We start from the raw sequence: 288,358 nt of genomic DNA on the forward strand, positions 1-288,358 counted from the left end.
GCGCTGCTCATTAAGCCGTCGTAATTAGTGCAGAACGGAGCGACTGGATAGCCTCCCTCCCTCCCTCACGACTCGACTGGAGACCGCCCGCTCAGTGGCAGACTCACTCGCTCCCTCCATCCCTCCTCCAGTTACAGAATTAATTAGGCGGCTGTCAGAGCTGCGGCATCATCCAGCACGGGGCGGAAATTCGGTCGCGCTGCGCTATCCACTCTGTGGCTGCAGCTCGCCCGCCCTTACGGCACCACTGCGGGTAGATTTACCATATCGTGGCGGGAAACACTGCAACACAGTGGGCCCGAATCCTGCCTATCAACTACCGTCGTCGCCTGCAGGAGATGTTAGTTTCTGTTGTAAAGTACACTCCTGGAAATGGAAAAAAGAACACATTGACACCGGTGTGTCAGACCCACCACACTTGCTGTGGACACTGCGAGAGGGCTGTACAAGCAATGATCACACGCACGGCACAGCGGACACACCAGGAACCGCGGTGTTGGCCGTCGAATGGCGCTAGCTGCGCAGCATTTGTGCACCGCCGCCGTCAGTGTCAGCCAGTTTGCCGCGGCATACTGAGCTCCATCGCAGTCTTTAACACTGGTAGCATGCAGCGACAGCGTGGACGTGAACCGTATGTGCAGTTGACGGACTTTGAGCGAGGGCATATAGTGGGCATGCGGGAGGCCGGGTGGACGTACCGCCGAATTGCTCAACACGTGGGGCGTGAGGTCTCCACAGTACATCGATGTTGTCGCCAGTGGTCGGCGGAAGGTGCACGTGCCCGTCGACCTGGGACCGGACCGCAGCGACGCACGGATGCACGCCAAGACCGTAGGATCCTACGCAGTGCCGTAGGGGACCGCACCGCCACTTCCCAGCAAATTAGGGACACTGTTGCTCCTGGGGTATCGGCGAGGACCATTCGCAACCGTCTCCATGAAGCTGGGCTACGGTCCCGCACACCGTTAGGCCGTCTTCCGCTCACGCCCCAACATCGTGCAGCCCGCCTCCAGTGGTGTCGCGACAGGCGTGAATGGAGGGACGAATGGAGACGTGTCGTCTTCAGCGATGAGAGTCGCTTCTGCCTTGGTGCCAATGATGGTCGTATGCGTGTTTGGCGCCGTGCAGGTGAGCGCCACAATCAGGACTGCATACGACTGAGGCACACAGGGCCAACACCCGGCATCATGGTGTGGGGAGCGATCTCCTACACTGGCCGTACACCACTGGTGATCGTCGAGGGGACACTGAATAGTGCACGGTACACCCAAACCGTCATCGAACCCATCGTTCTACCATTCCTAGACCGGCAAGGGAACTTGCTGTTCCAACAGGACAATGCACGTCCGCATGTATCCCGTGCCACCCAACGTGCTCTAGAAGGTGTAAGTCAACTACCCTGGCCAGCAAGATCTCCGGATCTGTCCCCGATTGAGCATGTTTGGGACTGGATGAAGCGTCGTCTCACGCGGTCTGCACGTCCAGCACGAACGCTGGTCCAACTGAGGCGCCAGGTGGAAATGGCATGGCAAGCCGTTCCACAGGACTACATCCAGCATCTCTACGATCGTCTCCATGGGAGAATAGCAGCCTGCATTGCTGCGAAAGGTGGATATACACTGTACTAGTGCCGACATTGTGCATGCTCTGTTGCCTGTGTCTATGTGCCTGTGGTTCTGTCAGTGTGATCATGTGATGTATCTGACCCCAGGAATGTGTCAATAAAGTTTCCCCTTCCTGGGACAATGAATTCACGGTGTTCTTATTTCAATTTCCAGGAGTGTAATTTGTGTTAGCAGAAGAGCCAACACCGTGTTACGAGTGGAGGCCGAAATGCACTCGTTTTAGCTCACGCATGCTGGCGTGGGGAGGGATGAACTATACTGACGTGAGGTCTGAAACATGACAAGGAATGAGAATTCAGAAATCGGACGTAGTTAGTTTGATACTTAACTTTAATCCATTAATAATGAACGCCGCTCTTGACGGTACATGATTCACAATATTATCTGTTCAGAATACATTCTTGAAGATAGTAATTATAGTAACTTAGTATGGCGCCTTGCTATGTCGTAGCAAATGACGTAGCTGAAGGCTATGCTAAACTGTCGTCTCTGCAAATGAGAGCGTATGTAGACAGTGAACCATCGCTAGCAAAGTCGGCTGTACAACTGGGGCGAGTGCTAGGGAGTCTCTCTAGACTAGACCTGCCGTGTGGCGGCGCTCGGTCTGCAATCACTGATAGTGGCGACAAGCGGGTCCGACGTATACTAGCGGACCGCTGCCGATTTAAAGGCTACCACCTAGCAAGTGTGGTGTCTGGCAGTGACACCACTAAGTACATCTGAATTTGATCAGATCGAGCAGAAAATATAAATTAAACAATGGCGTACCACAGGGTTCGGTTTTGGCTCCTGTTCTGTTTCATTAGAACGCATTACATCTCTCTCCCATAACTGGCAGTCTATTCACTGCAATAGCGACGGCATCTTCACATCTCGCTAAACTGACTTTCACACAGCCGACGTAATTCTTCAGCCAAAACAGGGACAGGGTATAGCAATGAACGTTATGTCAAATTATCCAGAGGTTTTGATGGCAGAACGAAGCTATTGCTCCCATTTCGTTTTATTCTTCCAGAACCTCCAAATAACAATAAAAGATGTCAAACTTCTGTCTTTTACAACACTGACACCCACTCAGATGTGGAAGGAGAATAACAAAAAGTATAGAAAATTGTTAATTCGTGCAATTTTAAAAGCGTGAACGGGAACTGCTAAACCCGAGTGTCTCCCAGCTTAGGTTAAAATAATTTAAGGTGAAATCATCGACGACAGTTGGTATTTTGATAATTAAAAATCGTGTCATTTTCAGGGCTCAAATTCAGCAAGGAAGCGCCCTGCAAGTGAATTCAAAACCTCGGCTTGCAGAGCACATCCAGAAAGATAACACACACACACACACACACACACACACACACACTGTATGCACTAGCACCGCCATACAACCATAGGTGGCTGACGTCAGAATATTAATAACCAATGGGTGAAGTAGCAATAACTCCGTTCCTCTCCTTTTTGACCAGCAAGATAGCCGGATTCCATGTAGACTTTTTTATGTGAAAACCTACATCTCTATTTACTAGGTTACATCCTAATTTAATTTCAAGTGCTTCCTTCGTAACACTATCCCAATACCTGGAAATACATGCCAGACTCTCACTGTTGCTATATTCCATATCATGACCCGTACCAAGGCAATCTTCTGCAGTTACTGTGGTATCACACATCAGTACCACCCCAAGGATGTCAAACTTGACAACGGACTTGCAAGTTTCAGTCAAGCACCGATAGTGGTCGAGCGGGATCTGGTGGACCCAATGGAACACACCCAGTGAGCCATGCCTTCACCAGCTCTGTACGACGAGTGCCCTCTGCCACCATGATATAGGATGGTCGTCGGCAGCCACATGACCCTCTCGCACTTGGAGTCTCTTCGCTACGTGACACTACACAGACGCTGCCTACTCGCGTCTTTGACACCCTCATTCGTGCTTTAGTACAGAGATCCTCATTCTTGCTGGAACTGAGAGCTGGACCCTACTACTTGCTGCATAACTTGTAATGAGTCTTTGCAGGCTTGGAGAAATACAAGTAAACCTTCTTTTTACTGTGTTAATTTGTTCGCTAATCATATCTGCTCCCGTTCAGCTTTCCTACAGCAACGCAACCTTCCAGTACTGTTGGTGACAGAACTCTACCTAAGTACACTACTGGCCATTACAATTGCTATACCACGAAGATGACGTGCTACAGAAGCGAAATTTAACCGACAGGAAGAAGTTGCTGTGATATGCAAATGATTAGCTTTTCAGAGCATTCACACAAGGTTGGCGCCGGTGGCGACATCTACAACGTGCTGTCACGAGGAAAGTTTCCAACCGATTTCTCATACACAAACAGCACTTGACCGGCGTTGGCTGGTGAAACGTTGTTGTGATGCCTCGTGTAAGGAGGAGAAATGCGTACCATCACGTTTCCGACTTTAATAAAGGTGGGATTGTAGCCTATCGCGATTGCGATTTATCGTATCGCGACATTGCTGCTCGCTTTGGTCGAGATCCAACGACTGTTAGCAGAATATGGAATCGGGGGGTTCAGGAGGGTAATACGGAACGCCATGCTCGATCCCAACGGCCTCGTATCACTAGCAGTCGAGATGACAGGCATCTTATCCGCATGGCTGTAACGGATTGTGCAGCCACGTCTCGATCCCTGGGTCAACAGATGGGGACGTTTGCAAGTCAACAACCATCTGCACGAATAGTTCGACGACATCTGCAGCAATGGGCTATCAGCTCCGAGACCATGGCTGCGGTTACCCTTGACGCTGCATCACAGACAGGAGCGCCTACGATGGTGTACTGAACGACGAACCTGGGTGCACGAATGGCGAAACGTAATTTTTTCGGATGAATCCAGGTTCTCTTTACAGCATCATGATGCTCACATCCGTGCTTGGTGACATTGCGATGAAAGCACATTAGATACTGGCGTATCACCCGGCGTGATGGTATGGGGTGCCATTGGTTACACGTCTCGGTGACCTCTTGTTCACATTGACGGCACTTTGAACAGTGGTCTTACATTTCAAATGTGTTACGTGGCTCTTATCCTTCATTCGATCCCTGCGAAACCCTACATTTCAGCAGGATAATGCACGACCGCATGTTGCAGGTCCTGTACGGGCCTTTCTGGATACAGAAAATGTTCGACTTCTGCCCTGGCCAGCACATTCTCCAGATCTCTCATCAATTGAAAACGTCTGGTCAATGGTGGCCGAGCAACTGGCTTGTCACAATACGCCAGTCACTACTCTTGATGAACTGTGGTATCGTGTTGAAGCTGCATGGCCAGTTGTACCTGTACATGCCATCCAAGCTCTGTTTGATTCAATGCCCAGGCGCATCAAGACCGTTATTACGGCCAGAGGTGGTTGTTCTGGTTACTGATTTCTCAGGATCTATGCACCCAAATTGCGTGAAAATGTCAGTTCTAGTATAATATACTTGTCCAATGAATACCTGTTTATCATCTGCATTTCTTCTTGGTGTAGCAATTTTAATGGCCAGTAGTGCACTTTTAGAAAAGATTTTCTAACACTTAAATGTATATTCGATGTTAATAAATTTCTCGTCTTCAGAAATGCTATTCTTGCCATTTTCAGTCTACATTTCAAACTCTCTCTAGCTCGGCCATCATTTTTTACGAGCATTTTGTTGCCCAAATAGCAAAACTCACCTACTACTTTAAGGGGCTCGTTTCCTAATCATACTCCCTCACTATCACCTGATTTAATTCGACTACATTCCATTATTCTTGTTTTGTTTTTGTTAATGTTCATATTATATCCTCCTTTCAAGTTAATGTCCATTCCGTTCAGCTCCTTTTGCTAGTCCTTTGATGTCTCTGACAGAATTACAATTTCACTGCCAAACCTCAAAGTTTTGATTTCTTCTCCCTGGCCTTTACTTCCTACTCCAGATTCTTCTTCGATTTCATTTAATGCTTGCTCAATGTACAGACTGCATAACATTGGGGATAGGCTACAACCCTGTCTCACTCTTTTCTCATCCACTTTTATGCCCCTCTACTCTTGTAACTGGTGTCAGGTTTGTGTACAAATAGTAAATACCCTTCCACTTCGTCTATTTTACCCGTGGTATCTTCAGAATGTCAAAGAGTGGATTCCAGTATACACTGTCAAAAGCTTTGTCTAAGTCTACACTAAGATAAGTGTTAGAGTCAGTGTGGCCTCGCATGTTCCTGCATTTCTTCGGAATTCAAACTGATCTTCCCCGGTGTCTGTTTCCAGCAGTTTTACCATTCTTACTACAGTCTTTTTGATGTCTGAAGGAATTTCGCCCGTCTCATACATCTTGGAGACAAGACGAAAGAGTCATGCCTAGCTCTCCCAAGGCTATAAATAGTTCTGACGGAATGTCGTCTACTCCCAGATCTTGTTTCGACTGAGATCTTTCAGAGGTCCGTCAGATTCTTATCGGATTATCATATCTCCCTACTTATCTTCATCTACGTCATCTTCCCTGTCTATAATATTGCCTTCAAGTTTGCCTCCCTTGTGTAGACCTTCTGTAGAATATACTCCTTCCATATTCCAGCTTCCCCTTCTTTGCTTAGGACTGGTTTTCGACCGGATGTCTTGACATTCATACAGCTGCTTCTCTTTTCCCATAGACCTCTTTAATTTTCCTGTACGCGGTATCCATCTTCTCCATAGTGAAATATGCAGTGCAACAAGAAGAGACGGTTTTTATTTACAAAACAAATATTTCTGTGCTTGCTGCGGAGGATGGCCACGCAAACAAAACTTGTTATGCTTTTAAATCGTTACATTGTCATCTAGCCTTTCCTGCTGATCCATTTTGCACTTCCTGTCAATCTGATTTTCTAAACGTTTGTATTCTCTTTCGCTTGCTTCATTTACTACATTTTTATATTTTCTACTTTCATCTATTAAATTCAATATCTATCGTATTAACGAAGGATTTTCACTAGGCCTTGTCGTTTTACTTATTTGATCCTCTGCTGCCTTCACTATTTCTTATCTTAAAGCTACCCATTCGTCTTCTACTTTACTCCTTTCTCCAATTCTAGTCAACGGTTGCATAATGCTCCCTCTGAAACTCTCAGCAACCTCTGGTTCTTTGAACTTATCCAAGTTCCTTTTCCCTCATTTCTTACCTTTTTCCAATTTCTTCAATTTTAATCTACAGCTTATAAGCAATAAATAACGGTCGCAGCCCACATCTGCCTCTGGAAATGTCTTACAAGTTAAAATCTGGTTCCCAAATCTCTGTCGTAGCGTCATATAATCGATCTGAAACTTTCCGGTGTCTCCAGGTCGCATGTGTGTACACAGACTTTTTTTATGATTCTTAAATAAAGTGTTAGCGATGATTGAAATATGATTCGTGCAAAATTCTACCAGGCGGCCTCCTCTTCCATTTCTTTTCCCCAGTCTATATTCACCTACTATTTTTCCTTCTCTATCTTTTCCTACTATCGAGTATCATTCCCCATCACAAATACATTTTCGTCTCCCTTAACTATCTGAATACCTTTACCTCGTCATATATTTCAACCTCTTCATTATATGTGGAGCTAGTTGGTATGTAAACTTGTACTATTGTGGTGTGTGTGAGCTTCGTGTCTATCTTGGCTACAGTAATGCGTTCACTGTGCTGCTCGTAGTAGCTTACCCGCATTTCAGTTGTTTTATTTGTTATTAAACCTACTTCTGAATTAACCTTGTTTGATTTCGTGTCGGCCGCGGTGGCCGAGCGGTTCTAAGTGCTTCAGTCCGGAACCGCGCGACTGCCACGGTCGCAGGTTCGAATCCTGCCTCGGGCATGGATGTGTGTGCTGTCCTTAGGTTACTTAGGTTTAAGTAGTTCTAAGTTCTAGGGGACTGATGACCTCAGATGTTAAGTCTCATAGTGCTCAGAGCCATTTGAACCATTCGATTTCGTATTTATAACCCTGTATTCACCCGACCAGAAGTCCAGTTCCTCCTGCCACTGAACTCCACTAATTCCTACTCTATCTAACTTCAACCAAAGTGTGACTCTTTTTAAATTTTTTAACCTACCTGCCGAATTTAGGGGTCTAACATTTCACGCCCCGATCCGCAGAATGCCGTTTTTGTTTCTCCTGGTGGTGACTTCCTCCTGAGATCTGATTGGGGGAATATTTTGTTTGCGAATATTTTACTGAAGAGAACGCCATCATCATTTAACCATAAAGTAGCTCGTTAGATCGCCAAAATGCCGAGCTTATTGTAGGACTCTACCCACAACGCTCCAAATGGTCTCATTTGGTGAGAGATCCGACGACCTTTCTGGCCAAGATGGGGTTCGGCAAGCAGTAAAAACTCGCCGCGTGCAGCCGGTCATGATTTTGCTGGAATGTAGCCCGGGATGGCTTGCCATCAAGTGTAGTAAAACGGGGCGTAGAATACCATCGACGTACCGCTGTGTTATAAGGGTGGCGCGGTTGACAACCAAGTGGGTCCTCCTATTAGAAAAAATGGTATCCCGTATCATCACTCTTGGTTGCAGGAGCGTATGGCGGGAAACAGTCGGCTTGATATCCCACAGCTGTCTTGTGCGCCTCCGGACAGTTCTTCGCCGTGGAATATCATTGACTAGAGTAGAATTGTCTTCAGTGACGAGTCTTGTTTCGAACTGAGCCGCTATGACCAGCAAAGACGTGTCTGGAGACGTCCCAGAGAATGGTGGGATACCAAACTGACTGCCGGCCACCATACAGCCGAGAACCAGGAGTGACGGTGTGGGGTGACGTTTCTCTTCAGGGAACGTTCTCTTTAGTTGTCATCCTTGTTTCCCTTACAGTACAGTGGTACGTCGTCGATACTCCACATCCCGTTTTGTTGCCCTTTGTGGCAACCCACAGTGGGCAGCAAGACAGCGCCCGCCCGCGCAAGACGAGAGTTCCTACTGCTTGTCTTCGTGTTTGCCAAACCCTACCTTTGCCAGCAATGTCGTCGTGCCTCTCGCCAATTGAGAACGTCTGAAGTATTACGGGCAGAGTCCTCCCACCAAATCGGGATTCTGACGACCTAACGCTCCGTTGTTGAATTGCTCAACTTGTGAAACTCCTTCTCTGGAAATAATCATCCAATTTCTCTGAATCTGTAATCATTTGTTTGTCTGTACATGCGCATCACATCTACCGACTTCTGTCCCATTCAAATAATTCCTCTGTGAGGCTCCGTTGTTTTTATTTTAATTTTAAGTGCATTTTCCGACATTACTGCTGTTGGACGACTCATATGTAGTTCTGGAAAGTAATATGTCTTTTGCAAGTCATTATTAATGTAAAAACGCTTCACTCCATTATGCTATTCGTGCATAATGGCAGTGCACACGCATTGATAATAAGATCAGGGAAGTTATAGTCCAGAAGACGTGACACACCGTCTCTCGTCAGTGTCATATATTCTGGACAGGACGTCCCGGCCTGCTTGTAAACACGTCGCCCGTCAACATCATGGTTGGCTGGGGCGCCATAAATTCAGTGGCAAGGGGAGCAGCGGGGGTGATTGGGGCCGTGTTCCCATACTACTACTTTCCAGCTTCCGGTGTTGCCCGTGTGTGCTAGCCAGCATCATTCTGCAACGTGTCGCTATATCTGCAGATCTGTGTACTAGTTCCCATTCTGATTTATCTTCATTACTTATATGAATCTATAAACCTCATTGGTGGAGACTGTCTTAGAGCGCGATATGTGTTTAAGTTGAGAGGCACCCACATGCCTTGCTCATACTGTGGCATCAAGCAGTCAGGACTGCAAGATGAGTGGTCTGCCAAGCGAGTGGATTTATTGTTATTTATCGAGTAACATGAACTCTCGTACTCACAATTAAGTTACAAATTATCCTCCTGTATGAATAATACGCAACGGAAACGCACATCTGACTATCAGTAATTTACAGTACTCTGACTGTTCACTACGCACTGGCAATACCACATTTTCTTTCTATTTTCTTTTTTTTATTTAACAGCTTTTATCAACACGTGGCCATCGCACTGAATATGAGTGGCGCACACATTATAAACTGTGGATATCATGACAACATACAATTCGAAGGAAAAGGCCACCAATCTTTTTCTTTTCACTATCTTATTTATTCCGATAAATTCTATAACCTAAACACACAAATTCTATAGCCTACAACAATAACACATGAGAAATTCCGCCCAGTGGGCATGGCTTTATATTGGTGAATCTCTATCTTATGGTCTCGTAATTATTTAACGCTACAGTGCACTTTCTGGATAGGATGGTGGATCTTTTATTATACCTCACGCTTCGACTCTCACAATCATCATCACGAAACTTTCCTCCAGACCGAGCGGTACCCAAGGAACAAGCATAGCCCACTAATCTTTTGAAACTACCTCGCTACTCCCCCATGCAAACCACACATACCCAAATTACATGACATACACCACACTACAACATCAAATACTACACAGGGAATATTCACAACACTATCACCTTCAGCTTTCCCACTTCAATTAGTATTTATCCCAGTTTCACACGACACTGCCCCACTTTGTAATTCTACTTTCCTACTATGAACTCTGGAGATATATGCACGTGTTCCTGTGCAATGCAAGCCAAGTGGCGTTGCTGGATAGACGGCCGACTCACCTTGCTTCTCTCTCAGAGTTTGAATCTAGCGTCACACGGAATCATATCACGCAAAGTAATATTAAGAACATATTCATCACACACGCGAGTCCTCAACTGATACCATGGACGAGTACTTCTCTTCATCCTTTGTCTCATACACAGATTGAGATTCACACTGTACTCACAACGTGGAAGTACTCGCCTCTAATTTCAAGTCCTACACACGCTATTTCTTAAGTATTTCAACTTATAGTACACACGCTAGTAATTCAGCTTAACTTAAGCACACGGAAGTATTTCAACTTATTGCTACTCGTGGTTTCATTGTGACCGTTGGTCACTTCCAAAGATTACTACGATCCCATTAATATTACCTGCCTGACATTTAATTCTCCCCACAAAAGTTCCTGAAATAGAGAAATTATTATTTCAAACTACTCTTAAATATTCCACATGCATACCATGTCTCCACTCTTTTGTCTTTACGGAGCACACCCAAGACAGGTCTTAACAGCACAAGATCCAGCGGCAGAGTGCTGAAACATGGCCGTTCTTCAGGTCCTCTCGCACCTCTGCTGAAGTGGGGGAGCACCTTGCTACGTATTGGTCAGCCACATTTCAGGCGCTCAAAGCTCAGGTAAATTTCATCCCTTTGGTCCCACCAAAGGTGGCCAAAGGATCGTCTCAAAGATGATCATATATTCACATTCACTATCTGCGGTTAGCAGACGACCATACATTCATTCATTTCACAGATCTCACCAAACTGGATGTAGGGATTTATTTTGAGGGAGTGCACATGTGATCAATTAAATAAATAAATTGTCATTCTTTCCCACACTGGTATCTGGCTTCGCTTTATTAATTGAAATTGAGTTATTTTACAAAAAAATGTGTTGTTCTGACAAAAGTAATGAAGTATGTAGTACCTATTTTCAATGTCGGGCGGTACTGTACCCTTTCAAAGTAGCATTTCTCCCCGTCTTACTGTTACTCGCTCCTGTGAACGGGAATGCGTTATGCAGATCTTGGTGCCCCTCGCGTCCGTCTAGAAAAGATAACCTGAAGATGTGTAAATAAGATGTAACGCGTCGTTGAAAAATAAAAAAATAAAATTCCAACCAAGACTGTTTTTAACCAATACTTTATGTAGTATTTATGGTATTCCTTCTTCTTTGCACTTTCTTCCTCTTTAGATTCCTTTCCTTCCTGCAGTCAATAACAGATTTATATTTCGTCTTTATTTATGTTCCGTGCCTCAATAGGTAAAAACGGAGCCCTTGTAGGATAGCTCTGTTATCGTCTCTCCGCCTGTCCGTCCAACTGCTAAAACCTCTTTTTCTAAGCAATGGGTAGACGCATCAAGTTGAAATTTATGCCACACACTGAGGTCTATGGTCCCTTGGCGGTGTAAAATATCGAAGCTTCTAAGTCAATGCAGTCAGAGATACGGTCATTTATGTCACATATTTTAATATTCGCTACCTCACACGACAAAACTTCTAGGGTACTTCCCGTTGGCCTCAATCATGAAATTTGGCAAAAAGGATGCTTTCAGCCAAAGGAGAAAATCCGAAAACTGTAAATTTTTAAGAAATAAAAGTAATATGTAATCAGGTTTTCCGTTTGTTCGCCCGTCTCCAACGACCTCTTTATCTCAGAAACGGGTGGACACATTAAGTTGAAATTCATGTCACATGTCTACGGTGCCAAGGCTGTAAGATAAACGTTAGCTTCTAGCTCAGTGCAATCGAAAGGTACGGCAATTTATGTCAGATACTTTTATACTCGCAAACTCATTAGTCTGATAGTGTTTGTTTCACTCACAACTTGAAACGCCATCTCTATGTGCAATAATCGTTCCTGGATACCTGATGATGCATACATTCTACACGCATCATATGTGTAATAAACCCATTCATTGACTAATGACGCGCGGGATTAGCCGCCGGCCGCGGTGGTCTAGCGGTTCTAGGCGATCAGTCCGGAACCGAGCGACTGCTACGGTCGCAGGTTCGAATCCTGCCTCGGGCACGGATGTGTGTGATGTCCTAAGGCTAGTTAGGTTTAAGTAGTTCTAAGTTCTAGGGGACTGATGACCTCAGATGTTAAGTCCCGTAATGCTCAGAGCCATTTGAACCATTTTGATTAGCCGAGCGACCTAAGGCGCTGCAGTCATGGACTGTGCGGCTGGTCCCGGCGGAGGTTCGAGTCCTCCCTCGGGCATGGGTGTGTGTGTTTGTGCTTAGGATAATTTAGGTTAAGTAGTGTGTAAGCTTAGGGACTGATGACCTTAGCAGTTAAGTCCCATAAGATTTCACACACATTTGTATATTTTGAACATTGACTAATGTTTGACTTACCATTACGACCCAGTGAGCCTGAATGGATACCTATTGTTATAATAATGATAGAATGCTTCCTGCATAATATTATGTCAAATTTATGTTATTGAAATTAAAACATTCTCGAAAACGTCGATAACAGGGAAAAACGGTCAGACCCTTGATTCCCGAAATGGATCTATAGCCTACGCATAATTAAGTTTATAAGGATCCATCAGTGCGTGAATCCTACACCCACCTGGCCAATTTTTTGTTATAATTTTTCAGGTTTTCAACGTTTTAGTTTTTTCCGTCGGTTTCCTTTTAATGTTCCTCCAGTCTATTTTAGTTCGGTATTTTTTAACAATAATTTCTCTTCATTCACACCCTCTTCATTTTCCTTAGCGGACACTTTCACTACCCATTTAGTTTTGCAAATGGGTGATATTGTTTTAACACTGCTCCTACCATCATAGTACTATCCCAGCCTTCCCCGTCTCGACAGCCGAACATAGCTGGTATCTACTCTCGTTCCATCCATTGCGCCAATGATACATCCTGCTGGAAACTGTTGTCTTAGTATATTATACAGAGGTGACAAAACTCATGGGAAGCGATACGCACATATACAGATGGTGGTAGTATCGCGTAGACATGGTTAAAAAGGCAGTGCATTGGCGGAGCTTGGCATTTGTATTCACGTGATTCGTGTGGGACAGTTATGGACATCAAATGGCCGCACGACGTGAATTAACAGACTTCGGACGTGGAATGGTACTAGCGTTGCCCAGAAAGTAATGCAACGCATGTTTTTTCTTCATCAATTCTTTACTGAACATACTGAGAATTACACACACTCAAGAATTATGTTTTATCCACACACCCTATTTGTCGATGTAATCTCCATCCCGTTCTGTGGCGTTCCTCCAGCGCGAAACAAGGGCGTGTATGCCTGTCGGTACCAATCCTTGTCCTGGTGGCGGAGCCAGTGCTTCACTGTCTGAATCACCTCCTCATCGCCCTCAAAATGTCTTCCACGAACGGCATCCTTTAATAGCCCAAACAAGTGGATGCTCGCTGCAAAATTTCGGGTGTGGCAGCCGTGGATGGGCTCCCCGACCGCTACAAATGGTGTAGGCCCGCAGAACCGCGTTCTGATGACCTCAGCCTCCGTGCCCAGTGACTAACTGTACTTCGGTCGACAGCAGATGCTCCATAGACTTCGCACATGCGTTTGTGAATATTCCCCATAGTTTCTTTCTCTGCAGAGAGAAATTCAATGGCAGCACGTCATTTGAACGTACATCACCCACAGACGCCATTTTGAAACTGTTCTGCAGCTACGTTATGTGTCGGAAGTGACGGAAACTCACTGTTCTCACTCAGGAGACTTCAAATAATACATAAGTAACGTTTCGCATCCGTAGCATTGTTTTCGGCTGAGAGAAAAAAAATGGTGATTTACTTTCTGGGCAACCCTCGTAGATGAGCTACACGCATGAGACATTCCATTTCGGAAATCGTTGGGGAATTTAGTATTCAGAGATCCACAGTGTGAAGAGTGTCCCGGAAAAATCAAAGTTCAGGTATTACCTCTCACCACGGTAAACGCAGTGGCAGACAGCTTTCTCTTAACGACCGTGAGCAGCGGCGTTTGCGTAGATTTGTTAGTGCTAACAGACACAACGCTCGGAATAATCGCAGAAATAAATGTGGGATATACGACGAACTTATTTTTTAGGACAGTGCGGCAAAATATGACTTTACTGGTAGCTGATGACCGATGCGAGTGCCTTTGCTAACAGCACGACGTCGCTGCAGCACCTCCTCTTGGCTAGTGACCATATCGTTGGACGTTAGACCCCAGAGGACTGGAAAACCGTCGCCTAGTCAGATGAGTCCCGATTTCAGCTGGTGAGACCTGATGGTAGGGTTCGAGAGTGGCACGGACCCTACGAAGCCATGGACCCAAGTTGCCATCAAGGCACTGTACAAGCTGGTGGTGGCTTTGAAATGGTGTGTTTACATGAAATTGACAGATCCTCTGCTACTTTTTCGACCTATCCATCTAATTTTTAGCATTCTTCTGTACTACCACACTTCAAAAGTTTCTATTCCTTTTCTGTCTATTTTGTTTGTCATTCACGTTTCACTACCATGTAAGACCATACTTCCGACAAATACTTCTACAAAAGACGCACTAATACTGAAATTTAATTTACACAAAAAATTTCTCTTTTTCAGAAACGCATTTAATCGGGAGTCTGCTCTCTACTTTGGTCATCATTACTTTTCCTGCTGATCTAATAGAAACAGTCTTCTGAAACAGTCTTCTATAGTTTTTAGTGTCTCATTTCCTAATCTAAATCCGTCAGGATCACCTTACTTAGTTTTACTACACTCCCATACGCATTTTTAAATTTGTTGATGTTCATCTTATAACTTCTTTTCAAGCTAGACCCTATTATCTATTCTGTCCACTCAGTTTCTAAAACTTTTGCCGTCAGTGATGGAACTATCATGTCTACGACAGGTCTCAAACTTTTCATTTTTTTCCCTTTCTCAAATTCTCTTTGGTTTCCGTTACTCTTTTCTTAATGTACAGTTTGAATAGTTTGGGGGGAGAGCCTATGACTATCTCATTACCTTCTCAACTCCCGCCTCCCATTCATCTTATTGGAAACTTATAACAACAGTGCGGTTTTTGCAAAAACTGTCAATATCCTTTCGTTCCCTGTGCTTTATCCCTGCTGCCTTTAGTACTTCAAAGCGTACAATGCAGTCAATATTTTTCTGAATGTACAGCTACAAGAAATGTAGATTTCCCTCTCTTCAGTCTATATTCTAAGATAAGTCGTAGTACCAGTATTTATATGAGTGTTTCTCCAAACTAATTATGCTTGTGGCCCACTCCTAGCATTTGTTTCCATTCTCCTACAAAGAGTTCGCGTCTGTAATTTATAACCGTGACTTATTAAACAGATGGTTCGATAGCATTCAAACCTGTCAACACCTACCTTACTTGGAACTGGAGTTGTTACATTCTTCCTGGACATTTTCGCTGTCTGATATTCTGATATGAGCCAAACCATGATGATATCCCGCTTAATAGCATGTTGCTCCACCTTACCAACGCGATACAGCAACTGTTCTGTACTGCACTGATTCGACAAGTCGTAAGTATTCTTCAGCAAGTATGTGGCAGCAGATATTTCTGTACATGTCAAGTATTTCCCACAAATTTTGGGACTGCAGTTTGTGGGTGCAAAAGCTGATGTCCGATAACATGCCAGATGTGTTCCACCGGGTACAGAGCAGTCGAAGTGGTGGGCTAAGACATCAGCGTGAATTCAGTATCTTGAACTAATTTAACACAATTATGGCCTTATGACACAAACAATTATACTGATGGAAGATGCCATCGCCACTCAGAAAATTTCATCCGGACAGGCGACACATTTACATCAATTCACAATTTAATCACGATGATATTGCGAAGACAGCAATCGTAACATTGACGGTGTAGTTGGGTCAACAAGGGAAAGCCTTAGGGTCATCTCCTTTGGAGAAAGGTGTGATGCGAAGCACTTCTTCCGTCACCAGCATCGCAGTCTGTCGTTGTACACGTTAAGAGCGACACACCACGAAATAATTATACGAATGCGACGGAAATCTGTAGATGTGATGTACATGTACAGACAAATAAATGATTACCTATTTAAAAATGGATGATTCATTCAAGACAAGGAACTTCGCAAATTGAGCAAGCCAGTGACGCGTTGGTCCACCTCTGGCCCCTATGCAAGCAGTTATTCGGTTTCACATTGATCTATAGAGTTGTTGGGTATTCTTCAGAGGGGTATCGTACCAAATTAAGTCCAACTGATGCCTTAGATCGTCAAAACCCCGAGCTTGTTCGAGTCCCGAGCCCATAATGCTCCAAAGTTTCTCAATTGGGGGGAGATCCAGAGACCCTCTGACCAAGGTAGGATTTGACAAGCATGAAGACAAGCAGCAGAAACTCTCGCTGTATGCAGGAGGGCATTATCTTGCTCAAATATAAGCCCAGGCTGGCTTGCCATGGAGAGCAACAAAACACAGCTTAGAATGTCGTCGACGTACCATTGTGCTGTAAGGGTGTCGGTGACGCCAGTCAAAGAGATCCTGCCCCAGACCATCATCCCTGGTTTTCGGGCATAGTGGCGAGCGAGAGTAAGGTTGTAAGTAGGCTGTTTATGTTTTCTTATTGGCAGCGTTACATAGCGCTTTGTATGAAAATCACTGGGTGTGCTGTGTGCAGTCTGTGGCTAGTTTGCATTGTTGTCTGCCATTGTAGTGTTAGGCAGCGACAGCTGGATGTGAACAGCGCGTAGCGTTGCGCAGTTGGAGGTGAGCCGCCAGCAGTGGTGGATGTGGAGAGAGAAATGGCGGAGTTTTGATATTTGTAAAAATGGATGTTATGAACTCCTATATATATTATGACTTTTGATGATATTAAGGTAAATAAATTGTTGGTTCTCTGTTAATATCTTTCATTTGCTAACTATCCCTATCAGTAGTTAGTGCCTTCCATAGTTTGAATCTTTTATTTAGCTGGCAGTAGTGGCGCCTGCTGTATTGCAGTAGTTCGAGTAACCAAGATTTTTGTGAGGTAAGCGATTTGTGAAACGCATAGGTTAATGTTAGTCAGGGCCATTTTTTGGTAGGGATTTTTGAAAGTCAGATTGTGTTGCACTAAAAATATTGTGTCTGTTTAAGCATAGTCATATATAAATTTTTAAAAAGGGGACGTTTCATATGGCGACCCTGCCAGGATACCTCACTGGAATCTTCTGATTTTTTTCTTGTAGTTTGTGTAATTAGTGTAGCTATTGTTTATTGTTATCGCATAATTATAGAGAGAATTTCCTTTGTAGTTGCAGTCTTTCATTGTTGTACAGTAAAACAGGTGTGGCACGCATGTAGATTTGCACCAAGTATTTCGCAGCTGCAATTAACTAGATATTATTTTCAGTACTATGTTAATGTGTTCTCTTATTTTTGCTCTTCAAATTGTGCTTTTCTGTGTTGTCGTGTGAAATATTGTGACAATAATGGCGTGTGAAAAACGTAATACTAGGCTCCAAAGTAAACTGAGAAATGACAGTGAAGACGAAAGTAGTGTGTTAGCGCCACCGTGTAATGAATTAACTAATGTTCAAAGTAGTAATTTGGTAATTGTGCATAGGGAAATAGAGCGGGCGGCAAATAATGGCGTAGACAGTGAAACAATTAGTGAACAGGGAAGCATTATCGATCGACCAGTCGGCAACAGCTCGCCTCAGGAATCCGAAATGACAGGACACAATCTCGCAAATACTGTAGATTCAGGTTTTGGGTCCCTCACTGTTTTCTCAAATGAGTCAAGACACATTTTCTGCTTGTCAAAATGTGAATGTTGCCAGTGAAAATGCACTGCCAAAAAGCATAGAGAAACAGATTCCAGACACTAATACATTATTATTGCAATTAATGCAACAAATGGAACAAAATCAGAGACAAATGGGACAAAGGCTTCAAAAGTTAGACACAATGGAACAAAATCTTCAAAAGTTACACACAATGGAACAACACCAGAGACAAACACAGCAACAGTTAGACACAGTGGAACAAAATCTTAAAAAGTTAGGCACAATGGAACAAAATCTTGAAAAGTTAGACACCACGCTTGAACAAACACGTGAAGATTTAACTACTGAACTACATAACATTGAATCGAAATGTCAAAAAGTCTGTAATGACGTAAAAACACAAATTTGTGAGCATTTTCAACCTATTTTTTCGCGGCATGAAAATGCATTACAGAATCGCGAAGCAGCCATAAAAGAACTGCAAACTATTGTTCATGAAAATCATGAGACCTTGCAAGGTAAAATTGACTCAGTTGCATCTACCGATTTGGTTACGCAACTTGCAAAAACTCAGGAAAACTTAAAGGACGCAGTAGATACTCTGAAAATTGGTTCAGAAAGACACATGGAGGAAATTAGTTTATTATCAGAGAAAGTAGTTGAACTTTCGGATCAGCTAAATAATTTATCTACGAAGGTAGATGATAATCTGAATGACACAAAACCGATAGTCTTTAATGACACAGAGGAGTGTGAACAAATTAGAAAATTCAAACAAAATCAAAATCAAATCAATACACAGTACAAAAGGCAAATCCGGGAAGTACAAGATCAGCTGACACAGGTAATACAGGAATTACGTATTTCAGAGGACTCTCGCGCCCCAATACGGGAAGAGGGACATAGAAATACGGAACAGCCACAAAATAATAACACAGGGCATTTCGGAAGTTATGAAAGAAATTGGCAATGTGCACCGAATTTTGAGATTGAACGGCCGACACGACGTAACAATGACCGACATGCGACTCGCCGACATGATGATTTTGACTATAAGCTGTTCATTACTACACATAAATTCAAAACGTTTAAGAATTCTGGCAACGACATTCATCCACAAGCGTGGCTCCATCAATTCTCTCATTGTTTCCCTCCCAACTGGTCATTGGAGCACAGGTTAGAATTTATGTGTGGCTACTTAGAGAATGAACCAGGTGTAAGAATGCGATCGGTCATTCATGATTGTCACAGTGAAGGAGAATTTTATCATGCCTTCCTCTCAGCATATTGGTCTCAAGCTGCACAAGACCGAGTAAAACATAGCATCATAATGATGAAACATTTCGGACAATCTGAATTTTCCAGTCTTGTGAAATATTTTGAAGACATGTTGCACAAGAATCAGTACCTGTCAAACCCATACAGCCCCTCAGAACTCATCCGCATTTGCTTAATCAAATTGCCTGAACATTTATGACATATTATTTTGGCAGGACGTTGCAAAGACGACATTGAAGCTTTTCAGGGACTCTTACAAGAATTAGAAATTGACACTGACAATCGCGGAAAGTGGAAACAGGAACACAACAATTACAGGTCATATCCGTCGCAATTCCACGATGAAAGAAATAATAACTGGACGTGACAAGGCTATTCTCACAACACAAATCGTGACCAAAACAGACACCACCCGTATGACAACCGTTGGCAGAGTAATAATAATTACAGGGAAAGATCACCTCTCCACGGTAATGACTATCACAGAGACAATCAGAGAAACAGACAATATAGGAACCAAAATAAATATTATCAGGGGAGACAGAATAACTTTAGATGCAACGGTCCAGCGCGCAGTTACGATTCAGGGAGAAGTTCTCCACCACGTGATCGACAAGAAAGAAACTATGGAATCTACCGACATGAAGACACACGATATGATCGTAATGACAGACCTGAATTGCATCAGAACTGGCGGGATTCAAACAGAGCAGGGCCCTCTCGACAAGGCGAATTTGTAGACGTTAGGTCTCCAAATCCCAATAACGACGCGCGCCAACAAAGAGACAATAGGCAATGACTCATACCGCTGGCAGCCACAAGACGTATGTATAAAACTGACGACGCAGCTGCCGTAGCTAGTAATTACGTAAAAGTGGAAGACATTAGGGACATCTTACTCCAGGAACACGACGTAAAACATAACAACATTGCATATCCTGTGATTCACATTACAGTAAATGACGTAAAATTTACGGCAGTACTTGACTCTGGCAGTCCCATCTCAGTAATTAGTGAAACAGCCTTTAGCAAATGTAACAAATCGAACGACTGCCCCACACTTCCGTTACGTAATATTAAATTACAAGGTGCAATCTTTGGAAAAAGTGTAGATGTACGCCAACAAACCAACTTAGAATTCTTTTGTCGAAGCCACAGCTTCTCTATGAACTTTCTCATTGTTCCATTATTGTCGACGGAAATTATATTGGGAGTAGACTTTTTGAATGAATACAAAGCAATCTTAAACTTTCACGATGCTGAAATAAATTTGGAGAAAGAAGGTAAGTCAATAGCTTTGAAATTTGAAGATTGGCTCTCAAACCATGACGAGGAAATTAATCGGCTTTACCTTCTGTTAGACAACAGTTCGGAATTTTCTACGGAACTAGACACTAACAATCACTCAGCAAGTACTGACAGGGATGATATCGACGACATATTTGATACTAGTGAGTTAATTCAGAATAAAATTCTAGCAATTGAGAATTGTAATGACACTGATAGGCAAGACCTTTTTGAGATTTTACAAGCACATTCCACAGTTTTTACTCACAAAACAGGAACAATCAGGGGATTTCAATATCAATTTCGTGTTCTTGAGCATACTAAATTTTGTGTTAGACCATACGTAATTCCAGCACATTATAGGGACCGTGTTAGAACAGAAATACAATCTATGCTTAATGAGGGCATTATTGAGCCTGCAGTAAGCTCATACAACAGTCCATTACATGTTGTTGAGAAGAAAAACGGATCGATCAGACTTGTCTTAGATTCGAGACAAATCAATACTATCATCAGGCCGGAAACGATGGAAGAACTTCTTCAAAATTTTAATGGCGTAAAAGTGTTGTCTTCTATTGATCTCAGATCCAGCTTTTATCAGATCGAACTTCATCCAGAATGTAGAAAATACACAGCTTTTCTTTGTATCGGCGTTTGTTATCAGTTTCGGAAACTTCCTTTTGGTTTGAACATTTCTTCGGCAGCATTCATTCGCGGGCTAAATTCCATATTACCTGAGTTCTTAAAACGTCACATCACCTTATATGTGGACGATATTCTGATAGCAGAAGCCTCATGGGAACAACACAATCGCATTCTCAACAGCGTGTTACATATTTTTGCAGAATCTGGAATTACAGTTAACTTGGAAAAGTGTGAATTTGGTAGGACAAAGGTGATGTTTTTGGGACATATTATTTCTTCTGAAGGTATTCAGCCAGATCCTGAAAAGTTAGAAGCAGTAAGAGCCATTCCAGTTCCATCCACAAAAAAACAAGTCTGCAGTTTTCTAGGTCTTGTAAATTTTTACCGTCGTTTTCTGAATATGCAAATTCTAGTTACACCAAAACTTTGTTCTCTCACTGGAAAAAATACTATTTGGAACTGGGACGAACAAGCACAGTTGGAATTAAATTCTTTGAAAGAATCGCTACTTAAGGCGCCAATACTAGCTCATCCAGATCTGTCACAAGATTTCTGCCTTAGCACGGATTCTTCTAAAGTCGGTCTTGGTGCCCATTTATTTCAAGAAGCCATAGAAAATGACACTACTGTTCAGAAAACCATTGCTTTTGCTAGCCGAGTGCTAACAAAATCTGAAAAAAATTATTCCGTTACTGAATTAGAAGCTTTAGCTAACTTTTGGGGATTTAACAAATTCCGTTTCTTTCTTTCTGGTAAGCACGTAAAAGTATACAGTGATCATCGTGCATTGCAATTTCTTATGTCTTCAGAATTAAATCATGACAGGTTAAAACGTTGGGCATTGTTTCTGCAAGAATTCCGCTTCACAATAGTCTACATTCCCGGCAAGGAGAACATTGTTGCGGACCCACTGTCACGTGCAACGGCTGGGCTTGGGAAAAGTAACACAGAAGGCAACCTCGAGAAAAATTTCAGTATTCTTTACATTCAGAAAGTCGCCTTTGAAAACTTCATCACCACATCTTTAAACGACATTGCTCATGAACAAGATAAAGATCCGATTTGGAAAGACATAAAGAGCAAATGGCATGAAAAGACACACACACAGATTCGGCATTATTACCTGGTTGAAACAACATACTCTTCAAACGCTGCACTGTTGATGACAAGCTATGGGTACTTTGCATTCCAGACGATTTTGTTAATAAGCTCATTTGGTACATTCATTTCAGCTACGCACATTTTGGTCCACGAAAATGTTATCATATTCTTTGCACGACTTCTTATTTTAACAATATGGAAAAGAGAATTCGAAGAGTCTTGTCTATTTGTAAACTTTGTCAAAAGGCGAAACCATCTACTGTCTCACATCGTGCTCCATTGTTTCCTATTATTCCTTCTAAATTAAAAGAATTTCAGGGGGGTACACGCCTACTTTGTGTACCATGTGTTTGGCAAGCACAAGGATCCCTAGCTAATATGGTATTTACTTATACAACTTTACACATCGGTACCATATTTCTCCAACACAGAATTACACAGCTACCTGATTATTTAACAGAGAAACAAACATTATTTTACTACATCAGTGGCACATGTTTACGCAATTACACAGTTGGGTAACTTCACACTTACGAAATTGTATTTTGTCTGTACTTTGTGAACTGTTCATATTTTTTCAGACCCATTGTGATATTATGAGAGCATTGAATGATATATTTGGTATGGGATCACGATTTTTAAAGTACGTTTGAGGCAGATGACACTTTTGACATGAGCAGAGAATTTTTTTTAGGTTTTGAAACTATTGGAGGAAACTACGACGATTTTGAGATTTGGCTGAGGTTTTATGATGTTATTATTACGATGATGATGTGTATTATGCTGTTGCGGTATGTTTATGATCAATAAGCTGATGCTATATGAGTTATTTGATTATGCTACGTATCTGTTATGATGAAATATTGAAGAAGTGTCGACGAATATTTATATGTGTAATAAGGTAAGGAGTGATTAATAGTGGTTAGGGACTCTGACTTGTGAAAAAGGATGTTGGAAACCAAGAATCGTACTTTAAAGAGTTATGAAATGTGTGTAAATGCGTGAATGTATCACAATGCCGGCGAAAATTTTTTGGACACTGTTATATTCATAAGATTTTGTATCTATACATTTGCAACGCAAATTCTCGACCTCTGAAATTTTTTATATGAGACTGCCACTGTAGCGGAAACTGCTGTCGTAAATATTTCCATAAGAAAGTTAAGTGACCACCTGCACGTAATGTGTCGTGGGCACCCAGCTGTGTCAGACGCCTGGAGAAAAAGCCATTAGTGCGTGCCTTTTCAGAGGCACAGGTAGAAAAGAAAAAAAAGGGAGGCCATTATCCTCGCTATTGACATTCCTTGTAGAAAGCACCACAAATACGACACGCTCATTACTTGGAAAGATACTTACATCTGCACACCTGATTATGACAAGCGTCTTTCTCGAGTATTGAGAGTATTTTTACCGCCTTATGAAATGCCATATGGCTAATGAATGATGTTTCATGCCGTCCTTTGTACATATTTGCTCATTTTCTTTAATATCTAGTTTCTAGCTGCACTGCAGCATTGGTTAAAACAAAATTTAATATATGTACTAATATAGTTATTTTATGCCTACAGATCCAGTGAATAAGAAATTTATGATCTACTTCCAAGAAAACGAGGGCACATATATAGACATTTCCCTTCACAGGAATTGCATAAATAATTTCTTTACGATTTGGTAACTTATCTGCTAGTGTAAGTTCTCGTGATGCATCACTCTAGTGTTAAGATGTGACATAGGTATTAGACATGGCCATTTTTAGTGTAATATTTTTTCTGCTTGAGCTATGTCATGTTTAGATATAAGTCTTTGCATTTGCTGCTGCTGTTTGCCAGGCATAGTGCTACTAAATTTCCCTTTGTATTATTCTTTTAAGCCAGTTTTACTACTGATTTATTTTTCTTGTTTGCTGCTCATTGCCTTATATTAGTTGTAATTTATGCTGCTTGCTTTGCCTTTTGTATTTTTTTGTCATTGCTGTTTGTGTTAATTGTTCTGTGCTGCTGCATTGCCTCGTCCCTTAGTTTAGCATCTGAGCTCAGTAGATTTAAGTTAGCTTAAGAGGGGGTAGACTATATAAGAGAATGAGTTGCGATGAATTGGAAGAATTGCATTGAGAAGTCATACAAAAAAAGTACAGAAAGCAGGTATAGATGGGACTTTTTGAAAATAATGAGGAACGAAGGGAGATCTCCGAGAAGTAAAGAAAGTTTTGTTTGCAAAATACTGCAGTAAAAGAAACCCTGTCCTTTCCTTGTGTTATCCCACTATGTGTTTGTGTTCCCTTGTGTATTTGTGTTTTTCCTGTCTTTGTGTGTTTAGCTGATGTTGTCATGTTGTAGAATTTTTCTAATACCATGTTATTTACTTTGTAAAGATGTTTAAACATTATTTGTTCTATTTTGTTTTAATGCTAATGTGTGAAGTTGATATTCTGATCTTTTATCTATGTACTCATGTCATAATTCCTGTAACACTGGTGTATATGTTTATATCTATTCTTTTGTAAAGCCCCGATTACTACAAATGTTATCTGTATTGTTATGTTCTTTAATGATGTATTCTGTATCTTTGTAATTGTAATCTTATGTTATAAAATTGTAATGGATACCAGTTCATCAGATTAAGTAACTTGTAAGTTACATTTCACTGCACACGTTTCTGTTGGTCATAGTATATGGACAATATGTGAGAAGTAGGGACTGTTAGTGTTTGCACGTGTGTTAATAATTCAGCAAGGGACTGGATAACAGCATTGCTGGTTCTGAGGACAATTCCAAAGTCTTTGTGAGTGCACAAGTGGTGGTTATGGACTTGCTACATTATCCGCAAGACTCTTCAATGGTGATTGTGCACCTGCACAGTCACAACAGATGGCTGCTGGCCATCTCTAGAAGGACTACAGTGGGTCTGCATCTTTGATGACCCACCAATACTATTATTTCCACAAGGACTACAGTGGGTCTACACCTCTGGTGGCCCACCAGTACCATAATCTCTACCAGCACTACTGTGGGTCTGCTCTGTGATGACCTACCTACCAATATTCTTCAAAACTTCGACTGACTCTGCTGTGGGTTTGCTCTGTTGTGGCCCATTACCTGTCTGCATGTCAAGAGTCAGCACTGTCTTTCCGTTGGAAGGACAACACTACTTCTTCAAGACAGCATGGAAATCCACTACTTCTGTGTGCATTTTCTTTTACTGCTCAGACTTTGAGAAAAACACTGCTATTTTATTGTAATGAACGATCAGGACTGTCTTTATGGACTGTGAGAAAATTTTAGCTTTTGACCAACATTGTATCAATAAGTGTGTGCATTTGATTTCTTTGTTATTGTAATTATGGAAAATTTTATCAAATCATTATTGGCCACTGCCCAAAACAATTTGTAAAATTTTTTGTGGGGAGCATGGGGGCTATGTAAGTAGGCTGTTTATGTTTTCTTATTGGCAACGTTACATAGCGCTCTGTATGAAAATCACTGGGTGTGCTGTGTGCAGTCTGTGGCTAGTTTGCATTGTTGTCTGTCATTGTAGTGTTGGGCAGCGGCAGCTGGATGTGAACAGCGCGTAGCGTTGCGCAGTTGGAGGTGAGCCGCCAGCAGTGGTGGATGTGGAGAGAGAAATGGCGGAGTTTTGATATTTGTAAAAATGGATGTTATGAACTCCTATATATATTATGACTTTTGATGATATTAAGGTAAATAAATTGTTGGTTCTCTATTAATATCTTTCATTTGCTAACTATCCCTATCAGTAGTTAGTGCCTTCCATAGTTTGAATCTTTTATTTAGCTGGCAGTAGTGGCGCCTGCTGTATTGCAGTAGTTCGAGGAACCAAGATTTTTGTGAGGTAAGCGATTTGTGAAACGCATAGGTTAATGTTAGTCAGGGCCATTTTTTGGTAGGGATTTTTGAAAGTCAGATTGCGTTGCGCTAAAAATATTGTGTCTGTTTAAGCATAGTCGTATATAAATTTTTAAAAAGGAGACGTTTCAAGGTTGCTATCCCATTTCTTTTCGTAGCAGGATCACTTTGGTTATCATCCGCAGCACCCTCACAGCTCAACGGTACGTCGACGAAATTCTAAAAAAAAAATGGTTCAAATCGCTCTGAGCACTATGGGACTTAACAGCTATGGTCATCAGTCCCCTAGAACTTAGAACTACTTAAATCTAACTAACCTAAGGACATCACACAACACCCAGTCATCACGAGGCAGAGAAAATCCCTGACCCCGCCGGGAATCGAACCCGGGAACCCGGGCGCGACGAAATTCTACGCCCCGTTGAGTTTTGCTTTATGGAAAGCCATCCTGGTCTTACATTTCAGCAAGGTAACGCCCACCTGCACACGGCGAGAGTTTCTACCGCTTGTCTTCGTGCTGGCCAAACCCAGTCTTGGCCACCAAGGTCGCTGTATTGCTCCCCAATTAAGAACGTTTGGAGCATTATGAGCAGAGCCCTCAAACCAGCTCGGTATTTTGACGATGTAAGCACTAATTTTCCTTTCCTGTGCTAAGGAGTTCGTGGCGGGCCGCATCAAACCAGTCAGTAGACTGTTGACCAAAAAAAAAAAGCACTAATTGGAGTCAATGTGGCACAATATGCTTCAGGAGGACATCCAACAACACTACCAATCAATGCCGAGCCGATTAACTGCTTGCGTAAGGCCCAGAGATGGACCAGTGCAATATTTGTTTCTTAACTTGTGCAGCTCTTCCTCTTGAATAAATCATCCAATTTTTCTGAAATTATATTCATTCGTTTTTCTGTGCATGTACATAATATCTACAGATTTCCGTCTCACTCAGACAATTTCTTGATGATTCGTGTGTTATGTCTTAGAGTGTACATGCCACACATCACTGCCTACTTTCTTTTAGAGCGGATGAGCCCCCAAAATCCATGTTCTGTGATGAGACGTGTATCTCCAGTACCTTGTCGCCTACTTATTGTTTCCACACACTTCATTTACTTTCCACTGTGCCCGTCACCAGGCACTTAATTTTTATTTTGTAGAAAAATATAGTACGGCATGCTCTTTTTGTAAGTTTGCTCTCTCGTTCTCACATAATGACTCATCTATACAGGCGCCTTTTAAAATAAAATCCTACATTTAGAATAGTTTCGTTCTTTGCTAACCTGGAAGTCCATTTCGCTGCTCCAAGATCTGTGAAGCTTCTGCGGAGGTGGCATTTTATATTATTGCTCTTATAGTTCAATTCTTTTATCTTGGCGGCTCGCGCATGCCCGCCCAGACGCGGGAGATTGCTGCGTTGCCAGTTGCACACGACGCACGCGCCAATAGAAGCAGCGCCATAGTATAGCATAGTTCGCAAGCTTACGTTCAGGGGGGAGCGCGCAGTTCATGAAGTAAAGCCACCACGGCCGCATTAACCCTTTCGCTGCTGCAAAGACGTGCTCCCTGCATTCCGCGCTGTGCGCGGTTTTGTCTCTGCACTGCTCTCCTGTGCAGACACATCGTGTTCCGACTGCTTTGACACTCTTTATCATTCGATTCCACAAAAATTATTTGGCCCAAAACTTAGATTTTTACACATCTTCTTGACTGATACCTTCCCCCCATAAATAACAGTTTTGTTTCGATGTTCAACGCAGTTATTGTGCAGCATTAAATGTAGTAAACCATTGCACGAACTTTTGAAGAGTTTGCAGAGGCTAAAGTCCATAGAGTATACTTTCCGTATGGTCGATTTTAGTTGCCACAATGTTGAGAATGAAATGTGGACAAGATACCTAAATTTCATATAAAATTTACTGTATAACAATATCTCATTTAAGTACCACATAGGTGTCGTATGTAATATTGAGAAATATTGCATCTTTCGCGACTGTAACAAAAGTTTTATTTACACTGAGCACGTTTGGCTTTATTTTAAAGCACTTCAATCAATCAAAAGGAAGTAGACAAAATACATTAAACAAAACTGTGGACTTACAAAAACATTAGGACTTGAATATACCGTCTATCAGTGAAGTGCTCTGAGCTATGTCAAATATAATTTTTGTGTGTGGCACGCACAAACATCATTTACTTGCTAAAACACTGATCAGCCAATACAAACGTTGAATATTGTGTTACCGCAGCACAAAACTACGAAAGGTGACTTGGAAATGGAGGAGACAAAATACTGTCCACTGAAGATGCTTCAAAAGAGAAAAACGCGTCTGGTCTAAATAAGTCGCTTATTACAGTTGCAGAAGAGGAATATATTTCAGTACCATTGGTAAAACTGCGACTGTGGAACAAAAACAAGAAAGAGAACATGAGTACCATTGTGAATGTGCCATACCTTTCATTGATTGAAGTGCTTTAAAATAAAGCCAAACGCATCCGGTGTAAATAAAACTTTTATTACAGTCGCGAAAGACGGAATATTTCTCAATATTACATACGACACCTATGTGGTACTTAAACTAAATGAGATATCGTTATACAGTAAATTTTATATGAAATTTAGGTATCTTGTCTACATTTCATTCTCAACATTGTGGCTACTAAAATCGACCATACGGAAAGTATACGCTATGGACTTCTACCTCTGCAAACTCTTCAAAATTTCGTGCAATGGTTTACTACATTTAATGCTGCATAATAACTGCGTTGAACATAGAAACAAAATTAAGTCATTTATGGGGGGAAGGTATTAGTCAAGAAGACGTGTAAAAATCAAATTTTTGGGCCAAATAGTTTTTGTGAAATCGAATGATAAGCGTGTCAAAGCAGTGGGAACACCATGTGTCTGCACAGGCGAGCAGTGCAGTGATGACAAAATCGCCCACAGTGCAGAATGCGGGGAGCACGTGTCAATAGCAGCGAAAGGGTTAATGAAGAGACAAAGCACTAGAAATTTCAAAAAATTGCATTCAAACGAATATAATTCGTGAAGTAAGTCACTTCGATATTGTTTTTAAATAAATATTGAGCACCACACAAGGCTTGAACTCATAACCTTTCACATAGAAACCAAACACTTCAACCGTTACGCTATCGCGGCTCGTCTGCCTGTAGGATGCCATGAGGACTGTAATACGTCACGCAAAATACTGACAAACACTGTTGGTATAACTATGAATTACTCACGCTTCGTCGAAGTGCAATAGGAAATAAACAATTACCGCTGTTCTTTATTGCGAAAAAGCAGTATAAAAGGAAGTCTGCTATCAAGACATTGCCTTTGTTCTATTACTTTATTTATGACTGAACGTTTCTAAAACTGAAGACACACGTCCATGCTCTGCACTGCAGTCGAGATCTGGCAACGTCGTTCTCTGTTCATTGGCTGACTGTGTTTTGTGACGTCAGATGCGCAGAACGAACCTAAACTCGGCCGCCAACATAAATGACGCGCACTTCAGTATCGCAAAAATTGCTGTTAATTAACACAAATTGTCTACGTTACCAATGAAGTATTTATAATGTACATTTTGTTTCTTCTGCTTTGGGGCAGATAACTGGTTCATGGTCCACATTAAACCGTGCCATTTATTATATAATTTGCACACCACTGATTTACTTAACCTTTGTCTATCAACATTTGCTTGGATCTTCCGTTATCTTCTCTTTGGATGCTATCGCATCTTTCTTCATATCACTGTAAGTAAAATTAACGACGGTAAGAAGAAGTTGTCACTGCTTCTCACGAAGATATTTTCTGTGATACCTTCCCGTGCTTCCACTGCGAGTTGAAAAAGCTCACTGCTTTGAACTGGGACTTGGTTGTACCTACTGATGCCGCCAAATTAGTTCCCGCTTCGGCTGCATCTATGGATCGCATTGGGCCGGGTACTATGTCGTCATCATTATCACCATCGGACCATCAGAGGCATAAACGCTGACAAGTATCTTTTGCTTTCCCGAGAATCATTGTCTTTTATGAGTTAGTGAGCGTCGGAGGAGACTGGTTCTGGGACCACGTTTCCTGCTCTAGTGGATGCGCGTCCTGTCGATGCCAGTCTTCCATGCTCTTTCCGACATTTCCTCTTGCTTGTTCTCAGTTGTTGGAGTTACTGTGTGGCATTATAAACATTCCGTCACACAGTGAGCCAGCTCGCTTCAAATCTTGGACATTATAAGAGAGATAAAATCCGGCAAAACTGTTTTCTTTTTGGATTTTAGGGGTCGCTAATTACAAATCCAATGCCGGAATCAAAAAAATTCAAAATGTCGGATGCAATAAGGCGGATCAAAATTCACAAATTTCGGGGATTAGAGTAAAACGTGCAGTAGAAAGTATTTTGAGGACGGCGATAACGAGTTTGAAGTCGGAAATGCCGAAATGAGATCTTTATTAGATATTTTAGCAGTAGTATGGCTCTGAGCACTATGGGACTTAACATCTTAGGTCATCAGTCCCCTAGAACGTAGAACTACTTAAACCTAACTAACCTAAGGACATCACACACATCCATGCCTGAGGCAGGATTCGAACCTGCGACCGTAGCAGTCCCGCGGTTCCGGACTGCAGCGCCAAGAACCGCAAGACCACCGCGGCCGGCATTAGATATTCTACATAACACGTTTGTTTGCGTGGCCACCTTCCAAAGCAGCTGTTATAATCTGCTAATATTTGTTATCTGTCTTGAGATTATTGCAAATTGGTTAATAAGAATTACATCAGACCCGTTTAGCTTTTATTTATAAAGCATCTTCTGTGGTTATTCTGCAAATTGAATACATGCGTTTGTACATTTTTTGGTTGTTTCCACCTAAGACAACCAAGAAATGTACGGACGTATATATCCAGTATGCAGAATAAGCACGGAAGATGCTTTATAAATAAAAGCGAAATGCGTCTGGTGTAATTCTTTTTAAGACAGCTCAAGACGAAAAACCAATAGTAACAGACATTTTACATTTTTAAATCGAAATCATACTCACATTCGTATCCTGCGTCATTACCGGTACCAGATGGGTCGCTGTCAGGTTTCCCACTGGAATATGTTTACTTTATTCAATTGTCATTTTTTAGAAGCTCGAGATGAATAGATCTGAAGATGCAGGAGACCGATGGAATACCTCATATATTGTTTTCTCACGGGAATATTTGTGTGTAAAATTTTCTGCTTAACGCCCGATATCCTTACTCTGCGCCATTGTATAAAGGAAAATAATTATTAATATTAGCATACTAATACCAGGCACAAAGTGTTGATATGAACGATAACACGAACGCGGAAGGTACTCACCACAAATATAATACTGATCCGTCCACGCACTGTTTATTGGCAACGTCAAATAGGTCACGTTTCCGTTGGGCCTGGCTCACCTCATCCACAATTTCTGCAAATTAATCGCAATTGCTTTTCGTTACCAGCAATCAGCTGAAAAGATCTGCCTTCGTCCTGAGACAGTTTTGACGGTGCAGCCGCGACTTGACTGTCAGTCCCTGTTGCCCATACATCTTTCACAATGTCGAATATTTGCGTTAGTTAATTTACTGGTTATTGTGGATTATTCCACAATAATTTCCACAATATTGTGCATTATTGGAGAATACGGTGAATTACTGCAAATTAACCGTCTAACGCCTGGCACTGCCGCACGGTAGAGAAAATACCGCCCACTAAGAATGCGCAGATAAACATAGATACGTTTGAAATTGTCAACTATACTATCAAGATAATAGGAGAGGCATATAAAAATGTGGAATGACACAGGGGAAAGTTTATAGTCAACAATTTCGGTTAATATCGGCAGTAGTTTTGTTTTAAGTCGATATACGCCATTACATGAGTTAAAATGTCAACCATACCTTCTAGAGTGCTACTAATCGTATTTTATCCTGACAATTGGGCAGGACGGCCGTCATATAGTAAACAGGCCACACAAACAATATCTGAAAATGTGTCGTTCTTCGATTCACTATTTACTGGCAGCTTTCACGGCACGTATCATGTGACATGAGACAGGAATGGCGCTGCAGCATTGGGCGAGTGCGCAGCAGTGCAGTCTACACAAGATTTCATGGGGGCAGTCGGATAATTTGATCAGCCCATCGAAGTGGGTGTATGATGACGATGGCCTTCATGCTGATAGTGTTTGTTTCCTCCAAAATACTGATATTGGTACTCTGATTCTGGAATTTCATTGTCAGCGCTGATGAAATTTCACGGTGGCTTTCATGCTGATAGTGTTTGTTCCCTCCATAATACTGATGTTGGTACGCCGGTTCTGGAATTTCATTGTCATGTTTGTACTGGGGCAACGCTGATGATATTTCACTAGGACTTTCACACGTCTGCTACACGCGATCCAGTGCTTTCATACATATCCAGTGCTTGATCGACAATTCTTCTAAGCTTTAGTATGTATTTGCATCAATTACTATTGTTTCTGGTATTCTCAATGTGCATGATGCATCAGCTGTTTAGCTTTTGGGTTTCTCCCTGCATATGCCGAAGTACCACACGATTGTGTTCATTTATGTTTATCAGATTCATGTTGTTTTATCGGTTTTTGCTAATTTCTATCACTTTGTAATATATTTTTTAATAAACACTTTTACATTGTTCACTTGGTTTCAAAGCCATCTGGTGATGGCTTGTGTAACAGCGTTTCTTTTATAGTTTTAGTTACTCTTCTCGTCTACTTGTTGTTTCCACTCAAACTTGTGTGGTTGTTTCCTTGTTATCTTTGCAATTAATCATGCAATTCTGCAGCCAAATGTACGGAATAAATCTAAATAAAAATAAAATATTCCTTCCATGGGCTTAGCAGCATCACTGCTCAGCAGGCCATCTCGTGTGTGAAGTTGTTAATTTTTGGAGGCAGGATTTCCTTAAAATGTTATCGATGTTGTTCGTGTTCAGATGCCGCTAGCAACCTGAAATTGTCGTTTTGTACGTGCCACAATGACTGTGTTTAAAACTGGTCCATCGATTTCGTTACTTGGTAGGTATCGTTTGTAGTACCTACATTGTAATGAGTGACATATATTTCTGTTTCACGTCTTGAAGTGGATTACCATGTGCGTATGACAGTTTTATAAGATATTTTTTGAGAGACCATATGATGAGATGGATGGGAAAAACTTGCCGGTTAAAATCGATACTGGTATTTTAGTTCTGAAGAACCAATATTTTTCGGTGTTTGTTTGGTCTCGCTTATAACAGGTGTTTTTTTACTTATTACTAAAAACCGAGTGAAAAAGCGAAATATCGGATAGTCATAGCAGCAGTTCTAAAATTATTCGGTTTTAAATGACTCTTTTTTAAAAAGGAAGTAGTTTGAAATACTGCTTTGTTATAGCAAATGCAAAAGTGATCAGCTGTTTCAATAACAATATCGACAACAACAAGCAACCTTCTCATTGCCTTGCCACGTGTGGTGCCTTAAGGCATGCGTGTGTGTGCAGCGTGCCAGACTTGTCCCCACTGGGTTTATGGTGTAACTTCTCGCTGTCACCACTGGAGTTCCGTTATAATGCAAAATAGCACCATTCCTAGTCTGGAAATATTTTTATGAAGTACCAATGAAGCACAATGCTACATTTGCTTTAAAAGATTAAAAATTTACGCCATTTCTGAGAAATAATAAAACAGAAAGGAAATTATAGTAACAGTAATAAACTGAACACTAATACATTAAAAATTTAACGAGAGTTCATATTATATAACAAAAACAGACGCTAGCTGATCTGCGACCACTGTATACATAGTATTCCTTTATCTGGTCAAAGCCCTTCAAAACGGATAAATTAACGTAAAAAATAGAATTCTTCAGTCTCAGTTCTTATTCTTAAGCACTGACTGACCCATTCATAAAGGCCAAACGGTGGTATGACCCCTATTACAACAGGATGTTTGAACAGAGTTTCAAAAAAATAGAATCAGTAGGAGAATACTGGTGATTTTTATAGTACTGAACCAGTAAACACTTTCCCAGAAAAAGCCGAAAATCGATCAGTTCAGAAACTGGTTATTTTGAGAGGTTTTAACAGGCAGGTTAAACTGTCGAGGAGAAAAACCGATATAACCGAAAACCGGATGCTTCACTCTAATGACTGCCTACGCCGGAAACACGTAATGTAATAAATAAAGTTCAACTTATCCTCTGTTTACTGTTACTAGCGACCTACCAGCATTGGTTATAATTTTAATTCTTTTAAGTGTTTCAGTTTCTTCGTTTCAGTGCGCTACTACTCTCTCTTTATCTAGTTCACTGAACATGTACATCTTTCTATTCTGTTTACTTGGGTAGCCTAAAAGAGCACGGGTCTACATGTAGCCATTTTTAGGAAGCATACAAGACTCTACAATAAATAATTGTATGACATAATGGGGTACTGCTGAAACAACAATTTTCAGTTTATACAGTTTATGTAATTGAACAAAAGAGGATAGAAGGAAATGATCTTTGCTCCGAATTAAGTAATAGCAACTGAAGTGCCTTCAACCCTCATCATCTCTTCTTCACTACATGTCTCAGCCCTCATCATCTCTTCTTCACTACATGTCTCAGGGCAGTATGACAAGTGGCAATGTTATACTCAGAACGCTGTGTCCGTCCTTTGCAATACACTCGTTTGACAAAGTTGTCTCTGGCTATACCAGTACCTGTTCTCCACCTGTTCAACAATCTCTTATTGAACCAACCTTAAGTACCTCCCATGCGGTAAGTTTCATTCATGTTTGCAGTTGGTCACATCTAGCTGCCCAAGGTCATTCTCTGGTAGCGCGCGGAGACATGGCAAGTGTTGACACTGAATGTGGGTTATGGTGGGTCATGGCCGTTAAATCTGTAATGCAGACTGTGGGTGGAGAGGGTCTGAGAATAGGGGTTATGCAAACGTGAGCGTACTTTGGCAAACAATTTTAATTAAGGAAAATAGTAACGATCAAAATAACAAAATTTGGATTTTTCCGTTTATATATACACTCCTGGAAATGGAAAAAAGAACACATTGACACCGGTGTGTCAGACCCACCATACTTGCTCCGGACACTGCGAGAGGGCTGTACAAGCAATGATCACACGCACGGCACAGCGGACACACCAGGAACCGCGGTGTTGGCCGTCGAATGGCGCTAGCTGCGCAGCATTTGTGCACCGCCGCCGTCAGTGTCAGCCAGTTTGCCGTGGCATACGGAGCTCCATCGCAGTCTTTAACACTGGTAGCATGCCGCGACAGCGTGGACGTGAACCGTATGTGCAGTTGACGGACTTTGAGCGAGGGCGTATAGTGGGCATGCGGGAGGCCGGGTGGACGTACCGCCGAATTGCTCAACACGTGGGGCGTGAGGTCTCCACAGTACATCGATGTTGTCGTCAGTGGTCGGCGGAAGGTGCACGCGCCCGTCGACCTGGGACCGGACCGCAGCTACGCACGGATGCACGCCAAGACCGTAGGATCCTACGCAGTGCCGTAGGGGACCGCACCGCCACTTCCCAGCAAATTAGGGACACTGTTGCTCCTGGGGTATCGGCGAGGACCATTCGCAACCGTCTCCATGAAGCTGGGCTACGGTCCCGCGCACCGTTAGGCCGTCTTCCGCTCACGCCCCAACATCGTGCAGCCCGCCTCCAGTGGTGTCGCGACAGGCGTGAATGGAGGGACGAATGGAGACGTGTCGTCTTCAGCGATGAGAGTCGCTTCTGCCTTGGTGCCAATGATGGTCGTATGCGTGTTTGGCGCCGTGCAGGTGAGCGCCACAATCAGGACTGCATACGACCGAGGCACACAGGGCCAACACCCGGCATCATGGTGTGGGGAGCGATCTCCTACACTGGCCGTACACCACTGGTGATCGTCGAGGGGACACTGAATAGTGCACGGTACATCCAAACCGTCATCGAACCCATCGTTCTACCATTCCTAGACCGGCAAGGGAACTTGCTGTTCCAACAGGACAATGCACGTCCGCATGTATCCCGTGCCACCCAACGTGCTCTAGAAGGTGTAAGTCAACTACCCTGGCCAGCAAGATCTCCGGATCTGTCCCCCATTGAGCATGTTTGGGACTGGATGAAGCGTCGTCTCACGCGGTCTGCACGTCCAGCACGAACGCTGGTCCAACTGAGGCGCCAGGTGGAAATGGCATGGCAAGCCGTTCCACAGAACTACATCCAGAATCTCTACGATCGTCTCCATGGGAGAATAGCAGCCTGCATTGGTGCGAAAGGTGGATATACACTGTACTAGTGCCGACATTGTGCATGCTCTGTTGCCTGTGTCTATGTGCCTGTGGTTCTGTCAGTGTGATCATGTGATGTATCTGACCCCAGGAATGTGTCAATAAAGTTTCCCCTTCCTGGGACAATGAATTCACGGTGTTCTTATTTCAATTTCCAGGAGTGTATATATATATATATATACATATATATATATATATATATATATATATGCTTAATTTGGTGTTTGTTTTATTGAAATGTTCGAATATTTACTATTTTAAACAAATATTTGAAAACAGTCATGCATCGAAGTTTATGAGAATAATTTTATTTTGCATTATTTGTGGAGAGTAGACCTTGTGGTGACTTATCAATTACAAAAGTAGAGTGTATTAATCATGTGCAGAAGAGGATGTGCACGAGACAGAATAGACTAAGACAGCAGCTGGGTTGTACTAAGTTATCAGATGGTCTGGGTATAAGATGTCGACTGACCGACAAACTGATCAGATTACACAATATTGTGGTATGGCTATTAGAAGTAACAGAGATAATTTAGATGGTATGAAGAGAGCTGTTTGGGGCAATTTCCACAAGCTGTCTGCAGAAGCTCAATTAGTCCACAACGTGTGTTCCATTGAGTGTTATAAATAAGACACTTTCTCACACAAAATTACTCTACCAAATGCTTTTGTGCCTGCCGTGAGACCTATGTTGCAGAATCTTGCCGATACAAAGGTATTGAAGAAGTTTCTGAAAGGCAAAACACAAAACTCAACGAATCTTTTAACAATGTTGTACGGTCAATGAGACCAAGGTCAGTCTTCGAACTTGGTGTTTTTGATGCGGCTCTTACTTTCAGTGCTGTATATTACGGTAGACTACAGGTTTTGGAGCCTCTTGGAATTCATAAAAGGTTAAAACATCACTAAAAGTTTGATAGACTTGGACCAAATGCGAATCCTTAAGGTTGAGATTGCAGCAAATAGTACGCCAAAAGAAGTCAGATCTAAATGAAGGAAGACAGCAATGGGTGAGGGAGATGAAGAAGGAGATGACTATCAGCCTACCAGCCTATATGTATGAGTTGGTTGTGTTCTAAATTTTTTTCTTTAAAACGCAATTTTCTCCAAATGTCATTTTTCAGTATAACTGCCCCTTTTTCTCAGAAACTTCTAAATCTGCACCCGTGAGTGATTTACAGTATAATATATGTAGCAACGTGATGTTGTAGGTCTACTTTTGTAGCATTCACGCTAAAAGTCAAAAGTCAAGAAATTCAAATTGTGAAAATTTACATTAAAATTAAATTTTTAGGAAAAAATCGTATCTTCTTTCCTGTCATTTCAAAATGATTACAGAGCAATACCTTCACAAAACATGAGATACAACGTGACAAAAATATCATATTTATACACTTAAGAGTTCCGGAGGAAACTAGGCATTTATATAGGCAACTTAACATTGTCAAGGTAGGATGGTACGATTCTTAAAAAGAAATAACATCCTCTATCATCAACAAAATAGCAGTTTAACAAACTGAATCCACCTAAACGGCTGGACATCAGAACAGCAGAATAGATATGCTAAAATATCTTCAGCACCATGGTAAAACACTTCAAAATCAACACCGCCATAGGAAGAACGAAATTGGGGGTAATAACAAGGACACAAATTTCACAATATTCGGCCTCTTGGCCCAAAAGTAAAATAACAGCAAAATGAAAAATAGCTTTCAATTATAAGCATCTTAATAGAAACTATAAAATGAGAATACCGCCCTTTACACTTCGTAGCTGCGCACTCATATGTTAACAATACAACTAAATACTAGATCTGCTAACCACTAGTCCATGAGGTACTCACTACCGGAAATGATACCGCCAAACAAGGAGATTACTACCTATGCAAAATTAGGAACGACACTATCTTTGCCACGCTCACAGTGCAATGATCACAAATGAGACTTACAGAGCTCTCGTTTCGAGACAGCAAATGGTTGCCCAGTGCGCATGCAACCACGTTAAACCACAACCACCAACACTGTGTTCATTTTCCTTCCACGTGGAAAATCACTGACAAAATAGTTATACTCAGTGCCCACTGCCTGCATTCATTACTGTACACTGTATACAGCTCTGCATCAAATCTACTGACCAAAAGGTCCAGTGTCCGTCACCAAGGCACAGTGATTGGGATCCTCTTGTAATACGAAAGCCCCTGACTGCTCATCTTCTGGAGCCACAGATCTTTCGTCCAGGGAAGAAATTATTCACACTGCTGTCCAGGCATGTCCATACTCTGCGGCAGCGCCCTGCGTCGACCCTTAGTGGACTCAAAGTCCGGACTCGTCGGTACGTCAGCTGTGCAGTAAACTGCGTACTTGTCGATGGCCTACCGACCGGGTGCCCCTTCACTCTCGCAGCTTCAACTGCAGCCATAATCAGGCCTTCTGACTCCTATACCAATTCAGAAGAGTGGGGCCAATGGTCAAATTCAGGCACGGCGACACACCTCGACTCATCAGCCGTTTGCACGACAACTATCAGCAGAAGATTTCCTTCACATCACAGCATCTTCCACTCCGCTGTACCCAACTCGAAGTGCTGCCGCCCCAGCTCGGTCGCACACCGTGCTGATCTTCGGTGACACTGTGGACTGCCTGACCGCTCAACCACAGTCATGGCGCTGACTTTCAGAAGATGTTTCCGTTACCAAGTCTGACCTCTGGCCAAAGACAAGCACTGGAGCAGCACCATCACAGCCTCCTGGATCGTCAGGAAGTATGACATGTGGCGAAATTAATTCCTGGCAGCTACTTCCCCTTGCAAAACTCAGTGCCACCCCAACCCCTCCATAAGAAGACGACGGCACAAACTGCAAATACCACAACAGTATTAATACCAGACACAACAAACAAGACAGAGACAGACGATACCAACATGCATTCAAAACGCACAAATAAACAAACAATTTAATAACGATGAAGAGTAGACTGAAGCTTAAGAGAATCGCCCAGAAGAATCGCTGTACACGTAAGTGAGATACCAAAGCACAGAGTAAAATAAGATGAGGTTAAAGTTCTTTAAGGCTGTAGACCCTGCGGTAATGAACCACAGTAGACAGTTGAGTTGAAGAGGGGTGGACATATCTAAAAAGGGAAATTACAGAAGCTGGACAGAAAAATTTAAGTATAAGCAATCTAAAGGCGAAGAAACTTTCGGCGATAGAAGAAATACTTCAATTTATCGACAAAAGAAGTAGAAAAAATTTTCAACAAAAGGCAGCAACATAGCAATGTAAGTCATTTATGAATTATATCAGTAGGAAGTGTAGGGAGGCCAAGGCGAAATGGCTGCAGGAAAAATGTAAAGAAAACAAAAAAGAAATGAGCATCGGAAAGAAAGATTCAGCATACAGAGAAGTCAAAACAACCCTCGGTGAAGTCAAAAGCAAAAGCGACAATGTTAAGCGTGCAATGGGAATTACAAAGTTAAGCGAGAGTGTGAGAGCGGGTAGGTGGACGGAATACACTGAAAGCCTCTACGATGAACTTGAGTGATAACGCGATAGAAGAGGAAATGGGAGTTGGTATGGATGATGTAGGGGATTCAATATAAAAGTCATAGTTTAGCAGAGGTTTCGAAGACTAGCGAACATATAAGGCAGAAGCCATAGCTAATATTTCTTCGAGCCAGTGGAATCTATGAGACGAGAAATACCACCAGACTTTCGAAAAAATGTGATCTACACAACGCCGGAGCTAGCAAGAACAGCTGACTACGAGAATTGTCGCACAACCAGCTTAAGATCATGCATTCAAGTCGCTGATTAGGATAATATACAGGAGAATGGGAAAGGTGATTGAAAGTCAGTTAGATTGCGATCATTTTCGCTTTCGGAAAGGTAAAGGCGCCTGAGAGATGGTTGTGCTCAGTGCTGGATCTCGGATCTAAGTAAAATCAAGCCACATTCACGTGACATTGTCACCCTAGCTAAAGCGTTCGACAATAGAAATGGAGCAAGATGTCCGAAATTTTCAGATCAATGGGAGTACGCTACACGGACAGACAGTAAATATATGGTATGCACGAGAACCATGACCCAAGCTATAAGACAGGGATGTAGTCTTTGCCCCTACTGTTCAATCTATGTATCAAAGAAGCAATGAAGGAAATAAAAGTTCAAGACTGAGATGAAAAGATATCAGTGACAATATTCGTTGGAGATGTTGTAATCGCCTGTCGGGGTGGCCGAGCGGTTCTAGGCGCTACAGTCTGGAACCGCGTGACCGCTACGGTCGCAGGTTCGAATCCTGCCTCGGGCATGGATGTGTGTGATGTCCTTAGGTTTAAGTAGTTCTAAGTTCTAGGGGACTGATGACCTCAGAAGTTAAGTCCCTTAGTGCTCAGAGCCATTTGAACCGTTTTGAACATTGTAATCATCAATGAATGTGAAGAATTACCGAACCTTTTGAAAAGAAATGGACACTCCAATGGGAACAGAATATTGGTTGAGATTAAACCGAATGAATGCAATGAGGAGTAGGAGAAATGAGATTAGTGATAAACTGAGAACAGCTAAGCAGACGGAGTTACGGAATTCTGCTACTTTGGAAGCAAAAAAAAAAAAAAAAAAAAAAAAAAAAAAAAAAACCCATGACGGACGAAACAAAGAGTACATAAAACGTAGGCTAGCAAAACCAAAGGGGGCATTCCTAGCCAAGAGAAGTCTTCCGGTGTCAAATGTAGGCCTCAATTTTAGGAAGAAATTTCTCAGAATGTGTGTTAGGAGGACAGCCTTATATGGTAGAGAAACATGGGCCGTTGGAAAACCAGAAAGGAAGAGACTCGAAGTGTTTGAGACATGGCTTTATTGAAGTGTGTTGAAAATTAGGTGGACTGATAGCATAATACATGATAGTGGTCTCCGCAGAATCGTCGAACAGCGAAAATTTGGAAAACACTGACAAGCAACATTGACAGGATTATAGGACACATGTTAAGGCATCAGCGAGTATCTTACATGGCATTATTGAAGCTGTAGACTACAGTGGTTCCCAACCTGTAGGTAGTTACTATTTAGGGTTAAAAAGAAATTTTCTTAGGGGTAAAAACTAAACGATTTGATTCCGTTTCAGTCACGAAACAATTATTTTCAGAAGATCATTATTCTTATCACAATTTTGTAAGGCTGTAATAGTGATTATATAAGTTATCGATAACTAATTTTTTCAAGTAGTAGCATTAATGCGGTGGAGACTAGAGGTTCCTCACATAGTCCACACACATCTTGTGCTTTCTCCCGTACATCGCAGAAGATAAAAGTGAGACACATACATAACAAAGTAACAAATGCTAAATATCTTAAGAAATGTCTCTCCCAATTGCATATAGTCCAGAAATTGCTTTATTACTCGCTTCGAGACAGATAAATGAAGTAATTGACGACAAGACACAACAGTAACTACATAAGGGCTACCATAGTGCTATACACAGTGTTATTATTAGCATTGTTAGACAAAGCATTAACAGCCTGAGGTCATCCAATTTCCGCCAGGTCAGAAGAAGTGAATGCAGCACTCAAGTGATTTACAAACAGTAAGTACAGTGCAGTGTGCAAGTCAAGAAGCTACCACAATGGAGAGGAATAATGCATGGGAACACAAACACACCCCCCCCCACCCCCCCCCCCCACCCACCCACCCACCCACACACAGTCACACAGACACACACACACACACACACACACACACACACTTACGTACTTACTGAGTTGGCCACACAAATCGCAGTCGGTATTTGGCCTCACCAATCAGCCTCCTCCAGCGTCCTCGGTCTATGTACTCTTCTTCAGACAGCCCCAGCGTACTCATATCCTCTCTGACCTGATCAGTCAATCGGAGTCGTGGTCTTCCCTGTGGCCTTTCGTCTCTAATACCTTCCTCCACTACTTACCTGATGATCTGGCCTTCTCGACGCATTACGTGTCCATACCACTTTAGTCCTCTTTCTTTGATCATTGCCACGATGTCCATCGACTTGTATAGCTCCTGCAATTCACAGTTCTTTCTTTTCCTCCTTTCATCTCCATCCTTCACTGGCCAAAAAATCTGTCTGAGGACGGCATTCTCAAATGTCAGGAGTTTTCTTTCCATCTTTTGGGCGATGGTCCAGGTCTCTGTTCCATATAAGACTACACGTTGTGTTATTGTCTTGTAGATCTTGGCATTTGTGGATTTCGATAGAAGCTGGGACTTCAACTGCTTTCCCAGACCAAACCGTGACCTGTTTCCTGCTTGTACTCGTGCGGTAATTTCCTGGTCTATCTCATTCCTTTCAGTGAGTGTAGCCCCTAGATATTTAAAATCTTTTACCCTTTCAAAGACTTTGTCCTCGTCCTTCAGGGTTCTGTCATCATTTTATATGCTAACTACGTGGTATTTTGGCTCATCCATATTCAACTTCAGGCCTGCTCTCATTGCATTTTCCATTAATGTTCTTGTCATCTGAACCAGGTCTTGCTCTTTCTCTGCTATTAAAACTACATCATCCGCATAGGCCAGGGTGTTGATCCTTCTTCCCAGCTGTATTCCTGTCTGTAGGCCTGCTACCTTTCTCAGGGCTCTCTCCAGTACCAGGTTTAACAGGAGAGGGTAGAGGCAGTCTCCTTGTCGCACTCCAGTCCTCAACTTGAACTTCATTGATATGTTTCCATTTATTTTCACCGTGAAAATAGGCGCATATCTGTGTCAGTTTTATGAGTTTTCTGGGAACCGGGGGCCATTCGAGTTCTTGCCATATTGCTTTTCTATTCACACTATCATATAATTTTTTGGAAGTCCGCAAAAAGGCAGTGAACATTTTTGCGGAATTCCCAGCTCTTTGCTAGCATTTGCCGTATTATATGTAAATTGTCTACAGTTGACTTTCCCTTTTTGAAACCTGCTTGTTGGAATCCCAGTACTTTCTCGACATGTGGTGTTACTCGCTTCAGTAACAACATGCTCAACATCTCATAAGCTGTGCATTGTAGTGTGATTCCTCTATAGTTGTTACATCATTTGGGTCTCCTTTCTTTAGTATAGGGCAGATTGCAGACTCCTTTCATTCTTCTGGGATCCTTTCCTTCTTACAAATTAAGCATATTAAGTGGTATAGTCTCGCTTGTAGAGTTTCTCTTCTGTTCTTCACATCTCTGCAGGTATGGCATCTGTTCCTGATGCCTTCCCCGTCTTCAGCAGTTTTATGGTCGCTCTTACCTCTTCCATGCTTCGTAGTTCACACTCCACCAGTGGTGCAGTAACTCTGTTTTCTCTATATGATTCTTCTTCTTCATTTTCTGTTGTATCACTCATGGTGTTTACATCCACATTCAGGAAGTTTTCGAAGTAGTTTTTCCGTTCCTCCATAGCTTTCATTTCATCTGTGAGTATCTGTCCTTCTTGACTTCTGATCACCCACACAAACACACTAAATACTATTAATCTTTCACATCTTTCATGATTTTAAAAATAACTGTGATCTAAGAAAAGTCTTTCGTTATACAGTTTAGTGAGGTACTAAAGTTGGTGATATATGGAGGAGGGAGGGGGGGGGGGTGGAGGCAACGGACGGTAGCGGTGGGCAGCAACGGGTGGCAAGGGAGAGGAGAAGGCAGGGGAACTAGCTGATGTCTGATTGCACTTAGGGGTAATGGTCTAAGAAAGGTTGGGAACCACGAAGGAGGAAAGACCCTAGTTCATTACAACTGAAACCGCTTCTGTAGCGAGATCGCTAACGCACACATGTTCTGTGGCACTCGCTTCGGAGTTGAGGCTGTTCGAATCCTGGTGGTGGATAACTTTTCACTGCCAGCATCTGGCTGGCACGGGGAGAAGATTTGGTGGCCTAAACTTCATGATTGCCTGTCTTTGCACCAGTGATCTGGACCAAATAATAAACCTGTTTGCAGTGTGTCATGACTGAGAACATGTTCCAGTGCTGATCGTGACTCGTCTGTGCATTGGGAACATTAAAAGCGGCGGCTCTCTTGCTGCTGTTCGAGAGGAGTAGGCTACATTCCGGTACCCTTCTCCTGAAAGTATTATGTAGAGAAACGTATCACTACACCATACACGCATCCGTTATACTCTTCTCCACTCTACAAATGCACATAAGGCACAACTCTCAAATATCCGGAAGGAGAGAGGCCACTACTGTGCGAATAGACGGAATAAAATCTGTGTAGACTAGGGAGATAAAGCTACCCTTTACAGACTCCCCGCCAGCAATATCGTTGAGTGTCGCTTTACTCAAACAGAATTATCTACCTCTAAAAAAAATACATATCGACAGAACGTTGAACGCTAATCCACGTTCGTTGCTGTCACTGTTCGAGGTCGGGGGACAACTTCCACCTGCCACGCGCCTTCCGCTGCCCCGCCAGCCTCCGCAGCCTCCAATCGCTCCGGCCACGATCGATATTCACCGACTTCCACGAGGGGCTCTCGGTAGCTTTCCGCAAGCCAGCCTTCCTGCAGTTTCCCGTGACGCAGTGTGCCCAATCACTTCCGTTCTTAGAACGAGTATTGTCGTTCTCTTCTTTCGAAAAAAAAAAAAAATGGCTCTGAGCACTATGGGACTCAACTGCTGAGGTCATAAGTCCCCTAGAACTTAGAACTACTTAAACCTAACTAACCTAAGGACAACACACACATCCACGTCCGAGGCAGGATTCGAACCTGCGACCGTAGCGGATGCGCGGTTCCAGACTGTAGCGCCAGAACCGCTCGGCCACCAGCGGCCGGCTCTTCTTTCGTATCACAGCTTTAAAAAGATGTGAATATACCCTACGGAATTAAATATCTCACCGAGCGTGTTGGCGCAATGGTTAGCACACTGGACACGCATTCGGGAGGATGGCTGTTCAAAACCCGCGTTCAGCAATCTTGATTTAGGTTTTCTTTGATTTCCGTAAATCAGTTCAGGCAAATGCCGGGATGGTTCTTTGAAAGTGCACTGTCGACTTCCATCCCCATCCTTCCCTAATCCGATGGGACTGATGACCTCGCTGTTTGGTCCCCACCCTAAAATCAACCAACCAACCAAATTGATCTTATGTGTATCTTGAATATCCATCGTATTCGACTGGTGGGAACGCAGCCGTGTATGTATTCCTTGACAAGTTGTGGCGTTTATGCCAAATTTCTCCCTACATGTTATTATACAGGGTGAAAAGTATTTAAACTGACAAACTGTGGGAGGTTTTAGGGGACATCAAAACAAATATTTTTCCCTAATGTAATTTTTTCCTATGGGGATTATTTAAACCGGTGGAGCCCGTATTACGCTCTTCAGTTGTTAGAGGCCGTATTACGAATTTCAATTGTTAGAGGGCGTATTACGCTCTTCAGTTGTAGGCAACTGCTGTCCACCAGTGTAATAGTGCATTGTCTCTGTTTACTAATGGAGCGATACACGTGGAGTGAGTACACTGATACAACATGTGGACGAATCAGACGAATGTAACAACAGTTCTTCGAGAGCAATTGTTACGTCCATTTCACTTACAGCGTGTCCACAACCTGGAACCAGTTGATTTTCCACCCAGAGCACAGTTTTCGCAGTCGTACCTGGAGCAATGTGAAATGCGTCCTACATTTCCATCCTCTGTGTTTTTTACCGATGGAGCAACGTTCGGGCGTGATGGAGTCTTCAACATGCACAATTCGCATGTTTGGAGTGAGGATAAGCCACATGTCACAGATACTAGCGCTCATCATGTGGGGTTCTTCGTTAATGTGTGGGTCGGTGTTGTTGGGCCGTATCTGCTACCTAGACCATTAAATGGCAGGCACTATTACAATTTCCTCGCCAGAGCATTGCCAGAATTGCTGGAAGACGTCTCGCTCCCTACAAGACCACGCATGTGGTTCCAACATGACGGGGCGCCGGAACATTTCAGTCGTCGTGTGCGTCGATTCCTGTACCGATGGTTCCCAGAAACGTGGATTGGCAGAGGTGGTCCTGTACCATGGTCTGCTCGATCCCCAGATATGGCCCCTCTGGACTTTTTTGTGTGGGGAGAGATGCGCAACTTTGTTTACGTAACTCCTGTTGCATGAGAAGAGGATCTGGTTGCCCGGACAGTAGCAGCAACAGTAACAATTCGGGATACTCCTGGGGTTTTTGCCCATGCCAGCCAGAACATGATCCGACGGTGTAACCTTTGTTTACGTGCCAATGGAGGCATTTTTGAAAATCTGCTGTAATTGAAATTGGGTTGTGTTAATGTGTTGTCTCTTGGTCATAAAAAATCGAAGAGTGTTTGTTGGTTTAATTAATTTGCCGCCAGAGAAATCTTCCTCTACTGGTTTAAATACTCCTCATAGGAAAAAATGACATTAAGGAAAAATATTTGTTTTGATGTCCCCTACAACGTCCCAAAGTTTGTCGCTTTAAATACTTTTCACCCTGTATTTTGTTGTTGTCCTTTAAGGTAAAGTACAGAAACATCATGACGCTATAAGCTAGCAAGATGTGTACACGTATCGCAAAATCTATCTATTTAAGAAAAGTAGACAAAAATTCGCTTGACACCTTGCTAAGCCACTGTCTCCACTCCTTCCAAACTATGTAAGCGTAGACCAGATGTGGCTTAAATTCAAAGAAGTAGTATCGACGGCATTTGAGATATATACAGTGTATCAGATAAATTGGTAAGAGAGAGTTCTGATCCCAAACGGTACACAGAACGGGTGATAAAACTGTTTAGGAAACAACGGAAAAAGCGTGCAAAATTTAAGTTTGGCGATGTTTTACTGAAGATCGAAATTTATCGCGAACTTCGACGCAGATCTTTTAATAGTTTCCACAACGAAACTCTGTCTCGAAATCTGGCAGATAATCCGAAGTGATTCTGGTCGTACGTAAAGTATGCAAGCGGCAGGACACAATTCATGCCTTCTCTGAGCTATAGCAATGGAAATACTATCGACGACAGAACTTTCAAGAAGAGTTACAAAAAGCAATTTTACAGAAATTCATTCACCAAAGAAGACGCAGTAAATGTTCAGAATTAGAATCAAGAACAGCTGCCAACATGATTAAGTCAAAATTAGATATCCTCATTGTAGCGCGGCAGTTTAAATCACGCCATGAAGGCAAATCCCATGGTACAGGCTGTATAACAATTAGTTTCCTTTGAGAGTATGCTGATACAACAGCTCTGTATATCTTATACAACCGCTCGCTCAACGGTGCGTAGCTAATGGCTGGACAGTTGCACGGGTTACACCAATAGTCACGAGACGAAACAGGAGTAATCGGTTGAATTACAGACCCCAGTCGACAACGTCGATTTGCAGTAGGATTCTGGAACGTGTAGTGTGTTCGAATATTACGAATTGCGACTGATGAAACAATTTATTTTCAAACAGCCAGCAAGGATTCGGATAATATCGTTGTTTGGAAGCATCACTAGAGGGCTTTTGACGCCGTTCCTCACAAGCGACTTCTAATCAAACTGCGTACCTGCAGAGTATTGTCTCAGTTGTGCGACTGGATTCGTGATTTCCTGTCTGAAAGGTCACAGTTCGTATTAAGTGACGGAAAGGCATAGAATCAATCGCTAGTAATATCTGGCGTTTCCCAAGGAAGTGCTGTAGGCCGTCTGCTGCTCCTAATTTACATAATTAATATAGGACACAATCACATCAACCTTCTTAGATTGTTTTCAGATGATTTACCGTCTCGTAAAGTCGTCAGACGTCCAAAACCAATTGGAAACCGACTTACACTAGATATGTGTGTGATGCGAAAAATGACAGTTGAACCTATATAATGAAAAGTGTGAAGTCATTCATAAGAGTACTAAAAGGAATCCGCTAAATTTCAGTTACACGACATATCGCACAAATATAAGGCCTGCAAACTCAACTAAATCTTAGGGATTACAATTACGAATTATTTAACCTGGAACCAAATGATGACTAACTGAAACCCTCAGCTGCCGACAGGTGTTGTTGATATACCTCGATGTGGATAGCTGAAAATGTGTGCCCCGACCGGGACTCGAACCCGTCCAGCTGTCCACATCGAGGTATATCAACAACACCTGTCGGCAGCTGAGGGTTTCAGTTAGTCATCATTTATTCCAGGGCAAAGCTGCACGGTCAACAACAGTAATCTGTTCTTTCGATAACAGTTACTGTCTTCATATATAAACTGGAACTATCGCATAGTTAATGTTAAGGGGGAAGCTAACCAAACACTGTGAATTATTGGTGGAACACTTTCAAGATGCAGCAGGTCTGCTAAAGAGAGTGCCTATACTACGCTTGTCCATCCTCTTCTGGATTACTGCTGTGAGGTGTCGGATCCGCGTTAGGTAGTATTGACTGAGAACATCTAAAGAGTTCAAAGAAGGGCAAGTGGTTTTGTGTTATCGCGAAATAGTGGAGAGTGTGTCTCTGATATGATACGTGGGTTAGGGTGGCAGTCATTAAAACAAAGGCGTTTCTCGTTGCGGCAGACTCTTTTCACGAAATTTCAGTCACGCACTTTCTCCGCTGAATGTGAAAATATTTTACTGTCGCCAGTGTACAAAGGGAGGGATGGATACGGTAATAAAATCTGAGAAATCAGAGCCTGAACGGAAAGGGTTAATTGTTTGTTTCTTCCTCGTGCCATTCTAAAGTGGACTGGTAGAGAAGTAGCTTGGAGATGGTACTTCATTGTGAATTGTGGAAGAGTCATGAAGATAAATGTTATAATGTAGATGGTCTCAGAGTGTGAGAAAGCCGGGGTGAGTAGAATCCGTATCGTGCTGGAAGCGACAGAGCCAGCGGGGATTTACTTTCGAGGCTTGGCGCCAACAGTCGTATGTTTCATTATTTAGATCTACAGTCTCTGAATCCTGACATACAACCGTCACGCTGATGTTACGCGCACTGATACGAGGATGAATTAAATGGAAACCTTAAATTTGTAATAACAAATCGAAATTTCGCGCCGTTATCCTGTAAGTTGGTAAGCGTGCTACAAACAGCGTGCAGAACGGCCTGTAGGTGGCAGCATAGTGCAGGTGCACGCCTACCGTCGCAGTTTCAGTATAAGGATGGCCGCCCCACTTGTGACCTGCATCACAGAAGTACAGCGTTCTGTTATTCGGTTTTTGCGTAGTGAAGGTGTGAAACCTATTGAAATTCATCGACGAATATAGGTTCAGTACGGTGATGCATGTTTGTCACAGCAGCGAGTCTAAGAATGGAGTAGGAAGTTCGCAAATGGTGTCACTTCAGTGGAAGATACTCCTCGTCTAGGTCAGGCACAACGAGTTGTGACTCCACAGAACACGATAGCCGTTGAAGCCATAGTGAAGGAAAACCGCCGAGTGACACTGAATGACATTGCAGAATGTTTACAGATTAGTCATCGGTCAGCACACTAAATTGTGTGCTCCACCAATAATTCACAGTGTTTGGTTAGCTTCCCCCTTAACATTAACTATGTGATAGTTCCAGTTTAAATTATTCGTAATTGTAATCCATAAGATTTAGTTGAGTTTGCTCCGGTTTCACAAAGTGTCTGCAAGATGGGTGCCACGGCAGCTGACTCCTGAAATGAGAGAACGACGTGTTGATGCTTGTGAAGAACTTCTTCAGCGCTTTGAAGAATGGTTCAAATGATTCTGAGCACTATGGGACTTAACAGTGGAGGTCTTCAGTCCCCTGAAACTTAGAACTATTTAAAACTAACTAACCTAAGGACATCACACACATATCCATGCCCGAGGCAGGATTCGAACCTGCGACCGTAGTGGTCGCGCGGTTCCAGACTGAAGCGCCTAGAACCGCTCGGCCACTCTGGCCGGCCAGCGCTTTGAACGAGAAGGTGATGGCTTCCTTGCAAGAATCGTTACTGGGGACGAATCCTTGGTTCACTTCCACCAACCGGAAACGAAGAGAGCGAGCAAAACCAAAGAAGTTTCGAACAGAACCATCAGCAGGGAAGGTTATCTGACTCTATTTTGGGACAAAAAAGGCGTTATTTTGGAGCATTACACGCCTAGAGGGACCACTGTCACCAGTGCATCATACACAGATCTCCTAAAAAATCATCTGCGGCCTGCAATCAAATCAGAGCGACTTGGATTGCTGTCAGCAGGTGTCCTTTTGCAACATGACAATGCAAGAGCCCACACTGCCCGTACAACAGTTGCAACAATCACAGACCTGCATTTTGAGTGTCTTCCTCATCTACCATACTCACCAGACCTTGCCCCAAGTAATTTCCACATGTTTGGAGCACTCAAAGACGCAGTGGGAGGAAATAATTTCCGTTCTGATGAAGAGGTACGGCATGCGGTGCATGAGTGGTTGTGAGGACTACCAAAAGAATTATTTTCTAAAGGAATTTATCCATTTTGTAAGCGCTGGAGGACTTTCATTGAGCGTAGGGCAGATTATGTTGAAAAGTGATACAGCTTTGTACCACTTCTGCACAATAAATAATATTTAAAAAAATATTTAAGGTTTTCATTTGACTCACCCTCGTATCCTGCCAACAACAGCTTCAGTAACTCTCGATTCATACTCAAAGACTAACTGCAAATTTCAATTATTGTTGATAATCATTTGTAGACAAGATAAACCAATAACAAGGGTATGCTAAAAGGGTAGGCAACAAGCCGTGAAGATAGCTCAGTAACAGTCTCTTATCCGTTTCCGCGGGGACAGCACGTATAAAAGGGAACAAGTTGTTGGAAATTGCCTCGGACGACGTACATGTGCAATATCATGTTAATCTTACTATCTTGTCGGTGAGTCTGCGATCGGTTTCCGCTGAGGCAACATGTGTGTCATTGTGTGAAGTGCGATTTCGCGTAAAGAGAGAACATTTTGTTAACAGGGTGTCTCAGCAAACGTACAAATGTGTTATCACGATCATGTGAAGAAGCATCTACAACTTTCTGCAATGCTCGGGAAGTAAAGATTAACGTCCAGAAACTTTGCTGTGAACATTAATAGTAAACTGGCTCTTGGAACCGTTTTCTGTTTAGTAGCGTTGAGATTTTTCCATTTTGCTACTCTGTTATGCACTGTCTATTGGATGCATATAACAGTCTGCGGCCGGTGGGGAAGAAACCAATCGGGACGAGGACGACAAATATGCATCACCTATGCAATACAGGAGCTGAGGAAGTTGTCTCCAGTTGAGTTAGCGGAAGTTGGGGCGGATATTTCACGTATCAAAAAAAGTTTTGCATCACCTCGGTTCCGAGAGTTCCGGAGCCTGTACAGAAAATTGCAACAGAGATCAATATAAACACCATTTCCACCCTTTTTATTGCTCATGAAAACCACTCATTGCATGTTCCACCACCACACAGCGAAACCTTCAGAGGAGGTGGTCAAGATTGCTGCACACACCGGTAACTCTAATACCCAGTAGCACGTCCTCTTGCGTTGATGCATGCCTGTATTCGTCGTGACATACTATCCACAAATTCATCAGGGCACTGTTGGTCCAGATTGTCCCACTCCTCAACGGCGATTCAGCGTCGATCCCTCAGAGTGGTCGGTGGGTCACGTCGTCCATAAACAGCCCTTTTCAGTCTATCCCAGGCATGATCCATTGGGTTCATGTCTGGAGAACATGCTGGCCACTCTAGTCCAGCGATGTCGTTATCCTGGAGGACGTTATTCATAAGATGTGGACGATGGGGGCGCGAATTGTCGTCCATAAAGATGAATGCCCGCCAATATGCTGCCGATATGGTTGCAGTATCGGTCGGAGGATGGCACTCACGTATAGTTCAGCCGTCACGGCGCCTTGCATGACCACCAGCGGCGTACGTTGTCCCCACATAACGCCACCCCAAAACAGCAGGGAGCCTGCACCTTGCTGCACTCGCTGGACTGTGTGTCTAAGGCGTTCATCCTTACCGGGTTGCCTCCAAACACGTCTCCGACGATTGTCTGGTTGAAGGCATATGCGACACTCATCGGTGAAGAGAACGTGATGCCAATCCTGAGCGTTCCATTCGGCATGTTGCTGGGCCCATCTGTACCGCGCTGTATGGTATCGTGGTTGCAAAAATGGACCTCGCCATGGACGTCGGGAGTGAAGTTGCGCATTATGCAGCCTATTGCGCACAGTTTGAGTCGTGACACAACGTCCTGTGGCTGCACGAGAAGCATTATTCAACATGGTGGCGTTGCTGTCACGGTTCCTCCGAGCCATAATCCGGTCATCTACTGCAGTAGTAGCTCTTGGGCGGCCTGAGCGAGGCATATCATCGACAGTTCCTGTCTCTCTGTATAGGCATGGTTGAACTACAGACAACACGAGCCATGTACCTTCTTCCTGGTGGAATGACTGGAACCGATCGACTGTCGGAACCCCTCCGTCTATAAGCGCTGCTCATGCATGTTTATTTACATCTTTGGACGGATTTAGTGACACCTCTGAATAGTCAAAGGGACTGTGTCTGTGATACAATATCCACAGTCAACGTCTATCTTCAGGAGTTCTGGGAACCGAGGTGATGCAAAACGTTTTATGATGTGTGTACATTCATAAATCCGCCATGTGTGATTCACGTAGCATAACTTTTTTCTGGAAAGTGTTATGTTCAGGAACTTACCGCGTGGTATAATTTTGTTACGGTTTTGATCTTTTGGGGAAGTAGCAAACAGACACTTGGCATCCCTTGCGTGAGGAAATAGTTTGAGCAGCTGCAGCCCCCATCGGTACTACAGAGTGTCTGTTACAAAAGAACCATTCCTTAGTAAAGAAGAAAGCACTTGGCTTGACTTCTCTGTCTACCAGTGTATGACAAAGGTTAGTATTGTGTATTTCATTTAGCTTCTGCCCTACACTCCAGTTTACTATATTTTCCGTTCAATTTTCACGTCTGAAAACAAAAAATAATTCTTGCTTTCTCTTCGACTATGTCGGTCTTCGTCATCAATGATGTTAAGATTCATTACGCACTCACAGAATGCCGAGAAAGGAATGACAAGAAATTAAAAAACAGACAGAAAGTTATGAACACATTACGACAACCACGAAAATATGATTTTTTCTATCTTTCATTCCACGTCAGGAGAAGATGGTGGGCAGTACGAGAGCATAGCCCGTTTCAGCCAGTAGCTGTAGTTGGTGTTGTTGCGACGCCCTTCACTTAGGACAGTTGAGTGCTTATTTAATTTTGTAGGATTTTTAATTGCATATAGACGGACGGTTGAGAGGAAGATGTTGTTGATTAAGTTTTCTTCATTCCAAATTGCGGTATTCGCCTTATGGCTGAGAGAAAAACCTATCGTTCGAAAAGAATGCCAGCTGGAATTTGTTGCATGTTGTTCGGGTTATCTATCTTCATATTATTTCAGTGGTATTGATAATGTTATATTGTGACCATGGAATTTTGTTGATGTAAACAATTTCCGTCTAATTTTGTAGAAGATGAAAAACTTAAGAATGTAGTCGATGTAGAGAATGTTTTCTTTCATAGGAATTGATTGAAGTACTTTGCTCAATAATTTTCATTCCGTATCGACCTGCTACATCATCCCAAGTCCTCGTAGGTGTTCTTTATCTGTTGATAGTTTCTTTGTTTTCTTCGTTTTCCAGAGGCTTCTGTTAGTGTGAATTCGATGCTGCTTCACGAATAATGGAAGGAGAAAATGCATATTTGAATTTCGGAGTGCTGAACGTTCTAGTATCGTGCTACAAGAGTGATTCTGTGAGTCCATTGTTATGTAGTCTGTTGAGCTCGAATCTGGTATTTGTTCTTTTACTTTGAATATCATGTTCCTGAGTTAAGTGTTACGTAAAGGGAATTTGTTTCGCCATAGTACCCACAAATAAGTATAATGTTACAGAGGAAAACTCTAAACTTCGGCTTGAAACCCTGTCCCATAACGAACCTTTCTAGCTTATTTCTGTAAATGAGCGACATATTCATTCAACGGAAATCTATTGAAAATAGATCCCGCGGCATGGTAAACCTGGAACGACTCCTATACAACAATTAAGAGTCTTATCCTACTACAAACAATATTACTTAGTGCTCTCAGGGTGAATGGTGCAGAGGCTTTTTAATGTATCCTTCTCATTAACCGCAAATCTCTAGGGAAGTCCAGTACAGGGATGGCAGAGTTACTGCACATGTGCAGGAAGATGGAATAAGGTCGTTGGGTTCTACTTGTGACGATAATGTACAGGAGGTGGAGCGGTCAGACTTGTGAGTGGGCATCCAGGGATGCCGTTAAATGACAGAACAGGAAGTTAGGTAAAATAAAGAGAATGTATTCCAATGTACGTTATACAAGGGTCGGGCCTAGGGAGGAAGTTACCAGGTTTAGTCCAGACTAGGAGGACGAACTACTACGTACACTACTGGCCATTAAAATTCCTACACCAAGAGGAATTGCAGATGATAAACGGGTATTCATTGGACAAATATATTATATTAGAACTGACATGTGATTACATTTTCACGTAATTTGGGTGCATAGATCCTGAGAAATCAGTACCCAGAACAACCACATCTGGTCGTAATAACGGCCTTAATACGCCTGGGCATTGAGTCAAACAGAGTTTGGATGGCGTGTACAGGTACAGCTGCCCATGCAGCTTCAACGCGATACTACAGTTCATGAAGTGTAGTGACTAGCGTATTGTGACGAGCCAGTTGCTCGGCCACCGTTGACCAGACGTTTTCAATTGGTGAGAGATCTGGAGAATGTGCTGGTCAGGGCAGCAGTCGAACATTTTCTGTATCCAGAAAGACCCGTACAGGACCTGCAACATGCGGTCGTGCATTATCCCGCTGAAATGTAGGGTTTCGCAGGGATCCAATGAAGGGCAGTTCCACGGGTCGTAACACATCTGAAATATAACGTCCACTTTTCAAAGTGCCGTCAATCCGAACAAGAGGTGACCGAGACGTGTAACCAATGGCACCCCATACCGTCACGCCGGATGATACGCCAGTATGGCAATGACGAATACACGCTTCTAATGTGCGTTCACCACTATGTCGCAAAACACGAATGCGACCATCATGATGCTGTAAACAGAACCTGGATTCATCCGAAAAAATGTCGTTTTGCCATTCGTGCACCCAGGTTCGTCGTTGAGTACAACATCGCAGGCGCTCCTCTCTGTGATGCAGCTTCAAGGGTAACCGCAGCCATGGTCTCCGAGCTGATAGTCCATGCTGATGCAAACGTCGTAGAACTGTTCGTGCAGATGGTTGTTGTCTTGCAGACATCCCCATCTGTTGACTCAGGGATAGAGAGTTGGTTGCACGATCCGAAGAGCCATGCGGATGAGATGCCTGTCATCTCGACTGCTAGTGATACGACGCCGTTGGGATACAGCACGGCGTTCCGTATTAGCCTCCTGAACTCACTGATTCATATTCTGCTAACAGTCATTGGATCTAGACCAACGCGAGCAGAAATGTCGCGATACGATAAACCACAATTGCGATAGGCTACAATCCGACCTTTGTCAAAGTCGGAAACGTGATGGTACGGATTTCTTCTCCTTACACGAGGCATCACAACAACGTTTCACCAGGCAACGCCGGTCAACTGCTGTTTGTGTATGAGAAATCGTTTGGAAACTTTCCTCATGTCAGCACGTTGTAGGTGTCGCCATCGGCGCCAACCTTGTGTGAATGCTCTGAAAAGCTAATTATTTGCATATCACAGCATCTTCTTCCTGTCGGTTAAATTTCGCTTCTGTAGCACGTCATCTTCATGGTGTAGCAATTTTAATGGCCAGTAGTGTAAGTGGGCAACGAAAGGGAAGGCGGTTCCTGTGAAGTTATGATGGTGGTCGGTCGATCCAGAGGCCCTGCCTCCCAAAAAAGACGTCTGTTCTAGTCGAGTTTCGGATCACAAGAGAGAGAGGCAACTGTGTTCTGCACAGCAGAATCCTCTAGCGTACACACACGTGACTTCTATCCCATGCATTCTATTGGCTAAAACCGATGGCGTGAATTCGCTAGCAATTTCAGCGAAAGGCTCAAGGCGTGTCTTGTCAGCAGCTTTAACTGGACACAACCGCCTCGGTTCTGAAAGGTAGCAATTTGTGTCACGTAGGCACAGCGGAGGTTTCTTTGGTAAGATTTCACTGAGGTCTTTGAAATAGAAAGTTTTTAAACCAATTCCCTAAAACATTTCTTGAATGGCTGCCACCCTATACATTACATTTTGAGACGCTGCAGCAACGGCGTTCACAAATCTTGCGAACTGACCCCCCTTAGCTATACTGAGTGGCCTACTCTGTGCACACGATATTCTTTCTGAACGCACAGAGATGTCCCAAAAATATGATTACGTATGGGCTAAAAGAGTGAAAAAAAGCAAACTAAACAAGAATGAGGCACTGGCGGTAGTAAAGCTGTGAGGAGGGATCGTGAGTGGTGCTCGGGGTTCTCAGCTGGTAGAGTACTTGCCCAAAAAAGGTAGAGGTCTCAGTTTCGCGTCCTGTTCTGGCGCACAGTTTCAATCCGCCAGGAAATTTCAGACTAAACAAGATATTGCATTTTAGTGGCAGTTTTATTGCTGAGATGACGGCAACAGCGCTAAGGATCACAGCAACGGCATCTATGCGAAGTCATGAAAGAGAAATTTACATTTTCCTTCAGCTCAAAAAGTTTAAAATTTTGGAATACGCCAGTTATTTGGTCACCTTGACTTAATTTCTGCGCAAAGTAGTGTTCGCCTTGCCTTTTGATACAGTTAAGTGATAATGTCCCGTCTGTAAGTCTAACGCTGGTGTATTCATTGCAAGTCGACCCAAGCTTCTTTAGCTATACTCACTTCTATACATACATTGACCAGTCACATTAATGTGAGCACCTGTCGAAAGCCTGAACCTTTTGCAATGCGGACCGGTGCCAGACCTGCAGGAAGGGAATCAATGAGGGCTTCGAAGGTACCGACAGGTACATGGACCCATGGCGACCCCAGTGCTGTGGCCATCTGCGCAAGGCTTCTCGAACAGACTGATGGAGGTGGTCCAACAGATTTTAGTTTGGGTTTAAATCCGCAGCGTTGGTTGCCCAGGGACTACGATAAACTTTTGTTGGTGCTCTTCGAACCATGTGCGAGCAGTGTGACACGTTGCATTGTCCTGCTGGTGCATACCATCGTGCCGAGGCAAAACAAACTGCATGTAGGGATGGTCACGGTCCCCAAAGAAAGATGCATTCTTGTGCTGATCCGTTGTGCGTTCCACGTATTACGAGGTCATCCAGAGAATTGTACGAAAGCGTTCTCCAGACCATAACGCTCCCTCGATTGCTGCAGGGTGTTTGCTTTCAGGCTTTACACACCGCGCACGCCAACGGCTATCTGTCCGGTGGAGCATAAAACATGATTCATCTGAAAAGTCAACCTTCCGTCATCCAGTGGACGCCCAGTTGCGGTATTGGCGTGCACAAGCCAGCCTTGGTCGCCGATGAACAGCAGTCAGCACGGGTGTACGAACGAGGCGTCTGCTGGTTGGTTGCTTGGTTGCTGGGATCAAACAGCGAGGTCATCGGTCCCATCGGATTAGGGAAGGATGGCGTAGGATGTCGGCCGTGCCCTTTCAAAGGAACCATCGCGACGTTTGCCTGAAGCGATATAGGGAAATCATGGAAAACCCAAATCAGGACGCAGGGTTTGAACCGTCTTTCTCCCGAATGCGAATCCAGTGTGCTAACCACTGCGTCATCTCGATCGGTGGCGTCTGCCGTGGAGGCTCACAAGCAGAAACGTTGGCTGAACGGTCGCTGATCGTTGAGAAGACACTGTTGCTGGCCCCTTGGTACATCTGATCGGTCAGTTTCTCAACAGTTGCGCGTCTATTCTCCCGTACACGTCTCTGCTGCCGTCGTTCACTGCCGTCGCCTATGGGCCGTGGCGCACCACAACTTCCTCAGCGCCCGTAAGTTAGTGCCATTTTGCCATTCACGGTATACTTCAACCACGGCGGAAAGCGAACAGTTTACAAACGTAGCTGTTTCGGAAATGCTTCTACCCTTGACCTGAAAGCCAATGATCATGCCCTTTTGGAAGCCAGAAAAATTTCTCCGTTTCCACGTTACGGCTACGACTCTGCTGTTTTGCGCGTCCCCCCGACACGCTTCATGTACCCTCCACTGCTAGAGTTGCCGCCTGCCGTGTATGGGTGGTTAGTGCCCGTTGACGTCAAATAGAGGGGGCGGTGACATTAATGTGACCTTGGCCGTCTATCAGCCTAGTCTGTAAGCCACTGTGAGGCGCATGGCTGAGTCTGAATCTCACTGCACCACATTTTGGGGTTTCTTGCCATTCTATTCGCGTGTGGGTCGTGGGAGGATGGCTCCTTAATCGGCTATGTACGTGCTTTAGTAAGAGTCTAAGCTTCCCATTCTGAACCGCGACTGTACGTAAGGTGCTGAAGTATATCTCTAGATTCTTCATTTAATACTCGTTCATCAAACTTTAAGTAAGGTTACGTGTGATAAATGGCATCTGCCTTCAAGCTCCTATCAATTCGCGTTTTTTAGCACTGTCGTGAAGTGCTCTTATGAACCAATGAAACCTAAGGTCGTTCGCTTTGTCGTCCTTCGCGTTCAGTATCTTATATTAGCCCTATGTGGTACGAATCCCACACACTTGAGCAATATTCTGAGATTATTGGTATGTAAGAAATATCCTTTGTAGACCGATGGCATTTTCCCAGTGTCGTACCAGTGAACCGAAGTCTGAGATCTACCTTAGCTGCGACTGAGCTTATGTGATCGCTTCTTTTCGTATCTGCAAGGGTTCCAACAAGCTTCTCTGGGCACGCCTGAAGTATCGAAGACTTTCCATCCAGGATAACACTCTGAGAGTTAATGTTTGTACGCCATGATCTAACACACTGTTCAGAAGTATGTTACTGTTTGTCTCAGACTATGCCCGTCAACCAAATGTAATGAATATGCATCTTCTGTGGTGCTATTATTACTACTCTAGGTGGAAACTACCATGTCTTTATGGCATTCTAAGATTATACTAATGCACTGACATACGTTTCTCTGGAGACTCAGTCAAAGAAATTTATATTTAAATTTCCACACGAAAGTTACTAGACGCCCTTGTTGAGTACTATGGACGCATAGTGTCGAGTTTAGAGACGAAAATCTTATTATCAGAAATAGGAAGTAAGTAGCGAAAGGCAGGTAAAAGCTTCCTCCTTGATAATTCCCAGAAATGCTCCCATATTTACTTACGAGACAACAGGTTTATTTAACCTGATATGTGTTTTTCGATGATAACTTGTTTTGATGTTGTAACACTCGAAAATGACCTATGTCCAAAATCTATATAGAGAAATAAACACATTATATACAGTGAAATGGCGGAAATATCTTCTTGAAAGTTCGAAAATTCGAATACTCCTTCACAGCCTGCAGATAATCGATCCTTTCAACGTTTATAAATGTATATTCCTTTCAAACAAGTATTACGTTTAGCGTAAATTGCCGTTCTTGTTATCTTCCAGTTATTTCTCTTATAGTAAAACACACACATCTCCGCGGCCTAGGTAGTGATGTAACTCGGGGAGCTTCGAGTTTCATCAGACTTATAGGATTTCAAATTCAGTGACCGGACATCAGTTTTCTAAAACAGACAGACGCGCTTCTCAAAGACACTCGAAAAAATTGTCTTCGAAAATTTCTAAGCCAACATACCACAGCATTTTAACAGTGCTGCATGTGGTATGTAGCCTTCGGGTTTTGTTATCGCGAAATTACTGCTACCATTTTAACTAAATGCAAACTTTCGTTAATGTCATTTTAGTTCTGTATTTATTATCAAATTAAAATGTTAACTGGGGAGTATTTAGACATAATTTTAATAAAAATGACATATTTTTAATTTGATAACGAATTACATGAAAATGCGAGTAATAATAATAAACTAAAATCTGTTACAAAAATGTGAAATGTTAAATGAAAAATATATGAGATAAAGTACAACCACAGCTGTATCTTGAAAAGTCTTTATTCTATCAGACGACTAGTTTCGGTGACATATTACTGCCATTCTCAGGCCCCATCGCTGCCAAAAGAGTATCTGATCTCCTTGGCGCATTTACTATGGGTGGCGAGTATAGACTCCTGATGGAAGCTAGACCACGTGTGCTAGTAACAAGGATCCCACAGTAAAAGCGCCAAGGAGATCAAATACTCTTTTGGCAGCGGTGGGGCCTGAGGGTGGCGGTAATGTGCTACCGAAACTAGACGTGTGATAGGATAAAGACATTCTCAAGATATAGCTGTGGTGGTAATTTTTGTGATATGTGTCATCAGCTGAAGTCCCTCGTCCATGCAGTAAGATGGACATCCATAAATTAAATGAAAAACTTTTTTATCTCAGTAGTACTGTTCAGTGTCTAGGCTTAAAGAAGTACTTCATTTTAGATCGACCTGCAGAGCAATCCCTTACTGGAACATCCTCATGGCGTCGTAGCCGCCTGGTAGAATAATCTCCGCAAGTCACCGATAGCGTCTGGGAGTCATATGTCGCCGCCCAAACACAGCTCACAACTCGCAGCCATAGTTCGAAACTGGACCCAAAGCATCCATACCTTACCCTATGCTACCCCAGATGTGCTTAATAGGACTGAGATCAGGTGAAATGGACCAGGACAAAAGTATCATCACGTCAACAGAGTGTTCCAGAAACCAGTCTGTCTGCCACAACTCGGAAGCGATTGGTAGACGCACAGCTTTGTTGAAGTTACAAGCCGTCTGCTGAGATCTGCAGATGAACAAACAGATTCCCGCGACCAACCGGCATTGCTGTAATCTACAGCGTTAAGTACACTCTTTAAGGTCACACTGTTTACCTTGATCATATCATAAATACGAAATTTGTGTGTATGTGTGTGTGTGTGAGTTACTATATTTGTTTCTCCTTCAGACCGAATCGACTGGGCGGATTTGAATGAAAGTTGAAACGGACATAGCGTATCCCCTGAGTTAACACATAGGCTATGTTATATGTTATATGTACCTATCTACCAAAGGGATGGGGACGGGTGTGAGAAAGGAGTGGAGCCAATGACGCGCAAATACCTATAGTTTATTCATCCAGTAGTTGTGATGAGAGCGCTTTACACATAATATTAAACATTCTTGAAACGTTTTCTTGCTGACATCCCCACAAAATGATGAACGGAAAGAAGTTTATCGTTTATTATATATTCGCTGTTCATTGAGTAAAACTGCTGCATGAAGCATGACATTTTAATTTGTTACTTCTTTACTACTAACTGTATTAGCAACAAACTTCACACAGAGTTTTCACATACACTACTGAATATACCAGCAAAATTATATTATTGTACGACACATAGGTCAGGAGATACGACATCATAAACAATAAGATGTGTGAAAAACAGCCTATCATGTATAACGTTTAAATTTATTACTTCTTTGCCACTAAATCTATACGCAACACATTTCACAAACAGTATCGACAAATGTCGCTGACCACACCTACAAAAATATGTCATTGTACGACTCATAGTGCAGGCATAAAACACTGATATGGATGAAAATTCAATTTCAACTTGAAATTCGCTTGAAACAGTGGTGAAATATGTGTACAGATACGTTTCAGATATGTTAAATACATGTTAAATATACTTGACATATGCATTGCTGGCAAAACCAAGGGTTAAAAGCTCATCCCAAGCCCCTTGAACGATTTAGACTAAATTTGGTACACATATCAGTTGCAATCTGGGAAGATACTGTGGGGTGAAGAACCACCAGCTTTCTATTGATTTGGGGGTGATGACGCAGAGAGAGAAGGGGGGCGGGGGAGATGGACCGACGGAGAGAATGAAGCTGGAAATACGGGGAGAGATGCACAGAGAGGGGGAAGAATATATTGGCAGAAATAGGGGAAGGAGAAAATTGACAATAAAGGAAAGAGAAGGAGATGGATAGTGTGAGGGGAGATGGAAAGGAGAGAGAAAGGAAAGAGGAGGAGATGGAGAGAGAGAGAGAGGAAAGAGAGAGGAGGAGATGAACTGCGAGAACGGCAGGAAGAGATGGTCAGGGAGAGGGTGAAGGAGGAGATGTATAGTGGAAGGGAGAGGAGGGATTGAATTGCGACAGGGGGAGGATGAAATGGACAAGGATACGGGGAAGAGGAAGTGGACAGAGTGAGAAGAGGAGCAAGTGGACCGACACAGGATGTGTTGGACAAGGACAGAGAGGGGGAGCAGGAAATGAACATAGGGGAAAGGGGAAGAAGGAGTAATAGAAGATTGAAATAAATGCTTAACTGGGCTTTTATTTATAGCTGTTTAACCGCGGGTAACGCCACCGGCTGGAGTTATCTGGTCATCAAACACTAAGGTAACATCAATTTATTCGGTAAAAATTAAAAGGCGCAAGAAAATAAAAGGAGTGGAAGGAACTGAAACAACGCCGGCAATTTCAGAGTGTTCCACGCGATATACGCCATGGTAGTCCAGATATTCAGGGAAATATTACCGAGTGTGTCATCTTTAGTCGAGCGCTGCAGATATAATGTCCCACGGTAGTAGAGGACGCCGAGATAAATCGGCAGAATATGGCTGAGCGGGCGACTGTTGTACTCAAACTCCAGTGGCGATGAGATGACGACCACTTAGCGTAGCTGGCGATCATCTGCTTGTGGTGGGCCGTCCAAATACGAACGACGTCCACTTCCCCTACCTATTGTAGTACTGTCATATTCATAGTTTCCCAGGAAGCCTACTTGGATGGGCAGAAGTCATGTGACAGTTATCGCCACCTGTGGTGGGGCCATTAAACTTACGATGCCCATGCTCTCTGTCATCGGTGCATCTTCGTCCATCGATGGCAAAGATGCAAGACGTAGGATCCTACATGTGAGGTACAGTCCAAAAGAAACGAGCAGAAGCGGGTAAAATGAAAATTTCCGGAGGCATCGTAACGTCGTTGCCTGCGGAAGAAAGTGCGGACCGGATAAGGGCGCTGAGATCCCATACTCACCGCTCGAGCAACGTGGGTGTACACCCATGTGGCGACAAAGCGAGCACACGCACTCGTCGATAGTCCGCGGCAGTCACTCGTGATGAAAAAAGTGAAATGAAGGCTTCAGAAGAAGCGTTGGCTGACAGCAGAAGGAGAGCAATGGAATTTCATCGAATAATGACTCGGAGAGCTGTGCATGTCAATTAAATGATCAAGGCGTGGCACGAGCGGTTTAGGGAACTTCGGAATTCGTTGGCCGATGATACAAGGGCTGTAATGGTATTCTCCATTACTGGTGCCATTGTTCAGCAGGTGGGTCCCTCATTATTCCAGACTGACAAGTTACGGTAGCAGCCATTGCCACAGAAGCCTGATTGAGCACTGGGAATGTTCACGCCGTTATTAAAGACATGTTGAAATTTCCCAAAGTGTGTGCCCAATGGCGCCTAGCAGTACAGGAAATATGTTGAATGTGGGTCTCTCTTGAACATCTGCAGAGCTATTCCAAAGATGAGAATGACTCCATGTCACGAATGGTCGCTGGAGACGAGACACTGTGTCATCGTATTATGTAAACTGAAGATGGAGGGATAGAATGGAAAGGGTATGCGGAATCAGTGGCGCCGAGTGAAGATGTGTACTGGACCAGGACCCGAACCCTTGATCTCCAAATTATTAGGCAGTTGTGTTAACCACTGTATTAACCACTGCGCTACCTGGACACAGTGTTTATACCAAACGCGCGGACTATCTGGGCTAGCTCCACGGGCGACTCCCATTCTGCAACCCCTGTTCATGGCCTCCATGCTTGCGTATTTTAGATTCCTACTGTAGGTCGAATGTCAATGTGCACCCACAATGGAGATAGTGGATTCATTGCCTATCGAGGCGAATCTGTTATATGAATGCGTGGGGTTTGGACAATGTATCCACAACCCTGAGTGCTGATGCACATTTACATTTGACCTCCAACGGTAGCATGGTGGACATGGAGGGGATCTGTGGATAGGTCGCGCTAGAGGGGAATGTGAGTTGGCTGAGGAACGTGCCTAGATAGCCCGAGTATTTGCAATAACCACTGCGTCCAGGTAGCGCAGAGGTTAACAGAACTGCCAAGTAATCAGGAGATACTGGATTCGAATCCCGGACCGGCTCACGTTTTCACTCGCCAGCGCTGTGATCATTAGTTCTTTCACTTTCCTTTCTTCCTCCTCCACTTTCAGTTTACATGATATTGAACCCAGTCATGTCTCACGCGCCGACTGATGCTGTCAAGCGGCAGACGCATGACCTACTTCAAACTGTTCCCATGATTTTCTGCAGCGACTCCAGTACGTCTCTGTACATCTCGTGAGCTACAGCGCAGAAAAACTCTTTTCACAGTTTCACAAAACATTTGCGGTAAGTTTTCATTAAAATGCAATAATTATTGAAAAAGTGCATTAGCAAATAAGAACTTGCAATTTATTACCTAATCGAGTACTACATCATCATTTATTGCTTGATTTTTTGGCTGTGGATGCAGTTGGTTCTCTTGTTATGTTGTGAATTCCAAGATTACTTATCTGGCAATATGAAGTACTTGGTATTCCTGTTCAGGTATAGAAAACAAATTTAAATTTGTGACTTCTACAAATAGATAATGTAAAATGAATCCCCCATTCTAGATAAACATATAATTGGTTCAGAGATTTGTTTTGAAGTTAATAATTGTAACAGATTTGTTAACAATTCAAATTACTTTTTGTGTTACTGATAAGTGAGTCTTTTAAAGATATTTAAGAGCAATCTCAGGCACGATTTTGATCATTAAATATATTTTTCCGCCAATTTACGTGATTATTTGCACTTTACCAAAGTATTGCTTATTGCCTGACTATCCCACATCAACCTCCAAGTGCAACTATTGTTTAAAATTTTTTGGAAAGTCGTATGTTTTTTCAATTTTAATATGAGAACGGAAATACTCTTTCAAATACTTAAAGTTTACGATAAAGTGTGTTTGAGACCTAAGAATGAGTTCAATTTGGAGACACAACTGCTAAAGTAAATGTTATCAGGATGCATGCAACAGGATGCGCCACCACTGTGTTCAAAAATGGTTCAAATGGCTCTGAGCACTATGGGATTTAACTTCGGAGGTCATCAGTCCCCTACAACTTAGAAGTACTTAAACCGAACTAACCTAAGGACATCACACACACCAATGCCCGAGGCAGGATTCGAACCTGCGACCGTAGCGGTCTCACGGTTCCAGACTGGAGGGCCTAGGACCATTCGGCCACTCCGGCTGGCCACTGTGTTCCAAAATACCAAGCATAAAAACGGAATTTTCCCAGGGTCTGTTGGTGATAGAAAGGTAGGGTCCAGACATTTGGATAACCATTGGGCTAGGGACCATTTGTATACTCAGCAGAAGATCGCCTTACTGTAACTATCCTACAGTACAGCGTCACCATCATCATCATCATCATCATCATCGTTTACTTGAGACTTTGTGCCACTTCAACACGGAGTCGGCCTTGTTACTATGGATTTGGCGATGTTAGAGTCAGAGGGTGGCCAGATGCTCTTCCTGTCGCCACTCCGCACCCCACGGAATGGAATTAGTGTACCCCAGCTGTCTGTGTCTAGTGTAATCCATGAAATAGTGTGGACGTTTTCAAATGTCTCCGAGTCGTGTAACTGAGGCGGGGCATGGGGACCAGCCTGGTATTCACCTAGTGGGATGTGGAAAATTGCCTAAAAGCCACATCCAGGCTGGTCGGCACACTGGCCCAAGGCCAGTGCGCCTACCTGAGTCCAGAAAGCAACGCATTAGCGCCCTCGGCTAACCTGGCGGGTCCTACAGCATAGGGTCCAAGTTTGAATATTACAAACATCCTCCTGTATAGGCAAATGGAGTAAATCGCTTGGTTGTTTTTGAGCTAGATGTTGTCTAGTGTGCTCTTTAAGGGCTCGTGGACGCACCATTAAGTTCATGGGCAGTTCCTTAAAAAACCCAAATAAAGCATTGTTCTCCATTTTTGCCATTAACAGCAGATATCAAAATAACTAAAAGTAGCAAGTTGTTCAAATTTTAACATTACGTTCTCTAGCCAGTTGTATAGGAGTGCCATTTCCCCACTTAAAAAAAAAAAATCTTTATCCATCATCAAGAAACTCCCCAAAAACATGGTTTTTTGGGTAACAAAACGCAACCGCGAATTCCATGACGACCATTCACAGCAAATGACTATAATCTTTGCTGTATTTTCCTAATATCGCGATCAGAAAAAAACTTGAAAATTTTCTTGATATCTTTATGCGTTCCCTAGGCACAGGGGTTCAAAGTTACCCTAACTATACGTGTAATATACGCATGTAAAATCAGGGGTGAGGCGAAAACGTCGTTTATGAATGACGTAGTATGGAGAAATATGTTGTAAAGTGTCTCATTAAAAATTAGAAGTTTTCCGTTTTGCGCTGCGATAGGAGCATTTCTCTGCTCGTTCCATAATACCGAAACTCCACATGAGGGTTTGCTGGTGGAGGAAAAGTAATGCATATTTTCTACAAGGCTTCGTTTGGGAAAGGCAAGATGAACGGGTGGGAAGAGATTCCTGAAGCAAATTGATGGAAATGGTTAAAATGGCTCTAAGCACTATAGGACTTAACATCTGAGGTCATCAGTCCCCTAGACTTAGAACTACTTAAACCTAACTAACCTAAGGACATCACACACATCCATGCCCGAGGCAGGATTCGAACCTGCGGCCGTAGCTGCAGCATGCTTCCACACTGAAGCTCCTAGAACCGCTCAGCTACAGCGGCCGGCATTGGTGGAAACAAACGTACGGGGAAGAAAAACAAAGAAGTGGACCCGAGCTTTAGAAAGGAAATGGGCTATGGAAGGATGGATACATATGGTAACGCTTCCAGATGGACTCAGAAATTTTTTGTGCAAAATCATGATTTATGAATGCTGTATTAGACAGTGATAACTAATTGTTTTATCATTTTTCCAGATGGACTCAGAAATTTTTTGTGCAAAATCATGATTTATGAATGCTGTATTAGACAGTGATAACTAATTGTTTTATCATTTTTCCTAAACATCTATTGTAATCCTATGAAAATCAAAGGGAGGAGGTGATTGATCTAATATCGGTGAACTGTATAATATCTTCAATGGACGATAAAAAGCGACTACCGACTACTTCCCTTCGGCATCTTGAGCCAAGCATGTGAGCATCTGTTTCATCCACTAGTGTACTTTCGTTAGGTGATTAATAATTAACTCAGATAATAATTTGTTTTATTTCAAGGAGTATGACACTGTATCCAATTGATAAATGTTAACAACAATCTTTTTGTAGATTATCAGCATTTGGTAGCATTACGCTGACTAGAACATTCGGCCAGACACCAACAGTCACTTACCGAATATGCTTAAAGTATTAATCTTGTTCCAAAAGTAAATTTGCTTTTTATAAAGCAGATAATCAGTTCTTTTGTAAGTCAATGTTCAAACAGTGCGGTAGTTTAAATTTCCCGCACGTAGTAAAGTACTGACGTTCTCCTAACGATGTATTTTACGCCCGGGCAGACGCAGCTGGATGAAAATTATACAGTTTTCACTGCAACTTTCAATGAAAACAGCCAGTTGAGAAATCATTTTAAATTTTAGCTGTTCTGTGTCTAACTGAAGCCAGATTAGGTACTTCGAACTTACGTAATTGGACTGCAAATTATAACGTTTCCGCGCTCCCATATCAAAAATACGTTATACAATTCGAGCGTTACTTAAAGAAAAGTTTGTTTCCCCATTCTCCTACCTATGGAAATGTTATAGTATGAAGACACTAATTGTGGGTAGGTAGAGGACAGTGAAGAATGTTTCATTGGAAGAAGGAGGGGGGAAGAACGAAGAATAGAGTTTAACACCCCATTGATAGCGTTGTTATGAGAGACGGTCGTAGGAGGGTGGGGCGAGTGAATAGGTGTAATGTTTTAAACAGCTGCCTGTCTAGCAGTGACCGAGTAACAGCACTGGAGATGACAAGATGCAGAGGGTGGTATCAAGTTTGCAAGACACGTTGTTTATGAGTATGTGTTCGGTACCGTCGTAGAGAGAGTAATTCGAGTAGCTGGTATAAGATGACAATTGTAGATGGCTGTAAATCTGTAAATTCCATGATGATCTGCTAAGGCCCAATGTCCACTGGGTGGGTGAACTTGCGACATAGCGCTGCACGATACTGCACAATTCGCGGGTAAAACAAACACGTGCGGCGTAACGGGGGCGCTGCTACTGCGAGAGAATCGGCCGCGGGTTGTTGTGCATTGTCGCTGACCATGCACAAGCTTCATATCAGTTCGAATTTTCCGAGCCAGTCGAGCAACACTGATTGATAGTGAGAGTCTAATCTTCCTGCTTCAAGCACAAAGATGCTTTTGGAACCCAGAGACGCGTGAGTATCACATGAACGATGTCGCGGCCATGTTGTGCAGGGAGTGGAATTAGAAGAGGCCGGTAATTTTTTTGCACTCACGTGTTAGTGAACAGTGGGGGTGGTATTATAAACGTGATTTTCCCTAGTTTGTCTCAAATTCTTAAGAAACATTTTGTATTATATTTGAAGAGTTATTACGGTAACAGTTCTTGCTGATATTAAGGTGCAATTGTAGACATACGACTTCTCGTCTCCTTTGCCGTAAATTGCCCTAAGTAAAAATACCTAAGGCAGGAGATGGGATGTGCTAGTGTCACAGTGCGGACGAGTATGCAAATGGAACTTCATTGCCTTCTTGTTTCTTTGACCGCTTCTGCAGGCATTTGAGAAGTTTATATGAAATCCCATTTCTTTCTAGAGACTAAAATACCAAAGAATTTGTCTAATGATAAAAATGAATATCAGTAAAAAGAGATTTAAAGGTTAATCGGAAGGTACCATTACGTAAGCAGTTTACTTACGTAATCTAAGCTAGTGGAGAAATTAACGGCCTCTCTGCAGTGTCTCTTCACAATATTTTGCTTCGCATATCGACAAACAAGTTTCATTTTATAGTACTATACGTTAAGTAAAACGAGGACAATATTATTTGGTTCAAATGGCTCTGAGCACTATGGGACTTAACATCTGAGGTCATCAGTACCCTAGAACTTAGAACTACTTAAACCTAACTAACCTAAGGACATCACACGCATCAATGCCCGAGGCATGATTCGAACTTGCGACCGTAGCGATAGCGCGGTTCCAGACTGAAGTGCCTAGAACTGCTCGGTCATACCGGCCGGCAAGAATATTATTTAATAATACAGCATGTAGTTACATCCCTGATACTTTGGGCTATATTTGTTAGTATTCCTTACGTAGAATACGCTACAGAAAATGTTGTAAGCTCTTCTTTTACCTCTGTGATGCCAATTCCGTACTTCCGTCACGCGATCTGCGAAGTGGTAAATACCTGTACAGGTTATTGGTTTCAACCGAAATCGGACGAAGTACTGTGGAGATTTCTATGCCTATTGCTGTGCTGAGTACAAAATAGTACACGTTACACTGTTTTCTGCTTTGTCAGGGCCCACCTCAATTTCTGTAACTAATAGATTTCATTTATTTGCCATTATTCCATAAGCAAATCCGACCACTTATATTGTGTGCGACATGGGTTTGCCGAATAAATAACGCTGGTGTGTCAGATTAGTGATAGGATATGGCCCCATGAGATGTTTCTTCAAGGGGAAACCTCCGTCGCCTAGCAGGACATTTGGCAATGTTTCTTCACTTCCTAGAAACTGTTTCTCACTGCTGAATTGCAGAGTACGGCGCTCGAGCACTCTGCATAACTCCAATGTCACTCTTTTTTCCGTGGGCGCCAACTGCAACACAGATGATCTTGTAGTCTGCTCCCGTGACTGTCTGCAGTACACTCGGAAAAAATATTTTGTAGTTGTTGTATGTACTTCGAGAATGCTTCACGCTCTTCGCTCTAATATACTGTATTTGCCACGTATGCAAGCGAGAATATTTATGAAATTCCATCTGCCCCAAACTTTTGTCGCGATGCATTCTACTTCTTGTGGTGATGATGGAAATGGCATATGCTTTTTGTGTAAAACTACCCATAACACACGACACGTTTCGTGAACGAACCTCGTAGCCGATGCGAATAACCCAAAATTTTGAATTATGAACCGGTTGCGATGTATCCGTAAAAATACCACAAATTGTATCAGTAACATAAGTAGCAGACATCATACCGATATTATCATTTCTTTCTATTGCTGAAGTGAAGAAAACATACCGATATTATCATTTCTTTCTATTGCTGAAGTGAAGAAAAGATGGCGAATACAGGGATTGTTTTCGGAGAGAAAAAAAAATGTAACGATAATACGTTTAGCTAAGGTGCGAATACATCTAAACAGTGGCGTTTCTTCAATCGTAAAATAACGTTTTGTTTTTCCAAAAACAGGCCGCACAGAGTAGAAATAGTGATTATCAAGTTATTATGAGTGTCTTGCCATTTCTGCTTGAGGATTCTCCACGTAAGAATGTGAGTATACGTGCAGAACTAATGAAAATCCTCTTGAGGGAACACGAGAGGCGGATCTTCCTTAAACAATTTTCGACTTCATCTCAGACTTTCATGTCTTCTGGATGCAAATCACAGCGATACCACTGGTTTGTACTACAATGAATTTAATACGCAGTAAAAGTGTCGTTTTTTTTCTAGTACTATTTCACGTTACTTTTGTGCTTCTTTTGTAAACATTTTGTTTGAAATTTTTGTGTGTGTAATAGGAATTAATAAACTCTTAACCCTAATGTAATTGCGAGAGATTCCATGGGCGTAACAGTTTGTTCAAGTGATCATCAATATGTGTCAGCAGGTATTCAAAGGTACATTTACTCATTCAAAAGCCGGTAAATAGCTATAATTTGCTTACAGGACAGATATAAATAAGTATATTCTTTATACATGCTTATACTATGTGATCAAAAGTATCCGGACAACTTCGTGGCTTTCTCCATCGGTAATTCTGGAATTCAATACGGTGTTGATCTACCCTTAGCCTTCATGACCGCTCCCACTCTCGCAGGCATACGTTCAATCAGGTGCTGGGAAGTTTCTTCGGGAATGGCAGCCCATTCTTCACGGAATGCTGCACTGAGGAGAGGTATCGATGTCGGTCGGCGAGGCTTGGCACGAAGTCGGCGTTCCAAAACATCCCACAGTTGTTCTATAGGATTCAGGTCTGGACTCTGTGCAGGCCAGTCCATTACAGGGATGTTATTGTCGTGTAACCGCTCCTCCACAGGCCGTGCATAGTGAACAGGTGCTCGATTGTATTGAAATATGCAATCGCGATTCCTGAATTGCTCTTCAACAATGGGAAGCAAGAAGGCGCTTAAAACATCAATGTAGGACTGTGCTATTACAGTGCCCCCTCGAAGAAAAAACACGACCACACCATAACACCAGCGCCTCCGAATTTTACTGTTGGCCCTACACACACTGGCAGATGACGTTCATCGGGCATTCGCCATACCCACACCCTGCCGTCGGATTGCCACTCCACACGACGTTTTTACGCTGTTCAATCGTCCAATGTTTACGTTTCTTGCACCAAGCGAGGCGCCGTTTGGCATTTACCAGCGTGCTGTGTGGTTTATGAGCAGTTGCTCGACCATGAAATCCAAGTTTTCTCATTTTCCGCCTAACGGTCATGGTACTTGCAGTGGATCCTGATGCAGTTTGGAATTCCTGTATGATGGTCTGGATAGTTGTCTGCCTATTGCACATTACGACCTTCTTCAACTGTCGGCCGTCTCTGTCAGTCAACAGACGAGGTCGGCCTGTACGCTTTTGTGCTGCTGTACGTGTCCCTTCACGTTTCCACTTCACTATCATATCGGAAACAGTGAACCTAGGGACGTTTAGGAGCGTGGAAATCTCACGTACAGACGTATGACACGAGTGACACCCAATCACCTGACCACGTTCGGAGTCCGTGAGTTCCGTGTAGCGCTCCATTCTCCTCTCTCACGATGTCTAATGACTACTGAGGTCGCTGATATGAATTACCTGGCAGCATGTGGCAGCACAATGCACCTATTATGAAAAACATGTTTTCACGGATGTCCGGATACTTTTGATCGCATAGTGTATCTGGTATATCATTCGTCCGTTCTTGTTCTGTCTTTTGTTTCTTCGTCCAGCATGTCCAGATGTATGTTGTATGCATACATAAAAAGTGATTCGGTCGCACGATACCGTGAGCAAAGAACGCGTTGTCCGACGATAATCTGGCGCTCCATTTTCCTCTTTCGCGATGTCTAATGACTACTGAGGTCACTGATATGGAGTACCTGGTAGCAGGTGGCAGCACGATGCACCTCTTATGAAAAACGTATGTTTTTAGGGATGTCCGGATACTTTTGATCACATAGTGTATTAGGTATATCATTCGTCCATTCTTGTTCTGTCTTTTGATTCTTCGTCTAGCGTCCCCCGGTGTATGTTGTATGCATACATAAAATGTTAATTGGAGAAAGACATGACAACCTCACTGGCCATCTGCACTGATTTGGTCGCACGGTACCGTGAGCAAAGGACGCGTTGTCGCACGATAAAGTGGCGCACCTGAACGTGTGATGGTCTGTCGCATATCTGCGGACCCATTGGACACCCGTCCTAATTGGACACATCGTAATCTGGAAGTGAGTATGAGACCGGTGGCTGCACGACGCAGAATAACCAACAGAATCTGAAAGAAAGAAGAGTTTGCTGAGTAGCAGGATATGGAGAGACGAGGGACGGAGAGCCGCATGCCAGCATCGGTGACGGCGTGACGTCATTAATACCGGGCGGAGTGCGCAGTCAGCGGCGACTGTCAGCTGCCAGCGCTGCCGCTGCCGCCGGCCTGTCAGAGCCCCCCCCCCCCCCCCCCCCCCACCCATCAACGCGGCGCTCGCTTCCCCGCCTCGTGGCAGCTGACTGGCCCTGTCAGCTCGTCCCTGTCTTTCGCCCTCACGTGCGAACGACGGCCGAACAGCGGGACCCCCGTCCACTGCAGGTGTCACACGCCACGCCACTCTGCGCGTTCCGGCCTTTTGTGACTTTTTAACGCGGATATCCGGAACAGGCGCTCGCTCCACACGCATCAGTATCACGACGTTAACGGGAATTAACCCTGCGAGGTGCCGGGGCGGAGAAGAGTTTGTACCTCTTTAATTGTGACGAATTTTGCGTGAGAACGATACATGCAGTCGACCCCCTCCATACCTACCACCTAGTTAATTATGCGCACAACGGTAACGCAAGAAAATGATGGTGGACCCTGCTAGTTGGTAAAATAAGGAGTGCACACTCACAATAATTTAATAAAAATCGTAATCTAATCAGAAAAAAGGAGAACTTTATCAGAATAAACAACAGGAAATGAGATTCTGCATGTATAAGAACTTTCGGCATTGCAGCGCGCAAGCAATCGTAAGTATCGAAATAATTATGAAAAATCCGCCTCGATTGCACAAACTATCTGGTGTTTACCTAGGTTTCAGCGTGGGTAGCCACGCCTTCTTCAGAACAAAATATAAAACTGTTGTGCTGGCAGAAGAGCCAACACCGTGTTACGAGTGGAGGCCGAAATGCACCTTTTAGCTCACGCAGGCTGGCGTGAGGAGGGGAGAACTATACTAACGTGAGGTCTGGAACATGACAAGGAATTAGAATTCAGAAAGCGGACGTAATTAGTTTGATACTTAACTTTAATCCGTTAATGATGAACATCGCTCTTGACGGTACATGATTCACAATATTATCTGTTCAGCATAAATTCGTAGTAACTGAATATGGCGCCTTGCTAGGTCGTAGCAAATGACGTAGCTGAAGGCTATGCTAAACTGTCGTCTCTGCAAATGAGAGCGTATGTAGACAGTGAACCATCGCTAGCAAAGTCGGCTGTACAACTGGGGCGAGTGCTAGGGACACTCTCTAGGCTAGACCTGCCGTGTGGCGGCGCTCGGTCTGCAATCACTGATAGTGGCGACACGCGGGTCCGACGTATACTAACGGACCGCGGCCGATTTAAAGGCTACCACCTAGCAAGTGTGCTGTCTGGCGGTGACACCACAAAAACAGCGTGCCTAAATGGGCATAGTCAAAGGCTAAAATCAACATTTACGGCGGCAAGACTCCATAATTTTTTTTTTTTTTTTTTTTTTTTTTTTTTTTTTTTTTTTACAAATACACGGTACATATGTACCGAGTCAATAATATTACGTATCTCACTGTGTGTGCTGCCTCGCCCCAGCCAACGTACGATGGTCACAGGCTCTAAACCCAACTGAGGCACCGCAGGTTGCTCACATGCGCGGCTATCGAAATCACTGCGCATGCGCGCGGCCAGGAAACGCTGTTCTTAAGCATGGGAGCGGGATTACAAAGTTAACAGGGATCGTGACCTAACTGATTGCCAAAAGTTGTCGCACAAATAGCAAATTGAGCAAATGATAAAAGCGATGATGCGGGAGTTAAGACATATTTGATAGCCAAGAAGAACACCATTAATATTTTCTTAGTGCTGCGCGCTTTTAGGAGGTATTTTATGTATCTTCGTTGGATTCTATGTAATTATAAGATCATGGAGCCAAGGTATCTTATAAATCTTTAACGTTTTCTGATTATGCCCTGGTCGGCCGCTTACTATTATGGCGATGTAGCGACTATGGTTGTTTCTGCTGCAGATACTATTAATGCGGATTTATCCGTTAACAATAACGCCCTTAGCATAGCTATCTTTTTAGTTTAGTTGTAATTTCTACCTAATTCTAGGACCTCCATATTAGCTTGTGGATGATTTACCATCCGTGCACAAAGTTTGTCGTGCGTTGCTACCAATAAGTCTTAATTCCCGCATCATCGCTTTTTTCATTTGCTCAATTTGCTATTTGTGCGACAACTTTTCGCAGTCAGTTAGGTCCCGATCCGTGTTAACTTTGTAATTCCGCTCCCATGCTTAAGAAGAGTGTTTCCTGGCCGCGCCCATGCGGAGTGATTTCGATAGCCGCGCATGTGAGCAACCTGCGGTGCCTTAGTTGGGTTTAGAGCCTGTGACCATCGTACGTTGGCTGGGGCGAGGCAGCACACACAGGGTTGAGATAAGTAATATTATTGACTTGGTACATACGTACCGTGTATTTATAAAAAAAAAAATTATGTGTCTTGCCGCTGTAGGTGTTGATTTTAGCCTTTGACTATGCCTATTTAGGCAAGCTGTTTTATATTTTGTTCTGAAGGAGGCGCGGTTACCCACGCTGAAACCTAGGTAAACACCAGGAAGTTTGTGCAATCGAGGCGGATTTTTCGTAATTATTCTGCATATATCTACGAAATGATATGCGGATTAAATATTACAATGAGATTTATTATACATCAGAACATAAAGTGCACATGATTATAGACACAAACAGTAGGGTAAAGGATAGAGTATACTGAAATATTATGACAATAAGAGTTGTCTCGGGAACAAGGGGCTCCTACACACTGTGACGCAATAGATTCACGATAATGACTGGAGCCCCTAATGAATCAAATATTAATCTCCCGACTGTATAGCAGTATCGCAGTTAGTAGTGAGAGCTCAAATGGGATCATATGGAGAAACAAGCACGGTGGACTTGTAGCAAAGCGAATGCGCGTGCTGCTGAGGGATTCAGTATAAAATTGATAAGGTCCTACAATGCCGGAGCCACAAAATACTATACGAGTACCGAAATCTGCAGCACGTCGTCGGTAGGCAGCGTCCTGATGATGTAGGCGCCGGCTTCTGCCGTGCAGCAACTCTGTGTAAACCCCCGGCCTCGAAGGCCGTCCGAGAATTGTAAGTTCTTCCGAAAAAGAGTGACCAAGTCGCAAGACCGTCAAACTCCGAGGAAGATCAGATCCCGAATTCCACTGTGATGCGATGCAAGCGCGAAGCCAGCATTGCTCAACTCCCTACTCTCCTCGAAAACCGCGAATCAGCATTCAGTGCTGATTGCAAAATTCCCCCACACTGTCTTACAAAAAAGAACAGTAGACATGACTTTGCAGGCGTTAGCTGGGATAGGTACCAGGGAAAACATCAGATAACGCCCGAAGGCTAATACCTTGAATACCTGGAAGTTGAGGGGGATACGAGCCGGCACCGTTTCTCTAGAAAAGTCTTTTTTAACCTCTAAAATTTTAGACCTTTATTAACTTGATTTTAAAATAGTAAGTGAACATTCATTATCATGAACAGCAAGATCCTCAATATACACTCCTGGAAATTGAAATAAGAACACCGTGAATTCATTGTCCCAGGAAGGGGAAACTTTATTGACACATTCCTGGGGTCAGATACATCACATGATCACACTGACAGAACCACAGGCACATAGACACAGGCAACAGAGCATGCACAATGTCGGCACTAGTACAGTGTATATCCACCTTTCGCAGCAATGCAGACTGCTATTCTCCCATGGAGACGATCGTAGAGATGCTGGATGTAGTCCTGTGGAACGGCTTGCCATGCCATTTCCACCTGGCGCCTCAGTTGGACCAGCGTTCGTGCTGGACGTGCAGACCGCGTGAGACGACGCTTCATCCAATCCCAAACATGCTCAATGGGGGACAGATCCGGAGATCTTGCTGGCCAGGGTAGTTGACTTACACCTTCTAGAGCACGTTGGGTGGCACGGGATACATGCGGACGTGCATTGTCCTGTTGGAACAGCAAGTTCCCTTGCCGGTCTAGGAATGGTAGAACGATGGGTTCGATGACGGTTTGGATGTACCGTGCACTATTCAGTGTCCTCTCGACGATCACCAGTGGTGTACGGCCAGTGTGGGAGATCGCTCCCCACACCATGATGCCGGGTGTTGGCCCTGTGTGCCTCGGTCGTATGCAGTCCTGATTGTGGCGCTCACCTGCACGGCGCCAAACACGCATACGACCATCATTGGCACCAAGGCAGAAGCGACTCTCATCGCTGAAGACGACACGTCTCCATTCGTCCCTCCATTCACGCCTGTTGCGACACCACTGGAGGCGGGCTGCACGATGTTGGGGCGTGAGCGGAAGACGGCCTAACGGTGTGCGGGTGTAGCCCAGCTTCATGGAGACGGTTGCGAATGGTCCTCGCTGATACCCCAGGAGCAACAGTGTCCCTAATTTGCTGGGAAGTGGCGGTGCGGTCCCCTACGGCACTGCGTAGGATCCTACGGTCTTGGCGTGCATCCATGCGTCGCTGCGGTCCGGTCCCAGGTCGACGGGCACGTGCACCTTCCGCCGACCACTGGCGACAACATCGATGTACTGTGGAGGCCTCACGCCTCACGTGTTGAGCAATTCGGCGGTACGTCCACCCGGCCTCCCGCATGCCCAATATACGCCCTCGCTCAAAGTCCGTCAACTGCACATACGGTTCACGTCCACGCTGTCGCGGCATGCTACCAGTGTTAAAGACTGCGATGGAGCTCCGTATGCCACGGCAAACTGGCTGACACTGACGGCGGCGGTGCACAAATGCTGCGCAGATAGCGCCATTCGACGGCCAACACCGCGGTTCCTGGTGTGTCCGCTGTGCCGTGCGTGTGATCATTGCTTGTACAGCCCTCTCGCAGTGTCCGGAGCAAGTATGGTGGGTCTGACACACCGGTGTCAATGTGTTCTTTTTTCCATTTCCAGGAGTGTAGTTTCTTAATGAAAGTTCCTGAAGCATTATTTAATCAACAGTCTCTGGAATAATAACATATTAAAGAACGGCTTTCAGAATCAGTTTACAACTCTTATAACTCAAAATCCATTTTCAAGCAAAGGAAAAAAATACGAATTGCATAATGCAAGATTAAGTAAAAGATTCTAACGCCACATGGCAATAACAAAATTATTCGAAGTATGATCTGTGATCTCTAAAGGCAATAAAATATTGATCACAAAATTTTAATTAAAACAACAACTTAAATATAATAAAATCTGATTACTATCAACATACACTCAAACCCCGTAGACTCCCTTTAAACACATCACACCATAAGCCTCCCTACATGTGATGCATACTATACCCAACGAATTATGACAAATAATGAAGCATAGATGGTATAATTAACCAGGTATCTAAATCTTTTCCTTTCAAAATAAATAAAAAAAACCACACAGATCAACTCTTAGGCTCGGTGGTTATATCCATAAAAAAATGTACAATTCATATCTTTTGATTTCGTCGTGGTCATGCGCTGTTGTACACCGTGCTGTCCTTCAGGATCACATGCGGCACGGGAAAGATTTTCCACGTTGTACAAAACGTTGACAGGGCGCAACCAACTTACACAAATTGCAGACTGCGATTATACGTCGATATGGATGCGGTTCGCAATTTTTAAAACTGGTGAGGGAGTAGATGCGGTACTACTGAACACTTCGACTATGCCGCATCCCACCGAACAGCAGTACGGTGGAGTAGATACGAGGCAAATCAACAACCGTTGCAAGGTTCAAATGGCTCTGAGCACTATGGGACTTAACATCTGTGGTCATCAGTCCCCTAGAACTTAGAATTACTTAAACCTAACTAACCTAACGACATCACACACATCCATGCCCGAGGCAGGATTCGAACCTGCGACCGTAGCAGTCGCGCGGTTCCGGACTGAGCGCCTAGAACCGCGAGACCACCGCGGCCGGCCCGTTGCAAGGCAACCTTAGTGAAGCCAGTAAGAAAATGGTTCAAATGGCTCTGAGCACTATGGGACTTAACATCTGAGGTCATCAGTCCCCTAGAACTTAGAACTACTTAAACCTAACTAACCTAAGGACGTCATACACATCCATGCCCGAGGCAGGATTCGAACCTGCGACCGCAGCGAGTAAGAAAATATTTGGGGCTTCAAACTCTTCGGAAGGCCACTCCAAACCACATAATGTCGTCCCAAGGTAAGTTATGAAAATACTATTGGCGATTTCGCAAAGACAAGTAGAACCGTAAAATACCGTAAGAAGTGAACTGCAAAATAATACGAGTCATAAGCATCCGACTGAAAAGCTCCACAGCCAATCTTTCCATTACTACAAACACTTAACAGTACCTCCAAAGTTCACTCGTGGACACTACCAGAGCGTCAAATTGCGTGTTATAACTGTAGAAAAGGGAGTTTACACACTGGGGGCCGACTTAGGTTTCTTAATAAGACTAGCAGTGATTTGGTCCCTCACTTGGATCCACCTTCGATCCAAGAAAGTCATTTACTTCGAAACAGCTAAATAGATGACAATGCCGATATCAACGCTCTCCTCCCAAGCAGCGCTATAACTGGCGACTGCAGTACCGAAGCAAAGCTTACACTGCTAACTAGTCTGATAATAAAACCCGCCACCAACGTGCACCTTTTTAGAATTCTTATGTTCACCTCATACACCAAACTTGCTGTTATTCTTCGTCGGAATCCAAGGGCAGAACCAAGAAATCACTTCTCAGCCTTTGAATGACCACACGATGACCGTCATTGGGACAATACCGGTCCTCCACACTAGGATCTTCGAGCCCACGACGTTCCGTCCCCAACTGACTGCTTCAACGGGGCCCTCGGCAGAAGATTCTGTGGTTGGACGGACTAGCACTTAACGAACTAATAGACAAGGGTTTGGACATGATTTTCTTAGTAGAGACTCAGTGTTGGTAGGACATGCATTGTAAAATGAGGATGGATGTAGTTGGTAATGTTTGGCTAGTGGAATTATTGATAACTGTATAATTTTCGTTGTCACATGAATAAGGTAAAATCTTCTAAATACATTGTTTGCTCTTCAACAAAATCTTTCTTTCGCTAACCATTAGCTTCTAGTCGTTAGAGTCTATAGTAGTAAGAATCTCTCTATTTAGCTGGCTGTAGTTGCTGCTTACCGTAATATCTGTAGTTCGTGTCATAAAGATTTTCTGTGAGGTAACTGACTTATGAAAATGTGTGGGTTATTTTTAGTATTTCTTGTAATTCAGGGCCATTCTTTATGTTAATTATTTGAAGCCATGTTGTCACTGTATAGCAGTCAGATGGCGTTGGGCTAATATATTGTGGGTAATAAATGAATAGGTTAACTCTGAGTTGTCTTTGTCAGGGAATATTCTGTAATTCAGTGTTAAAATGATAAAAATAAGTAAAGACTCAGTAGTTTCAATGTATAACAAAACTGTAAAATAGTCACGTCTGTCGGTTTGAACACGCTAATCTCCAAAACTACTTCACGAATTTTAATGGTGTTTTAACAGGAAATTTCACCGTAGCTTGGAGCAACTTATAGGCTTTATTTCACAAAAGTTGGAACCCAGAAAAAAAGATATCGTAATTTAAAGTTTTATCTCAAAATTTCCTCTCAGCTTAGTAGTTCGGATATTTAAACATCATGGCTTAGTACACCAAATAAACAGTAGATATCGCCGTTCATTTTTTTTTAACTCTGTGCTATATGGTTACGAGGAAGAGGTGTGCTCGCCATGACGCATGTTTTTTTTTCCTTTTTTTCCTGCTGTGTTCGAATCGTGGCTATTCTCATCTGCGTGGTGGTACACTGCACTGATTCCCTGTGGTTAAGAAGGAGTAGGAATTATGGTCTTTTCAGGGGCGCCGACTTACGAAACATATTGGGGGGAGGGCATACTGGGGGTCTTGCCCCGGGAAATTTTCTAAATTTTAGATGAAAAATAGTGAGTTTTAAAGTTTTTAAGCATTTTAGTGTCATATGATCAACATTAGAACCCCTATAACTGGACTCTCGATAACTCGACACTCCAGGAAACTCGACAAGCCTGACACGTTTTTTGGCTTTGAAAAAAGAAACAAAACATAAACGTGCACGGTATTTACGTAAAAAGCTAATTTAAATTACAGTAATAATCATGCTTATAGACTATTACAGAGCAGTGAATACATAGCTCTGAAAAGACTGAAATCATATTTAATTAAATCCTAAACTATCATTAAAAGAATAAAACATAAAATATTGCTGTCGCACAGTACTAGCACTTTGATTAATAAGTGAAATAGCTAATTTAAGATTAGTTTGTATAAGGCTCAGGGTGTCTCAAAGTTAATGCTTTAATACAGTTAATAAAGTTAATACAGCGTGCCTAATACTTTCAGTGAAAAAGTATGTAAATATCGGGTTTGAATTGGCTCTTACCCCCTAGAAATATTTAAGTATTTGAAAATAACTAATACAGTACTATAGTAATATAGTAATACAGTACTGAACTAGTACCAATATTTCGAAACTGAAAATTTAATAGTATGTATGTATTTAATTCTCTATTTTATAAAGATTTTTAATATTGCTCTAAATGCCATTATTAGGGCTAGAGTGTCTTTAGGAAGGTGTAAATATCGAACGTCTGACTGGACTACTGAATATGAAGTCGTTGATGACTGGTCGGATAACCAATTCATCCAAAACATCTCGGTGGGTATGAAGAACAGCCAAGCTGTTCAATCGCTTCTGTCCCATTCTTGCTCGGAGGTATGATTTCAGGCGTCTAATGGCGCTAAATGACCATTCTGCTGTTGCTGTCGTGATTGGAACTACTTGGAGAAACTTAATGCAATTCACTACTTCACATAACATTTCTCCAACTGCAGGCTCTTGTGTAATTTACTTTCTCACATCACGTATGTTTATTAAGACCAGTTGTTTTTTATTAGCGATATCGGCTAACATATTCAAGTGTAAGCGCAGTCTCTCAATGTCTAGGTCATTTTAGAAAAACCTCATTTGATTTTTCCAAATTTGTTTCACCTCTGTTTACTAAAAGCAAGCACTCTTGTTCAACTGGAATGACCTGTGTAAGTCCAGTTGAAGCAAACCGTTCAGTAATGCAAGATTGCACCGTTACACAATCTTCAATATAAATAGCTTTGTATTATTCCTTTGGGGTTTTGAAAGAGTGCGGTGAGCTGGCTTCATTGTTTTCATACTTCGTTGGTATACATTGATTCCAAGGAAGTGAAGGATAATCAATTTGTGAAGGTTTTTCTTTTAAACACAACTCTCAAAAATGTTCAAAACTATCACGCCTTCCATTCAATATACAAATCAAGCCCTCATATGTTCTCCAGATCAGAAACAGATGAGGGCACTGAATTTTTTCCTTGACATCCTCTACTGGGTTCATTGCATGACAATAAAGACGTAAAAATAAATAAATCTTGAACTGTAACACTGACTCAAGGTAGCCTGCACGTTTTTAACCTGCCTCTGTTTAGTCCCCTGCAGAAAATGTTTCAAAAAACAGACGTAAGAGACTTTCTACAACTGCCACGTCTAAAGTGTGAGCAGTGCAGTGCACATAACGTGCTTTTGGTCGTATATCCAAAACTAACTTTTTTTAGTCCTTTGAACTTACCCCTCATATTCGAGGCACCATCATAGCACTGTCCTCTTAAGTTATCCATTGACAAATCAAGAAGAGCAAAAACGTCTTTTAAAATACTAAACAGAGTTTGCGATTCAATGTTGGGGGTCTAGTATAAGCCAATTAAGTCTTCTTTGATGATTAAGGAATCATCAACAGTACGAATACAAAATGACACTTGTTCGTGAATAGAAGAATCACTTGTTTCATCAACCATAGCAGAAAAATGCTCAGTCTTCTTGATTGAAGCCAATACCTTCCTCAACTCAGACTTTCTTAGTAGGTCAATGATCTCGTTTTGAATATCGTTGGATGTCCACTTATACCCCGAACGCTCTAACCAATCTCTAAACTCAGGTATGTCACTCTTTCGGAGTTCCAACGATTGAAAAAAAATTTGAGTTTACATCTTCGTGCCCTCTAATTGCTAGTGGTTGTCGGCGTAGAAATTGCGCTGTAGTAAAAATTGTCTCAAGAGCTACACGGCCTTTCTTCATATCACTACGTAACTGTTCTTTCAGTTGGAAGGCCACACTTCGGTTAGTGATAGAATTTAGTTTCAGAACACCTTCTTTATGCGTAAACGTATTTTCATGAAGACGGAATTTTTCCAAAGCCTTTTTCCAGTTACAAAACCCTATGGAAGTAAATGCATCTTCGTTTTTTTTAAGAAAATTGTAATAGATTTTTAGCATCTGCCTCTTTGCAGGTTTTGTAAAAAACTTTTTCTGTAGATGCTTCATATTCTTGCCACGCATATTTGATCATCCAAGGCTTCTGAAATGATCTTCCACTACCGGAATGTCCAGGTTTCGGCTGTGAACGGTTCTCGCCTGAAGACGACAAAGCAATTGACGACACAATAATTGTTGGAGGTAGACTTGCAGTATCATCAACTTCCAACGGCGTCTTTTTGGTAAGAAATTTATCCATTGCAAACTTAATTGACAATACACTAAGAGAATAAAGTAAACGAATAAAATATAGTCACATATAACTGTCCACTAGACACTAAAGTCGGAACAATAAAAACGTCTGCAGTATGCCCTGAACGAAACTAACCACACTGAATGACTGCGACAGCAGGGTGCGCTTTATATAGCCGCGGCGTCGTAATGTCTCGAAGCGTCAAGGCGACGCGAGACGAAGGGTTCCAGACGCTTCTGCTCCAGTCCTTTTGATGTCGCCGTAGCACCAGCGCTGACCCGCCGGCGCCAGACTTCACGTGAAGTTTCGTGCACCGGGACGAATTCTAAGTGTGCCAACGGCACCGTAACACTATCATGCTTCACATCACTCGTTTTCAGTTAACCTGCTTATTACCGTAACAATTATTTAATTCATTACTGAATGTGTTTTAAAAGGTAACTAGTTTCAAACACGGAAAAAAATTTCCAACATAATTTTGTGATTTTACAAAGCATAATATAACTAATAATTTCCTTAAATTAATTGGGGGTGGCACCAACGCCCCCCCCCCCCCCCCCACACTCAAACGAATTTTTGAGGGTGCTCAGGCCCCCTCAGACCCAGTGGAGTAGGCGCCTGTGGGTGTGTTACATTTTGTATCTGTGAGACTTTTAAGTCGTGTAGTGGAACTTTCGCTCTGACATACCGTTTGTATGAATTTTGTTTATCTCACTGGATTATTTTACTGGCCTGTAACTGATGTAAAGTATTCTTAAAAGGAGTGGGCCACTGTAAAGCAACTTCGTGTTTAAAAGAACTTCAGATGCTAATTCACATGCATGTCTGAGGCACGAGTCACGAATTAATGTCGTGAATTCTAGCCTGTGCCCAATTATTTTAGTGGGATAAATTTTCATATCTGGGTTGGCTCTGGTTTGTCATGTTGGCACTAAATTATTTTACCCGACTAATGTGACCTTATTCGTTAACGTATATTTAATGAGTGATTAATCATGGTACACTATTCCCCTTAAATATCGGCCTTAAGTTACGATTATTCTAGGTTACGTTTTTGCATCCATGGCTGAATGATATGTGCTTATTGTAATACTGGTATATCAAGGTTTCTCCGCAAAGCTAACTTGTGAGGTGCTGAGCCGATTGCAGAAGCGTTTCTCCTCCTGTATCATATACACACATAAAAAAAAAGTTTTGCATCACCCCGGTTCCAAGAACTCCTGAAGGTAGACGTTGACTGTGGATATTGTATCACTGACACAGTCCCTCTGACCGTTCAGAGATGTCACTAAACCCGCCCAAAGATGTAAACAAACATGCATGAGCAGCGCCTATTAGACGGAGGGAGTCGGACAGCCGATCAGTTCCAGTCATTCCACCAGAAAGGAGGTACATGGCTCTTTTTGTCTGTAGTTCAGCCATGCCTAGACGGTCAATACTGCGGTTCGATGGCGTCCACATTGTTACTTTGCGCCAGGAAGGACTCTCAGCAAGGGAAGTCTCCAGTCGTCTCGAAGTGAACCAAACTGATGTCGTTCACACATGGAGGAGATACAGAGAGACAGGAACTGTCAATGACATGCCTCACTCAGGGGGCCCAAGACCTACTGCTGCAATGAATGTCCACTACGTACGGATTATGGCTCAGAGGAAACTGACAGCAACGCCACCATGTTGAATAATCCTTTTCGTGAAGTCACAGAACGTCGTGTTACGAATCAAACTGTGCGCAATAGCCTGCATAATGCGCAACTTCATTCCCGACGTCCATGGCGAGGTCTATCTTTGCAACCAGGACAGCATGCAGCGCGGTATATATGGGCCCAACAACATGCCGAATGGACCGCTCAGGATTGGTATGATGAATACAAGGACTCTTCTGTACACGGTGTTCAGAGCCTTTCTCGCCTATTATACCGACAGAACGGATCCTGCCAGATAACTTGTTTCTGATTCCACTCTTCAGTCCATACTGCCACGATCAAGGACAAACAAAACCCTGGTTCGTCACTGTCCCAACAGAGAGAGCCACACTGGTTTAAAATCCCTGTAGTCAGAGATGACAGGCGGCTACGAAAGTCGATACCGGCCGATAAACAGTCACAGCTCAGAATGTCCCATAAATGTGGATTGTGCAGGATTCCAACAGGCGCCAAATGCAGACCTACGATGAAGCCGCTTTCAAATTCCGTGAGGTGCTGATAACGTTGTCTCACAGGAGTACGCAGCATCTCCGTGTCATTGGCAGCGATCACTCAACATCTGACGCCATGCACACTCTCTATAAACCTTACCAGACCTGATATCAACACTGACCGCGAAAATCATAATGCAGTCTGGTGGCCTTTCTATCTGTCACAGAGAATTGCAACTGTAATCATGTACATATACGCTGATGGTGTGCGTACGTGTACCGATTTACAGTGACATCTGACCATGTCTTCAGGCATGAAGCCACTTTTTTTTTGACAAGCAGTGTATGTCATACTAAAAGCATTAGTCTGTAAATTTGAGAACTACACGTGTGTAACAGTTTATTTGTGCATGTAAAAATATAAATGCCTTTTTTTAAATTTCCTATTGGGAAAGTCCCCATGATACACACCCTTCACTCCACCCCCATCCCGCCCCGTATCCCTCGGACTCCTAGTATCTCTGTTACATTGTATTTTACCCATGCTTTCCTCATCACTTTCTGTTTCTGTTTTCTTCCTTCCTCATGATGTAATTAGATAGTTTGACAGCTGGTGCAGTGTTTTAATTTTTCAGCTCCCTATATCAAACAACACCAAAAATGAAATATTTTGATATAATTGATAAAGTAATCAAAATATATTAACTATGTTGTAAATAGTTTTTATGAATATAAACAAATAAAGAAAAGTCGTTTTTGTAAATATCATAATTTAATTGATGATTAAAGGAGCAATACAAATAACCTAAGATCATCTTAATGGTAGGTGACTTTAGCATGTAGAATCTCTTCTTTCTAACTTCTGTAGTAACAAATTTTGAAACTGTGTCAAAACTGATACCTACAACTACACTATTTTCGACTGACAAAATGTCAAACAACGGAGCCATGAATGGCTAACAGTGGACCTACGAAATTCATTTTTTTGAGGTTTGAAAAACTCCCCTCATCCGACGTTACCCAAATACACAAAGTTCAGAAAAGTCTTCACGCCAAAAGGAGCTTTGGAAACATACAGAAAATTTATGTTCTGTGATGAAATATAATAACCTTAAAATTATCCAAATAGGACATTCTTCTTTTGGAACTTCGTTAGCCCGCAGAAATTTCCTCAAACTTGGATTTTCTGCAAGGGTACCATCTTCGGAAATCTCATCATAATTGTCAGCTAACCGTTTTAGAAACGTGGGAAATAATTACATTTACCTACAAGAAAATGAATGAATATTTGTTTCTGTCTTCTGTATACTTAGAGGAAGAAAACACTCATTTGAGTTCATCAGGCGCGATGATAGAATGCCGACAATCGTTCGGGTCAGACACACAATTGTGACAGTTTGACGTGAAGCAATAATGCGAAAAATGTCTTAGGTGACGCTATTCCATGTACGTCAGTACCACAAGAAAATATAAAATTCTCTTTACACCGTACTTTAGCTGCAAAATGCGCGCATGTAAACGGGTCAGGCCCAGTTCGTAAGCTTTCTGTTTGCATATCCACTCCCGTAAAAATCGGTACTGATATGAAGAAAAAATAAAAACATATTTTTACAGCTCGTGCCACAGAACCTAGCAATTTTTGTCAGCCATTGAAGCTGCTACCCAATGTGGACTGTATAACAGCTTGCTGTGCCTTTGTTCCTTCCATCTCATCTACAAAGTCGTGCTGGAAAGTAATGCCTCCAAATTTTTATGTTAAAATTCTTAAAGCCTTTTAAATAACCAAACGCTATTAACATTCTACACCTTTATTCTTAAGGTCAACTTATTAGTAGCCCTCTGCCGTTAAAGGACTTCGAACTGCAGTATGTAATATGACAGTATGTAGTGTAAATATGTGAAGATGATATCTGTTCTTTCGGACATGTCCGAAAGAACAGACACCACCCGTGACCATGCAGCTCTCTACAATGAAATGATAATTAAATCAAGACCTTAAGCTGTCAACAGGCGTTGATATACATCGACGGGCACAGTTGAAAAAGTGTGTCCCGGCTAGGACTCGAGCCCAGGATCTCCTACTTACATGGCAGACGCTCTATCCATCTGAGCCACCGAGGGCACAGAGGACAGCGCGACTGCAGAGACGCTCCCCGTTAGATCCACATTCCCAACTTAATGTCCACACAGTACATTCGTAGTGCCCCTGCCCATTAGACTCATTATTCGCGCCAGACAATCTTACCGAGTCCTGTAAGAGTTCGGGAAATGCGTGTGCATCCGCACAGAAAAAGGTCAATGGACGATTAGCCTTCACTATATGAAGATAGTATCTGTTCTTTCGAACAGGTCCAAAAGGTGGTTTGCGAGCCAAATAAAACTGACAAAGGCCGCTGGAGAGAGCTGAGAGCGGAAATACGTTACCAGCTTGTCCCGTGTGCGGCGGAGCTGTCTCGAGGCGAAATAGGAGATACAGCATCGCAGTCCACGAGAAAATCAGGACGTGAAGCGTTAAGTCATAGCACGTGACACTGCAGGTCTTAAGAGTGCCAACAGTGGCCTCCGGTGGGGAGCGCATAACTATTCCAGACGAGTTTACTAATTTTTGACTGCATGTGCCAGTATGTGTAAGCTCTGGATAGCGCATGATAAAATTAACACCTTCAATGGGTACCTTTTCAATTATATATTGATTTCTTATGGGTCCTGCACGGGATCGAACGCTCGCTAAGTGTGTCAGGCAAGCCGACTAGTGTGACGTCACAAGCTCGTTGTAAGGCCCGTATATCTCGTTGGCCATGTCTCAGCCACCTCCACGTCAACGTTGGCTGTCTCGTCCCGTATGAGAACGGCTTTAAGGAGTCCATGTCCGCAAATGTACCATTTGAATGTAAAATAACTTTGAAGAGTTTGACGCTTTCAAGTCTCCTGCTTCACACCACACGCACAGCGGAAACAATGTCCTCTCACATGTGTGCTTCACAAGAGCCCATGGTGTGGGCAATGTTTCTAAAACTCTTCGTCGTGTTATCTTCTGCCTGACGAAGGACGTCGTCTTCAAAGTCGACAGTGCGGCGTGTCTGTGGAGCACTGAAGACAGCCCTCCTACTTATGAACGTCCAAGGTCTTCGCAGTCATATTAGTGGTCGGAGAAAAATATCTGTGGTCGCTGACTAAGCCATAAATAGTTTCTACTTATGGAGCATCACTGAGAACTGTCAACTAGGTGTCAAATTACTCCATGACTTCATTTTACCATCATAAAAACAGCGACAATTGACAAAAGGATTCATCAGTGATGCAATATGTACTTCTTGCGATCTAGAAGTGAGTACTTCTTGCGATCTAGAAGTGAGTATGCATGTACAATTGACTCCACATAAAAATATCGCAAACGTAAATGAAACTTATAAGCTGTAATATTCTCTGATGTACTTGACAATGGCAATACAGCCGAAATAGGCCTATTGTACGAAATATAATAAAACTACTATACGAGACTTGAAAGATTTTTTTTTTCAGTTGAAAATGTCCCACTATTTGATATACGTATCAATGACAGTGGGGGTTATTTTGAATATTTAATCTGAGGAAGTGTTGTTCAGGTGTACAGAAGCACTCTGTTCTTGTTGTTTTGCCATGATTCATGTCATATGAACAGATCAAGAAGAAGAATTCTGAAACGGAATGAAATCGTTTTTTAACCCATTAACAAGGTTTCTTCCACCGTATGTGATTAAAGGGTTATGAATGTTTAGCCGTACTTGTTTGTTACTTCATACGTAAATAAAACGTATCACGTACCACTATTGCTTCGTACTCTTTACTGTATTTGCTGTTTTCCTTTAGCACTAAATTTTTGCATCATCTTTTGGTGTTTGACAAAACGTCTGCAGAACGAACGGAAGTCTGCTGGCTGTGCAACAAACAGAATGGACTTAGTAGTTATGGAGAATACAAAATAAGTTTATCCGAGAAATGTCCCAAATGGCTTGAATTCTCGTAAAACATATATAGTCTGGCGTTACTGCTTCTAATTAAAAATGCTTCAAAGGCAAAATTCAAGTTTGTACCTTTTAATACAATCCTCTTTTGTCCTCTTCGGTTGGCGAGAAAATTCGAGCAGTTTTTCGTTATGGACACTAGCGGAAGCCTTTCGGCATTGTCACTCCAACGGTCACAGGTGATTTCAGGAAGTTGAATTTTAGCCACGGCTTTGTATGCGTCTCGTTTGAAGCGGCGCTGATGCCTTTGTGTGACGATCAGTGCTGTCGTTTTAATATTTTTTATTAAGTCTCTGCGAGGGGGAGAGAAATGCTTTGTGTCGCGAAACGCAGACACTCGCTTCGCGAAGGGCCCGCAGCGTCACGATTCAAAACGTCCACACGCCAGGGATGGAGCACCTACCGCGTGCAAAAAGTGGAGCAGCGCCGTCAGAATTTTTCATGCGAGAGGAATATGCAAGCCCTCGTCTCGCAAACGCACTTTACAGCGAGACGGAAAGCTAAATTGCAGTGAATGCATGCGCTGATTTCTCTTTCAAACCTCGAACGGAAATTTACGTGGGGACGTTTTCTTTCATTAAACGCGAATACGTACGTTAGAGAGTTGTTGCAACTCTCTTTTTGTCACATAAAAATGTTTAAAGAAGGTATTTTTTTGAAGCACACTAAATATACATGAACTATCGTGCGCAGTTCGGGGGAGAGTGTTGTACTCTTTTCAGAAATGAATAACATATTAGTTCCTAGGTACATGATCATTCTGTACCTTGGAACAGTTTTTCGCAAATGAAAACGCCTTTTGTTTCTAAAGCAAATTTTGTAATTGCAGCAAAGACTACATCTCACATAAAGTGAATGCTATCGTTCCAAAATGGAATAAAAAAATAGATTAAACCTCTATTACAGAGCTGACTAGGCCGAAAATCTGAAAGTGTTGCAATCGGGAAAATCTTGTCCGCACTGTGTTTAACAGTCTACACTGAGCTAACAAAAGTCGTGGGATAGCGATATGCACATATAAAGATGGCGATAGTATCGCTTACACAAAGGATAAAAGGGCAGTCCATTGGCGGAGTTGTCTTTTGTGTTTAGGTGATAAATGTTTAAATGTCTGCGACGTGATTATGGCCGCGTGACGGGCATTAACACACCCAGAAAGCGGAATGGTAGTTGCAGCTAGATGCATGGGACATTCCATTTCCAAATTCGTTTGGGAATTAAATATTCCGAGATCCACAGCCTGAAGAAGATACCAAGAATACCAGATTTCAGGCATTACCTCTCACCATTAACAACACAGTGGCCGACGGCCTTCACTTAACGACCGAGAGCAGCGGCGTTTGTGTAGAGTTCTCAGTGCTAACAGACAAGCAACAATGCGTTAAAAAAACGCAGTAGTTGATGTGGGACGTACAACCTATTAGGACAACGTGGTGAAATTTGTCGTTAATGGGCCTTTGCAGCGCCTCTCCTGGGCTTACGACCATATCAGTTGGACACTGTCCAATTTGGTGCTGGTTCCATAACGGGGTGGGCTGTGTCCTCTGGCCTCACAGAAGCGATCATTGACTTTAAATTGTTACGTTCGGCTACTTGAATATCATTTGCAGCCACTCATGGACTTCATGTTACCAAATAACGATGGAATTTTTATGGATGCCTTTGTCCCATGTCACTGGGATGTAATTGTTCGCGATTCTACATCTACATCTACATGCATACTCTGCAAATCACATGTAAGCCCCTGGCAGAGGGTTCATCGAACCACCTCCACAATTCTCTATTATTCCAATCTCGTACAGCGCGCGGAAAGACTGAACACCTATATCTTCCTGTACGACCTCTGATTTCCCTTATGTTATCGTGGTGATCGTTCATCCATATATAGGTCGGTGTCAAAGAAATATTTTCGAATTCCGCGGAGAAAGTTGGTGATTGGAATTTCGTGAGAACATTCCGTCGTAACGAAAAACGTCTTTCTTTTAATGATGTCCAGCCGAAATCCTGTATCATTTCTGTGACACTCGCTCCGACATTTCGCGATAATACAAAACGTGCAGCCTTTCTTTGAACTTTTTCGATGTACCCCGTCAGTCCTCTCTGGTAAGGAACCCACGCCGCGCAGCAGTATTCTAAAAGAGGACGGACAAGCGTAGTGTAGGCAGTCTCCTTAGTAGGTCTGTTACATTTTCTTAGTGCCCTGCCAATAAAACGCAGTCTTTCAAAATGTTCAAATGTCTGTGAAATCTTATGCGACTTAACTGCAAAGGTCATCCGTCCCTAAGCTTACACACTGCTTAAGTTAAATTATCCTAAGGACAAACACACACCCATGCCCGAGGGCGGACTCGAACCTCCGCCGGGACCAGCTCCACGGTCCATGACTGCAGCGCCTTAGACCGAAACGCAGTCTTTGATTAGCCTTCCACACAACATTTTCTATGTGTTCCTTCCGATTTTAGTTGTTCGTAATTGTAATACCTAGGTATTTTGTTGAATTTACGGCTTTTAGATTAGAATGATTTATCGTGTAACCGAAGTTTAACGAGTTCCTTTTAGCACTCATGTGGATGACCTCACACTTTTCGTTATTTAGGGTCAACTGCCACTTTTCGCACCATTCAGATGTCTTTTCTAAATCGTTTTGCAATTTGTTTTTATATTCTGATGACTTTATTAGTCGATAAACGACAGCGTCATCTCCAAACAACCTTAGACGGCTGCTCAGATTATCTCGCAAATCCTTTATATAGATAAATAAGGAACAGCAAAGGGTGTATACTACTACCGTGGGGAACGCCAGGAATCACTTCTGTTTTACTCGATGACTTTCCTTCAATTACTACGAACTGTGACCTCTCTGACAAAAAGTCAAAACTCCAGTCACATAACTGATACGATATTCCATAATCACGCAATTTCACTACGAGCAACTTGTGTGGTACAGTGACAAAAGCCTTCCGGAAATCCAGAAATACAGAATCGATCTTAAATCCCTTGTCAATAACACTCAGTTGTTTTGAAGAACATCCTGGACAGTTACATTGCGTGATTTGGCCCGACATGAATCCCACCGAACATTTATGGGACATGTACTAAATCCTCCACCGGCAACACTTTCGCAAGTACATCCAACCGCTTCCTGTGTCCATGCCACGTCGAGCTGCTGCACTACACTGGGCAAAAGGAGGGCTGAAACACTATTAGGAGGTCTCCCATGACTTTTGTCACCTCTCTGTGTGTTTAGATTGTTGCTCGATTATACTCCAATAATTAGTGACTGAAATCAAATTAAGATGAAGTGCGATCGAAAACCAGTTACAAATTAAAATCATTTTGAAATATAAGCTATTAGCAACTAACACAAATCTCCATTTTTCGAGATAGGGAAAATTGCTGAGTTATTAGAGAAATTCAGTTCATTTGCAAATGTCACTTTTTTACATAATAACCAACGTTTCTTTAAAGAATTACATTTCTTCTAATGCTTTTCATCTACATTGTCTAGTCATATCAATGTGATCATCTGTCAAAAGCCTGATTAACCACTTTTGGAGCACAGACCACTCTGAGATTTGCAGGAAGAGAGCACTGAGGAAGGTTGTGGTACAGACAGGGATGTAGTAGATCCATGCCAGCTCCAGTGCAGTGACCAGCTGTGCTGGGATTCTCGATTGAGGATCCATGACGCAAACGGTCCGACCGAATTGGCGCTATATATTCTCCATTCGATTTAAATCTGGTAGCTTGGAAGTATGGTAAACTCATCCTGGTGCTCTTAAACCCCTGTAAGTACACTGTGAGCTGTGTGACACATTGCAATGTCCTGCTAGTAGGTGCCATTGTGCCAGGGAAAATGCCACTGCATGTAGAGGTGTTCATGGTACTCAGGGTGAGATGCATACTTGTGTTGGTCCATTGTGCCTTACAGAATGACGAGGTCTCCCAGGAACTGTCACGAAAATATTTCCCAGACCGTAACACTCCCTCCTCCAGACTTGATCCTTCTGACAATTGTCGCGGGGAATATGCTTTCAGTCTCATGGAGCATAAAACGTGGTTCTTATAAAAACGCCACCTGTCGCCACTCAGTGGACGTCTAGTTGCGCTATTGGCGTGCAAATTTCAGCCTTCATCGTCGATGAGTAGCAGTCAGCAGGGGTGCGTGAAACAGGCTCCTGCTGCAGAGATATACACGCCACAGTTTTTGCTGAATGGTCGTTGAGGAGATAATTTAGTAGCTCCTTCATCATCTGGATGGTCAAATGTTCAACAGTTGTACGTCTATTCGCCTGTACACATCTCCGCACCTGTGGCTCACCAATGTCGTCTGTGGCCTGCGTTGCACCACAGTCATCTTGGGGCCTCATTTGAATATCACTGTTTTCTCATACATATAATTTAGTAGCTCCTTCATCATCTGGATGGTCAAATGTTCAACAGTTGTACGTCTATTCGCCTGTACACATCTCCACACCTCTGGCTCACCAATGTCGTCTGTGGCCTGCGTTGCACCACAGTCTTCTTGGGGCCTCATTTGAATATCACTGTTTTCTCATACACGTTATACCTTAACCATGGCAGTGTGTGGCCTGTTTACAAATTAAACTGTTTTGGAATTATATCAAAATGATTCACACCTAACGATTGCTGCCATTAATTGGTGTTTGGCTTTGGTAGCATAAATATTGATGTCTGAGACTTAATTTTTATTGATTAGAATTTTCTCTTTAGGATATAAAGTCATGTACTTTTATTTAGTGATCAGTGTTTAGCGACTTAGCTGTCTTTGTAATAACATACTACTATGGTAATGCACCATCTTTGTAACGCTTATTAAATACATTAAACAGCTTCTTGATATACTTTATTTCATGCAGGGTATGCTTAAATAAATGTTCACTAGTTTGTTGTACAGATTCAGTAAATGGTTATGAAAACATTTATATCTGGAGGAGTGGTTGTTACACTGGCCTTGCTTACTGGGATATCAGTAATAATGCTGACTGCTATTACGCTGTTGTGCAGGTGAGTCATATTTAGGTATGTCAGGTAGATCGATCATAATCAGTTTTACAACATTTAACTGAAGTATTATCAGTCTCATATGAAGCAGTTTGTAGACTCTTCTTCCAATCCAGCTGAACTCCAGGACTACTAAATGGGCAAGTTGGGTGCACTCAGGGGGTGAAATAATGTCCCTACTTTTTGTGAACCAGGAGTCTCCACAGGGCACCAAAGTAAAAAATAAAAATAATAAAAAAACAAATAATTTAGCAAGTAAGACTTAGCACTGTGTATTTATGAACAAAATGATTAAGCTAGAAATTCTACATTACGAAATTTATTATCGTTAGTTATAACTTTCTTCTTTCCCTTGTAACTCAGCTTAATATTATCTCCTTCAAATTACTGACCGAGCGAGGTGGCACAGTGGTTAGAACACTGGACTCGCATTCAGGAGGACAAAGGTTCTATCCCGCATCCGGCCATCTTGATTTAGGTTTTCCGTGATTTCCCTAAATCGTTTCAGGCAAATGCTGGGATGGTTCCTTAGAAAGAGCACGGCCGATTTCCTTCCCCATCCTTCCCTAATCCGAGCTTGCACTCTGTCTCTAATGACCTCGTGGTCGATGGGACGTTAAACAGTAATCTCCTCCTCCTCATCCTCCTTCAAATTACTGAAAACCCCTACCAGCAATAAATTTATGATATGTGTTTGGCAAAACATATTAAATTTAGTATTAACATATCCACATCATGTAACATGATATATATCATTTACTTCTATCTTGCGAATTTTTTTAGAATAAACTAGAATAGCTAGCACTGTTGAGCTTTGTGAGCAGAACCTCCATTTATATAGACAAAATTTTTATTAACATTAAAGAAAATTATGTGTTATAAGTGGACAATGAAGATAGCAAAAACAATATGATTCAAGCTGTTGGTATATTTTAAGAGAGAACAAAATTAGTTAAATGAAAAATTGTTTTAAAACGAATGACCCCCAAAACAACTGATGGAAGAAGTGGAAATAGAAGAAATTTCTTACTCTCATAAAGAGTAAAAATGCTTAAAATAATTAATAAAAGTCTTAAGATAACTAAGTTAAGTCTATAAACCAAATATGAATATTTATGTAATAATTATAACTTTGTCAAAAGATTTTAGGTAAAGAAGAAATGGAATGTTACTTATATTTAAACCAAGTCTGATATATTGAAAAAAATTCAGATTTCTTCCTTTGTGATTTTGATAGTTTTCAAGATTTGCAAAATTATGAATGTAATAAAAATTAATAAAAAGGAAATCTAGAGAGGAAATAAATTCATAAAACTGAGAATACATAAAAAAACTAACAAATTAATTCCATTTTTATAATGAAATACCTAAAATATATTTTAGATTTACACTAGAAGATATGAAACATTTATTTTAATATCGATATGGCACTGTGTAATAATTTTCTGGAACTACTCTTTTATCATACTGAAATGAGAATTGTTTTTTAAATTGCTTTTTGACTAAATTTTTTTTTGCCAGCCACTGTGGCCGAATGGTTCTAGGTGCTTCAGTTAGCTGCACTGCTGTTACTGTCACAGGTTCGAACCCTGCCTCAGGCATGGATGTGTGTGCTGTCCTTAGGTTGGTTAGGTTTAAGTAGTTCTAAGTCTAGGATACAGATTACCTCAGATGTTAAGTCCCGTAGTGCTTAGAGCCATTTGAACCATTTTCTTATGAAATTTTTTATTTACCTCTCCAGTTATCTGTTTGTTGTCTAATATATCTCTTCTTTCAATTCACTCTCAGATAATCTTACCATTGATACGCCATTCAGCCTTTGAATATTCTTATAGTTCAAAGTAAATCCCTTTATTTTCATCCCAGCATTTTTATCATATTTCCCAAAATAGTAACTTTTAGGTCCAGTTTAAGATCAATCATTAATCCAATTATTTCCTAAACCATCAATCCATTCTCACAACATAATCCTGTTTGTGCAATATTTTTTCCATTATCAATATATACTGTACTATGTGTATCAAAACATGAAACTTCCTGGCAGATTAAAACTGTGTGCCAGACAGACTTGAACTAGGGACCTTTGAAGTTCACAGGCAAGTGTTCTACCAACTGAGCTACCCAAGCATGACTCAGAACCTATCCTCACAGCTTCAGTTCTACCAGAACCTCTCAAAACTTCACTGAAGATCTCCTGTACGTCTTCTCAAGTCTCAGTGTGGCACACAGTTTTAATTGACAAGGAAGTTTCATATCAGTGCACACCATGCTGCAAAATGAAAATTTCATTTCATATCAAACATATTACAGATTCTCCTAGTTTATCTTACATATCACACGAACTAAGCTTTACATTTGATATAGTGAATACAGAAATAAAAATATTTGTAGCAGCGTTTTTTTGTGTTTAATGGTGTTTGAATTTTAAGTTCACCTGAACTATATTCTCATTAATAAAATGTGTATCTATATTATCCAATCTATCATCCAATAATATCTCATAAAATTGTTGTAAATCTGTGATGTACTGAGTTTGACTCTCATTTTGTCATTGCTCAATTTTCCCCATAGTGAATTTAGACATATCTCAGCTATTCAGAATCATGTGGACTGATTTCTAATTTTATTCTCATAAAGTCTTTTGCATCATTTTTAACCAACATGTTGCTTTTATTTATAAAATCCCAAACATCATACACATTTAAAATTTTGTACCCTTTTTAAACAGCTTTCTTTCCTTCATCAGTTGTCCAAGTTTCAATAAAGCATCTTATGTTGATGTAGAGAGCATTTCTTTCTTTTACACATGTGATGCACATAGGAAACCACAGTTTTTCATTTTTGTTGATCTTTATCCATGTTGGTAAAACTAGGTGACACAATCCTGTAGGTGCTAATACTTTGCATTTTATAAATCCATACCATCTTTTAGATTTATATCTTGGTCTATATGTTTTTCTTTGGTGGCATTCAGGATAATACTCATAACATAATACAGTTGGATAGAGTCTACACATATCAATGTATTTTATTTTTTTGGAACACCTTGCAGTTCAGTTCTTAATTTTACTGTAATTGTACAACCACCATTAAAAACATCGCTTGCCTTCAATGGTGCAGCAACTTTGGGCAACTGTTTCCCAAATCTCTATCCAATTATATCCAGAATTTCATATCTCACTACTTCCTGTTAAAGTGTTTTGATACAGATCATCCACTGATTCTTTATTTATGTTGTTAATCATTTCATTCTGAAAACACTTTTTACAACTGAGCCAAAAACAGCCATGTTATCGATTAGCAGTATTGATTTCTTTATCAGAACCATTCACTTAGGCTCCAGCTATACTTACTTGATCACCATTAAGAGCATGTTAAATATTATTATTGTTTAAACTGTTTGGCCAAGCAATAAATGCTTCACTATCATTTCCTTTTTGTTTTTATCCAATACAGCAGTTCATCCAAAGGGCAAAGATTTAGGTTTATGTATAGCCACACAAACTCCACTAATTGGTAAATAACAGAATGGATGTATGTAAGCTATTTCTAGGAACAGTTTTCTTAGTTCTAAACAACCTCTTCGCAGTATATCTACATCAGAGTCTAGTATTCATTTATTTCTTTCCTGATTTCGAATTTTCTTTAACTGTATGACTATACCACTAACAAATATTACTCTTTCTTTTGGTTTCATAGTTTTGTACAGTAGTATTTATCATCAGGAATAGGTTCTACATAATTAGCATTTTCTTGGGTATTGAGCAAATGTGGGAAGTAATCTTACTTCATTTCTTTCAAATGAAATGTCTTTTGGCAAGTTACTAAGTGGGCCTTGCTGAAAATTGATGCTACCTATAATTTTTAGTTCTAAATGCTTTATGTCCAATAATGTCAGTTTACTTCCTATGTAGATGTTTTTATTGTGGTTTGAACACAATTCTTCAGAAGTAATTGTGAATCATAGCTTTTAACATAATGAGCTATAAAGCTATAATTCTTATGTGTATGAGATATCATCCACCTAATTCGTCTTAAATTCATAAACAATATCACCATTAAAATTGTGAACTATTACTACATTTTGAATATACATACCAGTTTTTTTGGTAAACTTCATAATCAAACCACATATATCCCATTACAAGTACTAGGGATTGTCATCGGCATTCCTCTTTGGCAACATCTACACTGTTTACCTGCAACTTCTTTTCACATTTCCAGCATTAGAAAATACAATTATCTTGGTATATTCCATTAGTATATCAGCTACCTTAACTAGAATTTTGGAATCCTTTTACAACATCTTTTAATAAATATTTCTTTCACAAACACCACCTTTTCTGTATTGTGTGTAACACATATGATGTTTTACTATTTGCTGCGAGATTCTATGTATTTCGAAGCCACATTTATGTACTTCAGATCTCAAACAAATCCATTTACGCACCTGACTTTTAGAAACTGTATCACGAATTTCTTGGACATCTTTTAAACATTCTTCATTGTAACCACACCTATTGCAGTTTTCACAATATATTTTTCTCAGTATTGTGTTGTTCTGTTTTGAATAATATACAGACTTTTCTCTCTGCCTGCTCTCGTTGTTCTAAGGTTTATTACATATATTACAATAATATGATGATCCTAAGAATTCTGACATACATTTAATTACATCAAAAGGGTTTTGATTTGTATACAGGTCTGTCTAATTGCTTTCTTAGGACCACTATATATAACTGAATTGAAATTCGCATACAACACTTATTTTGATATCTAGTAGCTGCTCAACATTTTTAATGTCATCTAAATTAACTCCTACTTCTTTGTAATCACCTAACTGCTAAGATAATAGGTTGGTTAACTCTCTTTGTAATTTGTATCTGTTACGCTCATGTTCTTAATTTCTCAGCCCAAAATAATATTTGTGTGAAGTGTTAATGCCACTGTTAAAACTCTAGTATAACAATGATAATCACTGTCATTAATTCTTGTAATACAACTTTTAGTCTTTTTCGTCAGCTGAATATATTATTTTATCAACACTGTTGCCTCTAGGAATAGCTAACCTCTGAATACTAGCTGTGGTGTCTGCTATATCAACAGACTCATCAGACGGTAATATATCTCTGCTTTTGTAGCACAAAACTTCATTAGATTATCGAGCATTATCTGATGTTTTATAGCCTGTAGAGACTGGATAAAACTAGTAATACAACTATCGTGAAAAACAATTTTATAGCTTTAAATTTCTCATTAAATTTTTATCTTATTTCTGTAATCTCCAATAACTCTTTTTTCCATTGATTGGTCTCCATTTCTTGCACATACAGTTTAAAGTAGAATTGATTTGTTCCATCTACTCTCTCTATTCTTTTTGTGGTTGATATTTTTCAAATATATAAAAAATAGTTTATATAGCTACACATTTTGGTCCTGATTAGTCTTTTGAAATGGGAATTCGTTAACATAACTGAATTGACTAATTCTGATTTCTTTAATTTGTTGTAGCCTCGAGTGGTGCCATTAGCAGCTGAATTCCTAAGATCAGCTACTTCCATGCTATAAGGTTTAGTTTCCTTCACACTGATAGTTTGAATCGTTGTATTATGTGATCTAGTTAAATCAATTAAATGGTCTTTTCTTAATCTACTCTATGCCCTTTGATTATTTTTTCTTCAAACCTCACGAAGTTAAGCAACTGTGAATCATCTCAATAGGCTTTCCATTTATATAGATAAAATTTTATTACACTTGTGAAATATGAGGTATCTTGAATAATTTCAAAATGCATGATCAATTAAATTTCATTTTCAGTTAATTTTTTATGTTTAGCTGAAATTAAATATTTTTGAGATCATTTTTAACTATTTACTTTCCATATTTACTTACCATTTTTCTTTTATTTCTATCTTCTGATTAACAAAACTTGCATGTACATGAGAGCATGTCCCTAGGTTTAGGATTTAAATAACAATAACTAAAATCATTAATTTCTCAGCAATGAACATATTTTGTTGTAGGATTATCACACACATCATTTATCATAGACAACATGAGTATACATTGTTCATCACTGGAATTATTTTTAAATGTTTCTTGTAAGAGTAGGCTGAAATATATTTTCGACATTCATGAAGAACTTGCTTATTATTATTACACATATTTTTATGATGCTTTTTGACTTTCCCACTTGCCAATTTTTACAGTTCTTGGACCTGATTGCCTCAATTTATATTGAAACTTTTTTGTTGGATTTAAATAAAAATATAAAAAATACAATAGCAGAACAAACTATGCTTGAATGGATTAGGGAATCTTCGAAAAAAGGAAACAATTAAATGTCATTTTGTTATTGAAGGGACAAAAATAAAAAAACATTATGGCAAAGAATTAGGAAAAACTGAAGCCTTATTTAAAGTAATCAATGCCTGAGAAGACATTAATTACATATATAACTGCAACTGTATAAAAAGCAGATCAAATTTTGGGAAAAAGAAACTGTGATTTAGTTGGATATTTAATAAGTAATGCAAAATTATTGATGTAATTATGAATTCATATCATAGATAGAACATTCTATTAATAAAGCATATATTTATACATAATAGTATGTAATGGTATATAAAAAATTACTAAAATTTTTATATTTTTACCATTACTAGCGTTCCTATTATGTTTTTCATTTTGTTCATGAGTTTTCAATAGAATACACATTTCATGAAAAAGGAAACAAGATATGTAACCAAACAGTTTTGGAGACACACTTAGGTAGATTACAAAACTATATTATTTAATTAAGATAAATTCCTGACAGTGTTCCTCACTGTTCAGAATTACCTATTATGAATGTATTAGAAGCAATGTATTTAGACACTATCTGATGACAAAATCTATACAGCTACAGCTGTAATAATTACACCAAATTTAATGTGATCTATCAAGGGAAGTCAGTGGATGAAAAAATAGATTGCTGAGGCCAGGTCTAACTCATAATGTAAATATACCACAAACTGTTTTTCAACCTATTGAAATTTTTATCTCAATAAATGTAGTCTGGTTTATCTTGCAGTTTGACAAGTATTTTTAAATTTATTCAGAATAACAACAAACTTGTTTATAACAATAAGGATATCCTTTTGTTAATTTGTGAAAAAATAATCCTTGGTTTTATGAAAAATACGTTGGTGAAATTTTAGAACATACAAATCTTTAACCAGCAAGTTCTGTTTATACTGGTATTAGAGAAAAATATCAGAAAATGTAAAGTGGAAGTCAAAAATGAAATTAGCTAACGTTACCATCAATTCATGAATATGGAGAATATAAGATTAGAAAGGGAATCATAGATTCGTACAGAAACCAACTACAACACAAAAGCCGTTGTATAGAACAACTACAAAAAAATAAAGAATGAAGATGTAAATAAAAATCATGAATTAATCATTAAATTCAGGAGTAGACAAATAGAAAATTTTGTAAGAAACAGTTAATATTCATTTAGAGACAATAAATGGAAAAGTGAGTATGTAAATATAATATTACTCTACATGGTGTGTCAAACAAGTAATGAAAATTTAATGTCATCATTTGTTATGTTAAGATTATGTGATGATAACTTATATAATTACAATACAATTATTATGTTATTAGAAGACTAAGAAAAAGAGTAGACAAACAATTAAACGAAATTATAATTTTAACGAAATGTTAAGCCTTTTTTAAGACTTATTTATTCCCCCAATTCAATAAATTGATATCAAAGAATGTAGAAAGATTGAATATTATTTGTTGGCACAATTATTTTAATCTTGTGGATGACTGCGTGTGTGAAGATTTGATTACTAATTTAATGAATCTTTATCACACTGAAAATTAGATTACTTCTCATTAAATGTAAAAATCCAATAAGTTTTTGAAAATTTAATTTTAAATGAGGTTTATAGCGTTTTTTGAATGTATTTGACAAAATAAACATGCTAAATCCATCTTATCTACTTATCCCAAATTTAAAATCCTCATTCCTATCAATTCTATTTTAATATCAAAGTATACTCTTCCTTCCTATCTGTCTGTACAGTTCTTGTAGTTCTGTCGGTAAATATTTTTTCAAAAGTGTCAGCTGCTTATTACCTTTCTTGTCGTTAACTGGAATAGCCTAAGCAAATTTCGAAAAAAATCTTTTACAGCTATGAATTATTTACATCCTTCATTTGTTATTGAAATGCCTTTTAAGTTTCCAAAATCCATTTCTGCTTCATTAGCTCACTATAGATCATGTATACCAAATATGACAACACTTCTACTTTTGAGAATTTTTCACATAGGTTTTATAATTCATTAATAATTTCTTCAAGATTATTGGCAATATTTGATTTATTCAGACTATCACATTGAAAATACTTGAACAGATTTATTCTTTTTAGTCTTGCAAATTTTTGAGAGACCTTCACTTTTCTGTTTTTCTACTTTAGTTGTCAAGCAGCAGATAGGATTACCCATTTATATAGATATAAATTTATTACTTATTGTTCCATCTGCCATCATCATTTAACTATCAATTCAGTTAACTAACCATCAGTAATTCATATGAAATAGGTACAGTTTTAACTTTCTTATATAAGGGTTATAAACACGCGGTCTTTCATTTTCGTTTCAAGTGATGGACCATTTATTTGAGTGGGATATAAAGTTTGCAGTTAATCGACATGATATCATTCTATCTTTGTCTGGAAATTAGTAGGTGTCAGGTCTCAATTTACATTGTAACCAAATAAAATAATTCTCTTGATTTTTCGTCATACCCAAATGTGTATTTCAATATGTAATCAACAGTAATAAAATTAAATTTTCATTACATGTTTGCCACACATTCTTTTTTGAAGATCACTTAATTGACTTAGGTATGTTGTTAAATCTGCCTTTGAGAAGTAATCTGTAAATGCTCCCTCTACTTGCTTCTTTGTAAAGTGATTATCTAAATAAATCTGATAAAGGTGTGTTTTAGTTACATTTTAGTTATTAAATTGTGTTAGAATACTTGTGTATTTAGGTTTTGTAACAAGATTCTTTAATTCATGTTCTAAATAACGTTTCGTAACTGTATCATAATCACTTTTAGGATCTTTTAGGTCTACCAACATCCTACCTTTAAAATCAAGATATCCTTCAGTTACTTCAAAGATGTTACTTAATTCTTTATGAAATTGTTGAATCAAAGTTTCGGTTTTTGTAACAATCTCATTTTCAATTTTTTTCCAGTCATCAGATTTTTGTTTATTTTTATTTTAAAAAATGTAATTTACTTAACTCAAAGTACCATTAAAATTATATTTATCCAACAACAGTTTTAAAACGAACATACACAAGTGGCAACAAATTACTTCATTAAAATTTTGTATTCACTGTACATTTTGAACAACTCATATGACCCAAGATATTTAACCAGTTCTTCACCAATATTTCCTCCAGATGAATCAAACACAATTTTTTATCATTATTCTTATAATATCATATCCAATAAATGTTGACACTATCAAAGCTATCTAAATTTACTATTATTAAGTCACATTATTCTGGTTTATTATGCAATTCATCAATAGTAAAGAAACCACAAAAATGCTTGATCATTAGTTGTTTAAGTAAATTTTTTTCTGGATGAAAGTTTGATAAATATTTATAATATTCTGTACCTACTTTTTTGACTCTTTTTTTTTTACTTCTTTCACTCCACATCTTTTCTTCTCCTTTGCTTGACTATGCCTTTTTGTTCTTATAATCCTTTATCACCTTTGTTTTTATTTGTAATTACAGTTGCAATAGTAGTTGCTCTGCCAATAGTAGCTAAATATGGTAATGCTGCCAAAAGTAATGCAAGAAATCTTCCTTCATGTTGTGTTAGCTCAGAACCTTCTTTCTTTTTATTAGATATACAATATATTTTTTTCACAACAGGTTGCCTAATGTTATGGTCAAATTTACGCCAGCTTTTTATGTCTGTTCTCTTTTTGAGAGCCAGTTAAAATTTATTGATACCATGTGGTTGTTCATTATTAAGTTTAATCTTAATTGTTTTAGGTTTGATTCTGCCAGCAGGTAGCAGTTTGTGATCAATGCTGAAGTTATCCATTTATATAGGTAAAAATTTTTATGAGAATGAATATTTTTTGTAGCCCCCTTCCATTTGCATTGACATTTAAACCTATCGATAATTTTCTATTTGAATAAATTATTCCGCTAGCTGTGGCAGCTAATTTTTCTCCAAGTGTGGCACCAGATATATGCAGTCTCTTTTGTTCTAGTTGAAGTTTTTATCAGCCTGATATCTTTTCTCTATATATTTACTGTCTCTATATACAATGTGATGTTGTTTACATACTTCCTGTAATGGATTTATACCTTTATCACCTTGTGCTAATCTTTTTTCTAATTTAGTAGAAGGTCCATAATTTGAAAATCTTGCAAGATGCATCGATGTCTTTGGAAACGTATTTAAAACCCTACTAAGTGTTTTCCATATTTTTCGCTCTTCCAAAATGTGTGATGAAAATTGTTGAGAACTCTAATCAAGCATGATATTCGTTTTGAATTATTGACAATGAAATCATAAAATTTATTAGTTAACATTTGTGTTGTACCAATTTTTTCATGATGATAGTTTTAATTTCCAGCTAATTCTTGTCTATGAATTACTACCAATCTATCAATTACTTCGTACACATCATTCATCCAAATACATTCAACTGATTTTTTTCTCATTGTCACTTAGCAGTGGATTATCTAGGTTTCTTTGTTTCAGACTAAGATAAAGTCATTGACAATTTCTCTTATCAAATAACTGTACTTGACTCCATTACTTAACTTTTTTATGATTTTTTTCGAAATGCAGTGTCCCTGTCGGAATGAAGATACTTGCGTAATTTGATAGATCATAACCAGTAAATTTTTTGTTCATATCATCTATATTGATGTGTCTTTTTAGTTGAAAGATTCATCAAACCATCTCTGCCTTCATATGTCTCATCACTAATAATTAATTTATCTACATCAAATTTTACAGGTAATTTGCCAATATATTTCAAGGTGCCTACAGCTCTCAAACCTAGAACTGAGGCTACACTGTGGCTGATATATTCCAGCATTCTTTTTTAATGGGGTGCTGTTCTTCCTTATTCTTTCTATTCCTTAATTTGCTTCGTATATGATCTTTTTTGTCACTTAATTGCTGATATGTCATTAAATTCTTCAAAATAATTTGGAAAGGAAGCATCTGCTTTTCAACTACTCTATTTTCTTCAATAGTTTTCAGCACATCATCTAAACCTTCAATTCCTTGTTTTACTTTTTCTATTGCATCAATAACAGGCTGAGATTCTTTTTTGTTGTAAAGTTCTTGATTTTATCCCAAGTATGTACTTTTATTAAGCTTCCTAGTCATGTCTATTGTAAGAAAACCAAACTGATCCCCATTCCAGCATTTACATCAATATTTCTTATCGAAACTTTGATCCTCATGAACGAAGTCATGGTAAATGTGATTTAAATTTGTGTCACCCTGTCTTGTCACCCTGTCTAACAATATTTAAAAAAATGGACTGTGTCTCACTAGTTGCTGTGGTATTTTTGAATATGTCTGAGCAAAATAAAAACAGTCTATCCTTTTATGCTTACATGTAGTAAAATATTCTTGAACTGCATTTGATTTTCAAGAATGAAATCATCGAATAGTACAAGTGACTTATCTTGCCATTGATCAAATGATATGATTTCTTGATCATTTTCAATAAAAGCAGCAATCTTGTCATTATTTTTATCTTCCAGTTTTTTTACATATTTTTATAATTTTTTTATATTTTGGTTCTTCTAAACTTTTAGAGTAAACATACAGGTGATTGATTTTATTCCAGTTCACCCATCCTGGAGCTAAAATATAATTATCAATCATTAATGTAGTTTTCACATATCCACTTAGACCTAGTATTGTGAATTGAATGGAAATTGGGAAAAGAGTCTTGTTTTTATTTCATGATCTCTTATTTGAAATTCTTCTTTTTGGTTCCCAATTAGTTTTCATTTAATTAATAATATTTGTACTAATATTAAATGAGTCACTTATTTCAATTGAGTAGTAACTCATTTGTTCTAAAATAAGTGACTTGTGCTAGTTGGTTCTTATATAACATTTTCAACTCGAATTATTACAGGAAATAATAGTAAATTGTATTGTGGTGGAGAGACAGTATAAATTATTGTTGATCAAAAGGCTCTGAAAAGCATGGAAAAATATACTCATGCAAAAAGCCAAATATTCACATTAAAGCAGATAATATTTTAAATAGTGTTACTATTGTGAATGATATTAAATTACATTTGGACACAAGGAATATTATTGGAAGTATGCTAGGATTTAATAACCAAATTATTGAAGCTGATAAAAATCTCTTTCTGATACCCCAAAAATTATTCCATTTGAATTAATCAACATAAATTTTAGTGTAGTTGATGGAATGCTTGTAAGCATACTGATCATTTTTATATAGAAACTAATGTTATTGCTCCATTGACGCCTAATGCAGAATTTGGTGGACCACTGAATCATGAACCACATTACCCCAGTTATATTCCAATTTTTGATACTATAGATGATTTAGAAATAACCAGAACTGATGAAAATGAGAATTATGTTGACTTCAGTGGTTCTACTGTGACAGTAATGTTATAAATTAACTGATATATTTTTATCTTTTATAAATGAATAAAATGATAACAGGGTGATAATATCAGTGTACTCAATTCAAGTGAATGAAAAATAACCAAAATCTTTCTAACAAGGACACAGAGGTTGGTTCATCACAATCATACTCAGCTGAACATGTTTTATTGGAGCTGATGGTACAGGTTATCCAATGTAGGATGGAAAATCGAATAAAAAATTAATTGATAGTTATGTGGCAAAACTGTTTGAGGTTGTCACCATAAAGAAAGAAAATAAACGTTTTGCTAGAATTATACATCGTCTTATTTCTTCATCTGTCCTGAAGTGATTGACTTCATCTCTAGCCAATGACTGAACCATCGAAGGTCATATCCTAAATAATGGGAAGATAACAGTAAGGAAAATGAAGTACTTTTTCCACTAGAGTTTATTGGTGGTTTCATCTAAGATTATAAAAAAGTGATTTGAGATGGAGATATTACTGTTGTTTTTACTTGGAATTCTAGTGCAAACGATGCCATTCTTCTATGGGCTGTGCAAGTACCTATCACTCGTACTAAACCTCCAGATACGTCTCAGTTAAGACCGTGAGCCGTAGGGGGTGGTATAAGGGGTGTGCAGTATAAATGGCCATGTGTTCCCACCACCCGAATTTTACGATAATTAAGCCATACATTGAACTGGCTTAGTGAACCATTGCATAGGAATTCTTCCTACCTGTTAAGTGAAGACGCCCTCCTAGTTTCATGTCCCCTTGTAGGGCTGTATTAGTGCCATCGAATTGTGAAAGTCTAATACCATCGTCTATGTTTTACAAAATGAAGTGGGAAGAGGTTTTTGTGCAAATGATTTTACATGGGATGCCATTATGGTGCATTTATTTAAAAAAACGCCGTAAAATGAATTTGTTCACAATGATTATGTTTATGATAAACAGTACGAGAGTGTGGTCTATTGCATGACTAGATCGAAAGGCATCCTATCGACGACTACTGACTATGGAGGACAATCTGTAACTTGGGCGTACAATCGTATACTTCGTATAAGATGGTACGTCTTCAGTTATGCCAAAGTTATTCATTTATTTATTAATATCAACGTTTCGTGGCATAGCAAAATTACTGAAAGATAGTATTTATGACCCATAGACTCTTCCTAATGTGTGTGTCAAAAGGCAAAATTTTTTAAGAATATTTGTTAATAACAATTACTTCATTCGCGACAGAATAAATGTACTTTCCTACATAGCTCTATCCTGACATAACCAGCGATTTCAGTATTGGTATCTCGCCAGGTGGCCAACCACCTCTATAGCCAGCTTGGTAACCTAACACTCGCACATTACTCCATATATACTGCAGCGCTGATACATTCACATGTGCGAAATAGCAAAACCGCAAATAAAGAAAAATGCACGCTTTCTGCAAATAGGGGGTGCTTTACAGATAACAATAATTAAGCTGCTGATGAAGATGTGACCACACTTCCGAACGAACGTAAATTTGTTGTAGATTTCATGGAAACCCAAGTTCTTGTTTTCAGTTTAGATATGAAAGAAATTATGAGGAATGAATGAAATTACCTTTTTTTTGACGAAGTGGAATGAAAAACATGTCTGTGGGACTCTATGGAACCGCAAGTATTAACTGAGAGTCAGGAGTTGGAGGTAGAAGGGATGGAGGAAAATGGAAGGATGGCGTCAGATTGAGCGTTGTAATTAGACCTGGAAAGAGTGGTCTATCTCCGGATGGATTTCATCGTTGGATGGTTGGTGTTGGTTGAATTTCTGGCAGGAGAGGAAAAATAATGCATGAAGGTACATCGAAGGTAGAATATGGACATGTAGCGCAACAGGGTACCTAGATAGGTGATTAGTAGATGAGATACCAATTAATTTATTCGATCCAAAGGTGCTATAGGAAGATAACAAAGGGTGGGAAATGGGAAAGTTGGTATAGGATGCGACAGAAGGAAGACAAATGCTGAAGGTGAGGCACAGTGCATGTCGTTCTGGGATTTCGAGTGAATTGTAGAACTTACGGGAGGCAGAGATTCAGGCAATGTTGGCGTAAGTCACGATGGAACAGATCAGTGATTTTTGGATCATTTACCGCTTTAGACGCCAATAGGCACTACACAACGTCGCATAGGCAACAGCATGCTTCGGCATGGTCTTTGACAAGCAGCTGCAGAACATATCGCCATTTTCATGATAACGGCGTCCCCTGGTGTCCGAACAAGCACCGCCAGTTGGTCCTCAATGTTCACCAAACCTTTTGCACGTGTGCACATGTATTTTCAGTTTATTTAAACAATTCTATTAATGACCTGCATTATTTATTTAAACTCCACCACTTGTATAATGGTATAATATAGTTGTTTTTACTTAATTTGCACGTCATAAGTATATTTACGCAAAGTAAGCCCTCACTGCCTGCAACTGACGTAATGCAGCAAATTGGTGCGCTGTCAAGCACTATTTCATGTGTGACAGTACAGTCACTAGCAACAGCTATTATCTTGACAACACATAGGTGTTCAGCATGTCGCCACCTGCAGCAAATGGGAAGAACATCACGCCTTTTTAGTTTAATCTTCGTACATTTTATACAAGACTGACTTCCCTAATTACCATGTACTTTTATAGTCTTTACAGAGCAACAAATCCGAAGGTGGTACACTGTATGTGCTGAAACCGGTCATTTTAAATAAATATATAGGATGTATCAAAGGGAGGCGCAAACTTACACCGCTGAAAGTTCGCGATAATAGAAGCACAAATGTCCCAGTAAACACATAATCATGACTGTATGGTTCCTAGCCACCATTGACGTCATTATTAACATCGTCCTAGTTAGTAGACATTAATTTGAAATTTAGACTTTACTACTGGGTTGTACATCGCAATTAGTTCACATTTCACGTATGAGGTACCTGTTGAAGGAAGTTTTCGAAGTATTTTCCTTGCATCTGGATGTCATACTGTGCTCGTCTCTGCAATGAATTATGAATCCTTTCGAAAACCCCTGGATCATTCCAGAATTCTTGACAAACATGTACAATTCTGTTCCAGTTTGTAACACCTCCAATTTATGTATCCCGCTCGATCGGGATCTGATAGCAGCCCAAATAAATATTAATTAATGTGACCGTGTACCTAATGGGGCTGGCAATCGGATTTGGCTGCTACGGAGTTGTTACATTCCATTTTGTCCTTCTCAAATGCTGTAATAATGAAATGTCCGGTGACAAGAAGAAATGCCAACACAGCTTCACTAATCAAGGACCTATATTCGTCTCAAAAATACAAAAGGAAGGAGACAGCCACTGCCTTCGTCATACATTTTTAATTACGGCTAATCTTAGCACAGGCTTCCTCGCTATTCTTTATTGTCACACGCAAATTCATTAACTGCAATCCAACACTGTAATCCAAATGATGCCGGCGCGGTAGACGCGAAACCACAAATATCGGCACAGAAATATTACTGATCACTATCGTAATTATACTTCTTCACTTTCCCGTATTATTTTAACACAAAGGGGTTAAACCGCGGCGATGGCCACTCCCTTTGTCGGTAAGCCTTGCATTACATCAACAGGCAACAGGCCTCCACACGGCTCGGCCCGCAACCTGGGAACTGACTCCACTCTACACTCGCTATCGCAACCCGACACTATCGATTGTTTGCCCTATCGACCTGTGCCGAGTGCAAACTTATAGTAAGGGCCTACGGACCCCTTACAAGTTCTTGAACCGTGTTAACGGGTGTGCTGTACACTTTGATTTTGAGGTGACCGAAGACACAAAAATCCAAAGGATTTAGATCAGGTGATCTTGGAGGCCAAGGTACATGCCCGCCTCGATCTATCCATCTTTGGCCATATCTGCGCGTTAGATGCCGTCTCACAACAGCAGCAAAATATGCCGGACCTCCATCATGCATGTACCACATACTCTGACGTTGCTGAAGGGGAACATCCTCAAGCAATCCTGGAAGATTACACCGCAGAAAGCTAAGGTACTCCGTCCACTAAGTTGTGGTGGAAGAATGTGTGGCCCAATGATCTGATCGCCTTGTACCCCTAACCACATATTCACTGAGAAACGTTGCTGATGTGGTGACTCATGAACTGCATGTGGGTTTCTTTCAGACCACAAATGTGTATTACGATAGTTAAGCACACCATCGCGTGTGAATCCTGCTTCGTCTGTAAATAAAATGCTACATGCGAAACGAGGTTAGACTACAGCCTGCTGTTGCAGCCACTGACAAAACATCACTCTAGGAATAGAGTCAGCATCATTGAGACATTGAACTCGTAGGAGGTGGTAAGCGTACAGTAAATTGCGATGTAAAATTCTGCACACACTACTGCCGCTGAGCACAGGCACTTATGTGGCAATTCTTCTCCTCGAGGTTTCTGGAGAGCGCTGTACTTCTTCCAACACCATATCCTCAGTCTCAGGGGCAATGCGAGCAGGGCTACCTCCTGCTTTGCCAAGTGAAAAACCCCCGTGTTCTCTCAGGCGCTGATGGACCCTTGTAGATGTACGACTTTCGGGGTGTCTTCGATCAGGATATGCATCTTGGTGCAAGTTGCAGCCTCCCGTGCATTGCCATTAACCCTACCGTACATGAAATTCATATCTGCATACTCTTCGTTACTGTACAGTTCCATTGTAACTACAACACAGCTCATGTGGCACCCCTCAGACGCGACTGATAGCCTTTGAGACTGTGTACTGTATCCGTCCTGTACGTTCTGCGAGTATGGTGTGATTCCAACTCCACCTCTCGACAATGTTCCCATGTGCAAACAGCGACCATAGGACGGCCTCAAGTGCGCAAGGGGGAAAACGGACGATGTTACAAACAATGCCGTCAGTGGCGGCGTGGAACCATACAGTCGTGATTATCTCGCAAGCGGCTCGTTTGCCGAACTGTGTTTACTGGGACATTTGTGCTTCTATTATCGTTTACTGTCAGCCGTGTAAGTTTGCGCGGCCGCCCCAGTGGCCGAGTCGTTCTAGGCGCTTCAGTCTGGAACCGCGCGACCGCTACGGTCGCAGGTTCGAATGCTGCCTCGGGCATGGATGTGTGTGATGTCCTTAGGTTAGTTAGGTTTAAGTAGTTCTAAGTTCTAGGGGACTGATGATCTCAGATGTTAAGTCCCATAGTGCACAGAGCCAATTGAACTATTTTTAAGTTTGCGCCATCCTTTTTGATACAACCTGCGTAAAAAATAAATATTTTACGATCGTGACTGTTTCTTCGTAAGTAATTATCACAAGTAAGGTCGCTGACACTCTCAACCTTGCTGGCTAAAAACATGCACACAGAATACTTTTACCAGCTGCACACACCATACGTGAATAGAGCGGAAGAGGCCCTAACAACCGATAAAGTCTGAAGTACTCTCTACCATGCACTTCACAGGGGATTCCAGAGTATAAATGTGGATGTAGATTAATATTAGGAAAGCAAGTAAAGGAGGAATACAGCTCCGAATGAAATTATGGTAACAGGTAATATGAAATAAATAAATAAATCTAGTACACGAGAATGTTTTAACGTTACTATATTCATGAAGTGCATTTACATAATGTTCCAGTTTAGTTACCATGGCCGTAATCTGGAGAAAAGTCCACGTAGTTTTGCCGCACAGTACTCGGTTGCTGCAGTAAGCCCGTAATAAGTCCAAAGAATGGAACAAATTCGTAGGTGGAAAGAGGCCTGAATATTTATGGATGTGCTTGGAGTGTGACGTTTGCTTGCGAGACTTTAAAGCGCCCTGAGAATCTTGTTCGTGTACTAAATATTTGATTCTTAATTTCCGCAGCCTACGGTTCTGCGGAAGTGCATATTTGATGAGAGCGATTCTCTTGATGCATTGCTCTCGCCAGAAACTCGCTTTGCCTGCCAGGTTCCTCCGCGCTTGTCAGAGTCCAGAAGGCCGTTAAAAAATTCAGGGCCTTCAGCTTCGTTCTTATCCTTCTGCGTAGGACAGGAAACGTTTTTGGAGTCCCGTAGGCTACTGGGATTAACGAGCGGGAAAAGACGACGTCGAGAAAGGTACGTTACTTAGGCTTACTGTACCTTTCTTCTCCCAGATGGAAAAACGGTAGATGCTGCCGTGTCTCTGCTTACCGAATTTTCTAAGAATTTTGTGAGAATTTTATACGCTTTCCTGAATACAATAATTGTATTGCGTTTGCAGTATCTTGAAGAGTTCGTCGTTACGCGTTATTAAATCATAAACAGGGTGTTTGTTTTCCACCGTGTATAAACTCTACGTATTAATCGATGAATGGATACGGAACAAAAAACGTCTAATAAACTTATGTCCGGGAATGCAAGGTTTCCATGCTAGTGACCATTTATTCAGTAATACTTTGTTACAGAGACTGCAGTCTAACAGCGCTCCACCATGTAGCCACAGTTATAATATGCATGGTTTGGTTTCCTCCTAGAGTGTGGTACTGTTCCTCATACGTCATACCCTAGCGCCCTCTCTTGCCATAGTCATTGGTAATGTTGTGTACGATTCGCTTTTCTTGCTGACCCATCTTGTAGTGGATGTAATACAGCGACACACAATGGTTCTGTATTCGAATCGAGAGCTTGCCTACATGGTGTTTGGTTACGGAAAGGCTAGTGATAATGGGCGGTGGGCAGCAAGGTTATATCAGGAGACGTATCCCGCCCTCAACGACCACAGCTTTAAATGTTTGCGACAGTGTTTTGCCGTTTGTGTGAGACACGGTAGTTTCAGGAAGCAGGAAATCATAGAAGACGTACTCGAAATATTCGGACACCAGACTTATAGGAAAATGTGATTAACACTGCGGAAGGCGATCGCCGTGTCAGTAGCAGGCAGCTGGCCTGCCAGTACAGGGTAAGCCAGACGTCCGTGTGGAACATTCTCCATGACAATTGCTACTACCCTTATCACTTACAGCGTGTACAGGGCTTCGTAACTTCCAATATCGCGAGCAGTTTAGGCACTGGTTTCTTCACCAGGCAACCCCGATTCCGGGATTTGTGTCTCTATTGTGTTCAGAGATGTGGCCACCTTCATGTGGAGTGGTTTCTTCAACTTTCATAACTCTCATATGTGGACGCAGAAAGCCATAGTATGGTGACAGCGAATCATCGGCATCGGTGCAGCCCAAATGTGTGGGCCGGGATAATTGGCGGCCGTATTCTGGGACCAGTCTTCCTTCCGACATCGCCTAACAGGCCGGAACTATCGGTGTTTCTTGCGGGTGACTTTGCCTCTCCTGCTGGAAGAAGTGTCACTGACGATTCGAAGGATCTTGTGGCTGCTACATGATGGTGCTCCGGCCCACTTCGCCATTAACGTCTAGACGCATATCAGTGGTGTCTTTTCTGTTCGATGGATCGGACGAGGGGGTCCAGTTGCATGGCCTGGTCATTAACCGGATATCACCCGTGTGATTTCAGGTTGTCGGGCCATCTCGAAAGTAACGTGCATGCAGAAACCATTCCAGACGTGGAAACACTGGAATAGCGTATTCACGCTGCCTTGGACACTGTTCAGGTGCAGCCTGGCCGATGTGGAGGTGTGAGACAGAACAGGCTACGGCGCGTACACGCGTGCGTTGAGGCACATGGAAACGATTTTCAGCACACGTTGTAAATGTGGCAGCATTGTACAGCGTGTATTAGACAGCAGTCTCTGTAACAATGTATGGTTGAACATATGGCCTCTAACATGGAAACGATGTATTTCCAGACATACATTCATTGGATCTTTTTTGTTCCATATCCTCTCATTGATTAATTCTTAGATTTTGTACACGGTGGACAAAAATCACCCTGCGTAACCCTATTAATGAAAACACCGTCTTTTGAGGCTTTGTCACAAACCTATTATGTTTGAAATGATGTATCTTTTATGTTGATGTCACCGATACGAACGATTTGGAAGGCGACTGGCACTCTCTCTTATCCCAGATTCAATAAGCACATGGTCACGTTTTTTTCCTGGAAATAGGTTGGTTTTATTCAGGATTACAAAAAATAGTTCAAGTTAATTACTTTTGAATACATTATGGGAGTGTCAGTGATCAATGTGTTACAAATATTTACTATTAAAAAAAGTCTTGATCACGATTTATTTAACAAGGGACCGGTTTCGACCACTACTGTGGTCCTCTTCAGACCTACAAGTTGTATACAAAGCTTTAATTAGAGGGCTACATGCATTAAAGAAAATACATAAAGTTATAAAGCTATAAAACGATGAATTACCATTGAGTAGGAACCTCTTTCTGTTGGAGAATCACTACTGGAGAAACCAGTGCACGTCTTACTATATATAATGGAGGCTCCGCCCACACAATGCGAAATTTCTTAGTTAAAAGAACATTGTCAAGAATTAAAAATAAATACACACTAAACTTAGATTATTAAACAGCTATTGTCAATTAAGAAGCGTTAAAAATATTTCATCATGCCATCAGAAGTGGGCGGAGCCTCCATTATATATAGTAAGACGTGCACTGGTTTCTCCAGTACTGATTCTCCAACAGAAAGACGTTCCTACTCAATAGTAATTCATCTTTTTATAGCTTTATAACTTTATGTATTTTCTTTAATGCATGTAGCCCTCTAATTAAAGCTTTGTATACAACTTGTAGGTCTGAAGATGACCACAGTAGTGGTCGAAACCGGTCACCTTGTTAAATAAAACGTGATCAAAACTTTTTTTTAGTAGTAAATAATGGTTCGAATGGCTCTGAGCACTATGGGGCTTAACATCTAAGGTCATCAGTCCCCTAGATCTTAGAACTACTTAAACCTAACTAACATAAGGACATCACGCACTTCCATGCCCGAGGCAGGATTCGAACCTGCGACCGTAGCGGTCGCGCCGTCCCAGACTGAAGCGCCTAGAACCGCTCGGCCACACGGGCCGGCAAGGATTCCAATACTCAATACTATTCTCCATTATTTTGGCTACAAAATCATATTCTTCAACGTAATCTCCGTTCAATGCAACGGTCTTAACGCCACGTTATTGGGAGAACCTACACGCCCGCATGGTACCACTTTACTAGCCAATGTCGGAACGAGGGTCTTGCTGAATGAATAACCTCTACATTATCCACGAACTGCTTCCCGCGGAGTGGATCTTTCATTGGACCAAACAGATGGTAGTCGGAAGATATGCGATCCGGGCTGCAGAGTGGATTAGAAAGAACAGTCCAAAGGGTTTTGTGGTCTCTTCTCGGATACGTGGACTTTTGTGAGGACTCGTGTTGTCATGGAGAAGGAAGAATTAGTTTGCACTTTTGTGGCGACGAACACCCTGAAGTCGTTCCTTCACTTTTTGAGGGTGGCACAGCTGTAAGAGCGTGGCCGGCACGCGAGAGATCGGACAGGTTTACGCACTTTGTTGTGGTGATTATAGACTCCTCGCCCAACAAGTAGCGATGCTATTGTTCACTGCCAGGTCTGCGTAGACATTCTGCAAGCGCATTTGAATATCTGCGAAGTTCTGGTTCTCCGTCAAAAGGAACTCAGTGGCAGCTCTCTCCTTGGGACGCACCTCAATTACAGACGTCGGCCCCAATAGCTGAGTGGTTAGCGTGACGGATTGCCGTCCTACGGGCCTGGGTTCCATTCCCGGCTGGGTCGGGGAGTTTTCTCCGCTCAGGGACTGGGTGTTGTGTTGTCTTCATCATTTCATCCCCATCCGGCGCGCAGGTCGGCCAGTGTGGCGTCGAATGTAATAAGACCTGCACCACGGCGGCCGGACCTGCCCCGCAAGGGGCCTCCCGGCCAATGAGGCGAAACGCTAATTTCCAATTACAGACGCCATTTTTAAGCCTACGTAAAACGCCACCACCTATCGGAACATCATGAAACCATAGGGGCTGAAGTAGGAATATTCCACGATGCCTCACGTCAACTTTCGCATTTTTTCAAACGAAACTGGCAGAGAAAAAAATGTGTCGATTTGCTTACTGAACGCCCCTCGTGTTAAATGTCTTTCTCCAAAGTCGTCCCACTAAAGAAGATCGTACTGTGGATCCTACTTCAAATCGTCGCACGAGTTTCACAATGACCAGTCGGAGTAGCTGGCCAAGGCATAGAAAATCAAACGAAATCGCTCAACAGAGGAAAAGCCACTGCAGCTGAAGCGACACCAGTACGCTTTCAAATAAAGTGAAGGAACGAACTTGCTCCTTTTCCATCAGTAGTGTACCGTAGGTCGCTGGAGAAGCAAAGCGTACCTAGCGACTGAATAGAAGCGCATGTCGATACAGTTTTCAAGAAGGATCATTGAACGCCGCCCGGGATTAGCCGAGCGGTCTCAGGCGCTGCAGTCATGGACTGTGCGGCTGCTCCCGGCGGAGGTTCGAGTACTCCCTGGGGCATAGGTGTGTGTTTGTCCGTAGGATAATTTACGTTAAGTGGTGTGTAAGCTTAGGGACTGATGACCTTAGCAGTTAAATCCCGTAAGATTTCACACACATTTGAACACTTGATCATTGAACAGAGGCGCAAAACTAAGATATACATCTGAAATGTCAGTCTCGCGTAGCATTATGGAGCATGTATTATGTTTGCGTATTATAACACTTCTGGAGACCGAAAATCCCCTTTGTAGGATTCAACATGGGTTCCGAAAACAACGACCGCGCGAAATCTAGCACGCTGTGATCGCCAACGACACCCAGAGAGCAGTAAATGTGTCTTCAAATGGCTCTGAGCACTATGGGACTTAACTACTGAGGCCATCAGTCCCCTAGAACTTAGAACTACTTAAACCTAACTAACCTAAGGACATCACACACATCCATGCCCAAGGCAGGATTCGATCCTGCGACCGTAGCAGCAGCGCGGTTTCGAACTGAAGCGCCTAGAACCGCTGGCCACAGCGGCCGGCCCAGTAAATGTGTTTATGTGAGTTCTTAAGGGACCAAACTGCTGAGGTCATCGGTTCCTAGACTTATACACTACTTAAACTAACTTATGCTAAGAACAACACACACACACACACCCATGCCCGAGGGAGGACTCTAACCTCCGGCGGGAGGGGCCGCGCAGTCAGTGACATGGTGCCTTAAACCGCGCGGCCACTCCGCGCGGCGAGCAGTAAATATCGGGGCCTGAACTGATAGCGTGTTCCACGACTTCCTGAAGATGTTCGATCCGTAGTAATGAACAAAATTAGAGACAGATTATCTGTCTGACTGGAATGAAGAATTTTTTATAAAACAGATGATACTGTCGTTTATCGACTAATAAAGTCATCCGAAGATCAAAACTAATTGCAAAACGATTTAGAAAAGATATTTAAATGGTGCGAAAATTGACAGTTGACCCTAAATAACAAAAAGTGTGAGGTGATACACATGAGTGCTAAAAGGAGTTCGTTAAACACGATAAATCAGTCAAATCTAAAGGTCGTAAATTCAACTAAATACCTAAGAATTACAATTACGAATAACGTAAATTGGAAGGATCGCAATGAAAATGTTGTGAGGAAGGCTAACTAAAGAATGCGTTTTATTGGCAGGACACTTAGAAAATGTAACGGATCTGCTAAGGAGGCTGCCTACGCTACGCTAGGCCGTCCGCTTTTAGAATACAGCTGCGCGGTGTGGGATCCTTACTAGATGGGACTGACGGAGTACATCGAAAAAGTTCAGAGAAGGGCAGCACGTTTTGTATTATCGAGGAATATAGGAGAGAGTGTCACTGAAATGATACAGGATTTGGGCTGGACATCATTAAAAGAAAGGCGTTTTTCGTTGCGAAGGAACCTTATCACGAAATTCCAGTCATCAACTTTCTCCTCCGAATGCGAAAATATTTTGTTGACATCGACCTAGATCACCATGATAAAATAAGGAAAAACAGTGGTCGTGCGAAAAGGTATTGGTGTTCGTTCTTTCCGCAAGTTATACGAGATTGGAATAATAGACAATTGTGCATTGGGTTCAATGAACCCCCTGCCAGGCACTTAAATGTGATTCGCAGACTACACATGTAGATGTAGATGAAACACAACATGCGATTTTCAACGGAGAGGAATCTTCAGATGTAAAAGTCACTCCGACTGTACTCAAGCAGAGTATCATAGTACCATTACTTTCCACAACTTATGTAGATGATCTAGCGGGTGCCGTCGGAAGCTGAATGGGGGTTTTCACGGGAAAGGAGGGGCTCTAAGTACAGTGACTGGTATTTGACTGTCAACATAAACAAATATAGCGTATTGCGCATTAACAGGAAGTAAGACCTCGTTTACTAAGATTACCTGATTTCGGAACAATCATGGAAGAGCGAACATCCATAAATATTTAAGAGTTTACGTACGGAGTGTTTTAAAGTGGAAAAAACTAAAAAAAACTCCTCTAGAGCAGGCCATGAAGGCCTAACGGCACCGACCGGCCGCCGTGTCATCCTCAGCCCACAGGCGTCACTAGATACGGATATGGAGTGCATGTGGTCAGTACACCGCTCTCCCGGCCGTATGTTAGTTTCTGAGAGCGCGGCCACTACTTCTCAATCAAGTAGCTCCTCAGTTTGCCTCACAAGGGTTGAGTGCACCCTGCTTGCCAACAGCGCTCGGCAGACCGGATGGTCACCCATCCAAGTGCTAGCCCAGCCCGACAGCGCTTAACTTCGGTGGTCTGACGGGAACCAGTGTCATCACTGCGGCAAGGCCGTTGGCGTTTTAAAGTGGAACGACCGCGTAAAACGAATCGCGGCTGCAGTGGAGATGCCAGAAAGATGTATTGGGAGAATCCTCACGTAATGTAGTCTACCCACAAAGGAGGTAGCTTACAAAACTCTCGTTCGAGCAGTACTTGGGTATTTCTCGTCTGGGATCCGTAACAGGTGGGACTGCCAGAGGAGACGGATGTGGTCGAATGCAGAGTACCGCGTATCATTAGCATTTCATCTAATATGCCGGAATGCGTCACGGACATGCTCAGCCAACTCTAATGGCAAGCGCTGAAAGAGAGGCGTCTTGTATCACGGTGTGGCTTTATTGTGTTCAGTAAGTAACTATGCAGTTCATAACTTGCCTTATTAAAGTCATGGAAGTTATAACAGGTGCTGGAAGTTATTCCCTTGAAATTGAAGACACAGTTGCTCACGTTTCTTCTTGTTCTTGAAGACGTTGTGCAGAACATCGGGAGCGATGGTCCGAATGTGACGTGTCAGTGCAGCTTGGAGCTCTTGTATGATGTGCGGATTGCCTTCATAGGCCTTACCCTTCAACGGACCTCATAGAAAGTAATCCGGTGGAGCCATGTCGGGTGAGCGCGGACCTCAGAGTCGTCGAGAAATGATGGCGTCACCGAAGATGTCCTTTAAAAATTACATCGCCATGTGGACGGTATGTGCAGTCGCCCCTTCTTTTAGGAACCAGGCATTCTCAATTTCGTCCTCATTCAGTTCACCTAGGAAGGGCTCCAGAATCCGGGTGCAGTACCGTTCTGCATTTATGGTGTCCTGAAAGAAGATTGGCCCAATGATGCGTTTACGAGTCACGGCGCAACAAAACACCAAGCGTTTGATCATGCAGTGGGGACACCTTAAATTCATGCATATTCTCCGTAGTCCACACATGACTGTTCTGGCTGTTCACGTAACCGGAGAGGTGAATCCATACCTCACCCGTGTAAAACGCTGTGTGAAGAATCCCCTCGCCATTGTTCTGCAGCAAGGACAGAAACTATATGGTCCGTAACTTGTGGTCTAGCGGCTAGCTTTGCTACTTCTGTATCATGAGGTCCCTGGTTTGATTCCTGGCCGGGTTGGGGCAATTCTCTGCCCGGGGACTTGGTGTTTATGTTGCGTTGCCCTCATTATTTCATCATCATCCTCATCATTCGTGACGGTGGCTAGATTAGACTGTGAAAAAAATTGGACTGTGCAAAAATTGGGACTTTCTACCGCGCAATTGTGTGCCCCACAAGCCAAACATTATCATCATCAAAAACCGCTACCGACATATTGTACGAAGACATGGACAGTTACTTCCACAGAATCTTGTGAGCAGAACCCAAGGACACGTGGGCCTGCTGAGCTAGTCGTCTAACCGATTTCTTTTGACTTTGCAGCATCATGGCTTGCACCTCCGCCACCTTCTCTTCGGATGTGGATGACCTGCCTGATTTTGGAGCATTATGAGCGCTTCCGGTCTTTCGAAACTTGGTGATGAGGTTCCGTACAGCATTGCGGTTAGACATCTTGAATCCTGGGAACTTTGCTGCAAATGCAGCTTCCACAGCTGAAGTAAACTCGTCTCCATTCCATGCTGCACAAGAAACACTTTTTGTTAAGTCGTCAGCATCATTACCTGGATCACAATGATGTCATACAAGACGTTGGTCTTCAGTCAAACGGCACCTACGAACAAATACAACTACCTGGTCAAATATGGATCAAATATGTTAAACAACGGAAAATGTTGTATTAATAATTGACAATCATATCATCATTACTTATCACACCACAACATGTCAGTGCGTAATTATTTTCTGAACATTCGGTTCTTGCGAGATCGTACCTTTTAGAAGAATGAATGAATATGTAGCTTCCTCCTACGTATAAATCTCGGAAAAAAAACACGAAAGTAATAGGGCGATTCGAGCTCACATGGACGGTTACCACCAATATTTCTTCTTGCAGACCGAACTTGACTGGAACAGGAAAGGGGGGAAAGCGACAGTGTTACACATAGTATTTTTCACCACAAACCGTAAAGCGGCTTGCGGAGTATAGATATACAGGGTGATTACAACTAAACTTTCAAAACGCTGTAGAAATAACACCACTGGTCAGAATGACGTCCAATTGCAACCTAATATTATCGGAGAAGGGGAAAAACGCATTGCAGAAGAAAAAAAATAGTGTAAAAATTGATCAAAAGATGGCGCTGTATGTGTCAGAATACGTAAATGAAAATACCTGTTATGCGCACGACCCATCGAAGTTGGTATAAACACGCCAGGTACACGGCTTTTCCTCCTTTCGCGTCTGCGACGTTCGCCATGACTGTCTCAATGCAGGATCGCACTCTGGTTGTAAAGCTGTATTACAAGAATGATGACTGTGCACACGTTGCTCTGCAGAAGTTCCAGACACCAAAGGGTTTTAAAAAAGGCCTTGTTCCGAAGAGTGCCATTGTGGGGCGGCGGGTGGTATAATTGTTGTTGTTAATAATAAATGTTTGGTTTGTAATGTAGATGCATTTCCCGAACGATTACCAATTGTGGGGCGGCTGGTGGAAATTTATTGTTATAATATAAATAGAATGTTATGTAGAAATGCAGAATAATTGTTGTTATTTATATATGTAGAAAAGATGCATTTCCCGGCCGATTAACCATATGTGGGGCGGCGGGTGGAATTAATTGTTATATAAATGTTCCTATTATTTATGCTGTCTTTTGCCGTTCTCAACACTGGCTCTCTAACTACAATATTGGCAACCAGAAACTGATTAGCAAAACGTGAAGCCTGTAATTAGAATTCCTAGTGCCCACTTCATCTGAGAAATACACTTATAGCTACAGCTTATAGCTCTGAGGAATTAGGAGATTGTCTGGGATTGATAATCAAAAACGATCCTGTAAAAACGTTCGCTATATTCTGAAAGTCACAGATCAAAGAAAAGAATCCACACAATCCAACTACAAGAACAGTTCAGAGTCTAATGCGCTGATGCAACTATAACTGTCCAATTTAAATGTTTAAGTGAATGCTCGCCATAATTTGATGATAATGTCCATCAAACGCCATGCTAAATAATGGTAGAATATTTGTCCCGCGGCGGCACGTGAAAATATGACATACGCAAACTGAAGATAGATCATTAAAGTCATCCCAGTATTAACACTTCACTAGAAAACGATTTCATGGTTACGTGTATCCCGAGTATCTTAATACGGCATCCGAGGCTGTTTATAGCAATGATACCGACGCGACGCGACTCCCGACACAGGTGGTCTGCTAATCAGCGACAACTGGGGCCTTTTTTCTCTCGCGCAGCGTTCTTATATATAAAGCCGCGGTGCGGACGGCTAAGGAAACGCCTGATCAAATCGGCTTTCCCGACTAGCCGCTGGGGTAGTAATGCACCATTTTAAGTTATTGAATAAATCATCGCTTCCTTTGCTGATGGCCGATGAAGCTCTCAATTTAAATGTGCATTCAGCACGCAGGTAAGTAATCATAATAAAAGTCTGACGTGGCTAAGTCAAATATTTTGGGCGAGAGAATTAATTTAATTACACTACACGCAGTAGACGAGCTCTGAACTTGCCCTTTGGAGATACGCTATCGCTATAGTTTTATAGTTATTCAATTGAAACTTCTCACATCTTTATGATTATAGCGGATCTCCCTTCTACTTAAATTTAAACATCTTAGCCTTATTTATTCGCCTACTTAATCTATCTTGCTTCGTTAATTTCTAAGACAAAAAACAGAAAATTATGACCGAGCGAGGTGGCGCAGTGGTTAGCGCACTGGACTCGCATTCGGGAGGACGATGGTTCAATCCCGTCTCCAGCCATCCTGATTTAGGTTTTCCGTGATTTCCCTAAATCGTTTCAGGCAAATGCCGGGATGGTTCCTTTGAAAGGGCACGGCCGATTTCCTTCCCAATCCTTCCCTAACCCGAGCTTGCGCTCCGTCTCTAATGACCTCGTTGTCGACGGGACGTTAAACACTAACCACCACCACCACCAGAAAATTATGAATTTCAACTAAAATTTTAATTTGTGAGATCCAAAATACTGTTTCTACTAAATTATTATGAAAAAGGAATATAAATATAAATTTTTAAGTTTCTAGCTCTTTTCTGTTGCGCCAATGATTTTTACAGAAAAACGTCCAAATTTCGAAAATGGTTAAAGTTATTGAACTGATATTCAACACATACTGATTTAGTATTACTCCTGACATGCTAGAAACGTTTCAGGTTATTTACTTGATTTTTAAAGTATTGCGCAACATTTATGACGTCAGAGCTAGGCAGGCACACAATGGAAAGAGTGATGTGAATTTTATACAGCGTGAGTAGGCTGCTTCCCTACATCACCCTCTACTTAAAATTTTTTTTGAATGTTATTGAACGAAAAAAAATTTAATTACAAAAAGGGAAGCAAGAGTACAGCTTAACTCCCTATGAAAATTAAAATTGAAATGTAAACATACAGAAATATTTAAAGAAAACTGATTACCTACTTCAATTATTTAAACTGCTGGCATGTTCACTGCCTCATAAGCAACATTATCACTCAAAATTTAAGCAATATCAATGAAACACTTTGGCATACATATTGCCTTAGACAAACAAACACATAAAAATATGTAAAATTATGAAAATCTTAAATCCATTAAATACATTTTTACATACACAAATTCAAAGAAAATAACACAGTTATTCATGATACATAAACAGATGATTATATCTTAGCAGTCTTTTCTAAACCTGAAAGAAAATTTCACAACTCATGACAATTTCATTTTTACACACGTGGTTGTAGCCGCTTTGGCTGGCGTTCAACGCTTCCATTCACGAGGGTAGAGGAGGGGAAGTTGCTATGGTGTGCGTCCTTCACGTTCACTCTGAATTACATGGGGAAAGGGGAGGGGTCACTGTGAGTTGTGTCCAAGTCACTCCACGCTTTCACGCAGCTACCCGGCTGCCATTATCTGGTTTGTCCTGTAGAACAAACAAAAAGAGTGCCTCAGACTCTGTTCACTTAATATTTAAGGGTGGGTCACAATGAAATGGGAATATATACATTTTATCTTTCAATATGTTACTGGAACAAAGTTAACAGAACTTTTTCAATTTTACTCTTGCGGTTACTTATAAAATCGATAAGCAAATGGCTCAAAACGCCGTTAGTCACGTACTAGAGAAAATTTATGGTCAAGGCATACAATCATGAATCCTATGTAATCTCAATTTATTATTTCTGGGCTGGAACACTGAACCAATGCTCGGTACATTCCTGATACATTTATATTTTATTCACTTAGCTGACTCATCTTCGATTACCTTATTCTTCGAGATAGTATGAGTATATTTGATTAGTAGTTGTCTTCTCAGCTTCTTTGTACATGTGAGCAACTTGTGGTAATAGGACAGTTCTGAGTGTTCAAAACACACTACGTTTAGTTGATTACTAAATCCACTTATTGGTCCTCTGCTGCTGTGTCAGTTCCACATCTGCAATTATGTACTTACTTCATTGAAGTGTATTTATGCTGAGCTGTAAATAATGTTTCACGTCTGCCATTATGTTACTCAGTTATGTTGCTAGTGTATGTACTTACTTAACACTCACTCTATTAACATTTAAAGCATAGGATAGCACATTTATTTCATATCTATAGTGTATTGCAACTGATCAGTTTGCTCACGTGGCAATCCATTTCCACTCGATCGGACGCTGAAACCACAGGTAGTCTCTCTCGACCTACCACTAAAATGCATTAAGTAATTATGGACGAGCGTAATGCTAGATTCCTTAAACCTATAGGACACCATGAGCTGCTCTGTCTCATCTAACATAAGGGTACCTATGGTCGTATTCACGCCTCCAACTCATAACTTCAATACGTGTAGGTGTGTCCTGTCACACACTACACCAAATAACGGCCAGCTCCAACCTTATAAATATTTCGAGGATGTGTCCTTCACGTCTCAACCACAAACACTGTTCAATTCTATTACACTGCCATTCCTTGCTACACAAGGTGAGTTCATTCTTACAACTTATCTGCATATTTTTCGTAACACCAAGCAATCTCTTTTACTATTAACTAGTTAGCTCTACAGCATACAATATGTTTCACTGCCACTTCAGATCCTGCTTGTACACGAATTCGTATATCTTTTTAAATTACTGTTGGTGGACCATTTCAAATAAAACACTTTGTACTTACAATATTACCAGGGTTCTATACATAATTGTTACTCAAATACATTCGTATCTTAATTACGTCATACTTTTCTGTTGTTTATGTCACTGTTAGGTTTGTCACATTAGGTTTTTTTTTTTCACTAATCGGTGGACAGAATGGTCACAGAACTCATGGCTTGATAGCCATGACGGAAAATTTTTGTATTGCAAAGAAGGAGTCGAAACTTTGGTGTATAGGAAAGATGAAGAATGAGTGAGATCTGAAACGGGAAAGAAGATCTCACACAGCTGGGACTGCACTGCTGCCACACTGTATAGAGGTTACAGAACAACCTCCTCCCTACAGAATTCATTGGTTACAGAAAATTTTCATATTGGAAAGAAGAGGTCGAAATTTCAGGTGGATAGAACAGATGAAGAGAGAGTGAAATCTGAAATGGGAGAGAAGACCTCACACAGCGGGGACTGTACAGCTGCCACACTGTGTAGAGGTTACAGAACAACATCCTCCCTATAGAATTCATTAGTTTATTATTGGTTTGATAACCATAACGGAAAATTTTAGTATTTGAGAGTAAGAGCCGAAATTTTGGTGGATAGTAAAGATGAAGAATGAGTGACACCCGAAAAGGAAAGAAGATCTCACACAGCTGGGACTGCACAGCTGCCACACTGTGTAGAGGTTGCAGAACAACCTCCTCCCTATAGAATTCATTGGTTTCAGAAAATTTTCATATTGGAAAGAAGGGGTCGAAATTTTTGTGGACAGGAAAGATGAAGAGTGAGTGAGACCTGAAATGGAAAGAAGATCTCACACAGCTGGGACTGCACAGCTGCCACACTGTGTAGATGTTACAGAACAACCTCCTCTCTACAGAATTCATTCACTACCTATGAACTTCTTTAGGTCGATCACGTTCCTGAGACCTAAAAGCTTTTTACTTTTAGGGTACTCTAGCCTATATGCATTGGCATGTGGTTTTCCTATGATCCTAAAAGGTCCTTGGTATACGAACATGAATTTCTTTGTTTCTGCATTTATTTTCTTTGATTTTTCCTTGGTTTTGACAAGGACTAACTGATCTATTTCAAAACTGGTGGGTACAGCTTTTGCGTCATGACGCTTCTTCCTTTCCAATGCTCTTTTTCTTATATTTGCCCTAGCCTTTAACTTCTTGTCGTCTGTGGATATTTGCGTTAGAATAGGGAATTCTACCATATCTGCAATCACATTGTGCGGTTCTTGGCCAAACATCAATTCGCAAGGCGCAATACCAGTTGCATCATGCCTTAAGTTGTTATTTACATTCTCAAAATACTCCATGTGTTCTGCCCAACTTGAGTGTTTCCGAGCACAATAAGTCCTGCAAAGCCTATTCACGTCTTTCACAATACGTTCACTCATATTTCCTTGGGGGAAATACGCAGATATTTTCAGATGTTTCGCTCCGGCCTTATTCAGACATTCTTTAAATCTATCAGAAGTAAATTGAGGCCCATTGTCTGACAGCAAATTCTTCGGAACGCCAACGTTCACGAAGTAATCTTTTTTCAACTTTTCTACCAACGTTTTTGCATTTGCTCTTTTAATTGGGTATAGCTTAACATATTTACTGAATCCATCCACAACAACAAAAACATGGGTGCAACCGCCTCTCGAAGCAGGAAGAGGGCCAAACAAATCACAAGCCAGTAATTCTAGGGTTTCAGTTGGCTCTACTGAATGCATATCCCCTTGTATTCTGGAGCTAGCAGCACGGACTTTCTGGCACACTACACAAGATGCTAGACGCTTGGCAACACGGCGGTACATGTTGTCAAACACAACCTTCTCTTTTAATTTTGCAATGCACTTCTTTGCACCGTAGTGCCCATACCTCAGGTGTACATAGTCGATTAATAAGTCTACATGTTGTGAGGGAAAGCACAGCTTCCACTCAGAAACACCTACCTTTTTCCTCCTAAACAGAATACCTTTATGCAGACAATAGTATTGCGAAACCTTATGATAGTTCGCATTTCCTAAGTAGCTCTTCACTAATTTCAGCTGGTCATCTGCATTCTGCTCACGTCTCAAGTTCTTAATCACCCTCTTTAATGCACTTTCTTCCTTTACTTCGTGCAATGCAAACATTCGAATTTCATTTGGGTCAGTTGCTATAATTCCCGCGTCATCACAGAGCTCCGCACTTCTAGATAACCCATCCGCTACCAGACTGTCTTTCCCTTGAATATATCTAACCTCAAGGTCAAACTGCTGGAGATTCAATGACCATCTTACCAAACTAGCATTCCTCAACTTACAGGTCTTTAAAAAGGTCAACGCCTTATGGTCACTGTAAACAATTATCTTGTGACCTAATAGATACTGTTCAAACTTCTGTACCCCAAATACAATTGCCAATGCTTCCAGTTCTGAGATGCCATAATTTCTCTCTGCTGCCTGTAAAGATCGACTTGCGAAAGCTATAGTCTTGTGCACTTGTTGTTCGTTCTCTATTTCTACTTGGAATATCTCCACAGCTATACCATAGCCACTAGCATCAACCGACATACAGAACGGTTTTTCAAAATCAGGATGATGTAAAATAGGACTATTAATTAAGGATTGTCTAAGCACCTCGAACGCCTGTTGACATTCTGCTGTCCACACCCAAGGGGTATTCTTTTTCAGCAGGAGGTGAAGACAGGGTGCATTAAAAGCCTGATCACTAACAAAACGCCTATAGAAGCCGAAAAGACCGAACATCGATCTCAACTGCTTCTTGTTTCTGGGAGCCTCAAATTTTTCAATGACTCCTAACTTCCCTGGGTCAGGCAGAATACCTTTTCCACTTATCATATATCCCAAGAAACCTATTTCCTCTTTAACGCACTCTGTCTTTTCAATCTTTAGTTTCACGCCACCTCTCTCAATAGCCTCTAACACTTCCTCTAATAAAACTATGCGTTCTTCCCAGGTAGGAGTTGCTATTAACAGATCATCTACGTAGACTGTTATTTTATTAATTAAGGCTGGTCCTAAAACATGGCACGTCACACGTACGAAGGCACAAACAGAGATATTAAGTCCGAAAGGTACCACACGGTATTGGTAACAAACTCCTTCGTACAAAAAAGCTGTGTACTTCCTTGAACTTTCCGCCAGTGGCAAGTTCCAATATCCACACGTGATGTCCATAGAAGTTAAGAGTTTTACTCCCCGGAAATTTTGCAATAACTCGTCCATGTTCTGCGGTCTATCACTTTCCCTAACCACAATTTCATTCAACCAACGAGCGTCCAAGACCAATCTGACACTCCCGTCTCTTTTTGGTACAACAACAAGAGGATTATTGTACTCACTGACCGCTTTTTCAATCATACCCCACTCTAGCAATCTCTGTATCTCCTTTCGAACCGCCTCCTTCCTAGCTACGTGTATTTGGTATGGCTTCCTGAAAAACACTTGGCCAAGTTTCACCTTGAATTGACATTCATAACCTTTGACCACGCCAGGTCGATTTGAAAATACCTTATGATGCCTTTTTAAAACCTGTCTCAGTTCTTCCTTCTGATTAGCTGAAATTTTATTGATTTCCTGCAATTTAGCTTCTATTTTGTCCAAAATAATTGCTTCTTCTTCTTCTGTGTTTAGCTTACTTTTACTAAGATTAACACTTTCGTCCCAATATCTCCTATTTTTCAGAACTCGTATAGGCAGTTCCCAAGTTTCATCATTAGTTACTACATGTTTATCACTAAAAGGTACTGTAATTACTCCGGTTATCGGCAAGACCATTTTTAACTGGCTTCTTTCAAAGTCAACAACACTGATATTTCGACAAGAAATCTATGCCAATTAAAACCTCAATACTGAGTCTGTTTACAATTAAGCATGGATGATCAATTAAATTACCATTAATGTTAAAGGGCAGTAAAGCTTCTTGCTTTACCGTTTTTGACACCTTGCCAGTAGCACCAATTATTCTTAGTCCTGATACCCTCATTACTGTAAGCTTGTCTTTACCAGGTAATGCATCAAAGAGGGACTGAGATATCGCACTCACCTCACTTCCACTGTCCAAGAGACAACGTACGTTAATATCCAACATATTAACTATTATTGTAGGATGGCTTATTCTAGTTTGTACAGGTGGTTCCTCAAACTCGTCCAATAGTTCCTTTTGGATTTGTCTCCAACTAAAGTGATCGACATCTGTCTTCATTACATTTAGGTCAAAGTGTGTAGGGGTTTCCTGAATTACATTTTCAGCTGCCTTTTCCAGTCGATCTATTAATTTCAAATCGAAACACCGCACGACTTCATTACATTTAGTTTGCTGAACATGACCCAAATTACTGTAGTCTGAGCGATTCTGCGCCTCCAGACCGGGCATAACACTAGTTACAGCTAAACCACTTTCATTATTATCGTCAGGTTCCTTCTCAAGTGACAACTGGTCACAGCTACTGGGTTCATCGACCCGCAACAGGCTATCCTCTACACTCTCACTTACCTCCTGTCCTAAATCTATTAGTACAGTATCAACATCCTGCACAGGCACTTTAGATAAGAGCACATCATCCTCATCGTAAATGTAAGCATGAATTTCTTCTGCTTCTTCACCTGACAATTCAATGTTTTATAGCTCCTCCCTACCGTTACACTGCTGCGCCTTCTCTTTCTCTTTCCACTTAGAAAGCGTCTCCAACACGGTATCTATCAAATACTGTGAGTGATCTAATATTTCTGCTGTATCCTTAGATGCTACCGACCCCTCATCCACATGTTCAGTCTGAGTATTCTGATCTGTCTTACCAATTACTGTAACTACTGGCTTAGGAAAAATAACCGCCTGGTGAGCGCCAGTGTCCTCATAGTTTTCCTGCCTCGGCCTACTACTTCTTCCTTTATTTCCATTATAGTTAACTGGCACAGCATTGCTTTTCCCACTGTTGTTTACCTGCATAATTTTGTTTGGAACAAAATTACTATCATTTGGATGCCATTGTTAGTTCTGATAATTATTTCTCCAATTTCTACCTCTCTTAGGATGGCGAACACCTACTGTTCTGATGTTTACATTGCCATTCTGCTCGTTCTTAAAATTACTACTAGTGTTATTAGCATTTCTGTTATTACGTGCTTGCTCCTCATTGGCAGCCACACGCTCTACACGTTCCAAATACTCAATGAAACGATCCAGATTGTCTCTAGGGGCAGATACAATTCTAGTTTGCCAATACCATTTCAGTTTGGCTTCAAGACCTAGTATTATCATTTCAGGTTTTAGCTTTTCGGCCAAATGTGACAAACGTGAGATCCATGACCTAGCAAACTCTTTAATAGATTCCTTGCCTACATTGAAGCGTTTTCCACTCCAAAATTCTCTCAACACTTCATTTTGCTTATTACTAGACCAATACTCATTAATGAAAGCTGTTTTAAATTCCGCTAATGTTTTACACTTCAACATAACATCAGCTGACCAACGCATGGCGTCACCTGCTAAATGGCTTCTAATAAATGAGATTTTCTCTCGTTCAGACCAAGTTGGTGGAATCACATCTTCAAAATCGTTCCAAAAATCTAGCGGGTGGATATTATTATCTGGATCGAACCGCAAGAACTGCCGACACCCGATAAAAGCGGCGTTCGCAGCTACAACTTGTTGCATACTACCATTACCAGAAGTTACTGAAGCTACTTTACTCTCAATGCTAGCAACGTTAGTACTAATATTTTCTGTTCTCATTTCAACATTATCTGCTCTTTGCACAATATGAGTAGTATCAGTTTTGATTGCTTCTACTTCTGCTTGACATATGTTTACTTTTATATTAACATCTTTAAACCTATCTGAGCACAGTTCAGATTCCGCCTCGATCTTTTCTGTTAACTTGTGCTCCAGCTTCGCATCTTCCATTTGGAAGTCTTTGCGAACCTCAGCAACTTCGGATTTTACTGTTTTATACATCTCAGATAACTGTTGAGCAACCTTTTTCTTAATATCCTCATGGTTGTAATCAATTTTATAATTTAAACTGTCCAGATCCTCTTTTAACTTATTGCAACCAGCTTTGAAGGTATTGTCCATTTCCTCCAATCGTTTACTAAAATTAGTTTGGCTGGCCACAATTCTGTTATTTACCTCAGTTATATCAGATTTTAACTCAGCTGTCATTCTAGCATTACTGGCTGACATTTTTGCATTACTGCTTTTGACCTCAGTTATTTCAGACTTTAATTCAGCTGTCATTTTAGCACTACTGGTAGCTATTGCTTGTAATATAACATTTAAATCAATAGCCCCAGTATCTTTGGGTTGCTCACTAGCTGGTTTTTTTATCACACTCAGGTGACAAAAAACTAGCTCCAACACCATAATCATCAAAACTAAATGGAACTTCTGAATGATTAGTCATATCTAACTTCTCCTTCTTAAACTCTACCACCTCTGATGGCTGTTTCGTTTTTAACTCATCAGATAAACTATCATCTAATAAATTAACAATTTCTGATTTCTGCTTTACTACAGGGGTCTCTATTATTGAATCATTGCCCCTTACCACACTACTGTCAGGAGACAATACTTCATATTTCACTTTAACATTACTACTTTCATGCATATTTACACTTGAACCGTTGTCTGGATTTACAGTTCCTTCAACAGACGTAGGTTCTGATTTAAGTTTAATCTCGGTTTCTTCTGGCAGTTCCAACACCAACAGTCTTTTAGTGCAGGTTAGTAAAATTTTTAACAGCTTTTCACTTAACTTAGTTCCTTCTGCACGACGTATGGCGTTGCCGGCGCGGCGTACCAGGATTCCTGATGCGACGTGGCCCGTTGAACTGCAGACGGCTCTCCGACGGCTGTTGTGTGTTTGCGTGGCCCGCAATTGCAGGCTCTGCGCCGGCTGCTCCAGGGGACGACTGCGGTACGGCGAGACTGGCTTCTCGCGATGCCGGCAGCACCGCTAGACTCAGTGCCAGCTCCGTCAATCCAGATGCGTTGTTCATCCAGTTGCGTCGTCCACATACACACGTAACACTATCACTGTTCTATTACTCAGTTGCATGTCGCATTTCACTCGCGAATCCGAATAGTTAAAAATCACTTTCACTTTTACTAAGTTTCTATTCCCAGCAGATGCACCAATTGTGGGGCGGCTGGTGGAGTTATTGCTGTTTCAATATAAATAGAATGTTATGTAGAAATGCAGAATAATTGTTGTTATTTAAATATGTAGAAAAGATGCATTTCCCGGCTAATGCACCAATTGTGGGGTGGCGGGTGGTATGATTGTTGTTGTTAATAATAAATGTTTGGTTTGTAATGTAGATGCATTTCCCGAACGATTACCAATTGTGGGGCGGCTGGTGGAAATTTATTGTTATAATATAAATAGAATGTTATGTAGAAATGCAGAATAATTATTGTTATTTAAATATGCGGAAAAGATGCATTTCCCGGCCGATTAACCATATGTGGGGCAGTGGGTGGAATTAATTGTTATATAAATGTTCCTATTATTTATGCTGTCTTTTGCCGTTCTCAACACTGGCTCTCTAACTACAATATTGGCAACCAGAAACTGATTAGCAAAACGTGAAGCCTGTAATTAGAGCTCCTAGTGCCCACTTCATCTGAGAAATACACTTATAGCTACAGCTTATAGCTCTGAGGAATTAGGAGATTGTCTGGGATTCATAATCAAAAACGATCCTGTAAAAACGTTCGCTATATTCTGAAAGTCACAGATCAAAAAAAAGAATCCACGCAATCCAACTACCAGAGCAGTTCAGAGTCTGATGCACTGATGCAACTATAACTGTCCAAATTAAATGTTTAAGTGAATGCTCGCCATAATTTGATGTTAATGTTCATCAAATGCCACGCTAAATAATGGTATAATGTTTGTCCCGCGGTGGCACGTGAAAATATGACATACGCAAACTGAAGATAGATCATTAAAGTCATCCCAGTATTAACACTTCACTCGAAAACGATTTCATGGTTACGTGTATCCCGAGTATCTTAATACGGCATCCGAGGCTGTTTATAGCAATGATACCGACGAGACGCGACTCCCGACACAGGTGGTGTGCTAATCAGCGACAACTGGGGCCTTTTTTCTCTCGCGCAGCGTTCTTATATATAAAGCCGCGATGCGGACGGCTAAGGAAACGCCTGATCAAATCGGCTTTCCCGACTAGCCGCTGGGGTAGTAATGCACCATTTTAAGTTATTGAATAAATCATCGCTTCCTTTGCTGATGGCCGATGAAGCTCTCAATTTAAATGTGCATTCAGCACGCAGGTAAGTAATCATAATAAAAGTCTGACGTGGCTAAGTCAAATATTTTGGGCGAGAGAATTAATTTAATTACACTACACGCAGTAGACGAGCTCTGAACTTGCCCTTTGGAGATACGCTATCGCTATAGTTTTATAGTTATTCAATTGAAACTTCTCACATCTTTATGATTATAGCGGATCTCCCTTCTACTTAAATTTAAACATCTTAGCCTTATTTATTCGCCTACTTAATCTATCTTGCTTCGTTAATTTCTAAGACAAAAACCAGAAAATTATGAATTTCAACTAAAATTTTAATTTATGAGATCCAAAATACTGTTTCTACTAAATTATTATGAAAAAGGAATCTAAATATAAATTTTTAAGTTTCTAGCTCTTTTCTGTTGCGCCAATGATTTTTGCAGAAAAACGTCCAAATTTCGAAAATGGTTAAAGTTATTGAACTGATATTCAACACATACTGATTTAGTATTACTTCTGACATGCTAGAAATGTTTCAGGTTATTTACTTGATTTTTAAAGTATTGCGCAACATTTATGACGTCAGAGCTAGGCTGGCACACAATGGAAAGAGTGATGTGAATTTTATACAGCGTGAGTAGGCTGCTTCCCTACACCGTGGGTCTGGAGAAAATGATTCGAAATTCGGAAAGACGGTTTCTTTTCGTGTGCAATCTGGTAGAGGGAGGAAACAAATTGATTCGACGTCAGTGGAAGCAGTGGCCACAGCAATGCAGGAGGAGACGAGTGGTGGTGTGGAAACGTGTAGTGCACGGAGAACTGCCCGAACATTGGACATACCCGTGAGCACGGTGCGTAAAAATCCTACGAAACATCCTTCTTCGTTATCCATTCAAAATTACCCATGGGCATGAGTTGCTTCCTGTTGATGTGCCAGCAAGAGAGACAATTGCTTTAGAATTTCTTGCTCGTATGGAAATGGACAATGATTGGCCGTGGAATATTTTGTGGACAGACGAAGCCCACTTCCATCTGAAAGGATATGTGAATAATCAGAATTGTCGAATACGGGCAACGGAAAATCTGCACAAAAATCAACCAGTACCACTTCTTCCTGAAAAAGTCACTGCGTGATGCAGAGACAGGAGCTTCCGGTGCTGTTAACTGTACTGTCACTGGTAAGCGCTGTGAGTGTCTTTTGCGCAACCACGTCATTCCAGCTCTCCAACAGCGTGGATGTCTAGATGGAATCTTTTTTATGCAAGATGGCGCACCTCCCCACACTGCAAATCCAGTTAAGCAGCTGCTGAAGCGCCATGTCGGAAATCCCAGAATATTCAGCCGCCATTTCCCTACAGCCTAGCTGATCTGATCACCTGATCTTAATCCATGTGACTTTTGGCTGTGGGGCTATCTGAAAGATGTTGTGCTCAGTGTTCCGATTGCAAACTTAGCTGCGTTGAAGGCACGCATTGCGTAACACATTCTGAACGTGACCCCAGAAACACTTCGATCAGTTGTGGGACATGTTTTTTCTCGATTTCAACTTGTTGCAGGCAACGGTGGACAGCATATTGAACTTGGCTTCCTTACTATAGCCAGTCACAGAGAAATTAATAATCCGATATGATTTTGATTGTTGCTTTTTATGCGGTTTTTGGCCACGGGACAATTAAAAAACGATGTGAGAGACGCTTTTTATGTGGTTTTTGGCCTCAGGACAATTACAAACCGATTATTCCCACCCGATGTGATATGACGTTGCCGTTGTGGATGGGCTTACATAACTAAAAGTATCACACAGGTACATCCCTGCACACTGAGTAGTCAAACGTACACTTAGGCAATGTTGTATAATTAATTTCTCATTTTTTGTCGACCACTAGTAATTACGATTCGTACAGCGCCACCTATTGCTACATTTGGTAACTATTTATTTTTCTTCTGCCATACGTTTTTCCCCCTTCTCCGATAATATTCCGTTGCAATTTGACGTCATTCTGACCAGCGGTGTTATTTCTACAGCGTTTTGAAAGTTTAACTTTAATTATAATCACCGAGTATATCAGATGGGAAACCGTTGTTGTTTAAATCGGCTTTTAGTCGATTCGGAGTTGATAAATACAGATGCTGTATGGTATTCGAAGGAATATTATCCCATTCTTCTTGCGAAATAGTGAGAAGTTCACGTAACGACGATGGAGGTAGATAATGATCACACACTCTTCTTTCCAAGGTAGATCACAACACTGCAGTAATACTGAGATCTGAGAACTGGCGGTCAGGGGAGGTGTGACAATTCGTCCTCGTATACAGAAAACCAGTCCTGGAGAATGTCGGCTGTGCGAACAGGGCCACTGCGGACCAAACATTGTGCCGTGGAATGTACCTAATCAGCCAAAATGGTCCAATAATCCTTGGCAGTAATGCGATCTTGCAGAATAACCACGAGGCCCATGGAATACCACCACATCGCTGACTGAATCATCACCGAACCCCTTCCACGTTTCTTTCTTGGCACATAAACTCGGTCGGAATTTGGAAACACGGCGAAACAGGACTGATCCGGCGAAATGACATTCTTCCAGCACCCCATAGTAAAAAATTTATTGCTTCGGCTCCGCATTTTCTTATTTTGGGTATTTACATCACTGATGAGTGGTTTCTGAACTCCAACTCCCCCTGCAATTCTCAGCTTTGGAAGCTCCCTCCGTATTGTTTTGGTGCTGACAGGGTTCACGAGAGCGACATTCAGTTTTACCGTCCCTTTTGTAACTGCTGCCCTCTTAATTTTCGTCAGAATCCTCTTCAGTGAGCGTCCGTTACTCTCTTTCAACACACAATTTCGTCCCCGTTGCGACTTACAAGTAATCAGATGATGTTTTCCCGCTTTCCTTGCAAGCGGTATAGATTTTGGGTGTGATATCAGCTGAAACACCAAAAATTTCGACTACCTTGATTAGAGGAGGCACCATACGAGCACCAATAATTTCCCCACGTTAGAATTCACTGAAGTCTGACATAATGCACTCGCAACTACACAGAACCCTGTTTTGACCGCGACTACAACGTACTGAGCGCAATGCACACGTGCCGATCGTGGTCAAGTACAACAGCCACAACCTGCAGGCTAGGCTAGCACCTGTATTTATATTCAAACATGCATTTCCCACGGTGTTTCCATATTTTTCTCCAACCCCTGTACGCTTAGATGTGGTGTCAATGACTCGCTTCCTTGTAACAGTATTGCAAATCATCGTTGTAAAATTCTGTCTTTTCTTTTCTTGCGTTCTCCTACAGTAACTTTAAATTGTACCACACATCCTATTGAATATCATTACAATGTATGGGGTATAATACTTTGTTGTTGGTGGTGGGGTTGATATCTAGGGTGAAATTCGTGGAAGTTTTGTCAGTATTCGTACCAGTATCTGTTAGACATCCTTGCGCTACTGCCCCATGAACATAAAGTATTAAGTAAAAAATATTTGACGTATTAAACGTATACTTTCTGTGGGCTGAGAAAACTTTCTATACATCACTTTACGTACAGTTTTACTGGATTAATATTTTAAAGTGAAGCATCGGATAGAAATACAGCCTCACCTCCCGTAGCTGCTGAACAAGGAGGCTTTTTAAAACTCCAAAGTTCTACGAGTTCACAGCCATGCTTCAGGACAAAAAAGAGCGTTTCAAGATCAACCTTCCAATCATTTACATTCTGCAGTGCCCATTTACAGTACTGACGTTATGGAACAAATCCGAATTGGTCAGTGTATGCAGAACACTTATTTTGTAAGGTTATAGTTTCATTTCATGCACAGCTTTGTGAGCCGGCCTTTTGTGGTGGAACGAGGAACATACGAGTTAGGGACAGGCGTGGTGCGTTACTTCAGCATAGGAGTAGGCCATTTCACACCAGCAGCGAGGTTATGAGACTCACCTCGGAAGATATCAGGGAAAGAGGTCCAAGACAACACATGGAGAAACAGCGACTTGACTTTTCGTCTGACAACTCGGAGCCATACAACTGCCCTTTCTACGTGTGGGAACTACATTATTGATATTTTCTGCGGTCTTTCTAAGGCATTTGACCGTGTAAATTACAGTATTCCCCTACATAAATTGACGTTTTATGGGATTGATGCTATAGCCAACCAATGGCTCATGTCATATCTGACCAACCGAATGTGGAAAGTTGTACATACTAATTGAAGCAATATAGTCTACAGAAATAATTCTGACTGGGGAGAAATCACATTTGAGGTTCCCCAAGGTTAAATCTTAAGTCCACTACTGTTCCTTATATATGTAAATGATCTTCCGCCTAGGATAAAACAAGCAGAATTAGTTCTTTTTGCAGATGACACTACTAGTGTAATCAGTCGAAGCATATTTACGGAAACAGAACATGTGGTAACCACAGTACTTAAAATTATCATTGACTGCTTTTCTGGGAATAGTCTCACCCTCAATTTTAAAAAGACACAGCACATTGAGTTCTACATCTAGAGGTAGTACACTAATAATAGGTGTAACACGTGGTGCGGAAATAATAAATTGGGTGGAAAATTCAAAATTCTTAGAGGTCCACATTGATGAGAATTTAGATCGTAAAAACACATTTTGGAACTCCTGAAACAAATCAGTTCAGCCACATTTGCGCTTAGAATCATTGAAAATCTAGGGGACAGGCAAATCAATAAGTTGACATATTTCCCATATTTTCATTCAGTAATGTAGTATGGAATAATGTTATGTGATAAATAATCTTTAAGGGAGAAAGTCTTCATTGCGCAAAAATGTACTGTGAAAATAATATGTGGTGCTCACCCACGATCGTCTTGTAGACACCTCTTTGAGGAGCTGCGCATTCTGGCTACCGCTTCATAGTATCTTTATTCTCTCATGAAGTTTGTTATAAATAATCCACTACAGTTCAAAAAGAACAATGAGGTGCACAACTACAATATCATAAGGAAAAATGACATTCATTACTCCACAGTAAGGTTATCTTTAACATAAAAAAGGGTGCACAATGCTGCAACAAAAATTTTTGATCACTTACCAAGTGATATGAAATGTCTGGCAGACAGCAAAGTAAAATTTGATAACAAAGTGAGAACTTTCTCCTTTTCATGCAAGAATTTCTATTACTGTATTGTGTAAAAGGTGGTGGATAGGTATTACTTACGAATGTGTATCTATTTTCTTTCTGAAAAAAAGCTTAGAAATGTTCGGAATGTGACCACATGCACAAATTAATTTACGATGTGAATGTAAAATGACTCGTTCTACATCATTACGATCTATCGTGCAAAATAATCTATGGCACATGTAACTAACTAACTGTCAGCACTAACTGCTGCGCATGACAATGCTCTAGGACCTGGAAGGAATCAATATGGCATCTTACGATACTTAAGGATAGATGCGAAGAGGTTCTCCTAGTCTCTTCAATAAAATATTGGCTGGAAGCTGTCATCTTGGTATGTGGCGGGAGACGATTCTGATACCACTTCTAAGGCCAGAGAAGGACAGGTTATTTCCAGACAGCTCCAGGAGTGTTGTGGTCACTAGCTGTACGGCAAAGACCCTTGAGCGGTTTACAAATCGACGGCTAGTGTGGACTCTCGAAACCAAGAGATTGCTTCGTCGTTTCCAATCTCGACTTCGGAAATTCAGGTCCACGCTTAATTGTTCCTCCTATTAGAGAGTGCAACAAAAGACTCATTCTACACAAACAGCATTTCTGTGTCTTTTCCGGTCTGGAGAAATCCTATGATGCCACCTAGAAACACAACCTCTTCCAGACATGCTCAGCCTGTGCCGATCTGCAATGTATGGTAACTGAAGAAAATTTCGCAAGCCAAGATCGCCAAAAAAGCATATTTTACTGGATGACCAGTTTCGACAGAGGATCTTAAGCTTTTGAATTTTTTACAACACTGACGGATAATATGCTGTACAAAATTCGAAAGCATAATATACGACGATGACAGCATAGCTCTGTCGAAATTGGTCATCCAGTAAAATAATTTTTTTAGAGATCTTGGCTTGTGAAGTTTTATTCAGTTACCATAACAACATCTTCCGTCAACTACATGAATGAGGATTTCCCGGTTGTCCCTCCATCTTGCGGCAGTCTTTCCTTGTTGGACGATGTTTCCGGTATCGATTCAGTGTGACGTGCTGTGATTCATTCCTGCAATGGAACTGTGTTCCTGAGGGTAGCGTCAGACTATTTACTATAGTGATTAATAGCATCTCTTCCACAGTAAGGAACCCAGTCAGTTTGTGGATGACTTAGCGGTAGTTTGCTCTTCCTTCCGTCTCACGACTACTAAACGTCAACTACAGCTGACTCTTAAGAAGTTGGAGGATTACGCTGATAGTATTGGTTTTAAATTCTCCACGGAAAAACCTGTATGTGTGTATTTTAATTGTTTACTTCGGCGCTCTTCCAAACCGCAATTCCGGCTGAGGAGAACCATATTCTATTTTATGACCTCATTGAGGTTCTTCGACCTCAACGCTGATCGGAGGTTGACATGGCTGCCTCACTTCCATGGGCTGAAATGTAGATTTCTAAAGTCACTAAACACCTTAAAAAGCCTTAGCAGTAAGAAATGGGGAGCAGATCGATTCAGTTTGCTCACGTTCAATAGCACCTTCGTCCACTCATCGTTGACTGTGGTAGCGTAGTGTATGGATCAATAAGGCATTCTTAAATGGCTCTGAGCACTATGGGACTCAACTTCTGAGGTCATTAGTCCCCTAGAACTTAGAACTAGTTAAACCGAACTAACCTAAGGTCATCACACACATCCATGCCCGAGGCAGGATTCTAACCTGCGACCGTAGCGGTCTCGCGGGTCCAGACTGCAGCGGCCGGCCGAAGTGGCCGTGCGGTTAAAGGCGCTGCAGTCTGGAACCGCAAGACCGCTACGGTCGCAGGTTCGAATCCTGCCTCGGGCATGGATGTTTGTGATGTCCTTAGGTTAGTTAGGTTTAACTAGTTCTAAGTTCTAGGGGACTAATGACCTCAGCAGTTGAGTCCCATAGTGCTCAGAGCCATTTGAACCATTTGAACCAGACTGCAGCGCCTAGAACCGCACGGCCACTTCGGCCGGCGGCATTCTTACTGAAAGATGTTGGACGCTGTCCACCATGCAGACATTAGTCTACCGGACAAGTACCTTTCCTAGCCGCCTCTGATCATACTGCGAGAACTACTCACACTGCGACAAGTATACAAAGTGAAGTTCATCTCTGACCATCCTGTTGACGACATTCTTAATGAAAGATGTTGGGCGCTGTCGACCATGCAGACGTTAGGCTACCGTACCAGTACATTCCCTAGTCCTCTCTGACCATACTGCGAGAATTACTCACACTGCAACATGTATACAAGGTGAAGTTCATCTCTGACCATCCTGTTGATGGCATTCTTACTGAAAGATGTTGGACGCTGTCCACCATGCAGACATCAGTCTACTGGACCAGTACCTTTCCTAGCCGCCTCTGACCATACTGCGAGAACTACTCACACTGTGACAAGTATACAAAGTGAAGTTCATCTCTGACCATCCTGTTGACGGCATTCTTACTGAAAGATGTTGGACGCTGTCCACCATGCAGACATCAGTCTACTGGACCAGTACCTTTCCTAGCCGCCTCTGACCATACTGCGAGAACTACTCACACTGTGACAAGTATACAAAGTGAAGTTCATCTCTGACCATCCTGTTGACGGCATTCTTACTGAAAGATGTTGGGCGCTGTCGACCACGCAGACATTAGGCTACCAGACCAGTACCTTTCCAAGCTGCCTCTGACCTTACTGCGAGAACTACTCATTCTGCGACATGTATAGAAAGTGCAGTCCATCTCTGACCATCCTGTTGACGGCATTCTTACTGAAAGATGTTGGGCGCTGTCCACCATGCAGACATTAGTCTACTGGACCAGTACCTTTCCTAGCCGCCTCTGACCATACTGCGAGAACTACTCATTCTGTGACATGCATAGAAAGTGCAGTTCATATCTGACCATCCTGTTGATGGCGTTGGTGCTGAACCACCCACACAACACATCTTTATCTGCTGTAAGGCTACTAAGCCATTTTCTGTCCATGTGGAGAGATGTCTTGAGGAATTTGGTGCAACAGACACACCAATTCTTAATCACCGCCACAGATCCAGTTAATAGCTTTCAGCCCACATTTGACAAAAGAGGCCTAGAACTTAATTTGCCTCCATGCTTAGGTCTCGTAACGTACCTTACTGACTCCCATCAGGTCTTGGAGCAGTTTTCACGTTAGCTGATAGGAGGGCAACCGTTGCCCACCGAGGGCACCCTCCGCCTTAGGTGATGATGGACTGTACATTTGTTGACTTTTGTGTGGCATCAGGTCTCCTGCCCAGTTTACTTGAACAGAAGTTTTAATGTTGTTAGTGGTTGGCTCATCCTTTTGGTTCTGTGATCAACAAACCTTACTGACTTCCACTGTTTTGTTTATTCGTTCAGCATGTGACAAAGTATGCCAGACCTACTGAAACTTGTATGTTACACTTCCTATTGCTGTGGCTGTCGGTACATGTAGCCTATAATAAATAGAGAACAGGGAAAGAAAGGGAAGGGATGGATGGGAAATCGTGACTTCCAGCCGCACAGGGCATTGTGATAATGCAGTGGCGAAAGTTGAAAATCTGTCCCCGACCGGGACTCGAACCCAGAGTTACCGCTTCTCTTGAGCGGTTGCCTTAAGCGCTTCGACCATCCTGGCACGGTCCTTGAACAGCTTAAATTACCTACTTCTCCCGCAATGTAATAAAGCGTCCCTCGTGAATTAATCCCCTATGGCAAATTATTGATTCCCGTAGGAGCTCGGAAGACATTAATACATCCACACTGAAACAAACATCAAGGAGCCGTCGATCTTTACAGAAATGTGTTCCACACAAGTCACACGATTTTTGACAATTGCAAGACTTGATAACGGGCTAAGGTTGAAACCTAGATCGTGTAATGAAGCATGTCATACAGTCAAATGGTGGTTATATTTTTCCATAAGTTTTATATGACTGTGGCTCCATGTGAAGGAAAAATCATCTGGCATGACCAACAGAACAGATAGAATTTAAATATATACATTTTCTTACATGACCTCTGCTTTTCGTTTTAGCAAAAGTACTCCTCATTCACCATTACCGCGACCTTATGAAAGAGCCCTGATTCAAGCTGTTTAACCCTCAATATTTTAACCCCATTCGTTCATGCTAGAGGATTTATATTTGTCTTACTGTTGATTGTGTCTATTTCTGTTGTCCGTCTAACGTTAATTTAATGTGGCGTCCTCGGTTGGGTACGTTCTACGATTAGGTGCTGGACTAAGGCCCTTTATTGGGTATCCTTGTCTTCTCTTGTCATTGAGACTTGTTATTTTGGTATGTTAATTTGTGTCCCCTTTATTGCACAGTTTTTGATCTCCGATGAGCTATGTTATTGATACTTTGCGCTATTGTCACAGATTGGTGCTTTGTTATTGTGGCGCATTAATCTGTGTCTTGGGGAGTGCAGTCGTACCTAAATGCCGCGCGGTGCAGCTGCGTGGTCTGGGCACCTTGTCACGGTTCGCGCGGCTACCCCGGTCGGAGGTGCGAGTCCTCCCTCGGGCATGGGTGTTTGTGTTGTCCTTAGCGTAAGTTAAAGTTAGATTAAGTAGTGTGTAGGCCTATGGACCGATGATCTCAGCAGTTTGGCCCCTTAGGAACTTACTACAAATTTCCAAAAAACATTGTACATAAAGGCAGACGGGACACGAGTATCGAAAAGAATATATTTGTGAGTTGTGTTAAATGCGAGCATTTTGACATAATAAAGTACGTAAACCCAGATGCTGATTACTTTCACTGTTTTCTGGAGTTACTTAGGAACTTACATAAAATTTTTGAAAATAAAACGTCTTGCAGGATACCGCATTGCAGTCTCTCTTACGCTCGGAGCTCCATCGGACTCGTCTAACTTTATCGGAAGCCACATACTTGGCCGAGTCGACCAGCTGCCGTCAGGCGCACTTCCGGCGGAAGTCGTATCGTTTCTATGGCAACCGCCTGTGAAGCTATCGACGTGTCCCAGCGTCCCTTGGACAAATTACACTCCACAGCTCGCAGCTAAGAGACGCTCTTCTGCTGTCCATTAGCAGCTACGTGAGATGCAGTAAACTGTTCAAGATTCTAGTTACAAGTGGATCACGTTAGTTCCAGTGATGTGCTGTTCCAGTAGCATGTGAAAGAATATAAAAAAGAAGATGGAACATCTCTGCAGAGTGTCGGACGCCCATTTAAATAGGCATGATCAAACTGTCAAAACACGCAGGAAATATCTCACTTACCTACATGCTATCAGACAGTTTGGAAATTATTTTCTAAGCAAAGCAAAATAAAAACTACTCCGGTCTCTAATCCTGCCGAATCTCTACTACTGAATGTAGTTCAATACGACACAATTACGTAAACTCAAGGCTACCCGAGATGGCCAAGAATGACGGGGTAGCGTTTTTTATATCCCACTCTGCCTATGTAGAGCACAGCTTATCTTCACTTGTACTGCCACCACACACAAGCGGTATCGTTATTGCGCTGATTCTGTTACTTCGTGAGCTTTGGCGGTTTTTATTACATTACTGAGGATTGGATCAAATACTCTAAAGCCTTCACACTAATTTCTCTATCAGCAGCTAGGCGTAATAATAGCGCCTCGGATTAAAGAGTCCGCATACAATGCGTCACACTGTTTACAGAAAGAAATCACATTTGCGCGCTAAACTGAGCATGAGTGGTTACGTTGCTTAACGGGTTGATTAAATTGAACGCAGTTGCAACTGCATAGGTTTGGCAACCGTAATATTCAGTTATCGAACCACAAACTTCAGAAAATCTCAAACTGCTGGGGTCTGAGAATGGCACCATTTCGTATACTTTATAACTAGATGACAGTAAAAATTCACTCTGATGTTCTGGGTCTGTTATTTACTTTCCTTTCAGTGGACACCAAAACGACGGAAACAGACATCCCAACTTTCATTCGCCTTGTCGCAGGAAGTGAGTGGCAGATAGGAAGGTGATGACGCTATAGCTGCAGACTGTTGTTGGTGATGCAGTAGTTGGAACAGCAATTAGTGCTATTGCTGTTGGTATTCCCATCGCTTTTCTTGCTGTTGCTGCAGATGTTGCTGTTGCTGGTGTTGTTGTTGTTGCTGTTGCAGCTTCAGCTGCTGCTGCCACAATTCTAGCAACTCAGGAACCACGCTTACCACTGTAACGTTGCACGGTGAGAAAGTCCTCGTCGCCTCTTTTCTGCCCTGCTCTGTGTAGGTGGAACACTCGCACTGCCGGTGAAATGGGGGCCGATGTAACGAACAGGCGATTGTTGTGGTCGATGACAATGGATTCAGTAAGCAAACGGCCAGCCAGTTCCCGAACACTACTATATAGCAATGTCGGTGTTTTTACTATGTACTGAGCAAGGTCTTTCAGAAATGTCTGCACGACTCAAGGACATTGCAAAGTACATCGTTTTAACACACATACCGCGATACGAGGTGTGTGAGGAAAGTAACGAGACTTACAACAATGATATCGATCTAAAAACGCTGTGTTGTTCTACTTGTGCAGGCAGGCGAGTTTGTGCCTTCCAGATTCTCAGTCCGAGTTTCAGTTTCTTCAGAACGCCATCAGTGAAGTTGTGTTTTTGTTGTGTGCTACGAAAATGGGACACCGGAATTTAGAACACCGTTATGCCATCAACTGTTGAGTTAAACTTGGGAATCCGCGAGTGTGACCTTTAACAAGTTGAAACCGGCCTTGAGGGAACATTCCTAGCCAAGAGGACAAGTTTTTCACTGGCAGAAACCAATTTTGGAAGCCCCAGAACACGTTTAAGATAAACCTCGCTCAGGGACACCTTGAACTTCAAAAACCGACGAAAACCACTAACGTGAGCGTGCTCTTGTCAGACCAGATCGGCTTTTAACAATAAGGATGATGACTGAATTCTTACAAACTTTCACCGTACCTCAAATTTGATCAAAGTTTTGCACATGCGAAAGATTTGTGTCAAAATAGTGCCGAAAAACCTCACAACTGAGCAGAAGGGCTATCGAAAAAACGTGTCCATTGGTTTCGTGCATGGATTGTCAATGATCACGAATGATTCAGTTATGTGATCACAGGTGATGGATGAATCCTGGATTTGTGACTTCGATCCTGAGACAAAGTGGCAAAGTGAGAAGTGGCACACTGAGATATCTCCTCCACAGCAAAAATTTCGAGTCAGCAAGTTAAAGATTAAAACAATGCTGATTTGCTTTTATGACAGTAGTGACATCGTACATAAAGAGTTTGTTTCTCCAGGACAAACTGTCAACCGTTTGTTTTACAAACATGTCCTTGAAAGGCTCAGGAAAAGGTGAATCGAGTAAGACCGGACATGGCAGACAACTGGATGCTGCGTCATCACAACGCCCCATGACACGGCCACTTCCATTACTGACTTTTTGTTCTCAATAGGCATTTCTGTTGTTCCATAGCCCTCCTATTCAGCTAATCTGAGGCCTTAGGAATTTTTCTCCTTACTCGAAATTGAAAAATGTCTTAGAAGGACATAATTTTTGGACTCCGGAGAACATTCAAAAGAATATAACCGACATGTTTAAGATCCTACCAGCTGAAGTCTTTCACCGCTGCTACCAAGACTAAGAACAACTGTTCTGCTGGTGTATAGCTGCCGAAGGGAACTGCTTTGAAGGGGACAATATTGCTGTTTGAAAAAAAAAAATCTTTGGTAAAAAAAAAAAATCAGTCTCAGTATTTTTCTCACACAACTGGTGTAGTATTTCAAGCCAAGATAAGAGCGGGACAACAATCATTTCCTCCGAGGGAATCACAACTGTGCGAGTGCAGAAGGAGCTGTGGAAGAGTTTGGGTCGGTCCTGGAGGCATGCTCGGATGGCCGATGCGGTTAGCCGGCACTGTAACTCAGTGTGTTCCGTCAGAGGATAAAAAAAAACTGAGTGAATAGATCAACGATGAACTCAAACGGACGTCATGGGACGTCCGCCCCGAACAAATGCAGTGAACGATAACGGACAAATTCAGATTTTAAAAAAAAAGCGCAGTGAAGATGGCCGTTTCCATAAATCAGAAAAACCAACACATTGTGCACCTGGAGTCCGATCATATTCGCCATTGCGAGAGAAGAGTACAGGAAGCGAATAGAAAAACGTAAACACAGTGAAAGTAAGACATGATACTATCAATGGCATGTTCTGCAGTCTTCAGAGAATAGCGAGGAAGTTGGAAAAAAGTGCGGAGGCGTGCTATTTACTGGTACTCTCCTGTCCGTGGACGGGCCCCTGTGATATGACATTGGCGATGGCCTCCTACGTGGAATGGAGCTGCGGCCGTGCTACGAAGCCTGAGCATTTGTGACTTTTCCTCCAAATCCGAGCTCAGTCTGGGCGGGGAATCTGAATCATTGTAGGGTACGAAAACGTGTATGTGACACTGGGTTGTTTGATAATGTCAGTCGTTCCTATGCTCATTACGGGGTGGCTGCGACCGGAAAGGCAACACACTTTTCACATGATCTGCTTCCTTCATTGATTTCTAAGTCAGGGGTCTACTCAATGCATCCACTCGTGTATCAAATACCTATCAGTTTACCATAACTGAAATAGAATTTTTGACACATCCAGTTTCTTGGCTGTGCGTATATAAGTCGTTAAATCTTTCTTTATTTTCTTCTGAATTTAACAAATAAGATTGTGGAACTACCGATCAACATATGTCTCATCCAAAACCATTCTGCATTCAAGAGAAGATTAAAGTTTAATCTGTGTTCATCATTGTAATATATCTCAGCAATCCCAGTTTCATTCTTTCTGTTCAAAATGGAACCAGTACGTCTCACTGCTGACACTTTCCCTCTATCTGTCTCTTGTTTTTCCTCCATTATCTCTGCTAACGTGATTATTATTTCTCATTCTTCTCCAGACAAGCCAACTTCTTCTCCAGATCCGATACTGCACTGCTTCCATACATTTCTGTTTTATGTTATGACGTTGCCTATACCCATACAGTTCTTTTAATGGATGCAATATTTTATTTGTCCTGCTAGTTATATCCTCATAGTAGATACCAAATCTAAAATTCCTGATAAAAAGGGGAAAGGAAACTTACACGCTGCCCCCGTTATTCCTAAATTTTCCTTCTTTTTCTTTTTTAACTATCCTTTATTCCTTCTATTATAGGGTCCACTAGTGGCCAAATGTCCTTCCTGACATCATAGTTATCAAGGTAAGCGAAGTTATGCGTGGCAATTGTTCAAAAATGGTTCAAATGGCTCTGAGCACTATGGGACTTAATATCTGAGGTCATCTGTCCCCTAGACTCAGAACTACTTAAGCCTAACTAACGTAATGACATCACACACATCCATGACCGAGACAGGATTCGAACCTACTACCGTAGCTGCAGCGCGGATCCGGACTGAAGCGCCTAGAACCGCTCCGTCACAACGGCCGGCAGCAATTGTTGACGAAACATGTAAATTTTTCGCTTTTGTCAACGTATGTTGTAACTCTTTGTTTATCGTATCCTCGGAGTCGGAATTTGGCGAACGGCCTAGCATTTGTCACAAAAAGCGTGGGAAACTGCTTGGGAATCTCACTTAGGCTCACCTGTCTACCAGCCCCCGGTCGTCAATTCGCCACATGGATAGATTCCGGCGCCGGCGCACCTTCCTCCATCTTAAGCTCCTAAGCTAGTAGGCTGCGTGTTACACGACACGAGCACATGAAGCCACTGTCCTTCAGTGACAGTAACTTACTTGCTCTCGACCGGCCTATAGACGTAACAACATAGGAGTCGATATTACTGCGTATGTTTGCTGCCCTCCGCCACACACCGTCAGGTGGCTTGTGGAGTATGGATGTAGATGTATTCCACGTACCTCTCGACGCGCTGTGCTGAGACTGCCACGTTGCACTGTCCCTGCCACTTACATCATGGCGTCTGTTTCATAGTCCTGTAGTCTGTTGTTGCTTCAAATCTGGTAAATACATGCCTTTGGTTGATAATGGGGCATGCCACTGTGCGAAAGACACTCTGCATTGAGAAGCAGATTATTTACAGAACACTCGTGCTTTCTCTTTGTACAGCATTGTGGGGCGGATTTACAACAGATCGTGATATCAGCTGATATTGAGCAAATACAAAGAAAAGCAGCATGAATAGTCACAGATCTGTTTGATCCACGGAAGAGCGGCACAGGAATTCTGAAAAACCGGAGCTGGCAATGTTTGAAATTAAACGCTATTCCGCCCTCCAAACGCAAATGGAGGGGCAAAAAACACTAACTAGAGGCACAGTAGTAACTACCCTCTGCCAAGCACTCCAGTGGTTTGCAGAGTAAGAGTGTAGGTGTGTGGTGCACGAGGAGCCGAGTAAACGAAGAACAGCTCAATAAACGACGGCACCGCTAGAGTCTGGCCGGCATCGTAGCGAGTACCGATACTGTAGGCTACCGCGGCGGTAGAACTCGGTGCGGGCTTGCTTCCTCTCCACCGGATCATGCGTTTTTTAAATAGGAACCCCCATTTCTGACTGTAATAGTCACAAACGTATAAGTACGTGGTATCACGTAAAATTCCGACAATGCGGACGGTATTTGCTTCGTGATACATTACACGTGTTAAAATGGACCGTTTATCAATCGCGGAAAAGGTCGATATTGTGTTGTGTATAGCTACTGTGATAAAAGTGCCCAACGGGCGTGTTCTACGTATGCTGCTCGGTATCCAGGACCATATCATCCAAGTGTCCGGACCGTTGTCGGATAATTACGTTATTTAAGGAAACAGAAAGTGTTCAGCCACATGTGAAACGTCAACCACGACCTGCAACAAATGATGATGCCCAAGTAGGTGTTTCAGCTGCTGTCGCGGCTAATCCGCACATCAGTAGCAGACAAACTGCGCGAGAATCGGGAATGTCAAAAACGTCGGTGTTGAGAATGCTACGTCAACATCGATTTCTATGCACCTCGTGTACAGTTCTGTCACTGGGGACAAGAGTAATTACGGGACGATGACAGATTTTTTGCACGTGTTCTATTTAGCGACGAAGCGTCATTCACCAATAGCGGTAACGTAAACCAGCATAATATGCACTATTGGGCAACAGAAAATCCACGATGGCTGAGACAAGTGGAACGTCAGCGACCTTGGCGGGTTAATGTATGGTGTGGCATTATGGGAGGAAGGATAATTGGCCCCCATTTTATCGATGGCAATCTAAATGGTGCATTGTATGCTGATTTCCTATGTAATGTTCCTACTACAAGATGTTTCACTGCATGACAGAATGGCGATGTACTTCCAACATGATAGCTCGCGTGCGGTTGAAGCGGTATTGAATAGCATATTTCATGACAGGTGGATTGGTCGTCGAAGCACCGTACCATGGCCCGCACGTTCACCAATCTGTCGTCCCCGGATTTCTCTCTGTGGGAAAAGTTGAAGGATGTTTGCTATCGTGATCCACCGAAAACGCCAGACAACATGCGTCAGCGCATTGTCAAAGCATGTGCGAACATTACGGAAGGCGAAGTACTCGCTGTCGAGAGGAATGTCGTTACACGTATTGCCAAATGCATTGAGGCTGACGGACATCATTTTGAACATTTGTTGCATTAATGTGGTATTTACCGGTAATCACGCTGTAACAACATGCGTTCTCAGAAATGATAAGTTCACAAAGGTACATTTATCACATTGGAACAAACGAAATAAAATGTTCAAACGTACCTACGTTCTGTATTTTAATTTAAAAAACCTACCTGTTACCAACTGTTCGTCTAAAATTGTGGTTCAAATGGCTCTGAGTACTATGGGACTTAACTTCTGTGGTCATCAGTCCCCTAGAACTTAGAACTACTTAAACCTAACTAACCCAAGGACATCACACACAGCCATGCCCGAGGCAGGACTCGAACCTGCGACCATAGCAGTCGCGCGGTTCCGGACTGAGCGCCTTAACCGCGAGACCACCGCAGCTGGCTAAAATTGTGAGCCATATGTTTGTGACTATTACAGCGCCAACTATCACAAAGCGAAAAATGTGGTCCAACTAAAACATTAATATTTCTTTACGTATTACATGAATATGTAATAAAAAATGGGGGTTCCTATTTTAAAAAAAACGCATTTGATATCCGTTTGACCTATGGCAGCGCCATCTTGGGGGCCAACCATAGCGCCATCTGGTTTCCCCCCTTCAAGCTAGACAAGTTTCGTACTTTGTAGTTCTTTCGTTTGAGATATTTGGCCCGGTCACGATTAATGGACCACCCTGTATAGAGGGTGTTCATTTTAACTGAAGACATTGAAATAACTCGAAAACTACACATCGGATCAAAAAAAAATTCATTTTTTTGTTTTTTTAAATTTAGTTTAAGCAAGAATCTTCAAAGTTTTAATTTAAGACGGCTGTAGGCCTTATCTTAACATTAAAACAAACTAAATTAATAGACGGCTGAAGGCCTCGCACAGTACTTGAGACTAAAAGAAAATCTAAATCTAAAACAACAGAACAGTGGTGCTCGGAAGTGCTCCAAGGGTCGGCCTGAGGAGGTAACTCTAACGTAAGTTTAGGTGAGTACTAAATAATGGGATGGCAACCCGACCCAGGGACGGCTCAAGGACGGACCAACAACCTAATCAATTCCCTTCCGGCCAACCAACAGCACTACAACGGAAAAATTAACGAGGACGAAGATACCAGCAGCACTACGTATTGAAAATTGGCGTCTAAAACAGCCAAGACACAATAACCGCTCAAAAATATGAACAACACCAAAAGCTGTCGAACTACACGCCATGCTGGACAGCATCAACACGGCGAGGAAATACACACTGCCGGTTCACTACGGTAATGCCCTCGCCGCGGAGACGTCCTCGCTGTGTGTGGTGTCCTTAGGTCAGTTAGGTTTAAGTAGTTCTAAGTTCTAGGGGACTGATGACCTCAGAAGTTAAGTCCCATAGTGCTCAGAGTCATTTTGAAGGGGGATTACATCTAAGGTTTTATGTTAGCGTAGCCGACTTAACATCTAAAATTAAGTCTACTTTCCTCTGTTAACGTGTATACCGTAAGTATCAAATACGTGCTTTACGCGTTACAGGTATCTTGGAAGCGGAAACACATTTATGGATCTGTACTACTCTTATTTAATGGGTGGAACACCAATTGGACACTTTACGAGGCAGGTGTGTGCCACTGTTTAGGCTATGTTAAGAGAAGATGCATCAAGAGCCCTCAGCAGACAAAAGGAACGAAATTAGCAATGGTTTCCTAAACGTCGTCATTTTTCCTCATTGCCCTTGGTGGAAGAAAAATCCGTCTAGTACTCGTAAAGCACAACAAAAGTGGGTCACTCTTCTTCACTTTGGTGACTTATTTCTCCATTGTTCTCATGGCCATCTGTGACTTACTACTGTTTCACGGTATCTATGTTACTAGACATTGTAGAAACTTCTCAAATTACGCTAGTATCGCCAAGCTAGTGGACTGCTTCGTCTGAAACGAGGTACTCTGCTTTAGCTGCGCGCAGTATCCTCAGGACTGTGCAGGCACCAATTTGTTTCTATGTATTTAACTTGTTTCTGTGTGTTTAACTGATGCGGATTGTCCGCAGCACGGAAGGGCTATGCGGACCGCTCCGCCACGTGCAGACTGTCCGCACAACTGTGCGGTGACCCATTCGAATACGTGACTACAAATAGGGCGCAGAACTTGGAGAGTGGACTAACCGCGTAACTGTGCAGCCTGACCGGGCAGCGTGGGTCGGGGCCCACCCGGCAATCACAGTTGCTGTCCCAGGTGGGCTGCACAGGCTCGATGCACGCCTCTAGTCCGAAGAAGCAATAAACTCTGACATTTTTTAGAATTTTATTGCTTTCATTGGCCCCTGACAAACCAGTTTTTCCACTCCACTCACATTCCTCCCATACCGTCCTGTACAAACTGGTGATCAAAATCGGGCCCCTATGCTCACTTTTGTTAGTCTTTAAGGTGACCTTTTAGGACACTTCCGTATACCTAGTGTGTAAATGTAGCAATGTTGGAACCCGTACTTTTGTCTCTTCAGACTGACTTTATCAAAAGAAAAGTGGGTGACTTGACTATGTGTTGCTTGTGACGTATGCTCCCGGTTAGTTTGAGAGATTGCAAGGCACTCTCACTTCTGATTCAGTGTAGGGAATACGATCTACTGCGATTTAACTTCATATATTGTGATGAAATGGTGGGCAGCAGTTTATGGTCTTGTTTGCATGCTCTAGGGAAAAATATACAGTAAGCTTTACCTGCGTTCAAAGGAACGGGGTGCTGATTTAAACGACTGCAGTAAGAGCACGGAGTTGGTGGGAAGACAAAGTGCGTTTTTTCTGGGGAACGATGAGGAGACATTTCCAGACGGCCGTGTGCAGCGGTCGCATTGTGCAAAACACATTAGTTTGGCGCCAGACAGGGGGCAGACGTCCAGGTATACGGCCTAGCACCGAAAAGTCGCCGACAGCGCGTTGTAGGCTGGGAATGAAGCAGAGGATGGACCCTTAGAGAGCAAGCCACCAAAAGAAGTGTAAACGTTCTGCGGATGTCCGTGGGACAGGGAAACTGGCGTCCAGACGTCCAGATTCTGTTTCAAAAGATGTTTGTCCAAGCATGAAGCTTTTTTACGAGTTTATGGCTGTTCTTACAAACTTTGAAATGGGCACAACAGGGGAGATAACATGCTGTTTATGGAGGGCTGTGCTTCCACCCTGTATTGTGTTAGCAAAAGACATGGCAAACGTGTGGGAAAGAGGCCGCGAAGCTGAGTTTTCCTCTGTTTTCTGCCAGTTAACTTTAAAGTCTCTGATTGGTCAAATCTGTTTGCAGTGCAAAGACGATTCTCCGAACTTAGAATGCCGGGCTCCAGCTCATGATTGGCTTGTGCGAAATTGGGGGAAGTCAAAAAAGAGAAATGTGCTGTTGGAACTGAGCTGAGGAGGAAACGTGGAGAAAGAAAGAAGGCACTCTTGTACAAGTCTCTTATACTGGCGCTTCACTAGTAAAGAACTGCAGGTCTCTACCTAAACGGTGAGACTTGTGTCCTTTGCTAGGGTGCGACTTAGAGCCTGTGCCAGTCACCTTCTGAACTGTCAGAGGTACTGCTGATATCATCACAGTCACAACGAGTGATGTGTGCGTGTACTTATTTGTCTTGAGTTGGCCATCTAAACATTTGACATATTCCGACACACACAGCCGTGGCATGGAATCAAATTGGTTTGGAAGACCAGCAAACGGGTCCACCTGCCCACTAGAATCCATCGGGGTTTCAGAGGATCATAAGGAAGTACCTGCGCTCTGAATTAACCGAACGCGAGACCGCGTACTTGCATTTTTCGGGAACGCGCATTTAATAACAGATTGCCGCCGTCCATGACTTCAGTTGCTGAACGCATCGTGGTGGGCCGCCTTGACCAGATGGACGGTAAAGTACTCGCTGCTGCGACGTAGCACTATAATATATATTTCTCAGCACCCTGTTCTTTCGAAGCATATTTTTCTTTTTTTTTGTATGGTAGATTACAGATGCTTGGCGGTGGCGTAGTTTGATGCCATAACCTGGATTCACGTTTATGAAGTGAGATAGAGCGAGTAGTGTTCTGGTTAGTGTCCTATGTCGATCCAGAGCAGATCACTTTGTCCACCATGGATCCCATTTTAGTAAGGCTACTGTTAAATAACTATTTTTGTGTATGATGCTTCTTTAATAATTTTGTTGTCTTGTCATGTTTAAGATCAATAAATCGATTAAGAATTAGACTACAACTTCTCCCTGAGTTCTGATTAACAGTACCTCCGCATTCTTATGGCAGTCTAGATCAGAAACATGAGGAGTAGCTTTTTCACTTGGTGTGCACGGCGTAGATCTTTACTTCATTAACATTAATCTTCTTTCAAGTTCCCGCTGCACGGGAGAATGCACTGCAGTCAGCGGCGTACTAATGTCGCTTGGCATTCCACGTTGCCACGCCGAGCTACGCGCTGCCGCAGCCTAGCTTTGTAGCGCCGAGGTTCGCCGTCGGAGCCTTCAAGTCGCAGACGTCGACACTCCCCCCTCTGCAGACTATGAGTGTAGGAATCCCTGTGCTTTGCCCGCTGGAGTCCAGAGATATCACCACATGGAAGACATCGCTATCTGTCACTGCAGATGGAGAAGCGCAACATGCGTTTCTTTTCAGCTCTGCCGCCTGCGACAGTGTAGGTTTGAAATACCGTATGCTGTGCAGGCTGCAAATTAGTATTCACCTACCTCAGAATGGCGTCTGCTCGATGTCACTCCACTCGGCAACGTAGATACTTACAAGATGATGTAAAAGCAGCGTTGACAAAAAACATCATCTAATATCTACAATTACTGAGGCCGCGCAACTCTAGGGATGAAATAAAATTCTGTAGAAAAACTGCCATTAAAAAATTTATCGGACGCTAAGAAAATGGATTGGCTTATGGAAAATAATGTCCGAAATTTCCACACAAAAAGGTTTATTTTGTCCATCTAGCCAAAGAAACGGTTCTATTCAGTCCACATTTAAACTATCGGCTATTTTCATCACGTTCACAATTCGTACACTCATTCCACACGCACAGCAGCCAGAAACCTGTCCATACCTGACCCAAATCAAACAACTTTCTCACAGTAATTAATTTCACCAGTAACATGAGTTATTACATTCGGTCTTTCTTGTGCATTTCTCAAAAAATAAAATAAAATTAAATTTAAAAAAATGCAACTGGTCGCAAAAAATGCTCAGCGGTTGAAAATTGCAACATTGCCACGCGGATACTATGAAGGTTAAATTTCACACGCAAATATCTGTCCAAGTAAACAGTTCTAGAACTTTCAAACTTCACAAAACCATCCGTAACCACGTCAGAGTTAGTCACGCCACGTATCAAACGCGGGGAACTAAATATTCCTTCATTTTACACATTATTTTGACGGGCACTAGCAACATGACCGTCCGTGTTCAAAGCTAGCCATATGTTTGTGAATATTACAGCGCCATCTATCACAAAGCGAACAAAGTGGTCCAACTAAAACATTCATATTTCTTTACGTACCACAAGAATATGTAATAAAAAATGGTGGTTCCTATTTAAAAAAAAACGCAGTTGTTATCCGTTGACGTATGGCAGCGCCATCTGGTTTCCCCCTTCAAGCTAGACAAGTTTCGTTCTTTGTAGTTTTCTCGTTTGATGCTTATTTCGTGAGATATTTGGCCCAGTCACGATCAATGGACCACCCTGTATACGTGGCTGACGACATACGGTAGTTTGGGTTTGGCCGTGAATCGTACACATTTGGCCGAATGATTCATTCCCGCTTCGCACGCTGGACGAGACGCCTGTTCCCGCCTCTATCGTTGCGCTTCCAGAGCTTCCTTGTTTGCCCTCATTGTCGTATGAGTTGTGAGCGTCACATAGTTATTTGTCTCTCGGCGTCTCGTGCTTGTGATTCCATACTGACGCGACCTTTTCTTGCGCCTGAAGTCGTCCATGGCTCCCTGGAACATTCCACGTACAGGTACCGTCAGTTTTAATTTTCACACGCCCACGTGTCATGTGCAACCGAGTACCTTAGAAATTCATGATTGGCTTGAAGACACGATCAAGGTCATTTGCGGACAGATTCACACGGCTTGCTTCGCTTCTGAATCGTATGCGTTTTATGCCAAGATCATAGACGCGCTTCAGGTGGACAGGCTGCTTTTGCGGCTCAGTAAAGAAGTCTATTTCACTCGTCGCGACGGCTCTTATAGTAAGGTTATTCTGGCGAACGCAGAGAGAGAATATACGAATCTTAGGGTTTTCAACTTCCGCACGAAGTTGATGACTTCTTCAACACTGTCCTACTTCTGTATGGGGATATACGGAATATACGGCGGGAACGCTGGTCCGCTCAACATCGTTTACAAGTTTATGTCGGAGTTCGATCCGTGAACATAGTTCAAATGGTTCAAATGGCTCTGAGCACTATGGGACTTAACATCTGAGGACATAAGTCTCCTAGAACTTAGAACTACTTAAACCTATCTAACCTAGGGACATCACACACATCCATGCCCGAGGCAGGACTCGAACCTGCGACCGTAGCGGTCGCGTGGTTCCAGACTGAAGCGCCTAGAACCGCTCGGACATACCGGCCGGCCGTGACCATGGTGGTCATCTGCAGATGTGAGGATACTGGCTACATATAATTTACAGACGACGAGAAGGGTGGTTCAAATGGTGGTTAGGTTGTATGATGCGACCAGTTGTATGATGCCTGATAGCTTGATACATGTCTCTTTCCTAATAACACCCTTTGTTTCCTGCCAGAGATATAAGATTTGAACCACATTTCTGAGGGGCAAGGTGATCCGTGGTGTGATGGTCCTAGCGCATTTCCGCCGATAGCCTCGCGTAGGGACTTCGCCACTATAACTTCCGTGTCGCCTCCACCTTCACTTGAAAATAAGTGTAGACGGGCGCAAGATGGTGAGGGGCAGATGACTCTTCTTCGCTTCTCCGCTCTACTCAAAAGATTCCGGTGGAGGAGGCCTCTCCCCTCCCTGAGCTTAGAGCGGATGACAACATGTCTATTGCTGTTCAAGATTCGAAAGCGTCCAGCAATAACTCCGACCTGACTCCCGAGACCGAGACTGCCTCTGCAGAATCACATAGGTGTAGACCTGTTCCGGAGCTCCTTACTAGAGACTTGCCAGACATCCCTGAATCTGTAACGTTTTCCCACCCTCCTTCTGCGGCCCTGGATGGCGAAAGCATGCCACAAGCCGCTGCTAATCAGAATCAGATCGGCCCACGTGGGCCAGAGGCACATGTGATGACAGTAAAAGATGTACCGTCAGTTTCCATTTCCGTTGATTCCCAGGAGCCACATCGCCCATCTGTGTGTATCCCCTGTACTTCACAGTGAATTTTCACAGGACCCCCACACGTTGTCCCATGCGGCAGTCACACCCGCTACAAACAACGTTTTCAACCTGAGCGCGCGGCATCGCGGAAAAAAAAAGAACCAAGGTGGAAGAGAACGATCCACCTCTTTAAGTTCAGAGTCATCCGTTGACTCTGCCATGGACTGTTAGCGGCCATTTGCAAGTAATCAACTGCATAGCTTTAGTAATAAATAGGTTAGTTCCGAGCTTAGACTTGCGCGCTGGCCGGAGTGGCCGAGCGGTTCTAGGCGCTACAGTCTGGAACCGCGCGACCGCTACGGTCGCTGGTTCGAATCCTGCTTCGGGCATGGATGTGTGTAATGTCCTTAGGTTAGTTAGGTTTAAGTAGTTCTAAGTTATAGGGGACTGATGACCTCAGAAGTTAAGTCCCATAGTGCTCAGAGCCATTTTTTAGACTTTCGGCGCTGTGACAATTTATTTACGATTCAGCTGTAGACGAGATATTTTTCCAAGAATTATAATTTGAAAATGTTTCTATTCCTGGTTTTTTTACTTTCTTTAATGTGGCTCCTGAACTATCTACTGGTTCTGCGTTATTTTACACAGATGGAATTCCACTGACTGGTTTCGAAGTAATTGATACCGGCCGTTGTGACCCTACTTTAATTTTTCTCTGTGTACCTTCAGGATCTGGTCGTTCCAAAGATCGTGAGCGTTTTTAAAGAGGATTTTGTTTATTGTTCGCCCCCGGTAGCTGAGTGGTCAGCGCGACAGAATGTCAATCCTAAGGGCCCGGGTTCGATTCCCGGCTGGGTCGGAGATTTCCTCTGCTCAGGGACTGGATGTTGGGCTGTCCTAATGATCATCATTTTATTCTCATCGACGTGCAAGTCGCCGACGTGGTGTCAAATCGAAAGACTTGCACTCGGCGAACGTTATACCTGACGAGAGGCCCTAGTCACACGACATTTACATTTATTGTTTATTTATTTCGTGACACTCCGCAGAAGCTCCTGTTAGGAGGAGTTTTTAATTGTGTTTTGCTTCCTAAGGATCAGATTCGTAATTTTAATTTCAGTAAGGATTTAGACGATTTGGCGCGTTCTTCGAAAATACGAAATGCTTGGATTGTCAGTATGCCAGACTCGTCAAGTATACGCATTTCACAGCTACTTCCAGTGCCCGACGCGATCGCTGATATCTTTCTGACTCTTGATGTGGACAGCTGTTAGCGATAGACATGATACCCGCTCGTTGCACTGATCACTGTGCCGTAATTGTAACTTTAAATCATGTGCCGGATCCAGTAAAACTGTACCTCCTGCCCTGGATGTTGAACACATCCCTCTTAAACAATCCTTCACTCGAGATTATCGTTCGAGAGGTTCGGGCCCGTAGCTTTCGTCAGTTACTTTTCTCTTACGGAATTGTGGTCAGGGCATGTCAAACCATTGCTCCGGAAAGCGTTAATGCACTACGGTGCTGAGAGGGCGAGGGATATTCCTCGGACCCAGGAATTTTATTATTCCGCCTTACGTAAACTTTATGACGGTGCCAGTCAAGCTCCCTTACGGATCACGAATGTCCGCGATGTTAGGGCGAAACTTCTTCAGATAAAGAGGGAACAACTGGAAGGATTCAGGGTGTGATCAAATTCCCGCTCCTTCCTACTGCATGAACTGACCTTATCGGTTGCGGCCGCATCGCAAACGAGCACATATCACGTCCCTTATTGACACTGATGGGCATATACTGACACCCCAACGTGACATTTACCCATCGATCTATAATTACTTTACGGAACTTCGTGATGGTCCTGCTACTGATAAGATTGTCCCTGATGGGTTGATTCCTCTCCTCGATTGCGTGCTTACTCCTGCATTAAATGATATATCTGTAAGTGGCTTTACTTGTGATGATATATATCGCCTTATTGTTGCTTCACCATCGCTAAAATCGCCCGGACTCGACGGCTTTCCTAGTGAATTTTACATACGTTTTTGATCTCATATAGGTGACACCGTTACGTCACTGGTGAATGAGGTGATCCGGAGGATCTGATTTCTGACCGCTTCAAGGTTGGTAAAATCGTTCTAATTCCGAAGACAACCGGACGTTCAGACACTGACAAATTCCGCCCGATCACACTACTTAATTTCGATTGCAAAACTGTCGCCTGGGCGGTTAATAGCCGTTTGTCGATACTGTTATTGAAAATTCTTGTTATCCACCAAAGCTGTGTGGCTGGGCGCACAATTCTGACTCCTGTTGCCGAATGCCGTGACGTTGTCGCAGTGGCTGTAGAGACTTCTGTCTCTAGAGCCTTGTTTTTTATTGATTTTAATAAAGCATTTGACCGGGTCAGTCACGGTTTCTTGATGCAGGCCCTCAAGGTGACCGGTCTCAATCATAGTGCGTGTCAGATATTGTCCAATCTTTTTACTTGTATTTACGCACCTATCATAGTGAATGGACAACTTACTCCCCAGATCACCATTCGACGGGGGGTACCTCAGGAGAGTCCCCTCTCCATGTTACTTTGTGTCGTGTCCTTAGAACCTCTGCTTCCCCGTATTGCTGATCAATTATCTGGTTGGGAGATACTATGAGAAACCTTCTCTGTACGAGCGTTCTACGTCATATCCATGATATATCTCTTCTCAAGCACATATTGGATTCCTTTTGTTCTCTTTCTGGGGCCCGCATTAATGAACGGAAATGTTCCCTATTATCCTTGCAGGGTTTTCAGCACGTTGTCATTCCATGGGCAATGGTTGTTGTTGGCCACAAATCGTTGGGAATTACCGCGGATCGCTGTCCGATGAAAATGGCTGCACTCAATTGGTGGGAGGTAATGAACCGAATTCAAGGGGCAACTCGTGAACACGAACGCCGTTCCCTTAGTCTTCTTCATACAGTGCGGATCTTAGATTCCTATGTATTCAGCAAAGTGTACTATGTTGCACAAATATTCCCGCTCTCCGCGATGATGGCGAGTAAACTGATGCAAATGTCCGACCGTTTTCGTTGAAAAAGTCATATTTTTTCAATTTCGGCACGAAGTCTTTGCAAGGTCCCGTCCCATTGGAGGGTTGGGACTTCCCAATATCAAAGTGAAGGCTTGGGACTGCCCAATATCAAAGTGAAGGCTTGAGTATTGTTTATACGCATACCGTTTTAACATGTACTCGAGGTACTCGTTCTATTACATCTCGCTTATTTACGTATCTTCGGCCGGCCAGTCTGACTCCGCCCGCAGATGTTGGCCTGATCAACTCTAAATTGGGGCCCTATACGAATTTTATATTATAAGTTTTCTGGGAGCTAACTTATTATCAGTGACTCACTTTACCACCTGATCCTTGCTTTCTCGTTCGGGAATACAATCACCCCTCTCCCCAGTCGAAATGCCCGCGCCTTTGGTATCCTGGGAAACAGTGTGGTACCACGCTAGGCCCCCTATCCTCCCGATGGAAGTCGCCTCATCGTGCTGCAGGGTCATTCACAATCTGATCCCGACCAGCGAACACCTCCATTGCTCTGGTCTTAGTCGACAGCTCTCTGCGAGACACGTCATCAAGTTGTTACATTACCACACAGATTTGTCTCTTGTGGACGAGAATACTGACACTGGACTCACCGACAACTGGTTTCCCTTACCCGATCAGCTGTAGCTGCTGTTTTGGTTGAAATTCTTCTGTGTCCAGACTTTCCCGTTTTCTCTCGGACCAAGACTAATTCGATCGTATGGCTCCACGTATACTACGTTCACTACGTAGTCGGGTGTGACAACGCTCCTGACCCCTTGTTTTTCGCTAATATATGGCGAATGTTCGTTGGATGTGGCAGAGGCTTCCACGTTATCGTACGAGGCGTGTTTTTTTTTTTTTTTTTTTTAAGTAAGTACCGTTTTGAAATTTAAGAAAAGACGTACTAAAATATCTCAATAATCTTATTTTTAAATGAAAGCCTGTACCTTAATCTACGCACTGACGCCATTACAGCCTTGTTCTTCCTTGTTTACGTTGTGTACTGAGTGTTTAAGGTGCCTCCGATAATCGTGAGTCCCGCCGACTGTGAAGTACGGACTTTTGTAAGATTTCTTAGTGCTAAAGGCCTAAAAGCGATCGATATTCATCGTGAGATCTGTGCAGTTTACGGAGAAAACATTATGAGTGATGGAATGGTAAGAAAGTGGGTGAGTGCATTTAAAGATGGCCGCACAAATGTGCATGATGAACAACGGAGTGGGCGTCCTTCGGTCGTTAATGAAAGTTAGCAGCAAGAAGTGGACAATAAGGTGAGAGAAAACAGACGCTTTACGATTTCCTCCTTGCGGGATGACTTTCCTAATGTTTCTCGTAGTGTTTTGTATGACATTGTGACCCAGCACTTGAAGTACCAAAATGTGCGCGCGTTGGGTACCGAAAATGTTGACGGATGTGAACAAAACCAAACGTTTAGACTTTCCTTGAGCATTACCACAACGACGGTGATGATTTCTTAAGCCAAATTTTACGGGCGATGAAACATGGGTGGCCTACGTCACACCAGAATCAAAGCAAACAGTCCATGGAAGTTGAGCAAGGGCATCGTTTTGCTGCAAGACAATGCCCGTCCGCATGTGGAGAATCAGACCAAAGATCTCATCACATCTTTTCGATTGGAAACTCTAGAATCTAGATCATCCTCCGTACAGCCCCGATCTTGCGCCCAGTGACTACCATCTATTTCTGCACTTGAAGAAACACCTGGGTGGTCAGCGTCTTCAAGACGATGACGAAGTCAAAACAGTGGTGATGCAGTGGTTAACAAGTCAAGCGGCAGACTTCTATGAGGAGGGTATTCAAAAACTGGTACAACGTTATGACAAGTGCCTCAATATTGACGGAAATTATGTAGAAAAGTAGATTAAGGTATAGACTTTCATGTAAAAATAAAATTATTGAGATATAGTAGCACGTCTTTTTTTAATTTCAAAACGGTACTTACTTAAAAACACGTCTAGTATTTTATTTGCAGATGTGTTGCTCCTTGTCTTTAGCCATCAAGGAATTGGGTACCTCTTTTCTGTCTCTCTCTTTCTCTCTCTCGCTCTCTCTTCAGCCTTTTCGCATTGTGTTCTTCCTACACAAAAACATTGTTTCCTTTGAGTTCCGGAATTGTGGAATTTTTGTTTATCAAATTTTCTTTTCATAAAACTAATAACAACAAAAATAAAAAATTAAGAAAATGTAAAAGCATAAAAATTAAAAACCGCGAAATAAAAAGAAACTCATCCTAGCACCACGTCCATGTGAGAAACCAGCAAAGTGACAGGTGGGGAACGCAGGCCTCGGGTTTCAACCCCTGCCGACCTAGATAAAAAATTGCAGGCAGCTGGTATATTTTGTGATCTGTCAAAGGCATTTGACTGTGTAAATCACAATATCCTTTTAAGTAAATTAGAACATTATAGTGCAAAAGGAAATGCTGCAAAATGGTTAAAATCTTATATCTCCCAAAGGAAACAAAGGGTGTTATTAGGAAAGAGACATGTATCAAGCTATCAGGCATCATCCAACTGGGAACTAATTACATGTGGGGTCCCACAAGTTTCCATTTTAGGGCCCTTACTTTTTCTTGTGTATATCAATGACCTTTCATCAGTAACATTACCAGAAGCCAAGTTCGTTTTTTTTGCCGATGATACAAACATTGCAATAAATAGCAAATCAAGTGTAGTCTTAGAAGGTCAGCTAATAAAATATTTATGGACGCTAATCACTGGTTCCTAGCGAATTACTTGTCACTAAACTTTGAAAAAACACACTACATGCAGTTCAGAACTTGTAAGGGGTGTCCCCCGAGTATATGCCTAACATGCGATGACAAGCAGATAGAAGAAGTGGACAGTGTTAAATTCTTGGGATTACAGCTTGATAATAAATTCAACTGGGAGGAGAACACCACAGATATGCTGAAGCGTCTTAACAAATCTCTATTTGCAGTGCGAATTGTGTCAGACATAAGGGATATAAAAATGAAAAAGCTGGCATACTATGCTTACTTTCATTCCATAATGTTATATGGGATTATTTTTTGGGGTAATTCATCAAGCCAAGCTAAAGTTTTCCGGCCACAAAAACGTGCAGTAACAGTTATATGTGGTGTGAACTCGAGGTTATCCTGCAGAAGCCTGTTTAGGGAACTAGGGATACTAACTACTGATTCCCAGTATATTTATTCCTTAATGAAATTTGTCATTAAATATATATCACTTTTTCAAACCAACAGCTCAATTCATGGAATCAATACTAGGAATAAGAATAACCTTCACAAGGATTTAAAGTCACATAGTCTTGTACAGAAAGGTGTGCATTATTGAGGAACCCACATTTTCGGTAACTTGCCAGCAGCCATAAAAAGCTTAACAACCAATGAAATTCAGTTTAAGAGAAGCCTAAAGGATTTATTGGTGGCCAACTCCTCCTAGATTGATGAATTTCTCAGTAGAACCAACTGATTTGTATTCTGCAGAAGTATATATATATATATATATATATATATAGACATTTCTGCACAATTTGAGTGCAGTAATGTGTTCATTGTAAATAAGTGTGTGTGTGTGTGTGTGTGTGTAAGTACAATCTAACTTCTGCACCAGTTCAGTGTAGTAATGTGTTCATTGTAAATAAGTATTTAGTAGTTGTTTTACACGTTTATTACCTTATAAATAAATAAAAAACTTTTTTATTTTAAATTCAGTGCACTAGTATTTGTAAAATGATTCTTTCATATAGCGTTCATTAAAAAATGACGACCATGCCACTTGGGACCTGTGGAATGGTACATTAGCTTATTTGTCATGTATTGTTGTTTTTCTGACATGTTCTACGTCCTGGAGGACCTCCTCACTACGGATCAATTGGAATGAAAGTAAATCTAATCTAATCGCCACCTGGCCTGAAGCTGATTGTGTCCGTTCATTCCGATAAAAAAAAAAAAAAAAAAAAAAAAAGAAGTGGTTAGCGTTCACGCGTAAGCTGAGGGTCGTGGACGAGGTGACGGTTCGAATCCTACTAACATTTATTTTTGTATCTATATTTTTTCATAAAAAACGGTAAAGCGACCGCTCTCGATAAGCAGGAAATCCAGGTTCGTGTCCCGTTCCGGCGCACATTTTCACTGTCGTCATTCCATTCTACCGCCCATGGTTGTCCATATTCGTGGCTGCGAATACATATAATCTTTTCTAAGTGTGTGATTAGCAGCCACAGATTCTCAATTAACTGTAGCATTAATCCTGTTCCAGTAGCGCAGTTCAGTCCTATCACTGTCCTATACACTTCCTGTATACTGGCAAAGAACAGATAACAGATTATCTCAAATTAAATGAATTTCCTTTTCGTATCGATTTTTCGGCTAAGTTTGCAGTTCAGTCAAAGTCTGGAAGATCAGTAAATTTGTGCGATCAGCGATCAGTTGCATTTTACATTTTGAATATTTATGTTCTTAATGTTCGTACAGTGCTTATACTTGTCAGCTGTGTTGCAGGACATTGCATTAAGTGAAGACGACAATGAAGTGTTATTACAGGGAAATGTAGAAATGACAAAGTCTTATGTCGAAGTTTATGTATTTTGTGCTCGCGCGTGAAATTACGTTAATGTGAGGATTTTAGTATTCTGCGACCTCCAAATAGAAGTGAACGAATGTTAGAGTACACCACCTTATGCAAGCTGACTAATGAAACTGTGTACCGTTCCGTTGTCGTCTTCAGTAAAGCAGAGTCCGCCCCCGGTAGCTGAGAGTTCAGTGCGACAGAATGTCAGTCCTAAGGGCCCGGGTTCGATTCCTGGCTGGGTCGGAGATTTTCTCCGCTCAGGGACTGGGTGCTGAGTTCTCCTAATAATCATCATTCCATCCCTATCGACGCGCAAGTCGCCGAAGTGGCGATCGGTCTACCCGACGGGAGGCCCTAGTCACACGACACTTTAGTAAAGCAGAGAGATAGAAGTATAATATGAATTGTCTCGAATAAAAAACAGCCCGCAGTTGCACTAAATTATGTTTATTTTAAACCTTGTCCATGGTTTCTGCTATAATAATATAGCCTTATTCAGAAGTAATATACACTAATAAATGATATTTTTCATTTGAAATGTTTAAAATAAACATAATTTTGTGCAACAGCGGGCTGTTTTTCATTCGAGACAATTTCGTAACGGTTGCTGTTGTCGCTGCCATGATGAAAATAATATGAGTGTTATATTGATGCTGTTACGGTTACATGAAATCTTGTTTTTCTATACCGCTGTGAACGTGCTTCTTGTCATTGAGTTACGAGACCACAGCAGAAGTACCAATAATCCGTTAATAACTGAGTTTCCCACTCATCACTTCTGTTTATTTCGCACTTTCTTTTGTTTCTGTTTGTCTCAGTACTTAGCTTGCATGTGCCCATGTGTAGTTGAGAAAAACGTAATGTCTTTCGATTGCTAATTGACTCAATTAATGTTTTTAATTTTGTTATCACATTGCAGTGTCATATCTATTCCTTACATTTGGCTTTGTCGAAGCAGTATGAGGTGCGATAGTCGGAAGCACCATTGTCGCACAGTTTGTGTCTCATGTGTGGGTTTTATTTTGCTTCTACCGTATGCAACAACAGTGAATTTAGATGACGAATTTCTGCGAAATTGGCAATGTTCTGTCGCTGCTGCAACTCTGCATTAGTTACCTGATGTTCCACAGACGTCTCTCATGGGAAATAAAACTAGAACTCAGCGCTCGTAGTTACATGAATTTTGTGCGGCTGTTTCGCTGTTACCTCGCAGGGCAGCAATATTAATGAAAGTCGAAGTTTCCACATGACGAGGCACAGTGCATAAAAAATCATGTTCGGTCGAATGGTACTCTGAGGTAAGTCAGAGATTAATGCCCTGGCCCCGAAGCAACATGCGCGTAGTGAAGTGCTGCATTGGTTAGCACACTGGACATGCATTATGGAGGATAAAAGTTCATACCTGCGTCCTACTATCCTAATATACTTTTTCCGTGATATGCTTTCATCGCTCCAGGGAAATGCTGGAAAGATTCCTTTTAAAGGGCGCTGCCGATTTTCTTTTCCATCCATCAATCAGTGCTCCGTCTCTATGACTTTGAGAAGAGAAGGACATTAAATACTGCTCTTCTGAAGTAACATACAGCTCTCAACTTTATAACGAAGTGAATGCTTAGTTCTAAAACGACATTTGTCATAAAACACGCCTCAACTACTATATAATATCTTTTATATCACGTATGTTAACTCCTAAAATCGTTGAGGCCAGTGGCAACCAAACAACTACTCAAGTATGTGTGTATAATTCTTGAGACTTGTGAATACCATTAGTCTTTCGGGAAAATATTATCCACACGATTCCGAAGATAGCAAGGGCAAAAAGTGCGAGAACCACCGCACCATGATCTTAACATCTCATATATTCACGTTAATGATAAGACTGATATACAGAAGAACGGAAACGAAAATTGAGGCCCTATTAGGGATCTATTAGAGCTAAATGCACCAGAGAGCCATTCCTGCTGATGCGCTTGATAATCAAAAAAAAAATCAAGACACGTTCACACGCTTTGTCGACCTGGAAAAAGCATTTAGCAACGTAAAATGGCACAAGATGTTGCAAATAATTAGAGAAATTGGAGTAAGCTATACGTAACAACGGGTAATATATACTCTAAGACAAAGAAAATGACGCACCACGAAGCAACATTTCCAAACGGTTCAAAAATCGGGAGATGTGATGCACATGTACAGACAAACAAATGATTGCAATTTCGGAAAAAGTTGAGATTTATTTAAGAGAAAGAACTTGACAACCTGAGTGAGTCAATAACGTGTTGTATGAAGGTGGTATCTGTTCTTTCGGACATGTCGGAAACAGATACCAACGGTGACCGTGCAGCTCGTTACAATGAAATTTCAGTTAAATCAATACAATGAAATGAATACCCTCAGCTGCACACAGGCGTTGATATACGTCAACGGGCACAGTTGAAAATGTGTGCCCCGACCGGGACTCGAACCCGAGATCTCTTGCTTACACGGCAGACGCTCTATCCATCTGAGCCATCGAGGACACAGAGGAGAGTGCGATTGTAGGGACTTATCTCTGGCACGCCTCCCGTGAGACCCACATTCCCAACTCATTGTCCCGCACTCTATTCGTAGTGCACCTGCCCGTTACACCCATTACTCGCGGCTTTACCGCGGATAGATGGATACAGCGCCTCCAGTATAAGCAGGAGATCCCGGGTTCGAGTCCCAGTCGGGGCACACATTTTCAGCTGTCCCCGTTGACGTATATCAACGCCTGTATGCAGATAAGGGTACTCATTTCACTGTACTGATTTAATTATAATAATGTGTTGGTCCATCTCTGGCCCTTCTGCAAACAGTTATTCGGCTTGGCATTGATTGATAGAGTTCTCGGTGTCCTCCTGAGGGATATTGTGCCACATTACGTCTAGTTGGCGCGTTAGAATACCGAGATGGTTGGAGAGCCCTGCCCATAATGCTTCGAACGTTCTCGATTGGGGAGAGATCCGGCGATGTTGCTGGCGAAGGTACGGTTTGGCAAGCAGTAGAAACTCTCACCGAGTGCGGGAGGGCTGTATCTTGCCGAAAAGTAAGCACGGGGTGGTTTGCAATGAAGGGCAACCAAACGGACGTAGAATATCGTCAGCGTTCCACTGTGCTGTAAGGCTGCCGCGGGTGACAACCAAATGGGTCCCTCTATGAAATGAAACGGCACCCCAGACGGTCATTCCTGGTTGTCGTGCCGTATGGCGGGCGGCTGTCAGGTTACTATACCGTTGCTGTTCGGGACATCTCTAGGCATGTCTTCACTAGTCGTAGGGGCTCAGTTCGAAGAGGGACTCGTCAATGAAGACAGTTATACTCCAGACAGTGCCGCGCGGGATTAGCCGAGCGGTAAAAGGCCCTGCAGTCATGGACTGTGCGGCTGGTCCCGGCGGAGGTTCGAGTCCTCCTTCGGGCATGGGTATGTGTGTTTGTCCTTAGGATCATTTAGGTTAAGTAGTGTGTAAGCTTAGGGACTGATGACTTTAGCAGTTAAGTTCCATAAGATTTCACACAAATTTGAAAATTTTTCTGAGCTCCAGACAGTTAGGTTCCAGGCCGAAGACGGAAATGACCTCTCTGTACACGCTTTAAACTCTCTGAATTCGCCGTCTAAATACGCTCGGAGGTACGACCCGCGAGTCTTCGCCGTTTTGCCCATTTATAGCTGTAAACTCGATGCTTACGTCTCTTGGGATACAAGGGGATTCTTCCAGCGCAGAAGGAAGAGTACACGAGTTCGTAAGTATAGACGTGGACCCGCAGTGTTTCCGGTACAATAGCAGCTGTAGGACATGACGCTTATTTTACAGGGAATGGACAAAAATTTGGTAACACCACAAGAAGTGCACGCTTCAATGTGAATGTAGATACTAGCCAAGCCTGTAGATTGTGCTGTAGTGGTTGAACACGAACGTCACCTGTGCAATGTCTTCAGTACGTTTGTAAGTAGCCTGTTTAGGTTTTTATGTTGGTAACGCCACGTAGCGCTCTGAATCAAAATCACTGACTGTGCTGTGTGCAGTCTGTGGCTGGTTTGCATTGTTGGAATATTTGCTATTGTAGTGTTGGGCAGTTGGATATGAACAGCGAGCCGGCCGAAGTGGCCGTGCGGTTAAAGGCGCTGCAGTCTGGAACCGCAAGACGGCTACGGTCGCAGGTTCGAATCCTGCCTCGGGCATGGATGTTTGTGATGTCCTTCGGTTAGTTAGGTTTAACTAGTTCTAAGTTCTGGGGGACTAATGACCTCAGCAGTTGAGTCCCATAGTGCTCAGAGCCATTCGAACCATTTATGAACAGCGCGTAGCGTTGCGCAGTTGGAGGTGAGCCGCCAGCAGTGGTCGATGTGGGAAGAGAGATGGCGGAGTATTGAGAGCGGATGATCTGGACGTGTGTCCATCACAAAAAAGTAAATTTGTAAGCCTGGATGTCATGAACTGATATATATACATATATGATGACTTTTGAACATTATTAAGGTAAATACATTGTTTGCTCTCTAACAAAATCTTTCATTTGCTAAGTAGGCCTATCAGTAGTTAGTGCCTTCAGTAGTGAGAATCTTTTATTTAGCTGGCAGTATTGGCGCTCTCTGTATTGCAGTAGTTCAAGCAACGAAGATTTTTATGAGTTAAATGATTCATGAAAGGTATAGATTATTGTTAGTCAGGGGCATTCTTTTGTAGGGATTATTCAAAGTTAGATTGCGTTGCGCTAAAAATATTGTGCGTCAGTTTAGTGATGATCAGAATAAGTAAAGAGAGAAATGTCTGAGTACGTTCTGTTTTGCTCATCTGTTTGAAAATCAAATAACGTAAGAGGTTTATCAGCAGAGTCATTCATAATTTTTCTAAGGGGATGTTTCACGTTGCAACTGTCACTCGTGTTCAGAACAGTGTTCTGTGTAGTTAAGAGTGAATTCGAATGTGGGTTAACTATTGGTGCTCCTATGGTGAACGTTACGATAACCAAGGCAAGCCAAGTGTTTGGTGTTTCAAGAGACATCGTATTGAAGGCTTATACCGCGTATAGGGAAAGCGGAGGACCATCGTCAGCTAAGTCACAACGCGGTCAAAATTGTGTGTTGAATGATCGTGACGGACGGCCACTGAAGACGATTATGACGAAAGCTATGAGGAAGAAAGGTGTAAAAGTAACTGCAGAACTGAATGTCCCACTCACAAACCCTGTCAACACCAAAACTATACAAAATTAGTTCCAAAGTCAAGCTTAAATCCGAAAGCCGCTCATAAATGACTAAGACGTCCGAAGCCATGGACTATGGAGCAATGGGGCAAAGTCATTTATTCGGATGAGTCTTGCTTGACACCGTTTCCAACTTCTGGCCAGTCTGCCGAACATAACGGGGCTTCGGTGATGATTTGAGTAGCGACATCGTGGTATTCCAAGAACCCCATTAGCCAGCATCCCCAAGAGCCAGCAACCCCGTCCGTTTAGCGCGCCCTCTATCTGCAAGTGTGTCCCACTTCAAACTTTCTATGAGATTTGTAACGCTCTCGCGATGGTTAAATGTACCAGTCACGAATCTTGCCCCTCTTCTTTGGAACTTCTCAGTCTCTTGAATCAGACCCAACTGGTAAGGGTCCCATACAGACGAACAATACTCTAAGACTGGACGAACTAACGTATTTTAAGCTATTGTTGAAGGCCTGCATCGCTTCAACATTCTACCAATAAACCGCAATCTAGAGTTCGCCTTACTCGTTAGTTGTGTAATCTGATCATTCCATCTAAGATCATTTCGAATAGTCACACCCAGATACTTGACGGATGTTACCGCTTCCAAAGGCTGGGCATTTATTTTGTAATCGTACATTAATGGCGATTTTCGCCTTGTTATACGCAGTAGATTACACTTAATATCATTGAGAGATAACTGCCAGTCAATACACTACGCATTTATTTTCTGCAAATCCTCATTGATTCGTTCACATCTTTCGTGTGATAGTACTTTCCTGTAGACTACAGCATCATCGGCAAACAGTCTAATGCCGCTGTCAATACCATCAACCAGATCGTTTATGTAAATCGTAAAAAGCAGCGGACCTATTATGCTTGTTTCTGTTGAAGTCACCCCGTTCAGGACGACATACTGCTCCCTGTCTGTTAGAAAACTTTCTATCCAACAGCATATGTTATCGGATAGACCGTAAGCGCGCTCTTTTTGGAGCAAGTGACAGTGCCGAACTGAGTCGAACGCCTTTCGAAAGTCGAGAAACCTGGGAGCCGGTATCTAGAGTCTGTTGTGTATCATGCACAAAGAGGGCCAGCCGTGTCTCGCATGACCGCTCTTTCCTAAATCCGTGCTGTTTCTGCAGATGAGATTCTCAGAGTCTGGAAAGGTCATTATATCTTAACACAATATATGTTCCATGATTCTACAACAAATCGATGCCAGTGAAATTGGCCGGTAATTATGTGCATCCGATTTTCTACCCTTTTTATAGATTGCTATGACTTGGGCCTTCTTCCGGTCCCGTGGAACTTTCCGCTGTTCCAATGCCAAGGTTTATGTGACCATTTTAGTCGATTAGGTTCATCCCAGGGTCCAAGGTTTGTTTCCAATGGTGATGCTTTGTTCCGAGACGATAAGGTCCCTGTTCCCATAGTTCGCATTGTCCAGTACTGGTATGTGAACACGAGGATGAATTGTCGCATCATCCCTGTCCGCCACAGGCATGAGATCTCAATAGCATTGAGCCTTTATGATCTGCTTTTTAGTGAAGGATGTGTGATAGCCATCTACCTCCATCATCGGTATCTGAACGTGCCGCTATTTTGCATTAAGAACAGTATGAGATGCCCTTGAGATCCATACAGGACCTGCATTTATCCACACCGAAACGACTGGAAACTATTTTGAAGTTCAACGGTTTTCGTACACCATGTTAGGATTGGTAAAGAACTCTGTAATTGTCATTTCCGAATTTTTGTCCACCCCCCGTATACCAACATAATGATTGGTTAACAGTGATTCTTGTTCTGTTTGTTCACACACAACAAAATATTTTAGCATTAGGGGAAGTAAACTGGACCTTGAAATTTCTAGAAAAGAATGAAATTTACCAATCAATTTACGGCTCAGCTTAATTAAATGAAGACATCGCTTGACAGGACGTTTCCTACCGCATCAACTACTCGTCAGTTTGGTAAAGGAGGCTTGGTTCAAATGGCTCTGAGCACTAGGGGACTTAACTTCTGAGGTCATCAGTCCCCTACAACTTAGAACTACTTAAACCTAACTAACCTAAGAACATCACACACATCCATGCCCGAGGCAGGATTTGAACCTGCGACTGTAGTGGTGGCGCGGTTCCAGACTGTAGCGCCTAGAGCCGCTCGGCCACCCCGGCCGGCGGTAAAGGAGGAAAGTTTATATATGTGCCTGTATGTGTGTTTGGGTGGGGGGGGGGAGGGGGGTTATGGATTATAGAGGGAGAGCAAGGCTTGCCTATTTTAAGTTGTTCAAATGGATGTTGGTTGCGTTAGTTATTGTATAGAGCTGAAGACGCTTCCATCAGATGTACTAAAATGTGGAGTTGCATCAATTGACAGAAAACCACAACAACAACATTATTAATAAACAATAATCATTTGTAGCCTATCATGTCTTCGATAAAATTAGCTTCTGATCCATATAGAGTGATCAGTGAGAACATTATCTCCACCGACCTACCATCGATATAAACCCGCCCAGGCGATATCAGCGTCACCTGGCGAGAAATGAGTGCTAGTCAGACATATGCACGGTGCATGTAGTATTGGAGAGCGTGCCGTCCGTATGTTGAACGGTGAAGGCGCGATCTATGTGATTTTAACCGAGGGCAGATTCTGATGGCATGGAGGCTCGGCATTAGCACTCTGAAAACTGCAAGACATGTCGGGTGTACGAGGTGTGCTGGTTCAAATCGCTCTGAGCTCATCAGTCCTTACTACTTAAACCTAACTAACCCAAGGACATCACACACATCCATGCCAGAGGCAGGATTCGAACCTGCGACCGTAGCGGTGGCGCGGTTCCAGACTGTAGCGCCTAGAACCGCTCTGCCAACACGTCCAGCACGAGGTGTGCTATGATGATTGTCTTTAACACGTGGCGAAACAAGGTGAAACCGCGTCTAGACGTCTTGAAGTTGGGCGCCCACCCCTCATTACCGACGTTCGACGTCTTAGTCTGGGCAGACGTAAAACAGGACCGGGGGCGAACTGTGGCGGAACGAACATAAGATTTTAATGCTGGACAGAGTACAAGCGTGTCTGAACACACCGCGCACCGAACACGATTAACGATGGGTCTCTGCAGCCGACGACCAGTGCATTTGCCAATGTTAACAACACGACATCGGCAACTACGACTGAGAGGAGCACGTGACCCTCGGCAGTGGAGGTTAGTCCAGTGATGGAGCGTTACATGTTATGGTAAATCCCGATACCTTCTTCACCGTGGCGATGGGAGGGCGGGAATCCGTCGCCTTCCAGGGCAACATCTTTGACACCTGTACCACGGTACAGAGACAAGCTGGTGACGGCTCCATTATGCTCTGGGGAACATTCACGTGGGCATCCTTTAGTCCAATGGAGCTTGTTCAAAACACCATGATGGCCCAGGAGTATCGTACACTGATTGCAGACTCCTTCATGACGATCGTGTTTCCCGACTGCAGTGGCAGTTTTCAACAAGAAATGCGCCATGTCACAAGGATGGAGTGGTTCGAGAAAGACAGAGGCGGGTTCCAATTGATGTGCTGGACGCCCAACTCGTCAGATCTGAACCCGATCACAGACACCTGGGATGTGACAGAACGTGGCGTCAGAAATCAGCGCCCCCCCCCCCACCCGGAATACACGGGATTTAGGTGACTTGTGTATGCAAATGTGGTGCCATCTGCCTCCAGCGACCTACCAACGATTCATTACTTCCATGCCAAGATGCGTCGCCCCTGTTATCTGTGCCAAAGATGGACATACCGGCTTTTAGGTAGGTGGTCGTAATGTTCTGACAGACCACTGTATACAATTACGTCATTTATTTTGGGACCTTCGTTATTTATTTCAATAAAAATACGAGGGCTATCCACAAAGTACATTACGTTTTGGAATTAAAAATAAATAAAGTATTGGAAATTTTTTTTATTATATACAGATGAAAGCCACACTTAAATACTACTTTTCTACATAGTTGCCATTTAAATTAAGGCACTTATCGTAGCGATGGACGAGCTTGGAAATTCCTTCGTCGTAAAATTCGGCCGCCTGCGGCATCAACCACGTGGTTACCTCTTCTTGAAGCTGTGCGTCGTCATCAAAACGCTGTATAGCCAACCACTTCTTCATTGCTGGGAATAAGTGGAAGTCGCTCGGTGCCAGGTCGGGACTGTACGGCGGATGAGGAAACAACTCCCACTTAAAAGATTCGAGAACTTCACGAGTGGCATTTGCCGTGTGGGCCCGGGCGTTGTCCTGAATCAGCAAGATCTTTGAGCCCAACTTTCCCCTGCGCTTGTTTTGTATTGCTCTTCTGAGGTTGTGCAGAGTTTGGCAATACCTTTGAGTGTTTATTGTAGTGCCTCTTTCCAGGAAATGCACAAAAATCACACCTTTTCTGTCCCAAAAGACAGTCATTACGTGGTTGAAGGCGCAGGCGGCCGAATTTTACGACGAAGGAATTTCGAAGCTCGTCCATCGCTACGATAAGTGCCTTAATTTAAATGGCAACTATGTAGAAAAGTAGTATTTAAGTGTGGTTTTCATCTGTATGTAATAAAAAAAATTTCCAATACTTTATTTATTTTTAATTCCAAAACGTAATGTACTTTGTGGATAGCCCTCGTATGTAGTCTCTTTTGCAAAAAGGAACTTTCTAAACATCATTGCTAACATGTCTTGAAAAGCAGTTATAAGATTTTCCTGTTTGCCGTTAGGTTTTTTAAGCGACGATTGCCTATGAATCTATTTGTACCAGGGGCATTCAATAAATAATGCAACACGTTTTTTTTCTGAAATCAGGTTTTTTGATACATGATTGCAATACACCATATTGTTTCTCACTCTTTTGGCTGCAAAACTGTGTTTCTTAAAGTAATATTCGTTCATCTTGGCGTCCTTACTGGAAAGGCCTGTATGCCCCCTTGGTACCTTTCTACTGGTCGACGTCGGAACCAACGTCCTGCTGCCTCAGTAACCTCCCCATACTCTGCGTATGGCTTCCTGCGGAGTGCATCCTTCATTGGACCAGGCAGATGGAAGTCAGAGGGTGCGAGATCAGGGCTGTAGGGTCGATGATGAAGAACAGTCGAATGAAGTTTTGTGAGCTCCTCTCGGTTGCGCAGACTTGTGTGAGGCCTTGCGTTGTCATGGGGAAAGAGAAGTTCTCTTACATATTTGTGGCGACGAACACATTGAAGTCGATTCTTCATTCCCCTGAGGGTAGCACAGTACACTTCACAGTTGATCGTTGCACCACGAAGGAGGACTTGAAATACAGTAACCCCTTCAATGTCCCAGAGACCATCGCCATGCCTTTATCGGCTGAGAGTGCGGCTTTGAACTGTTGGTTTGAAGGAGAAGTGGCGCGGCACCACTCCATTGAGGTTTTGTTTCCTGGTTCGAAGGGATGAACCTATGTTTCATCGTCTGTGATGATGTTCGATAAAAAGCTGCTACGGTCAGCCTCGTAACGATCAAGCAATCCCGCACAGATGGCGCTTCGTTGGTCTTCCGTTATTCGGCGTGGAACTCGCCGGGCGCACACCTTCGAGTACCCCAACTGGTAGCCCGCCTGACTGGCCGCGCGGTCTAACGCGCTGATTCCCGAGCGGGAAGGCGTGCCTTGCCGGTCCCCGGCACGAATCCGGCGTGTGATGAGCGTCGATCTCCGGTGTGCCGGCAGCCTGTGGATGGTTTTTAAGACGGTTTCCCATCTGCCTCGGCGAATGTGGACTGGTTCCCCTTATTCCGCTTCAGTTACACTGTGTCGGCGATTACTGCGCGAACAATGTCTCCTTGTACTCTACCACACAAACATTTGGGGCTACACTCGTCTGATATGAGACGTTCCCGGTGGGGGTGGGGGGTGGGGTGGGGAGGTGTCCACTGTGGGCCGAACCGCACAATAACCCTGGGTTCGGTGTTCGGCGGCAGTGGGGTGGGTGGACTGCTGTGGCCTGTTGTGGGGTAGTGAACCATTCAGGTATACGGCGGGACGAAGTCTCTCCGTCGTTTCTAGGTCCAAAGTTCATCACATAAACACACTCACACACACATACACATACCAACTGGTGGACGTGTCAGTACTGCGAACAGTGACGCCCAGTTGTACAGTGAGGCATTTGAGTGCGATCCGTCGATCACCTAGAATGAGAGTGTCTGCACGTTCCACCACTGCAGGAGTAACTCCTGCGTGCGGCAGGACGGCACGCGGGAGATCCCACAAGTTTCCGCGACCTTGTTACTATGAGAACATACGCCTCGCCCGACGACTCAAAGGGTTTTTTTCACCGTTAGGTCTCTATAGACATGATGCAAGCCCCTATGAATATCGGCGAGGCTCTGGTTTTCCGCCAGAAGAAACTCAACGACTCTCCTCTGCATGGAACGCACCTACGTTAGAAACGTCGTTTTAAAGACTACGTATAGCGCTGCCACCTGTCGGAACATCATGAAGTTATATGTGTCGCAGTCGAAATATTCCTCGATGTCCCACAGAATATTCTGCATTTACTTCAACCGAAATTGGCCAAGAAAAAAGTGTGTCACATTACTTACTGAACGCCCCTCATTTGTTGATATTAGACAATAGTAGTGGTCAAGACAACTTCGTTATTATATGAGTATATTAATGTGACCGTCGCCTATGTTCGGCGTCAGCTTGCAATAACCGCTCAAAGACGACAGATGGGAGCACTAACCGTGGACGGTATCTAAATCTCGTCGGAGGGGGACGCTAGAAGCATTGCAGTCGTTGTTTTAATGCAAAAACCGAGTGATTTATCTGACGTTCAGGAGAGTATGATCATTGGCTTTCGTGCCAATGTTGATGCATTTCCGAGGCAGCAAAGTACATAAACTATTCGCGTGCCGCTTTCGTTAAAGTACACCGCTAATGGAAAGATGCCACCATCCAAAACCGGCGGCTGCAGAGACCTCCAACAGACCACCCAGATGAACCAAGGAGCTAGCAACAGCGTCACCTTAACGACCATTCAGTGAACGTTATTGCTTATGGGCCGCAGCAGCAGGCGCCTTCTCCATGCCGGCATGCTGACTGCTGTTCATCAGCGACGAAATGCGGAGTTTGCACGTCAGTACCTCAACTGGACTGAGTGGTGGCAGGTGGCCTTCTCAGATCAATCATCAGACGGATGGCCGTTGGCTTGTACGGATGAATCATCTGAAAGCAAACACCCTGCAACAATCTTTGAAGTGGTATGGTCTGGGGCATGTTTTCGTGGCATTCCCTGGGCGATCCCGGCATCCTGGAAGCAGAATTAGAAGTCTGCATCTATCCTTGGGGACCACATGCAATCCTACAAGCAGTTTGTCTTTCCTCGGCACGATAGCATCTCCCAGCAGGACAGTGCAACGTGTCACACAGCTCGCAGCGTACCTGAGTGGTTCTAAGAGCGCCAGGATGAGTTTACAGGTCTCCCTTAGCCACCAGATTCCCCAGATACAAGACCAAATGCGAATCTATGGGACCACCTCGTTTGCGCTGATCGCGCTTTGTATCCTCAGCTGAGAAACCCAGCTTAGCTGGCCACGACACTGGTGTCAGCAAGGCTCCACATACCTGTCAGTACCTTCCAGAACCTCCTTGACATTCTTCCTGCACGATTCGCAGCAGTCCGCGCTGTAAAAGTTGGTCATTCAGGTTTTGACACGTGGTCTCACGTTAAAGTGACTGGACATTGTATTAAACAGTCAGAAGCCAGGTTACTGAAAAATTGAATACGTTCATTTATTTGGAAAAGACTGTCTTATCTTGATATGATTAACAAGATTCATGTTTTATTAAAAATACGAAAATTCTTCAAAGTCGGTACAACGTCTCTGGCCGAGAAACTTAGTAAAAACTTGTTTTAGAAAATATTATGCTGCACGTAATTTTTTTAACTTTTAAAGTCTATTCGTAAGCATTTCGTAAATGTATAAGCATTTGATTGCATGCAAAAGTCACATTATCGGTATCTAAGCAACAGAAGAAACATAACAGACTTAAGATGTCCAATTGTATCACCCACCACCCCACAGGTTTTCTTCAAAGTTAGAAGCAACCCTAGTTGTTAGTCAGTTGTATCTGACAACAGTTATTTGGTTTTCCTTCTGTTGTGAATAAATCAATGGAACAACACCAACGACGACAATATTAAATGCGCAGCTTGAAGTAAAGAAAACAGTGTACGATCGCTATAATTTTTTGGAGACGAATTCTTATTCAGTTTTGTTATTTAATTAATTAATTTTATTCTTATGTAATTATTATTTAAATTCTCCTCTATGTTTGAAGCTGTACCGTACCTTGACTTAGTTACACCAGCATCTGTAACAATGAGTAAGATAAATAACACTGTTTTGATGGAACTATTCAGAGAAGTGCGAAAAAGTAATCGAATATTTACACTTCCTGTTATAGTAACTCCCGTCTTTCTGGTGGACATATCAAGCGAATTAACTCGCGCATCCCGGCGGGGTCAGGGATTTTCTCTGCCTCGTGATGACTGGGTGTTGTGTGATGTCCTTAGGTTAGTTAGGTTTAAGTAGTTCTAAATTCTAGGGGACTGCTGACCATCGATGTTAAGTCCCATAGTGCTCAGAGCCATTTAACTCGCGCAAAGAGCTATCGCGTGCACTCAGGAACCAGTTATTCTAGAGAAACATCATTCAAGGTTTTGAGTAGCTGTACAATGAATGGGAAGTTACATCATGTACATTTTCACAGAGTTTTATTTATCCAGCATGTGCATTTCGACTGCGGTATGCTGAAAGAGACGTTAGTGGAAGTGGTGGTAATACTTAGGACTTATATACTTTCTTCAGTTTTATACGTTGCACTTCTGATTTAAATATGATGACTTCATGTTTCCTGTCCCATGAAAGTAATAAATTTGAACAACTGTTTTGATACATACAAAGCTATACCAGCGCCTCTCGGTCGCTCATGCTTATCCTGAACACTTTGCTAAACGACTTACCTGGCTTGTAGTGTCACGCCAAAATATATTTTATCGGGAGTTTTTTGATGTATTGATCCGTGTGCTTGAAAAGAGAGGTGAAAAACTATGAGCGTTGTTTCGTTCGTCGTTCATTAGTTGTTAGGTTGGCTCTTGTGACAATCCAACAGAGTAAAATTGATCAAGAGACTTCCACGTAGCCCGTATCAGCTTATCACTTGGTTCTGCATGAAAGCGAAAACGTCAGGCACGTTTAATCCCTTATTCTGCAGCATGTCACCTGGCTATGTGGAGAGTTATTCATAGAAGTCACAACAAACTGTCTGTTTGATCTAGTTTCCTTATACCTGCCTACATATACGGCATCTCTTATTTTACAACATACTCACCCGTGCAACACACCCCAGTTTTCATGCCTCTGTCTATGTGTTTTCTGCTTACGTTTATAATACTATATATAGCTGTGTCATTATAGTTTTGGGTTCCCTTTTCTTTATTCTGTACATCTTGCTCTTACATTCCATTCCACACAATCGACCATTGTCAGACCTAGTTTCCTTTCCACCAGCAGTTAACCTTGGTACATGACCAGCCCCACCAGCTACAAGTTACTAAATTTCTTATTTTTTTGTTTCGCCACACCAGGTGAGTAACGTTTCTTTCCTTGCGTTTCGTATACATACAGGGTGCCTCTGGAGAGTCATCAGGAGCATTTTATCATTTCTTCCTACAAATATTTGCAATTTCGCTTTTTCAATGTGTAGGTGGAGATGACCCAAACAAAAACTGATCATCATATGTTTCATGTGGCGCACAGTGTCGATCGAAAGCGAAAGTTTGTTTCCAGTTTCTAACAACCCTACCACAACAAAGGTCAAAAATTAATTATGATTGTGGTGTTGCTCACGCTGCTAAATACTACATTTTCGGGAATCAACGAAGTTATATTATGTGGCAGGTGTCATTAGAGCACAGTTAATAAAGTCATTTCATGAAATAATGGATAAACTAGGCACTCATCTTTCCGTGTTTCCCACGCTGGTCTCGTTGTGAACTCATGGCTCAATCGTTGAAAAATCTAGGTAGTGATGATTCCAAGCTCGGATTCAAAGAGGCCTTGGCGTTATTCTGCGATATTCAAAAGTTTTATAGATGTGTTTCACAAACCATTCTTGAACATTAAACTTTTGCAAGTTAAGACAATGGTGATGTAAAATAGTAATCAGCACTCCGAATTTAAGTTACACTTCTTTTTTGTTACTTTTGTTGCAATATCACTTCACTTCACAAAATAAAACATACTTGAAAATATCTTCCTTACTGTTAAAGTTGACATTTTATAAACTGGCTACAATTTGCGTCTTTCCAACATGACGTCCAAGACTTGACTCTCTAATAACCGCTTACGCGCCCAAAAATCAGAGTTACAAGTACGACAAAGATCATAGTGACAAAAGAAAGAATTCACATAAGAACAATATCATTGTAATATAAACATATCGATGTATCGAAGTACCTCTACATTAATGAAATCAAATCTGAATTTTGTCACATAAATATGTTAACTATTCTACAGAAACACAGTAGAATCTTGATGGTATCGAGAGATTGAGGTGAGCTGCCCTCATGGTTACGTAATTCAAGTACCATTACATGTTGCATACAAAATAATTTTTGAAGATGAATTTTACGAGCCCGTTAATGAGAGCGGTCCCAAATTAGTCTAGTGCCACATTCGTTTTATCGACGTGTGTCAACAGGGGAAGTTAACCACGAGGAATAACCAGTACTCCAGCACGACTGAGTGGCACTGCAGCATGGCGGCAGAAGTCAGTGCGGGCCAGGGCGCAGCCGTCATTGCCGGAGTACTGGTTATTCTTTACTTCTACTTTCCCCGTTGACACACGTCGATATAAAACATATCGTACTGGACCAATTTGGAACCGCTCTATCCAACGATCACGTAAACATTTCTGCTTTAAAAATCATTTTGTTTTTTGACGGAAACAAATCAACGCTTTCCGTTAGCAGTTACCATCGTTTAACATAACTATGTGATCAAAAGTATCAGGACACCTGGCTGAAAATGATTTACAACTTCGTGGAGCTCTTCATCGGTAATGCTGGGATTCAATATGGTGTTGGCCCACCGTTAGCTTTGATGACAGCTTCCATTCTCGCAGGCGTAAGTTCAATCAGATGCTGGAAGGCTTCTTGGGGAATGGCAACCCATTCTTCACGGAGTGTTGCACTGAGGAGAGGTATCGATGTTGATCTCTGAGGCCTGGCACGAAGTCGGCGTGTCAAAGCATCACAAAGATGTTCAATAGGACTCAGGTTAGGATTCTGTGCAGGCAAGTCTATTACAGGGATGTTATTGTCGTGTTACCATTCCGCCACAGGCTGTGCATTATCAACAGGTTTTCGATCGTTCAAAAATGGCTCTGAGCACTATGGGACGTAACTGCTGAGGTCATCAGTCCCCTAGAACTTAGAACTATTTAAACCTAACTAACCTAAGGACATCACATACATCCATGCCCGAGGCAGGATTTGAACCTGCGACCGTAGCGGTCGCGCGGTTCCGGACTGTAGCGCCTAGAACCGCTCGCCCACTTCGGCCGGCTTGCACGGTCGTGTTGAAAGACGCAGTAGCCATCACTGAATTGCTCTTCAAAAGTTGGAAGCAAGAAGGTATTTAAAACATCAATGTAGGCCTGTGCTGTGATAGCGCCACTCAAAACAATAAGGGGTGCAACCCCTCCATGAAAAACACTACCACACCATGACACCACCGCCTCCGAATTTTGCTGTTTGCACTACACACGCTGGAAGATGACGTTCACCGGGCATTCGCGATATCTACACCCTGCCACAGCATCGCCACATTGTGTACTGTGACTCGTCACTCCACACAACGTTTTTCCACTGTTGAATCGTCCAATGTTTACGCTCCTGACACCAAGCGAGGCGTCGTTTGGCATTTACCGGCGTGATGTGTGGCTTATGAGCAGCCGCTCGACCATCAAATCCAAGTTTTCTGACCTCCAGCCTAACTGTTACAGTACTTGCAGTGGGTCCTGATGCATTTTGGATTTACTGTGTGATGGTCTGGGTAGACTACGACCCTCTCTGTCAGTCAACAGACGAGGTCGGCCTGTACGCTTTTGGGCTGTACGTGCCCCTTAACGTTTCCAGTTCACTATCACATCGGAAACAGTGTACCTAGGGATGTTTAGGAGTGTGGAAATCACACGTGCAGAAATATGAAACAAGTCACTCCCAGTCACCAGACCACGTTCGAAGCCCGTGAGTTCCATGGAGTGCCCCATTCAGCTCTGTTTAATGATTACTGAGGTTGTTGATGTAGAGTACCTGGCAGCACAATGCACCTAATACGAAAAACGTATCTTTTTGTGGATGTCCGGATACTTTTGATCACGTAGTTTATATGGTGAGTAGTATCTGTTTAAGCTGCCTCCAGTTTTTTTTCAGTCTTCTGACTAGTTTGATGCCTCCCGCCACGAATTCCTCTTCCTTGCCAACCTCTTCAGAGTAGCACTCGAAATCGATGGGCTGCGTGGGATTAGCCGAGCGGTCTAGGGCGGTGCAGTCATGGACTGTGTGGCTGATCCCGGCGGAGGTTCGAGTCCTCCCTCGGGCCTGGGTGTGTGTCTGTGTTTGTCCTTAGGATAATTTAGATTAAGTAGTGTGTAAGCTTAGGGACTGATGACCTTAGCAGTTAAGTCCAATAAGATTTCACACACATCTGAACTTTTTTTTTTTTTTTAATCTACTGTCTCAATTATTTGCTAGATGTATTCCAAACTCTGTCTTCCTCTATCATTTTTAGCCTCTATACTTCCCTCGAGCACCATGACGGTTATTCCCTAAAGCCTTGAGGGATGTTCTATCATCCTGTCCCTTCTTATTGTCAGTGTTTAAGTATATTTCTTTCCTCGCCGATTCTGTGTTGAATCTCCTCACTCCATATCTCTTACAGGCATGTCCTTTTCGCCAAGATTTGTATGTCCTCCTTCCTCCGTCCACCATATGTTATTTTGCTGCCTAGATAGCAGAATACCTTGGCTTCATCTACTTCCTGAGCACAAATTTCGATATTAAGTCTGTTCTCATTTCCTCTACTTCTCATTACTTTCATCTTTGGTCGATATTCTGACCTTATTAGACTGCTTATTCCGCTCAGCACACCCAGTAATTATTCTCTACTTTCACTGAGGATAGCAATGTCATCAGCAAATATCTTTATTGATATCCTTTCACCTTCGATTCTTACTCCTGAAATTTTCTTTTATTTCCGTCATTGCTTCTTCGATATCTAGATTCAACAGTAAGAGCGAAACACTACATCCCTGTCATACACGCTTCTTAATCCAAGCACTTCATTCTTGGTCTTCCATCTTATTGTTTTCTCTTGTCTTTTGTACATATTGTATATTATCTGTCTTTGCCTACAGCTTAAACCCATCTTTCTCAGATTTACGAATATCACCCACCAATTGATACTGTCGAACCCTTTTTACAGATCGGTAAACCCTATGAACGCGTCTTGATTTTCCTTTAGCCTTGCTTCCATTATCAACTGCAGCGTCAGAAATGCAACTTTGGTGCCTTTACCTTTCCTAAAGCCAAATGATCGTCATCTAAGATGTCCACAATTTTCATTTAAGTATTTCTGTATAGTATTGTTATCGGCAACTCGGATGCATGAACTGTTAAGCATATCACCAGGCTCGTATATTTTCCACACCAACGTGAATAGTCGTTTTTTTTGCCATTTCCTCCAGTGAATTTAGAAATTCTGATGGAATGTTATCTATCGCTTTCGCCTTATTTGATCTTAAATCTTCCAAAGCTCTTTTAAATTCTGATTCTAATACTGTATTTCCCATTTCTTCTGTATCGACTGCTGTCTCTTCCTCTATCACGTCATCAAACGTATCTTCCCCGTCATAGAGGCCTAAAATTAGGTCTTTCTACCTATCCGCTCTCTCTTCTGCAAGCAATTTTAATGTTACGGCTCTTTCTTTTAATTACACCGGATGATATTTTAACTTTTCTGTATGCTGAGTCAGTCCTTTCGAAATAATTTCTTTTGTAATTTCTTCACTTTTTTCGTGCAGCCATTTCGTTATAGCTACCTTCACTTCCTATTTATTTCATTCCTAAGTGACTTGTATCTCTGTATTCCTGAATTTCCTTGAACATTTCTCTATTTTCTTGTTTCATCGATCACAGAAGTATTTTTTCAACTGTCTATTGAGCTACTCGTTATTGCGGTATCTACAGCCTTTGAGAACTTTATTGCCGTCCGGTGTGGCCGAGCGGTTCTAGGCGCTTGAGTCTGGAACTGCATGACAGTCGCAGGTTCGAATCCTGCCTCGGGCATCGATGTTTGTGATGTCCTTAGGTTAGGTTTAAGTAGTTCTAAGTTATAGAGGACTGATGACCTCAGATGTTAAGTCCCATAGTGATCAGAGCCATTTTAACCTTTTGAAGAGAACTTTATTCCTTAGTACTTCCGTATCCCCCTTCCTTGCATATTGATTCTTCCTGACCAATCCCTTAAACTTCAGCCTACTCTTCATCACTACTAAATTGTCACCTGAGTCTATACCTGCTCCAGGATAAGTCTTTAAATCCAGTGTTTGATTTCCGGATCTCTGCCTGACCATGATGTAATCTAACTGAAATCTTTCCGTATCTCCCGACCTTTTCCAAGTATATCTCCTCCTATAGTGATCCGCAAACAGAGTATTCCCTATTACCGTCTGGAATTTACTGCAGAACTCGACTAGTCTTTCCTATTACCGTCTGGAATTTACTGCAGAATTCGATTAGTCTTTCTCCTCTCTCATTTCTAGTATCAAGCCCATATTGTCCAGTTATCCTCTCTTCTACTCCTTCCCCTACACCCGCGCTCCAGTCTCCCATAACTATCAGTTATTCATCCTCCTTTTCGTACTAAACAGTCCGTTCATTTCCCTATGTCTTGATCTTCTGCTTACGACGTCGGCATGTATAGAGTGGCCAGCCGAAGTGGCCGTGCGGTTAAAGGCGCTGCAGTCTGGAACCGCAAGACCGCTACGGTCGCAGGTTCGAATCCTGCCTCGGGCATGGATGTTTGTGATGCCCTTAGGTTAGTTAGGTTTAACTAGTTCTAAGTTCTAGGGGACTAATGACCACAGCAGTTGAGTCCCATAGTGCTCAGAGCCATTTGAACCATGTATAGAGTAAACTATCGTTGTCGGTGTTGTTTTCTTGTCGATTCTGATGAGAACAACCCAATCATTGGAATGTTCACAGTAACTCACTCTCTGATCTACCTTCCTGTTCATAACGAACCCTACTCATGTTATATAATTTTCTGCTGCTGTTAATATTACCCTATACTCATGTGATCAAAAATCCTTATCTTCTTCCCATTTCACTTCACTGACTCGCACAATATCTAGACTGAGCTTTAAACTTCTCTTTTCATGTTTTCTAGCTCCCCAATCACATTATGTGTCTTTAATGTAGAGGTTTCCAAGAAAAAAAAAGTGTGTGAAATCTTATGGGACTTAACTGCTAAGGTCATCAGTCCCTAAGGTTACACACAACTTAATCTAAATTATCCTAAGGACAAACACACACACCCATGTCCGAGGGAGGACTCGAACCTCCGCCGGGACTAGCGGTTTCCTTTTGCTGTCTTAATCCTCGTGTCGGTGATCATCACCTTTAGGGGCAGCTTCTCACCCCGAGAGCAAGAGAATGCTCTGTAACTGTCCGCTCCTCCGCCCTCTTTGACAAGGCCGGCGACAGATAGAGAATGACTTCTTATGCCGGAAACCATCTCCAGCAATACACTGAGAAAACTTACGGAAGTGCAAAATGGCTAAGCAGGACTGGGTCTAGGGCAAATGTAAGGCAATGCAACTACATCTAACTAGGTGAAAGGTAGATACAGTCTACGGGAAAATTAGTGACCTTCGGAGAAGAGAGAAGGGCTGTATGAATATCAAAAGTTCAGAAGGAAAACCAGTCCTAAGCAAAGAAGGAAAATCTGAAAGGTGGAACGAGTATACAGAGGGACTATTCAGGGGGAAATGCACTTGAAGGCAATATTAAAGAAAGGAAAGACGGCATGGAGGAAGATGAAATGGGACACATGACGGTGTGAAAAGAATTTGACAGAGACCTAAGTCGAAAGAAGGACCCGGAAGTAGACGACATTCTGTCAGAACTACTGATATCCTTGGCAGCGCCAGCCGCTACAAAATTATTCCACCTGCTGTGCAAGATATAACAGACAGGCGAAATACCCTCGTACTCCAAGAAGAATGTAGTAATACCAATTCAAAAGAAAGCAAGTGCTACCCGCAATGATTATTACCGAAACATTAGGTTAACAGGTCGTGGTTACATAATAAGACCTCCGGGAAAATCAATTTGCGTTCTGGAGAAATGTCGGAACACGCGAAGCAATACTGTCCTTAGAACTTACCTTAGAAGATAGGTTAAAGAAAGTTAAACGCACGTTTCTAGAATTTGCAGGCTTATCGAATCTTTGAATTTTGGAGGTAACAGAGGTAAAATACAGAGAGAGAAAGGCTATCTACAGCTTGTACAGAAGCAAGACTGATTTATAAAAGTCAAGGCGCACGAAAGGGAAGCAGTGGTTGAGAAAGGAGTGAGGCAGGGTCGGGATTCTAGCCTATCACCGATGTTATTCAATCTGTATATTGAGCAAGTAGTAAAGGAAACAAAAGAATGTTTGGAATAGGAATTAAAGTCCAGGAAGAATAAATAAAGACTTTGAGGTTTGCCGATGACATTGTAAATCTGTCAGAGATAGCAAAGGATTTGGAAGTGCAATTGAAAAGATAATGTATAATGAATATTAATAACAGAAAAACAAGGGTAATGGAATTTAGTCCAATTCAATCATGCGATGCTGAGGGTAGCAGATTAGGAAACGATACACTAAAAGTTGTGGATGAGTTTTGCTACTTGGGAAGTAACATAATTGATGATGACCAAAGCAGAGAGGGTATAAAATGTAGACTGGCAATGGCAAGAAAAGTGTTTCTGAAGAAGAGAAATTTTTTAACATGGAATACAGATTTGAGTATTAGGAAGTCCTTTATGATGGTATCTGTCTGGTTTGAAACCTTGTACGGAAGTGAAATGTGGATGATAAGCATCTTATACAAGAGGAGAATAGAAACTTTTCAAATATTGTGCTACAGCAGAATGTTGGACATTACACGAGTAGATCGTGTGACTAATGAGGAGGTACCGAAGAGAACTGGGAAGAAACGAAATCTGTGGCAAAACTTAACTAAGGGCTCCGCTGATAGAACATTCTGAGAGATCAAGGGATCACCAATTTGGTACTGCAGGGAAGTGGGGGTAGAAGGGGTAGAATTGTAGAGGGAGACCAAGAGACGAATACAGTAAGCAGGCCAAAAGGATTTATGCTGCAGTTGTTATTTTCAGATGAAGAGACTTGCACAGAGTAGAGAAGCGTGGAGACGTGCATCAAACCAGTCTTGGTAGTGAAGGCCACAATAACAACAACAAAAGAAAAACTAGAAAAACCGTTTACTCTGCTTGCTTTGCTGTGAACGTTTGTGGAATTGAGAGATGGAGAGCAGGGTATGAAGAAAGGAGCCTCGTAAAGATAAAGCTTTGCTCTGAAATAAAGAAATTCAATAAGCAAAACACAGACAGTCTACACGAAAATACTCTTCTTCGATATCAGAATCTGCTGCTGGGTAACATCGATACCTCTTTTCTATGCCGTGTGCGTTGTAAGGTGCTAGAACCCAACTAGGCAACCTGTTCACTATATGCTCGTGATGTTACTACCAAGCCTGGCCCACATCCCGGCGATGGCCATTTTAGGGCCATCCAATGGACGAGCCCTGGTTCTTCGACGAAGCACTGTAGTTTTCGTCCCAAGCTCACTCAGTCCTGCTCATGTCTGCAGATACCGTAGGTCATTTTGTGTCGTTAATTTATGACTCCTGGAGGAAGGCATTCAGGAGGAGAGTACTGTGTTATTGTGTATCGTGGTCTTGAAAGACAAACCCATCGCCGAGATGTTAACTGTAGAGATGCAACACAGGTACTGAGCAGCTCGTATTTCCATCGAAACGACAAGAGGCGACGGTCTTACATACCCAGTTACCAATCCCAAACATAACTGAACCACTTAGCTACGAAACTCCCCCCCCCCACCCCCCACCTGTATGTCTGGAACGTTCTGTGATCCTTGACAGCCACCACACTCTTCAGCGACGGATGCCTTTGGTTAAGATGCCATTGTAGATGTTCCCTTGCCCAGTTTCTTCGCATACCACGGTTTGTTATGTTGTTCGTAAGAGAACAAATTGACCGCGCGGTGACGATAGAGCTGTGCCTAGGTAGCAAGCAGTTCGGTAGCGTTCTTCGTGAGGTACCTAAGAGACGCTGTTAGTAGGTAGCGACCGCCAGTTGGCGTCGTTGTTTGCTGGCACACAATCAAGGGTTGCATCTCGGTGTTTTGTGTCTCACGAAAGCGGTTAATACTCTGAATTAGGTCGCTGTGTTGTGTCATAATTTATCGGATATTGTACCCCAGTTTTTCGGACAAAATTCCATTTTAACAACCTTTCTTGCCGTAAACTGACAATGTGGCCATCTAAGCTTCAACTGGGCCTTTGAGATAAGTCTACAGGATGAGCAACGTGCAAAAGCCATGTTGTCCCGTTCACGACTGGAGAGAAGTTGGCTCTACCGAAATGTACTGAGACTGCATGTTCAATTGTACCTTTACGTAGCAATCTCAAGTGATGAAAAGTGTGTTGATAAAGTAGTTCCTGGCAGAAGAAATGTAGTACATTGTGGTGGTGAAAAACTTGTTTCGGACAGTTCATACAATTATGAGCCATAACATGGCCTCAGCCTGCCACGATGTTGAACGTCGCCTGTTGTCATTGTGGTCACGTGATGCCACAAGTAAAGCTATAAGCGGAGCAGTGACGAGTGGTGAATCACTCTAGCGACATCCTGTCCGTAAAAGTGGATACCCACTGCCATAAGTGACTTTGGCGATGGGTAGATTGTTACCGACCAATTTCTTCTGATGGGCAGTTTGATAAACTTGAGGAAAGGCACCGTACCACAAAGTTTTATTCTAGATTATACTTTAAGAAGCACTACTAATTTTGAACGTGGCTAAGTAGTCAAATGCTACAGTGTGTAACAAGAAGTTGTGGTAAAACTTTCACGAAACATTCCCACACATAGAGAGGAATTAAATGTGTTATATGGGCATTGATATGGAAAGGTTTTATTTCCATCTTAGAGCTCATTTTCGCCTTCTATTCAAACTCCAATTAATCATAAGAAACACAAAGAAACAGAATGTACTATAATAACATGAAACATTTCATTACGTGAAGTGGTCAAAATGCCCTATTGGTCACGTTTCGTTAGAATAGAATATACTGTAAGTTGTAATTCTTAGGTTCGCCTATAGCGTATGTTCTTTCAGTCGGAACGAAGGTAATTTTGACGTGTGACTTACTTCATTGTTTATGTTGGCAGTGTACATGCACGAACATGAAAAGTCTGTATGATTATCTTTATATTTTTTACTCAACACATTCATCATCATAATCAAAGGAATGAGTTTCCTGTTATTATTGATGAGACTGAAAGTTATTTATGAATAACAGAAACATGTTTTATATAGTGATGCAAAAAGAGACAGCTAGAATTCCAACTAAAATGAATGTTTATTTAGTCGGTGACCGGTTTCGTGCTACGCCCATTCTCAAACCGAGCAATGTTTACCAAGTAAAATGTCGGACCAAAGTAGCAGCTATTTTGAACGGACGTTTTACTTGGCAAACATTGGTCGGTTTGAGAAAGGGCGTAGCACGAAACCGGTCACCGACTAAATCAACATTCATTTTAGTTGCAATTCTGGCTGCCTCTTCTTGCATCAGAATCTAAAATGAGTTGCTGCCCCAATATAACCAGCACACTGGAGTTATGCATGTTTTATATAAACTCGATGGAATATTGAAGTGATATTATATATGTATCTGTTTTGCGGTTTTTTTTAAATTTTGCCTTTTCTTGGGAATTGCGCTGCATGATAAATCTGTATTGTTTTTTATTTTTACTACGACATCCCTCTGTTTCACGTTACACACCAACAATTTTCGTATAAAACCTGAATTAAACATTGACGCTTTCAATTTAGCTATAAATATTTTTTTTTTATAAGAGACGGGAGGATAATTATGTAGAACAAAAATGTTCCGTAGTTTACGCAGCCCGTTATATATCCTCACTCACTTTTTAGACATGTCACAGCTTCAAGCTTGTAGCGGAATCTAATAAGACAGTGATCACTTACGCAAACAAAGCGATCGAAATGAGGTAAGGTCCAACATGTATGCAATACACCTACAGCACATTTAACACTGTTACGATCTAAATTGACCAAGGCTAATAGAAAAACGGCCGTAGTCTACGATCTCCTATGATAGTGTATGGTAATTTTACAATTCTAATCGGGAGATATTTCCACAACGATAGTCCCTCGAGAGGAGGCCGTTTGAAGGCACTGATTCGTTTAAGGCAGCATGGGACGTTTAAGCCCAGTGCTCGCAACGGAGAGACGCCTAGAAGGACGACGACACAACTGGAGGAGGAACCTCTTCGTGCAATTGACGACAAGCCTACCGTCAGTGTAAGACAACATCCGTACCATGTACAACGTGTGCAGGCACTATCATCAGCTGGTATTCCAGCACGGGTACACTTCCGCGTACGGTCCAATAAATAATGTGTCAACGGCTCACTTTAGTGCAGCTGTGCTGTTCACGGATGAGGCTTCGTTTCAGCGTGATCGGGTGGTAAATTTTCACAAATCGAGACCTAACATGCAAATAATGTATTTCCGCATCAATTTGTGTGAAACCTCATGACAGAACGTGCGGATCCGCGGCTGCCCTTTCTGTAGAACAGGGTAGATAGCGATCTGCGGCAGATACGATGACAGAGAGTGGTGAAGGCACAAGTGTTGTGGAGCTTACTGTTCAGTGCACGTTGATGAACGCTAAGCCATCCTGCCAATGACACTTCCATGTTCCCACATTGTACCAATGACATCGTCCATTGCGACTGCAGTGGGCCTGAGATCATAAGAGATTAGACCGTGGATTATTGGAAACGTATTTTTCACTATTGACTGGTTGCTTGAATCACGTTCTCTGTTACTCCAGATCAGTGGTCGAGTCTGGATACGTCATCATCCACGTGAACGGTCGTTGAACAGATGCAGGCCACAGATGCAGGCCGCTGGGTCCAGGGAGGCTGGTAATCCCTATCTTAAATAATGTAAAATTTATTCACATTATAGGTACCTTTTATCAGAAGCTACTGGGAATAAAAATTTGTAAGCAATATGGCTTGTAGGTTACACATTTCTAACAATTCTAGCAAAAGGATTTATAAAATATTGATAAGTTTCAACGTAATTATTTTTATAAAAAATGGACATCAAAATAAGAAACTGTATACATTTTTCTATGTGCGTAAGGCCGTAACTGCTTTGAGATTTACAAAATAGGAAAAATCCTGTGTCAAAATACGCACAAATCTCAGTTTTGCGTATTCTGTAATTCTGAACGAATTCTGGCAAGTAGGAGCTGAGAAAGAGTTCGCTTTATTCTTAAAAAAACACAACTTACGGGAAACAGTCATTAAAGTTGTCAGTTCTTTCCGTCTCCATAAGATGGGTTGTCTGCATCCTCTTCTATACATCCTTCTCGTCTGCGTTGCCTCGCCCTTGCTTCAAGGTCACTAATAGCTCTCTCTTGTGTCCTAACTCTTCCTTTATCTACATTTAACATTTGTTTCACTGTGAGACGACCAACAGTTTGTAGCAGTCTTTTCAGGACTTCACACCTTGCAACATTTCCTTCACTGAGTATTCCCACTGCATCAAAGACACAAAAATGCGGTGTACTAATTGACACAACGCTGTCTTCAGAATTCTGGCCCAGATTATGCTGTTAATGGTCTCGTTGGGATCCTGGATGCGGCTACGAAGACATTTCTTCAATAGTCTTACGTCTGACCAATCTCTGAAAGTTTCTTTCAAGTAAGAGCCTACGGAATATCAGACCAGCTGTGTGGCTGGGTTGAAGAGTTTTTAGCAAACAGAACACAGCATGTTGTTATCAATGGAGAGACGTCTACATCCGTTAAAGTAACCTCTGGCGTGCCACAGGGGAGTGTCATGGGACCATTGCTTTTCACAATATATATAAATGACCTAGTAGACAGTGTCGGAAGTTCCATGCGGCTTTTCGCGGATGATGCTGTAGTATACGGAGAAGATGCAGCATTAGAATATTGTAGCGAAATGCAGGAAGATCTGCAACGGATAGGCACTTGGTTCAGGGAGTGGCAACTGACCCTTAACATAGACAAATGCAATGTATTGCGAATACATAGAAAGAAGGATCCTTTATTGTATGATTATATGATAGCGGAACAAACACTGGTAGCAGTTACTTCCGTAAAATATCTGGGAGTATGCGTGCGGAACGATTTGAAGTGGCATGATCATATAAAATTAATTGTTGGTAAGGCGGGTACCAGGTTGAGATTCATTGGGAGAGTCCTTAGAAAATGTAGTCCATCAACAAAGGAGGTGGCTTGTAAGACACTCGTTCGACCTATACTCGAGTATTGCTCATCAGTGTGGGATCCGTATCAGATCGGGTTGACGGAGGAGATAGAGAAGATCCAAAGAGGAGCGGCACGTTTCGTCACAGGGTTATTTGGTAACCGTGTTAGCGTTACGGAGATGTTTAGCAAACTCAAGTGGCAGATTCTGCAAGAGAGGCGCTCTGCATCGCTGTAGCTTGCTCGCCAGGTTTCGAGAGGGTGCGTTTCTGGATGAGGTATCGGATATATTACTTCCCCCTACATATACCTCCCGAGGAGATCACGAATGTAAAATTAGAGAGATTCGAGCGCGCACGGACGCTTTCAGACAGTCGTTCTTCCCGCGAATCATACGCGACTGGAACAGAAAAGGGAGGTAATGACAGTGGCACGTAAAGTGCCCTCCGCCACACACCGTTGGGTGGCTTGCGGAGTATAAATGTAGATGTAGATGTAGACCTCTACTATGGCAATGGTATGGCTGGTTTCTGAATAAATTTCTCACTATTTTGTTGTGCTCTCTAGTATTTGTACCATGTATCACTTCCTGGAGGGCATAGGTCTTGAATGGGGTTATTGTCTGTTGAATAGTGGTCTCACGTCTTCTATGCTACTAACATTTTGCCTGATGGACATGCCATAACAATTGAAGGTGTTAACTATGATAGATTGTGTGAGTCTGTTCTTACCATCCAAATCTCTGCAATCTTCCAGTTTCTTTCCCTTGTATGGAGTTATCAGTCGTTGCAGCCTCGTACTCATTCGCTTTTATACATGACCTATGCACTCCATTTTAGTGATACTTACCTTTTCTCCATATGGTTTCTCTTCCTCATCTGCCTTTAAACGGATGGAATCCCCAAGTCCTAAATAACTGACCAATGTTACCTTCTTCAGTTATTTAGATTCTTGGAAGATAGTCAAGGCCACACAATGTTTTGTTTAAATGAATGAGTAAACCAGAAATAATGAAAAAAATGTATACGTGTCATTTATCATTGGAAAGGGGAAATTCTGTAGATGAAGATATACGAAAAAACAAATTTAAATTTCAAGATTTGATCTGGTGCGGAACCCTTTAAGCTATGCGGGACATGCACTTTAGCTCACCATTGGACCCGTGGTAGCAATAGAAGCCCTCATGACGGCTGTAAACTACACGCTGATTATTGCTCACCACCTGCATCCCTCCCAATCACGTTTGATGTCTTCCCCGAAGGCTGTGTCGTCATCCAGCAGGATGCCTGTCCTTGCAACAAGGTCAGTATCGTGCAAAAGTGATCTCAGGAGCGTGATGGGCTACTCACCTTCGTGTATTTGGCACCAGATTTGTCTGATCCAAACCTGACTGAATGGATATGGTACTGAAATAGGAACCAGCTTTGAACCCACAAACTATAGGCCTCTAACTTGTATGACCTGTACGTAGACATCTGGTGCCACAGACCTCTGGGTACTTACGTAGGAGTTGGCGAATCCGTGCCACGCTGAATCGCTGCCGTACTGCGTTGCAAAGCCGGAACAGGACGCTAATAAGCAGGTGGTGGCAATGCAGTGCCTCATCGATGTATACACCGAGGTGACAAAATGCATGGGATAGTGATATGCATATATACAAATGGTGATAGCTCGCGTAGACAGGGTATAAAAACGCAGTGCGTTGGTGGAGCTGTAATTTGTACTCGGGTGACTTATGTGAAAAGGTTTCCGACGTGATTACAGCCACACGACTGGAGTTGACAGAGTTTGAACGCGGAGTGATGTCGGAGCTTGATGCATGTGACATTAATTTTCGGGCCGGCCGTGTGGCCGAGCGGTTCTGGGCACTTCAGTCCGGAACCGCGCGACTGCTACGTTTGCAGGTTCGAATCCTGCCTCGGGCATGGATGTGTGTGATGTCCTTAGGTTAGTTAGGTTTAAGTAGTTCTAAGTTCTAGGGGACTGATGACCTTAGAAGTTAAGTCCCATAGTGCTCAGAGCCATTTGAACCATTAATTTTTGGAAATCGTTTGGGAAGTCAATATTCAGAGATTCACAGTCTCAAGAGTGTGCCGAGAATACCAAACGTCAGGCGTCACCTCTCACCACGGACACCGCTGCGGATGACCGTCTTCACTTAACGACTGAGAGCAGCGGCGTTTACGTAGAGTTGTCAGTGCTAACAGGCAAGTAAAACCGCGTGAAGCAACCGCAGAAATCAATGCGAGACGAACGACGAACGTATCTGTTAGGACAGCGCGTCGAAATTTGACGTTATTGGGATATGGCAGCAGACGGCCGACGCCAGTGCCTCTGCTATCACAACGACATCACCTGCAGCTCCCATCCTGGGCTTGTAACCATATCGGCCGGACTCTAGACAACTAGAAAGGCGTGGCATGGTCAGACGAGTCCCCATTTCAATTGGTAAAAGCTGATGGTAGGGATCGAATGCGGCGCAAATCCCACCAATCCATGGACCTAAGTTTCCAACATGGCACTGTGCAGGCTGATGGTGGCTCCATAATGGTGCGGGCTGTGTTTACACGTATTGGACTGGGTCCTCTGGCCCAACTGAACCGTTCACTGAGTGGAAGTGGTTATGTTCGAGCCGGCCGCTGTGACCGAGCGCTTCTAGGCACTTCAGTCCGGAGCCGCGCTGCTGTTACGGTCGCAGGTTCGAATCCTGCCTCGGGCATGGATGTGTGTGATGTCCTTAGGTTGGTTAGTTTTAAGTAGTTCTAAGTTCTAGGGGACTGATGACCTCAGATGTTAAGTCCCATAGTGCTCAGAGCCATTTGAACCACTTTTGGTTATGTTTGATTACTTGGAGACTATTTGCAGCCATTCATGGACTTCATGTTCCTTTATGGCGACAATGCGCCGTAACTGGTGCCAAAGTTGTTGACGATGGTTTGGAGAACTGTTGTATTCTCCAACAGTTTACTGAACGTAATTCCTTCTACAGTACAATAGCTGGCTGTGCAATAGATGTAGACGTCCGTCGGTCTAGCCGGAGATGTGGTTCCTCTCGTACGGCTGGTACTTCGATCGGCGGTGCAGTACAGCGGCTTCGGTGATATCTTCTCGGAGACTCTGCTATAGCGGTTGCCATTAGCAGCGGACGAAGACTGGCCTGCCTACGACCGGTCGGGCCTATATAGTGAGCTGGAGCTAATAGAAACCCGGCGTAGGAATCCGTGGCCGGACATGTCGTGGCGACCTCTGAAAGGAAAGGTTCCTATTAATCGACTGGAATCTTCGGCGTGTTTACCTGATGTCTTCGCCTGTTTGACTGTTGGTTTGTTTCCCTCATAGCGTGGCTGTTATGCGGTGCTGCCTGTCATTTAGGGGAACCCGATGGCAGACAGTACAGAGAACATTCTGTATAAGTCGAGAGGACGATAATGGCCACCCATCGAATAATTTTGCGACATAATCGAGAGCTAAGTTCGGGCACAAAATCCTGCACCGGCAACACTTTCAAAATTGCGGCCGGCTATAGAGTATTTCTGCAGGGGATTTCCAACGTCTTGTTGAGTCCATATCACGTCGAGATGCTGCCCTATTCAGGGAAAAGCTGGTCCGACACGATATTAGTCGGTATCCCATGACTTTTGTCACCTCAGTGAACAAATAAATGTTTTAACACACCAGAGAAAGAGAGAGATCCGGGAAAATTTTAGGGTTGCTCTTTTTACAGTTACACAGTTTATTATTATGTTCGCTCCGAGTACAAACATTACCACACTTAACATCGACGCTACAGATACAGATGCTACATGTACTGCTAAAATATATAGACATATCTTTAGCTTAGAACATTAAATATAGCTCAGTTCTCCACATTATAAAAAGTCATATTAAAAGGTGAAATTCAGAGTAGCAACATCTTCATTACAAACATCAGTACAGTTATGGAGGGAGTAGCAACATCAATATACACTGGCAAAACAATGCTTTTTCTGTTTTAATAGATACGTGAAGTACTTTTCTTCCTCGTTAAAAATATCACATTCAGTTAGGGGAACGTGCGCTCCACGTAGAGACGTCTACACTCTACAGGGTAAGGGCAAGCATAGGGGGAACTGGGTGGGTCTGGGGGATCGCAGAAACTGTGTGGGAGAGCAGGGCGTGGCTGGTCCCCTCAGGCTCGGCGCGGGGCGGCGGCGTTGAGGATCTTGCGCAGACGATTGGTCTGCTGCGTGTGGTAGCGCAGCTGCTGCTCGATATCGGACAGCGTCATGAACCGCTCCTGGAACAGTGGCCGGCTCACTACGAGCGCGCAGCGGGGGCGCCGCCGCCGTGCCAGTCTCTCGGGCACGGTGCGTGTGGCGTGTGGAGTGCCGACGGCCGTCCTCTCGGCTGAGGGAGCCTCATGCGTGCGTGCGGTTGTGCGAGCATGCCCACGTGCCACGACCAGTGTACTAGACAGTGTGCGGCCATGCCTTCTTTGCCGCAAGACGTGAATCTGTGCGCCTACAGTTGTGTGTGTGTGTGTGTGTGTGTGTGTGTGTGTGTGTGTGTGTGTGTGTGTTTGTAACAACCATAATCTGGTGAGAGGGCAAAGAGAGAGGTTAAGACATGAGTGACTGGTGAAACATGGAGAAAAAAGGAAAGCAAGTCAGGAAGATTTAACGTGTTGTTGGGAAGACTTAATATCTTACAAGGGAACCTCCCCATCGCACCCCCATCACATTTAGTTATAAGTTGGCACAGTGGATAGGCCTTGAAAAACTCAACACAGATCAATCGAGAAAACAGGAAGAAGTTGTGTGGAACTATGAAAAAAATAAGAAAATATACAAACTGAGTAGTACATGCGTAACATAGGCAACATCAAGGAGAGTTTGAGCTTAGGAGCGCCGTGGTCCCGTGGTTAGCGTGAGCAGCTGCAAAACGATAGGTCCTTGGTTCACGTGTTCCCTCGAGTGAAAATTTTAATTTTCTTATTTTCAGACCATTATTATCTGTCCGTCCGTCCGATGCGAGGTAACTGCGCCGTAGGATGGGAACGCTACATCGAAACAAACATCGAAACACGCGACGACAGTCGACTACAGCGCACGGAAGAGAGAGTATTCCTACTAACGAGGCTCCCTGGCTGGCAGTTGACTGTTCGCTACTTTGGACGAGAGTGCATTAAATACGTGAGATGTTCCCATTGGAGAAGCAAGTCCTTTCGTCTACTAGTCGCACGGTTTTACGATGCGGTCGTAAAACACAGACACTAAACTTATTACAGTGAACAGAGACGTCAATGAACGAACGGACAGATCATAACTTTGCGAAAATAAAAAAAATTTAACTATTCACTCGGGGGAAGGCTTGACCCAAGGACCTCTCGTTCCGCAGCTTCTCACGCTAACCGCGGGACCACGGCGCTCTTGAACTCAGATTCTCCATGATGTTGCATATCTTGCGCATGGACTACTCAGTTTGTATATTTTGCTTATTTTTTTCATAGTTCCACACAACTTCTTCCTGTTTTCTCAATTGATCTGTGTTCAGTTTTTCAAGGCCTATCCACTGTGCCAACTTACAACTAAATCTGGGGGGGGGGGGGGAGTGCGATGGGGAGGTTCCCCTGTTAGTATAAAATATTGGAAGCCAAGATCACTCGCTGTGAAAGTTATTTCATCACCAGGTCCAGATTGTATACCGATTAGGTTCCTTTCAGATTACGCTGATACAATAGCTCCCTACTTAGCAATCATATACAACCTCTCGCTCACCGATGGATCTGTATCTACAGATTGGAAAATTGCGCAGGTCGCACCAGTGTTTAAGAAGGGTAGTAGGAGTAATCCATCGAACTACAGACCTATATCATTGACATCGGTTTGCAGTAGCGTTTTGGAGCATATGCTGTATTCAAATATTATGAATCACCTCGAAGGGAACGATCTATTGATACGTAATCAGCATCGTTCGTGTGCAAACGAAGCTAGCTCTTTATTCGCACGAAGTAATGGCCGCTATCGACAGGGGATCTCAAGTTGATTCCGTATTTCTAGATTTCCGGAAAGCTTTTGACACCGTTCCTCACAAGCGACTTCTAATCAAGCTGCGGGCCTATGGGGTATCGTCTCAGTTGTGCGACTGGATTCGTGATTCCCTGTCAGGAAGGTCGCAGTTCGTAGTAATAGACGGCAAATCATCGAGTAAAACTGAGGTGATATCAGATGTTCTCCAGGGAAGCGTCCTGGGACCTCTGCTGTTCCTGATCCATGTAAATGACCTGGGTGACAATCTGAGCAGTTCTCTTAGGTTGTTCGCAGATGATGCTGTAATTTGCCGTCTAGTAAGGTCATTCGAAGACCAGTATCAGTTGCAAAGCGTTTTAGAAAAGATTACCTGGGCGTTAAAATTACGAACAACTTCAGTTGGAAAGACCACATAGATAATATTGTGGGGAAAGCGAGCCAAAGGTTGCGTTTCATTGGCAGGACATTTAGAAGATGCAACAAGACCACTAAAGAGACAGCTTACACTACACTCGTTCGTCCTGTCAGAATATTGCTGCGCGGTGTGGGATCATTACCACGTGGGATTGACGGAGGACATCGAAAAGGTGCAAAAAAGGGCAGCTCGTTTTGTATTATTACGTAGTAGGGGAGAGAGTGTGGCAGGTATGATACGCGAATTGGGATGGAAGTCATTACAGCAAAGACGTTTTTCGTCGCGGCGAGATCTATTTACGAAATTCAGTCACCAACTTTCTCTTCCGAATGCGAAAATATTTTGTTGAGCCCAACCTACATAGGTAGGAATGATCATCAAAATAAAATAAGAGATCAGAGCTCGAACAGAAAGGTTTAAGTGTTCGTTTTTCCCGCGCGCTATTCGGAAGTGGAATGGTAGGGATAGTATGATTGTGGTTCGATGAACCCTCTGCCAAGCACTTAAATGTGAATTGCAGAGTAATCATGTAGATGTAGATGTAGACGTAGATGTAGAGAGGATAAGAGAGCAGTGTTTGGTGAAACACGGAGAAAAAGGGAAAGCAAGCCTAGAAGATTTAACGTGTTGTTGGGACAATCTAATATTATAGTATATAATAATAGAAGCCAAGATCGCTTGCTGTGGAACAGTTACTTCATGACCAGTTTCGACATTTACTAGCCGTCATCCTAGTTCTTTTCTAGGTTATTTACCTTACAAAATTGCCATCCACTGTTTATAATTTGCTCACGAATCCAGTCTCACTCAGTTGTATATTAGAACAAATAAACCCTCGGTCACAAATATTAAGTCAAAATTGACCAGATTTCGACGCTAGTATGAGCGTCGTCTTCAGAATTAAACTAACTGTTCTAAAACATATTAGGTATATAATACATTAATAAAATTAAAGTTTGTACTGACTGGAAAGAGATGCAGTACTTAAAAGTCACATTTAAAAAAAATCTAAGCCGGAAAGGCGACGTCATGAATAGTTGTAAATAAGATGGCGAGCCGCTAAGAGCTGCTCGTACTTGAGTGAACAAGGGTAGCAACAAGACTGAGGTGCCCACGTTAGAAAGTGTGGGCAAGTAAACATGGTGTTGCTACGAGCGCCATCTAGTCGCCGCAGGAACAACTAGGCTACTGTACATTCAAAATTAGACACATGAAATTGTGATGCAGCTGATTGAGGCATAACGTAAGCTCTAGTAATAATAGGATGAAGTTACATATTTATCTGCTTTAAACAAAGATACATCTTGTAACGTAATAAAACGTCAGTTATGACATACAAGAAAAACAGCAAAGACGTAACAGGAAAATAACATTTCGGTGGATTGGGTGGGGTGGACCTATAGCTGGTAGGATGTGTAAATGTTGGTGCAGAGTTCATGATATGCAAGGAGGAGGTGGTTGAAGTTGCGTTGGGTGAGCATGTGGAGAGGGGGGGGGGGGTGTAAGTGGAGGGTTGGTGGGACATGTTGGTAAAGGGGTGGCAGCATGTTGGCATCATATTGGATTGGAAAGTAGAGTGGAAACGGTAGGAATATTGGAGTCGTGTTTGCAGGTAATGTAGAATGTTCAGAGATGTTCAGTGTGATTGAGGAGATTCAGCCTGCCATCATGTACGTGTAAAACCTATATATTGTGATCATAGATATCTGCAATGCATTCCAACCTGTGCCTGCCTATGTACTTGTTTTTTGCTGTGAGCCATGTCGGTGATTATCATCCATTTGGAACTAAGTTCCTATATATAGGTGATTTGTCATGTAACATGTTTCAAAAAATGTCTTATGTAAATAGTTAGTACAATCTTCGTGCGTTAGAGCTATCGGGCGACCAAGCCTGAAACCACTTTAGATTGGCTCTAAAGCGCATTGGCTCAGTTTTTCTGAGTTGTCGTCGACGGATCGTCTTTACTGATGCAACAGTTTTGGTCCTGTACTCCTTGTTCATGCTATGAATATTTTATTTAGCATGTTTTATATATCTGGCAAACTGGTATGGAGCTGTATTATTATAACTGGAGCATGTTCTCAGTATGTCGACTGTGTAGTTATATTTTTGATAAGTATGTAATTTTTGTTATTCAGATATTATAGCTCCTTGTATATAGTTGCTGCATTATCATAGAAATTACTGCGTTGACGTTTTCTATCTGTACATGGTAGATCTGAGGGTGACAGGTAGTTTCCGTCGAAACCGGTCATGAATTCATTTCACAGCAGGCGATCTTGGTTTGTAACATTGTGTGCTACAAGTCTGGAAGATTTGGGTTTAATGTCATCTCAGTAATGAGTTCGTCTCAGAAGGGAACCATGTCAGGCAGGAAAGGTACTGGAATGGCAATTTTCCATACCTGTGCAAAGAAATTATTTCAGGTTTCACCTACTTTGTATAGTGAAACCACAAAATTTCTAATACAGTATAACTAAGACTTACTTCTCCTGAAAGAAATTTCCTCCTGTCTCATTTGAGTACAAGAGAAGAAGAAGAAGAAGAAGAAGAAGAAGGGGAGAGAGAACACAGTACAGAGTAGTATGGGCAGAATAGAGGAGGAAGAGGTCGATGCAATCGAGAGATAGGGAAAATAGAGAAGATCAATGAGGGTGGGAGAGATATTGATAGTATATGCTTTTCCATGTGTGTGCATGTGGCAGAGAGAGTGACAGAAGGAGAGGCAGTAGGAGGGAGGACTGGAGGGGGGGGGATAAAGACAGATGTGAAAATATAGAAAAAGAGTGAAAAAATGGTTCAAATGGCTCTGAGCACTATGGGACTCAACTTCTGAGGTCATTAGTCCCCTATAAATTAGAATTAGTTAAACCTAACTAACTTAAGGACATCACACACATCCATGCCCGCGGCAGGATTCGAACCTGCGACTGTAGCGGTCTCGCGGTTCCATACTGCAGCGCCTAGAACCGCAAGGCCACTTCGGCCGGCAAAAAGAGTGAAAAAACAGAAGGGAAGAGAGTGGAGTGTTTCAGAAACAAGAAACGAATGAGATGGGTGTGAGTGAGATAGAAAGAAATGGAGGTGAGAGATTAGGAAGATGTAGGGCGAGAGAGATGAAAGGAGAGAAGTGTGAGAAAAATAGACAAATAGCAGTGTAAGAGAGGCATATTATTGAGAGATGGTTAAAACAAAAAACTCATGGCGAATAGAGTTGAATAGAGGATGATGGACTCACAGAAATGTGAAGATGGCACAGAGTGTGTGAAATTTTGTGGAGATGGAAAAGAAGTGAGCACTAGTGTTTAACGAGATATTGACCAATATGTCCTTAGCCAACGTACTCAAACTTGGATAAAGTGTGGATAAGGAAGGAAAAGTGTCATAATCTATTCAGAGCTACTACACTGCCATTAATCTAAAGTGATTTAGGACAACTACAGAAGAGAGTGGCAATGTGATTGACATGGAAGACAAAAAAGGAAGTTCACAGGTAAAAGTAGACAAAAAAACAAAGAGACAACGTGGAGAGGAATTGTGTGTGAAGGATGGCAGCAAATATTCTAGGTACAGCCCACCTACTTCCTAAGTTGCATATGTATATCTCAGTGTGTGTGTGTGTGTGTGTGTGTGTGTGTGTGTGTGTGTGTGTGTGCATGTGTGTGTATGTAAGTTTGGTTTACAGTCTCTATGGGGTACATTTGTTTCTATTACTTGTCCATTATCTTCTTTGACTACATATCTTCAGTTCTTCACATGCAAAAGTCTGTCAGCACACATGACATATGTAAAGCAGAAAGAAGTCAGTAGTATTTCTGATGCTTTAGTATTTCTGTTTGGAGAGCTGGCAGGGGAAAAGAAATTTTCTTGGAAGATATTTTGATGGAGACGTTTTTCGCCTTAATTTGAGGGAATAAGGTAAGCCATATTTCAACTGAAGTTTCTGCCTCTATGTTGAGTCTCAATTTCTCTCCAAAAAAAGTCTTATTTAATCAATAAAAATGTGAAAATAGCATTTCAGTGAGTTGGTAGGCACATCGACCACAGTGGAAGACAACACCAGAATAGGGATGAGAATATCTTATCATCAATTTGATATGAGTACTTCTTCAGAAGCTATGTGAAGCATATTCATCTACACTGATAGGCCGTATTATTAGTCATATAGAGGTATACGGTGCATCTTGGGGCACCGATGTACAAGCAACATCTGTGGTGTGGCTGGTGAGGTTCGTGGGTATTATAGTCCAGGTGAAGATGTCTACAGAGTCCTACGACTACGACTGCACGTGGTAAGTGCAGTTATTTAATGCAGGCAACGAACAGCTACACGACAGTACAGTGACGAGTGATAGCCAGTGGTGGGTTGGACGTGAGTTTGGAGGAGTGGAGTCGTGTGGCGCGGGCCGACCTCGCTGAGGTGGAGCCGGTGCGCTCGCCTAGGCCCGCGCGCGGCCCCCACGTGCAGTTACCTGCGGAGGGCCCGGGTCGGCCTGCAGCGCGCCCACGCCGCCCACGCCGCCCTGCCGCCCCCAAGCGGCCAGCGGCCGTCGACGCAGAAGACTCTGCCGCTCAGCGCTCGTCGCCATGTCAACCAGCTGCTGCTCCAGCGGGTCGCGCATGCGCACCAGCCTCCCCGTCGGGAACTCCTCGCCGCGCAGCTGGTCAGTCGAGCTGGGCACCTGGCGGTCGAACACGAGAGAGCGTGGTGAGTCGCGTATCCACTTGCGAGAAACTAGTCCGCCAGTGGCTTATCAGCCACTGGGCGGGAACGCTGTCGCAGAGATCCCCGCCTGAGTATTCTGCAAGCCACATTGAAGCGGAGCGCCTAGCTCTCCTAGGCGTCTGACCATTTTTTTGTTCTCGCTAGAAAAATCGACTGATACTGACTCACACCAAACGGTTCACAATGCGCTTGCGAACGACGTGCACTCAAACTCGTCCCCCAGGGACAGCTAGTCGTCGGTAGGACTTCAAATAAAATTTTCCATTCTTTTCATCTGCGGTCTTTTCTTTCTACTCGACATCACTCTCCCTCCATCCTCTACAATTTTGAATCATTCCATTGTTCTCCTTTCAAAACCATCCCCCATTATGGCTCTCAAATCTTTCTATTTCTACAACTCTCACCTCAATTTCTTTCTAGCTATCTCATATTTCCAGCCTTCACGTTTATCTCACACACCACTCTTTTCATGACTCACCTACTATTCGCCTTCAGTATTTTAGTATTTTTATACCTCTCAATTGCTCACTCTGCTACCCCATTCTCATTCTCTCTCTCTCTCTCTCTCTCTCTCTCTCTCTCTCTCTCTCTCTCACACACACACACACACACACACACACACACACACACATGGAGGGAAAATCTGATGCAAAGAACCTTGCCTGAGCATTCTCTGACCCACACTGTTTGCAAACAGTGCAGAAATTTCTTCAGAAGTCGGCGAGACAGTGTGATATATTGTGAAGACTGGGACAACATAGTTGGTGCTGGAAGCTTCCATACCCAGTCTCGCAAGTGTAATTATGACAATCGGAACTTATTTCGAGTGTGGAATTTTGACCATGTCTCTACCGTTCCTACTGTGTCTCTGGTTCGACATATATGTAGTTCACTCATAAGTTATTAAGTTTAAATTAAATTTTTTTGGAACATCGTCTTAGGAAAAACAGTGACCTTCATAAAACTATACCTATTTTCAATACACACAGTCGTGGCCGCATTTAAATTGTTTATTTTTTTCGTATTGCCGGTTTCTATACGCATTAAAGAGATCACTTTCAGATCTTACATTCCTTGTTGACTGTAAGAACCGTTGGTGTTGAGCACTACTGTATGTGCTGAAATAAGTTAGAAATTTAAATTAACTGTCGTTCGAGAACGGACTACTTTTTGTAAACCAGAATAAAAAGTCATTGTTTATTCCGCAAGCATTTCAACGCCTACAGTTCGAGCCACCACTTACTCGATTCAATGCTATTTTAACAGAACTTTCACTAAGTATAGTGAGTGGCATTGTCGTTTCTTCATCATGTCGCTTACCTGTACATACACACAACTTAAAGTTCGTCAAACCGTTTTTCTGTCTGCATGTGGAGGCAAATCTCACGAACTACTGTAGGGGTGAAACTTCCGGGCAGATTAAAACTGTTTGCCGAATCGACACTCGAACTCTGTACTTCTGCCTTCGTGGAGAAGTGCTCTAACGAAATTTTTTTCGTTATTGTTCATTCTATTTGTTCGGGGCGGACGTCCCATGATGTTTCTTCAAGTCCACCGGTGATCCATTAACTTAGTTTTTTTACTACAGAGAGTAACTGACCCTCTGAGCGAACACGCTGAGCTACCGTGCCGGCTAACCAGCTGAGCTATCCGGCACGACTCACGTCTCGTCGTCACAGATTTACTTTCGCCAGTACCTCGTCTGCTACCTTCCTTTCTTCCGAGAGTGCTAGTTCTGCAAGTTGGCAGCGGAGCTTCTGTGAAGTCCGGAAGCTAGGAGATGACATACTGCTGGAAGTAAAGCTGCGAGGACGGATCGTGAGTAATGACTGGATACCTCAGTTGGTAGAGCACTTGCCCGCGAAAGACAAAGGTCCTGAATTTGAGTCTCGAACCGGCACACACTTTTAATCTTCTGGGGAGTTTCATATCAACGCACACTCTCCTGTAGAGTGAAAATTTCATTCTGCTGTAGGGATGTTGGTACGGTTTTCGGTAATAGACATATTTTATTGTATGTTAACCGGGGGCCTAGAAACGACGGAGAGGCTCCGTCCCTGCCACAGCCGCAGTGATCCACAACCCCACAACGACTACCGCAGTCCACTTCACCCCTCCGCCGCCCCACAGCGAACCCAGAGTTATTGTGCGGTTCGGTCCCCGGTGGACCCCCTCAGGGAACGTCTCATACCAGACGAGTGTAGCCCCTATGTTTGCATGGAAGAGCAATGGTGGTGTACGCGTACGTGGAGAACTTGTTTGCGCAGCGATCGCCGACATAGTGTAGCTGAGGCGGAATAAGGGGAACCAGCCCGCATTTGCCGAGGCAGATGGAAAACTGCCTAAAAACCATCCACAGACTGGCCGGTTCACCAGACCTTGACACAAGTCCGCCGGGCGAATTCGTGCCGGGGACCAGGCGCTCCTTCCCGCTCGGAAAGCCGTGCGTTAGACCGCACGGCCAACCGGGCGGACTGCATAGACATACTGACTCACTAAGAAGTTTTGTGTGTATAATTTATTATCGATGTACTAGATAAGTCGACCAATCATAGTAGTGCTACCTGTGCGAAGCCAGGACTGGTTACCATAGTTCAATTCTTATCTTGGCGGTTCGCTCATGCCCGCCCAGACGCGAGACATCGCTGCGTTGCCAGTTGCAAACGACGCACGCGCCAAGAGAAGCAGTGCCATAGTATACTATAGTTCGCAAACTTACGGTTAGGTGGGAGCGCGCAGTTTATGAAGTAAAGCCACCACGGCCGCATTAACACTTTCGGTGCTACAGACACGTGCTCCCCGCATTCCGCGCTGTGCGCGATTTTGTCATCACTGCACTGGCCGCCTGTGCAGGCACATGGTGTTCCGACTGCTTTGACACACTTATCATTCGATTTCGCAAAAACTATTTGGCCCAAAAATTTGATTTTTACACATCTTCTTGACTGATACCTTCCCCTCATAAATGAATTAATTTTGTTTCGATGTTCAGAGCAGTTATTGTGCAGCATTAAATGTAGTAAACAATTGCACGAAATTTTGAAGAGTTTGCAGAGGTAAAAGTCCATAGCGTATACTTTCCGTATGGTCGATTTTAGTTGCCACAATGTTGAGAATGAAATGTGGACAATATACCTAAATTTCACATGAACTTTACTGCATAACAATATCTCATTTAATTTAAGTACCAGACAGGTGTCGTATGTAATATTGAGAAATATTCCGTCTTTCGCGACTGTAGTAAAAGTTTTATTTATACCAGACCCATTCCGCTTTTTTCTAAAAAGTTCGAATTAAAACAAAATTGGCGAAGTACACAAAACTGAATTGTGGACGTAATAAAACATAGAAACTAAAATATGTTGTCAGTGAGGTGCAATGCGCAAAAAATTTGTGTTTGTCACAACGGACAGCAAACACTTGCCAAAACATAGATCAGTTGACGAAAATATTGAATATGATGATGTTGCCAAAGCAGCGAAGCAAAGAATTGCGTCAGACAATCAAGTAGCCCGGCAATGTACGAGCCGGAATTGTGCTCTAAATAATACTTTTAATACTGTCGCAAAGAATATCTTTCAATATGAATAGTAAAACAGCGACTGCGGAAGAGAAGATAAACAAACAAAACAGATAACATGAATATTGTATGTGTGCCTTTTCATTGTTTTTAATTGCTGTGAAAAGAAATATTGGAGGACAAAATTAGAAAAATTTAAAACTTATTATGATTATAATGAAGAGACAAAGAACTAGAAATTTCAATAAATTACATTCAAACGAATAAAATACATAAATTAAGACACTTCGATATTGTTTTTAAATATATAAAATATTAAGCGTCGAACAAGGTTTTGAACTCAGAACCTGTTGCTTGGCATTCGAATACCTTAACCATTACACTAAATCGTCTCGTCATTCGAAATAACTCCTGGATGATTCTAATACGTCACGTAAAATACCGACAAACACTGTTGGTATGACTGTGAATTATTGACGTTTCGTCGAAGTACAATAGGAATTAAACATTTACCGATGTTCTTTATTGCGAAAAAGTAGTTGCGAGAATGATACAAACACCTTTCCTTGCTATCACCTGAATTAGGAGGCTTATTGCTTGTTTGGTTTAATTAATTAATAGAATATGAAGCAACTGGTATGAAGAATGCTTTTTCCAAACTTCCTATAAAAGAAAGTCTGCTGTCAAGACATTGCTTTTGTTCAATTACTTTATTTATGACTGAATGTTTCTAAAACTGAAGCCACTCGTCCGTGGTCTGCACTGCAGTCAAGCTCTGGCAACGTCGTTCTCTGTTCATTGGCTGACTGTGTTTTTTGACGTCAGATGCGCAGAACGAAACTAAACTCGGCCGCCATCGTAAATGACGTGCACTTTAGTACATTGTAATAATCTGATTAAACCCATAGTAGTGAAAACTTTAGACGATAAGGGTTAACAGTGACTTCTGCCGCAGTATATATCTGACCATGACATTGCCTCAAATGGTAAATACGCTGGGATCTGAAAAGTGATGGCAGTGTCAAGCAATATGTGGTGTCCTTTGTCAGCTTACCAGTGAAGTGGTTATGTCTGTATAAAGGAGAATACTCCTATGCAATCACCCTGAGTTGTGTGTCCATATTCAGTTCCTTGTTCTAATAAGATGTTTGAATTCACTATACTTCGTATACATAAGACTTATCCACATTGAAAACTAGACGTCCAATTGCAGCAAAGAATTATTGTTCTGTTGGATTAACAACGATCAATTCCAGCACCTACTAAATAAGAAATCAATATTATCAACTTTATGCACCTCGGCGTAATTTCACTTCCCATATTTTTGGCACCCTACGTGGGACATGGTGCAGCAGTAGCAGCATGTTCCACCAGAGTGTGCTCTGTCCCTATTGGAAGTCCATTTGCTGATGGGCCTTCATAGAGGGCCAGCTAGCAGTGTCGCATCTAGCAAGTGGTCTTAGCACACAGACACTCGGGGTTCGTCAAGCCACTAGCTATGTGAAAGGAGGCCCTCTAGCAGGAATTAATTTTAGGTCTAACATGAGTAGATAGAATGGGGAACTGGGGCCAATGTAGGTAGGAGCGGGACTCTGGTCCACTGCGCTAGTCATTTAAGGTTAATTCACATTGGACGTCAGCGAAACAGAAGGCGACGTCACCGTCCAATCGTGTGTTGTTTACACAAAATGGAAATTCAGGCCTATTATCTCAGTACTGAACGGTGAAACTGAGATTACGAGACACCACCCGCGATTCAAGAAGTTGGAATACTGTATCACATTTAACGAACAATGTGATTATAAAGTAACCTGATGCCCGAAGCAAAATCCATAACAAGTGTTGTATTCAAAGTTTGTGTGGTGGTAAACAGCAGATAAATGAAACAGTAGGAAAACCATCTTCCAGACAACTGAAATCATCATCTATTTAAAATACTGGACGTGGAAGCAGTCAGCTACTATAGAATTATAGGTACAATGGAAAGTCTACGTGCTTGTGTGTATGAAGCATGTAGCCCTAGATTTTACATGGATCATTTTATCTGTTGACTCGCCATTATGTCTGTGCCATTGCACTTATATGAATCATTCTACTGTTAAGTAAGCGTTATGACTTCCTTTCTCTTTTCACACTATGTGATATACGTGTTATTATTTCTTATCAGGAAGACTGGTTTATATCTGTTGAAACCTAGCTAAAGGTTTGAATAAACTTTTCACGTGCAAATGATTGTATGATTTTTATTGTAACATCTATTTAGAAATGAAAATGTATACATACAAGTAGATGAAACAGTACTTATCAGGCAATGCACAAAGCCTTTCTAATTAACTATTGTTTTCTTTTCATTCTAGGTACCACGTAACTTCAAAAATAACTGCATTTTTCTACTTAAAGAGAGATGACTTTTTCACTGTTAAAAAAGGGTATTGAATGGAAATTGTGGCATCTATTCACGTTCACATTTATGCAATGGTAAGGTTCTTTTTTGCGGGTATTATTCACCGTCAGATATCTGGTCTCCTCTGTGAAGAACACACATAGGAAGAAATATCAAAGTCCTAGTGAAATCGTTGTGATGTGTCGTAAAAAAAGTAAACAAAGATTTCCACAATTTCTGCTGTTCTAACACGGATGAGAATAGTTTAACTGGTGACGCCGACGCACGACTTACCGTCCCCTCCCCCTTCCAACATCGAATCAAAACGTTCCTCCCGAGAAGCACTACCATGGACGTCCAGTTACCTTCTGTTCCATTGACAGGTACTGTGAATAATACTGTGTGAAATGTATGGCGAAATGAAGCTCCGTGTGGTTCGACTTTGATTCTAACTAGCATACAGACAATAAAAATGGTTCTTCCGATGCAGTTCAGGGACAAATTACTAAGGTCTCGGTATTCAGGCACTTAATGATGGTGAGACTGGTGCAGGATCAGCTTCTGATTGATTGACGAGCCAGGCTGCGGCGGCGTCCCTTTACGACGTACCTGCACCTACCTGTGAACAGCAGATCATCAGTCGGAAAGCCGAGTGAAACGTACTGTACTTCGACGTGAACCAGGCTGCAATTAAAGTCACTAATCTACATTTCGGGAGAAACACGACATGAAAGATTGGAACTTTTGTCCTCAATTAATATATTCTGAAACTTAGGTGGACAAGTATCACTGCCAAGCCCGTGCTAGTCTTAACACAGTCACTCATAATCCCTTTCACTCACGTTAGCAAGTTTATGGTGTTGCATTTCCCGAAAACGTAATAGCTACAAAAATACAGATTTTTTTTTGTCTGAGAATGCTCGCCAAATATTAAGTCTGTCGGTACCAAATGCAGTCACAGTTTTTAGCCACCGACCTGCTCAATACGCTGCGCGGAATATATGTCTTTTCTAGTCACAAAATGCACTTAAAAATACCGAAATTTCTACACACACATCAGAATAATTATGCCGGCACTTTCCAACACTTTTGATGTATGAAACACTGCTAGATCCGGCAACTAATCGTTTCCATCGGAACTACTACTACACACGTCCGATCTCTTTCATGGATAGCCTTCGACTCTTCTCTAGAATACTCCAAGTCTTCTCTACCAGCAGAGAAAGGTGCGCGAAGAATATTGCTTTACCATTGGTCAGTTTACTTAACAGCCAATAGCAAAACAACATTCTCCCGCGTCAGTCCGCGCTTTTCATCCATAACCTATCGCAAAATAGTAAACCTCACGACTCCACTTTTTACCGACGTAATTATCTAATATGCTGAAGTTCTGCTTATGCTTAAAGTTCTTTACTATTGTTATTTATACCTGAATTAACTTTCGCTTTACCATAAACTTACTTTACAAATCTATTCTACAAACATACCCTTTGTCCATAATCATACTTCTTCGAAATGTTCCCACACTAAATCTTACTACATAACTCGTTAAACAATTATCTTCATATTAACCTTATATCACACTCACGCATCATTCATACTGATAAAACACATTTATAACATTTTACATACACAAAAAGACATAATAACACCTTATGAAAATACTAGAACAGTTTATGAAAAACATTCTATTACTTTAATGCACTCTAGTGGTCACAATCGAAACTAAAATCACAGCCCCCCTATCCAATATTGCCCTCTGTCGGCTGATACATAAACTACGTGCGCGTCCAGTCTCGCGTCACCATCTGTCACTATCCAGCTGTGAGACACATCTCCCACTTAACAGCCTCCAAGGCAGGATCGTTATACGGCGCTACGCTTCAAGGCCACTGAAGGTATCCCACGTTAGCACCCTGTCCCTCAGCAGCTGCCGCTCTTGCCTTTCCGAAACTGATCCACTAAAGCCTGCCAAGCCTCCGCCCCTTCCTCTTACGGCCCCTCGTACAAGAATGCGTGTTTTCACGGTGGATACTGCCCAGTAACTGCCGAAACTTATACTGTTAAAACTTCACAGCTGCTACTTTTCCTAGCAACGTCCACAGCTCGGTTTCGTTTGTCTGTTTTGTTTTGTTTTAGAGCGCAAAAACAACTAGGGTCATACGCTCCCACGTCAAAACTGTAGAACACGAAGGCAAAGAGAAGAGTTAAAAACGACTACACGTCAATCAAAAGCGAAGGAAGAGAAGACAGCTAAAAACAGGGACGTGTAGAAAGGTCTATAAAATACACCATAGAGAAACAGAGGTCCACAACTAAACATTAAATAGCCTTCCCCATGTTGCTACGACGGATAAAAAGAGAAACGCGGTCGACAGCCCGCGCGTCATTCGCTAAAACGGCCGATAACTCAGACGGCAAACACAAACGAGAACGTAAGCGGATAAAAAAACGGCATTCCGTCAAGAAACGGCGGACCGCCAAATGTTGAGCGCAATATGCACAAAGTGGTGGGGGCGAACCTCTTAACAAATGGCGATGGCTGAAAAGACAGTGCCCAATACGCAACCCAGTTAAAATGACATCTTCGCGGCGAGAAAGCTGAGAGGACGTCCAAGCCGCAGGGAAGGGCTTAAGGGGCTCCGGAACGCCCTATACTTGCAATGTTAAAATAACGCTTATAAATTACATCTTTCCTCACAAAGTATTTGAGGTAGGAAGTTGAACTTTTTACAGATTATTTATTGGAATATGAGCTACAATTTAATACAGGGATTTTACAAAATTTTAGTTCAGTTATTAAAGATGATTTTTTTCAATTGTAATGAAAATTCACAACATTTTTTTGCAATTTTTTATTTATATATTCAAAAATATACAGTTTTTTGGAAAAAAGCTGTGTTAAATTATGCAGAAGGTACTGTGTAACATTTACTGAAAGTTTGAAACAAATATGTTTGGAAGATCCTTAGAAAACATGTAATTAGTATGAGAAAATAAAAGTTTTGGGAATCGAGCGACAAAGATTGGATTAACTTTTTAGTGCATTCCAGGTCCATAGGATGGATTATCTTCATCCTCTGCAAACTCCTCCTCCAGCTTCCTCCTGTTCCTCCTCCTGTTTACTCTTGCTTGTATTTCTAGACTCTTTACAGCCCTGTCTGCAGCCCGAAGGCGTTCCTTGTCTAAAGCAAGCATCGCTCGTTGTTGTGTTCGTAGATTTTGCTACCATTTTCTTCAGTTGCAGTTACTGCAACACTGTTCCAAAAGGTGGTCATGTATGAACACTTATCACATTTCAGTTGTATTTCACTAGCAAGTCCTACGTGCTTTATTATGGAGAGTTCCAGACCAACTTCACTACAATGAATACATCTTACACAGTTTGAAAAAATTCCTTTGAGAACCGACATATCAAATATTTCATTCACATCCGATTCGCCCATAAAACATTCATAGTTTTCACTCATTGAACCAAGCTTCTTCTGTGAAGTATTTTCTTTCTCACTTTGACTGCTATGGGCAGGTGTACTTGAGAGGTTAGGTTCACTCACTTGGTTATCGTCTTTATTGTTTACAGTAATAACACATACCAACATTTCTCCTTTTCTTAAAAGCCTTCAGAGGATTTCTAATAACTTTACTTTTACTCATTATTATACTTCAACAAAACAGAGACTCAAGAAACAGAATTAATTACGAATATTTTCGAGATAACGACAGAGTAAATAAACATGAAACAATCGACAATCACACCAGCGATATATATTGAACCATCACAGGTTAGCCACAACACATACTTTATCTCACATCACTAAAATGTACCTGATGAACACGGACGTTAATAATAACACCATTTGACAGCAGTTTAACAGCGCCACAGTGGGTCACGCCCATGTAGAACACATTTCAAAAAAAATTTAAAAACAGTTGTAGTCTTCGGAATTGAATAAATTATATATCTATTAAAAGGTAATAGTCTGCAGATTCAGAAAACGCAAAAAAGTAAAAATTGAACTTTTCATGATTTTGAGCCTTTCCGGAGCCCCTTAATAACCCGGAGCTTGTTTCCGTGAAGGGAGGACCATTGGCTATGCCACAGTGACACCACCTGCTGACACTCGGCAACACAGAGATCATCGGAGGGAATGTAAGAACTAGCGGGTTGAGGTACGAAGACTGCAGCCTTGGAAGCAGCATTAGCGGCCTCGTTTCCTGTCAGACCAGCGTGACCAGGAGCCGACACGAAGATCACTGTGGCTCCATCAAGAGTGAAGCAAGTGGCAGCTTTCCTGGACGCGTTCAGTTAAGGGATGGACGATGTACAGCACACAGAGGATATGAAGGGCACTGTGAGAGTCTGAACAGATGACGCAATTGAAAAGCCTGTGTCGCCGGATGTACTGCGTGGCCTGATACAGGGCGAAGAGCTCTGCTCTAAATACGGAGCAGAGTTCTGGAAACCGACATCGAAAAAACGTCGGCGCCAATGACAGTCACACCCGACACCACGCTCAGTCCGAGAGCCATCGGTGTACACAAAGGTACTATCGCGAAGTTCCATGTTAAAACACCTGTAAGTAGGCTGTTTAGGTTCTTATGTTGGTAACGCCACATAGTGTTCTGTATTAAAATCACTGACTGTGCTGTGTGTAGGATGTGGCTGGTTGGACTCATTGTTGGAATATTCGCTTGTGTAGTGTTGGGCAGTTGGATGTGAACAGCGCGTCGAGTTGTGCAGTTGGAGGTGGCCCGCCGGCAGTGGTGGATGTGGAGAGAGAGATGCCAGAGTTTTGAGAGGTTACTATAAGCTGCCGATCTGGAAGGATGTCCGCCAGAAAAAGGAAATTTGTAAAGATGGATGTATTGAATTGATAGATATATATATGAAGACTTTTGAACATTATTAAGGTAAATACATTGTTTGTTCTCTATCAACATTTCTCATTTCCTAACTATGCCTATCAGTAGTTAGTGCCTTCAGTAGATAGAGTCTTTTATTTATCTGGCAGTATTGGCGCTCGCTGCATTGCAGTAGTTCGAGTAACGAAGATTTTTGTGAGGTAAGTGATTCATGAAAGATATTGGTTATTGTTAGTCAGGGCTACTCTTTTGTAGGTATTATTGAAAGATTGCGTTGCGCCAAAAAAAAAAAAAAATATTGTGTGTCAGTTTAGTGATGATCAGAATAAGTAAAGAGAGAACTGTCTGAGTACGTTCAGTTTTACTCAGCTGTCTCTGTATCAAATAACGTAGAGGTTTACCATCACAGTAATTCATAATTTTTCTAAGCCCAAATACAGAGCCCCTAATGATACCCCTGATGACAGCAAAAGATATAAAAATTAGTTATCCTGACCTTGACAATAGCTACTGGCAACAAAACATTAACACTATTAAAAGCTCGACCAACAAAAATACTAGGGAACTAACAACATTTATTCCACGGAAAAAACAAAATGAAAGACTGTCAGATGATCACTTAATCTACGAAGCATGAAACTTCAAATAATTCAAAATATATGCTTTATGAAGGTTAAAACCCAGACGAGATAAAGTGATCAGAGAAACATTTATCCAAGAAAAGAGTTGTAGCCTCATCGAGCTGTAAGTTCGCTGCGACTGCAATGAAAAACTTCAATGGATAGGTTAATTCGCTCTCTTGTAGAAGTCGCGATAGAAGCACGCTTATTGACCGATATTAGATTGTTTTAGACCGATCTGGAACTTTAAAGTTTTTCGAGTATCGTCTTGACGTATTAGTCAAAGTTCTGAAGAAAAGTGATAGAACATATATCGTTTAGCCAGACGACGGAACAGATATACGCGAGGGAAAAGTAACAAGTGTGATACTTAATAAAGTAAAAAAAAATGGTTCAAATGGGTCTGAGCACTATGGGACTTAACTTCTAAGGTCATCAGTCGCCTAGAACTTAGAACTACTTAAACCTAACTAACCTAAGGACATCACACACATCCATGCCCGAGGCAGGATTCGAACCTGCGACCGTAGCGGTCGCGCAGTTCCAGACTGTAGCGCCTAGAACCGCTCGGCCACCCAGGCCGGCATACTTAATCAATTCTGAGACTTGGTCGTCGTGATCTCTGATTGTCACGAACATTGAAGGACACAGCAATGTACCAGACGCCGACATAAACTCTACAAACAGACTTGAGTAGGAAACATATACACGCAATCATGAAGAATTCACAGGTTGGCCGTGTTGTCGGAAGCCGCAGTCAATGTCAGAATTGCTGATGTAAATCGTAGCTTCAGTTCTGTGAATGACAGATCGGTGTACTTTCCAGTGCAGTGGTTAGATAATTGAGAAGTTCAATAAACTCAGTTATAACTTTAATATTTCGTGTCGTCTACGTCATTTAATTGCGCTTTATTCTGTAACTGTGGATAATTATTTTCTCGATAGAACGCCGAAGCTAAAGGTGATTGAGTGACATTATTAACAGGGAACAGTAATTGAACGTTGTATTACGACGCTTTCTGTACGTTATTTAGACAATACATTATCTCTGGATTTACGACGTAGGAGTTGTTCAATTAGCACCGTAGCGACGCATTAACGGCGCTACAATACTTCACAAATCAACATCCTCGCAACACTATAATGTGACATCGGCTTGAATGGTGTTACTTATTATTCGAGATATCATATTATCTACGTTTGAACATTCATTTGCATACCGGGCATAAAAAGTACTGTTATCAAGTTTCTCGTAAGCTTATAAGCCCGTCGCGAACACGCGAAGGATATTTGGTTCATTGTTTCAGATAAAGGGCGTTGTTGCGGTACCGAGTGGTGCAGTCGTTGTGTGTAACAGTAAAGAAGACAGACATCCTTCGAACACCATTGCATCAATTATAAGCGAGGGCCGCTTGTACATTTCGGCGTGCTGTTCCATCTATACAAAAGGGAGATAGTATTTGAAACTAACAAAACAAAGCGAGGAGTTTCTTTTAACAGTTACAGATCGCAGTTGTCGCAATCGACGGACGCCGACCTGTGTCAACCAGACTTGAACATCCATTTCCATCGAGCCGACACACAAACACACACACACACACACACACACACACACACACACACACTCGTCAAAATGTGAAGGTTGTGAAACTGAAGGCGATAGAGCGAGGCTGGAACAATGTCCATAGGAAGCGATTGAAGGCCATGGTGAACACTAGTCGCCGCACGAAGTCAAGGCGGTGAAGGGTTTACACCCACCGGGAAAGTTGTAGGTAGCGTGTCATGGCCCCGACAAAGCTTCCAAAATGTGCTCGCTGTTCAATGGTATAGCGCCGAGGCGACACACAAATCAAGTAGTTGCTTAGGAAAAACACTTCGGCAGGAACAAGTTGAGGCACAAAGCTGAATTGCCACCACCCTGTAAAATCCACGAGATAAATTTTAGCTACAGTGGGACGAGAGGAAATTATGCTTCTAACAGTGTGACGTCCCCTTAGAAAAATCAATGAATTACTGTGCTGATAAACCCCTACGTTATTTGATTTTCAAACAGCTGAGCAAAACTGAACGTACTCAGACATTCACTAAAGTGGTACACAATATTTTTAGCGCAACGCAATCTGACTTTCAGTAATCCCTACGAAAGAATGGCTCTGACTAACAATAAGCTATGCCTTTCATGAATTCTTACCTCACAAAAATCTTCGTTACTCGAACTACTGCAATACAGAGAGCGCCAATACTGCCAGCTAAATAAAAGATTCTAACTACTGAAGGCACTAACTACTGATAGGCATATTTAGCAAATGAAAGATTTTGATAGAGAACAAACAATGTATTTACCTTAATAGTATTCAAAAGTCATAATATATATATATCAGTTCATGACATCCAGTCTTACAAATTTACTGTCTCTGATGGACACACGTCCAGATCATCCGTTCTCAAAACTCCGCCATCTCTCTCCCCACATCGACCACTGCTGGCGGCTCACCTCCAACTACGCAACGCTACGCGCTGTTAGCAGCCAACTGCCCAACACTACAATAGCGAATATTACAGCAATGCCAACCAGCCACAGACTGCACACAGCACATCCAGTGATTTTCATACAGAGCGCTACGTGGCGTTACCAATATAAAAACCTAAACAGCCTACTTACATGGAAAACCGGTGAAATAAAACAAATCGATAATAAATATTAATTATTTATATAATATTTTATGATGTAATTGGACATATCGATGTGTATAATACAAAGACAATGATAAATGTAAATTCCTTTCATGATCTGCGTTCGTCTTCCTTTGTTTTTACCTTTTTTTGGTTGGCTTTTGTAGGTTGCGGACGCAAGGCGAATATCAAACTGAGGTGTGTTAAGAAATTGTAATTATTTGTTAATTATTACTTGAGAATAGAGTTCATTATTATTATAAATATGAGTTAATAATTATTTGTAACTTTAATTCTTCTCTCAATAAGCATTATCTGTGTTAATTAATTCTTTCCGCTACAGGGAGCGCAGCCATTGATGATAGCGATTTGTATAGCATTTTTATCTGTGTTTCTTACGAAAGTATCAAAGGTTTGCTAGATGAAAATTAGTCTAAATAGTGCACAATATAAAAGTAAAGTTTAATAAGCATTAATTAGCCGGCCGGTGTGGCCGTGCGGCTCTAGGCGCTTCAGTCTGGAACCGCGTGACCGCTACGGTCGCAGGTTCGAATCCTGCCTCGGGCATGGATGTGAGTGATGTCCCTAGGTTAGTTAGGTTTAAGTAGTTCTAAGTTCTAGGGGACTGATGACCACAGATGTTAAGTCCCATAGTGCTTAGAGCCATTGGAACAATTTTTTGAATAAGCATTAATTCAAATACTTATCCTGTTAAAAGGAAATTTGCCCTAACAATAGAAAGTCTCTGTCAATTGTCTGCCGCCAGCTTAACAGTTATCTCAGCGGCAAATTCAAATTACGCAACTCTGCAGACATAAATGCCGAAGGCAATAAAAATGTGTAAAAATGAATGTGCACCGGTGGTCCCGAACTCATTTCAATGAAAATAATTTGAATCAGATTGGTTCTTTAAAAACAGTGCTCATAGCACGATCCATATAACAAACATCTCTTGCTGATGTTTGAAGCCGAAATTAATTACGCACGAGTTGCGAAGAATATTGTTTCAGGTAACATACGTCAGTGCTGTGCGCGGCTGATATTCGGTGGTTTTGGTGATAATTTTGCTGAAGATAACTGTTTCCATCATATTCAATAGTTGTATAGAATCTGTTGTATGAGCTGCGATTTAGTGACACTTACACAACTTACAGACAACACTTTAACATAACGTTAACTTGCATTTCTTTAGCAACTTGACCAAATCCTTAGCCGGGAGAAAAAAATGTTTTGTAATTACTTATGTAGTGAAATAACATTATTATTTTCATTTACAAATTAGTTAGATACCAAACCACTGAATAACACAAGCGAACTCCACAACCCGCACAAAACACACACGTTAAGCCTCACTTGATTCGATTTGTTCAAAGTCGCAAAACATGCGATGGAACTGACATCAGCGTCTTTTGGCAGAGCAGCACTTTGTTTTCATTATATTTTATTTGAGGTGGAAAACTTTTGAGACGACTTTCGGAAAGTTCACGAAAATTCAATTCCCTGACGCCGTTACCACATTTTCGACATGCAGGAAACTTTCATCTTATTGAATTTAGGTGAACACAATACGTGAACTAAATCATATGAGTACTTCATACTATCATTTAATTCAAAGAAGAACTGTGTCGGAGATCTCCAACGTAAGATAATGTAAGTTAAATGTGACGCACGATACTGCGAACGCTCGTGAAAACATCACCATTTCGTCCGATTGGTTACATAGCGGGAAACGGAAAGTTAAGTTAATATTTAACCCATTATTACTGTTTTGGCGTTACTACAAACCCTGAAACGAGGAGGCGGCACACAAGAGCAGAGAAGGCTGTGAGGAATCGGAGGGCAATAGTGCTCGGAACCGGACCACGCAGCGCTAGGCGCGCCCCCTACAGCAGCTGCATATAAACGCAGCTCCTGCTGGCGTCGGCCGCAGATGATTGGCCCGAGTCTGCAACGTGATTAGTTCAAATGGTTCAAATGGCTCTGAGCACTACGGGACTTAACTTCTGAGGTCACCAGTCCCCTAGAACTTAGAACTACCTAAACGTAACTAATCTAAGGGCATCATACACATCCATGCCCGACGCAGCATTAGAACCTGCGACCGTAGCAGTCGCGCGGTTCCAGACTGTAGCGCCTAGAACCGCTCGGCCACTCAGACCATCAACGTGATTAGTGCTTTGCTGTCAATATCAAGTGTTTCCTTGCACTCTGTGTGTAGCAAGACATGTACTATTTTCCTATCGCCTCTTGCTAACGACAATTGCTATAGTCAAATTAAATACTGTCAATTTGCTTCTGGAAATAAAACTACTAACTACTAAAGTTATTTGTTTGAAATTGTTGTATAGCATTCCGAGAACGCTGCATCCAGTAGGCACCCTATTTGCGACGAGTGGGCGAGTCCCCACAGTTACGACTGCCGATCAAAGTTTCTACTGACACTACGGCCATTAAAATTGCTACGCCAAGAAGAAATGCAGATGATAAACGGGTATTCATTGGGCAAATATATTATACTAGAACTGACATGTAATTACATTTTCACGCAGTTTAACTCCATAGATCCTGAGAAATAAGTACACAGAACACCCACCTCTGGCCAAAATAACGGCCTTGATGCGCCTGAGCATTGAGTCAAACAGAGCTTGGATGGCGTGTACAGGTACAGCTGCCCACGCAGCTTCAATACGATACCACAGTTCATCAAGAGTAGTGACTGGCGTATTGTGACGAGCCAGCTGCTCGGCCACCATTGACCAGACGCTTTCAATTGGTGAGAGATTTGGAGAATGTGCTGGTCAGGGCAGCAATCGAACATTTTCTGTATCCAGAAAGGCCCGTACGGGACCTGCAACATGCGGTCGTGCATTATCCTGCTGAAATGTAGGGTTTCGCAGGCATCGAATGAAGGGTAGAGGCACGGGTCGTAAAACATCTGAAATGTAACGTCCACTGTTCAAAGTGCCGTCAATGCGAACAAGCGATGACCGAGACGTGTAACCAATGGCACCCCCTACCATCACGCCGGGTGATACGCCAGTGTGGCGATGACGAATACACGCTTCCAATGTGCGTTTACCGCGATGTCGCCAAACACGGATGCGACCATCATGATGCTGTAAACAGAACCTGGATTCATCCGAAAAAATGACATTTTGCCATTCGTGCACCTAGGTTCGTCGTTGAGTACACCATCGCAGGCGCTCCTGTCTGTGATGCAGCGTCAAGGGTAACCGCATCCATAGTCTCCAAGCTGATAGTCCGTGCTGCTGCAAACGTCGTCGACCTGTTCGTGCAGATGGTTGTTGTCATGCAAACGTCCCCATCTGTTGACTCAGGGATCAAGATGTGGCTACACGATTCGTTACAGCCATGCGGATAAGATGGCTGTCATCTCGACTGCTAGTGATACGAAGCCGTTGGGATCCAGCACGGCGTTCCGTATTACCCTCCTGAACCCAGCGATTCCATATTCTGCTAACAGTCATTGGATCTCGACCAACGCGACCAGCAATGTCGGAATACGATAAACCGCAATCGCGATAGGCTACAATCCGACCTTTATCAAAGTCGGAAACGTAATGGTACGTATTTTTCCTCCTTTCACGAGGCATCACAACAACGTTTCACCAGGCAACGCCGGTCAACTGCTATTTGTGTATGAGAAATCGGTTGGAAACTTTCCTCATGTCAGCACGTTGTAATCATTTGCATATCACAGCATCTTCTTCCTATCGGTTACATTTCGCGTCTGTAGCACGTCATCTTCGTGGTGTAGCAATTTTAATGGCCAGTAGTGTATTTTTAACATAAAAAATATGCCTTCTCATCGAGATGAGGAAGCTTATCGCTTTGGAAGAACGAGAAATAGTGGTACAAAATGCACTACTACAGTAATGAAACAATAATAACACGAACAGTGAGACGAATTTCTTTTGTGCTATTAGATCTGAGTCTACGTGAACCCGTGGTCTAGGGTTTGCATCTTAGAATGATAATCATGGCCGAGCGGTTCTAGACGTTTCAGTCTGGAACCGCACTGCTGCTACGGTCGCAGGTTGGAATCCTTTCTCGGGCATGGATGTGTGTGATGTCCATAGGTTAGTTAGGTTTAAGTAGTTCTAAGTCTTAAGTCTAGGGGACTGATGACCTCAGATGTTAAGTCCCGTAGTGCTTAGAGCCATTTTGAATGATAATCAAAACGTCATGGGTTCCGAGTTTGGACCCAGTCGCTGCTTAAATTTCGAATAAAAATCGTCAGCAGTTGCGGCCGAAGACTCCCAACGTAATAAATCACCCTTGTTCTGTCAACTTTCTTGTCAAAGAGGGCGGAGGAGCGGACAAAGGTTGAGGGCACTGCCTCAGAAAGGCAAAAGAACCAACAATGATAAACGGCAAGAGGATGTAGAAGGCATTAAAGACTACTACATTAAAGGCACATAATGTGTATCCACAGGACATATGGCCTGTAACTGAAAAAGTTTCATGATGATCTCTCCACTGTCAAACGATTCCCCACCAGTCCTCCATTCGAATATCTCGGAGGCGACTGCCATTGAGAAAAAGGAGGAATAACCAACACGGGTATAAAATTCTACGAGTCGCAGCATATAATGTCAGAAGTTTGAACGTAGTAAGAAACCCAGGAAACCTGAAGCTATACTCGGTGTCACTGAACTGAAATGCGAACAAGACAAGAATTTCTCATCAGACGAATGTAGGGTAATATTAACAACAGCTTAAAAAAGTATCTCGGGAGAAGGATTAGTTATGAACAGGAAAGCAGGGCAGAGATTGAGCTACAGTGAACATTTCAGTGATACGAATGTTCTTATCAGATTCGACAGCACGCCGGCCTGTGTGGCTGATCGGTTCTAGGCGCTTCAGTCTGGAACCGCGCGACCGCTACGGTCGCAGGTTTGAATCCTATCTCGGGCATGGATGTGTGTGATGTCCTTAGGTTAGTTAGGTTTAAGTAGTTCTAAGTTCCAGGGGACTGATTACCTCAGATGTTAAGTCCCATAGTGCTCAGAGCCATTTGAACCATTTAGATTCTACAGCAAACCAACGCCAGCAACAGTTGTTCAGCGAGACATTCGACGTCCCGAGCAGAAGATGAAGAGATACAGCATCATGAGAATTTAATAATGACAAGGAACTTGAACGCGGTTTTAGGGGAAGGAACAGAAGAAGCGGTTAAGGGAAAATGTGGCCTACATGTCAGGATTGAATGAGAAGCAAGACCGCGTTCTGTAATAAATGTCAGATGGTAATTGCTATTAGGTTTTTCAAGAATCACAAGAGGAGGAGATATACTTCGAAAAGACCCGGAGACACGGGAGTATTGCAGTGGATTGCATCATGGTATAAGACATTCAGGAAAAAATTGCTGAGAATGTACATTTGGAGCCCAGTGTTGTATGGTAGTGAAACATGGACTGTGGGAAAATCGGTGCAAAAGAGATGAAGGCTTTTGAGATGTGATGCAACAGAAGAATATTGAAAATTGGGTGGACTTGCAAGATAAGGAATTAGTGTGGTCTCCGCAGAATCGTCGAAGAAAGCAACATGTGAAAAAGTCAGAAGATAACAAGGGCAAACACCTTAACATCTCTTGCATCAAAGCTACTGACAGGAATAATATACATAAGAATGAAAAAAGAAAACTGAAGATCTGTTAGATGACGACAATTTTGGTTTGAGGAAAGATAAATGCATCAGAGAGGCAGTTCTGACTTTCCACTTAGTATTGGAAGCAAGAATGACGAAAAATCAAGACACACTCATAGGATGCGTCGATTCAGAAAAAATGCCTGACAATGTGAAATGGTGGAAAATGTTCGAAATTCTGAGAGAAACAAGAGTGAGGTACGGGGAAAGACGGGAGATATACGTAGTCCAGTCACATTAGTATGACCACGCTCTCTTAGCGACGTCAACATGAAGCAACTCACTGACTGTACGTGACAGCACTAGCAGTGGTGGGTATCTGAAGAGTATTGAGACTTGAAAGCCAGAACCCCGAAGGCACTGAACATCCTCAAGTGCCTCAGCGACAGGTCTTGGGGTGTAGACAGGGCGCGTCTCCTCCAGTTTTATCAGGCTTTTGTGCGTTCGCGGCTGGACATGGGTCAGCGAGGCCCTCTTATTTGCAGATCCTTGACGCTGTCCACCTTGCAGGGATTCGACTGGCCACGGGTGCGTATCGCATCAGCCCCCTACCCAGCCTCTGTGCTGAGGCCGGGGAACCGCCACTTACCATCCGGCGGCAGCTCCTGCTGGTGTTCCAGGCTTGTAAGTTTCTTGTAGCTCCAATCCCACCCGCTCACCATATTTTGCTCATCCTCGTCTGGACTGTCTTTTTTCCCCACTGTCCCCGTGCCACGAGCTGAATGGGATCCGCGTTTAATGTGTTCTGGAGTCCCTCATTGTGGAGTCCGTACCGCCCCAAATCCAGGGTTTTAACCGCCTGCCGCCCTGGTTACTGGAGAGGCTCAGAGTGATTTTAGAGAGATTACACTCCTGCCACCGTCTTTAATGCAACATTTCCGCCGTTTTATCTGAGCACCACGACTATGTAGCTGTTATTACGGATGGGTCGAAACAGGAGGATCACGTTGGTTGCTCTGTTGTTTTTTTCCGGATCGTGTCTTCAAGGTCCGACTGCCTCAAGCGTTTACTGTCTTTTATGCAGAATTGTCTGCGATCTTTCGGGCACTGGGGCAGATGAGTCGTTCTTCCCATCCTAAATTTCTTGTCTGTTGCGACTCACTAAGAGCCCTTCACGCATTGCAACGTTTGTAACCCGCAGATAAAATAGTTCAGACCACCCAGGATGCCCTCCTCCAACTAAAACGACTGGGGAAGGAGATGGCTTTCTGTTGGGTACCAGAGCACGTCAGCATTGCAGGCTACGAAGGGGCAGATCTCGCAGACAAGGAGGCGTGTCACGATCCGCAAGTATTTCAGTGTGCCATCCCCCTGCACGCACTCACCTCGCTCTTGAGCTCACGAGTCATGTGTCGGTGGGAGTATGAGTGGCTGGAAATGAAAAACAATAAGCTCCGTTTAGTCATGAACACAACGCGTGTGTGGTGTACTTCCTTCCAACCCTGTAGACGGGACGAGGTTCTCCTCACTCGGCTTCGGATAGGCCACAGTCCTATGAAGCATGGCTTCCTGCTCCGGCGAGAGGACCCTCCAATGTGTGGTGCTTGTGGCGTCCAGGTCACCGTGCGTCACGTTTTCTTGGATTGCATTTTATTTTCTGACCAGCCGGCGGATCTGCCATATTTTTTAGGAAATACTCAAAAGAGTGTGGTTAAAATTTTGTACTGCCTATTTGCTTCTGTCTCGGGGTTTTTGGCCGACGTTCATCTAATGACTTTTCTGACGTTTCGCCAGCAGGCTGTTCGAACAGCCTCCATGCCAACATAACATTTACCATGGAAGTAGAAAAGGACAAGAAACTGCCATTTCTAGATGTGCTGGTCACAAGGGACGGCGAAAACCGGGGACACAACGTGTATCGAAAACCGACACACACGGACCGATAGCTGCACTACGATGAACGTCGGCCGAAGAACCCGACACAGAAGCCAAAAGGGAGTTTGTCAACAAGTGGCCACGAGATACTGGCAGAAGTAAAGCTGTGAGTACCGGGCGTGAGTCGTGCTTCGGTAGCTCAGATGGTAGAGAACTTGCCCGCGAAAGGCAAAGGTCCCGAGTTCGAGTCTCGGTCGGGCACACAGTTTTAGTCTGCCAGGAAGTTTCATATCAGCGCACACTCCGCTGCAGAGTGAAAATCTCATTCTGGAAACATCCCCCAGGCTGTGGCTAAGCCATGTCTCCGCTATATCCTTTCTTTCAGGAGTGCTAGTTCTGCAAGGTTCGCAGGAGAGCTTCTGTAAAGTTTAGAAGGTAGGAGGCGAGATACTGGCAGAGGTAAAGCTGTGAGTACCGGGCGTGAGTCGTGCTTCGGTAGCTCAAATGGTAGAGCACGTGCCCGCGAAAGGCAAAGGTCCCGAGTTCGAGTCTTGGTCGGGCACACAGTTTTAATCTGCCAGGAAGTTTCATATCAGCGCACACTCCGCTGCAGAGTGAAAATCTCATTCTGGCCACAATACTGTATTTGTAGTAATGCGGAAAAGAAGCGATTTATCTGACGTACAAACGACCACGATGATTGGCTTTTAGGCCAAGAATGGAAGCATTTCCGAAACACCTAAGTTTGCAAACTGTTGGCTCGCCTCTGGGGTTATGATTTTTCGTGGAAGGTAAACTGACGCTGATCATAACCGGCGCCGGGGTAACTGCGGCCGCGCGGGATTAGCCGATCGGTCTCAGGCGCTGCAGTCATGGACTGTGCGGCTGGTTCCGACGGAGGTTCGAGTCCTCCCTAGGGCATGGGTGTGTATGTTTGTCCTTAGGGTAATTTAAGTTAAGTAGTGTGTAAGCTTAGGGACTGATGACCTTAGCAGTTAAGTCCCACAAGATTTCACACACATTTGAACATTTCTGGCAACTGCGCTGCGCCACGGACCGTAGATGACGGGGGTGAACGACGGCTGCGAAGATGTGTCAGGGTGAAGAGACGTGCACCGGCTGAGCAGCTGACCGCCCAGATGAACCAAGGGGCCAAGAACAGTCCCCTCAGCGACCTTTCAGCGAACGTTGCTGCTTATGAGCCTTCCGCAGCAGGAGTCTGAACCACGCGCACACGCTGACAGCTGTTCATCGGCGACGAAGGCTGAAATTTGCACGCGAATACAGCAGCTGAGCGGCGACTGACGGCCTTTTCAGATGAAACACGTTGTATGCTCCATTGGACAGATGGCTGGTGACGTGTACCTTTAAAAACAAATACCCTGCAACAATCGTTGGAAGGATCCAGGCCGAAGGGCATTCCCTGTGTGATCTCGACATTCTGGAAGGCAGGGTGGATCCACACAAATATGTATCTATCCTGGTTGTCTTAAATTGAATGTTACTCTAATTTATCTACGATAACGTTGGAAGGTGAAGAAGTAAAATTTGTGATGCCGCCAGGACTCGAACCCGCGTCTTTTTGCTTACTAGGCAGATATGCTGACAATTACACCACCACAGCCTTATGGTCAACATAGCTGTACAAACAACCCAAGTCAAATACCCTCCCCAACATTAATTCACATCTTCACTTATATTGTCACTATTACCAGGGCTCTCCAACATTTGAATAGCACCCCAGCATTGGCCGTAATGGGGCAGTGTTACGTTATATGTTATAGTATAAATTTTAAATTAAATTTTCGATGAGACATTTAAGTCTCTAATTTATCTACAATAACATTGGGAAGTGAAGAAGTGAATTAAACTATAACATCTTCTCATTACGTCCAATGCTGGGGTACTATTCCAATGTCAGAGAGCCCTGGTAATAGTGACAATATAAGGGGAGATATGTATTAGAGTTTGTGTAAGGAAGGGTATTTGACTTGGGTAGTTCGTGCAACTGTGTTGACCATAATGCTGTCGTGGTGTAATAGTCACGATATCTGCCTTAACTTGCAACGTTATCTTAGTTGTGTTTGTGTTTTTCCTCGGCACGATGGCGTCTACCAGCAGGACAACGCAAAGTGTTAATTTTGTTAACATCGAGTGTAGATTTATGTGTCAGGAAGACTTTTCTGAAAGTATTTGTATGGAGTGTAGCCATGTATGGAAGTGAAACGTGGACGATAAATAGTTTAGACAAGAAGAGAATAGAAGCTTTCGAAATGTGGTGCTACAGAAGAATGCTGAAGATTAGATGAGTAGATCACATAACTAATGAGGAGGTATTGAATAGAATTGAGGAGAAGAGAAATTTGTGGCACAGCTTGACTAGAAGAAGTGATCGATTGGTAGGACATGTTCTGAGGCATCAAGGGATCACCAGTTTAGTATTGGAGGGCAGCACGGAGGGTAAAAATCGTAGAGGGAGACCAAGAGATGAATACACTAAACACATTCAGAAGGATGTAGGTTGCAGTAGGTACTGGGAGATGAAGAAGCTTGCACAGGATAGAGTAGCATGGAGAGCTGCATCAAACCAGTCTCTGGACTGAAGACCACAACAACAAAAACAACAACATCTGCCTAATAAGCAAGAAGACCCGTGTTCGAGCCCTGGCTGCAGCACAAATTTGAATTCATTTCCTTAGCTTCCAACGTTATCTTAGTTGTGTTTGTGTTTTTCCTCGGCGCGATGACATCTACCGGCACTACAATGCAAAGTGTTACACAGTTTGCAGTGTACCTGCGCGATTCGAAGAGCACCAGGATGGGTTTTTTTTTACTACCCTGGCCACCAGACAAAATGAAGCTGCTGGTGCCATGGACCCTCAACCGAGGAACCTAGCGCAGCTGACCACGGCACTGGAGTCGACAAATGCTTCAAAAATGGTTCAAATGGCTCTGAGCACTATGGGACTCAACTTCTGAGGTCATTAGTCCCCTAGAACTTAGAACTAATTAAACCTAACTAACCTAAGGACATCACAAACATCCATGCCCGAGGCAGGATTCGAACCTGCGACCGTTGCGGTCTTGCGGTTCCAGACTGCAGCGCCTTTAACCGCACGGCCACTTCGGCCGGCGACGACAAATGCTTATTCAGGTTTTAGACTGGCAGCCACATTAATGTGACTGGACAGTGTACAATACGTACAAGAACCAAGAGGGAACAATAAGACTGGAGGATCAAGAATGGAGTGCTGGGATTAGAAAGGTGTAAGACAGGGATACAGTTTTTCGCTGCTTCAACCTATACATTGAAGAAGCAACGACAGAAACATAAGAAAGGTTCAAGATTTGGGTTGACATTCAGTTTGGGAGGACGTCAGTGATAAGAATCGCTCACGACATCGCTATCCTCTATGAAAGGGAATCTGCTGAATGGCAGTAACAATCTAACGAGTACAGAATACAAACTGCGAGTAAACCTGAAAAAGACATAAGGGGGAGTAGCAGAAATGATAACAGCGACAAAATTTACATCAGAATTGGTGGCCACAGAGCCGTGCAGGTATATTAACTGCACTTTTTAATCGTATTGGTGATGTTGCTATTTTAATTTCTATTGCTTGAATATTGAATTTTGGTGGTTGAAATTATATTTATTATTATGATTTTATTTCTAATTCTTTTGACATAAAGCTTATTACTATATTAATTGTTTTAGCAGCTATAACTAAAAGAGCTCAAATTACCTTTTCTTCTTGACTTCCTGCTGCTATGGCTGCTCCTACTCCTGTTTCTGCTTTAGTCCATTTTTCTACTCTTGTTACTGCTGGAGTTTATTTATTAATTCGTTTCAGACCAATATTAGATACTTATAATTGTGGTTGATTTCTACTTTTAATTGGTTGTATAACTATATTTATGGCTGGATTGGGGGCTAGTTTTGAATTTGATTTGAAGAAGATTATTGCTCTTTCTACTTTAAGACAACTTGGTTTAATAATAAGAATTTTGGCTATAGGTTATCCAAAACTTGCATTTTTTCATTTATTAGCTCATGCTTTATTTAAGGCATTATTGTTTATGTGTGCAGGTACAATAATTCATAATTTAAAGGATTCTCAGGATATTCGTTTTATAGGTTCAATTGTTAATTTTATACCTTTAACTTCAGTTTGCTTTAATGTTTCTAGTTTGTCTTTGTGTGGTATGCCTTTTTAGCAGGGTTTTATTCAAAGGATTTAATTCTTGAAATGGTTTGTTTAAGATGGATTAATTGTTTAATTTTTTTCTTCATTTCTTTTCTACTGGTTTAACTGCTTCTTATTCTTTTCGTTTGTTTTATTATTCAATATCTGGTGATAATAATTTTTATTCTAGATTTTCTTTTGATGATAAGGGTTATTATATTTCGTTTGGTATAATTGGTTTATTGTTTGTTGCTGTTTTTGGTGGTAGCCTTTTGTCTTGGTTAATTTTTCCTATTCCTCATGTGATTGCTTTACCTTATTATTTAAAGTTTTTAACTATTACTGTAGTTGTTTTAGGTGCTTATTTGGGTTATCTTATTTCTAATTTTGATTTTTCTCAAAATTTATTTTCTTTAAGTATACTTTCTTTTGTTAGATTTGCTGGTTCTATATGGTTTATACCTTTTCTTTCAACTAAGTTTATTAGATATATTCCTTTAAAATTAGGTTATTATTCATCTAAATCATTTGATTATGGTTGAGGTGAATCATTTGGTGGTCAAGGTTTATATAGACTATTTATTTATTTAATTGGTTATATCCAAGGTTGATATGATTCTAATTTTAAGATTTATCTTTTAACTTTTATTTTTTGAATATTTATTTTGGTTATATTATTTTTTGTTTACTTAAATAGCTTATAATTAGAGCGTGACACTGAAGATGTTAAGGAAGTATTTTTACTTTTAGGTATTTGTAAATATAGATATATTATTTTTACAGTGAAAATTTAAAGTTTTATTTAAACTATATATATTTTAGAAATGTTAACGAAGTTTAACCGCTAATATAAAAAGTTAGCAGCTTTCATATTGGCTTTACATTTCCTTAATTGGAACTTATTGTTCAATTATATTATTAACAGTAATACACCTCTTTTTGGCTTCAATTAATAAGAATAAGGGTATTTTATTCACCAATCTTCCAGGTCGAAACTGACTGCAATATTTCGCTTCTTATTCTATTTAAGGTTGATTGATTATATCAATACTTTTTGAATGCAACCCAAATGTTATAGTTAACTACAACCCTTTATTCTGCTCATTGTAAGGCTCCTCGATTTCATTCATGGTATAGTCCACCTAATAATACTAGGATAAAAAATATTGTTGATACTGTTCAGATTATAATGTCTGAGGTTTTTAAAATAATTACAATTGGAAGGATTAGTGCAATTTCTACATCAAAAAATAAAAAAAATTACTGCGATTAAGAAGAATCGCAGTGAGAATGGTATTTGTGCTGATCTTTTTGGGTCAAACCGACACTCAAATGGGGATCTTTTTTCTCGATCATTGATTAATTTCTTTGATAATGTTGTTGCAAGGATTATAACAATTATTGGGATAATAAATCTAATAAAAATTCTTGTAGATAGAATGAGGATTGTTTTTCTTGATTTATATCAAGCTTTCTGATTGGAAGTCAAATGTACTATTTATACTAGAAAAACAATTATCTACCTCATCAATAAATAGAGATGTATAGGAATAATCATACTACGTCTACAAAGTGTCAGTATCATGCTGCTGCTTCGAATCCAAAGTGGTGTCTTGGTGAGAATTGGTTTATTGAGTGTTGAAGTAGACATGTTGATAAGAAAATTGTTCCAATAATTACGTGTAGACCATGGAATCCTGTTGCAACAAAGAATGTTGATCCATAAACTGCGTCTGCAATAGTGAAAGGTGATTCTCAATATTCGTATGCTTGAAGTATAGTAAAATATAGTCCTAGTAATACTGTGAATAATAATCCTTGTAATGCTTGAGTATGATTAGATTCTATTAAACTATGATGTGCTCATGTTACTGTTACTCCTGAGGCCAAAAGAATAGCTGTATTAAGTAATGGAATTTGTATAGGATTAAAAGGTTGAATTCCTATTGGAGGTCATAGTATTCCTAGTTCAATAGTTGGTGCTAGTCTTCTTCTAAAAATGCTCAGAAAAATGACACAAAGAATAATACTTCTGATGCAATAAATAAAATTATTCCTCATCGTAATCCAATTGATACAAATCCTGTATGTAGTCCTTGATATGTCCCTTCTCGTACTACATCTCGTCATCATTGGATTATAGTTAGTAGAGTAATTCCGAATCCAATTATAAATAAGTTAATGTTAAATAGGTGAAATCATTTTGCTAATCCTGATACTAGAACTATTGTTCCAATTGCTCCTGTTAATGGTCAGGGTCTATAATCTACTAAGTGGAATGGGTGATTTGAGTGAGTTGTTAACATAGGTTTAGTATACTTCTCTAGAATATAAAGTTCTTAAAATTGAGAAAACATAAGCTTGAATTATTGCCACTGCTGATTCTAGAGTTAATAGAAGTATTTGTCCAATAATTAATAGTGAAATTAAGTTTATTGCTACAGATGCTCCTGTATTTCCTAGTAATGTTAATAGTAAGTGTCCTGCAATTATATTTGCTGCTAGTCGTACTGCTAGTGTACCTGGTCGAATGACATTTCTAATTGTTTCAACTAATACTATAAATGATATTAATGCAGGAGGTGTTCCTTGTGGAACAAGGTGTGTAAATATGTAATTGGTATGGTTAATTCATCCAAACAACATAAATCTTAATCATATAGGTAGAGCGATTGCAAATGTTAATGCTAAATGTCTTGTTCTAGTAAAGATGTAAGGGTATAAGCCTATAAAATTATTAAATAGTATTATAATAAAATTGAGATAAAGATGAATGTTGTTCCATTAAATGATTTTGGTCCTAGTAGTGTTTTAAAATCATTGTGTAAAGTTAGGTTTACTTTATTTCAAATAATATTAATTCGTGATGGTGTAAGTCAAAACATTGATGGGATTAATAATAGTCCTAAGAATGTTCTAGTTCAATTTAATGATAAATTGAAGATGTTAGTTGATGGGTCAAATGTTGAGAATAAGTTTGTTATCATTTTCAATTTAAGTTTTTTTATCTCAATTGTTCTTTTTTCTGCTCTTTTAATAAGATTTGGCTTAATTGAGAAAAAGTTTATTTGATTAAATAGAATTAATGTAGCCGAAAATATAATGAATAGGGAGAATCATGTGAGAGGGAATATTTGAGGGATTTGGATTAAATTTCCCCATCAGAAGTAGTCATTAATTTACTATTGTTTGGTTTAAGAGACCATTACTTACTTTCAGCCATCTGATGTATTTCAAGGTGTACTAATTGTTAAGTTATTTTAGATTGACACTCTAATGTTATATATTTTAACTAACTCCTTAGATTATCTTAGATAATCACTTGATAAATAAGTTTACTGAAGTTCTTTCAATTACAATTGGTATGAATCTGTGGTTTGCTCCACAGATTTCTGAGCATTGCCCAAAGAATAATCCAGGTCGGTTTATTGTAAATGTTCCTTGGTTTAGTCAACCTGGCGTTGCATCAATTTTAACTCCTAATGCAGGAACTGCTCATGAGTGTAGAACGTCTGATGCTCTTGTTAATACTCATACTTCTGTATTTATTGGTAGAATTGTTCGGTTATCTACATCTAGAAGTCGAAATCCGTCGTTTTCTAGGTCTTGTTCTGGTGTTATATAAGTGTCAAATTCTACGTCTATAAAGTCTGAATATTCATATCTTCAGTATCATTGTCGTCCAATGGTTTTGATTGTGATTATTGCATCTACTGAATCATCAAGTAAATATAATAGTTGTAATGATGGAAGTGCAATAAAAATTAGGGTAATTGCTGGTAATGCTGTTCAGATTGTTTCAATTAAGTGTCCATGAAGTATGTTTCGGTTTGTATAGGCAATAAATAATATATAACTTAGGGCATAACCTACAATTACTGTAATTAATAATAATACGACCATAGTATGATCATGTAAGAATGATAGTTGCTCCATTAATGGTGAAGCTCCATCTTGAAGGGATAAATTGGATCATGTTGCCATTAAAAAATTTTTTTAATAAAAGGTCAAACCTTTATTTGTAGAGCTTAAATCTACTGCACTAATCTGCCATATTAGAATCTAGAAATTAATGGTAATTCTGAGTAACTGTGTTCTGCAGGTGGGTTATTTTGTAGCCATTCTGTTGATCTTCTTATATTAGCTCTAAATATAATTGCTCGGTTTGTAACCATTCTTTCTCATATAATTACAATGAATATGATGATTCCTACAATAGAAATTGTAGATCCAATTCTTGATACTACATTTCACGATGTATATGCATCTGGGTAGTCTGAATATCGTCGTGGTATTCCTGCTAACCTTAAGAAGTGTTGAGGGAAGAATGTTAAGTTTACTCCGATGAATGTAATTGTAAATTGGATTTTTAATCATGTATTATTTATAGTTAATCCTGTAAATAGTGGGTATCATTGAATAACACCTCCTATAATTGCGAATACTGCCCCTATAGATAATACATAATGGAAGTGGGCTACTACATAATATGTATCATGTAATACAATATCAAGTGATGATTTTGCTAATACCAATCCTGTTAATCCACCAATTGTGAATAGAAAAATAAATCCTAAAGCTCATAATAATGGTGGGTTGAACTTGAATTTAGTTCCATATAGTGTAGCTAATCATCTGAATACCTTAATTCCTGTAGGTACGGCAATAATTATTGTTGCTGATGTAAAGTATGCTCGTGTGTCAACATCCATTCCTACTGTGAATATGTGATGTGCTCATACAATAAATCCTATTAGTCAATTGATAATATAGCATAGATTATACCTAATGTTACAAATGATTCAATTTTTCCTCTTTCTTGACATACAATGTGAGAGATAATCCCAAATCTGGATAGAATTAAAATGTAAACTTCTGTGTGTCCAAAGAATCAAAATAGGTGTTGATGTAAAATTGGGTCACCCCCTCCCGCAGGGTCAAAGAATGATGTATTTAAATTTCGATCTGTTAATAATATAGTAATAGCTCCTGCTAATACTGGCAGTGAGAGAAGGAGGAGAAGGGCTGTAATAGCTACAGATCATACAATGGGGGGTTGGTTCAAATTGCTCTGAGCACTGTGGGACTTAACTTCTAAGGTCATCAGTCCCTTAGAACTTAGAACTACTTAAACCTAACTAACCTAAGGACATCAGACACATCCATGCCCAAGGCAGGATTCGAACCTGCGACCGTAGCGGTCGCGCGGCTCCAGACTGTAGCGCCTAGAACCGCTCGGCCACCCCGGCCGGCACAACGGGAGGTCGCTGCGTCCATAGATCTCGTGAGATGGGCTGAATGTGTGCTGTGGCCTCCTCGTGAGCCTTTCGCCATGTATGGCACTATTGCCTAGGTCTGCATAATCTGGTGTAAGTGAGAGGTTGGGTATACTGACTGGTACCTTGTGGTCTGCTATATCTGGTGGCAGAAGTGTCCATATGGCCGCAGTGGGGACACGGAAGCAGTCAGGTGGGGCACCGTACCACGAGGAGAGCCGGTTACTCGTTCACTGTGGCTCAGCCTTGCCGCAGAGAATGCGGTTTGCTTATGGAGTCGGCCGCACAGTGACCGCGAGGCTGGTGTATTGTGGTGTCTGGAGGCTGTGCAGCCTGAACTTAGGGCAGTGATTATAGGGTGCCTAACCTGGTGGGACGCACGGAGTCTGCTTTGTTACACGTATGTTTCAGTTAAGAACAGGTATTGTGATTTGGTGTGTTTTCTAGGTACACTCATATTGTGCGCCTGTAAATTCTATTTAAAATGTGTTCGCGGATTTGGCCGTGCATTGTGTTAAAGTGACTCTATCTAGGGACTGGCTTTGTATCAGTGTACGTCGTTAATAGCCATTTGTCGGATCACTTTAAACGGTTCTATGTAGGGTGTCGTCCAATGACCCCGGTATCGTAACAAAGTCGGGACCTCGCATCGATATCACAGAAGTTAATGTTGTCTCGCAGCATTCCGCAACAATGAATGTGAGGCGCTGTCGAACCCACGCCCTCTCTCCCAGCGCTGCAACGCCACCGCACTGAGGCCAGTATACAGCCAATCAGAAGAAAGATGAGCCCCAGTGCCAGATCAATGCCATCACCATCTCAGACAGGGGATCACAGTTTTCATGTTTTATGCTGAACTTTTAACTTTCAACATTATGTCTATGTACTCCAAGTGAGAGTCTTGTAAATTTTTCTGTATCCAGTGATACTCAATATTCAGAGGCAGTTATAAATACTCAGAACATTCCTGTGGAAATGGGTTGTACAAAGTTAAGTAAACCATCATATCTATCTTGCAATAAAATAAACTAGTATTTTACATGTCCTGGTTTCCAGTCGTTTTCCTTTCGGAGCAAGTAAAGAATACACTGTAGTACTGACGAGTGTATTTTCGTCAGATACAACACTGAATCTGACTGATCACTGCATTTTGACGTTGTCTTAGGAATAGCCTTTGTATGAGTGCCCGTCGTTGGTGCGCTGGCCGCTTGTAAGAATTGTACGAGGGCTGTTCAATAAAGAATGATCATAATTTTTTTGACAACATACCTTTACTTATCCTCATAATTTTGATGGTTCTTCTCAAAGTAGTCTCCCATGAATACGATGCACTTGTCCCAGCGTTTCTGCCAAATACATGCTCGAAACCATTTTTTGAGAATCCTTCAAAATCGCCTCCGTAGCCTTCACCACTGCTTCTGATGATTGATAATGCCTGCCTCCCACGAAGGCGTTTCCTCAAGTTAGGGAACAGAAAAAAGTCACATGGGCTAAATGTGGACTACAGGTAGGGTTATGGATGCACTTCACGTTGATTTTTGCAAGATATTGAGCAACAACATTGGCAATATGCGGCCGCGCATTATCGTGGTACAGCATCCAACCTGCTTCACGGAAATGTGGTCTTTTGCGCTTGATATGGACTTGCAATATTTTCAGAACATCCTTGTGGTATTGTCTAGTTACTGATGTGTGTGCAGGTACAACATACTGATAAACCATGCCACGAATATCAAAGAATGAGATGACCGTAACTTTCCCAGCAAAAGCAACCACTTTTTTTTTTTTTTGAGGGTTGATGATGAAGGAGATTTCCAAACTGAGCTTTGCTGTTTGCTCTCAGGATCAAAATGATGTAGCTAAATTTCATCATCAGTGATTACATTTGAAAGAAACTCCGGATCTTCCTCTAACATCAACTTTAACTGCAAGCAGACCTGCACGCGAATGTCCTTTTGTTTCGTAATCATGTGTTTGAACTCATCGCGCAGAAACACGTGTCATGTGTAATTTTTCTGTCAGCAACGTGTGGGTGGCACCAAATGAAATGTTCAGTATTTCAGAAAGTAATCTTAAGGCAATTCGTCGATCCTCTCTCACAATGACAGCAGCGGTGTTGATGTTATGTTTCGTAAGAGCAGTAAAGGGAGCACCTTGGTTTGAAATTGATTGTCTCCCCTCTTTAAACATTTTAAACCACCTTCGAGCCGTGGTGTAAGGAAGAACAGACTCTCCATAGATCTCCTGTAACATTGTATAGGCCTCAGCTGAAGATCTGTTGAGACGAAAGCAGAATTTCAAAGCGGCGTGTTGTTGCTCGCGTGTTACTTACCTTGCAGTCGTAGGCGATACTTAGTATGTCTGACCTGACATCTAAGAGTCCCAACAATGAAACTACTACGGCGTGTTTGTTGTACATCAAGGTAACAGAATATCATAAGGTTAAATTTTATCTCGGGAAATTATGACCATAAAAAATTATGATAATGCTTTATTGAACAGCCCTTGCAGATAGTAGTGCCACACGATGCCATAGTTTCATCTTTCTAATACTGAATTGTTTGAGGGTAGTCTGTAATGAACTGGAGTGGACTGATGTTTATATGTAGAAGTACATGTTATGACACAATGAGTGCTTGGCATCCTACGGACTGTGCTACGGAAGTTGCCGTTGTCATGGTTCTGTATAAATTCAGATCTGGTACCGATCTGTTTGCAAATTGTCAAAATGAGCATGTATTTTTCCGAACTACAGTTATATTGAAATTTTATTGGAATTTAAAGCAAGCTTGTGGTTGTCATTTTAAGGGACTCGATTATAGAGTGATAATACATAGCGCACTTTCAAAAGTGAGCAAAAATGGAAAGCAATTATTCCACTGGTTGTTATGCTTATGGTTAATTACTTGTAATACTGAACGCGGTAGAATTTTATTTGGTCATAACGTTTAAACAATTTGGAGAGGCTAAATTTTATTTCAGTTGTTAGGTTAGGTTTATTGTTTTAGTAAATCTCCAGTTTCTTAACGAAGGATGGAAGGTCGGTGTTTAACGTTCTGTCGACTACGAAGTCATTAGAGATACAACACGCGTTCGGAATGTTTCAAGGATGGGGATGGAAATCGGCCGTGACCTTTCAAAGCAACCATACCAGCATTGCCTGGAGGGATTTAGGGGTATCGCGGAAACTTCGTTTCGATCTCGACTTAAATAAATAATCGTTACAGCGCTTCCATCGCTGTTTGGAGGAGAGGGGTTTGTGATCGGTTCCTCTTTGAGCTAGGAACATGGAGAAAAAAGTTTTTGATTAGTCAGGACCAGCGGCTATTGATTAGCCATTCGAACATCTGTCTTGTTATACGTGTTTTACAGTATATTAAGCAAGATTTGAATGACGAACCGGAGCTGGCGCTTGGGCAAACTGTGCGAATCGATTAATTGTTTTTGCAAAATTTATTAACTAGGCTGAAATTAATGCTCAGTTAATGGCACGATTTGTATGTGCACCGTTCGCATTGTACGTACAAAAACAAATATTCGTAAATATGGAATGGAGCGGGACTGGTTGTTCAGATTTTGGCCACCGCTGTAAAGTACCTTGGCGTAACATAAGTGTTAACCGTCTGAAAAGACCTTGCTTTGTTTGGCTTTCACGTTCAATAGATACTTTTTTTGGAACGCTTTGAAGCGTGCCGCTTTTATACTTTAAGCTTGTACCAATCTGTTCAAACAAAATGCATAAAGCCAGAACGAATTTTTTTATCTAATAATTTTTATCCGTTTTTGAGATACGATGGTTTAAATTCGAGGTAAATGTAGCTCGTAAAATTCCTTCTTAGATTATGTGAATGCACGCAAATCCAATAAATGAAAAATGCATTCTTACGATAAAACTGAAAATTCGCTTTCAAAAATGTAACGTCATTCGAATTTTATGTGCAAAAAACTCGTTTTTTGTGGATTTTATTTTACGCGTCACTGGGGCACTTTTCAGACATGTGCGAATCGGTTCAAATTTTGTGACAAAGAAGATATACAGATGTTTTTGTGAAAACTTTATCCGTTGCCAAGATATAAGCAACATGGATCGAAAGGCAATAAAAATCCTGTGCCAGATCAGTCGTCGCCCGAGTCAACAAAAAATCTACATCTGTTGGCAAGAGATGGCGGACTAATGTCAAAAATATGGTAGAGTAACATTGGGAACCATAATGAAAAATGCTCCTACCACAGCAGAAAAAGTCCAATAAGTCCTGGGCAGAGTTAGAGACGCAGAGGGGGGAACTGGCTTATCGGTTTATTTGGCAGCTTCAGTGATAAAAACAGCCTGAAATACTCTCACTTTTTTACCAGTTAATCCTACTTCCCCAGCGCAGTGAACTCTCTTAGCTGCAAGGTGTTAGTACCCCCGCATCTTGCAATTTATAGGCTAAAGTCCCTGATCCTGTGTTCAAAATCCAGAAGATTTACGGGCTATAGTAAACAATACATAAAAAATAAATGTCGAGTGACTAGGGCCTCCCGTCGGGTAGACCGTGCACCAGCTGCAAGTCTTTCGATTTGACGCCACTTTGGCGACTTGCGCGTCGAGGGGGATGAAACGATGATGATTAGGACAACACAACACCCAGTCCCTGAGCGCAGAAAATCTCTGACCCAGCGAGGAATCGAACCGGGCCCTTAGGATTGACATTTTGTCGATCTAACCACTCAGCTACCGGGGGCGAACAATATGGTGTGGTTGAAGAACACATACTCCCGCAAACTCAGCCCGTGTTAGATGTGTGGTCAGGGGCATAAGAAGAAGTAGACACTAATTTATTTGCTTGTAGAGAGTGGGATGCATCTACTTTAAGACGTACCTGAGAGAGGGGATAGATCTACACTAGGAAGTACCCCAGAGTGTGGATGCATGCATCCTAAACTTTAATGACATATTGTGTCATATTTCACGACATGAAAAATGCCATGTTCTGTGACACAATGGCATGTGTCATATTACACGACATGGCATCATGTATCACGTTACATTACTGGACATTATTAATAAGTAAATAAAAATGGCTAAGCGCGGGTAGGGCTTGCGCACAGAGGGTTCCGTACAAACTTAATTATCCATCCTGGGAATCGAGAGTCTCAACGATTTTTGTCTGTTATCGATATCGATACTATCAAGATATTGGTCCCGGCAATTCCAAGCTCGTATCAAAATCTCTGCAGCAGTTCCTCAGACCAGCCTGAACACACAAAAAGAAGGGAGTGGGGGAATTCATTATACAGGGTGTTACAAAAAGGTACGGCCAAACTTTAAGGAAACATTCCTCACACACAAATAAAGAAAAGATGTTATGTGGGCATGTGTCCGGAAACGCTTAATTTCCATGTCAGAGCTCATTTTAGTTTCGTCAGTATGTACTGTACTTCCTCGATTCACCGCCAGTTGGCCCAATTGAAGGAAGGTAATGTTGACTTCGGTGCTTGTGATGACATGCGACTCATTGCTCTACAGTACATAGCATCAACAGGTTAGTGTTCATCACGAACGTGGTTTTGCAGTCAGTGCAATGTTTACAAATGCGGAGTTGGCAGATGCCCATTTAATGCATGGATTAGCACGGGGCAATTGCCGTGGCGCGGTACGTTTGTTTCGAGACAGATTTCCAGAAAGAAGGTGTCCCGACAGGAAGACGTTCGAAGCAATTGATCGGCGTCTTAGGGAGCTCGGAACATTCCAGCCTATGACTCGCGACTGGGGAAGACCTAGAACGACGAGGACACCTGCAATGGACGAGGCAATTCTTCGTGCAGTTGACGATAACCCTAATGTCAGCGTCAGAGAAGTTGCTGCTGTACAAGGTAAGGTTGACCACGTCACTGTATGGAGAGTGCTACGGGAGAACCAGTTGTTTCCGTACCATGTACAGCGTGTGCAGGCACTATCAGCAGCTGATTGGCCTCCACGGGTACACTTCTGCGAATGGTTCATCCAACAATGTGTCAATCCTTATTTCAGTGCAAATGTTCTCTTTACGGATGAGGCTTCATTCCAACGTGATCAAATTGTAAATTTTCACAATCAACATGTGTGGGCTGACGAGAATCCGCACGCAATTGTGCAATCACGTCATCAACACAGATTTTCTGTGAACGTTTGGGCAGGCATTGTTGGTGATGTCTTGAATGGGCCCCATGTTCTTCCACCCACGCTCAATGGAGCACGTTATCATGACTTCATACGGGATACTCTACCTGTGCTGCTAGAACATGTGCCTTTACAAGTACGACACAACATGTGGTTCATGCACCATGGAGCTCCTGCACATTTCAGTCGAAATGTTCCTACGCTTCTCAACAACAGATTCGATGACCGATGGATTGGTAGAGGCGGACCAATTCCATGGCCTCCACGCTCTCCTGATCTCAACCCTCTTGACTTACATTTATGGGGGCATTTGAAAGCTCTTGTCTACGCAACCCCGGTACCAAATGTAGAGACTCTTCGTGCTCGTATTGTGGACGGCTGTGATACAATACGCCATTTTCCAGGGCTGCATCAGCGCATCAGGGATTCCATGGACATTTCCTATAACAAAGTGTTTGAAGTCACGCTGGTACGTTCTGTTGCTGTGTGTTTCCATTCCATGATTAATGTTATTTGAAGAGAAGTAATAAAATGAGCTCTAACATGGAAAGTAAGCGTTTCCGGACACATGTCCACATAACATATTTTCTTTCTTTGTGTGTGAGGAATGTTTCCTGAAAGTTTGACCGTGCCTTTTTGTAACACCCTGTATATATGTGGAGAGGAAAGATTTAATAGAACATTTTTCATTTCCTTTCTAAAATATGGCTACAACCTACATTTTATGTTTGCATTCAGTAATTTTGGTCTATTATACCTATGACGGGTGATGAACGCAACGTATGTTCAAATGGCAAAAGATATTTTTCATGCGGTATAACTACAGTCTAACAAGTTTTAGATTTTTTAGTTTACTTGTACTGTGAACCCTTGCTTCTTAACTAATTTGGTGTTTCTAGGTCAACGGGAAGTGCCCTACAGGTTTGATGAATGACTTTACGTGAGTCAAAATATGAGATGAATGACCGCATCTTTTGATTGCATTTAATTGGAAGCTTCATATTTACAGAGCCAAGAGACCGTGCGTGACTTAAATTTGAACTTGATACGCCAAATTGCTCCAGAGTAAAGTGTCTTAACAGACGGACAGAATAACAGGCGGCCGAATAAAAAGTCATAAAAATACACTCCTGGAAATGGAAAAAAGAACACATTGACACCGGTGTGTCAGACCCACCATACTTGCTCCGGGCCCTGCGAGAGGGCTGTACAAGCAATGTTCACACGCACGGCACAGCGGACACACCAGGAACCGCGGTGTTGGCCGTCGAATGGCGCTAGCTGCGCAGCATTTGTGCACCGCCGCCGTCAGTGTCAGCCAGTTTGCCGTGTCATACGGAGCTCCATCGCAGTCTTTAACACTGGTAGCATGCCGCGACAGCGTGGACGTGAACCGTATGTGCAGTTGACGGACTTTGAGCGAGGGCGTACAGTGGGCATGCGGGAGGCCGGGTGGACGTACTGCCGAATTGCTCAACACGTGGGGCGTGAGGTCTCCACAGTACATCGATATTGTCGCCAGTGGTCGGCGGAAGGTGCACGTGCCCGTCGACCTGGGACCGGACCGCAGCGACGCACGGATGCACACCAAGACCGTAGGATCCTACGCAGTGCCGTAGGGGACCGCACCGCCACTTCCCAGCAAATTAGGGACACTGTTGCTCCTGGGGTGTCGGCGAGGACCATTCGCAACCGTCTCCATGAAGCTGGGCTACGGTCCCGCACACCGTTAGGCCGTCTTCCGCTCACGCCCCAACATCGTGCAGCCCGCCTCCAGTGGTGTCGCGACAGGCGTGAATCGAGGGACGAATGGAGACGTGTCGTCTTCAGCGATGAGAGTCGCTTCTGCCTTGGTGCCAATGATGGTCGTATGCGTGTTTGGCGCCGTGCAGGTGAGCGCCACAATCAGGACTGCATACGACCGAGGCACACAGGGCCAACACCCGGCATCATGGTGTGGGGAGCGATCTCCTACACTGGCCGTACACCACTGGTGATCGTCGAGGGGACACTGAATAGTGCACGGTACATCCAAACCGTCATCGAACCCATCGTTCTACCATTCCTAGACCGGCAAGGGAACTTGCTGTTCCAACAGGACAATGCACGTCCGCATGTATCCCGTGCCACCCAACGTGCTCTAGAAGGTGTAAGTCAACTACCCTGGCCAGCAAGATCTCCGGATCTGTCCCCCATTGAGCATGTTTGGGACTGGATGAAGCGTCGTCTCACGCGGTCTGCACGTCCAGCACGAACGCTGGTCCAACTGAGGCGCCAGGTGGAAATGGCATGGCAAGCCATTCCACAGGACTACATCCAGCATCTCTACGATCGTCTCCATGGGAGAATAGCAGCCTGCATTGCTGCTAAAGGTGGATATACACTGTACTAGTGCCGACATTGTGCATGCTCTGTTGCCTGTGTCTATGTGCCTGTGGTTCTGTCAGTGTGATCATGTGATGTATCTGACCCCAGGAATGTGTCAATAAAGTTTCCCCTTCCTGGGACAATGAATTCACGGTGTTCTTATTTCAATTTCCAGGAGTGTATTTGCTTCTTGTTATATACACTACTGGCAATTAAAATTGCTACACCACGAAGATGACGTGCTACAGACGCGAAATTCGACCGACAGAAAGAAGATGCTGTGATATGCAAATGATTAGCCTTACAGAGCATTCACACAAGGTTGGCGCCGGTGGCGACACTTACAACGTGCTGACATGAGGAAAGTTTCCAACCGATTTCTCATACACAAACAGCAGTTGGCCGACGTTGCCTGGTGAAACGTTGTTGTGATGCCTCTTGTAAGGAGGAGAAATGCGTACCATCACGTTTCCGACTTTGATAAAGGTCGGATTGTAGCCTATCGCGATTGCGGTTTATCGTATCGTGACATTGCTGCTCGCGTTGGTCGAGATCCAATGACTGTTAGCAGAATATGCAATCGGTGGGTTCAGAAGGGTAATACGGAACGCTGTGCTAGATCCCAACGGCCTCGTATCACTAACAGTCGAGATGACAGGCATCTTATCCGCGTCATGCAGCCACGCCTCGATCCCTGAGTCAACAGATGGGGACGTTTGCAAGACAACAACCATCTGCACGAACAGTTCGACGACGATTGCAGCAGCGTGGACTATCAGCTCGGAGGCCAGGGCTGCGGTTACACTTGACGCTGCATCACAGACAGGAGCGCCTGCGATGGTGAACTCAACGACGAACCTGGGTGCACGAATGGCAAAACGTCAGTTTTTCGGATGAATCCAGGTTCTGATTACAACATCATGATGGTCGCATCCGTGTTTGGCGACATCGTGGTAACACACATTGGAAGCGTGTATCCGTAATCGCCATACTGGCGTTTCACCCGGCGTGATGGTATGGGGTGCCATTGGTTACACGTCTCGGTCACCTCTTGTTCGCATTGACGGCACTTTGAACAGTGGACGTTACATTTCAGATGTGTTACGACCCGTGGATCTTCCCTTCATTCGATCCCTGCGAAACCCTACATTTGAGCAGGATAATGCAAGACCGCATGTTGCAGGTCCTGTACGGGCCTTTCTGGATACAGAAACTGTTCGACTGCTGCCCTGGCCTGCACATTCTCCAGACCTCTCACCAACTGAAAACGTCTGGTCAATGGCTGCCAAGCAACTGGCTCGTCACAATACGCCAGTCACTACTCTTGATGAACTGTGGTATGGTGTTGACGCTGAATGGGCAGCTGTACATGTACACGCCATCCAAGCTCTCTTTGACTCAATGCCCAGGCGTATGAAGGCCGTTATTACGGCCAGAGGTGGTTGTTCTGGGTACTGATTTCTCAGGATCTATGCACCCAAGTTGTTTGAAAATGTAATCGCATGCCGCGCGTGATTAGCCGAGCGGTCTCGGGCGCCACAGTCATGGACTGTGCGGCTGGGCCCGGCGGAGTTTCGAGTCCTCCCTCGGGCACGGGTGTGTGTGTGTTAGCATAATTTAGGTTAAGTAGTGTGTAAGCTTAGGGGCTGATGACCTTAGCAGTTAAGTTCGTTAAGATTTCACACCCACGTTTTTTTTTTTTAATCGCATGTCAGTTCTAGTATAACATATTTGTCCAATGACTACCCGCATTTCTTCTTGTTGTAGCAATTTTAATGGCCAGTAGTGTAATTACACATTAACAGTTTTCGGAATTTTTCCTTGACTTGTGCTATGAAACCTGCTTCTTGCCAAATTTTATTTCTTTAGGTCAACGGAAGTACTGTACGGGTTTTGATGAGTGAGTTTTCGAGGATCAAAATATGTGATGTAAATGCCGTATCTTTTGACTGAAGTGACTTAGAAGCTGACATTTTTTAAAGCTTGCATTTTTATACGTCCAAGGGACCACAGACCTTCATAAGGGATATAAATTGGACTTGACACTCTGTCCGTTCCTGAGAAAAAGGGTCTTCAACATGTAGACAGCCAGTAAAGCGATCCTATATGGGTTCTGAATTTACACATTGAGGCACGGAATTCTAAAAAGCACGAATAAGTCAAGATATTTTGATTTAATTGCCTTTGAAGTTGTCAAATAAGTCGAAAAGAAAGAAAGTCTGCTCCTTTCACGTCCCTAACACTGCCCAGGATATATTCGCCTTTTTTGTGCTGCGATAGGAACATTTTTTATTCTGGTAAATGAACGCGTTTTCAGATGTTAGCCTGAATTCAATCAATCGCTTACACTCTCTTATCGTGTCCCTCATAATCAGCACGCCATAGCTTGAACCCACTGCCTCGTTCGTAGCTGATAGTCCGAAAATAATTTTGAACATACTATAAATTATCCGTCCGAACAGGCCTCGGAACGCCCAACGGTACCGACCGACTGCCGTGTCATCCTGAGCCGATAAGGGTCACAGGACGTGGATACGGAGGCACACCGCTCTTCCGGCCGTTGTTTGTGACGAAGCCGGTACTTCTCAGTCAGGTAGCTCCCCATTTGGCCTCACAAGGGATGCGTGCCAACAGAGTTCAGCATTTGCGAATGGTCACACATCCAGGTGCTAGCTGAGCCCGACCACACTTCGGTGATTTAACGAGAACCGTTGGTAAGGCTGTTGGCTCAAACAGACTATACTTGTGCGTTTAATTTGCGCTGCAGCAGCCCTCTAAAATTTAGTGGTAAGTTGGTCCCTTGCATAGCCTGTCAAAAACTGAACACAGATCAAGCATGTAAACCAGTAGAGAGTGTACTAAACTGAGTAAAAAAGATGCAAAATAGAAACAGTGAACAGTCCAAACTTAATAAATGTAATATCGAGTAACGTTGGTTATGTGGTCATGGTGACTGGCTGCGAAGGAGCAGATCCGGGTTCAAATCCCATTCGTACTTTTTTTTTCACAAAATTACGAACTATCCGTCTGGTCACATTCGCTGTAATAAAATTTGTGTATGTGTTGTGGTGACCTCAGCCCATTCCCATCCCCACCCCCATCCCTCATACGTACTTCATATTTGTTCCACACAGGTACCACATGTTATATCTCTTACATTCCGTTTTGGAAGTTTCGACTCTCGAATTTCTTCGTTGTAACGTGTAAGTGGCAGAATAAATGGTCAGATTTGCACATTACATGAGACCTTTACAAATCGCAATGAGAAGGTAAGATGACACCTAACGTAAATCGACAGTTATGAGAACAATTGCCTATCAATATGTAATGCAAAAAGGGATGACAGTCAATCGACGGTAATTAACACACCATTCCTATACAATGTATGTCTTTGAGCAGAAGCTAGAACAGGGAATGCGAGTTGAGTCGCTTTAAGTTTTGAAAAGCCAGCTCCACAACAGTGTAGTGACACTGCGCTGCAAGAGTTATGCTGGCAACCACTTAAAGGGGTGGCAGAAAGGAGGACAGTGACCCCGGGCCAGGTGATTCAAGCTGGAGGGCCGCCTGTAGCGAGGGCATCAGTACAAGAGCAGAGATGAAGCTTTAGAAACTGCGTTTCGAAATTCCAACAGGGTACGAATAAAAGCAAGTGAGGCATTTTCGTCCAGCGAGTGTGACACACGGAAAGGTCAGTGTACTTTAAGCGTCTAGAACAGGCACAAAACGTCCGATTAGCGGAAACTCACTAGGAAAGAGACAGCTACTGTAGTTTCGACGCAGTTTGATAGAAGGGACGTTGAGATTGGTAGAGGGTGTTTCTACAAAATGAGAGGAACGCTACTATTGGTCAAAAAAGCCATGAATTTGAAAAGGAACCCAATTGGAGGGAGGCAGTTCTGCCATGAGTAGGACAAGAGAGAAATTTTTGGGGGGACTCTTCTCTGAACTGGCGTCAAGTGCAGAATGGAGCGCTTAACGCTCCGTACGACGCAGAGAAGAAATTGGTGTGGACAGTGCATTCACAGTGGCTGCACTCCAGCTAAAATTAGCTGTAGCAACGTTTAGTTCCAACTGTGGAGAAACGAACCAGCCAAATTAGTTAGCTGTTCTTGCGAGAACTGAGAGGGCACTATAATATGCATGCTGCTCCAACCATGCGCGTATATATCGCCACGTAATAAAACTAGGGCTGAGTACATGTTTTCTCGCATAACGAGAAACATAGGGAAAGTTTCTGCTGGAAAGTTCAGCAAAGGTCAGATTAGTTTTGTAGGAATTTCAGTGAGAGAGAGTGGCCTTGCAGACAGCAGCACATCGCAGCTTAAGGTAAATACCGCGTGCAGAGGCATAAACTTTGTTGGTTCACCAGCTTGCGTCCACTGTAAACTCGAGCGCCCAGGGGAAATCTTGCGCTTAAATTTTGTCAATTGACTAGCCTTCCACCATAGACTTGATTGTCATCCTAAATAGTATCGAACTTTGAACCGGAATCGGGCAATTTTCGTAGTAGTGATCAACATCAAAATATGTGTAGGAGCAATTTTGTAAAGAAGCGTCAAATTAAACTTTCATATTATTGTGCTTAGGATTAATGTAAAGAAACTTCAAATTAAACTTTCATAATATTATCAGGAGAAAGAAAACTGGCGTTCTACGGATCGGAGCGTGGAATGTCAGATCCCTTAATCGGGCAGGTAGGTTAGAAAATTTAAAAAGGAAAGTGGATAGATTAAAGTTAGACATAGTGGAAATTAGTGAAGTTCGGTGGCAGGAGGAACAAGACTTTTTTTCAGGTGATTACAGGGTTATAAATACAAAATCAAATAGAGGTAATGCAGGGGTAGGTTTAATAATGAATAAAAAAATAGGAGTGCGGGTTAGCTACTACATACAGCATAGTGAACGCATTATTGCGGCCAAGATAGACACAAAGCCCATGCCTACTACAGTAGTAAAAGTTTATATACCAACTAGCTCTGCAGATGATGAGGAAATTGATGAAATGTATGACGAGATAAAAGAAATTATTCAGGTAGTGAAGGGAGACGAAAATTTAATAGTCATGGGTGACTGGAATTCGTCAGTAGGAAAAGGGAGAGAAGGAAACATAGTAGGTGAATATGGATTGGGGGGAAGAAATGAAAGAGGAAGCCGCCTTGTAGAATTTTGCACAGAGCATAACTTAATCATAGCTAACACTTGGTTCAAGAATCATAAAAGAAGGTTGTATACCTGGAAGAATCCTGGAGATACTAAAAGGTATCAGATAGATTATATAATGGTAAGACAGAGATTTAGGAACCAGGTTTTAAATTGTAAGACATTTCCAGGGGCAAATGTGGATTCTGACCACAATCTATTGGTTATGAACTGCAGATTGAAACTGAAGAAACTGAAAAAAGGTGGGAATTTAATGAGATGGGACCTGGATAAACTGAAAGAACCGGAGGTTGTACAAAGTTTCAGGGAGAGCGTAAGGGAACAATTGACAGGAATGGGGGAAAGAAATACAGTAGATGAAGAATGGGTAGCTCTGAGGGATGAAGTAGTGAAGGCAGCAGAAGATCAAGTAGGTAAAAAGACGAGGGCTAATAGAAATCCTTGGGTAACAGAAGAAATATTGAATTTAATTGATGAAAGGAGAAAATATAAAAATGCAGTGAATGAAGCAGGCAAAAAGGAATACAAACGTCTCAAAAATGAGATCGACAGGAAGTGCAAAATGGCTAAGCAGGGATGGCTAGAGGACAAATGTAAGGATGTAGAGGCTTGTCTCACTAGGGGTAAGATAGATACTGCCTACAGGAAAATTAAAGAGACCTTTGGAGAGAAGAGAACCAATTGTATGAATATCAAGAGCTCAGATGGCAACCCAGTTCTAAGCAAAGAAGGGAAGGCAGAAAGGTGGAAGGAGTATATAGAGGGTTTATACAAGGGCGATGAACTTGAGGACAATATTATGGAAATGGAAGAGGATGTAGATGAAGATGAAATGGGAGATATGATACTGCGTGAAGAGTTAGACAGAGCACTGAAAGACCTGAGTCGAAACAAGGCCCCGGGAGTAGACAACATTCCATTAGAACTACTGGTGGCCTTGGGAGAGCCAGTCATGACAAAACTCTACCATCTGGTGAGCAAGATGTATGAGACAGGCGAAATACCCTCAGACTTCAAGAAGAATATAGTAATTCCAATCCCAAAGAAAGCAGGTGTTGACAGATGCGAAAATTACCGAACTATCAGTTTAATAAGTCACAGCTGCAAAATACTAACGCGAATTCTTTACAGACGAATGGAAAAACTGGTAGAAGCGGACCTCGAGGAAGATCAGTTTGGATTCCGTAGAAATGTTGGAACACGTGAGGCAATACTAAACTTACGACTTATCTTAGAAGAAAGATTAAGAAAAGGCAAACCTACGTTTCTAGCATTTGTAGACTTAGAGAAAGCTTTTGACAATGATAACTGGAATACTCTCTTTCAAATTCTGAAGGTGGCAGGGGTAAAATACAGGGAGCGAAAGGCTATTTACAATTTGTACAGAAACCAGATGGCAGTTATAAGAGTCGAGGGGCACGAAAGGGAAGCAGTGGTTGGGAAAGGAGTGAGACAGGGTTGTAGCCTCTCCCCGATGTTATTCAATCTGTATATTGAGCAAACAGTAAAGGAAACAAAAGAAAAATTCGGAGTAGATATTAAAATTCATGGAGAAGAAATAAAAACTTTGAGGTTCGCCGATGACATCGTAATTTTGTCAGAGACAGCAAAGGACTTGGAAGAACAGTTGAACGGAATGGACAGTGTCTTGAAAGGAGGATATAAGATGAACATCAGCAAAAGCAAAACGAGGATTATGGAATGTAGTCAAATTAAATCGGGTGATGCTGAGGGAATTAGATTAGGAAATGAGACACTTAAAGTAGTAAAGGAGTTTAGCTATTTGGGGAGCAAAATAACTGATGATGGTCGAAGTAGAGAGGATATAAAATGTAGACTGGCAATGGCAAGGAAAGCGTTTCTGAAGAAGAGAAATTTGTTAACATCGAGTATAGATTTAAGTGTCAGGAAGTCGATTCTGAAAGTATTTGTATGGAGTGTAGCCATGTATGGAAGTGAAACGTGGACGATAACTAGTTTGGACAAGAGGAGAATAGAAGCTTTCGAAATGTGGTGCTACAGAAGAATGCTGAAGATAAGGTGGGTAGATCACGTAACTAATGAGGAGGTATTGAATAGGATTGGGGAGAAGAGAAGTTTGTGGCACAACTTGACTATAAGAAGGGATCGGTTGGTAGGACATGTTTTGAGGCATCAAGGGATCACCAATTTAGTATTGGAGGGCAGCGTGGAGGGTAAAAATCGTAGAGGGAAACCAAGAGATGAATACACTAAGCAGATTCAGAAGGATGTAGGTTGCAGTAGGTACTGGGAGATGAAGCAGCTTGCACAGGATAGAGTAGCATGGAGAGCTGCGTCAAACCAGTCTCAGGACTGAAGACCACAACAACAACAACAAATAATTGTGCTTAAGATTAATGTTCTTTCCGAGAGGTGATACTTAACATTGTTAAGTATGAACTTATTTCACTTTTTGATGTTGGCAAGATGCGTTATCCATTGCGCTGTTTTTATGTTGGCGAGTTGAAAACTGTGTGAAAAGCTGTAATGTGGTGAGAAATATTACGACATTAAACTTGTCACTTCACTTCACACAGTTGTTCTCAATTCAAGAATAAGCAAGCAAAACCAAATCCCCGCAACCCGCACAAACGTAGTTCACATCAGTTTATTTGTTGTTTTCATTTCTGTGAGAGGTCTATGCGGCATCTCGCCTGCTCTCACTGTTCATCATATTTACTTGCAACGGTAATATATTATTACCACACGATCCATATTCTGTGATGAATAGCCACAGAAGGCGAGATGACGCATTGACCTCTTACAGAAATGAAACTAACAAATAAACGGATGTGAACTGTGTTGCAAAGACAGGAATTCGAGAGTCAAAACTTCCAAAACGGAACGCAAGAGGCATACCTGTGTAGAACAAATAGGAGAGACATACGTCTAGAGGTCCCTTCGTTGCACGTCGCTGTTGCAAAGGGACATTACACTACGACACGTACACAAATTTTAATACAACGAACAGACACGTCAATGACAGGACGGGCAGTCCGTAATTTTATGAAAAAAAAGGTCCAAGATGCTACTCCAGGCGGGTGTAAAATGAATGTGCGCAACGGAGAATAATAAACGCTAAAATGAAGATTTGGCCCTGTCTACCCCCAGAAGCAGATCTTAGGATCTCTTAATTCTATAAATTACAATCTAACACAAATGAATGATGAAGGCAACTAATCCAACTAAATGATAAACGTTGTTCCTGCTTATATATTTATTGTAGATTAAAAAACAACTTTATATTACAAAGTTTTCATTTCCTAAGTAAAATTAATAATCAATTGCCCAACTCTGCCCCTTATTATGACTGCGCAGTCTAATACAAATAACGCGAAATGACTGACATCTACGTACCAAACAATAGAAGACACTACTTTCAAAGATGATCTACGGTGGTGTGGAACCTCAGTGGAAATAAACTTACGTGATCACAGCTGTTTAGTTTTATAGCCCTTATAAGCCGAAGCAATTTGCGATATGTACTGTATCTGGTGCGTCGAAGTGATGGTTCTCGTACTCGTCTGCGACGATGGAAGACCTCCAGCCACAAATAAACTCTTTTAAACACTAGCACGGCATGAGGCAGCCCTCTGACCAATATACTCTAATACTGTCTTCTCTTCTCCTTGTTCTACAGACGAGAAACGCGAACTCCCAGCCACAAGGACGTAGTTCAGATAACGTCTGAACGTAAGTATACACAGAGGAAGTGCTCTCAATTACTGAACACTGCGTACTGAACGACGACTTCCAACCCAGAGGTGAAGTCCAGAATCGTACAAGTTCGCAACAGTACAGTGCCTAATTGTTCTAACTATAAATTCTCCTGACAGCAAAGACAGCAATTCCGTCTATACCAACGAAGCTGATAATGAGCGACTGTCACACACGGGCGCTCACCACGGAAGATCTCGTCTCTCCACGGCTGGCCTCCCAGCAAGGCTCGGCTCCCCACCCTCGTAATTCCGAAAACGAATCATATTACCGAGACCACGGAATATTCTACCTCTCTACAGATTTTTCCGAATGCCGATCAACCATATTTTAGTCTTTTGTCGTCCAGCGCGGAAAGCTTCCGAGGAAAAACCTATACTCGTACAATGGTACGCTTCTGAGTAAAAATCCTAGCAAATAACCCAGCCCGCGTGGTTTCCGAGGTGCCGCTTCTTCGTTCCTCTCCTGCGTCCAAGATTTTCGTACACTACTGGCCATTAAAATTGCTACACCAAGAAGAACTGCAGATGATAAACGGGTATTCATTGGTCAAATAGATTATACTAGAGCTGACATGTGATTACATTTTCATGCGATTTGGGTGCATAGATCCTGAGAAATCAGCACCCAGAACAACCACCTCTGGCCGTAATAACGGCCTTGATACGCCTGGGCATTGAGTCAAACAGAGCTTGGATGGCGTGCACGGGTACAGCTGCCCATGCAGCTTCAACACGATACCACAGTTCATCATGAGTAGTGACTGGCTATTGTGACGAACCAGTTGCTCGGCCACCATTGACTAGACATTTTCAATTGATGAGAGATCTGGAGAATGTGCTGGTCAGGACAGCAGTCGAACATTTTCTGTATCCAGAAAGGCCCGTACAGGACCTGAAACATGCGGTCGTGCATTATCCTGCTGAAATGTAGGGATTCGCAGGGATCGAATGAAGGGTAGAGCCACGGGTCGTAACACATCTTAAATGTAACGTAAATATTCAAAGTGCCGTCAATGCGAACAAGAGGTGACCGAGACGTGTAACAAATGGCACCCCATACCATCACGCCGAGTGATACGCCAGTATGGCGATGACGAATACACGCTTCCAATGTGCGTTCACTGCGATATCGCCAAACACGGATGCGACCATCATGATGCTGTAAACAGAACCTGGATTCATCCGAAAAAATGACGGTTTGCCATTTGTGCACCCAGGTTCGTCGTTGAGTACACCATCGCAGGCGCTCCTGTCTGTGCTGCAGCGTCAAGGGTAACCGCAGCCCTGGTCTCCGAGCTGATAGTCCATGCTGCTGCAAACGTCGTAGAACTGTTCGTGCAGATGATTGTTGTCTTACAAGCGCCCCCATCTGTTGACTCAGGGATCGAGACGTGGACGCACGATCCGCACATCCATGCGGATGCCTGTCATCTCGACTGGTACTGATATGAGGCCGTTGGGATCCAGGACGGCATTCCGTATTACCCTCCTGAACCCACCGATTCCATATTCTGCTAATAGTCATTGGATCTCGATCAACGCGAGCAGCAATGTCGCGAAACGATAAACCGCAATCGCGACAGGCTACAATCCGGCCTTTATCGAAGTCGGAAACGTGATGGTACGCATTTCTCCTCCTTACACAAGGCATCACAACAACGTTTCACCAGGCAACGCAGGTCAACTGCTGTTTGTGCATGAGAAATCGGTTGGAAACCTTCCTCACGTCAGCACGTTGTAGGTGTCGCCACCGGCGCCAACCCTGTGTGAATGCTCTGAAAAGCTAATCATTTGCATACTACAGTATCTTCTTACTGTCGGTTAAATTTCGCGTCTGTAGCACGTTATCTTCTTGGTGTAGCAATTTTAATGGGCAATAATGTAGTTTCCGAAGTATAATCCCTCCGGATCGGCTACAAAATCGGCCGGTCGCGACTCTATTGTGCTCCAGCGCTTAGCTGCTACGGCGACCATTTACCGCTTCCTGTGTTTAAGCAGGACCAACACACCTATGTTGGCCTTTCACCCAGAGTCTGAGTTCCGTCTGCGGTTTCATTTCCACTGTCTTTCCAACCTCTACTAGTATAATAGTAAAGACACACTGTCACGTTTCATGCAATAAGTGTTAACAATTACTTACAAGGTGTACGCGACAATGTCAGTCTCCTTTATATATTCATATATACAGTGTGCAATCGATCACATGATACCTGATTGTGTTTGTAGGTCACGGCAAAGTATGTGGATGGGTGCTTGTAAGGTGCGAAATTATAGCCACCTTCCAAAGGGATACAATTGGATTTGAACGCAGACCGTTCTCTTCTCAATGTACGAGGGCATTTCGAAAAGTAATGATACAATGTCTCACAGTCCTTAAATAGAACAATTATTTAGAAAACGTCTGTTACATCTTATTAACTGGATTGTTTGTTATCTTTCGACATTTGTTAAGTCGGCGCACAAGATTTTGCATCCCACAGTGATAGAAGGTTGCCGCCTGTTGTCGGAACCACATTTCAATTTCATCTTTGATCTCTTCATCGTCGTGGAATGATTTTCCACCAAGATGTGACTTCAGGTAACGGAAGACACGGAAGTCGGTGGGCACAAGGTCCGGGCTGTATGGCGGATGGTCCAACAGAAGAAAGCGTTGTATGTCCCAAAAAACGGAAGCCGTGGTTTTCTTCACTGAAAACGACATTTTGCATTTCTTGGCTTTTAGTGAATTCGAATGTCACCATTGCATTGATCGTTGCTTGGATTCAGGTGTGTGGTGATAAACCCACGTCTCGTCACCTGTCACAATGTGATCAAGGAACTCACCACCTGCTTCAGCATAGCGTGCGAGGAAGTCGAGTGCAAAGCCCATCCTTTTCTTTTTGTGTTCTTCCGTTAACAGTTTTGGAACCCAGCGTACACACAATTACCTGTACTCTAACTTGACAATCACAATGTCATAAAGAGTTGTCATTGACACGTCCGGTATGACCTGATGCAATTCTTTCAGTGTGAGACGTCTGTTCGCACGAATTTCTTCCTCCGTTCTGCGAAGAAGGGCATCAGAGACCACAGATGGCCGACCTGTTCTTTGTTCGTCATGAACATCAGTCCTACCTTCAGAGAAATGACGACACCATTTCGTTACATTTACAATGAAATGAACATCCTTAGCTGCTTACAGGCGTTGACATAAGTCAATGGGGACAGATGAAAATGTGTGCCCTGCCGGCCGCGGTGGTCTCGCGGTTAAGGCGCTCAGTCCGGAACCGCGCGACTGCTACGGTCGCAGGTTCGAATCCTGCCTCGGACATGGATGTGTGTGATGTCTTTAGGTTAGTTAGGTTTAAGTAGTTCTAAGTTCTAGGGGGCTGATGACCACAGATGTTAAGTCCCATAGTGATCAGAACCATTTGAACCAATTGTGTGCCCTGACCGGGACTCGAACCCGGGATCTCCTGCTTACATGGCAGACGCTCTATCCAGGGCACAGAGGATAGCGCGACTGCAGGGATTTATCTCTGGCACGCCTCCCGCGAAACCCACATTCTCAACGTATTGTCCCGCACTACATTCGTAGTGGCCCCGCCCATTATACTCATTACTCGCGGCGCGTTGCCGATTCCCGTAAGAGTTCGGGCACTGTTTGTGCATTCGCACAGAAGAAGAAGATTGTCAAGAGGCCGGTGAGCCGTAACTATGTATACTAAGATGGCATCTGTTCTTTCGGACAAGTCCGAAAGAACAGATGCCATCTTAGTATATATATCGTTACATTTAGCCGATTCATAATGTTCCCATAAACAGAAACAATTTCTTCGTGAATAACCGCTGGTCGCTGACCTCTTCCATGAAGAAAACGTATGACGGGGCGTACTTCGCACTTGGTGGGATTCTGAATTGGCGCAGCCATTTTAAACACGACCTACTCCAACCAGAAGGAACGTTCAACTGCGGAACGACCGCGAGGAGAAAGCTAACGGTTCTTCTGTTCCTCTGGCGTACGGTGCATCTTTACTTTCCTAAATACCCTCGTATCACCGTGACTACATAACCACGACGCGAGGGTCATTAATGTTGCTCGATACTGCATTTATTATGTTTTGACCCTTCACTGTTTCTATTTTGCTTCTTTTTTCCACAGTTCAGTACACCGTCTTCTTGTTTTCGTGCTCGGTCTGTATTCAGTTTTTGACGGGCTGTCCGAACACCACTAAACCTGAGGGGGGATGCGATGGGCAGTCTCCCTTTCAGTGGGAGCGGGTACTCACGGTGACGGAAGCGAAGGGTCCCTTGCCCGCGGGCGGCTGCCGGTGGTAGTCGAAGACGGGCAGCCTGGCGCCCGCCCTGTCGGTGGCCCACGGCGCCGCTGCCGCCGCCGGCGCCGACGGCGGCTCCCCGGCCAGCAGCGCGTACGGCCGGAACCTCTGCGGTGGCTGCGCCGGGGGCGGCGGGGGCGGCGAGGGCGCCACGGCGACGCGCGGGCCCGACCGCAGCCGCTCCATCTGCTGCTTCCAGCGCCCGAACTCGTCCTCCGGAGCCGACTTGTTCACTGCCGGCACGACACACACACCGTGTCCGCGGTAAGGCGGCGGACCACTTACAGGCCTACATACAACTACTGGCGCCACAAATACTCACAAGGGAACCTCCCCATCGCACCCCCGTCAGATTTAGTTATAAGTTGGCACAGTGGATAGGCCTTGAAAAAACTGAGCACAGATCAATCGAGAAAACAGGAAGAAGTTGTGTGGAACTATGAAAAAAATGAGCAAAATATACAGACTGAGTTGTCCATGCGCAAGATAGGCAACATCAAGGATAGCGTGAGCTCAGGACCGCCGTGGTCCCGTGGTTAGCGTGAGCAGCTGCGGAACGAGAGGTCCTTGATTCAAGTCTTCCCTCGAGTGAAAAGTTTAACTTTTTATTTTCAGACAATTATCGAAGTTCAGGCACTTACACATAATCAACTTCACTCTCCAAAATTCCAGGACATGTTCAGATTAGCTGGGACATATGCAGGATTTGACGGTCTACAAACGAAAAAATTTGAAAACGTTAAAAAACATATGTTTTGACAGAGCACAAGGAAAACTGTGCGACTGTGAAACTGTTGCAGTCATTTGTTGCAGTTTATGTGACAAGCTCTTATGTTTTCATCACTTTTTTGGGAGTGATTATCACGTCCACAAGAAAACCTAAATCGGGCAAGGTAGAAGAAACTTTTTACCCATTCGCCAAGTGTACAAGTTAGGCGGGTCGACAACATATTCCTGTCATGTGACGCACATACCGTCGCCAGTGTCGTATAGAATATATCAGACGTGTTTTCCTGTGCAGGAATCCGTTGACCTATGACCTTGCGATCAAATGTTTCCGGTTCCTATTGGATGAGACACGTCCTTTCGTCTACTAATCGCACGGTTTTGCGGTGCGGTCGCAAAACACAGACACTATACTTATTACAGTGAACAGAGACGTCAATGAACGAACGGACAGATCATAACTTTGCGAAAATAAAGTAAACTTTTCACTCGAGGGAAGACTTGAACCAAGGACCTCTCGTTCTGCAGCTGCTCAGGCTAACCACGGGACCACGGCGCTCGTGAGCCCACAGTACCCTTGATGTTGCCTATGGAGCGCATGGACTACTCATTTTGTATATTTTGCTTATTTTTTCATAGTTCCACACAACTTCTTCCTGTTTTCTCGATTGATCTGTGTTCAGTTTTTCAAGGTCTATCCACTGTGCCAACTTATAACTAAATCTGAGGGGGGTGCGATGGGGAGGTTCCCTTGTCAACTGCCAACTTTAAACCGTACGGGACGGTTTGAAAATAGGGTGCACTTGTTAGGGACGTATTCCTCAGATAAAAGTAAGGTGTATACTGTGCTCAGTCATAGTTATTATTATCCTATGGCATAACAGAATAAAGGGTGTTCGTTTTAATACCTCGAAAACGAAGCGACGCGCGAAAAAAATGTTACAGTTCCAAAGGTAATATTAGTAAACGGGACTACAACTAGCGACCTCCTAACCACCTCTCTTGCGTTGGCGGGGTCAGCTTTGTATTTTCAAATGGGAACCTCCAATTTCTATTGTATATTCGGATTCTAGGCGAAAAAATGCTTAAGGTTTACTAAAAACCACAGTTTTAATTTGTGGTAGATGGCGCTGCAATCGACAAATATTACGTATGCCTGTTTTTGTGGTTAAGAACCGAAGCATATGATTCCACATTCCACTTACAACGTAAATGTAAACCAGTGTGTTCCAATGGTTGATGTTGTTGTTGTTGTCGTCTTCAGTCCTGTGACTGGTTTGATGCAGCTCTCCATGCTACTCTATCCTGTGCAAGCTTCTTCATCTCCCTGTACTTACTGCAACCTACATTCTTCTGAATCTGCTTAGTGTATTCATCTCTTGGTCTCCCTCTACGATTTTTACCCTCCACGCTGCCCTCTAATGCTAAATTTGTGATCCCTTGATGCCTCAGAACATGTCCTACCAACCGGTCCCTTCTTCTTGTCAAGTTGTGCCACAAACTCCTCTTCTCCCCAATTCTATTCAATACCTCCTCATTAGTTATGTCATCTACCCATCAAATCTTCAGCATTCTTCTGTAGCGCCCGCATCTCGTGGTCGTGCGGTAGCGTTCTCGCTTCCCACGCCCGGGTTCCCGGGTTCGATTCCCGGCGGGGTCAGGGATTTTCTCTGCCTCGTGATGGCTGGGTGTTGTGTGCTGTCCTTAGGTTAGTTAGGTTTAAGTAGTTCTAAGTTCTAGGGGACTGATGACCATAGATGTTAAGTCCCATAGTGCTCAGAGCCATTTGAACCATTCTTCTGTAGCACCACATTTCGAAAGCTTCTATTCTCTTCTTTTCCAAACTATTTATCGTCCACGTTTCACTTCCATACATGGCTACACTCCATACAAGTACTTTCAGAAATGACTTCCTGACACTTAAATCTATAGTCGATGTTAACAAATTTCTATTCTTCAGAAACGCTTTCCTTGCCATTGTCAGTCTACATTTTATATCCTCTCTACTTCGACCATCATCAGTTATTTTGCTCCCCAACTAGCAACACTCCTTTACTACTTTAAGTGTCTCATTTCCTAATCTAATTCCCTCAGCATCACCCGACTAAATTCGACTACATTCCATTATCCTCGTTTTGCTTTTGTTGATGTTCATCTTATATCCTTCTTTCAAGATACTGTCCATTCCGTTAAACTGCTCTTCCAAGTCCTTTGCTGTCTCTGACAGAATTACAATGTCACAATGTTCTAAATGGTTCATATTTATGTTCTAAATTTATTTTAGTGCTGCAAATTTGATTGTTTTGTACAGTACGGTTCGCCGTTCCAGTGTCTTCTTAGAGACCACGTTAAGCGTGATGCTGGAATAACGACGTGGATGAGATAGTTTTTTGTTCCTATCAGTATGACTGATATCGACGAGTACCCTTGCCTCTCACCATTGCGTTGCTTGATTTCAGCGAGACCATTTTGGTGCTTGAGTTCGGTGAGTGTCCTTAGCAGGTGCGCCTGTCACTATCACTTAGTGAACATTTTACCCCATTACAACGGAATTATGGCGGTTGTATGGTGACACACACCGATATCAGTCACCCTAATGGGGGAGTTCAAGTGCGGCTACCGAAATCAAGCATTTTGAAGCTCCGGAGACTCACCACAATTAAGCCCGTAAGCAACATGAAACTACGCAGCATATAAGTAACTTATTTGCCAAAAATGTGTGTATTGTACAACCACATTTGAAACTCTGAAGTAACGTTTGAACATAGATATCAACAGTTAGAGCACAAAGGTTTACATTTACATCGTAAATGAAATGTAGGATCCAATGCGTCGCTTCTTAATTGCGGAAAAAGACACACTTGATGTTTGTCGATTACAGCGCCATCTACCACGAATGGGAAACACTTGGTTGAGAAAAAGGTACACATTTTCTTGGCAATAGAAATGGGAAGGGTTCCCATCTGAAAACACAAAGCTGACCCTGCCCACGGAGGAGTGGTGTATAGAAGGTGGCCAGTTGTAGCTCAGATGAAACTTCCTCTCAGATTAAAACTGTGTGCCGGACCGAGACTCGAACTCTCGACCTTTGTCTTTCGCGGGCAAGTGCTCTACCAACTGAGCTACCGAAGCACGACTCACGCCCCGTCCTCACAACTTTACTTTTGCCAGTACCTCGTCTCCTACCTTCCAAACTTTACAGAAACTCTCCCTCGAACCTTGCAGAACTAGCACTCGTGAAAGAAAGGATATTGCGGAGATATGGCTTAGCCACAGCCTGGGGGACGTTTCCAGAATTCTGTAGCTCACATGTCTCCTTCACTAATATTAACTTTTCATCTAAAACACTTTTTTCGTACGGTGCGTCATTTTCGAGACATTTCGTTGTCTCAAGTTAAAACGAACACCCTGTGTATAAAGGGTGCGACAAAACGTCTTGTAATTTAAAATTAAAATAAAAACAGGTGTATCAAAAGAAGCCGTATTATCTTGAATAATATCAGTGGAGTGGGCAGTTTTGTTTTTATGTGTAGTAGTTAGTTTCATATACAATGGATGGTTTGTGCGATTAGTCGTAATGATGTTAAAGCAACAACAGGGATTGAATAGCACATTGGATACGTGGAGCTGATATTCAGCTAGTGCAAACTGTACTCTGCAACGAATTCCAACTATGTTGTGTACGGTTGAAGAACGCGCGTAGGCTGTGGAATCATTTCTGATAAAAGCTGACGCTACCCAGCGTGCTTTCCATAGATGCGTCCACATTTTCAGATCGGATAATCGTTAGCTTATCGTTATCAAACTTTACAGCAAGTTGTGACTTGGTAAAAAAGATGTTCGAACTCCAGAAATCATTAATGTTAATTTCGGCAGTCTCCAAACATATCTGCTCGAGAACATGATCGAGGTCTTCTGTTACGTCATCTGAGTGTCCGTCGAATTTTGCAACAGGATTTTCAATTTCATCCGTACAAGATGGTTGTTGTTCAACAATTATTTGAAAGTGATTTACGTCAGTCGTGCGAGGTCATGCGCAAATATCCTTGATAACGTGTCTGAAGATGATGTGGCGCTTTGCAGTGATGAAACACATTTCTGATTATCGGGGTGCGTTAATCATCAAATTCCCGACACTGGAGTGGACAGGACCCTTGCGAACTTCATGAAAAACCACTACATGACGACTGTATTAGATGGTGTGCGGTTGGAAAAGTCAGGATAAATGGTCTTTACTTTTTTGAAAAGGGTGGTGGTACTGTGACAGTAAACACTCAACGATACATTTACATTATCAGCACTTCTTTGTACTAAAATTCTATGCGCTGCAATTCTACAAGTAAGGCAGGATGTGTCACCGATAATACAGGTCACATTTCTCTTCGACTGCAGGGACAGATGATTCCATGACTCTTAATTTCTGCGTCTGGCAGCATTTCCCAACACCTCGATCACCGGACCTTACTCACTGTGGTCTTCTTTAATGGGGACATTTTACGGCTGATGTGTTAAATATCGGTCGAGGACCTGGCCACCCATAAGAAATGCAGTACCGGAAGAAACTGGTCGCATTCCTGGGGAAATAGTCGTTAAAGTGACGCAGAATTTCGGATCCATTCAGCTATGCAACGATAGAAGAGGAAACCACTTGACTGATACGTTGTTTAAAAATGAAGAATTTTTATTGTATCGATACGATCCGCATTAACACAGTTTCTTTATCCATCATTTTGATTTGCAGCTCCTTGTATTGGTCTTGTTTGCAGTCACAATTGTTGGATGTGAGGTCCGCCAGTTATGCAGAAGACCGTGTTTCAACAAATAACGTAGTAAAACAGTTTTCACTTTTCACTTCACCAGAACACACTACGTCATTTGTGGAAAATACTTGTTATAGCTACGTGTGCATCACAACACCACAGCATGATGCGGAGAATGGAAGTGGTTGCCACAGGAAAACATGACAAGCTACCAGTAGTAATTAACACACAAGTGATCCAGAAAATTCATGCACACCAAATGTACAGAATAAATAAAAGCGAAAACCCACGAAGATGGCACAGTGGTGCCGAAACATGTTTGGGTACTGAGAAAAACGGCGTTCAGCATAACTAGCGGACCTCGCATCCAACAGTTTCTTTATTTTTATTTCTTTGTTATTATTTGTTTTTTATTTGAATTAAATTAGAGAGGATATTTCCTCACACCCTGTACATGTACAGACACAACGAATTTACAGGTTAATGTTTAAAATTTGACAACCAGGTCGCAGCACTCGGTGACACTTCGTGTAAGCCTTTCACAGCACCTTTTAAAGCGTGGAGCGGGCAGCTCTTCACAAAACGTCTTATGTACACGCATATCCGAAAGAACAGACATGTTGACGATCCACAGCTGTACGAAATATTTCCAAATTTATTCGCTGCGTGTATAATTCCTTGACATCAGCTGTATTAGATGTACATCTACTGCCCAATAGTGTTGCGATATGGCACCAAACTCGTTACTTCACTGCGAGGTGGCACATCTACAGGATGTTTCAGATACAGTGTGTTCCTCTGAAACTTTCAAAATGATAGGGGACAGGAATATTTATTCACGTAGGTCCACATACGAAACGTTACACTTTCTGCAAGGTTATACACATATTTTACTGAGTTATTTTCCAGAGAGTTACAGCGAAGAGATATAATTTCTTAAACAGAACTTTAGCTTTTTCTGTCAAGTAGCTGCCGGCCGCTGTGGCCGAGCGGTTCTAGGCGCTTCAGTCTGGAACCGCGCGACCACTACGGTCGCAGGTTCGAATCCTGCCTCGGGCATGGATGTGTGTGATGTCCTTAGGTTAGTTAGGTTTAAGTAGCTCTAAGTTCTTGGCGACTGATGACCTCAGATGTTAAGTCACATAGTGCTCAGAGCCAGTTGAACAACTTTTTGTCAAGTATCTGATGTAAAAGTCAATTTTAAAAAAATGTGTGAATTCCTAAGGGACCAAACCGCTGAGGACATCGGTCCCTAGACTTACACACTACTTAAACTAACTTATGCTAAGAACAACACACACACACACACACACACACACACACACACACACACACACACACACACACACACCCATGCCCGAGGGAGGACTCGAATCTCCGGCGGGAGGGGCCGCATAGCCCGTAACATGGCGCCTCAAACCACGAGGCTACTCCGCGAGGCAAAATCAATTTAAACCACATTTCTAACGTGTTGAGTTTGGCAGCTAGAAAACTTCAGTGTTACGGTTGATGAAACATGGTGTACATAATACTTAGTTGTGTGCAGATGGATGGCTCAAATGGCTCTGAGCACTATGGGACTTAACTTCTGAGGTCATCAGTCCCCTAGAACTTAGAACTACTTAAAGCTAACTAACCTAAGGACATCACACACATCCATGCCCGAGGCAGGATTCGAACCAGCGGCCGTAGCGCTGGCGCGGTTCCAGACTGTAGCGCCTAGAACCGCTCGGGCACCCCGGCCGGCTGCAGATGGACGTTCTGGTGTCGCAATGATGATGTAAGTGAGGTGGTGAAGTCTGTGGCAATGTTTGTGAATGCACAGCACAATCCGCCTTCTAAATGACCTGCGGACGGGATGTAATGTCGCCGGTGTCACGGAGCGAGAGGCTTTCTCGATGGCTGTTAAATGTCAATTTCGGTTAGACTGCAGACTGTTGCCTTACACGACTGTGTACACAACAGGTTGGGCCGCACAAACAAATGGGGTTCAGTGTGCCGTCGAAACTGACGTAGAATTAACGTACGTTGCTGATGCTCGGCGAATGCCGACACGATGGCAGTGAGGTTAGCCAAGCCGTATGCCGCGAGATATCCTCTTCGAAGAGCTCCGGCAGCCATTGCGTCCTTATGCGCTGACTTTGGGAAACAAGTAGTTTGAGAACGGGCAACAGTAACAGTCGAACATCGGCAAGAAGTGAGGATGTGGTGCTGCTGTTTGTTTTGCCTACATTACACCACGTTCCTCGTGTCAACTTACGAGATGGTGCTCAATTCACTTCCATGAGTCTTACATCTGTGTAGCGTATAGTACAGGGTCACGGGTTTCACCATTACCATCCGTCACTGACACACGGGCACGGTAGCAAAGAGTGTTCGGTCGGAGGGTTTATTGCCCTCTGTAATAAAAAAACTGACTTAATTGATCAACAACGAACTTCAACGGATGTCTTATGACGTCCGCCCCGAGCAGATTCAACGAACAAGAGCGAACAAACTGAGATTAAAAAAAAAATAAAAAAATACAGGAACTGGGAATGGACGTTCATTTATTCCACTCCGGTCGCATTATAAATTGTTCCGTTCTCTGGGGAATCCTCGTTTACAAATTACGGTGCGGTCATCTGTCATAATATGCATTACTGAGCCACAGTAATTCTACGTTACGTCCTGTCGATCGTCAACGATCGGTTCACACTTATTCGCAGGTACACTGACAGGTAAGGTGTATCGAGGTTTTATCGTTGCCAATTTAGGTGCTCTTGAAAATTTCCGTCCAAACATTAGCGAACGTATGTGGATCCAGCACTATGGTCACTCACTCCATTCTGCGTGTGATATTGTCCAAGAACCGAACAACAGATTCCCTGGAAAATGGTCGGAGCGTAGTGGTCCTCAGGAATGTACCGCATGGTCGCCTGATTTATTTCCAGTACATTTCTTTTTGTGGGGATGTCTAAAGAACAGTGTTTATGCGACTGAATCCACAATCCCAGATGACTTCAAACAGCGTATTCAGTAAGCCTGTCACTCCGTGACGCCGACGACGTTACATCCCGTCCGCCAGGTCGTTTAGAAGGCGCCTTGTGTTGTGCATTCAGGAATATGGGCATACATTTGAACAAATGGGTTCAAATGGCTCTGAGCACTATGGGACTTAACAGCTATCGTCATCAGTCCCCTTGAACTTAGAACTACTTAAACCTAACTAACCTAAGGACATCACACAACACCCAGTCATCACGAGGCAGAGGAAATCCCTGACCCCGCCGGGAATCGAACCCGGGAACCCGGGCGCGGGAAGCGAGAACGCTACCGCACGACCACGAGTACATTTGAACACCTCTTTTACATCAACATTCTGTCACCAGACGACCCATCTGCACACAGCCAAGAAAGGTTCATCTCTAGCAAGAAGCCATATGGTTGCATATTTCTGAATCTCAACTGCAGATTTTTCAGCGCTCATTTAACTTTAGGTCTCTGTATCTCAAAATGAACAAAAAAATAGTTCAAATGGCTCTGAGCACTATGGGACTTAACTGCTGAGGTCATCAGTCCCCTAGAACTTAGAACTACTTAAACCTAACTAACCTAAGGACATTACACACAGCCATGCCCGAGGCAGGATTCGAACCTGCGACAGTAGCGGTCGCGCGGTTCCAGACTGTAGCGCCTGGAAACGCTCGGCCACTCCGGCCGGCAAAATGAACAAAAATGGACTTGTACCACTACTGAAATAAGCCCTTCATATGCATCCTCCCCTAACAATCTGAAGATTTCTAGTTTCCAAACTAAACGTGGTATAAATGTGATTTGAATTTATTTATATACAGCTGGTTTAAACACATCAGATACACGATAGAAAAATCTAGCGTTCTATTTAAGAAATTGTGTCCCATTGCTGAAACTCTCTGGAAAATAATTCAGTATACTACTCTCATATCACCGCAAAAGTATATTGCTGGTTTAAACACATCAGATACACGATAGAAAAAGCTAGCGTTCTATTTAAAAAATTGTGTCCCATTGCTGAAACTCTCTGGAAAGTAATTCAGTATACTACGCTCATATCCCCGCAAAAGGTTTCGTATGTGGACCTATCTCAATAAAGCTTCCTGTAATTTATTGTTTTGTAAATTACAGAGACGTACACAGTATCTGAAACACTCTATATACCCAGTAAAACTGATCTCAAGGAGAACATGCTTATTGCTTGTTCCTTCATACCAGTCATACACGCTACACTTTCACAATAACTCCATTTATATAATAATTTATTACGTCAAGATCATTTAAAAATTATAGATTCAAATCGCCGGTTTAGGCAACCGATTGCCATCTTCAAATGTGATACATCGATTAAAAGTTTCGTCATGATATACAATTCCATTTACTACTTACATATATGCAGTTATATTTGCTATAGACAGTTTTTCATAATTATAACCTAAAACCACAGTCGGTTGTTGCAGGTAATATCGCCATGAAACGTTAGAAGGCGAAAATTGGCTAAAACCTAAGTGAATAGCGCAAAAATCCTGAATTCAGATTCGCCAGGATGAGTTCGATGCCAATGTAGTGGCGTATTTTAATAAAGAACTCGATCATATCTAGAGAGGTTATAGTAGATTCCGAATGTGATAGTCTGCGTAAAATCAAGTATCAAAAGTTGGTTGAGTCTTCCAAGCGGATGCTTTCCATCCGTCAGGTGCTGCGCTTACACAAATCTTCGGAGGCACTATTGGGACACTACAGGGTACTTGATCTATGTCCAATACGGCTTATGTGAAGGACATTGCAATCAGCGAATAAACGTGATGCATTTCGTGCAGTTGTGGATCGTCAGCAGTGGTCTATCCTTTCAGATATGCTCGTAAATAAGACATGTTGCGGAGAACTGCCAGATACACAGTTTTAGAGGTACTCTGAAAGACGCATGAAATGTCTCCGAGTGCTGAAACCTGGCATAAGCACCTTCTGCGGTTTTGGTTCGCATTCAAATTTAGTCTAATAGTTTTGAACGGTCACTTGTGGTTCCATCCTCTACAACAGAGCAAAAAGCGGTGGTCGCAATGCACTCCAAAGTTGTGCAGTCACGTTCTATGGGGTTGCTTGCCCACGATTTCCTTAGAGAAGATTGAATCGTCTGGAGTGTCAGAAATGTTAAAGGTTATTAAGAACGTCGCCCTGTTGTTAATTACGCCATGAACTGTAGATATCGACTGCGAAATATGTGGGAAACCTCCTCAAGGAAAGGGATGGTTTTACTGCCACCCTTTATGCCATCCCCTGAGCCCTTTTGAAGTCGATTCTGAGCGACAATCTGTCTGAAGTGTTTTCCCTGGCCACCCATAAGAAAACGCTTGTTTTCAGCTCTGGGCCTTCTGGTACACTGCCATCGTGAGGCGTCAAATGAAGGGATGATTTGTGGATAAATGGGGTGTGGCTACCTTCCCATCGTGTGACACACCGACCGTGGCATTGGATAGAATAATGGTGAAATTTGGTGGCAATATGACATCAATAACCTGCCTTATATCCACACGAACTTCTGGCCCTGGCCTTTTCCCGCACGTATCGGCACCTTGCTCTTTGAAGCATTGCAGAGCCCGAGGGTGGCGGCGCAGCGCCATAGTTTTACACTATTAAACCTTTGAGCAAAATTTCGAATTTGTACGTCGCAATGAGAGGTAATTACAGAATTTCGAAAAAAGTGATCCTTTAATTGTATTGTGCAGAGTAGTACCCATACGCTGATGCTGGCATGGAAGCATGTATGGTATCACATATCAGTACCACTACATGGGTGTCGTAGTTTACAACGGAATTGCATGTTGACGTCAGATGCCGATAGCGGTTGAGGGGGATCCAGTGGACCCAATGGCGCTTGTCCGCTGGGCCACGCCTTCACAAGCTATGTACCACGAGTGCCCTCTATTGCCACGATATAGGACGGCCGGCAGCAGCCAGACAACCCACTCGCTCTTGGAACCTCTTCACAACGACATACTCCACACACGCAACATGGTCACAGCTCTGACTCCATCGTTCCTGCTTTAGTTCAGAGACACTCTTCCTTGTTGACAATGAGAGCTGGACTCTATTTCTTGATGCATTATTTTTAAGAAGTCTTCGTACGCTTGGAGAAATATAAGTAAATATTCTGTTTAGAGTGTTAACTTGCTCGCTAATCATTCCTGCACCTGTCCAACTTTCCTACGATTACCGTTGCCGAACCACTCTATAGCCCAAAACTCCTGAACATTGCGTACAAAGTCGCACACAACATGTTGTGCCAACATTTAGCCATCTTCAAATCTTCACATTAACTTCTTCCTGTTCTGTCTTCTTTTTGTTTGGTTTCTGCTGTTACTTATTGTCTTCTGTGTCCACAGCTTTTGCCTTGCTTGTGTTCTTTCTGTTCTATGTTCCGAGGTTGCTGCTTTTGCAACTCTTCTTTTTTCTCTGTGCTATTTTTGCTTTTCGCTGCTTGGCTTTTTACGTTGCTTCACTGATCTTGGTTCCTAAGTCGCAGTCGCCCGCTACGTCTTCTGCAGTTGATCTAACTCAGTTTATTCAGTTTCAGAATCAACAAGTGGCGCAACTGCTGGTCGTAATGAGTCACTTCATGACGCCGCAGTTGACGTCACACAAGACACCGAAACCAAGGGCAACGCAACCGCCTATACCGCCTGCGTATGTGCCGCCAGTTCGTCAGTTTGATGAGAGGAGACTAGACAGAGCATGTTGCACAATTCAGTACGCACGTCGCAGCCCAGATACTGACAAACATTCTTATCTCTTGGCCAAGTGGGAGTCACTATAGGCTTTGCGACAAACTATTGCACACGCTTAACAAAGTGTTACGAGGTTGGGGTTCAAGTGGCTGCTGCCCTTACAGATTCTTTAGATTGCGTAAACAACAAGGACAGTCATACCATCAGTAGGTGAATTGCAAGGCCTTACTACATGCTGTAAATTCAAATGTGGATGTGGCAAATGCTACAGTGATGCAATGATTCATGATGCCATTACGCACAATGTAGCTGAATATTGATCTTTCAAACAGATTCTTAATGCCAGACCCTTCCTTGCATAAAGTTCTGTAGATTCTAGACTATAACGATTCCTGCGAAAGCGCAGCAGACAGTTTTGAGGTAGCGCCTGTTTGTATGTAGCCGCTCGGAAGCAACAGCCCGGCCGGCCACAGCCTCACGTAAACACATGTCGCGCCCGGCACAACGTGTGAAGTCGTGCCCTCGCTGTAATACGGCACATGATCGCCGATCAGGCCTCTCGTGTGAAGCGACTTGGTGTTTTTTTTTTTTTTTTAGCAAAGGGGGCATGTGCTTACAGAAAAGTGAGCTACCTCTTCCTGCTACTTCCTCACGCAAGTCCTAGTCACAAACCGTGTTCAATGTGTTTTCGAAGCCCCACGGTGTTAGTGCGAAACAGCAGTGTAACATCCGTTCAGGAAAGGCCCCCAACTCGTCTGCAGTGCTACGTGAAGGCAAAAAACTTTTTGTACCTCTAACTGTTGCTGGAATATCAGTCCGTTTGCAACTTGACACTCGAGCTTCAATGACTCTGCTCTGTCGAAGGTCTTACGAATTGTTTTGCAAATCTAAGCCGTTCACATCGCGCCATACGCCTAAGGCGTATAACGGCCAAGACATTCCTGTCTTAGACACTTGCAGCCTCCCTGCCAGTTTTCGAAATTTGACGAAGACAATGACATTCACAGAGCTTTTCTCCCGAGACAGTGCTAGCATTTTTGTTCTAGACGTTTCTAATTTGTTTGGATTAACCATTCTCGACAATGTACTTTCTGTTTTTTCCTTTAATCCTCGGGACAGTGTTGCTAAGTTATGTACAGAATTTCAGGATTTGTTTTTTGGGGGTTTGGCCAAAGCCAATAATTTTGTTGCCCATGTCACAATGGAGGACAATGCACAGCCACGTTTTGTTAGAACTCGACCTGTCCGCTATGCTCTTCGAGAACAGGTGGCTCAGGAACTTCCTGCTTTGCAAGACAGTGGGGTGTTAGCGTCCATTAATCCCCGTCAGTGGGCGTCCGCTCTTGTTATTGTAAAGAAGCCATCCGATAGACTCCGGCTGTGCGCCGATATTAAGAAAACTGTGAGGCCTCAAACAGTCATTGACAGTTATCCCATGCCTCGCCCAAAAGAACTGGTAGATGAATTGGGTGAAGGTCGTTACTATTCCAAAATTGATTTACGCGAGGCTTACTTGCAAATCCCTCTGGATGAACAGTCGCAAACAAGTTTTTGTCACTAACACTCATCGGCATCTCTTCAAATTTTTGAGACTGTCGTTTGGGAGTGCTTCCAAACACTCCATGTTTCTGCTCTTTCTGGAGCAGCTGACTGAAAGAGTTCCTTCTTGCTAGAATTATTTAGAAGACATAGGAAAGCGTTTCTGAAGAAGAGAAATTTGTTAACATCGAGTATTGATTTAAGTGTCAGGAAGTCATTTCTGAAAGTATTTGTATGGAGTGTAGCCATGTATGGAAGTGAAACATGGACGGTAAATAGTTTGGACAAGAAGAGAATAGAAGCTTTCGAAATGTGGTGCTACAGAAGAATGCTGAAGATTAGATGGGTAGATCACATAACTAATGAGGAGGTACTGAATAGGATTGGGGAGGAGTTTGTGGCACAACTTGACCAGAAGAAGGGATCGGTTGGTAGGACATGTTCTGAGGCATCAAGGGATCACCAATTTAGTATTGGAGGGCAGAGTGGAGGGTAAAAATCGTAGGGGGAGACCAAGAGATGAATACACTAAGCAGATTCAGAAGGATGTAGGTTGCAGTAAGTACTGGGAGATGAAGAAGCTTGCACAGGATAGAGTAGCATGGAGAGCTGCATCAAGCCAGTCTCAGGACTGAAGACCACAACAACAACAACAACAGTCCTCTCAGGTCGCACTCCTGGAGAAACATTACCAATCTTCGCACTCCGTTTCAAGAGGTCTCAGCAAATGTAACAGAGACATATGTGTGTTTTTCAGTCTGAGTTTGAGTGCTTGGGACATACCATTAATAGTCAGAGTGTTCGCCCATTGCAGTCACATTTGCTTCCCATCTGTGACGATCCACCCTCAAGCATTGTGCAGGATCTACACTGTGTTATGGAAGCCCAGATATTTCACCTGGTTTATTCCTAACGCCTCTCAAATCGCGGCTCCCTTGTGCAAGAAAATGTTTCTTTTGTATCATCTCAAGAGTGTCAGTCTGCTTGCCAGAAGTGAAGGATGCTCTGCTCAGTTGTCGATGATTTGTTTACTTTGATCCAGCCAAACCTGCGGTCTTGGCTATGAATGTTTCCTCTTACGGCATAAATGCAGTTTTTTTCGCATAAATTTGGTGCTGTTGACAGGCTGATTGCCTTTGCTCGAAAGTTATTGAGTAAAGCTCATTCTAATTATTTGCAAATTGAAAAGGACGCTCTCGTCATTGTCTATGGTGTCACTAAATTTCATCAAAATCCTTTGGCGGAAAATTTTACGTGGTCACTGATCATATACGCACAGCGCTGAAGATACAAAGCTTGGCTCTTCTTTTCCAAATTGTTAATGTGAGATTGCGTGTCGGACCACTTATAAGTATGCCAACGCAGATACTCTTTCTCGCCTCCCTGGTGGCCCAGATCCAACATTTGAAGAGTCCTCTGCTTTTTGTTGCCACACTGATGAACAAGACACAGATTCTTTGCATAGCTTTCCGCTTAATCACCGACAAATTCATCTACATCTACATCTACATTTATACTCCGCAAGCCACCCAACGGTGTGTGGCGGAGGGCACTTTACGTGCCACTGTCATTACCTCCCTTTCCTGTTCCAGTCGCGTATGGTTCGCGGGAAGAACGACTGTCTGAAAGCCTCCGTGCGCGCTCTAATCTCTCTAATTTTACATTCGTGATCTCCTCGGGAGGTATAAGTAGGGGGAAGCAATATATTCGATACCTCATCCAGAAACGCACCCTCTCGAAACCTGGCGAGCAATCTACACCGCGATGCAGAGCGCCTCTCTTGCAGAGTCTGCCACTTGAGTTTATTAAACATCTCCGTAACGCTATCACGGTTACCAAATAACCCTGTGACGAAACGCGCCGCTCTTCTTTGGATCTTCTCTATCTCCTCCGTCAAACCGATCTGGTACGGATCCCACACTGATGAGCAATACTCAAGTATAGGTCGAACGAGTGTTTTGTAAGCCACCTCCTTTGTTGATGGGCTACATTTTCTAAGCACTCTCCCAATGAATCTCAACCTCGTACCCGCCTTACCAACAATTAATTTTATATGATCATTCCACTTCAAATCGTTCCGCACGCATACTCTCAGATATTTTACAGAAGTAACTGCTACCAGTGTTTGTTCCGCTATCATATAATCATACAATAAAGGATCCTTCTTTCTATGTATTCGCAATACATTACATTTGTCTATGTTAAGGGACAGTTGCCACTCCCTCCACCAAGTGCCTATCCGCTGCAGATCTTCCTGCATTTCACTACAATTTTCTAATGCTGCAACTTCTCTGTATACTACAGCATCATCCGCGAAAAGCCGCTTGGAACTTCTGACACTATCTACTAGGTCATTTATATATATTGTGAAAAGCAATGGTCCCATAACACTCCCCTGTGGCACGCCAGAGGTTACTTTAACGTCTGTAGACGTCTCTCCATTGATAACAACATGCTGTGTTCTGTTTGCTAAAAACTCTTCAATCCAGCCACACAGCTGGTCTGATATTCCGTAGGCTCTTACTTTGTTTATCAGGCGACAGTGCGGAACTGTATCGAACGCCTTCCGGAAGTCAAGAAAAATAGCATCTACCTGGGAGCCTGTATCTAATATTTTCTGGGTCTCATGAACAAATAAAGCGAGTTGGGTCTCACACGATCGCTGTTTCCGGAATCCATGTTGATTCCTACATAGTAGATTCTGGGTTTCCAAAAACGACACGATACTCGAGCAAAAAACATGTTCTAAAATTCTACAACAGATCGACGTCAGAGATATAGGTCTATAGTTTTGTGCATCTGCTCGACGACCCTTCTTGAAGACTGGGACTACCTGTGCTCTTTTCCAATCATTTGGAACCCTCCGTTCCTCTAGAGACTTGCGGTACACGGCTGTTAGAAGGGGGGCAAGTTCTTTCGCGTACTCTGTGTAGAATCGAATTGGTATCCCGTCAGGTCCAGTGGACTTTCGTCTATTGAGTGATTCCAGTTGCTTTTCTATTCCTTGGACACTTATTTCGATGTCAGCCATTTTTTCGTTTGTGCGAGGATTTAGAGAAGGAACTGCAGTGCGGTCTTCCTCTGTGAAACAGCTTTGGAAAAAGGTGTTTAGTATTTCAGCTTTACGCGTGTCATCCTCTGTTTCAATGCCATCATCATCCCGGAGTGTCTGGATATGCTGTTTCGAGCCACTTACTGATTTAACGTAAGACCAGAACTTCCTAGGATTTTCTGTCAAGTCGGTACATAGAATTTTACTTTCGAATTCACTGAACGCTTCACGCATAGCCCTCCTTACGCTAACTTTGACATCGTTTAGCTTCTGTTTGTCTGAGAGGTTTTGGCTGCGTTTAAACTTGGAGTGAAGCTCCGAGGCCATAGCAGCGGAACCTGATATGCAGATTCTATTGCATTACATTCGCACTGATTGGATGTGTTCAGTTGGACAGATTGTGGTTTGCCAGCATTTTGTCTGTTGGCACGACCTTGCATTTCACCACGGTGTCATTTTGCTTCCCACCGATAATGACCAGTGACGTGTGTGGTATCCCAGTCCCTCCAGCAAGACGACCATCATTTGTTGCACCAACTCCACTGGTGCGTCGTTCGCACTAAGCAGTTGGCGTGACGTCCTTGCACTTTTAATGGTCTGGATGCACAAAACGAACATCTAACTTCTCAGTGCCTAGCCTGTGCTGAATATCTGTCAGCCCCACCTCAGTATTTCTTCAATTGTCAAAATATTAAACGCCTTGACAAAGTCTGCACTTGGATTACTGGAATACACGTTGGCGCTTTCAGCAGTTTTCTTTCGTGGTTCCTGTGTACTCCACTATGGCTTGTTCCACAATCCAGGCCTCATCGTTGATTTTTCGCCTCGAGGAATTGAATGAAAAGACGACGACTGAAACGGATCTCCATTTGTTGCCGCCGAGTTCGACAGTTTTGCATCGCCTCTGGCATCAGCCAAATGACAAGTCCACCGTTCAGTCTGCACTCCAGTGGGTAAGCTGAACACTTTGTACGAACGTTTAAGCAACAGATGGACAAACCTTCATGCCTCTCACATATGGGATCGAGGTTTGGTGGTCTTATCATCTTCCTACTGCTTCGAGCAATGCAAAGGACGATCTCAGGCGGATCTGTTACTTGGACGGCGCCACTGCACCTTGCTTCAGTTGCAGCACCCACCATGTCGGGTGGCACCCAGACAGGCAAAGTATCACACTAACTATTCGGTCCTTTACATATTGTATGACCGACAGAGGCGATGGCAGCGAGTCACCATTCTACACTACTGGCCATTAACATTGCTACACCACGAAGATGACGTGCTACAGACGCGAAATTTAACCGACAGGAAGAAGATGCTGTGATATACAAATGAATAGCTTTTCAGAGCATTCACACAAGGTTGGCGCCAATGGCGACACCTACAGTGTGCTGACATGAGGAAAGTTTCCAACCGATTTCTCATACACAAACAGCTGTTGACCGGCGTTGCCTGGTGAAACGTTGTTGTGATGTCTCGTGTAAGGAGGAGAAATGCGTACCATCACGTTTCCGACTTTGATAATGGTCGGATTGTAGCCTATCGCGATTGCGGTTTATCGTATGGCGACATTGCTGCTCGCGTTGGTCGAGATCCAATGACTATTAGCAGAATATGGAATAGGTATTCCATATCCATAATATGTTGAGAGGCCAGACAAACGTGTGGTTCCTTATGAGGGGCAGCAGCCTTTTCAGTAGTTGCAAGGGCAACAGTCTGGATGATTGACTGATCTGGCCTTGTAACAATAACCAAAACGGCCTTGCTGTGCTGGTACTGCGAACGGCTGAAAGCAAGGGGAAACTACAGCCGTAATTTTTCCCGAGGGCATGCAGCTTTACTGTATGATTAAATGATGATGGCGTCCTCTTGGGTAAAATATTCCGGAGGTAAAATAGTCCCCCATTCAGATCTCCGGGCGGAGACTACTCAGGAGGATGTGATTATCAGGAGAAAGAAAACTGGCGTTCTACGGATCGGAGCGTGGAATGTCAGATCCCTTAATCGGGCCGGTAGGTTAGAAAATTTAAAAAGGGAAATGGATAGGTTGAAGTTAGATATAGTGGGAATTAGTGAATTTCGGTGGCAGGAGGAACAAGACTTCTGGTCAGGTGACTACAGGGTTATAAACACAAAATCAAATAGGGGTAATGCAGGAGTAGGTTTAATAATGAATAGGAAAATAGGAATGCGGGTAAGCTACTACAAACAGCATAGTGAACGCATTATTGTGGCCAAAATACATACGAAGCCCACACCTACTACAGTAGTACAAGTTTATATGCCAACTAGCTCTGCAGATGACGAAGAAATTGAAGAAATGTATGATGAAATAAAAGAAATTATTCAGATTGTGAAGGGAGAAGAAAATTTGATAGTCATGGGTGACTGGAATTCGAGTGTAGGAAAAGGGAGAGAAGGAAACATAGTAGGTGAATATGGATTGGGGCTAAGAAATGAAAGAGGAAGCCGCCTGGTAGAATTATGCACAGAGCGCAACATAATCATAGCTAACACTTGGTTTAAGAATCATAAAAGAAGGTTGTATACATGGAAGAACCCTGGAGATACTAAAAGGTATCAGATAGATTATATAATGGTAAGACAGAGATTTAGGAACCAGGTTTTAAATGGCAAGACATTTCCAGGGGCTGATGTGGACTCTGACCACAATCTATTGGTTATGACCTGTAGATTAAAACTGAAGAAACTGCAAAAAGGTGGGAATTTAAGATGGGACCTGGATAAACTGAAAGAACCATAGGTTGTACAGAGTTTCAGGGAGAGCATAAGGGAACAATTGACAGGAATGGGGGAAAGAAATACAGTAGAAGAAGAATGGGCAGCTTTGAGGGATGAAGTAGCGAAGGCAGCAGAGGATCAAGTAGGTAAAAAGACGAGGGCTAGTAGAAATCCTTGGGTAACAGAAGAAATATTGAATGTAATTGATGAAAGGAGAAAATATAAAAATGCAGCAAATGAAGCAGGCAAAAAGGAATACAAACGTCTCAAAAATGAGATCGACAGGAAGTGCAAAATGGCTAAGCAGGGATGGCTAGAGGACAAATGTAAGGATGTAGAGGCCTATCTCACTAGGGGTAAGATAGATACTGCCTACAGGAAAATTAAAGAGACCTTTGGAGATGAGAGAACGACTTGTATGAATATCAAGAGCTCAGATGGAAACCCAGTTCTAAGCAAAGAAGGGAAAGCAGAAAGGTGGGAGGAGTATATAGTGGGTCTATACAAGGGCGATGTACTTGAGGACAATATTATTGAAATGGAAGAGGATGTAGATGAAGATGAAATGGGAGATATGATACTGCGTGAAGAGTTTGACAGAGCACTGAAAGACCTGAGTCGAAACAAGGCCCCCGGAGTAGACAACATTCCATTGGAACTACTGACGGCCTTGGCAGAGCCAGTCCTGACAAAACTCTACCATCTGGTGAGCAAGATGTATGAAACAGGCGAAATACCCTCAGACTTCAAGAAGAATATAATAATTCCAATCCCAAAGAAAGCAGGTGTTGACAGATGTGAAAATTACCGAACTATCAGTTTAATAAGTCACAGCTGCAAAATACTAACCCGAATAATTTACAGACGAATGGAAAAAACTGGTAGAAGCCGACCTTGGCGAAGCTCACTTTGGATTCCATAGAAATACTGGAACACGTCAGGCAATACTGACCTTACGACTTATCTTAGATGGAAGATTAAGGAAACGCAAACCTACGTTTCTAGCATTTGTAGACTTAGAGAAAGCTTTTGACAGTGTTGACTGGAAAACTCTCTTTCAAATTCTAAAGGTGGCAGGGGTAATATACAGGGAGCGAAAGGCTATTTACAATTTGTACAGAAACCAGATGGCAGTTATAAGAGTCGAGGGACATGAAAGGGAAGCAGTGGTTGGGAAGGGAGTAAGACAGGGGTGTAGCCTCTCCCCGATGTTGTTCAATCTGTATATTGAGCAAGCAATAAAGGAAACAAAAGAAAAATTCGGAGTAGGTATTAAAATTCATAGAGAAGAAATAAAAACTTTGAGGTTCGCCGATGACATTGTTATTCTGTCAGAGACAGCAAAGGACTTGGAAGAGCATTTGAATGGCATGGACAGTGTCTTGAAAGGAGGATATAAGATGAACATCAACAATAGCAAAACGAGGATAATGGAATGTAGTCTAATTAAGTCGGGTGATGCTGAGGGAATTAGATTAGGAAATGAGACACTTAAAGTAGTAAAGGAGTTTTGCTATTTGGGGAGCAAAATAACTGATGATGGTCGAAGTAGAGAGGATATAAAATGTAGGCTGGCAATGGCAAGGAAAGCGTTTCTGAAGAAGAGAAATTTGTTAACGTCGAGTATAGATTTAAGTTCAGGAAGTCCTTTCTGAAAGTATTTGTATGGAGTGTAGCCATGTATGGAAGTGAAACATAGACGATAAATAGTTTGGACAAGAAGAGAATAGAAGCTTTCGAAATGTGGTGCTACAGAAGAATGCTGAAGATTAGATGGGTAGATCACATAACTAATGAGGAAGTATTGAATAAGATTGCGGAGAAGAGAAGTTTGTGGCACAACTTGACCAGAAGAAGGGATCGGTTGGTAGGACATGTTCTGAGGCATCAAGGGATCACCAATTTAGTATTGGAGGGCAGCGTGGAGGGTAAAAATCGCAGAGGGAGACCAAGAGATGAGTACACTAGGCAGATTCAGAAGGATGTAAGTTGCAGTAGGTACTGGGAGATGAAAAAGCTTGCACAGGATAGAGTAGCATGGAGAGCTGCATCAAACCAGTCTCAGGCCTGAAGACCACAACAACAACAACAACATGGAATCGGTGGGTTCAGGAGGGTAATACGGAACGCCGTGCTTTATCCCAACGGCCTCGTATCACTAGCAGTCGAGATGACAGGCATCTTATCCGCATGGCTGTAACGGATCGTGCAGCCACGTCTCGATCCCCGAGTCAACAGGTAGGGACGTTTGCAAGACAACAACCACTTGCACGAACAGTTCGACGACGTTTGCAGCAGCATGGACTATCAGCTCTGAGACCATGGCTGCGGTTACCCTTGACGCTGTATCACAGACAGGGGCGCCTTCGATGGTGTATTCAACGACGAACGTGGGTGCACGAATGGCAAAACCTCATTTTTTCGGATGAATCCAGGTTCTGTTTACACCATCATGATGGTCGCATCCGTGTTTGGCGACATCGCAGTGAACGCACATTGGAAGCGTGAATTCGTCATCGCCATAAGGCGTATCACCCGGCGTGATGGTATGGGATGCGACTGGTAACACGTCTCGGTCACCTCTTGTTCGCACTGATGGCACTTTGAACAGTGGACGTTACATTCCAGATGTGTTACGACCCCTGGCTGTACCCTTCATTCGATACCTGCGAAACCCACCATTTCAGAAGAATAATGCACGACTGCATGTTGCAAGTGCTGTACGGGCCTTTCTGGATACAGAAAATGTTCGACTGCTGCCCTGGCCAGCACATTCTCCAGATCTCTCACCAATGGAAAACGTCTGGTCAACGGTGGCCGAGCAATTGGCTCGTCACAATACGGTAGTCACTGCTCCTGATGAACTGTGGTATCATGTTGAAGCTGCATTGGCAACTGTACCTGTACACGCCATCCAAGCTCTGTTTGACTCAATGCCCAGGCATATCAAGGCCGTTATTACGGCCAGAGGTGATTGTTCTTGGTACTGATTTCTAGGGATCTATGCGCCCAAATTGCGTGAAAATGTTATCACATGTCAGTTCGAGTATAAAATATTTGTCCAATGAATATACGTTTATCATTTGCATTTCTTCATGGTGTATGAATTTTAATGGCCAGTAGTGTACATTTTCTTGGACGTTCTATGTTTCTCCTGCAGGGACCGAGAAGTTTGCTGAGAAGCCACGAGAACCAAGTTCGTCTATGTGAATTGCGTGATTCTCTTTCAGGCTTTGCGCTTTCAGGTTCCGTGCCTACCTGTACACAGCGGCCCTCATGCCTTCAGCTCCTGCAGGCCCCGAGCCGTCGGCGCCAATCCCAGAGCCGATGCATTTGTCGAGATGTCTCCGTTTTCGTTTGCTGCTCTGCCTCTGGATGTGGATGCGCGCCCTCTGCACATTTTGCTGCTGGTGTTCCCAGGTGGGATCAGGTCGTATGCCGGGGAGCAGGCGGGAACTGGGTACCGGTCCCAGTTTTGGCTCCCGTCTCCTCATTGCCACTTGCATCCAGACCTCACCTCTGTAGTCGTTTGCTCATCTTCACTACACGGCGACAGTCAGGAGGTTTAGGGGGGAGGGATGTTTTATCATGTATCGATACTACTCCACGGGCATCCAAGGTGGCAACGATATTGCAAGTTCCCGTCAGACACCGACAGTGATAGTGCAGGATCTGACGGATCCAAAAGAGCATCCACGCTGAGCGGTGCCTCCAGTAGCTTCCTACCATGAGCTCCGCGTGCTGCTGTGATACGGGATGGCCGACAGGAGCCGGACAGCCCACTCACACTTGGAGCCTCTTCGTACTGACACACTATGCAGACGCCGTCTAGTCGTGGCTCTGACTCCATCGTTACTGCTTAATTCAGAGAGAGTCTTCGTCGTTGACATTGAGAGCTAGACTTTATTTCTTCCTGCATTATTTTTAACGAGTGTTCACATGCTTGGAGAAATACAAGTTAGTTCGTGGGACCATCGGAATGTTACGAACAATAATTTTTTATCCACCGGTATTTCAGCTGCAATGGTGAAATTTAACGAGGACATAGTTTGAAATTTTCACTACAGAGGATATTTTGTTCGCATGTGCAGTTCTAACGAGAGAAGCATGAACTACGAAACAGAAATGACGTGCATATTATTGTCGTCAATTTGTGAAGAGCAGCGAAGCGTAGTTTGGTATTTGTGCGGGAAGGGCATAAACCGAGTGAATTTCACAGGGACTTGCGTGTCGTGTACGTGGACGACTGCATGGGCCGTAGAAATCTCTCTTCCAAGATGGCCGTGCAAACTTTAGTGATTCGCCACGCTCCAGGTGGCCAGCAACAGTTGCAACCGCGCAGAATGTCGGTGCAATCGAGGCAACAATTTTGACCGACCGGCGTCGTTCAGGCTGCGAACCTTATCGCAGCAGTTCAACATTTCCCGTGGTGCGGTGTATTATGTAGTTAGTGACACGTTGAAATTTCGTAAAGCAAGTGCCCGTCGGGTGCCTAAGAGCTTGACAGAGAACCACAAAATCAGAAAAATCGCCATATTTGCGTGGAGGGTGCTCCAGCATCCATCATACAGTTCGGACGTTACACCTTCGGAATTCATTTATTTAGTCCCTTGAAGTACTTCCTGTCCGGCTCAAGCTTCGCGACAGATGTGGAAGTGAAATGAGCAGTTCGCAGATATCTATACTCCAACCAAACAGACGTCTACGAACAGAGCATATAGAATCGGGCAATATGTTTAGAACATTGGTGAGTATGTGGAAAAGTAGGTTCAACTGTGACTTTCTTGTTTTGTTACCTATTAAACTTTTCGATAATAAAATTACTGTACGTTACTTTCCGATCTTTGCTAGTAAATCTTCAGTTTTCTGTTTCCACTTGCACGCTAATCGTTACTACTCCTGTCCCGCCAGCCGGCCGATGTGGCCGTGCGGTTCTAGGCGCTTCAGTCTGGAACCGCGTGACCGCTACGGTCGCAGGTTCGAATCCTGCCTCGCGTATGGATGTGTGTGATGTCCTTAGGTTAGTTAGGTTTAGGTAGTTCTAAGTTCTAGGGGGCTGATGACCTCAGATGTTGAGTCCCATAGTGCTCAGAGCCATTTTCCTGTCCCGCCATCCTACGTCGACAGCTGCCGCAGCACGCTGCGGCCTGCCACTCTGCACCGTTGTGTAAGAAGTCGTACACAACAGTACGGACATAAACCGGGTGTATAATCATCTTACTACTCCCTTCAACATGTCCTGTCTGCCCTCCTTGTTGATATGAATAATTTGTTGATGTCTGGAATTTGCTGGTGGTAAGTTTCTATGGGCGAAACTGAAGAGGTCACTGACACACTACTTAATCTAACTTAAACTGACGTACGCTAACGACAACATACACAGCTATGCCCGGCGGAGGATTCGAACCTCCTCGGATCGCGCGGGAAATCCGCGCGGCTGATGCCTGGAATCCTGATCACTGAATTAACTGAACCCCGTAACTACATCTACATCTACATCATACTCCGCAAGCCACCTAACTGTGCTCGACATCTATTGAGCATCCCAGAGTGCCACAGAGTGCATCTCAGAGTGCCCCAGAGAGCTACAACACTAAGAAGAATCGCTTCTCGGCTTTTGGCAAGATCAATGTGTAGTATTTGTGGCCCTTAAAAGGGCCGTTTGTTGAGAGCTGCTTTCAATGATTATAGATGGTACAATCACCAACAATGCGACAATCTTCCAAAGAAGAAGGACCACTAGCCTTCACCCATAAGTGAATACTACAATCCGAATTTATCTTACAACGTCTACGACAAGACAAAGACAAACTCCCGTGCGGAAGAAGGTACGAACCTTCACTAGCAATAATAATCTCAGAAACAGGTATAGTACGGTAAGCCAAGATTTGTCAATGTGGACGGCACTCTTGGTGCTTCGACATCTTCTGGTAAGGGTAAAAAGAACGAAGTAAGGGGAGTAGGTAAAACTACTCAATTTGTTCTTATTCATGGACCTACTTTATTTTGTGGTGCGAAGTTAAATTTTTCCTTAATGAAAGTTTCTTCTTCTTCCAGTTTGGGTAACGGATGGATAACAGTTGCTTTCGTTGCTTGCAACAATGCAGGGAGAGCCGGTTTGGAATCATTTGAAACTCGTGAAATCTTGGCTTACCGTACTATACCTGTTTCTGAGATTATTATTGCTAGTGAGGGTTCGTACCTTCTTCTGCACGGGAGTTTGTCTTTGTCTTGTCGTAGACGTTGTAAGATAAATTCGGATTGTAGTATTCACTTATGGGTGAAGGCTAGTGGTCCTTCTTCTTTGGAAGATTGTCGCATTGTTGGTGATTGTACCATCTATAATCATTGAAAGCAGTTCTCAACAAACGGCCCTTTTAAGGGCCACAAATACTACACATTGATCTTGCCAAAAGCCGAGAAGCGATTCTTCTTAGTGTTGTAGCTCTCTGGGGCACTCTGGGATGCACTCTGTGGCACTCTGGGATGCTCAATAGATGTCGAGCACGGTCTCTGATTGGTTGTTGTGTTTTTGGTGCGCGTTTCAAATTGAGTTGTAGCATGCCCGGGGGAGGATTCGAACCTCCGACGGGGGCAGTCACGCGAACCGTGGCAAGGCTCCTTAGATCGCGTGGGAAAGCCGCGCGGCTGATGCCTGGAATCCTGATCACTGAATTAACTGAACCCCGTAACTACATCTACGTCATACTCCGCAAGCCACCTAATGGTGTGTGGCGGAGGGTACTTTCGGTACCACTATTTGATCCCTCCAACCCTGTTCCACTCGCGAATAGTGCGAGGGAAGAATGATTGTCGGTAAGCCTCTGTATCGGCTCTAATTTTTCGAATTTTCTCCTCGTGGTCAATACGCGAGATATATGCGCGGGGAAGTAATATGTTGTCTGACTCCTCCTGAAATGTGCTGTCGCGAAATTTCAATAGTAAATCTCTTCGTGATACACAACGCCTCTCTTGTAACGTCTGCCAGTGGAGTTTGTTTAGCATCTCCGGTAACGCTCTCTCGCCAGCTAAACGAGCTCGTGACGAAACGCGCCGCTCTTCGTTGGATCTTCTCTATCTCCTCTGTCAGTCCTACCTGATCGGGTGAACAAGGGGCTTAAAAGCCACTTCTTCCAATGAATCTGAGTCAGGTGTCTGATTTTCCCACTATCTGTTTTATATGGTCATTCCACTTAAGGTCGCTCTACATAGCTACGCCTAAATATTTTATGGCAGACACTGTCTCCAGCAGTTTGTCATCAATAGTGTAGCTGTAATGTGGTGGATTTCTTTCCCTATCTATGCGCAATAGGTTACATTTATTTACGTTCAGGGTCAACTACCAGAGTCTACACCTTTCATCAATTCTCTGCAGGTCGTTCTGCAAATTCTTACTATCTTCTGGTGTTGCTACTTTGGTATAAACAACTGCATCATCTGCGAATAGCCTTAAAGAGCATCTGCTTTCTACTACATCATTTATATATATTGTAAACAGGAACGGTCCTATCACACGCGCGGGATTAGCTGAGCGGTCTGGGGCGCTGCAGTCATGGACTGTGCGGCTGGTCCCGGCGGAGGTTCGAGTCCTCCCCCGGGCATGGGTGTGTGTGTTTGTCCTTAGGATAATTTAGGTTAAGTAGTGTGTAAGCTTAGGAACTGATGACCTTAGCAGTTAAGTCCCATAAGAGTTCACACACATTTGAACATTTTTTCCTATCACACTTCCCTGTGGTACTTCGGAAATTACCTTTACATCTATCGATTTAGTTACGTTAAGAGCGACGTGTTGAGTTCTATCTGCAAGAAAGTCTTGAATCCCACCGTAAGCTCGTTTGTTTTTCATTAAACGGCAATGCAGGTCGGTGTCAAATGCCTTATTGAAATCAAGGAACGCGGCATCAACCTAAGCGCCGTTGTCCACTGCGCTGTGGACCTCATGGAGGAACAGAGCGAGCTGAGTTTCGCAGGATCTCTGAGGAATCCATGTTGACTTTCGTAGAGAAGATGTTTACTTTCCTATAACTTCACAATTTTGGAGCATAAAACATGTTCCTTAATTCTGCAACGGAAGTTACAATCACAATTTACATACATACGAATTAATTACATCAGAAACTGAAGCATTTGTGTACACACTGACCGCTAAGCGCGCACGCAGAGCGTCTGCTGAGTGGCGGCTACTGTGCTCACCTCTGCCCAGCTGGCGACTCAGCAGGTCGAGCTCTGCGGGCAGCGGCCGGTTCTGCAGCAGGCGCTGCACCATCTCGTCGCGGCTGAGGGAGGCGCCGTGGCGCAGCGCGCTCAGCGTCGCGTTGTCCCAGCCGCCGGCGCCCCCGCCGCCCCCGCCGGCGCCGGCGCCGTCGCCGCCCGCCCGCGGACCGTCGGGCATCTTGCGCACCTTGTCCAGCGGCGTCATCGCCGTCGGCCCGTCGGGCGCGTGCCTCGTCAGCGTGCCGAACTTCTGGCCGCCGCCGCCGCTGCCGCTCAGGCCGAGGCCGACGCCGCCCTTGGCGTTCACCGTCGTCGACGGGTACCGCCCGTAGATCGGTGTCAACACCTTCGCAACAGAGGACAGCATTGTAAAACGGTTGCACAGGTAATGCAAACCGGCGGTAATAACAGGTGGTTCATAGGTGCAGACCCACACTTCTAAAGCAAGAACACGTGTGTAAATATAAATTTAAAGTCATCTAATATGAGATGAGTGAGCAAAGGAAGGAACGCAGACTAGGGTTTAACGTCCCGTCGACATCGAGGTTATTAGAGACGGAGCACAACTTCTGATTATTTCAAGGGTGGAAAGGAAATCGAACGTGCACTCTAAAGGGAACCATCCGGAATTTGCATGGAGCAAGTTAGGAAAATCGCGGAAAACCTAAATCTGGATGACCAGACACGGATTTGAAGCGTCGTCCTCCCGAATGAGATTCCAGTGTGCTTCTATTCCCTATTTTGATTGTTATTGTTCTCGGCATTTAGCTTAGGCGGACGTCACATGACGCCTGCTCAAGTTAATCGTTGAATATTTCACTCAGTTTTTTTCTTTTCTTCAGGAGGGGGGCAGGAAAGGGCAGCCAGCCCTCTGGCCTTGCACGCTGAGTTACAGTGCCAGCTGTGCTAACCACTGCGTCACCTCACTCGATATGCGAGAGCGGAAAACCTATGGAGCTAAGTTATCGACATGGCGACCATTTCTGCAGCCGCCAACTTGTGTGCAAAACGTAATTTTCAAATGGAAGGGAGATCGTGTTCTGACAAGGCAGGTTGACACCTACCATCCTACTATGAATGCACTCCTATTTCATGTAATAAACTATATATAAAACTGTCACTATATTTCTTTTCAAAATTCCGATGTTAAAGTTCCTCCATTAACTACACTATGTGATCAAAAGTATCCAGACACCACCAAAAACATACGTTTTTCCTATTAGGTGCATTGTGCTGTCACCTACTGCCAGGTACTCCATATCGGCGACCAGGAGTCATTAGACATCGTGAGACAGAAGAATAGGGTGCTCCGAGGAACTCACGGACTTCGAATGTGGTCAGGTGATTGGGTCACACTGGTGTCACACGTCTGTATGCGAGATTTGCACACTCCTAGACATCCCTAGGACTACTGTTTCCGATGTGATAGTGAAGTGGAAACGTGAAGGGACGCGTACAGCACAAAATCGTACAGGCTGACCTCGTCTGTTGACTGACAGAGACCGCCGACAGTTGAAGAGAGTCGTAATGTGTAATAGGCCGACATCTATCCATATCATTACAAGGAACTCCAAACTGCGTCAGGCTCCATTTCAGGTACTATGACAGCGAGAGGTGAGAAAACTTGGATTTCATGGTCGAGCGGTTGCTCATAAGCCACACATCACGTCTCGCTTGGTGTAAGGAGCGTAAACATTGGACGACTGAACAGTGGAAAAACGTTGTGAAGAGTGACGAATCACGGTACACAATGTGGTGATCCGATGGCAGGCTCTGGGTATGGTGGATGCCCGCTGAGCGTGTGTAGTGCCAACAGTAAAATTCGGAGGCGATGGTATTAAAGTGTGGTCGTGTTTTTCGTGGAGGGGACATGCACCCCTTGTTGCTTTGCCTGTCACTGTCACAGCACAGTCCTACGTTAGTGTTTTAAGCATCTTATTGCTTCCCACTGTTGAAGAGTGATTCGGGTATGGCGATTACATCTTTCAACACGATCGACACCCGTTCATAATGCACGGCCTGTGGCGGAGTGGTTACACGACAATAACATCACTATAATGAACTTTCTTGCAAAGGGTCCTGACCTGAATTCTACAGAACACCTTTGGGATGTTTTGGAACGCCGACTTCGTGCCAAGCCTCACCGATCGACATCGGTACCTCTCATCAGTGCACCACTTCGTGAAGAATGGGCTGCCATTCCCCAATTCCCCAAGAAATCTTCCAGCACCTGATTGAACGTATCCCTGCGAGAGTGGAATTTGTAATCAAGACT

The 288,358-nt window shown here is 42.6% G+C and overlaps 1 non-coding gene and 1 pseudogene across 1 annotated transcript; one reads left to right on the forward strand and one right to left on the reverse strand.

Moving 5' to 3' along the window:
* Positions 1-120,238: 120,238 nt before the first annotated feature.
* Positions 120,239-120,356, reverse strand: LOC124614245 (annotated as a pseudogene).
* Positions 120,357-124,141: 3,785 nt separating this feature from the next.
* On the forward strand, positions 124,142-124,214 carry Trnaa-cgc. Its single transcript has one exon. It is a non-coding gene; the product is annotated as a tRNA-Ala (tRNA).
* Positions 124,215-288,358: the final 164,144 nt, after the last annotated feature.

The sequence above is a fragment of the Schistocerca americana genome, chromosome 4 (assembly GCF_021461395.2).
Source record: "Schistocerca americana isolate TAMUIC-IGC-003095 chromosome 4, iqSchAmer2.1, whole genome shotgun sequence".
Lineage (NCBI taxonomy): Eukaryota > Metazoa > Arthropoda > Insecta > Orthoptera > Acrididae > Schistocerca > Schistocerca americana.